This window comes from Lissotriton vulgaris, chromosome 1_1 (assembly GCF_964263255.1).
Source record: "Lissotriton vulgaris chromosome 1_1, aLisVul1.2, whole genome shotgun sequence".
Classification (NCBI taxonomy): domain Eukaryota; kingdom Metazoa; phylum Chordata; class Amphibia; order Caudata; family Salamandridae; genus Lissotriton; species Lissotriton vulgaris.
Window position 1 is genome coordinate 2,039,043,695 of NC_141685.1, and position 288,358 is coordinate 2,039,332,052.

The window sequence follows — 288,358 nt, forward strand, 5'->3', positions numbered from 1 at the left end:
GAAACGCCTAAACCATCCTTTTTATAACAACAAATTTTATTGAGTTTACAACCTCCAGTGGGCAAGCCCCAGTATGCATCAGAGAGGCAAATAACAAAACGCAAGGACAAAAGATACTAGAGAGGGTCTCACCAGACGATCTGTAACAAATTCGGTCCAACAACCCACCCCACCCCCCACACCCCGCACCACTGTTCCCAAGAAGAACAATATAGACAAATAGTATCACAACAATAAGTCCACAGCTGCTACCAAGAAAAACATTAGACTGGGGAGTCACTGACAAACAGCCGCTCAATAGGGTCAGGGTTAGCAGGCTGTACAAGGAAGGACAGGTCGATACCCCTGTATTTTGCCCACTTAGTCCAAATTTTCCCATGTTTCTGTGGGCACCCCCGTGCCTGAAATGCCGCCACCTCTGCCGACATACATTTGTCTAAGGCCGTTTTCCATGCCGCCACCCCAGGAGGGGAGGGAGATTTCCAATGCTGCGCAATAAAATTGATACTTGTATAGCGCACTACTCACCCGCAAGGGTCTCAAGGCGCTAGTACGAATACCGCTGTGGAACCCATCCTGGCTTTCCCTGTGAGGCGTCCACTCCTGGGTACCCCCAGGGTAGAGGCCAGGCATCCTTAGCGTTGTGGGGGCTGTTGTGGAGATTAAGCAAGCTATTGCCCAGAGTTGCAGAGTGGGACTCTATGATTTGAATAGGCACCGAGGCGAGAATTATCAGGTCCATGGAATTTTGAGCCCAAGACCCGCCGAGGCGGGGAATTGAACCCTGGTCCCGGGCTAGACCTCTGCATCAGGGTCTGCCGCTCTAACCATTGAGCCACACGTGCTTGCCCAAGGTGAGGCCTACGAACAGAAGATGTTGCTTATATCTGTCTTCTGTGCCGTGAAGCAGTGTAAGTCTAAGGTGTGCCGGGATGTCCCAACCCAATACCCTCCTCAGACACGACAACACACCCAACCAAGACAGTGTGGAGAAACAACCCAGATTTACAGCGGAGGCGAGTGTAATATATTCTAGATATGTATTTAAACTGAATCAGCATGTACCTAGAGGAGACAGCAGCATATCTAGGGCTGGCAAGGGCCTCTGTCCAATCATTGTCTGTAAGGGCCCATAAATCTACCTCCCACACCACCCTAGTCTTATGTATGGTTGTCGTCAAGTGTGTAGTCAGCGTTTGATAGATTTGATAGATTTGATAGATTTTGTTTCCTCCAAGATCCCCCAGTAAGAGTCTACCCTCCAGTGGGTGGAATTCGGGCAGGGACTCAAGGTGCTTTATCAGGGGGGACAGGGCATGGCGGAGCTGAAGATATTTATGAAACTGAGATTTATGCAGGTCAATCTCCTCCTGCAGCCTATGAAAAGATTTGAGTGTGGGCCCACGGATCACGTCTCCGAGCGTAGAGGTTCCTATAATATCCCACCTGTGAAATCTGGTTAGAGTGGAGACGGCCGGAGGTGCATGCCCTGCCAAAAGAGAGTCACGCCCATCAACATGCCACACCAGCCCATGATCCGGGACACACGCCTCCAGCCCTGAAGTACAGTATGGCAGGCCAGGGGAAGGGCTTCTAAGGGAAAGTTACTGTATAGAAGACCAAGCAGTGGCTATTCTGCCAGGAAGATGTGTTCCACAGCATAAGCTTGATCAGTTTGAGGGTTGTATCACCAGTCATTGATTATAAGGAGCTGTGGCGCCCAATAATATGCCTGAATGTCAGCTGAAATCCCGCCATATTAAGTGGACTGGATACAGGTCACCAGGGCCACCCTTATCGCCCATCCCCCCAAACAAATTGGTTGAGAGCGTGTTGTTTTGAAGGAACCACGATGGGGGGATAGGATACGGGTAATTCTGCAGCCTATAAAGCAAGAGTGGTAGGGACACCGTTTTAAAAATAGCAGACCAGCCGTATAATGATATGGGGAGGTGGGACCATACCATCTCCTCATGTACCGCGAGCAGGGGGCCATGTTACGCGGCCACACCAATGTGGGACATCTGGTAATATGGACACCAAGGTAGTTAAACCCCTTGTCTGCGATAACTAGCTGTGCGACCCACGTTTGATTCCCCTGTTCACAACAGATAGGGAAGAGAACCGATTTCGAAGGGTTGGCATGGAGGCGAGTCGTTTCACCGAATACCCGCAGAATCATAAGCACCCTTGGCCCAGTAACCCAAGGATCGAAAAGAAGAATAGCGTGTTGCCAGCAGTGCTATCCTTTCTGCGCATTCAAGTGACCAGTCCAGTCCCCGATAAATCGCATCTAGGCGCACCCATGCAGCCAAGGACTCTATAGCCGAGGCGAAGAGGAGCGGAGAGAGGGGGCAACCCAGCCTGGTCCCTCAGCAGATGGGGATGGAAGCGGAATAGTAGCCGGCCACGCGGACTGAAGCTGTAAGATGTGTGTATAATAACTTTACATATGAGCGGAACCGGGGCCCCATATTAACTGCTTCTAAAAGTTCAAAAAGGTAGGTCCAACTCAGGGAATCAAATGCCATGTTGATGTCAGCAAGCAGGACTGCCGGAGGGCGTCCTAGACGGTGAGCCTCAGCAACAGCAGTGTGCACGCACCTGATGTTATGTCTGGTAGAACGTTGTGGCATGAAGACAGGTTGATCTGGATGTACGAGATCTAGAAAGCAGGTGCAGAGGTGATCAGCCAACACCTCTCCCAGTACTTTTTGCTTAAAGTTTAGTAAGGATATCAGGTGATATGAGCCTGAGGCCTCCGGGGGTTGACCCGGCTTTAGGAAAATACCCAATTTCAGAATGGCGTCAGTATGGGGGCAAGATCTCCTGCTCTGATGCGTGGTGCAACGCGCTGAGGAGGTGGGGGCCGAGGGTCCCCTATATGAGGACACAAAAAATCACAGGGGAACTCATTTGGGCACGGTGTGCGGCCCGGGTATGAGGCAGCGAGGGCCGCCTGCAGCTCCTCTAGACAGATGGGCTTAGTGAGAACAACATTCTGCTAGTCTGAGAGGTGCCTGGGGGGAATATCTAATAAAAAGGCATCTATAAGCGATTCAGCGAGACCCTCACAGTCGCTGTATAGGTCTGCGTAAAAGTCGGTGAAAGCCTGTACTACCGCCCCTGGGGAGATGCACAGGTTGCCCGCAGGAGATCTCAGGAGGGGGACCTGAGTTGAGTCAGGCGCGGCCCTAGCTTGGCATAGTCTGTTGAGCATCTGACTAGATTGATCACTATATTGCGTCACCAGCCAGGCCTCTTTGGCATTGTCCGTAAGCAGCTTGTGTAGCTGCTGCTGGACATGGAGCAAGTTGCGGTGAGCACTATCAATGAAGCCTTCCACTAACGCAGTTTGAAGGGCCTGCTGTCTACCTTCTAGGTCTTGGACCTGTACCATACGGCTCCGCTTTCCCCAGTACAATAACTGATATTGGCTCCCCAAATAGTAGGTTTAAAGGCTTCCCACTATATTATTGGGGATTGAGTGTCCCGGTATTAAAGGTGAAATAATCCGCCGTGGCCCGCTGGAGCATCTCCTGATACCCGGTATCCCTAAGCGGCCAAGGGCCACCCTCCTTGTCCTTGCCACTATGGACTGTGCCTCCCCCACCCCTTGTATCAGGTATGCTCCACAGGCACTTAGGGCACTACAAACCCCACAACAATACTGCTGTAAAAACACATCGCTGTCGTGCCCCGAGGGTCCCTTTTCTTGTATCAAATGCGGTTTTCAAGCCTTGCCTTCCCATGTCATTTCTGGACGTCTTACAGACAATACTGACATTCAGGGAAACGGGGATAGCTTTTTGCTAAATGTTAGATCACTCCCCAAGCACTGTATAGAACTGTGGGACATTATTTACAACACTCAACCTAAGATATGTTTCTTAACTGAAACATGGCTGAAACCTCATACTATCCCCTCTATCACCCTAAGGATACCCATAGGATATAAAATCCTTCGCCTCGACCGCCCTGTGAAGGTGGGAGGCGGAATCGCTATTATATACAGAGACACCCTGAGTATTAGAGTCCTAGAACAGGTGATGCTCCCTACTATGGAAGTACTCATCTTTCATTTAAAAATCAACTCAAAACTCAATGGAAAGGAGCCTTGGTTTACCGCCCACCTGGACCCAATGCTGGTTTTTCCCTTGCTCTCACTGAACTACTAGCCCCCTATCTGAAAGCGAATGAAAACTTCATTTTACTTGGAGATTTCAATTTTCATATTGATATTGCTGACCATCAGGATACTAATGCATTCCTTACTGACCTTGCTCTACTAGGTCTACACCCTAGAAACAATGGCCCCACTCATTCGGGTGGCCACACATTAGACCTGATCCTTACTACCCAACCTAATGTCCATTGTTATCCCCCTAAACATATTAATTGGTCGGATCATAAACTTATTGACTTCTCCATACCACACCTATCCAATTCCACTAACCGCCCGGCTACTCACTCTATTAAACGCAGGCCATGGCACAAAATTACTCTTCCCAAACTCACTCAAATTTGGAAACAGCCTCTACTTACCAACTTCGACAATATCGATACTGCTCTCTCCATGTTCAATTCTACTTTGATGACAGCTATTGACTCACTAGCTCCTCAGAAAAATGCCAAAAAACCCACCATAGCGAAAAGGGAAACATGGTATACGGAAGCTCTCAAAACTGAAAAGAAGAAATGCAGAAAAATGGAAAAATTGTGGAGACGTACAGGTAATAGGGAAGACAAGAGCCACTACCTGGAGGCTATGTCCTCCTACTACAAAAATATCAAAAAAGCTAGGAAAATGAGTCTGACCACTCAAATTGCAGAGGCAGGCAACTCTACAAGAGAGCTATTTAAAATCATTCAAACTTTCACTAGTCCTGAAGTATGTGAAAGTCCAGACACCTTTACCCAAGAACTATGCGATGAAATATCTCAGTTCTTTGAGGACAAAATTGAAGCAATACATAAAAAAATCACTATAGTCTCCGACACCCTGGGAACTGAGGTCCCTGAAACTGCCCCGCATCTGACTTCTGGAGATACTCTTCTGGACATCCCAAAAATAACCATTAAAGACCTGACCACTCTCATTAACCAAACTAAATCTGGCTCTCCCATTGACCTGATACCAGCTAAATTTATCTCCCCGTTAATCGAGATACTGGGTCCTCATATTCAGAACCTACTTAACCTGTCTTTTGCTAAGGGCCAACTCCCATCTGCCTGGAAGGAAGCGGTAGTGAACCCTATTCGCAAAAATTCCACCTTGGCCTGGTCTACACTCTCCAACCTTTGCCCGATTTCTCTCCTTCCTTTCATCAGCAAACTGGCTGAGAAGCACGTCAACACCACCCTCTCCAATTTCATCGAAGCGACAGGGGGCCTGGACCAATCCCAATCTGGATTCAGGCCCAACCACAGCACTGAATCAGCCCTCCTCTCTGTGACAGAGCAGATTAAAATGTCACAAGACAGAGGGGGCTCCATGATTCTAGTGCTGTTGGACCTGTCTGCAGCCTTCGATACCGTGTCTCACAACAGCTTACTGAACCGGTTGCAAGGAGTAGGAATCGGAGGCGTAGCACTATCTTGGTTGGAGAGCTTCCTTGCCGGGAGATCACAATCTATCAGCCTGGGCCCCTTTTGTTCCATCTCAAGGGGGCTCACGAAGGGGGTGCCACAGGGCTCATGCCTTAGCCCTACATTGTTCAATGTCTATGTGGCCCCCCTTGCTGAGATTGTGCGGAAATACGGGTTCATACCGGTCTCCTACGCTGACGACACTCAGCTCCTCTACCCTTTCAGCTCCCTTGACCCTAAAATCAAGGGGAATTTTGCTGAGGGTATGAGAGCGGTGTCACACTGGATGGCCAGGAACTGCCTCCAGTGTAATGTAACAAAGACTGAGGTCTTGCTCTTTGGCAAAGCTAGTATTCTTTGGACCCCTGACTGGTGGCCACTCGACCTTGGCCCAGTACCTGTACCCAAATCACATGTTAAAAATCTTGGAGTGAAGTTGGATCAAAAATTGACCATGAAAGAACACACCAACTACATAGCGGGTCTATGTTTTCACACCATAGGTCTACTCAGGCGTGTCTTCCCTTTTCTTCCTGCCACATGTAGAAAGACACTTGTACAGGCCTTGGTAACCAGCCGCCTGGACTACTGTAACGGCCTGCTGACATTAGCCAATACGGATGCAGTAGGCCGTTTACAGGTGGTCCAGAACACAGCAGCCAGACTGGTCATGGGTGCACCTGCCAGAACTCCTTCTAAGCCCTTGCTGAAAGAACTGCACTGGCTTCCCATACCACAGCGCATCCACTTCAAGATCTGTTGCACGGTACATAAATGTCTGTATGGAGCAAGCCCTAAATATCTAGCCCAGTCCCTTGAATTGTATCAGCCCAGCAGGTCCCTCCACTCCTGCAACCAAGCCCTGTTAAAACCTCCCAACACAAAGAAGATTAGGTATGGAGACCATGCTTTCTCCGCTGTTGGCCCTGCCCTCTGGAACAATCTTCCCATTAACCTAAGAACCACCATAAATCACATGTCCTTCAGAAAGGCATTGAAAACCCTTCTTTTCCTAGAAGCATTTCCTTCCACATAAACCTTAGGCTGCTCTTCCTTATACCTTCCTAGTTGGCAAAGCGCGGAGATACCCTTACGGGATTGATTCCTGCGCTATAAAAGAAATTAAAATAAAATTAAAATAAAGGGGACATACACCAACGGCATGGGGCACGGCCAGTCTGCATGCGGACTTTGAGGTGGATTGGTGATCGGATACCCGTGTGGTAGAATAGAGGTATGGGACACCCTATGAATATAGCTACGTGGAAGGAAAAGGTAATCCAAGCGTGAAAGGGTGGGATGTATGGACAATGCATAAGTAAACCCAGCCTCAGAGGTATGGAAGGCCCGCCAAGTGTCTACCCAACCCAATGTATGTGTCAAGATATTGAGTTTAGACTTAGGAGGAGGAGTGACCGGGCGTCGTGCATGCCATCCATCTGAGGGAGCCATTAGGTCATTCCAGTCCCCACCCCGGATAGACAGACCATCATGGAGATCCCCCAAAGATGCGTCAGTCTATCAATAAACATCTGACCTAGAGGAGGTGGGGCTATATGCTGCCGAACGAGATCCGTTCCACAGCTGGAGTACCAGTATTGACCGTGAAGCAGCCCCCGGGGTCAGACCAATGCTGAGTAACTTGAAATGGGACTCTACAATGTATACCCCCCTGAAGAAGCTGGAGTGGTACACTGTAACATAACCATTGTGAGAAAGACATTGGGCCTTGTTGCCTTGCATATGAGTTTCTTGCAGCAGCAAGACCTCAGCTGAGTATCGTTTTGTCAGTTGCAGTACCGCCCCGTTTGATCTTATTCAGGAGGCCCCGAACATTCCAGGAAATAATGTTGCGGTCTCCCAGAGGGGTTTCACCTACTGTGGGTGCCATGACCGGGCTTTAAGGTGTAGTGTGCAGTACAATGTGGATATGGGATACTGTGGTGTGTGCTGTGTGTCAAACAAATGTAAAACAAATAACAAATCCCCCAGCCCCACCCGCCAAACCCCGAACTCTCATACTTTCGTTAACATGGAGTACCTGTCGCGCAGGAACCTCGTCCTGGCCCTCGAACGTGAAGGCCTTGGGGGGACCCCCAATGGATCCCCCCTACCAACATCACCCATAAGAATTCAAAACAGGGAGGGCGTGTAAGGTCTCGCCCCTTCCAGGGAATACCATAGGCACCCAATTCACAGGAGCAAAATACCCCCCAACATATGTCCGCAGCCTGCGAACCCCTCAGTCAAATGAGAAATGAGTCAGGGTTGACATATCCAAGAGTGTCCCTGCACCAGGGTTGACTCAGTCCGCAGCATCTTTCTTATTCTGGGAGCGCCAGTTGGAACTGGATCGATGTCGTCGATGAGTCGCGTCTCCACCCTGACGGCTGTTCCGGTGCGAGCCCTGGGAAGGGTCAGAGCCGAAGGGGGGTTGAGAGTGGTGCTTGAGGTGGCGTCGCTCATCGGTCCACACAAATACCTCCTCAGGGGTATCGAAGAAGTATGTTTTCGAATAGTGGAGGACCTTCAGGCAGGCCGGGAACATGAGCGCATAGGAGGGTTCAGGTCGCGCAGCCGCCACTTGGCGGCCACAAAGGATTAAGGCTGCTGCTGGACAGTCCGCGTGTAATCCAGTAAGGCCATGATGGGGTGGGACTCAAAAACCATTCTGTCCTTGTGTGTCCAGGTGAAACGAAGGATGGCATAGCGATCAGCGTAATTAGGGAGGCGAGCAATAACTGGCCGCGGGCGTTCCCCCGGTGGTGGCTTCTTAGTCAGGGCACGATGAGCTCTCTTGATCATGAAGCAGGAGGAGAGGTCCTCAGGGGGCAGCACCGTCTTGAGTCAGTCTATGAGAAAGACACCCATCGAGGTTCCCCCGCAACCCTCCGGAAAACCCATGAGACGGATGTTATTGCGGCGGGCCCACCTTTCTGCATCTTCGGCCCTCACCGCCAACTTTTTGAACACTATGGCCAGCTTATCTACCTTCTTCTGGAGGGCAGAGATGGTATCCTCCACCGTAGATACCCGCGCCTCTGCCTCAGTGATTCGATTGTCTGCCTTCCAAAGGTCCTGGTGAAGGAACGGCACGTGGGATCCCACCGCCCCTATCTTGGCCTCAAGGGCGGTTCTGGGTTGATTGATGGCCTCCAGGAGTGTCGCCGTGTCTGAGGAGACACCCTCCGCATCTCCCCTACTCACTGGGGCCAACGTGGTATAATCGTCCATGGTAGATTGTTTGGGTGCCGCCACACCAGGGTTGCCCTGGTTCATGATGATATGGGGCACCTCTCTGGGGGTTCACTCCAGAGCCACCTGCGCCACAGCCAGTAGTGAAAACAGGGAAGGGCGATGGGATACACCACCCACCACAGGGCCTAGTGGGGCGCTGCGACTGCGTCCCCAGCAGAGGCCCCCAAGCCCAGTTGAGTCCAGCAGGATGCCCTTCCAAGAGCCCCCAAGGCCTCCAAAGATAGGACAATGGATATGGCCTCCCCTGTTAGCCGTCCGCCCGGAGGAGAAGCTAGGCGATGGGGCCCTACCCCCGACTTGCTAAACCCCCGCTCCGGCACTCGGGATCTCGGCGAATGGGGCACCAGCAATGTGCTTGCTGTGTGCCAAGATGAGACCAACCCCAGTGTTTGCCCCTTGCCCAGCTCACCGCACTGTTGATGTCCACTAGAGTGCAAGGGCAGAGCACCAGTCCACGGCAGTCTGTGGGCCATCTAGGCCTCTTCGACAAAGTCTAGGCCCAGGTTAGACCGGAGTGGAATCCAATGCTGGCGCTGTTGGGGGAGGGGCGCCGCGATGAGAGCGTCTGGGAAATGCGGCCCAGCCTGTGGAACACACCGTCTGCCGCCTCTGGGGACTGGGTTCCCATCACAGACCTTGCAGGGGCTCCTGGATGGGGTGATGCCCATCGCAGTGCCCTGCCGATGATGCATGGCAGCCTCGGCCCAACCGCAACCGCGCACCCGTGCGAGCACAGTCCACCCAGGTCCGATGGACAACCCGCGATGCAGCCGAAGCAGGCCCCTTGTCGCTGTCTGATAGCTGCTGCGGAATCACTGCATTCCCTTAAGGAAGTCGCTCACAGGAAGGGAATTGGGGACCAGGATCACTGCCGATATTGGCCCTGGAAGGGAGCAAACAGCAGAGCTCTATAGAGATGCATCTGCCATTTTTGGGTCCCATGCCACGCCCCCCCAGACCATCCTTTTAAACTTTGTTTTGCACTTTGTTGTGCCAATAAATACTTTTTGAAAATTTTCCTCTGTTGTGGTGCCGTGAATTCTCGCTGTGCAGGAAGAGAATAATCGAAGGATTTAATTTTCAATATAAATTACCTACTGGCAGTCGCAAGTAGGTAGTTATAGTTAGGACCTAGTTTCCATAGGAAACTATTTTTTTTCTTAATAACTTTGGCGCTGGTTGACAAATCTTTGTGAAATATTCGAAACTTCTGGCCCGCTCCTGTCTGCTCCTATCTCTAAAGTTTCGCGGTGATTCAGCAAGTGGGGGCCGAGAAAAAAGGGGGGTCCCAAAACGTGTTTTCTCCATGTTAATTCCCATAGGAAATTTTAGACACGGTTACAGCCCGAACTACTGAACGGAATTACAATAAATTTGACAAAAAGGTAGCCCTTGGTTCAGAAAGAACTCTTTTTGTTAAATGATGTAAATCCATTCAGTAGTTGCTGAGAAAATAAAAATATAAAAAATATCGATATATAGAGGCACGCTGGATCCACGCACCCTGCTGATCACGAGCTTCATACTACTTGGCTGTCAACACTCCAAACCAGGACATGTTGGCAGCCATCTTGTGCCTCGGTAGAACTGAGGCACAAGAAAACAGTGAAATAAAGGAGTAAAACAAAAAAAGAGGGCAGGGTTGAAACACCCTGTCCCCCTAGGCCTGCTCAGGGGGTCCCACAAGGACCCCCAGGGTAAAAAAAAGCATTAAAAATAAATAGCGTTTTGCGCGCTGGGTGCGGTGATGCAAATGAAACATTTTTTTAAAACGAAGTGAGGGCTTCCTTGCTTTGTTAATTATAACCCCCAGGTGTATTTGAAAATGTGATAGCGGAGGCCCAGAAAGGCCCCCGCAGAACCTGGAACCACCACCCCCTGGGGCTCTCTATAAATATTTGGGGGGGCTCACTGCCCCCCACATCCCCAGGGACTGCCACCCCCCGGGGCTTCATATTTTTAAAAATGTTACCTGTGTTGGGGGAGCTGAATCCCCCCCACATGCCTCGGGGACTGCCACCTCCCCGAGGCACTACAATTCAAATTAGGGGGTCCGAAGCAGACCCCGAGCCCCGGGGACCACCACCTCCCCGGGGCTTTGCAAATGTTGTGAGGGGGGCCACGGGCTCCCCTCCTGGACCCTTCGATGGCCTTGCGGACCCCCCAGGGCCGGATCCTGCAGTGTCCCAGGGTGCCCACCCGAGGACACTGCTGTTTGCTATGGTAGGGTGGGAGCACGTCTCCCGCCCTACCGTAGCAAACTCTGGTTTGGATTTTGGTAGAGAGAGCAGGGAAACCTGCTCTCTCTTCCAAAATCCAAAGCAGAATTGCTTTTCCACATGGAGAGCTGCATTTTAGCAGCTCCCCATGTGGAAAAGCAATGCTGGCTCCCAGAGGACGTGGGGAGCTGGCGAGACCGTGGGGCATTGGGGCTCCCCCCTTGGTCTCCATGTATATAGGCCCCAGGGCATGGGGTCCCCGGGGCGAATAGACATTTGTGGAAGGAGCCATTTTTTTTTTACAAAACATTTAGAGTCCCATCCCTAGCGCAATGCTCAGAGCAGCCCCCTGGTGTGAACGCACAGGGTGCATGACTGCCAGCATGGCCCCCTGGTGTGAACGCGCTGGGTGCGTTACCCCAAGCGTGGCCCCCTGGTGTGAACACACTGGGTGCGTGACTCCAAGCTGCCGTGGGTGCATGGCGCCCAGCAAAAAAATTTACTTTTTTTTATAAATCTAGGTTATATGTTTGGATCTTGGGTGGCTCTAAAAAGAGCCCTTGTGTTTATTGGGAGATTTTGGTACTTACATGTAAGTCCCTTTGCAGAGTCTAAAGTTGTTGAGAAAGACGTTGTTTCCCTCATCTGTGAAATGTACACCACCATCTCTCCTGTAGATGCCATCCATATTAAAACGCAGATTGTTGTTATATATGGACCCCGTACTATAATCCCTGAGATAAGCAGAAACATTTCTATCTTTGGGATATGTTAGAGTAGACGAAGGCAGTTTGGGGGAAAAGTAACATCAATTCTGCAAAGGTGTTCTTCATTAGCATTTCTAGACCTACCCCAGTCAAAATGCCCAGGTCATTGCCACCACAGTGCACAATTATGAGGTCAGGGTGTGAGAGATGCAAAAAGGAATTAACCAATAGCATTAATTGGTGCCACTTTAATCCTCTATGTCAAATCCATTTAATGTGTACATTTTGCAAAGCTAGTTCTTTGTCAATACCTCTGCTTTCACCATACCTTTTGCACTAGAAAATATAGCTGTGTCCCACAATCCACACTGTAAGCATCTTGAAGGGAAGTCTGGATACCCTCAAAAGATGTCTATAAGTGAAATAGGCTGTTGGTAAAATATGAGGTCTCTAAAATGGTCGACAAGATGCAGTTTTAAAAAAAAGAAGAGAAATGATTGGCTGAGAACATTATAGAGTGAAAAATAGAGTGCAAGTGACTGTGTTTATAAAGCATGTTTCCGATTGGGTAGTAAAAACTGTTTGAAGGTACATTATATAGGATAAGCTGATATTTTGGAAAGTCAAGCACACTTGCTGTTTTTATTTGCAACATTGTGTGCTGAACTTGTGACCGGTGTGCTCAGTTGAGTGTTCCATAAACTGTTACTATGGTAACAGGCATTAAGCAGAATAGGGGTAGGGTTGGAAGTTATGTATAGCATTAAAATGTGTGTGTGTTATAAATATTAAAGTAAAATGTAATTGCAGTGAGATTTCCCAAGTCACTGGTATAGTTAGAAGTAGTGTGTCATGAAAGAAAATGGTAAAAGTATTTGTGATATACTTTTGAAGTCTCGTCTGGATCCGCGGTTCCATCGCTTACGGTGCACGGACCAGGCGCAATTCCAGAAAATTCCAGAAGCAATTTTGGTTCAGTTAGAGGTCAATTGGGTTGCTATGTGTAACCAATAGAAATGTGTCTTAGAATTTAATTACTCTAGGAAGCAATGTGATTCGATATTTAGATGTATATGGGTGCAAAATGAGAGGGAAACTTTGTAATTTTTTGGTTTTGCTAAGAGCAGTGCACTATATTCATTGTGTGCATAAGAAAATCTGGTGTGTGATTCAGATACTTCATAATCTACAAATCAATTTGAAAGGTGAGTTATTAATTAGTGAGGTGTACTATGTGGTGCCTTTGTTTTTAAACATAAAAAATAATTCATGAAATCTGAAGTTGGTAATATATTTGCTAATGAAGAAATATTTATTGCAGTTTTTTGTAATGTGTTCAAATGTTGTTTAATATACACTTTGCATAGTATTATCTGTGTTTTGGAATAGGGATTATTGATTATGACTGATTATTTTAATGTGCAGATATGTACATTAGTTTTATAGTGCATAATTTTAGGTGTAGTTGATTTCAAATTGGAAATGTATATGTCGAGTTAAGGTATTAATGATGAGAGTATTTTTTATAAGTGTCACAGAGGTATATTTAAAATATGCGACATAATTGTTGGTGTTTGGTTTCAATTTGAAGCTTGTATTGTGAATTTATGTGATGTAGATAGTGTTCTGTAGAGAGATACTCATTTATGTTTTTCAGTGATATGGTCAAGTCAAGTCAAGTCAAGAGATTTATATAGCGCGCTACATACCCATAGGGTCTCAAGGCGCTTGAGGACGGGTGGGTAATTTCTTGTCGAATATCCAAGTTTTAAGTTGCTTTCTGAATGCTAGGTGGTTCTGAGTAAGGCGAAGGTGAGTGGGAAGTGAGTTCCAGGTTTTAGCTGCCAGGTAGGAGAAGGATCTACCTCCCATGGTGGTTTTGTTGATGCGAGGTATAGTGGCAAGGGCTTGGTTGGAGGATCGCAGTTGACGGGAGGGGGTGTAGAAGGATAGTCGTGTGTTGAGGCATTCGGGTCCAAGTTCGTAAAGTGATTTGTGTGCGTGGGTTAGGAGGCGGAAAGTAATCCTCTTATTTACGGGGAGCCAGTGGAGGTTTTTCAGGTGACCAGAGATGTGTACTTTACGCAGGATGCCAAGTATAAGCCTGGCTGAAGCGTTCTGGATGCGTTGGAGTTTTTTCTGGAGTTTTGCGGTGGTGCCGGCGTATAGGGTGTTTCTGTAGTCCAGGCAGCTTGTGATTAGTGCGTGGGTGACCGTTTTTCTAGTTTCGGTGGGGATCCAGCGAAATGGTTTTTTGAGCATGCGAAGAATGTTGAAGCAAGATGATGAAACGGCGTTGACTTGTCTGGTCATCAAGAGTGAAGAGTCCAGGATGACGCCCAGGTTTCGTGTGTGGTCCGTCGGGATGGGTGCTTTTCCAAGGGCCTCTGGCCACCAAGAGTCATCTCAGGCGGAGGGGGAGGTGCCTAAGATGAGGACTTCTGTTTTGTCTGAGTTCAGTTTCAGACGGCTGTGCTTCATCCACTCGGCTACTTCTTTCATTCCTTCATGTAGGTTGGTTTTGGCGGTGTTAGGGTCTTTGGTGAGTGAGAGGATCAGTTGAGTGTCGTCAGCATAGGAGATGATGTTGAGATTGTGTTGGCGAGCGATGGCCGCAAGGGGGCTCATGTATACGTTGAAGAGGGTGGGGCTGAGTGACGACCCTTGTGGCACGCCGCAGATGACTTCAGAGGCCTCTGACTTGAATGGTGGGAGGCGGACTCTCTGGGTTCTTCCGGTGAGGAATGAGGTGATCCATTCCAGTGCTTTTCCTTGGATTCCGACGTTTCTGAGGCGATGTAGAAGGGTGCTATGACAGACTGTGTCGAAGGCAGCGGAGAGGTCGAGGAGGATGAGGGCGACTGTTTCTCCATTGTCCAGTAGAGTTCGAATGTCGTCTGTTGCTGCGATGAGTGCGGTCTCCGTGCTGTGTTTGGCTCGGAAGCCGGATTGAGAGGAGTCGAGGGATTTGTTATAGTAGAGAAATGTGAAAGGTTTCCCCTTTGTGTTTGGCTATGTGTAATATTAAAAGTAGTTGTAGAAAGGTAATGTAGCAGTAGAGATGTATGCAGTTTTATTCTATAAAGATGTTGTTTGCTGAACAGGTATTGCCATGTTAGTACTGAGACATTCCTCCAGTCACCCAGTGAGCACGAAATACTAATTTATTCAGTGTAGTAATACCTAAGTACTTATAAATTGGCTATGCACTATGTTTGGTACAGTCAAATGTGCACAATGTATGCGGTCCCTAAACCCTGACTACTGAGACAGTCCTGCAAAAGTCCAGGTAATAGTCATGCTTGTCTGGAATCACACGGTGAGTCTGTTTCCACTCCTACAATCATCCTGACAGAAGTATGCCCTTATCTAATCTCTCTGCTGAAACATAAGCGCTTATACACTTATCCTGTTGTCAACTACTAGCTCTCTAGGAACCCAGTCACTGGCTATGCACTTGCAGAATGACTCAGGCATTGAGACAAGCAGTGGTACAGTCAAATGTGCACAATGTATGCAGGCCCCTAACCCCTTGAAGACTACTGAGTCAGTCCTGCAAAAGTCCAGGTCTATTCACTTGCAAAATGACTCAGGCATTGAAACTAGCAGTGGTACAGTCAAATGCGAACAATGTATGCGGTCCCCTAACCCCTTGCAGACTACTGAATCAGTCCAGCAAAAGTCCGGGTAATAGTCATGCTTGTCTGGAATCACACTGTGAGTCTGTGTTCACTCCTACAATCATCCTGACGGAAGCATGTCCTTATCTAATCTCTCTGCTGAAACACAAGTGTTTATAAACTTATGCTGCTGTCAACTACTAGTACTCTAGGAACCCAGTCACTGTCTATGCACTTGCAAAATGACTCAGACATTAAGACAAGCAGTGGTACAGTCACATATGTTTTTCAGTGGTATGGTGAGAGTTATAGTAGAGAAATGTGAAACGATTCTGCTTTGTGTTTGGCTACATGTAATATTAAAAGTAGTTGTAGAAAGGTAATGTAGCAGTAGAGATGTTTGCAGTAGTTTTATTCTATAAAGAGTTTGCTTGCTGAGCAGGTATTGCCATGTTAGTACTGAAACATTCCTCCAATCACCCATTGAGCACCAAATACTAATTCACTGAGTATTGTAATACCTAAGTACTTATAAATTGGCTATGCACTATGTTTGGTACAGTCACATGTGCACGATGTATGCAGTCCCCTAACCCCTTGCAGACTACTGAGTTAGTCCTGCAAAAGTGCAGGTAATAGTCATGCTTGTCTGGAATCATACTGTGAGTCTGTGTCCACTCCTACAATCATCCTGACAAAAGCATGTCCTTATCTAATCGCTCTGCTGAAACATACATGCTTAGAAACATATCCTGCTGAGAACTACTAGCACTCTAGGAATCCAGTCACTGTCTATGCACTTGCAGAATTACTCAGGCATTGAGACAAAAAGTGGTACAATCAAATGTGCACAATGTATGCGGTCCCCTCACCCATTGCATACTACTGAGTCAGTCCTGCAAAAGCCCAGGCGATAGTCATACTTGTCTGGAATCACACTGTGAGTGTGTCTCCACTCCTACAATCATCCTGACAGAGGCATGTCCTTATCTAATCTCTCTGCTGAAACATAAGCACTTATAAAGTTACCGTGCTGTGAAGTACCAGTACTCTTGGTACTCATTCACTGTGTATGCATTCATTGCAACAATTACTCAATTAGTACCTGTGTACTTAAGTAAATTAATTGTAATTTTAAAAGAAAGTGTTTAAATGGTTTTTATGTATAATGTGTGTGTTTAGTAATAACATAGTATATTTTATAGATATATCTAAATAGTAGTATATATATTTATTTTTTACAGATATTGTTCATCATCATTATAATAAACTTATCATGGTTAGAAAAACAGAAAAGAGGAAACAGCAGGAATTAGATGAACAACAACATGTGGAGAAAAAGAAAAAGTCTTGCGGTAAGAGAACAAAAGGATTTATTCAAAATAATTCAAAGCCTATAAACAGTGTGCACAATGAGGAAAGTACAAAGAAAGCCTCAACAACAAAATAGAATAAGAAGAAAAGAAACAGAAATAATAGGAAATCCCATTCAAAAGACACAATGCATTGTAAAAGGAGGAAAAGTCAGTATGAAGAAATTAGAAAGAAGATGTTTTACAATAGAGTTGTCTTTAATTTGTTGAAAGATGTGAAGAAATACAAAAGAAGAGCAGCATTTTATTAAAAAGCAGAAAGAAATTGAAACTATTGTTGAAAAGGCTTTTGAATTAAAAAGGAAATTATTCATTTTAATTGTAAACAAAATTTGATCATTAGATAAGCCAATACATTTTATGAAGGCCAAAAGTAAGACGAAAAGAGTCATTAACAGAACTAACTTGTGTGATTTTTTGGGGGTGAATGGAAACACTGTTCAAGTTCAGAGCCTGAAGAGAGTTATTTTCAAGCCAATACATTATTGCTTGGGGAGGTAACTTACTGTTACAACGCAACTTTTACGTCTTAATGCTGTTACAACGCAGCTTTTACAACGCTGGTTCCATTACATCGGATGCTATTACAACGCAGGATATTACATAGCAGATGCTATTACAACGCATACCATTACATCGTAAGTATTGGTAAGTATATAATTTTTTTTAATTTTATTTAATATTATTTAATTAATTTAATTAATATTAATTATAAATTAATATATTTATTTATGTTTTTTAATATTATAAATTAAATATATTAATTTAAGTAATTTTTAAAATAAGTATGAGTATAGGAGTATATGTTTTGGGGTACTGAGGTATATGTTTTGGGGTGTATGGGTATTTTTAGGTTTTAGGGCTGGGTTTGGGATTTGGGGTACAGGGGTATTTTTAGGTTTTAGGGCAGGGGTTGGGTTTTGGGGTACAGGGGTGTTTTTAGGTTTTAGGGCAGGGTTTGGGTTTTGGGGTACAGGGGTGTTTTTAGGTTTCAGGGCAGGGTTTGGGTTTTGGGGTACAGGGGTGTTTTTAGGTTTCAGGGCAGGGTTTGGGTTTTGGGGTACAGGGGTGTTTTTAGGTTTTAGGGCAGGGTTTGGGTTTTGGGGTACAGGGGTGTTTTTAGGTTTCAGGGCAGGGTTTGGGTTTTGGGGTACAGGGGTGTTTTTAGGTTTCAGGGCAGGGTTTGGGTTTTGGGGTACAGGGGTGTTTTTAGCTTTCAGGGCAGGGTTTGGGTTTTGGGGTACAGGGGTGTTTTTAGGTTTCAGGGCAGGGTTTGGGTTTTGGGGTACAGGGGTGTTTTTAGGTTTTAGGGCTGGGTTTAGGTTTTGGGGTACAGGGGTATTTTTAGGTTTTAGGGCTGGGTTTGGGTTTTGGGGTTCAGGGGTATTTTTAGGTTTTAGGGCTGGGTTTGGGTTTTGGTATTTTTAGGGTTTATTTTTTTTAAGTATGACTTTAATTAAATTAAATTAATTAAATAAATTATAATTAATTAAATTTATTAAATCAAATTAATTGCAATTTTAAGATTAATTCAATTATATTAATTAAATTAAATTAATTAAATTTAAATAATTAATATTATAAAATGTATTAAATTAAATTTATAAAATTATATTAATTTAATTAAATTACATTAATTCCTATTTAAAATTAAATTAAACTTATTTAAATAAATTATATTAATTACATTTGTACAATTATTTTAATTATATTAGTAAAATAAAATTAATTAAATTAACTTGATTACATTTTTTTTAAAAAGTTATACTTACCTATACTTACGATGTAATGGTATGCGTTGTAATAGCATATGCTATGTAATATCCTGCGTTGTAATGGCATCCGATGTAATTGAACCTGCGTTGTAAAAGTTGCGATGTTACAGCATGCGTTGTAAAATAACACGTTGTAACATCATAGATCCGCTTGCAGTTGATACCAGTGGTCAAGCTTATGAGGTTAGAAATGGGTGTCCAATTAACACCTTCGCTGCTAGGTGTTTTCCCCTCCGGTGCTGGATGATGCCCATTTCCATTGTTTCATGACGAGCTCAGCTCGTCATCAGCACAGCTCAACCGTGCATCATGACGAGCTGAGCTCGTCATGAGCATGGAAAGGGTTAAGAAAGAGAAGAGAGTTCCTAGAAATGTAGAAGAACTAATAGCTGATAAAGTTCTAGGGAGACGTCCTAAAGCCCCAGTGTATACTTTGGATTGTAGTAGTATACAACAGGGACCTATTGATATTTTACCCAATTTGCTACGACAATATGGTAAAAAAAAGTCTTAAACAAAAGATTAAGATGTTGCAAGGACTAGATCTTTTCAGAGTGAGAAAAAATACTGTTTTGCAAGGTCATTCTCTGGCTTGTCTTTCTAGGAAAGTATGTCAAAGTGTTTTTCATCAGTTTAGAATGTTAGCAGTACATCATTCTCAAATACGGAAGTTAGTCAGAAGATTGCACTACGAAAAAAGTCCAGCAATCATTTTAAATGAGTTGAACAGTGCTCTTTTGCGTGGGCCAGTATCAGATGTAAGAAAGGTTTGTGATGAAATAGAGTTTTATTACTTTGGTTCTGAAAAAGAGAGTGCAGAAAGTGAGACATCAATAGAAGTAGATGTTGAAGAAAATGTGGAACATACTACTACAGAAAAGTTTGAAGAATAAATTACAAAGTTAAAGGTGATTTCACGTGAAAGGCCAAATTATTCTTGTATTTGTTGTCAACGAACTCACTATAAAAATCAGACTAGGACTGTTAATCTATATTTGAAAAGTGAAAGAGAAAACAATGATAAGTGGAAGGAATTTTCAACTTATTTGTTGGAAGAGGATTGCTTTGATTTGAGATCAGAGGATTTGTAAATATTGTTATAACAAATTAGACGATAATATAATGCTTAATAAAGCTATCCATAATAATCTAGAGTTGGAAACTATTCCTCCAGAACTGATAGATTTAAAAACATATGAGTCTATTCTGATTCAATGTGTGCACCTATTTCAAGCTATTGTTCGTATGGAGCCTAAAATAGGTAAATTGCCTCCTAAAGATTTGCACAGAGGATTAAAAGGAAGAGTTGTATATTTACCTCTAGATTTAAAGAAAAATATTTAAACTATTGGTGTACAGAATGTAGAAAGTGAACCACTAGTTATTCTAGTTAATGGTGTTCCTACTAAGAGTAAGAAAATCTGGCAGGAGTTAGTGGATGTCAGGAAAGTGCAAAAGGCAACATTATATCTTATAAAAAGCAATGATTACTACAAAAATGTGTATATGGAAGAAGAAGAAATACTTTTAGGGGATGATAGTGAAACGTCAAGTTGCAAAAGTGGACATGTCAATGGGTGAAGAAATTTATGAACATTATACTGTACATCCACTTCATTTGAAAGAAGTGATGGGGAATAGTATTGAATTACTTCAAAATGAAGAAAGCGAAGGGGCCTCCCATGAGTGTATGGGAAAAAAGTTTGGAGGCTTATTGTTTTCCACAGCTGTTCCCAACTGGAAAAGGTGGAAAATATGATGAACGATCAGTGCAGATTCCTGCATCAGAATATCGGACATCAAGATTGTATGCAGAAGATCCAAGATTTCGACAATGTATCCCATATATATTTCATCTTTTGTTTGAGACTGACTTGTCTGGTTTTTCATATACAGTCAACCACATATTCGTACATCTTCAAAATGTTTATGGATAAAGAACATCAGAAAGATGATCATTTAGAATCTCAACTGATTCATTTGATGGCATGTCAGCTTGGTACTAAAGAGTATTGGTATTGTTGTCATGGAGAACTTAAATGCATGCTAAGGAACTTAGGAACTCCTACATGGTTTGTTCAATCAATCAATCAATCAATCATTCAAAGCATTTATATAGTGCACTATTCACCCGGAGGGTCTCAGAGCGCTAGGGGAGGGGAATCCGCTACTGCTCGAACAGCCAGGTCTTGAGCTGCTTCCTGAAGGCAAGGTGGTCCTGGGTCAGGCGGAGGTGGGTCGGGAGGGAGTTCCAAGTCTTGGCGGCCAGGTAGGAGAAGGACCTTCCTCCTGTTGTGGCTCTTCGGATGTGGGGGATGGCGGCGAGGGCGTGGCCGGTCGAACGAAGCTGGCGTGTGGGAGCGTAGAAGTTGAGGTGGCTGTTGAGGTATCCTGGGCCTTGGTTGTGTAGGGCTTTGTGTGCGTGGGTGAGGAGGCGGAAGGTGATTCTCTTGTTGACCGGGAGCCAGTGCAGATCCCTCAGGTGTCCGGAGATGTGGCTGCGACGGGGGATGTCCAGGATGAGTCGAGCTGAGACGTTCTGAATCCGCTGGAATCTCTTCTTGAGTTTGGCGGTGGTTCCGGCGTAGAGGGAGCTGCCGTAGTCCAGACGGCTGGTGACGAGGGCCTGGGTGACTGTCTTCCTGGTCTCGGTGGGGATCCACCGGAAGATCTTACGTAGCATGCGCAGGATGTTGAAGCACCACGAGGAGACGGCGTTGACTTGTCTGGTCATGGAGAGGGAGGAGTCCAGGATGAAGCCCAGGGTGCGTGCGTGGTCTGTTGGTTTGGGTGCGCTGCCCAGGGCGGGGGGCCACCAGGAGTTGTCCCAGGCGGAGGGTGAAGATCCCAGGATGAGGACTTCCGTCTTGTCCGAGTTCAGTTTCAGGCGGCTGTTCATCATCCACTTGGCCACGTCTGTCATCCCTTCGTGTAGGTTGGCTCTGGCGGTGGCGGGGTCGTTGGTGAGGGAGAGGATCAGCTGGGTGTCATCGGCATATGAGATGATGTTGAGGTTGTGTTGGCGTGCGATGGCTGCGAGGGGGCTCATGTAGACGTTGAAGAGGGTTGGGCTGAGCAGGGAGCCTTGAGGAACGCCGCAGATGACTTCGGTGGCTTCTGATCTGAAAGGGGGAGACGGACTCTCTGTGTCCTTCCGGCGAGGAACGAGGTGATCTATTCCAGTGCCTTCTCCTCGAGTCCGATGCTGCTGAGGCGCTGCACTAGGGTGCGGTGGCAGACAGTGTCGAAGGCCGCGGAGAGGTCTAGGAGGATGAGGGCCGCTGTTTCTCTGTTGTCGAGCAGGGCTCGGATGTCATCGGTGGCTGCGATAAGGGCGGTCTCGGTGCTGTGGTTGGCCCGGAAGCCAGACTGTGAGAGGCCGAGGGAACCGTTTGTCTCGAGGAAGGCGGCCATCTGCTTGTTGACGGTCTTCTTGATAACTTTTGCAGGAAAAGGGAGCAGCGAGATGGGGCGGTAGTTCTTGAGGTCTGTGGGGTCGGCTGATGGCTTCTTTAGTAGAGCGCTGAGTTCAGCGTGCTTCCAGCTCTCCGGGAAGGTAGCGGTATCAAAGGAGGTGTTGATGATGTCCCGCAGGTGGGGTGCAATGACAGCGTTGGCCTTGTTGAAGACGTGGTGAGGGCCGGGGTCGGTTGGAGATCCGGAGTGGATGGAGTTCATCGTGCGGATGGTGTCTTCGGTGCTGATTGGGGTCCAGCCGCAGAGGGTGGTGGGGGGCGGTGGTTCAGTCATGGCGTGCGTCGGTTGAGTGCTGAAGCTGTTGTGTATGTCTGCGATCTTGTTGTGGAAGTAGGAGGCGAGGGAGTTGCAGAGGTCTTGCGAAGGGGTGATGTCGTTGTTTCCGGCGTTGGGGTTGGAGAGCTCTTTAACGATGTTGAAGAGTTCCTTGCTGTTGTGTGCGTTGTTGTCCAGTCGTTCCTTGAATGCGGTTTTCTTGGTGGCGTGGATCAGTTTGTGGTGTTTTCGGGTGGCGAGTTTGAGGGCAGTCATGTTGTTCGGTGTTGGGTCTCTGCGCCAGGTTCTCTCGAGGGCTCAGCAGTTCTTCTTGGAGCTCTTGAGTTCGTCAGTGAACCATGGGGCTTTCTTGCTGCCGGGTCTGCTAGGCGGGGTCTTCAGAGGGGCGAGGTCGTCTGCGCAGTTGCTGATCCACTTCGCGAGGTTGGTGGCGGCCTGGCTTGGGTTCGTTGCACTGGTGGGAGGGTTCATGCTCAGGGAAGTCGCGAGCTGGTCGGCTGTGATCTTGTTCCAGCTTCTGCGTGCAACCTGTTGCTGGTGGTGGTGGATCGTGGTCCTTCTGAAGCTGAAGTGGACACAGCTGTGGTCTATCCAGTGGAGTCCGGTGGCGTGGCTGAAGGTGATGTCTTTGCTGGATGAGAAGATAAGGTCGAGTGTGTGTCTGGCGTAGTGGGTGGGGGTGGTCACCAGCTGCTTGAGACCGAGGTTGGCGAGGTTGTCCAGCAGGGTGGTGGTGTTGTGGTCGTTGTTGTTGTTGTTCTACAGGTGGAAGTTGAGGTCCCCGAGGAGGATGTAGTCAGCGGAGAGGAGGGCGTGCGGGCTGATGAAGTCGGCGATGTCTTCGCTGAATTGTGTGCGTGGTCCCGGGGGCCTGTAGATGAGGGTGCCTCTGAGGGTGGTCTTGGGGTTGATGTGGATCTGGAAGTGCAGGTGTTCGGTGGGTGTGAGGGTGTTGTCGGTGTTGGTCGTGATGCGGATGGTGTTCCTGTGGATGATGGCGTTGCCTCCTCCTGTCTGGTTGACGCGGTCCCTCCGGATGATCTTGTAGCCGTCCGGGATGGCGATGTCGGGCGCTGAGGAGGCGTTCATCCAGGTTTCCGTGAGGAAGGTGACGTCTGGAGATGTCGTGTCGATCAGGTTCCAGAGTTGGACGGCGTGTCTGTGGACGGAGCGGGTGTTGAGCAGGATGCACTTGAGGTGGTTGCTGCTGGTGCTCTGCTTGGTCGGAGCTGGTGTAGTGCAGGTCCGGATGCAGGTGAACTTGCAGGAGTGGCAGCAGAGGGTCCGTGGGTGCGTCTTGGGGTGGCTCGATAGCAGCCCGGGCTTCGACCGGCGTTGGGTGCATCGTAGGTCCGGCGGGTGGGCTGGTGTCTGCGGGAGCCAGGGTTCCAGGCACTGGGCGCGGTCCAGGCACGGACAGGCGCAGACGGGCTTACCTTTGGCGCACCTTTGGCGCTCAGTCGGCGCTCCTGCTGCGCCGTCTGCTGCGCGGTCGCTCTGGGGGCGTCATAAGTGAGGAGCCGGGAGGGCGGGTCAGCTGGGTGGCGGGAGCGGGGCGGCCAATGGGCAGGAGGGGGCGGAGTCGGCAGAGGTCTGCGGCGGGAAGGAGGTCTGAGGGCGGCTCAGCGGCGGCTGGGTCATCCGGAGGACGGGAGGAGACACAAGGAAGGGGGAGGGCAGCAGAGGGGGGAAAGGGGTGCACAGAGGGCCAACAGGAAAAAGAAGGAGGGAAAAAACGAGTGTATTATTAGCAGAGGGGAGAAGGAAAATGAAAACGACGAAGGCAAGAACGAGGCAGCAGGAGGGGGGAGAGATACAGAAGGCAGCAACGAGGCAAGGCAGCAACGAGGCAGCAGAGCAGGGCTCAGGTAGGCAGCGGGCTCAGGCAGGCAGTGGGCAGGAGCCGCGGAGTGGGGGCGACCTCGCCTGGAGAAGGTTTGTTACCCTAAGCTGTGCTGAATACGCTTGAGATAATTTACTTGAATTTCTTCGAGAAGCAAATTCAAATATAAAAAATATTAAATACAAGACACCTGGAGAATTGTGCTCCTTGGATCCTGTTAATGTATGGAGATATTTCAATCATAGGTTTGATGCTATGATGTCTTTTTCTGCAATAAAAAGAATCCTCCTCTTGAAAAGTTGTGGATTTTTTCTGGAGAAAGGAGTATCAAGCTAGAGGTGCTTCTCATATATATATGCTTTTATGGATCAAGGATGCATCCAAATTTGGAATTGATTCAGATGACACTGTTTTATCTTTTATTGAAGAATATGTCACATGTGCTATGCAAAAAAGAACAGAAGAAAATACCTTAAGGCAAAACGTGTTACGATTCCAAAGTCATCGATGTAGCAAATACTGTCGACAAAAGTACAAGTCTAAGGAAAGGTTTTATACCAAATGTTGTTTTGATTTCCACGTCAAGTAATAGCCAAAGGAAGAGTAAACAGTTTCATGTCGGCTGTGAGACATACCATCACTAAAAAATCTCCCAAAAATACGTACAATTTGAGAAGAAGTGAAGACTCAAAGTATATCAATGATTATAACTCAGTTATTCTCTCAATGTGGAATGCTAATTTGGATATCCAGTATGTTGCGAATACTTCCATTACTGTTTCCCAGAATGTGACATCTTACATAACAAAATCGGAAAATACCGAGTTGAAAGTAATGTGGTAAGAAACTTCCAGCGAGAAGAGTCTTAGTAAGAAATTGTACAGTTTCAGTTTGAAGATGTTATCCCATCGAGAAATTGGAGCGTACGAATGCTCAGATTGGTAATCATCTGCAAATTTATACTCAAAGAATCATTTGGGTAAGTCTAGGTCTTGCTGCAATGCAAAACTGAGTACTTAAATCTACATAAGAAATTGAATATTTAGCAGAAAATGAACCGGAAAGTACAGATATTGCCAAAACAAATGTGTTGGACACATACTATCCAAATAGAAGTCATCATCTTGAAAACATAAGTCTCTATGAAGTGCTGCACTATAACACTTTTAAGAGGAATACTACAGAAAACATAAATGAAGGAAAATATGCAGTGATTAGTTCAGAAAGATGTTTGGTGAAACAAAGGAAAGGAAATCTGATTAATCACAGAAAACTGAATTGTTTTACTCCTGAAAGAAGAAAAGTTTACTATTTAGCACTTTTTTTTAACTCTTCAAACCTTGGCGTACAGAATTGGAATTACTTGGAGATTTTCAGTCCTATGAAGATTCTTTCAATGCCTGTAAAGATAGCATAGAATGTACAGTTTTTGCAAATGATCTCAAAATGTTGAATGATGAAATTGATCAAGAAGCTACTATTGCAGCTGAGATTGCTAGAGACAGTTCTCACGATGGTCAAAGTTCTGCTCAACTGAGTAAAGATCCACTAGGACAACCAATTATTGAAAATGAAGCAGCAATCGCCATGAACAAAGTGAAAACAGCAATGCATCAAGCTCAAGAAGATATTATAGAGTTAGGAAACTTGGAAGAACAACTAAATGTTGAACAGAAAGAAATATATCAGCAAGTGAGACAACAGAAAAACCTTAGTTTTCTTCATAAAAAGAAAGAATGCACATGCACATCCTTTCAACCTATCCGAATGTATGTCAGTGGTCAAGCCGGTACAGGAAAAAGTTTCTTAATTAAAGTATTGACCAGCTATCTACAGAAGACAATTGACTCACATTTGTCTTGTGTTGTAACTTCTCCATCTGGGTTTGCAGCACATAACATTAAAGGAATTGCATTACATTGTGTACTAATGCTACCCGAGGAGCATGAAAACAAATTGGAATATCACAAGTTATCTGGAGAAGCTTGTTATGATGTTTTAAGAGTGCTAAATAAAATGAAACTTCTGAATATTGATGAGGTGAGCAGGGTCTCAAACTTAATTCTTGCCTTTGTGCATTTACGAATTCAGCAAATTCTAAAGACAGAATACGATGTTTTATTTGGAGGAAAACATGTGATAGTTTTTGGAGATCTACTGCAACTCACTCGCGTAAAAGGTCAACCAGTATTTAAAACACTTGTACATGAAGATACCAAAAAGTCTTTGGGAAGTGTTGGAAACGTTAACATTTGGTCATATTTTAAATACAAAGAAATATGCGTCAGGCAAATGATGTTGATTATGGAACTATTTTTCAAGATATAAGAATTGGAGTATTGACAGGAAATGGCAAACAAGCTTTCCAAAGTTGACTACTTATAAACTTTTTTCCTAATGAAATATAGTTCTTGAAAAAATATATTAAACAATTGCAGAAAAGAAATTTATAATCTGCTTAATGCCAACACTGCGCGAGTGTTCTATATTCAATGAAGAACTATTGAAGCTAGAAACTGAACAAATAATAAAAATGGAAGCCATTGATAAAATAGAGCATGAAGGAATCACTATAATTTTGATGCAAAAATGTAAAACAAACTTGGATTCTTTAGAAAACTCTATATCTAAAACTGCTGGTTTAGAAAATAATTTATATGTATGTGTAAACTGGCGGGTAATTTTACGGCGTAATTTGGATGTGGGAAAAGGTTTAGTGAATGGACCAATGGGTAAAGTTGTTGATTTTGTTAATTATCAAAATAGCGATGGAATTGAATTTTTGAAAATCAAATTTGATCATATTGAAGAAGTAAAACAAATTGGACTTTGTTCAGTTCATTTTTTGCTTGTTAAAGATTTGTATGTTCGTAGAAAACAGTTTCCTCTTTCTCTGGCATATGAGGTGACTATTCATAAATCTCAAGTTTTAAGTGTAGATAGTGCTTTATTAAACAATAGAAGTACCGTATTTAAAGAGGGTATGGTATATGTTGCTTTGTCCCGAGTCAGAACTTTATCCGGATTGCATTTGATTGATTTTGATGAGAGAAAGCTTAGTGCAGATGCAAAATGTGTAAGAGAGAATAATCGGTTAAGAAGATTGTATGCTCCCAATTTCGGTGAATATCCTGTATATGAAAAGTGTGTAGTAGGTCAAAAAAGAAGATATGAGAATGTCTGTAGTGAAGTAAAAGCGAAGGAAAAAAATTAAGATAATGTTGAGATTGCAAGCAAAAAGAAAAAGGCCACTATTGAAGACATTGTAGGATATCAGTTAGAAAATAGTTCAGGTATCAACTGATATGCTAATGTAGAGCTAAATGTTTTTTTTCTAGAAAGTCTGCAACAGCAAATTATGGTGAATCGAGAAAAAAGATTTTGGGGCATATTATCAAGAACTGGTGGTAAAACTATCGCCGTTTTATCCGCAGGAAACTGCTGATAAAACGGCAGTAATGGGCTTGATAATACGCTCTTCTTAATTCCCATAGAAGCCCATGTTAACACCAGAACATGGGCTTCTATGGGAATTAACAAGAGCGTATTATCAAGCCCATTATCGCCTTTTTATAGGCAGTTTGCTGCCGATAGAACTGCGACAATTTTAACACCAGTCCTTGATAATATGCCCCTATGTTAATTGTTGCATTGTATTAATGAAAAATTGGGAACCGATAAAAGTAAAATACAAACCCCCAGATGCATCAAAGTACTGTTTTGCGATTCCTAATTTGCGAAAATTACCGAATCGCAAATTAGGAATCTCAAAATGGTATGCATAATTTTTTTTGCATTTTTTTTGTGATTCGGTAAAAATCGCAATTTTTACCGAATCGCACAAAAAATGCGATTTTGAAATTGCGAATTCGCAATTCCCATTCATTCCTATGGGCTGAAATGCCCATAGGAATGAATGGGAATTGCGAATTCGCAATTTGAAAATCGGAATTCAACAAAGCATTTCAAGGGTGGAGAGGGGGGTCCAAAGGACCCCCCCCTGCACCCATGAAATGCACTTGGATATGTAAGTTACATACACACCTGTCCTAAGGACATGTGTGTCTGTAACTTAACAGTTTAAAAAATGCATTTTTGTGCATTTTTAAACAATTTTGCAAATTACCACGAGGTTCAAACTCGTGGTAATTTGCACTTGCAATTTTCAAAGTCGCACATTTTTTAACAATGATGCATTGCATTTAAGGAATCGCAAAATTGCGATTCCTTAAATGCAATCGCATTTGAGAAATTCGCAAAATTAGCGAATTTCTACAAAAACTAATGATGCATACCAAAAAGCATTTTTGGAGTCGCAAACGGCCGATTTTAAGGAATCGCACCGTTTGCGACTCCAAAAATGTTTGATGCATCTGGGCAAAAGTGTTTCTGATATTCTCAATCTTTTGGATATATGTTCTGGTTCTACTCAATTTGCGCAGAATGTCCAACAAGATGCTTAAGAATTTCTAATGTATAAGCTTGCAGTGTTATAAATGGAAACATGAATTTGAAAATTGTACATTTACTTCTACTACTAACATAGACAATTAAAGATGCATATATTTGACAATACCAGACTATAAAACAGTGTCTTTCAACAAACTAGTTAAAGCAGCAAACCAAAACATGGAGTGTAGCCAATGCAAATCAGAAATGCTATCAACATTATTTATACAAAGATTTGGACAATATATAATTTTAATGATACAACGTTGTACAGCGGATGGAAGAAAATTGGAAACTTTAATTAAACATTTTGTAGCAAGCCAACTATCAATATCAGGGTGAACATTTGTAGCAGTAGCAATTATATTCCACAATGGTCCTTCTATAACAACTGAACATCACACAAAATGCAATAAAGGATGGACATATTGCCTTATGCCTTATGAATTACCAAATTCCTATCAAATATTTTTAAAGCCATATTTCTAAGAACATAATTCGGCATCATGGGAATATGTTAAAATATACTAATATGATTTCTATTGGACAATTTCAGAATAAAAGATTTTATGAATATCAGTTGGCCTAGAGGAAAGATATTTATATCAATTACGTACTTTTTGGGGATATTCTGACAGCATATATTTTAAAGAACATCATTAGAGTATATAGACATTTTAAAGAATTTTTGATTGATTTATTGTTTTGGTTCTTTCATATTGTAGTTACAAAGTTCTCTTTGAAAGAAGCATTTAATATATGGGTGATTTGTATTACATGGTATGTTATTGAGGCTGTTGTTTTTATGGAATGTACAGAGATAGATTGAAAATATTTTTGACATAGATTTGTTTTTTTTTAAACAATCTTATTGATTTCTATTTTATTGCCCGCTGTTATGTGATGAGTAAAATTGAATCACTATTTATAGTGAAATTCAAAATATTCTAAGAACAGCAAAAAAGGCAAACTAAATATTTTATATTATGCTTAAATTATGTTGTGTTCATAAAATTATATTATTATACATTATAAATGTACTTTTTCATCGCTTTTACAGATCATAATTATAAAGTTTGGAATTTTTAAAAATGTAAATTATGAAAAAACAACTTTAAACATGTTTAGAATATTTTGAAATCCACTACTGTAAGGATTAGATTAAGTAATCCAAACATTATCCATTTACAACTACATTCAGCTGTACAGTATCTATATAAACTTTTAACCAGCTACTTACTAAGTTACTACCCAGGCAGCCGCTTCATGCCACGGTATTGCTGGAGCAGTTTTCGGGACTACGTGACCCAAGAGCCTCTTTGTTAAAGTGCCCTCACCTGTGCATCTTCTGGGGAATACAAAGGACCTCGCCGCTCCCGCTTCCCGGGAGCCGCTTCATGCCACGGTATTGCTGGAGCAGTTTTTGGGACTACGTGACCCAGGGGCCTCTTTGCTAAAGTGCCTTCACCTGTGCATCTTCCGGGGGCTACAAAGGACTTTGCCGCTCCCGCTTTGTACCACATTGTGCCACGGTATTGCTGCAGCAGTTTTCGGGACTATGTGCCTCTTTGCTAAAGTGCCCTCACCTGTGCATCTTCCGCGGTCTACAAAGGACCTCGCCGCTTCGTGCCACGGTATTGCTGGAGCAGTTTTCAGGACTACGTGACCCAGGAGCCTCTTTGCTAAAGTGCCCTCACCTGTACATCTTCTGGGGACTCCAAAGGACCTCGCCGCTTCGTGCCACGGTATTGCTGGAGCAGTTTTCGGGACTACGTGCCTCTTTGCTAAAGTGCCCTCACCTGTGCATCTTCCGCGGTCTACAAAGGACCTCGCCGCTTCCTGCCACGGTATTGCTGGAGCAGTTTTCAGGACTACGTGACCCAGGAGCCTCTTTGCTAAAGTGCCCTCACCTGTACATCTTCCGGGGGCTACAAAGGACCTCACCGCTTCGTGCCACGGTGTTGCTGGAACAGTTTTCGGACTACGTGACCCAGGAGCCTCTTTGCTTAAGTGCCCTCACCTGTACATCTTCCAGGGACTACAAAGGACTTCACCGCTCCCGCTTTGTGGGAGCCGCTTCGTGCCACGGTATTGCTGGAGCAGTTTTCGGGACTACATGACCCAGGAGCTTCTTTGCTAAAGTGCCCTCACCTGTACATCTTCTGGGGACTGCAAAGGACCTCGCTGCTCCCACTACGCGGTACGCGCGCCAGTGCTGAGAGAAGACTGTGCCAAGGGCGGGCCCGTCTGACCCCGTCCAAGGCTGTTGAGGCCGGGCTGGGTCCCCCCCGTTACCTCCGCCATCTGGGAAGGTTAATTGATTATTTATTCTATTTCAAGGGGTGAATACCGTCTAATATTAAACTTTTACCTCCTGCTGTCTGCTGGATCAAGTGCTTTTAAGATGTTAACGATGAACAAACGTGATGGGAAAAAGCTGGCGCCTCACACGGTGGCAGCATGGTGGGGACGCTGGATCAGTTCATCCTTCGAGCGACCTCAGTGCTCGAGATGGAGATTCAGCTGACCGAGCGAAGGCTGTCCCTGGATCCAATATTAAACAAGACATCTTCTCTAGGGACTATAGCAAAAGCGCATTCACCGGTTCCCCAAGATTTTACTAAAATTACACCTCAGATTATCAATGAAGCAGACACCAAAGTTGGTAATTCCCCTGGTGGTTTAGAGGTCTTATCAAAATTGCCACTAACCGAAACCAACACAACAGTCCGAGTTTCAACTCGCGAATCCACCTGCTCCCCCGACAGGAAAAAAAAACACGACCAAACGGCCAATAGTGGAACAGGCAACAACAAGAAAGAGGGGAGGAGGTCCACAAATGCCTTGCCCGGCAAAAGTAGCAAGGACGAATAAATCCCGTACCCACGTTTCAACGGAGGACGGCAGCCTAAAAATTAGTAAATACTTTGTTGTTGATGGTGATTGCAACTAAGCAGAGGGAAAGGGTATTAACCCAAATTTTGACATAGAACTGGAGAAGATGCTCAAAAGTAATTTATCTGTTAAACTGGCCCCTATCACACGTAGACTGTCTAAGATTGAGGATTGTTTGAATAAATTCGAATTTCTAGTCAGATCAAAGTTCGAAGTTCTTGAGGGCCTATTGGTAAATTCAAAACAAACTGATCAAATGTGCTTAAACACAAACATTAACCTGGGAACCCAGGAGAACGAGGTGGCAATATTAGTTCTTCCAAGTGTGCAAGCTATAAGTAATGGCACTATGGACCCAACAGTGGTAGCTTTTCCATCTAACTCCGCGGCAGCAGCAACCAGCAAGCCCCTTCCGAGGCCAGGTCACAAGGAGCTCACGAGGATCTGGGGAATCAATCTAGTGAACTTCCCAATGCACAATGACCAGTCCAGGTGAAGGCAGAGACACAATGGTCCAAGGAAAGGTTAAATAGTTGTAACAGAAACCCCTTGAACAGGCAAACTTTGATATCCAATGGGCTAGATGGGCGGGTAGGTCTGGGACTTCGTATGGTACCATCACACTCTGCGGCAATTAATTTGCCACCAGCTGCAACTCCCCTATTAGTTGTCCTGAAAAATGTTGCACCGCTACGTGAAAACCAGCTTGGAACCACAAAACAGTTATTGTGTAAAGCACTTCACTGGCTAAATGCCAGAACTAGGGTGGCGGGGTGTAGGGGGGAGGGAGTAGAAAAGTCTATGATAATGGCTAGATGTTCACATTGGATCGGGGCTTCCAGGAAGGAAGAGTATTGGGACTGTATTGTTGTTAATTTTAACAATGAGCATCCAACAACATTTTTGCTGGATAATCTGTGCGGAGTAAGGGGCAATGTTGTGGATGAGAAACTATTGTGCCACTGGGGTATTTCTATAGACCAGGGTTTAACAATTTCTATGCAGAATCCAACAGAAGAGGTGTAGAAACCCAAGGGTTCAGCCAGGGTATAGCTGTAGTAATATGTCTCATGAACTCCCATTATCCAACAGATTCGCCCCTCTCTCCGATCTAGATCTATGTGATTGACTACAATCCTCAACCTCGCAAATGGTAGTATGTCCTGTTCCCTTCCCCCCAGTTGATATGACTGAAGGAGTGGGACCCCCCAGACCCGAAATTAAGAACTGTATCACGACCTTGCCCCTTCATATTGTTGAACAGGGGAAATTGCATATGGATGTTCTAACATTAATATCTTGGAATGTCGCTGGGCTTTTTAGTAAAACATTGTCCTCTAACTGGACGAGTTTTATTGAAGGTCAAGATTTCATAGCTCTACAGAAGACCTGGTCCCTTGATACGATTTGTGATCCAGGTTACCTGGTATTTGGCAAAGAAGCTATTGGAAACATAAAGGGAAGACCTAGTAGGGGTTTGGTTGTATGGGTTGAACAACAACAATCCATACCAGTAAAGGTACTATCAATAGACAGCCCTGACATTCTCCCCATCAAGATTTCCCATAGGGGTGAGCCAGACTTTATCCTGATCAATGTGTATGCACGTGGTCTACCAGGAGGGAAAGTGTCACCAGTTATTGCCCACTTAGAGGCATTTATGGAAGGTTTACCAGGCTCATGTGTTTTTATCATTGTTGGTGATTTTAATTGCACATTTGAGCCACTGGGCATGGATGATTGTAGACTCACTATAGAAGAGGGTCAAAATTGGGGGGTGCCTTCACTATCAGTGCAACCAATTACCAAATGGACGCACTAGGGTGCGGGATAAGAGCTACCAATGGGAGTATGCGCTGCTCGATATCGTGAAGGACTGTTCTGCCGGGATTACATGATTACGGATACAGCTTCAACAAAGAAAATTTACACGGACCATAATAGACCCCTATGTGGAAACTTCACAAATTGATTTTAAAAACCACTTGGTCTTAATATATGAGGGATTACCAGATCACAGCGGTACAGATACATTCTATATGCCCTGAAGAAGTCCTTGTGAAAAGAACGAAACGCGTTGGCGGTTTCAAAAGGTTTTAACAAATGAAAAATAAAGGATTAAATTGAAGATAAACACAACATCGACTCTTCTTTGAAATATAATTGTGCATATGATTGTATTATGATCATTTGTTTGTAAATAAGGGTGGGCGTAAAATCCGTTTCGCAGGCGAATTTGCGGATTTTCCGCGATTTCGCGATCCGCGAATCTCGCGAAATCGCGGTAAAATTCGTGAATCAGCGGGGACGAATTTTCAGCCAAGCAAGGGTTACAGCAGCAGGTGCAAAAGTTGAACATAATTTCTTTGTAACCTTTTGCAAAAGGGTTACAAACAAATTAACTTCAACTTGGACACCTGCTGCTAATTGCTTCCTGGCGCCTCGTTGCCTACTTGCAACTATTCTCTGACCCTGCTCTGACCCTTGAAGCAGGGTCAGAGAATAGTTACAAGTAGGCAACGAGGCACCTGTCCAAGGAATTAAACCTCATCAGGAAGCACTTACAGATATAAAAAACAGGAAGAAGGGAGAGGATGGCAAATACACCCATTTTGAGTTGTTAGGGGGGGTTAAACTAAAAGAGACCTTTACAGCACAATTTTCATATGCATTTTGCTAAAAATAAAAAGCTGTATGTTCTGTAGGGGCAACTCAGGAATCTGGCCCTTCAGAGATCCAGCCTCTCTTTCTTTCTCTCGTTCTCTCTCTTTCCCTCTCTTTCTCTATCTCTCTATCTATCTATCTATCTATCTATCTATCTATCTATCTATCTATCTATCTATCTATCTATCTCTCTCTCCCTCTCCCATAAACGACTGCATGGGTAACTTTGCTATGCAAGCGGCTTGCGAAGACGCAATACACAGACAGCGCAGCCACCTCATGCGATCAAGGCCAGGCAAGACTGAAACAGGGATCTAGAGATCACACTGTCCCACGAGCAATGGAAACGCTGCTGCACACACACAGAATTTGTCACTGGGAATAGCAGGTTGCGTCTGATACATTTCAAGTTCCTACATAGACTGTACCATACCCCCTCAAGGCTACACAGATTTCCTCTCAGAGACGATGACAGATGCACTAGATGTAACGAGGAAGGTGCAGGCTTTCTCCACCTGGCATGGACTTGACCCCAAGTTGCATTTTTGTGGACACAAACATTTGAAGTTCTATCACTATGCTGGGGATCAGGTTCACCCCTTGCCCATCGGGGAGCCATCACCTCCCGATGGCTTGGATGACCGTCTGAGGTACCGACGGAGAGAGCGGTGCCTCCTTGGTCCTGAGCTTGTTGCCAGGTGGGGAGAGGTTTTTCCTCCATACTTTTCCAAGAGGCTTGAGGAATGTTGGCTGTGAGAAGATTGCTTCACAGTGTATCCTTTATGTTGTTTATTGTTTTGAGTTTATATCACTTTCACTCACTTTGCAGTAGCATTTAGCCTCCATTAGGTCCTGACGAAAGCACTAGTTGCATTTTTTCCTTGTTGTGCTGAAACATGTTGACCGATGTTTACCTACGGACGGCTATCTATTGAAACTGTCCTATTGCACTGTTTTTAATCTTTGTTTGTATCAGACATGAATAAAGTTGGAGTCTGATTACGCTTCAATTTTAGAATTTACACCACACTTTTGCACTGCACTTTTCTCCCATACATTTGACAAATTAAACCTGCTCACATCTGTATGAACAACTTTGAAAACATCCTTGGGCTCCTCATTCATTAGGTTGGAGTGTTAGCCCTGTCAAAAGAGACCCAGATGATGAAGCATGTCACCTGGAATGGTGAGTGATGGGAATCCATACAAATTTTGTGTATTTTTAAAGAGTCTTGGTTAGTTTTGGTATTGGTTGTTCTTCTTTATTAGACTTCGGGGTATATATTGTGTATTGACTAGTTGATAATGGGGCTGCATATCCCGTTATGTCTATAAACTTTGACCTCTGACCCTACTCAAAATATAGTGTGTCTTACTAAATAGTATGCACTAAAGTGGTCCAAATGTATTGAAATATTTGCACAAACAAGGAAAAAAATCAGGAAAGTATTCAACAGATTCATAGAAATGAAGGCGAAAGAGAAATCGATTTACAACCAATGGTATTTAATCACATTGGTGGAAAGTCATTCACATAAATATGAATTCACGGGAAAACAGTATCACCGAGTAAAAAATCACATGAAAGGTGCCCTGAGGGGAAAGAGTGGGAAGTGTAAGGTAGTCAGTGATGGGGAGGAAGGTTTGGTGGTGGTGACATCATATCACAAACAATTCAGGTATAAAATCATTATATACCTGATAGCCAAAGTCTAAACATCATATACACCATATAACACATAAAGAGTCACAGTTGTTTAATCACTGTTGAACGGTTGTTGGCAGGTATTCTAAAGTCGACGTTTCGACCCCATAACCGTAGGTGTCTCGGACCTTACTAGTGGGGTCTTCATTAGGACTAGAGTGATGTGAAAGGGACGGGGGGGCACCTGAGGAAAAAGGAGGGGGTATCAGTACTGAATTAAGAAGGAAAAATTAAAAAGATGTCCCAGTGAACTGGGCATAATTGATTAATATTACCATAAGTGCTGCGGCGGGGAGGGGATAACTCTCACAGTCCAAATGTTGAGAGAAAAAGGGTCTCCATGGCTCTCCAAGGTACAGTACAAAAGGTAGAAGTGAGGCGTCACCTGTATAAGAAAGGTGATCATTTAGTCAAGGTAATTGACACACAGCAGAAATGAAACTGCATATTCAAAAGGGAGCAAGATGCACTTACTGAATGTGCGACAAGAGAGTGCTCTAGGGCATTCTAGGTACAGGGGTCCCTCTCAATTGGGCACGTAAATCTCGAGGAATCAATGGAATAGTCGTACAATCTGGAATGAAGCCATGAAAACGAGCAGAATCAATCTAAGGGGGAGCATAAATAAAAACCAGCTTGAAAAGACCTGTTCAAGCAATACTTCCGGTTGGTATTCGGGAAGAAACAATAGTTGCGTGTATTTGGCGTGAAAAAAATGTCAGGAATATCTAGAAGACCAAGTGAGCAGGTGGGTGGTGACATTAAAGACTTGTGTCAGTGTAACATACTGGATATCTCTAGTTATATCGAGGTGTGGGCGAGTAAAGTTCGCCTTTTTGGACATCAAGATCTGTCATGACAACAATGAACTATACACTACTCTCTACCGTAAACCCACAGAACGGAATTCGCTGTTGAGGTACAGCCGTCATCACCCCAGGGCCCTACGAGACAATCTCCCGGTAGGCCAGTTTCTGCTTATCAAAAGGAATTGTTCCAAAAAAACAGACTACCTGAAGGAATCGGATGTCCTGAGTGCCAGACTCATGGCTAGAGTTACCCGAGAAGAATGATTAGGAGGGCGCAGAAGAGGGCATGGTTTAGTCCGCGGGATGATCTACTCACTCCGAGAAATAGACCGGATCCTGCAATACAAAGACTAATTTGCGTGACCACCTTTTCAACAAAAAGCAACGCTATAAAAAAGTGATCAACAAGCATTGGGCCTTGGTGGCTGATGACATCAAACAATCAGAGCCCAGATGTTTTTCTTCCTCTGCCTTTCTTTGCTGAACCAGTTTTTGTTGACTTTTAGGACTTTGTGCGAATTTTCATCTATAATGCTTATAGGTCACCCCTAAGTAACTTTAAACGTTCATAGGGGAGGGTGCATGATATTTCAAAAGTAGGACATGCGTGTTTAAATATCACATGTCCTAGCAGTAAAACACTCTTAAAGTCATTTTCCATTGTTATAAGTCTATCTCTCCCAAAGACCAACACTGGGTTAACTTATTTCCTACAATAAGTGCTAACTTCAGATTTGTTAGCAGACAGAGAAATTATGTCTACACTCCAATGATTTGTAATGTAAAAACCTCTTTAGTGAAGAAGTTGGATTTTAAATTACAATGAATAAAAGTACCACTTTTAGGAAGTTTAAATTTTCCTGACCAAACCAACTGTGCCTTCCTACCAGTTGTCACCCTATACAGTTTGTGGCCAAACCTTGCTGAAGAACTGACCAGAACCAGTTTTAAAGGAATTTCAGAGAATTACCTCACACAAAAGCTGGCACCAGGTATAAAACTTAGACCTTTATAGCTACTCATCAGAACCCTCCTCCTGGACCTGTGGAAGATTCAAAAGAAGGACTGCCATGCTGCCAGAAGGACTGCCCTGATGCTTGAAAGACTGCTTTGCTGTATGAAAAAGGAAAATTGGACCTGTTTGCTTTGATCTCAGGCTACCTAGTGTGACTCCAAAGTTCAGTTGTCTGTTCTCCTATGTGAGCTACAGTGACACAACAAGCTTCCAGTGGCCTACTTACAACTCCCAATCTGACATGCAACAACTGGGCCTGCCTGGAACTGCCTGAGCACTGCTGCATCAGTGGAAGCTTCTCCAGAAGAAAAAGTGAAGAAGCAGACGTTTTGGTCTCCTAGCAACTGGAAACTGGCCTCTTCATGCAGAGAATAAACCACCTGCAGCAACTCTCAAGGCTCCAGCAGGACCGAATCTTCAAGCCAACATCCACCGTCTACCACTGCAGGCAATGCAAGGCCTGCAGTTTATCCAAGACCTGCAATTTGCGCTGATAGAGGCAGTGGATTATGTTATGTTATGTTAATATTTTATAAAGCGCCCGGTTACTCCCAATGGAGTGTCCCAGTGCTAGGGAAACTCCTTGCCTTCTGCTTACACATGAACACATTTAGACCATTAAAGTACCCTGATAGTAGATTGTAGATTGCCTGAAAAACTGTCTTCATATCTTTCTGAAACTGACTCTCAGAAGGCTGCATCCTTAAGTTTAAGGGAAGAAGATTTCACTTTTTTGCTGCCAAAAAACAGAAGGATTTGCCCCCTAAGCAAGCTCTATAGACTTTAGGGATCCTCATCATAGCGGTGCCTGATGATCTAAGATTCCACATTGGCTAATAGGGTTTAACCAGAGTGAATAGAAAACGCAGGCCTCTGCTATTTAAAATTCTATGGCAAAAGCAGAGTGCTTTAAAAGCCACTCTGCCTTGAACTGGAAGCCAATGTAACTGCGCCAGGGCATCCCCCAGTGACGCTCACCTTGGAAGTTTTAGCAACATTGGGAAGCAGAATTCTGTACCTCTGCAGCATTTTTTGTTTGCCTTGGGAAGCTTCAAGATACAGCACATTACAGTAAACCATGTGCAATATTATCAGTACCTGGATAATTGTTTTCTTAGCTGCTACTGGCACCCAGGCTTGCCTACCATTATGATGTCTGTTTTCCCAGTGTTCAGTTGCAGACTGTGCAACCTCATCCAATTAGCAAGGACTGCCAAATGTTCCTAAATTTGGTAGCTGATTGTGCTGCATTTTGTGTCAGCGTAACAATTAGCTGCATATCATCCCCATACAACACCATATGTACCCCATGGATATCCACAGCCTCTGCCAATGGACACATGTACACATTGAACACAGTGGAACTTAAAGCAGACCCTTGGGGACACCCTGTTGCAAGTGGCTTATTGCAATTTTATGTCACTTCTGGATGACCTGGAACGATCTATATGCTAGGAAATTGGTAAACCAGTCAAGCAGCATTCCCCCCACTCCAAGTTCCCATAGTCATTTCAAGAGGAGGCATTGTGATACTGTGCCAAATGCAGCGGTTGATCCACCAAAGAGAAGCTCCAGTGATGATTGGCTCTTTGCACTACAGCAACAACCATCCATGACACCTGACCTGCTCCTCCAAAATGCCTCCTCCTTGCAGCCCCTGTTAAAGCAATCAGCACTCTTTGCGTCGTAATTGAGTTCCATTGGAATAACCTGGTTCCTGTATCTGACCCACGCTCCATCACAATCAGCCTTAACTTGTGTTTTCCCCATGGTCTAGCACAACCAGATTCCCTCAATTGGTGCTTTATGCTTTTGGTGCCATTTTCACCTAAACGTTTTAAAAAATAATATCTTCATTTCTACTGATTGGATTTTGTAAGTTTTGGTATTTGTTTATCTATTAAACTTCATGCTATTTTTCTAAATTGGTTTGGGATTTTTCTTGTGTTCTTTTTTTACTATTTTACTGTGTTTGTGCTGCATACTTTAAACATTGCCTCTAGGTTTAGCCTGAATACCTTGTACAAAGCAACCAGAGGGTTAAGCAGAGGTTTTGTTTGTGGCTTGTTCTGGTTCACCTTGACAAGGATTGTGTTAATTTTTTGAGTGGGGCTTCCAATCCTCCTTAAATCATAACCTAATTCTTTTAGAGAGTATTTAATGCTAAATTTCCGTGTGCAAACAAAATAGAGTTGTTCTACTTGATATTCCTGCAACTCTTTAAACCCTGATGCACTGAGGATGAAGGGTCAGGTCAGGTCAGGTCCAATATAACTGCAATGAAGACGCTTTCAAGACAGTGAAGGACCAAATTTATTGTCCAGTGTTTCCTACTGATATGGAAATGTTGAATTGTCGAATTCAACAGGAAAACAATAAAGCAGCAGTTGGTCAGCTCTGCTAAGCCAGCAATAGCAATGAATGAGTGGAAAACGCTATGGATCAAGTAAGGAGTGACTTTGTTGATTTAGACAATTTGGTTGCTTAACTTAATGAAGAGTGGCTACAGATTTTCCAACAATTAACAACATTGACCATGGAATTCTCCATGACAAATCAGAGTGTGTGTCTAAAACATTCAACCCCACACTTCTCTACATTAGTGGTTAAACAGGCACTGAAACAAGGTTTCTCATAAAAGTGCTTACTGCCTCTGTAGAGAAGAAGACAGATTGCAAACTTTCATTTGTTGTGACAGCACCCACTGGATCAGCGGCTCATGATAAAAGGAAATGCTCTGCATTATCTTTTCATGTTGCCAGTGGAGCATGACAACAAACTGGAGTGCCTAAAGTTATCTGGAGGTGCTTGTGGAGTTTTTGAGGGTTATCAACAAATTGAAGGTCTTCATCCTTGATGGGTTTAGCATGGTTTCAAACTTAATGCTAGCCTTCATTCATCTGAGAATGCAGGAGTATTAGACTTGGAAGCCTTGGCGTGGTTCTCCACTAACATTTTGCATTCAAACCACCTGTTTTTGATGCTCTGTGTTCTTTGCCCCTGTTAACCAGTATTAACCAGATTATGCTCCCTACTTAAAACATGGTAGAATTGACTCATCCCAATTGACACATTTAGTTTGCCTTTAAGTCCTTAGTAAAATGGTACCTCCTGTACCCAGGGCCTTTAAATGAAATACTACTAGTGGGCCTGCAGCACTGATGGTGCTTTCCACTTAAGTGGGCCTTTTAACATGTCTCAGGAATTGGAGCTTGTGTGTGCAATTTTAAATTGCCATTTAGACCTGGCAAAACAAACCTTTTGCTAGGTATAAACCTTCTTTCTAGAAACACATGCATTTCTGAACAGGGGAGGGGGCACTGTATTTAAGATGTATGACATGTACTTATAAGATTTACATATTATTGTCCTGGTAGTTAAAAAGCTCTTAAATTTGTTTTTCGCTACTGCAAGGCCTACATCTCCCATAGGATAACATTGGGTAACATTATTGTACTTAATTAGCTGTACCCTACAATTGGGAGCAGGTAGACAGGTTTAGTTTGGTGTCTAAATAATTGTAATTACAAGTCCTCTTTAATGGTAAAGTCTGATTTTTAATCGCTATTCTGAAAATGTCACTTTCAGAAAGTTAGAATTTTCTTGTCCTAACCATTTGGGGCCTGCAGCCTGATCCTGCATCACATGACTAGGTGTAGCTGGCAGTTGGGCTTTGTGTTTTGCTCCCAGGCAGTGAGGCAAAAGGAAGATAGGTGTTGGCGGGATGGGCCTCTCTGAGTTAACGAGGAGGGGGAGCTGTCACCTACCACACTTACACATCACCAAGGCTCTGCCTGATGACCCTCACAAAGGGATTATCACTAATCTATTGTTTCCCCAGACAAGATGGGACCAGGACAGGGAGGTAGGGGATGCCTGACACCTCAGAGGGATGGGATCATATAGAAAATTGCTTCACTTCAAAGTGGGCATCAGCAATAAATGTTGGATTTCAGACCCCCAGCTCTTCAGTACACTTCTGGATTTGTGGACTCTGCCATGAAGAAGGACTGCTATGCTGCTGTAAGGACTGCCACTTTCCTGGACTGCTGCACTGAAGGACTGCTGCCCTTCTGTGCTGACCCGTTGCCTGCTGCCTTCTTGCCGGGGTGAAACAGTCTGGATCTGCATCTATTGAAACCATCCCCCCCAGAGTGACTCCAAGGGCTAATTGGCTGCTAGGGCCAGACTCCCAGTGGCCGTAAGGGTGGGGGGCGGTTTTGAACCAGTGGGGGCTGCTTTTGTTACTAGGGCAGGTAGTTGCAAAACTGGCCCCTGTAAGAAAAGTGCTGCAGCAGTGTTTCTCACCAGCACCCCTGAGCCCAGTGCCCTCCTACTGGGCCAGGCCAACATAACTGCCGGGGCAGGCTTGAGTTCCTTGTATGGCCCTGTTGGCTGCCCTCCTGACTAGAGCCTCAGGGACAGAAGGCTTCAATAACCTAGAATCCAACATCTGCACTCTGCCATCTGGGAGTCCAACTCTGCCACGTGGTCCCACCCCAGTTGTGGACTGTTAGAACTGGCTATTTCTGGTTGGCTAAGGCTGACGCCAAAGCTAGGCAGAAACCACCATTCTAGTCAGGGCAAGGGAGTCACACGCCAAGATAACCCCTGCTCAGCCCCTTGGTAGCTTGGCACGAGCAGACAGGCTTATCCCGGAGGCAATGTGTAAAGCATTTGCGCAAGCACACAACAGCAACAACATCCTAAGCACACCACAAAAGGAACTCCACACAAGGTTATATAAAAATAACTTCTGTATTGTAAAAACACATCAGATAGAAATCACACATGTACATTGTGCTAACTGGCACGGGCAATATTCACAAGGGATTATTTACAGAACAGGGCCACATGGGCCACTGTCAGAATCAACACTTTTAGAAATAGCACTTCTAAAACTTAGAATAGGTATAGCACAAAATAACAGTTATAAATCACAACCAGTAATTACTGGTAACAGGTAGGTACCACCTACGCAACCCTAACCACCTTAGGCCTTAGGAGAATGTCACGCAGGGAACCAGGACCTCACTAGGACCACCTGTACTAGAAAGAACAACCACCTAAGAATAAAATACATTTAGGGGTATAGGTAAGAACACATTACACATGATGCAAAACCAACATTTAGAGGTATAGGAAAGGAAAACACATGATGCATAAAACATACACATTCAGAGGTGTAAAATCAAGGAAGACACATGATGCATAAAAACATTCAGAGGTGCCAGAACATAACTCAATAGCGCAAAAACACATGATGCCTTAAAACATTCAGAGGTGTAAGATCAAGGTGCGTAATCATATTAAATGCATTAAATTTCCTAGCACCACATCACATTGCGCAAAACTCACATTAGGCAATTACCATCACATAGATAATCACATTGCGCCTAAATAAAATCACATACCAGCCCCCATCTAATAAAGGGACTAAAGAGCCCTGTGTCCAGAATGTCAGGGCGTGCTGCCAAGCAGCGCCAGTCATGGGTTGGCCACTGGCACAAACCTAAACGGTGCAGCTGCCCACTAATTGCTGGGCAGCTGGGAACTTCAAACTGCGGCAAGGGCTCTCATTGGCCCTAGACAAACTGCGCCGCAGGGGTTGGAGCCAAACAGGCTCTCAGACAAGACAGCTGAGGGCGTTGGAGCCATCTGGCTCTGTGAATTCTCAGCCCCCAAGAGCCTCACTGAGCTCTAAAACAACAATGGGGCCCAGGAGCCTCTCTAGACTCGTGAACAACTGTGGCGCCTTCTTGAGCCTCCCTGGGCTCTCAGAAATCAATAGGGCGCCTGGAGCCTCTCAGGCTCTAAAGAAATGCGGGCAGGGAGCCTCTCGGGCTCATCAAACAAGGAACTGACCCCTCGAATCTCTCGGGACTCGTACACAAAATGCGGCCGTCGTTGGAGTCCCTCCTGGACTCAAAAACACAGAGATGCCGCCTCGAGCCTTTCAGGCTCGTAAATTCAAATACCCCCGGGAGCCTTCTCAGGCTCTACACACCATCGGAGCGGCCCGCTGCCATCCGGGGACGCTCTGACCTTTACTTTGAGCCCCCAGCCCTCCCGCACTCACCGGCTGCTTCCTGACTCCTCCGGTGGCGGTCCTGGGCGGCGGGGCTCAGTCCACGAGCTCCTGTTCCTCTCTACTTCTCCGGGGCTCCCTCAGTACAGGGGAGGCCCGCTACAGGCCGCCGTACCCCGGGCACATCTCCGGTCTCCCTCCATCGCATGGGAGACCGGCAACGAACACCAAGGTTTCCCTCTCTGGCCGGCGGGCGGGACTTCCAGCTCGAGTGCAGGCTCCGCCCACATCCCGTCCACAAGTGCCTGACTTCCTCTCTGCGGCCAGGCCGCGGCGGTGACCAAACGGGGGCAAAACGAGGGGTGGGCACCCTCAAGATTAAAATAAAATAGAGAAGCGAGGTGGGCACTCGCAAAATAATTACATAAACGGGGTGGCACCCGTACTAAAAAAAATATAAGCAGGGCTTAACGCAGGGTGGCCACACAAAGGACAGGAGCGCTTCCCTCAGGGGAAAGCCACAGCGCTCTGCCAGGTAATGGAAACAAAGCGCTCTCAAGGCGCTGGGGGCCCAGGCATCACGGAAAGCGCTCCCAAGCGCTAGAAGCAGGAATAAAGCGCTCCCAAGTGCTAGAAGTAACAAAAAGGTCCAGCAAAAAGTCCTTAAGGGGTCCAGGACATCCAGGGGCTGGGCATGGCCCAGGGAGGCAAGCCTTCCCCTGAGCCCAAGCAGAAGCACGCCCCTGGCAGGATTCAAGTCCAAAAACAAGAACAAATTGTAAGGGGACACAGCCCCTTTTTATACTGTAAATTCCTTTGTCTAGCAGGGTGCAGGCAGTGTGAGAACCAGCTAGAACTGGTTATAGGGAATTCCTTTCACTGGCCAGGCAAGGGACATCAGAGGCACCCCAGGGGGTGGAGCCAGCATTGTGTGGGGAAAACCCAGCCTCACTCAGTACCCTCAAACCAGACAGTCAATCCACAAGCAGGCCCAGGCTTACTCCTCCCCTCACATCAGCATGCTAAACACTCCATTCACCACCGGGGCAGACCCTCTCAGACTCTTGGAGCCAGGCTCACCAGCCAGCCTCAGCCAATCACACGCCAGACACAAATTACACAAATATGCCAACTTCTAAAAGTGGCACTTCTACACTTGACACAATCATGCCGCATACATCATCACGCAGCATTCAATCTCACGAGTTTGCACATACCAAACTAGGCCCTGCACTCCCCACACATCAGGAACTACCATGGGCATACATATTCCCCATTCATTCCTATGGGAGGGCAGGTCACTCACCACACATACACAGAGAGCTCACGCACTTTACACTGTACCTCAGTGAAAAAGTGCGCAGAGGCCTAAAATCACCAACAGCAGGTCAAAGAAACAGGCTAGGAAACAGCAAAAAGTCTCGGGGTGAACCTGCCAAAAGGGTCGGGTCCAACACAACTTCCTTCCAGCCAAAACGCAGGGTAGACCAATCACTCCACTGATGGGCTTCCCTGCTTTGGTAACAAAACACAGACACGGACCCGCACGGCAGGGACACCCTCCGGTTTTTCCCCACTCTGAACCCACATGGTTTCCTCCAAACAAGAACTCTCTGACCCAACTAGGATACCCCACTGGTACTCTCTAGTGGTCCACGGCCAGGACCAGGCCCTACGCCATCCAAATATCACAGGTCCTAACCAATCCACAGAGTGGGGGGCAGTAACCCCTGGCACACAATAGCCATTCTCCACTCTTCCTCTCAGTGTAGCTACAACTACCACTGATCCTTCAACCTAGGGACCATACCCTCAGGCTTACCAGAGGTCACGGGCAAGAATGCCCCACCCTACCTCTACTTCTGGGTTTCTGCACCCTCACAGGGAAGCACTCAACAGAACACAATTCTCCTACCAGATCAGGACCTCACTCCGTCACTGGTCTACCACCTGGAAACTATTTTACTTCTGAGGTACAAAGCACACAGCACAGTTCCTCTTCAAGCAGGTGGGGGGACACAGCAAACAGCAAAGTCCCCTTTCCTCTACCTTAGTGGAAACAACAAACTGCAGGTCAGCCCCAGGTCACACAGCAAGGGCAGCCCCCTGGTCTTCAGCTGATCCACCTTGGTAGAGATTCCTCTTGACCTGGAAGTTTCCTAATCTCCCAATCTAGGATCTAAACCCTCAGGTTGCACCGGGATCAGAAGTACACTCTCCCTTTGCACCCCCTTCCAGAGTTCTGCACCCTCCCACCTTGGAGCGGTACCCCTGGAAGCCAAAACCGGTCAGGACACCGAGTACAGATGCCTTTCCCTCCAGGTCAGACTGAACCTGAACCTGGCCTCCCCCCTCCTCAGGGAATGACCTCCAGAGGCCCCACAAATGGTCAAGCACTCTAGATGGTCAAATACCCAGCGAGCAGGACTTTTGCACCCTCCACTAGGAGTGGTGCTGCCCAACAGCAGGACCACCGGAGTTCTGGTTACAGACACTCCCCATCCTCTAGAGACAGGAAGATCCTCCTCAAATGACCTGTAAGTACAGCCTAGGCCCCTGACCTGGCGCTCCCTTAGGGAACCCTCCAGGCTCCGGGATAGGGTTTCGGGCCAATGTGGGACACACCGTCCCACACTCACTCCGCCTCCACTGAGACAGGGCATGAGCCCCTACACCCCTACCATCCTACTGGGACCTAGCTGGGTTACAGGTGAACCTCTTCCCCTTCACAGGATCATCAGATACACAAGCCCCTACTTTTAGAATCACTTCCTAATGCCTCTGCAAGACATCTAGCACACTGTCAGACATCCACCTTCTTGTCCAGTGCCTCTGCAGGACCTCCTGCACACCACCAGAGGTACACCTCCCGTGTAAGCTCCTATTTAAAAAAAACTCACACCAACTCCTCCAGTTCAACACACCACTCATCCACACACTCCCCCTCCAGACTGGTGAGACAGTTCCTCACTGCCTCTGACTCTCAACCAAAACCCCTCAAACTGAGCACCAGGCACCATACTCTCGGAACTGGGAATGGGACTTCATGCACTGGACACATTTTAGCTGCCACCACTGTATCCTACCATACTGGGGAATCCAGACACACACACTATACTCAGGGGATAACCACCCTCCCGAGCAAGCCATTTCTCCTCCACACCCCCTCTCTTCCATCTACCCACACAGGAACAGGGACAGGGATTGGGCACTGGAACCAGCAAGGGATTCCTAATCTATGGGAACCTCCCCCTATACTGGCGTCCCGCCCTGTCATTCTCTCTCATCTGCCACTAAACATAAAGCGCAGGAACACCATTTGAAAATGACACTCTTGAGGAAAAACAAAATCACAAACAATAATCCCAAACATGTGAATATCTAGAAAATGCAGAGTTTTGTAATGTAGCCAGTTGTCGCTGTGGCACTGCGCAAACACAAGTCCTAATCCTCACCGCTGTCCAACAATGTTAGAACTGGCTATTTCTGGTTGGCTAAGGCTGACGCCAAAGCTAGGCAGAAACCACCATTCTAGTCAGGGCAAGGGAGTCACACGCCAAGATAACCCCTGCTCACCCCCTTGGTAGCTTGGCACGAGCAGACAGGCTTATCCCGGAGGCAAGGTGTAAAGCATTTGCGCAAGCACACAACAGCAACAACATCCTAGGCACACCACAAAAGGAACTCTACACAAGGTTATATAAAAATAACTTCTGTATTGTAAAAACACATCAGATAGAAGTCACACATGTACATTGTGCCAACTGGCACGGGCAATATTCACAAGGGATTATTTACAGGACAGGGCCACATGGGCCACTGTCAGAATCAAAACTTTTAGAAATAGCACTTCTAGAACTTAGAATAAGTATAGCACAAAATAACAGTTATAAATCACAACCAGTAATTACTGGTAACAGGTAGGTACCACCTACACAACCCTAACCACCTTAGGAGAATGTCACACAGGGAACCAGGACCTCACTAGGACCACCTGTACTAGAAAGAACAACCACCTAAGAATAAAATACATTTAGGGGTATAGGTAAGAACACATTACACATGATGCAAAACCAACATAGTGGAGAAGTGTGGCTCAATGATTAGAGCGGCAGACCCTGATGCAGCGATCTAGCCCGGGACCAGGGTTCAATTCCCTGCCTCGGTGGTGCTTGGGCTCAAAATTCCACGGACCTGATAGTTCTCCATTTGGTGCCTATTCCAAGCATGAAGTCCCACTCTGCAACTCTGGGCAATAGCTTGCTAAATCTCCACAACGGCCTCGACAATGCTAAGGATGCCTGGCCCCCACCTTGGGGGTGCCCAGGAGTGGACGCCTCACAGGGAAAGCCAGGATGGGTTCCACAGCGGTATTCGTACAAGCGCCTTGAGACCCTTGCGGGTGAGTAGTGCGCTATACAAGGATCAATTTACAATTTACATTCAGAGGTGTAGGGAAGGAAAACACATGATGCATAAAACATACACATTCAGAGGTGTAAAATCAAGGAAGACACATGATGCATAAAAACATTCAGAGGTGCCAGAACATAACTCAATAGCGCAAAAACACATGATGCCTAAAAACATTTAGAGGTGTAAGATCATGGTGTGTAATCATATTAAATGCATTACATTTCCTAGCACCACATCACATTGCGCAAAACTCACATTAGGCAATTACCATCACATAGATAATCACATTGGGCCTAAATAAAATCACATACCAGCCCCATCTAATAAAGGGACTAAAGAGCCCTGTGTCCAGAATGTCAGGGCCCGCTGCCAAGCAGCGCCAGTCAGGGGTGCGCCACTGGTGCAAACCTAAACGTTGTAGGGGTACACTACTTGCTGGGCACCTGGGAACATCACAAGACCTTAACGATGCAGCTGCCCACTAATTGCTGGGCAGCTGGGAACTTCAAACTGCGGCAAGGGCTCTCACTGGCCCTAGACAAACTGCGCCGCAGGGGTTGGAGCCAAACAGGCTCTCAGACAAGACAGCTGAGGGGCGTTGGCGCCATCTGGCTTTGTGAATTCTCCGCCCCCAAGAGCCTCACTGGGCTCTAAAGCAACAATGGGGCCCTGGAGCCTCTCTGGACTCGTGAACAACTGCAGCGCCTTCTTGAGCCTCCCTGGGGTTTTAGAAATCAATAGCTCTGAAGACATGCGGGCAGGGAGCCTCTCGGGCTCATCAAACAAGGAACTAGCCCCTCGAGTCTCTCGGGACTCGTACACAAAATGCGGCCGTCGTTGGAGTCCCTCCTGGCCTCAAAAACACAGATATACCGCCTCGAGCCTTTCAGGCTCGTAAATTCAAATGCCCCCGGGAGCCTTCTCAGGCTCTACACACCATCGGAGCGGCCCGCTGCCATCCGGGGCTGCTCTGACCTTTACTTTGAGCCCCCAGCCCTCCCGCACTCACCGGCTGCTTACTGACTCCTCCGGGGGCGGTCCTGGGCGGCGGTGCTCAGTCCACGAGCTCCTGCTCCTCTCTACTTCTCCGGGGCTCCCTAGGTACAGGGGAGCCCGCTACAGGCCGCCGTACCCCGGGCACATCTCCGGTCTCCCTCCATCGCATGGGAGACCGGCAACAAACACCAAGGCTTCCCTCTCTGGCCGACGGGCTGTCGTAATTTGACGATGGCCGGGTTAGCGCTTAGCTTTGCTACACGTTATTTCCCTTAACTTGGCCATATTAGAAAACGCCATTTTGTATGTTATGGCGGCCATTTTAGGGAATGAGCGGCCTCGTGGTCAGCATGCCCTTTAGTCCTTTGTCCGTGCCACTGACCATCCGAGTTTGCCCAGCAACAGGCTATTTTTAGTAACGGTCAAGCCTGTACATGCGCAGTCCCAACTGACCAGTCACCCCTCAGGAATGTTCCGCCAAAACTGACCAGTGGAGTTGTAACTCCTCCCATGAGTTGGCTGTGCTCCAAAAATTACCATATATGTACATAAAACTCTGTAACCTTGTACCGCCTACCTTTTATTACCTGTAAAAATGTATAAAAGAAGGAATCGCACCAACGTTCGGGGTGATACTTCTTGCATTGCCGAAGGGTGCTGTAGGAATGTACCACCACCCCATGGGGTCTTAATAAACTTGTCTTTTGTACTTTTCAGTTTCCGTGCCAACAGTTCTTTGGTGTAAGTGGGTATTTCCGTGGAGCATGTAGGCCTTGGGAACCCGATACCACAAATTGGCGACCACGAAGGGACTCATCAGCGACTCGGATGCCCGAAGGAGAGGTCGTGACGAAGGATTGGAAACTCGCCATGGACGCGTACGCTGCCACCGAGTGACCCGAGTCTTGGCACCCACGGTGTTTTCTTCCTTTCCTTCTGATCTGACCTTCCAGGTGGCGCCGGTCTCCGACTGAGTTCTTGATTGTCTGCGTTGCTGGATAGTGCCGTTTGGCTGATTCGGTTAAAGACCTTGACAGTTGGAATCTGGACTTTTGAGATTTGGGTAAGATTTGTGAGCGGTAAGGTAGTCTACGGACGCTTGCTGAAGTTCTATGATTGTGTCTATGATTTGAGTTAGCTAACTATTTGACTTTGTGAACTTTGAATCCATATGTGTAGTGCACTTCACATAGGTAGGCATGTAGAGATGTTTCTCTAACCTTGTTTTGTATTCTGAGCGGCACATTTGTGTGAAGTAGTGCCATTTGTATGGTATCACGCTTTCGTGGTACTTTTTGAACATGCCTGTTTTAAGCACGCTCCGAGGGATGTGCTGTTTTGGAAATGGTACCACAATTAGGTTAGCGGAATCGCAGCCGGCTCCCCCAGAAGGAACTCCAAACCGTGAGATGTATGTGAAATTCGGCCTTCCCCCTATACTGTACAGTAAATTATGGCATAAATACACCAGAACCGATCCCGAGTTGCAATGGCCACTACCTGGGTCGTTTGATTTACGAAAGGTTCAGTTTGTGGAGCAATGTTTGTTTCAGTGCAGGTCTAGACAGAATATGTTTGATTGTGTACGAATGTGGGAGAAAGCGGTGCGTGAACGTATGAAGCAGGAAGTTGCCTTGGCGGACAAAGAGCAGCGCAAGGCTGCTCGAGATAAAGCTTTACAGCTTGAGGAAAAGGAGGCGCAGGAAAAGAAAGAGAGGGAGGAACGGGAACGTAATTTGCAAACGACCGGTCAATTTCCTATTCGACGACCACTTTATCCTGTCCTTACTAATGAAATTGATGATTTCTCGTTATTAGATCGATCACCGCCTCCGTACGTTCTTCCTACGGCTCCGACTGCGGATTCTGATGATGAAGGACAGGATAAGTCGGGAAAAGGAGATAAGTCCAGTGTCAGGTTATCTGCGGAGAAAGCCGCGGACTTGCGTAGTTGGGCCCGTAAATTGAATTTAAATTATGTAACTGTGTCTGACGTTGTTGTCGAGAGGGGTAATTGGACAGAACGAGAACTGATGTGTTTTTTGACTACTCTCGCTGATGAAGTTGTTACTACATTTCGTAAATATTCAGAGACTTTAGAACCTAAGGCTGTGTCGGTTCATCGTGAGAATCTGGATAAAGGTCTATTTGTTCTTGCAGATGTCGATACATTTTTCAAACAACTGATCGCGCTACGGGATGAGACGTCCAGGTTGCGGGAAGAAAAGAAAAAGGAGTCCGTGCCGGGGCCAACAGAGCAGCTTAAGGAGTGTTCTCTCCGGGGTTCAGATAAGAATTCTAAAGTGCATGTTATTCCTATGTGTGAAGCTGCACCTTTGTATGTTCCACCAAAAGGGGAAGGTACAGATGAGGATAAAACATCGAAGGATGCGAAGGGGTATTTTATATATAATTGGGTGTATACGCCCTGGAATAGAGCAGATGTTATGGCGTTAAAAAATTCCTTACCCGATCTTCGTAAAAATCCAGCCGCATTCTATGAAGGGGTGGAGGGGGCCATTTCCTCCGGTGTTATGACTCTTGTTGATATAGATCTCTTTTTTGGGTTAATTCTTCCGCCTGATATGTGGAGATTGATTCGTAAAAATAATGATGAAACAATGCTTGGGGGTACGTGGAAAGAAATAAACCAAGCTGATTTAGATAGGGAACCTGCATGTAAACCATGTGATTTGATTCTAGACCTCCCAGCGGCTATCTTAACTAATCTAAAAACGCTTGTTCCTTCTCAAAAGATTGATTGGACCATGCTAGCTTCGTGCAAACAAAAGTTAGATGAAACGGTATCAGATTTCTTTACACGCTTCGAAGAGGCGTTTCATGATTACAGTGGTCAATCGTTAACCGATGATACGGGTAGGCATTTGTTTGTAGATAAGTATGTGGCTAATCTCCTACCGGAGATTGCAAAACGATTAAAGACGAGTGAAAGTTCCTGGGCCACGGCGACCCCTGCGTCTTTGTTAACTATGGCTCAGTATTATGAGCGGCAGGAATTGGAGGCTAAAGAAAGTGTTGATAAAAAAGCGAAGGAATTGAAAACGAAGGTGATGTTGGCACAGGTTCGTGGAACGCAATCTAGAGGGAATGATAGAGGTAGACGAGGAGGGAGTAATGCGTCGTATGGTCGTACGGATATAGCGGAGGATCAATGTGCCTATTGTAAAGAGTTTGGGCATTGGGCTGAAGATTGTCCGGTACTTCGTGAGCAACGTAGTCAGCGTGGTCGAGGAGGTGGAAGGTCGAGGAACAGTTAATCGGGGGTGAGAGGTGGCGGAGGTGATTGTGGTAGGGTTGAAGAGAGGGGCCGTGGCCAGGATGAACGTAATACCTTTGATAGACGGAACCAGTATCAGATATCGGAGGGTGAGAATGTGGAGCATCAGGATTATGTGCATGCATAGGACTGCGTAGGATGGGGTACGGAATCAGTTGAGGTGCCAGTAGATCAGTGAGGTCCATATGTATCAGCGGGCATTTTGGGTTCTACTGATCAGTTTTTAGTCGACACAGGAGCTACTCGTAGCGCTTTGTCCAAAAACTTGGTTCCGAGGGCTCCCCTGTCTGGCGAAACGATAACATGTATAGGGTTTGATGGCACACCCTCTCCTAGCCCATTATCAAAACCTCTTGCACTTTGTCTTGATAAATTTTTCAGTTTTGGCCAATTTTTATTGTCACCCCATACCCCAGATAACATCCTGGGCATCGATTTGCTCAAATATTTTCGAGCAACGATACGTTGTGCTCCGGAGGGAGTGCGAGTTATTTTGAACGACAATTATCCAGACTCAGACAGATTTTGCACTATACAAGAAAGTGAAGCACTAGCCTCTCTTCCGCACACGTTATGGGCGACCTCAGATACGGATGTGGGGCAGATGCTTATTCCACCTATTCGAATTACTGTCAAGGAGGGAGTACTTTTGCCACGTGTACCACAGTATAAGATTTCCAGGGAAGGTGAAATTGCCCTGACACACATTGTTCAAGATTTGATTATTGCAGGAGTAGTGGAGGAGGTTCCTTACAATGTTTGCAACAGCCCTGTTCTTCCGATTCTTAAGAAAGACACTGACGACAAGGTCTATCGATTTATTATTGATTTGAGAGAGATTAACAAAATTGTTATTCCCCAATATCCGGTGGTGTCCGACATCACGACATTGCTCACATTGGTTCCCCCAACGGCGACGACATTTAGTGTCATTGATCTTAAAAACGCGTTCTTCTCCATCCCCATCCATCCTGATAGCAGATATCTATTTGGCTTTACGTTAAATAATAAATCGTATAGATTTTGTCGTGTTCCTCAAGGTTACACTGAGAGTCCTAGCATCTACAGCCAGGCTTTAAAAAGACAGCTTGATTCTTTTGAATTGCAATCTGGAGTAGCCCTTATACAGTATGTTGACGACCTCTTGTTAGCTGCAGACACCTATGTACAATGTGAGGAGAGTACTCTCGCTTTGCTTTCCTTCTTGGCTCAGAATAACCACAAAGTTTCTAAGAAAAAGCTTCAATACTGTAGACCCAAGGTGACCTACCTCGGTCATCTTTTGTCTAAGGAGGGGCGTGCATTAACCCTTTCCATGCTCATGACGAGCTCAGCTCGTCATGAGGCACAGTTGAGCTGTGCTGATGACGAGCTGAGCTCGTCATGAATAGAGGAAAATAGGAATATCCAGCACAGGGCAAAAATAACCACAGCAGCGATGTGGTTAACATCAGATCGAATTCAGGCGATTTTAGACACACCAGTCCCCCGCACTCAGAGAGATGTACATGCCTTCATAGGATTAACGTCCTTTTGTAGACAGTGGATCATGGGATTTTCGCACATTATAAAACCATTGTTAGCATTACTGTCCAAAACTACACCAATGCCCCTCGAATGGACAGATGAATGTCAAAATGCTTTTGATCAATTGAGACAAGCCCTTTGCTCTGCACCCGTGTTAGGTACACCAGATTATACAAAGATCTTCACGTTGTACGTGCACGAGAAAGATGGGTGCGCGTTATCAGTGTTAGTGCAGGCACACGGGGACAAGCAGAGGCCATGTGCATACTTTTCAGCGGTTCTTGACCCCGTAGCACGAGGGTTGCCTGGGTGCTTTCGAGCAGTTGCAGCAACAGCGGTAGCTATACGACAGAGTGAGGGAATAGTTCTATCGCACAAATTGTTGGTGTTAGTTCCTCACGCAGTAGATGCCCTGTTGAACCAAACGAAAACACAGTATCTCACGAGTGCACGTTTGACAGGATATGAGCTCACACTCCTGGCGCCACATATTACACTGAAAAGATGCGCTACACTGAACCCTGCCACTTTATTACCCTATCCGGCTGAGGAGGGTCAGGAAGAAAAACATCACGATTGTGTTTTCCTGACCGAGGAACAGACAAAGGGTCGTGTCGACTTACAGGATATGCCACTTCCAGATGTGGATGGGGAACTGTGGGTTGATGGATCGTGTTTGAGGTTGCCAGATGGTACGACTTCCGCAGCATACGCGATCACGACACTTAAGACAGTGGTAGAAACAGCGAGAATACTACAGAAATCGGCTCAAGCAGCAGAGCTGATAGCCTTGACAAGAGCTTGCGAACTGAGTGCTGGCCTATGTGTGAACATATACACGGACAGCCGGTACGCCTTCGGAGTAGCGCATGATTTTGGGCTACTCTGGAGAGAACGTGGGTTTTTGACTTCTCATGGAGTACACATTATGCACGGAGAACTGGTGCGTGATCTCCTAAACGCGTTGCTTTGTCCAAAGAAAGTAGCGATAATTAAATGCAGTGCACATAAAAAGATCACTGATAAAGTGGGTCAAGGCAATGCTTTTGCAGACAGCATAGCAAGACAAACAGCTATGTCCCGAACTGACTCCCCCATGTATGTAACTAAATCACAAGCTGAGCGATGGTATGATGCTAGAGCGGAGATACTAGATATCCAAAAATCAGCGACTGAATCAGAACTTGCGGCATGGGCAGCAGAGGGGGTACTAGATGATGAGGGTTGTTGGAGGAGCAAGGACATGGAGAGATGGAAATTGCCTGCAGCTTACTTGCAGGCGATGGTCCAGATGACACACGGATTAGCGCATGTAGGAGCTCTTGCAGTTACTCGATTGTTAACACGAGTTTGGGAGCATCCCGAGATTGCCAATACTGCTAAGAGAGTTGTGCAGACCTGTTTGATATGTTTACAGCACAATCCTGCAAAAGGGACTCATACTCTGAAAGGAGGGTTCGTTCCACCTTCTGCACCATTCGAGGTACTTCAAATGGATTATATCCAGCTTGAGCGTTGCAATAACCTTAAGTATGTCTTAGTGGTGGTGTGTGCTTTTAGCAAATGGGTTGAGGCCTTCCCCACTAAAGACAATACAGCTTTGACAACAGCTAAGGTGTAGCTCAAGGAGTACTTTCCTCGCTTTGGAGTTTGCAAATTTTTGTGGAGTGATAATGGGCCTCATTTCGTTGGGAAAATTGTGGAGTATGTACTGAAGGGGTTGGGGATCCAGCAGAAGTTCCATGCTGTGTTTCACCCTCAGTCAGCAGGTCTTGTCGAGCGGTACAATGCTACGTTGAAGTTGAAACTGGCTAAGATTGTGGCGTCCACGTCATTGAAGTGGCCGGATGCCTTGCCGCTAGCATTGCTCTCTCTTAGATCAGTGCCCCACTCTCAAACAGGCCTCACACCATATGAAGTGGTGTTTGGAAGGCCTATGAATATCTGGGGAGTGCCTAAGCCGCGATTGATACATGATGTGCCTTGCATAATGATGAACGATTATTTGGCACAATTAACAAATGATTTGCTTTCTATTCATCAACAGGTTCGAGAAGCGCTCCCTGACACTTCTACTGGAGAGGCTCACAATCTTCGTCCTGGCGATTTTGTGATGGTTAAGTCGTTTGAGAGGGCGAACAGCTTGGAACCGAGGTGGCGTGGCCCCGAGCAAGTCCTCCTGGCAACTCGAACGGCTGTACGAGTGACCAACAGAAAGCGGTGGGTGCATTCAACTCACTGCCGCGGCGTCTCTCCGGACCTGGTGAATCCTACTGTGTTGTCCGACTACAAAGAAATTTTGGATAAAGAAAAGAGCCCAGATGTGACATCGGCCGAATCAGAGGGAGCCTTCCCGGACCACACTGTTTCTGGACGACAGCGCTATGATCTGCGGCCAAGATAGGAAGAAGATTTTTGTGCGAGACTGGTTGGTTACCGCTCTGGGGTTTGTGAAACGGAAGCCGGGAATCTCAAGGGGGGGGATCAGTTCTGCCAAGAGTAGCGACACCCGTCTTGACCCCGGAGAAGAAAACAGCAGCTACCTCGGAGCTCAGCACCATTGGTTTTAATTTTTGTAGTTGAACATTGAGACATTGTGAACTCTTGAACAATGACGTCTTCTGCATCATGAGATAAAAGAATTCTTGGTGCCATTTTGTTTGTACTGACAATCGTGGTGATAGCGGTGATAGCTTGGGTAGTAGAACTTGTGGTGCCTGTACGAGAACACTTGCTGCCGACTACCCCGGCTCCATCTGAACATTTTCACTTCACCTTGCCCTACCATGAAGAACGGCACCGACAGACTTACCTGAACAATAGCTTCATTCAGATCTTGCATCACACTCATAATATGACGAACACTTCAAATTGTTGGGTGTGTGGGATGTTGCCTGGTCATCAGAAGAAAGGGGGCACTCCACTCATCCCACTCCCATTCTTGCATAATTGTTCCTGCAATGCCTGGTATACCCTTCTATTCACTTTATGATGGCCAACGAAAGGGGGGGTGCTTTTCCGCTTGAACAAGATTTGCTACCATGATCGGGATGGGTATCCACGAGCTGAGGGTACTCGATTTGAATGGGAAGAGTACCGCCCCGATAATGTGTCTGCACCCCGTGTTTACAGTAATCAAAGGAATATTAAGATGTCTAGCTCACATGTTATAAATGTTATAAACACTAAGGCTGATTTGTGCATACGTAATAAAGGTACAATCCCGGTTGGAAAAAGTGAATGTAACACCACACTTACATTTGACAGTCCGAATGGCATCTCGTTTGTGGCATCTCGTAATACCTACTTTATTTGCGGAACTAAAGGTTATCATCAGCTCCCTTTAGGATGGTTAAGCACATGTTATGTATCCTTTGTATTGCCCCCTGTATTCATTGCCCCACCCATGTATCACAATGACTACGTGCTTTATCACGATTTTGTGTTAAATCGAGTTAAACGAACTGTGGTTTTGGATGACATAGACCAGACCGATACTGCCTTACAACAATATGTAGACTTTAATTTGGGACTGTTTTCCTTTGTGGGGGCTGCCTTGAACAGTCGGAAAATACGACGACTGACTCGAGTTGTTGAGGCTGTAGCTAATGACACTGCTATTGCATTGGGGAACATAACAGAAGAACTCCAGATTTCTAGAATTGTTACGCTCCAGAATCGTATGGTTCTAGATGTGGTTCTAGCTGACCGTGGGGGGGCATGTAGAATCATTGGAAGTAGCTGCTGCGTGTACGTGCCTGATAATTCGCCTTCTGTTTACGATGCCATCTCAAAGCTCCACAAAATAGCTGCTGAAATACACCCGGACAATGGTACTTGGACCCTTTCGGGGTGGTTCTGGTCAATGATTACCTCTTGGAGTTGGAAACTGTTGACAATTTTGTGTATCATCGTTGGGATACTGTTCTTTGTATGTTCATGTATACAATGTGGTCCTGCCTTATGTTCTGTGTGTTTATCAGCTTGCATTCCATCCAGACGAGTTCTTGCCCAAAATGAAATGATGCTTCATAAATAAGTTGCTCAAATAATGTTAATTGATATTGAAGATGAGTATCCTGACTATGTCCACTATGAGGTAGCTTCAGCTAAACGCTAAAAGGGTCGTCTGTCGTAATTTGACGATGGCCGGGTTAGCGCTTAGCTTTGCTACACGTTATTTCCCTTAACTTGGCCATATTAGAAAACGCCATTTTGTATGTTATGGCGGCCATTTTAGGGAATGTGTGGCCTCGTGGTCAGCATGCCCTTTAGTCCTTTGTCCGTGCCACTGACCATCCGAGTTTGCCCAGCAACAGGCTATTTTTAGTAACGGTCAAGCCTGTACATGTGCAGTCCCAACTGACCAGTCACCCCTCAGGAATGTTCCGCCAAAACTGACCAGTGGAGTTGTAACTCCTCCCATGAGTTGGCTGTGCTCCAAAAATGACCATATATGTACATAAAACTTTGTAACCTTGTACCGCCTACCTTTTATTACCTGTAAAAATGTATAAAAATAGGAATCGCACCAACGTTCGGGGTGATACTTCTTGCATTGCCGAAGGGTGCTGTAGGAATGTACCACCACCCCATGGGGTCTTAATAAACTTGTCTTTTGTACTTTTCAGTTTCCGTGCCAACAGTTCTTTGGTGTAAGTGGGTATTTCCGTGGAGCATGTAGGCCTTGGGAACCCGATACCACAGGGCGGGACTTCCGGCTCGAGCGCAGGCTCCGCCACAAGTGCCTGACTTCCTCTCTGCGGCCCAGCCGTGGCGGTGACCAAACGGTGGCAAAACGAGGGGTGGGCACCCTCGAGATTAAAATAAAATAGAGAAGCGAGGTGGGCACTCGCAAAATAATTACATAAACGGGGTGGCACCCGTACTAAAAAATATATAAGCAGGGCTTAACGCAGGGTGGCCACACAAAGGGCAGGAGCGCTTCCCTCAGGGGAAAGCCACAGCGCTCTGCCCGGTAATGGAAACAAGTGTTCTCAAGACCATGGAGCCCCAGGCATCACGGAAAGCGGTCCCAAGCGCTAGAAGCAGGAATAAAGCGCTCCCAAGCGCTAGAAGCAACAAAAAGGTCCAGCAAAAAGTCCTTCAGGGGTCCAGGACATCCAGGGGCTGGGCAGGGCCCAGGGAGGCAAGCCTTCCCCTGAGCCCAAGCAGCAGCACGCCCCTGGAAGGATTCAAGTCCAAAAACAAGAACAAATTGTAAGGGGACACAACCCCTTTTTATACTGTAAATTCCTTTGTCTAGCATTGTGCAGGCAGTGTGAGAACCAGCTAGAACTGGATATAGGGAATTCCTTTCACTGGCCAGGCTAGGGACATCAGACGCACCCCAGGGGGTGGAGCCAGCATTGTGTGGGGAAAACCCAGCCTCACTCAGGACCCTCAAACAGACGGTCAATCCACAAGCAGGCCCAGGATCACTCCTCCCCTCACATCAGCATGTTATACACTCCATTCACCACCGGGGCAGACCGTCCCAGACTCTTGGAGCCAGGCTCACCAGCCAGCCTCAGCCAATCACACGCCAGACACAAATTACACAAATATGCCAACTTCTAAAAGTGGCACTTCTACACTAGACACAATCATGCCGCATACATCATTACGCAGCATTCAATCTCACGAGTTCGCACATACCAAACTCGACCCTGCACTCCCCACACATCAGGAACTACCATGGGCATACATATTCCCCATTCATTCCTATGGGAGGGCAGGTCACTCACCACACATACACAGAGAGCTCACGCACTTTACACTGTACCACAGTGAAAAAGTGCGCAGAGGCCTAAAATCACCAACACCAGGTCACAGAAACAGGCTTGGAAAAAGCAAAAAGTCTCAGGGTGAACCTGCCAAAAGGGCTGGGTCCAACATGAACCCTAGAAAGTTGGCCTGAAGGAGCTCTGCCAGCACATCTGTGGATCTAGCAGAACCGGTGCATCACCTCTGATGCTTGATCTTTCCTGGCACAAGGACTTCAATCACACTCCCAACCATCAGCCTCATTAGAACCACCACTGCATTATGCATCCTCGACACAGGCCCTCTCATCACAAGCCTTTCGTTAAAAGCACCCTCAATGGTGACGGCGTACTCTGCATCGCAAACCCGAAAGCTTCCTCCGAACCAGCTGGTGCGGGACGCATCCTTGCCACAATGCTCTGCATCACAATCCCCCTCATCGACGGTCTTCTCGACAATGGCACAAGATCTTGCATCAGAGCCTCACAACTCCTCTGAACTGACACTGTGCAGAAAATCCCTGACCTGGACATACCATCTCCTTTAATGGTACATCATCCTCAACAGGATTCTCTGCAACTCTTCACAACCAGGATTTAAGGTACTGCTTTTCAGTGAGCCTAACTGTGTGCCTGTAGCTGGCCCACTCTCCATTGTGGTCAGCCTGAACTTGTGATCGTGTCCTGGTCTAGTGTGACCAGATATCCACAGTTGGTGGTTTTTGCTTTTTGGTGCTCTTTTCACTTACATCTTAAATATTGCGTATCTCTAGTTCTTCTGATTGGAGTTTTGTTTTTATGGCATTGATTTATTTATTACAGTTAGCTCTATTTTTCTAAATTGGTGAGGGATTTTTCTTGTGTAGGGTTTTCAGTTTATTGCTGTTTGAAGTACTGCAGAAATACTTTGCACAAAGCCTCTGAGTTATACCTGTTTGTTTGGTGCCAAGCCACCGGAGAGTTGACCACTGGGCAATTTGGGGTTGCTAGTGCTCACCCAGACAAGGATTGTGCTTCTTGCTTCATTAGGGATTCAGCGTCCTCAACTAGTAAACAAATTTCTAGCAATGAGTTTCCCAGAACCGACTATGATGTGCTTTTTAGTGGTAATATGTTATAATCTTTTGTGACCTTCTTCAGCTGACCCCTGTCAAACGTAAACCAGTTTTAACAAACTCCTCCACATGGAAACTGTTGGGTAGGCACACAAATGTGGTGCTAATCCAGGTTTACAAAAAATGTAAGTTAGCATCAAAATACAATGGTGGGTGTATGGGAATGCCCTTGCTCCACTCATGTAACACCAACCAGCACAAAGTAACGCAAGGCTGTGCTATGCACTGCTTTGCTTTACTTTGTGATTCCTGAACACCATGCAAAGCCATGCAAAGTGACTTTGTGTGGCTTAGTAAATGCCAAAAACTTTTTTGTGTTCGGACTGAACCACAAAAGTAATTTAACTTCAACACAAAATCACAGTAAATATGGACCTGTGATTCACCAATATATTTTCAAATTCTGATGTCCAGATTGTGACTCCTTGCACTTCACGAGAAAGAGGGAGCATAACTCAGACTTCTCGTTTCTCGAGGACGGCAATGATATATATTCCACCAACAAAGCATTGATTGAAAGGAGGTGATATCCATTCCATAGTGAAAGCTCTCTGAAAGGGACAGTTCCAATTCTGAGAATGTGAGCTCCGGGTATCTGGAGGAGCAGGTGCCTGCTCCCCAATAACCAACAACAAAAGACCCGGTCCAAAGGACGCTACTTGTGTCAGTTACTATATTATAGGACAGTCTAAACGTACTGATAACTATTATCCTCCCCTAAATATTTTATTTCTGATAAGGGGACATTTCACTGCACCTCATCCCTAATTTTCTTGCAATTAGGAATAAAAAACCAAAGGCCAAACCTCCTTGACAGTTACACAGAACACCATATACAAATGTCTGACACCTCTAATAAATACCAGACATCCACAACATCAGTGTTAGGCCAAGTTCTACTTAGAAAAAATGTGCGAGAAACGAATGTCACCTCACGGAAACACCACCAACGGGGTAACTGATATTTAATCTCCAGACAGGCCCCTGTCTCATCATTGGTTGTCATCCGATTCTCAAAGAAAAAGAAGAAAGGGTGTCCAAAGCAACAAACCAAACAGTGCAACAAACAGTGGAAGCAGAAGAAATCTACTAGTGACAAAAAAATTGCATAGACAGGTGCATAAAACACAGCATCCAATTCTTAATAACTTTATTCATAGAAAGATGGATGTCTGCTGTTAATATTAAAAAGGCTGGTAGCTATTCATGCACACCCTTACCTATTGCCGACATGTTTCACTGCCACAGCAATTTTGGCAGATTCATCAGGGCTGCACTATATGCTGCCACTCCACTCTTGGACACTTGTTCTGTGTTAACCAAACGCAGCCTGGATGCTCATACCAGCTGCCTGGGAATCCAATGGGATACAGAAATACTCCTAAAGTGAGTCTCCACCTTCACATAGATTGTATGTATCAATCGTGAAGCCGCCCGACAAGCGCCTTATCTCGTTCGTTCAACTGACACAAGTAGCGTCCTTTGGTCAGTTCCTTATTGTTTGAGTGGAGGGCGACCCGGTCCATATTTTCCCTCTAAGCTCCTATTTAGGTCAGCCTGCTCCCCAATGCCTTTTGCATCTTAACTTTGGATTTTTATATTGCGGCCCATGTCCCTCTACATGGCTGGGGTTCCAATGTCAGCATTGTGCAAAAGTAAATGCTGATGCATAGTTTTGCTGTCCCTCAAAGGCATTCATCCATGCATTCATAAACATTTAGCAAGGTCATTATTAATGGAATATGGGGGCATATCACCAAGGGCATTATCGCCGCTTTAGCGTGAATTTTTCCCGCTAAAGCGGCGATAATTGTATCGCCCTATTACCTAGCTGTCGCTAACACCAGTTAGCGACAGCTAGTAGGAGATAGCGGGCTTTTGGGTGCCCACTTTGCATGTCAGCGATAATTATCGCTAATGACATGCAAAGTGGGCGTGCCAAGATGTTAGCGACTGGAAACAGTCGCTAACATCTCTATCGCCTATTACCAACTTTTGGAAATAATCGCGCTAAGCGCGATTATCTCCAAAGCTAATGCCTGCTCAGAGCTATTCTTAGCCATGTTATCCAATGGTAGGTGTATAACATGGCTAAGAGCATTTGCTCGGTAATGCATGAATATCGCTGACTTTACAGTGATATTCATGCATTTCTGCAGATTGGTATCGCTTAGGAGATAAACCTTGATAATAGCAAGGCTCCTAAGCGATAAAAATCGGCGGAGGTCGGCGATAATAATATTGCCGCTAAACCAACATAGCAATAATCATCGCTAGTTGTTGGCAATATGCCCCTTGGTTTCTGCAATTTCTAACTAACACGGGCATATTATCAAGCCTGGGCAATAAAATTATTGCCGCTTTATAGGCAGGAAACTGCCGATAAAGTGGCGATAATGAGCTTGATAATATGCTCTATGGAATTCCAATCGAAGCTCATGTTAGAAGTCCTTCACATTTAACATGAGCTTCGATTGGAATTCCATAGAGCACATTTTCAAGCCCATTATCGCCATTTTATCGGCAGTTTCCTGCCGATAAAGTGGCGATAATTTTATCGCCCAGGCTTGATAATATGCCCACAATGTGACCAGTGTTTCGTATATCGATGTTATAGTACCAATTCTGTTTCAGGCAAGAGTAAATTCTACTGCTGATGCAAGGGTTTTTATAAAGAAATTATTGTAGCAATGTTACACGTTTCACAACATTTTAGCTTGTCTTTGCGTTTCCAAACATAATAATATACTATGTTTCAGGTATTGTGTTTTTAGATTAAAATTGTATGTTTCTTTTCCTTAAAAAAAGTATAATAAATGAATCGTTTGTGCAAAAGGTAAACGTGAAAGACAACATAAAATATGTCATGTTAAGCACAGACTCGGGAGCATACCTAGCATATGTTTACAGAGCCCCCTGTTGCGGAGACAAAAAGAACAGATGTTGATGTAAGAATCTCTTACACCACATGGTGACATGATGCTGTGAAGGCCATCTACAAAGGAAGAGGAAGTGAGAGACAATTAGATAATTACATCTCTTCCACTCAAGGATACGCGTAATTGTAGTGTGCAAATTAATTTACTGAAAACCAACCATTAATGAAAATTAGTTATTTTAAAAAAAGTTGCAGTTATGTATGCTTTTCTTTCAAAAATATTTATTTGCTTACTTCTCATTTACTACTCTAACCGTACCGGGCCCTTTACGATTAGCCAGTTTCAGCACCTACATTTACCACAGAGGCAATCGTCCTCTGCAGAATCTTTCTCCGCCTTTAGGAGGGTTGGAAATTAAGGTGACTAAACTTCATGTTAGCTGTGCAATGAGAATGATTGATTGAAAGTTAGCTCATGAATTCGAAATCAGATTTAGATATACCACTCTTAAAATCATGCTGTACAAATATAGAAAAGCAACAGGAAGACCCAACCTCCTAAAGAAGTTAGGATAATGCAGACCAAAAGCTCGGCAACTGCAGCACAAAACAGAAGAAGTAACACCTGATGTTCTGTCAAAGCGCGTTGATTCTCCCCATAACACATTAAGTCAGACAGCACAGTGTAAATGGAAGAAACATAGGTCTTAACAATAGACTCAGTCAAAGTTGTTGATTATTTTAGCTATTCTATTAAAGATACAAAGTTCATTGCAATAAGTAGTTGTTTGAGAATTTCAGTTAAGAGTATCATAACTTGTGTAAAAACGCCAAACAATTAGGCGGGCTCTATTGGATGGTTATTATTAGAATTCGTATTACAGAGTTATAGATTTACAGAGTCCTCCCACTATTAAGGCAGTGGGATAGTTCATTGCTCAAACTCTATGAGGATGGGAAAGGCTTCAAATGAAAGTTCACTGTGGGCGAGTCCATCAACTAACAATTGTAGCATCAGCAAAGCAGTCCAAGCAAGAGAAAGTTCGAAAATCGATCAGCATAGCATCCTCTCGCATGGAGGAAAGATAAAAGCATGGCGTTTGTTGACCCTCCTTTGGGGTTTCTGCTTTTATAGAGTTTTTAAGATCGTCCCAGTGAGGTGACATCACACCACCATCGAAAGACCATCACATGTCCTATTCCCATCATGTCACTTGTGAATTTCACAGGAACATTCCAATGTGAACGCCACAGAAACATTTAGGAATGTCGGTGTGTACACATGCACAGGACAAACAATGCAATGCTTCACCAATAAAAAATTAACCGCTGTATTAAGTCAAGGAATTGGTCAGCACTAGAAAAAGTTATAATGTAGTGCTGGGGTGAATTAGAACTAGGATCTCCTTGGTGCTCAAGAATTTGCGTCTTGCTATTAATCATCCAATTCTTTACGCCCAGGCAATATGAGTTTTGTCAAAAGGGGGTTACCCTGCGATTTCTTCAGGGCTGTCTGGCTTGCCGAATGCCTTAGTTTTTATCTCCTCTCTACCGGTTCTACTTCCGACCCGGCTGCTCAAGTAGTATGTCTGCCTCTAAGTTGCCCTGCCGCTCCCAGTGTCACTATTCCCTTCAAGCGAGTACGCTTCCTCAATCAGTTTCTCCCCTGACCTTGTAGTGATCTGCAAGACCTGGAAGCTTCCACATAATTTTATGCTTGGGTACATGATTGTGTGTTAAACTAGAAAAAGTTATAAAAAAAAGGCCTTTAATTTAGCATCACACACTAAAGGAAATGAGCTCTAAACAACATCAAATGTAATGAAATTAAAGCAATTGATAAAAGAATATGTAGAAGTTTCATCAAACATTATTATGGGAAAATAGCTAATATTAGAAATACTCTACTACCATAACATCTCACAATATTCATTTAAGTGCATATTTCTCTAAAGTCATATTGCAAAAATCATATTTATATTTTCATGAACTATATGTTCTCTAGTATCATTCAGTAAATATCAAGCCTGTACGTCATTTATACATGTTACTGTCAATTTTCCTTAGAAATTTCCTTAGAATTAAAAGTGGTCTGATTGCAGATAGGTAATCCTGCTATTAGTGCAACAACGCTGTGGCATCACTCTGAAGGGTCCTGAAATTTTCTGGGGAGTATTTATTTATTTATGCAGTTTCACATAACATAAATCAGGTTCAGAGAAGACATTTGAGTGCTGAATAGGAGTAACAGAACATAATACCAATTGAATAAATATAAAACAATCATCGACTCAGAAATTATGTTTTACTCCAGATCCTATACCATATACTTTCAGGAATAGAATCGCAGTCTTAATAAAGACTTCAATGCTTTTACTTTGTACACAATATGGGATCTGGATGGAGATGGGGCATGTGAACAATACAGAGCAAAGATGGCTCATAATGGTTCAACAAGGACAGATCCATGTCAACTTTTTCAGGCTATTCACCTGGGTTAGCTGTATATACAAATATTTGTAATAATATCAAATATTTTTCCTGTAAGAGTGTAATGGATCCAGTCCTGTAGCAACATTGGGAACCCATATAAATGATTTTGTATCGTAGAAGGTATCCTTAGATCAATCAAGGGAGAGTCAAACATCCGGAGGGACTCACCACAGAGGATGCCTGCCTATTGAGGGTCAATTGTCAGGTGCTCAAAGGCTTGTTAATTTTATTCACAAGATTGTTTTAAAAAATTGGGTTTTTGGTTGACTAGGGTGTTAACCCTGGCAAAGAAGCAGCCACAATCCTTTTCAGATTGAGGCACAAGCAAACCCCACAGGTTTATTTGGTAACTTGGCACAGAGCAGTCAGGCGTAACTTAGAGGCAATGTGTAACATATTTGTGCAACAGTGCAAACAGTTATATAGTGGAAACACACCACTAAAGGAGGCCACAACAGATTTTCAAAAATAGAGTACGTTTTAAAAAATAAAACAAGATCAAAACAACAAAAATCCATTTAGTGTAACTGGAGGTATTGCATTTTAACGTTTGTAGAGAAAATGGAGCCAAATACCACTATTAGGCATTTCTGGTTGTGCTAGACAGCGGGAAAGTCACGAGTTCAGGCTAACCACGTTGAAATGCATGGAACTTAGTACCCTAAAAACCTAGTTTTGCAGTGTTGCATGGATCCGCATTAAAGATGTGTTGCGCAGCTGAAACAATGGTTCTGGTCCCAAATGTGGCGAGGCTGCAGTGTGAGGTCCGGTTGCATCCACATCAAGGATCCCATTCCCGTCCCATCCCCGACACCAGATCTTGCGATGCAAAATCTGGTGTCGGGGATGCGGCACACAGCGGGCGATGCAGTGGTTCCGAAGAGCTGCTAGACTGCTATGTGGAGTCCATCGTTGTCATCAAGGCTGCCATTGATGGGAGGTGCAAGAACCTGGGCTGTGGATGCGCTGTGCCACCGGGCCAAAATGTCCGTTTTGAGGACTGCGGAGGGTAATGCAGGTCTTTGCGATGGGTCCAATCCATGCATCAGTGGTGATGTGTCAGTTCTCCTCGGGAATTAGCTACACAGCCAAGGAAATGCATCATTTTTTTTGTCTGGGAATGCGTCACTCAGTAGAAAAGATGCATTGCGAGCATCTTATGCCCACTTCTAGGGGTCCAGGAATGGAGTGCCACCACTTGGCAAGGTAGACTCAAAGATGGCAGAATCCAGGTGCAGGGTATTGGAAGCCTGTTTTGTCCCTGAGGCTTCCGATCAGGAAGCCAGCCAACTAGCACTCAGAGCTATTCTTGGTTCAAGAGATGCAGGTCCAGTACTTCTCACCCAGGCAAGAGGGCAGCAGGTAGGAGATCAGAATAGTCAAGCAGAAGTCCAGCAGAGTGACAGTTCTTCAGCAGCACCACAGTCTTTTTTCCTGGCAAAGTATCAATAAGGTGCAGAAGTATGCTGAAGTGACATTGTATTAGATCCTTCTTCTACACATAGTAAGCCTTTGAAGTGGAGAGATGCATCCAGAGGCCTCCACTTGAAGGGCACGGATGCCATGCCTTCCCTGCCCTGGCTACAGACTAACTACAGGGGTTATGCAGCTCTTTGTGAGGGTACAGGATACAGTCTATTCAGGTGTAAGAGAGGCTGGGTCAAGCTCCTCCCTCCCATCCTGCCAGTGACGGCCCACTCAGTCACACCTAAGCTCTCATTGTGTATGGCTGTCTAGAAGGAACTGTGTGTTTTTAAAATACCCCTCACACACTATGAATCCCATAGTGTCATTCTCCCATCATTGGGGTCTTCCCGTCCCTCTACGGGGCGGGGCGTGCTTCGACCTACGAGTGACGCAGGAGCACTTATATTTCTGACAATAGGCTATGTGATGTGATGAGGATAGTGATATGTGTTAGGGAATGTAGGGACCTATTTACGTGAATGGTAATGTAAAAAAAGAGTGAAAATTCCCTGGCTAGTCGAAAAAATTAACTTTAATGGCTTCGCAAGCTGGGAACATTAAAAAGGGGGTTAGTAAGTAGAATTACAAGTGTGGTCTACTTTGTCGACATGACATGTTTCATAGGCAGACCCCACTTGCCTACTCATCAGGACCTCTGTTGATCCCTATAAAAAAACTCAATTCTAAACTAAATGTTAAATGCCTATGGTCCTAAAACTTAACAGCAAAAATCGGCTGCTAGGTTTAACCTCGGGGCTTGAGTTGGCCCTTAGTGAGGCATTATCATGAAAAATGACCTATTATGGTCTCTGTGGAAAGAAAAAGAGAAAAAGGGTACATGGTTGTAGAATTACAATATGTAAAGCACAATTCATACATGGCTCATTATTGCGTGAGTCACAATGTGGCTTAGTATCCCAAAGTATTCTCAACATTAATTATGTATATGACCCGATGAACTGCCATTCGCCATCGTGGCCAAAGGGTATGAACCCTTGGGAAACTTCAACAAAGCGTGATACACACTTCAAACACAAACACATATTCACAATCCAAAACGACCCATCTGGTGGTGGGTTTTTAAACAAGTAAGGGTGTGGGTCTCTTTGCAGTTCCAGGACAAGTGTCTAGTCAAGAAAAAACGTCTCACTAGCGGCGTGACATCAAAAACATCCACTCATCATACTGATGAATGGGTCATTATCACACATGCCGGTTGATGTATTATTCGTGAGTAAAACGGCAAATGATGGCTTAATGCCTCCCAGACATCAACCTATTAAGCTCCCAGAAGCGTCATAGTCAAACATGCTGGTTGAAATAATGATCGTGAAAACGGGCAACAGCAAATGATGGCAAATGCCTCCAAATGTGCAAGCATGCTACAATTGATACATACATTTGAAGCGTGGTGATAGGGCCTCATGAGCCTGCGTCTTAGGGTGATTAGTTGACTGGTTACTATGGAGGAAAGTTTAAAACATAGTCACTCACGCTGTTTTTGGGCGGCAGAATCTCACTGTCAGAGACGCACCCCTCAGCTATCAACAGGACCAAGTTTTTAAAGACCCATGGTCAGGGTCTCACTTACGTGACCGCATGCCTAATCTGGCTTTATTCCATACCCTTCAACAGCTCCGTGGATGTGACCGGAGTCCTGCCTCGGCTTGTGTTCTTATACCGGAAGAAAAGCCAAGTCATGATTGCCTTTGAAAAATAGTCTTTTTTCAAAGGCAATCATGACTTGGCATGCTGGTCTATTGTCTGTCGTCTATCTTTTCTTCTCTTGATCGCGTTTTATGGAAAATTTGCGCAGTACTTTCTAAATAAATCTCATTCATGCCGCAACCTATTAAATTAATTTGGAAGCGATTTTTATTTTATTTTTATTTTAATTAGCTTGCCAGGAGGCTCCCTGAATGTGATAGGCGGGCTCAAACTTTCTTAAAAGTGAAAGGTGTCATATTGAATGTATAATCCATATTCCCAGCATGGTCAGAGTCTATGCACTGTCTTTGTGAGAAATGGGGAGCTATTCGTGGGTCCTTCCACAAGACATGTTGCACTATGTTCTTCAATATTATGCTGAGTCTCATATTAGTCCATGTTCTTATTGTTTTATTCTGTCTGCTGAAACTATCATAAGGATAGCCTAATAGTTTAAGATCTCAGGGTCTCATTGTTCTCGTGTCATCATTATTACTGTTGCTGTGGCATGCCATGCGATGGGTGTATGGCGCAATCGTTAATGTGATGGATGGCCGTTTCAAACGTCAGAGTTGGCCCCATGGAATATCATCATTAAGGCCGTAGTTGTTAGTGTCCAAGCGGAACACCCACCTTTGTTCTTTCTCCAAGAGCATATGTTCCCTGGATACCTGCTCTATCACTGTCCATGAGATATCATCAGGCTTGTGTCCTTTCTCCAAAAAGTGAGCGGTCAGCTTAGTACTAGCTCTTTGGCATCTGATTGTGCTCTTGTGTTCCCCTATCTTGGTCTTAATTGCCCTGCTCGTCATTCCCACATAGTCGAGGCGGCAGGGGCAAGTGATGAGGTACACTACGTTGCAACTGTTGCACGTTGTAAAATTTCGCTGTTCCCAGGTTGATCCATTTCTAAAAACCAGGTTGTTGGTCTTCTTTGTCAGGCAACATACTTTACATTGACCACATAGATGGTGGCCTTTCACAAAGTTAGTGTCCCGTCCTTGGTTATTGTTGATGGTCTTTGGTCTAGTGTGTACAAGGATGTCCCGTTTGCTCCTCCCCCTCCTGTGGGGGAACATAGGTTTATGTATCTGGAGTCCCCCACTGTTTAGAATACTCCAATGTTTGTTGATGACTTTCGAAACCCTGTCTGAGCAGGTGTTTAATGTGGTTATGCATATGGGTCTCTGTTCCTCTTCTTTGGGTGTCTTTTCTTCCAGGTGGCTCTCCCTGCAATTGTTCCGTGACCTCTTACATGCCTGATTTATTATCCTTTCTGGGTATTGGCGGACTGCTAGTTTCTTCTTCAGATCCTTTGATTGGACCTTGAAACTCTCAATTTCCGTGCAATTCCGTCTTAGACAAGGAATTGTCCGTAGGGCAGGTTCTCCCAGAGATGTTTGGGGTGGAAACTCTGGTACAAGAGGAGGCAGTTCCTGGCTGTACTTTTGAAATGTGTTGTCGTCATTAGCCTTCCATCTCTTGGGAAGATGTTCAAGTCAAGAAACACCAGACTGGTTCTGGAGACCGTGATGGTGAACTTGAGAAATTTGTCTTGAAAGTTCAGCCATGTCAGGAATTGTTGTGATGTACCCTCATCCCCATCCCAAATGATCAGAATATCGTTGATGTATCTCTTCCAAACTTTTATCCTTTGTCTGGATGGGTTATTGGGGTGTAGGATCCTCCTGGTTTCCAAATTGTGTACGTGCAGACCAGCTATACTGGGAGCAAATCAAATAGGACGTCTTCAATGATACTGAGTGTCTCATTGTGGGGGAGACTCGTATAGAGACTCTCTACATCACAACTGATCATTAGTTGGCAATTTGGATCAAAGGGGAGGTCTTCCAGCAAATTCAGTACATCCTTAGTATCCCTCAGATATGTACTAGTGCGTTGCACCATCGGGCGTAAGAAAGCATCTGCAAATTTTGAGATCGATTCCAACACTGAACCGATGCCAGACCCAATCGGTCGTCCTGGAGGGTTATCCAATTGTTTGTGTATCTTGGGTAACGTGGATAGGTATGGTATCCTTGGGTTTTTTTGACACAGAAAATCACCTTCCTTCTTTGTTATCCAGCTGTGGGCCAGTGCTTCTTTCACCATGGTGTTGATTTTTACTTGGATCCTCTCGGTTGGATCGGTCCTGAGTATTTCATAGTTTCGTTGGTCCTGATGAATTGAATAAAACACTCAACAAGTTTAGAGAATGTACAATATCATATAAAATTAGTCACCACTCACATTGACAGAATCCCATTGTTTACAAGTCTAGTTCAGGGGGGTGATTCTGTCATCTCCTCTACACTACCCCAATTGTCTTTTTGGAATGTCTAGAAGGAATACACAGAGCCCAACTGACACCTACACTCAGTCATGTGACCAGAGACAGACTGCAGGCACTAAATGGTTAAGTCTTTGAAAAAAGTGGCATTTTCATCCGACTTCACCATAAGTTATGATTTTAAGTTAGGATTCCGCCACAACAAACGTGAACCAGGTGTATCGTCTCATTTGGAAATTTTGCTTATAGTATATAATAAGGCAATCTCAATGTTATCCTATGGGAGATATAAGCCTTGCAGCAGTGAGGAGTTTTCCACTACCAGGAAATGTAAAACGTAAAACGTACATGTCCGACTTTTTAAATATATTGCACCCTGCAAACTGGGCCGTCCAGGGTCTACCCTGGGAGCATTTTATATGTATTATAAAGGAAGGTTTGGGCATGGCAAATTATTTATCTTGCCAGGTCAAAATGGTAGAATAAACTTCACAGACAGGTCTGAGACATGTTTAAAGGGCTACTTAGGTGAGTGCCGCAATTAGTGTTGCAGGCCCACTAGCAGCATTTAATGTGCAGGCCCTGGGCACAGGTAGTTCACTTTACTAAATATTCATGAGTACATTGAATATGCTAATTGGGTATGAGACAATATTACCATATTTAGAGGAGTGAGCATATGCACTTTAGCACTAGTTAACAGCCGTAAAATGTTCAGTGTCCTAAGGTCATCAAAACCGAGGTCAGAAAATTGGAGGAGGAAGGCAAACCATTGATGGTAAGACCACCCATGGGCTGACAGTATCAATAGTTGTGTTCTGCTACCTTCGATAATAATATGGGGCTAGATGTATGAAATCATGTGTTTGTGATATCCTAATAGCGAATGTTAGTGATTTGCTATTAGGAAATTGCATACTCCGATGTACAACTGTTAGCGATTCACAGTGGGTCGCAAATGAACCTGCCCTCTCAATATTCATGAGACAGGTAACAATTTGGGACCCATTGTTGCTACAATCACAGGGATGGTGGCTGCTGAGGTCAGCAGACCTCCAGTTATGTGATCGTTTTTCAAAGAAAGCAATATTTTTTTTGTAATGCGGCCTATTTTCCTAAAAGGAAAATGAGATGCATTTCAAAAATAAAAATGAAATGCTTCATAATCATTTTTTACAGTAGGAAGTGGTCCGTGGAACCCCTGCCTGCACTTAAAAGATGTTGGGGCCCACAATTACAAAGAGGATGGGGTCCCTTCGGGACCCCTTCCTGTTTGCAAATGTGTTACCACCAACTTGAAGTAACCGCAAAACATTCATACATACCTGTGCTATTATGTATTTGGTATTAGGAAGGGACACCCTAAACACACCCGTTCCAAATACCGAAATACAGAAGCAAAAGGTGATTTAATAACATGTTACTAAGTCGCATTTTGCCTTCTGTACATGGCAAATGCTTCATACATCTGTCCCTTAGTCCCTTAGTAAAAGTCTGGTTGATGGGGTCTGCCGTATTACAGGTGTCATAGGCTATAATGCATTGTACTACGGATGACGGGACATCCACCACATATGTTAGAGTTTCCTTTCCTCCAAACAAATAAGGCCCACAGGTAGATTCATCAAAGACCCGTTTTGCGAGTCTTTAATAGCGATTCATAAGGAATCGCTATTACAGACTCGCAAAACAGGATTCATGTAGGAATCGCAAAATAAATTGCGATTCCTACACATTCCTTATTTGCCATTAGCAAATTGCTAATCGCAAATAAGGAATAACTCCCCATTCATTCCTATGGGCCTAAAGGCCCATAGGAATGAATGGGGTGTATTCCTTATTTGCGATTAGCAATTAGCTAATCGCAAATAAGATAGCGATTTCAAGGGTGCCAGGGGTGTCCAAAGGACACCCTGTAGCACCCCTGAAATGCAATTTTACACAGGTGTTGCGCACACACATGTCCAAAGGACATGTGTGTGTGTAACATGCAACAGAGAAAAATGCACTAAAGTGATTTTTTCAACTTTTTCGCTATTTACCAGGAAGTCAGACTTCGTGGTAAATAGCGACCAAATATTGCGAATTCGCAATTTAAAATTGGTTCATGAATTGCATTTAAGGAATAAATAGAGATTCCTTAAATCCAATTCCTCGCAAATATGCGATAACACAAATAGCGATTTTTGCATTTGGGATGATGAATCCCAAATGCAAAAATCGCACTCGCAAAGGGCCAGATTCTAAGAATCTGGCCCTTTGTGAGCGCTATTTAGCTTCATGAATCGTGCTGTTAGTCTGACTGGAAAGGCATACTTCGAGGTTTAATATAACTGCTCGGTTTGATTAAAAAAGAGACAGCCTCTTTCAAAATGCTTGATTATTTATCAGCCAGAGAGCAGCTAAGTGGCATTTGCAGGTTGTTTGAATAGTCTGCTATGTCAGACCACCAGGGCACCCCTTCAGTGCATCCCTAATCAGCACGATGGGAACTCAAGAGCAGAGAAGATAATGAAGTGTTTGTTCTTAGGTGAGTACTAAATAACAGTGTGCCAGGTGCCATCAGAATTGTTCTCCACACAGAATAGTAAGAAATAGACGTAGTTGAGATAGTGTACCTCTCAGATAACAAATGAATAAATCACAAATAGAGCAGTTTTTCAACCCCGCAGAAACGTCATTCTTCTTTCAGTCTTCTTCATTCCAGGTCATCCTTTTCTAACTGCATAGATTTTGCAGCGTTGGGCCATCAGTTTGGAGAGTCAATAATGTTACTGACATCTGCAAGGAGTAATGTTTTCTGCAATGTCATGGTCACGTTTACAGTGCAAAAAAATATGAGGATACCTTACTGATTCTTCCTTCAGTAAAGTGATCTAATTGCTAATATTCCAATGTTATGCTGTGTAAAGCTGTATGCTATGACACCACACTGACAGTGTAGGTTTGGGTCAGAGTCAGTGTCTCAGAGCTGCTATACTAAAGTAAAATAAATAAAGTAAAATAATACACAGGGGCACAGAATTAATAGGTTACTTTTTACTATAATTTTTTATTGCATGTACATATAACAAGGGTATCACAGTAAAATATTTGTTGTGAGAAGAACTATGAAAACATCTCCTCCCGCCCCATCATGCTCTACCATATCACACAGCAGTACACATTTTTTGAATAAACGAAATGGCCTCACACAGGAGCCACTTCGTTCTGATGCCCCCTCTGGACCACTTACAGTAACAGCTTTTACCAAGGGCAGACTCCTAATCCAGCCACCTGTCCACCCACCCTAGTTTCTACCCCACAGCTCATAGGGGCAGGGTAACAGGGGGCACCAGAAGCTCAGGGAGCATTGCTGCCCAAGCCTGCAGGTCATCCTCCAGCTTAATTTCTTTGCTCGTTTTTTTCGCATATGAATCTCCACAAGCCACTGCACATTCGGCCATATCAAGGAGCCAGTCATCCACTCTCGGAGCGATGGGGGCATCGACCAAATGGCACCAAACCCAAAAGGAGAAACTTCCTACTTAGCTTTTTTCTTATTAGCAGGGATCATCCCCAACACGGGCTGTCCAACCTCCCTGGGAATGGACCATCACAAAGTCGCATTCAAGGTCTTGAATCTTGTCTGCCAATATGTTTCAAGACACCACCAGGACATATGCATAACATCGGCCCCATACCTGGCACAGTGAGGGCAAGAGTAGGAACGCCCAAGATAAATTGGATGCAGCATGGTCAGGTGAGGTATACCAGGTGGACTACATTATACTGTAGCAGTTTGATTCTCGCATTCGTGGACGTCCGCATCACCCCTTCAAGCATGCCCTCCCATTCCTTATCAGAAAGAGGAGCACTTAGGATCTATTGCCACAAAGTTTCCTCCGGCAGGACTCACAGCAGGAGATCTTCCTGTAGTGCCCTGTACTCATGCGAATTCAGTCTCTGAACTCCAGCCATATTCAGTAATGTCCCCAAAGTCTGAGAGCCCTTAGGGACATCAGGGAAGGAAGGCCACATACCACAGGCTGTTACTGTGCTTTTAGAAAAATCTATAAACTGGCCGGTTTGCAAGTTGATTGATTCTACTGCATCAGCCAGAGTAATAAACTGATCATTAGGGTATAATTCACGTAAGGTCATACCCAACAGATGATCAAAACAAGGGTGCTAAAGCACTGCAGTCGGATTCGGTGCGAGGTAACTGGTGTTCCGATGGTTGAGCATTTCAAACAACGTGGCCACGCCCCAGATAATTTCAGTTGGATTGTATTAGAAAAGGCTACCTTGGGACCAAGGGGAGGCAATATCGGCCACATACTTGACACCCGAGAATCAAAATGGATGGTTTACTTGGACTCTATCGACAATGGCCTGACTGAAGTGGACAGTTGCTCTGCACAACTAGCTACCATGACATTGTAGGTATCTTACTTTGACTTTACTATGATCTCTGTTTCTTTCACTGTCTTTGAGTTTCAAACTACCATCTCGCTCCCTGACGCCTGGCCCTGAAGCAATTGTACTACCCTGCGAGGCATGTATTTGCTGTAAGGCTCGTGTTCTCTCTCTTAAGTGTAAACCTCTCTTAAGTGCATACCTCTGTTTGAACTTGTTTTCCTTAAATTGAGTTTTTCATTTTGTAAGATTATGGCTCTATTCCTTAACATTGTAACAACACGTGAGAATACCATACTATGGCTATCCATCTGTGCCTTTGCCGTGATGTCTGACAGGCGCGCGCTGAATAACCAGTTTTTTAGCATATGTGACGACTGTATTACTAGTGGCATGCATTTTCCTTTTCCAATTCTCTGTTTATGAAATTCCATGGGGGGCTTGGGGGAGGGAGCTGACCGAAGGGAGGTCTCCTCCCCCGGGCAGTTTGGGAGGGCTGCGAGGGGTTTTGCCAGCTGTTGCCAGAACGTTCTGGAATTGGGCTGGCCTAGTAGGTTTGGCCAGCCCAAATATAAATTCCTGTTGCCCCGCCTCCTAGCCACCATTTTAGGTTTGGTGACCTGGTGGCTAGGAGGATAGTTAGCGTTTTTTGTGTCTAGTGATTTATTAGGTGCTTTTAGGTATTTTCATTAGTGTTTCCTGTGGCTGTTTACATTGCTATAATGGAGGACTATCGTGTTTTGGAGGCCATGAGACTGCTGTCGGAAGCAGGTCGCATGGACTTGTTGGTGGGAGGGGGGCCGGCGCGCCCCCAGCGCCAGGCCTCCGCCGGTGTGTCCGCTGCTGTGCTGGCGTGTTCCTCACCTAAGAAGAGGCGTTCAGGCCAGGTAAGCGAAAGGGGCCGGTCCCGTACGAGGAAACCGGCCCCTTCTTTGCAGGCGCTTGTGGCGGGGGGGAGGAGGGAGCTCCGGTGGCGTCCGGTGCTCCCGTGGTATGCGCGATTGAAGCATGACCGGCCCCTGTTGTGCGAGCTCGGGTGGCGGTTGGGGCGGGAGGAGCCCCGGCGGTCTCTGCCAAGGCTCCCAGGCAGTCGGGTGAAGCAGGCGTGCCTTTGTCTTCCTCGGCGGTGCGGGCGGGAAGTGTTGTGAACGTTGAGACGTTCGCTGCTGATTTTGATTCAGCGGCCAAGCGAGGGAGTGGGGGGCGGAGAGGGAGCAAGAAGCGCTCCGCATCCGACCCTCTAGGGGAGCGTCGCTTGGAGCCTGAGTTCGTTGTGGCTGCTCGAGGAGCGTGCAGAGGTTCGGTGCAATTTGCAGATAGTCATGGTGCATTCCAGGGGCACGTTGAGCCTCATTTACATGGGTCAGAGCGGGTTGTAGCAGAGACACAGCTTAACCTTGACACAGGCACCCGGATTTTATTAACCCCTCCTAGTCTTTTTGTACCTGGGATACGTGCTGTGGATGGTATGTTGTCAGGCCGGTCTGTAGCAGGTGGGGTGGAGAGACATGGGAGTTTGGAGAGACATGGGGATTTTGAATCTCATGCTGGCCAGTTTTTTTCTTCCCATGATTTTGGTACTGAGCAGGGCGAGGTGGGGGGTAATGTGGGCAGCCCTTTACTGTTTTCTACTCCTGGTTCTTCAGTGGGTGCTGCTTTGTCTGTGGGAGGAGGTTCCAGAGGAGAGGGAGAGTGGGCCCTGATGGGTGAAGGGGGTTCTTTTTCTGGTGTTGCTTTGGGGCAGGAGACTTCACGGTCAGGGGGCTTTGGGTTTTCTGGTTTTCAGGAGGTGAATGTCCTTTTTCAGAGGGAGGGCAGGAGGGTATCACAGGTGGGTCATGGAGCTTTTTCTGGTGATATCAATGTAGCAGGACCTGCGCCTGGTCCAGGGTTGGTGGGGCTTGAAAGGGCAGTTGAGCATAATCCTGTAGGGGTTTGCCAGCCTGGTGTATTGAGTGCAGGGGGTGTGGGTTTCCCTGGCACGATGTCGGTGCATGAAGGGGGTTTCAGGCAAGTGAGTGGTGGGCCTGTACAAGGGGCTAGGGGTACGGTCCCATATTGGACTGGGGATGCAAGAGGCCCTTATTTTATGTTTGGTTCTCCTTGGTGGGAACATTTTGGTGCTGCTGGTCTAGCGCAGCGGAGTTTTCAGAAGGATGGTGAGGGTCACGAGTGGCGGGCAAGGGCTCCTGTGCAGGCTTCTTCTTCGGCGGTGGCGGTGGATAATTTGGATTGGAGTGAGGATGAAGAGGTGATAGGTGACTCCCCGGTCAGGGAGGTACCTTTGAGAGTTGGTGTTCGAGGGCATTCTCTGGATAGGTGTCAAGGGTTCAATGTTAGTTCTAATTTGCGGGTGACAGAGTCCGGTCTGGGTGTAGTATCTAGGAACCCTAGCACACCAGTCCAAACTTTTTCTTTTCAGGACAGGGATAGGTGCGGCGGTCCAGACTTGGCAGGTCGCGGTCCAGTCCAATTTCGCCGAGGTGAAGCGAGGAGAATGCCTAGCGCGGCCCTCTCTGTTCCATCGAGGGAACCCGCCGCGGTCAGCACACGAGGGTCCGGCGTGACCCCGCTGGCCCCAACGAGTAGCAGGTATAGGTGTCTTACCTTACCGGCGGCTATGGAGCCACAGAGTCAACGCGAGGGGAGTTACAAGCGGGTACAGTCTGCTCCCCCCCCCTGGAGGTTCTTCACAAACATTAAAATGTACTGTTGTTGATACCGGGTTAGGTAAGACCTACTGGTTTTGATTCGGTGGTCCTGGATTATGATGAAGATAGTCCAGAGGAAGGAGAATTACGGGACGTGGAAGAGGGGTTCCCTCTCATGTGTCTGGTAGTGTTTTTCAGGCTCCAGCGGTGCAAAGTCAAGTGCAAGTGAGAAGAGAGCACGGCCCGTCAGTCAGGGCGCCTCGCAGATGGGATACATTGGCTTCAGCACCACGGGCGGAGCCTTCGAGAGTGGTCTCTTTGTTACCAGGTGAGCAATTAGCTGCACAGGCCAAACCTACTATGGTGTCTGTGGGCACAGGAGGGGAAAGCAATGTTGGTATTGGTGAAGGGAGGTTGCTGAAAGGACGTTATGTTAAAGACACCGCTGTGGGCACTGATGATGTTTTGGAAGTCACAGGTAAAGTGGAGAGTGGTACTAGCACTGATGCTACTAGTGCAGTAAAAGAGCCATTGGCCAGCAAGGAATTGAAAATTAAAAAGTTGCCTTATATGGGGGTCACAAAGCCTTTGGGTGCACATTTGATGTTGGCTACAAAAGAACGTATTTGGAACGGTGAGTATGTTGAACTTCTTAAGCTGCTACACCGGGAAGTCCGGTCCAAAGAAGGGTCTAAGGAAGAGGAGTTTGAGTTGGCAAAACGTCCTAGAGTTCAGTTAAACATTGAAAATTGGACGGCTGCATTTCTTATTTATGCGAGTGTGTACTGTGAAAAGTTTCCAGAGCGCAGCGTGTTTCTTTTTAAATACATGGATGTTATACGCAAGGCGCAGATTACTGGAGGGGGGTTTGCTTGGTCCCAGTATGATGAGGAGTTCAGGGCCAGGATGGCTAGGGATCCGGAGGCCAAGTAGGGGGAGCTGGACAATGACTTATGGCAGCATACTATGGGATCTGCATCGGGGGGTAAGACTATTTTTACGGCAAGTGGTTTCCCCTTAATTTACCGGCCCTTTCAGGGCAAACCCACTCGGGGAGGGGTGGGGGCTACTTCAACCACACAGTCTGGAATGGGCACATGCTGGGAGTTCAACAAGGGATCTTGTAGCAGAGAGTATTGTAAGTTTAAACACGAATGCTCTGGCAGTGGTAGGCGACACCCATTGTACAGATGCTGGGATAACAAGCCAGCAGGAAGTCAACAGGGGAAACAGGCAGGTGCAGGTGGCTCTGGGACGCCCCAACAGTTTTCAGGGGGAAGGGGATCCAGAGGTACTCAGGGTGTTGGGCCCAAGGGCTCATACACCGGTTAAGTTGGAGAGGTTGCGTCTTGCACTTCAGGATTATGAGGATGAATCTGTAAAGAAAAAATTGTTGGATGGTTTTGAATTTGGATTCTGGTTGGGTTACATGGGTTCCAGACAAAGGAGATGGTCTACTAATCTGAAATCAGAGTCTGAGCATGGCGCAGTGGTGCAAGACAAGTTAAATAAAGAAGTCCATGAAGGAAGGATGGCTGGCCCTTTTCATGATTGGCCGATCCTTAATTTGATAATATCACCTATTGGAGTAGTCCCGAAGAAAGATCCGGGACAATTCAGGCTTATTCAACACTTGTCATGGCTGGAAGGGTCGTCTGTCAATGATTTTATTGATCCAGATGCTGTTTCAGTCTCTTATTCCTCAGTTGACGTGGCCATGTCACTTGTTGTGACCGCGGGCACAGCTGCTGAGATGGCCAAGTGTGATATAAAGTCTGCTTTCCGGCTGCTGCCTGTCCATCCGGATGATTGGTGTCTCCTAGGTATACAATTTTCAGGAAAATGGTATGTGGACAAGGCTCTGCCGATGGGTTGCTCCATTTAATGTGCTCTTTTTGAGTGTTTCAGTACTTTTTTACAATGGTACTTTACTCATCAGTCCGGTCACTCACTGGTAACGCACTACCTAGATGACTTTTTCTTTGTCGGGTCCCCGGGCTCCACGGAGTGCCAGTCTGCTCTGGACACTTTCCAAGGGCTCATGGAGGATCTGGGAGTTCCTTTGGCTCCCGAGAAAACTATGGGTCCTGCCACTGTTTTGTCCTTTTTGGGAATTGAAATTGATTCTGTGGCGAGCGAGCTCGCCTGCCTGAGGATAAAAAGGTGAAAATGCTAGAGTTGCTTGAAAACATGTTATCAAAAAGGAAAGTGTTGGTGAAAGATGTTCAGGTGTTACTAGGCCATCTCAATTTTGCCTGTATGGTCGTGAGAGCAGGAAGGACTTTTTGTCGCAGATTGGGCAGGGCTCTTGCAGGTCAACATTTGCCTCACCATCGTGTTCGCTTGTCTGCTGGTGTCAAGGAGGATTTGAGAATGTGGACATTTTTTCTCTCTTCTTTTAATGGTATTCCTTTGGTTCGGGACGTTGACTTCCAGTGGGATGTGCAAATGTTTTCGGATGCAGCTGGCAGTGATGGTTTTGGTCTGTATTGGAATGGAAGATGGTGTGCGGAACGTTGGCCGGATGAGTGGTTGAATGGTGGTCGCAGCATTACCTTTTTGGAGCTTTTCCCTTTGCTGGTGGCTTTGACCCTGTGGGGGGAGGTCTTAGCACACAAGAAAGTGCTTTTTCGTGTGGACAACATGGCTGTGGTGGAGATTGTTAATCGACAGTCTTGCCAGGGATGAACAGGTCTTGAAGCTCATGAGAGTCTTCGTGCTGGGCTGTTTGAAACACGACATTCACTTTCGTGCTTTGCACATTCCTGGTGTGGACAATGACATTGCGGATGCTCTGTCTCGTTCACAGTGGGGGAGATTCCGTGGACTGGCGAGGGAGGCAGACAGAGCACCGACCCCGATGTCGATTCATCTGTGGCACATAGGCAACGTCGGGTCTTACAACTGGTGGTAGGTTATTTGTCTGTGTCTACGCGTTCTGCTTATTCTCTGGCCTGGAGGGAGTTTCTGGAGTCCGGCCCTTGTAAGCGTGAGGAGGTTTCGCGTCGTTCTGAGGATGTGGTGAACTTCATTTTAGATCTCATGGATAAAGGACTGACCAAGGTAACCATTGCAGATAAATTGGCAGGGATAGCTTTCATGGGTAAGTTGATATGGGGTTATTCTCCTTCAGCGGGGGAGATTGGCAGGAGAATGCTTGAGGGTTGGGCCAGAGAGCAAGGGCACACCAGTAGACTCAGGGCTCCTTTATCTTGGCAGATTCTGGCTCGGCTGATAACTATTCTACCTTCGATTTGTTCAGATGACTTTGAGTCATGTTTATTTTCCATGTTGATGGCAATCATGTTTTTTGGTGCTTTTAGGGTTTCGGAGTTGTTGGGCTCGAAATGTAAGTGTGGCCTATTTTGGCGTGATGTTTTTTGTTCTGATGAGGGGGTGCATATCTGGTTAGCCAGCTTCAAAACTGATCAGACGAAGAAGGGAAAGGGAGTGTGGTTGCAAGCGCGTGCTCCGAGGATTACTTGCCCTTTACTGTTGGCGCGGCGCTGGCATTTTTTATGCGGGGGTGGTGATGATGCGCTTGTTTTTCAGCATATTGATGGCACTCCTGTTACAGCATACCAATTCCACATGGTTTTGCGCAAGGCTTTGCACCACTTGGGTCTGGATGGGAACTTATATGGGACACATTCTTTTCGGATTGGTGCTGCATCTGAAGCCTTTAATAGAGGCTGGACACAAAGGGATATCATGAGGTTGGGGCGTTGGTCTTCAAACTGCTTTCAGCGCTACGTGAGAAGTCAAGCGGAGGAGGCGCATGCGTCATCTTCCTTCCCATGAGCGTTAACTCTGTTTTCTTTTATAGGATCTGTTGCTGGGCCTCGTTCTCCTGTGGTGACAGTCTGGATAGTTGGGCATTCCTTCGTGAAATGGGCCCGAGTCCAGGCGGCGCAGAGTTACTTCGGAGAGCTTCTGGGTTTTAATGCTCGTATGTTCAATTTGGTTTGGAAGGGAAAAGGTGGTATGCTTTGGAAAGAGTTAATTCCATGTCTTAACAACAATATGGTGGGCGGGCTATGTCCTGATATTCTGGTGATTCATCTGGGGGAGAACGATCTTTGTACCACTAAGGGTGTTGTATTGTTGCGTGCTATTAAGAAGGATTTGAGCCTTATCAAGGAGTTTTGGGCTGGGTGCCATGTCTTCTGGACTGAGTTAATTCCGCGTAGGATTTGGAGAGGAGCGGTCAATCCCAGAGCTGTTGACAGAGCCAGGAAAAAAGTAAACTCTGAGGTTTCTCGATGTTGCCGTAGTCTTGGTTTCAGCAGGATTTCCCATGGAGAGATTAAATTTGAGACAGTGGAATTTTTCAGGGACGATGGTGTTCACCTGTCCAGAGTTGGGATGGACCTATATTTGTTAGAGTTGTGTGAGGTTTTGGCACGTTCGCTAGCAATGCAACGTTGATCTTTGTTCACTTTTGCTTCTATTTTTCTGGTTGGGGGGCAGAAAGGGAGGTGGTGTAGTTTTCTCTCCCCCCCTACCTTTCTAGGTGGCGGGGTTTTTGTTGTCTCGTGCGGTTTATTGTAAATTTTTGATGAGTATTGGGCTGATTCATTGATTGACAGGTACGGGGGAAGTTGGTCATTGTTTGACCGTTCAGGTTTTGGGGGGTATTGGCAGGAGTGAAGGGTCAGGCAGGGTTTCTGGTTATCGAGGGCCTGGCTTTCAATATGTGATTGGGGTTTGATGACGTAATGGGTTATGATGACGTAATGATTTGATTAATGACGTAATGTTTTATTGATGATGTTATGTTTATAATGTTATTGTAATGTTTAATGCTGTATTGTTGGGTGGGGGAGGGGCCAAAGAATTTTAGGGGAGGGGGTGGGGGGCGGGGTTTGTAGTTATTTATTTATTTAGTGAGGTATAGTTTTGTAAGGCGTTGCTAGGGTTTTATATTTGTAATGTGCACCTGTTTCCTAATAAAGCGGCCTTTTTCACACTCAGAACATTTTTGGTCTACTTTTCCCCCACCCCTCGCCCTCCCTCCCAAGGGGGGCTTGGGGGAGGGAGCTGACCGAAGGGAGGTCTCCTCCCCCGGGCAGTTTGGGAGGGCTGCGAGGGGTTTTGCCAGCAGTTGCCAGAACGTTCTGGAATTGGGCTGGCCTAGTAGGTTTGGCCAGCCCAAATATAAATTCCTGTTGCCCCGCCTCCTAGCCACCATTTTAGGTTTGGTGACCTGGTGGCTAGGAGGATAGTTAGCATTTTTTGTCCCTCCCTCCCTCCCCCTATTTATATTTTCCCTTCCCCTGGGTTTTTTCCCCCTCCATTTTTGTTTAGGTAGGGATTTTTGTATTTCTTTATTTTTATATTTTTTCATTTTGTGATCCAAAGGCTGTTTTTCTGGTTAATAGGTGTGCAGGGGTTTCTGTGCTTTGTATTGTCGCTAGGAACAGGTGCTGTGCGGGGTTTTTGTTGTCTCGGTGCGGTTTATTGTAAATTTTTGATGAGTATTGGGCTGATTCATTGATTGACAGGTTCGGGGGAAGTTGGTCATTGTTTGACCGTTCAGGTTTTGGGGGGTATTGGCAGGAGTGAAGGGTCAGGCAGGGTTTCTGGTTATCGAGGGCCTGGCTTTCAATATGTGATTGGGGTTTGATGACGTAATGGGTTATGATGACGTAATGATTTGATTAATGACGTAATGTTTTATTGATGATGTTATGTTTATAATGTTATTGTAATGTTTAATGCTGTATTGTTGGGTGGGGGAGGGGCCAAAGAATTTTAGGGGAGGGGGTGGGGGGCGGGGTTTGTAGTTATTTATTTATTTAGTGAGGTATAGTTTTGTAAGGCGTTGCCAGGGTTTTATATTTGTAATGTGCACCTGTTTCCTAATAAAGCGGCCTTTTTCACACTCAGAACTTTTTTGGTCTACTTTTCTCCCACCCCTCGCCCTCCCTCCCAATTCCTTTTACTTGCCTCTTATGCACAATAATTTCTATTTGTACCCCCAATACTGCCCGTATGCCGCGCATTCGTTTCCAATCCTGACGTCCATACACACTGTCTTGCCCACCCATTGAAATAACAAACACTGTTTTCCCACATCTCAGCCTATCGAGATGTTCAGCAGTCTTTTTTCACTTTCACGTTCCATGCTTTCGGCGTGAGAACGATGTGCACCTTGCGCCTGCTGGCAGTCAGTTTCTCAATTTAAAGCCACGTAATTCGGGTACGGCTTCTTCGCTTTCCGGGATGCTATGGCTGATTTATTTGTGAAGGAACAAGCGCGCAGGTATGCCGCCCCCTCCACCTCCCAATATTTTGGCCCTTCCCCCCAGCATTGTCCAGATTGCAAGGCCAGTCGGCTTGGTCTTTTATTGAAACGTGGTTTCTTTACTCTGTTTCCAGACACCGCGGGTAGCTGACTGCACCCCAACGACGCTGGATGCTACCGCAGCTTTCATTAAGTGTCATGCTATTTCTACACACTTGATTCTGAGTATTCCTGCATCCCATTTGTATCCATTAAGAGGTTTTTTGACACGCGAAATTCAGCTCATAGCGCGCATGTCTAATTAATTGTCTTTCAGAATTGCCTGCACTGTGATCCATACCACCACATTGTGAGAGACACTGACACCCACGGTAATGAGCTTTTATCCTTTGGTTCCCCACCATCAGCCTGTGTGACCATATACCCTTGACCCCACGGGGCTCCTTCTAATTTTATATCGCAATTTCATATTTCCACTCTAAAGATCTTTTGCCCAAACCCATCCCCTTCGTGTCCTGATGAAGACCCTCCCGTAAGGGCCCACCTACCCCTACCTGTATGTGAGGTCGAAACGTTGGCAACCAGATCCCTCACCAGCTTCGATCCTGAGCTTGAAATAATACTGCTATTCCTTTAGAAGCATGGGCACAGCCTGAATAATACTGTCATTTATGTGCATTTAGTTTCTGGCTCTAATTAGAGCCAGTCTCTCAATAGGTTCTAAATAAGTACTTTTGACTTGTATTGTATTATGTTATTTTGCTTTGCACTACCACCCATCACGTGCACCCTCATGTCACCCTCCCCCTTCCCCTTGTTTTGGGCACCACATTATGTTAATATGCGCATTTATGCTATGTGTGCAAAATTTAACAGCAGTACTTTGTGATGAAACAACAACGTACCTTCCATTGGATTCTATTTGTTCTTTAATTTCCTTCTTACTTCTATTATACTTACTATGTACATCCTGGGACCACTCTCCTTTTGTACCAGTAGTCCAGAGGCGAGGCCATAATCCAGTAGCCCCCAAAAGCAGGTGTATTACCCAACACCAGACGGCTCCCCGGGAGGCTCAGTGATAGGGGACACTCCCAGAGAGGGACACCACCAACAGGGGAACCCCCTCACCACCACAGTTACTAAAGCATGAGCCTGTACCCAGAGCCTGTACCCAGAGCCCCTCTCGCCACCTCCCAATTCAGACTAGGGTTCACCTATGTTCCAGGTGCTCATGCTACATGTCCCTTTGGGGCTACTTGCTGTGTCTACCATACTTGAGCATAGGGCAGGCTTCAGCCTCCAGTCCCCATGGGAGCTCGAGGGTGTGTCAGGAACTGGGGACAGCATATGTATCAAAGCCTCACCTGCACTTGCCGAGGCACCAGAGCCCACAGGAATGCTTCCAGCCCAGTCCTGGGGATCGATCAACTGGAAGTGGTCGAAAAAGGCCTGTTACTAAAGTGCACATTTGCAATGTTAGTAAATAGGCCAAATTTACATGGTTTTGGCTTGTTCCTGGTTGATTTGGCCACTGTTACTTATAGCTGGGGATGTGAAATGAGAGTGTGATTTATTTGAGGAAAATCTATCCATGACAAGAGTTGCTTTTTGACAATTTCGTACATGTGATTTTGTGTTTTTTCAAAGATAATAAATTCAATAATGTTGCATGTTTTAGGCCTTAAACCGGAGGCCACCCCTGCTAGTTGCGAGCTGATTTGAGTTTAGTTGCAAGGAGCTGAGATATTGCAGTTTTGCTTGCAAATTAATTGACATCAGTCATCCCCTCACCTCAGGGGTGACCGTAGGTGCCGGCCGCAACCCGCCTGATCACAATGCCCCTCGCACAGTGCAGGCCAATGTATTTCTTACACGGCCCCACCCTACTGGGCTCACAGCTGCCACCTTCTCTCATCTTGGAGCTCGAGTAGGCCGCTGCCAATAGGCTGCTTCACCTCTCAGCCCCAAAAGGGCCTCCAGGCACATCTCTCAGGCCTCCAATGTCTCATGCACAGCGAAACCCAACTGCCTCTGCTGGTTGGTTCTCACAGCGTCCACCAGCCATCTCACTCCTCAGCGCCACTGTACCTCTTGAGCCTCCAGAAGACCTCAGTTTGACGGGGGTTGGTTACGGGATCCTCTGTGCCACAAACTGACTCTCCAGATGCCAGGGCAAATCCCCACACTGAGCTACTAGAAACCTGAACACAGAGAATAAAAGGCAACACATAGATTAACACAAGATATGCAACATCCAGTCCACTAACAAAAACAATTCAATAATTATGGGTAAACATTCTTGAATAGATCTTTTATTATTTCTTCCTTTTTTCGGTCTTGGCCTTGTTACAAACAGATGCAATAAACAACTTTCGTCCTGGACAAGGGGTTCTTCAGGGCTTCCAAAATTTGAATGTTGAGGTAAAGCTGTAACTTTGTAGTCGGAGTCCTGCCAAGGTTGCAAGTCTGTCACTACCCGCTGAATACTTTCACCCTGTAATTTGGCTTTAAAAAAAATAAAGCCAAGGGGCCCCTGCCTCCCCATGCAGCCCCAGGGACTGCCAACTCACTGGGGATTTAAAAAAAATAAAGGTGTGGGGGGGCACCTGCACCTCCTACACAGCCCCAGAATTTTTTTTCAAAGGAATGGCCAGGGCCTGGGGAATGGGGTTCCTGTGGCTGAAATCGACTTGGGGAGGGGGACCACACAGCCCCCTTCTTTAAATAATAATAATACATAATAAAATGAACTGGCCTTGACCCGGGGATAAGAGCCCTGGGGCCACAAATGGCCCTGGAGGGGGGGGGCTCTGTCCTCCTCCTTTTAAAATGAAAGAAATGTCTGTGGCCAGGGAATGGGGCCCTGAGGCCGAAATAGGCCTGAGGATGGTCTCCCTCCCCTTTTGTGATAAAAAAGGAAAGACGTAGTTCCAGGGGTTGGGGTCCCCAGGGCCAAAATCGCCCCCAGGAGGGGGGCCACGCCTCCCACTCCTTTTTTAAGATCAAATTTTTTTTAATTGGGCAGGTCCTGGGGGATGTAGTCCCTGGGGCCCAAAAACAATCAAGGGAAGAATGGGCCACACAGCCCCCTTCCAAAAAAAAGGAAGCCAGCAACTCACTGGAGTTTCCGCCCCCTTAATGCACTACTCTGCGAACGTGCCTTGTGTTGCTCTCTTGGTTATGGGATCAAGTCCCCTTCGATGCTAAGGGTCCTTAGGGGCCACCTAGACCATCTGTAATCTCCAGTAAGCCTCACACAGTGGGATTGTTGAGAGGTGGTCGGAGGCCATGCCCCTTTTCACACCACTTTGCAAATGTGTCTCTTAGCGCACTGCTGGTGGGGCGATGAGGTCCCCTTGTGTCCTAAGAACTTCAGGACTAAAGTTATTTCATCCACCAAGCAGGAGTGTGCCACGAGGTGCATTTGCAAAGTGCTGGAGAAAGGGGGAATGGCCTGCAACCACCTCTCATTAGTCCCACTGTGTGGAGCATACTGGAGGTAACAAGTAGGCTAGTTGGCCCCTAAGGACCTCCAGCAGTGAAGGGGACTTTATCTACCGACCAACAGCGCTCCAGGAGGTGTGTTTGCAGAGTGTTGGACAAAGGGGGCTTGGCTTGGTATCAGATCTCAGCTATCCTGCAATCAATAATACAGCCACTCACTCACCCAAACAGTTACACACCCACCCTTTAACTTACTCGTACAAATAGTATCACATACTCACTCAGCTATACAGTCACTGACAGAAACATGCACTCATCCATATAACCACTCTCACATTCAGTTACTCATTCATACAGTCACTCACATATACTGCCTTATACATACTCAGTTACCAATCCATACTGACACATGCACTCAATCACCGACAGTCATACAGACACTCATTCACCCATACAACTTCTCACACATGCAACAGTGACTCGTCCACTGACTGATCCATACAGGCAGTCACACACCTCCTCACCCACAAACACAGGCACCCAGACAAACATAGACATAATCAGACAACCAATCAATCACCCATCTAGCCATTCAAGTACCCATGAACACACTCATACACCTACTTAGACATCAATTGACAAATAAATACATACCCTCACACAACCGGGCACTGACCCATACCTTCACTGAGACACCTAATCACTCACTTATACAGTCAATCGCACACCCACTGAGTCATCCATACAGTCACTCATACATCCACTGATTCAGCAATACACCTTGGTATAAATATTTATCACTCACAAACTTTTTAAAATCACTCACAGTCACTAGATGATGTCATCAGTGATGTTATTTGAGATGTCATCAGTGATGTCACTGACCATGTCATGAGTGATGTAATATGGGATGTCATAAGCAGTGCATTGCAGGGGAGTGAGTTATAGTCAGCTCAGCTAACTATAGCAGCTGAATTTCTCTGGTTTTGTATCAGTGAAATGTCAGCCTAACTATAATGTGATTTCTAAGGTTTTTTAAATTATAATTTGTAACCATAACTTCCCTGAAACCTGTGTTTTTTTCAGTGAATTTCTACATTTTTCAAATGCTAATTACTAACTATAATGTCCCTGAAACCTGTGTTTTTTTCAGTGAATTTCTACATTTTTCAAATGCTAATTACTAACTATAATGTCCCTGAAACCTGTGTTTTTTCAGTGAATATATATGTGTGTGTGTGTGTATACATATTCAATGACAAAACCAAAGATTACAGGTATGTTATAGTTAGGCTCACATTTCCCTTGCACAAAACTATAGTTATGGTTATAGGTACACTTATAGTTACCTGAGCTAACTATAACTTACACCTTCGGATTGCACTGGTCAGTGACATCACTGATGGCATCACTGATAACATCTCAAATGGCATCACTGATGAAATTATCTTGTGACTGTGAGTGTTTTCTAAATGTTTCTGAGTGTTAAACATATATACTGAGGTACCACAAAAGTTAGAATAATTTAGTTTCGGTACTACTAATAAGTGATTCTATTTTAAAATGTAGACTATGTGAGTGTCTGTGTAACTGTCTATATCTGTGTTTGTGTGGCTGTATGGGCAAAAAAGTGGATGTGTGACTCGGTGAATGGGTGTATAAGTATCTGTGTGAGTGCCTGTATGAGAGAATGAGTAGGTGTGCAAGTAGGTTATGGATGAATGAGTGGGTATGTGAGAGATTGTATTGATTTTTTGAATGAGTGTCTGTGTAACTGTGTATATTTGTGTGGGAGTGTGTGTGTGTGAGTGGCTGTGTGGGTGAATAAGGGGCTGTGTCAGTGGCTTTATGAGTGAGTGCCTGTGTGAGTTGATATATGTATGATACCTTCTCCAGGGATGCTCGAAATGGCTACACACATCACAGCGAACAAACACAGGAATGGGGTGAAAACAGTATCTCACAATTTTCTTCTCCCTCCTTAGCAGAGTTGAAAGAGGTAGCACTAAGTATAAGATCGGGCTCCCCAAAAGACCCAGCTACTCCTAAAGTAATTTGCACAGGACTAGACGTCATGCTTCCCTACATCCAACAGCTGCTGGAAGCCTCCTTCCAGGAAGGACAGCTACCTGATATGTGGAAGCGAGGAATTTTCCGCCCATTAAAAAAAACGACAGCTGATGGGAGCCTATTAGAAAACCTGCAGCTGGTCTCACTGCACCCTTATTTTTCAAAAATAATGGAAAAAGTGGTCAATAGACCGCTGGGGGCACATATAAAGATAAACAACTTGCTACATCCCACCCGATCAGGTTTCAAGACAACTTACTCAACTGAGACGGCACTGCTCTATATTACTGAGACAGTACAGAAGAGTGTGGATGAAGGCCTGATGACTGCGCAGGTCTTATTAGACTCAACAAGGCTTTTGATACGGTGTCTCATAAGCTGCTAGTGCACCGACTCAGAAGAGGGGGTGTGGATGGGGCTGCCTTGGACTGGATGGTGTCTTATTTACAGGGTCGCAGCTTTCAAGTGTCACAATCTGTATACATTTCCAAAACCATTACTCTAGCACAGGGGGTGCTGCAGGGCTCAATTCTGAACCCGACCCTTCGCCCCTTTAGCTGGGATTGTAGAAATACATGGCGTTACAATTGTGTTGTATGTAAATGACACACAGCTAGTGGTCACTCTGGCCCCAAACTTGGCACAAGCAGCCAACAGCTTTGCAAGCTGCATGAAAGATCTGGCAGGGTGGATGCCAGATAATTGCCTGAGTTTATATGGCAATAAGACAGAAATACTAATAATAGGGGACATCCATCCATCTGGTCTTCGGCATGGTGGCCAACAATTCTAGGACCATTCCCCACCCGAAGACTGAAGTAAAATATCTGGGAGTATGGATAGACTCCAAATTGTCTTTCGAGACCCAGATCAAGAGAATGACAGGAAGGTGTTTCGGAATCCTAAAAACCCTCACGAAAACCCTGGACATTCTACCAATGTCTAACAATTGAAAATACAGTAAATTAGGAACAGGTTGAGTTATGGACTGAGACTGACATCGGACAAAAGTGAATGTGTCCAAACAGAGGTTTTGGTACAAAAATGTATATTCTTTATTGAATCATATTTTAGTTTTAAAAGAGCAATAATATTTGGCTGCTTTAAATATATATATGTGACAAACTTTCTACATATATAACATACTGTAGATTCCAATTTATGAGTATTTGTAGTGCATTACAGTAGTTATCTAAAACATGGCTATAGGTTACAGTTTATATAGGTCATACAAGAGTACAGAAGTACAGTTCCTGCAACTTTTTACGCATCCTGGCTGATCCTTTAAAAGGGGGGAGTAGTACTGGTGTTACAATCAAAGAGTGCACATGAAGGGCACTGGGGGGAGGGGGGAAGGAGGGTTTTGTTTAGGGCAGACGGCTGGGAAAAAGGGAGGGAGGGAGGGGGAGGAAAGGGAGAGAAAGGGAGAGTAGGAAAGGTTCAAAGAGGGTGGGGTGGAAAACGGGAGAAAGTAGTTATGATAATGAGAGGACAAAAGTACCTGAAAATAAGTAGATGTTACCAAGGGCGGCCTAAAAGGGATATATTGATATGAGGCAATGAAATCTGCAGAAGGGGAAATGGAGTTAGATATCAGTGGAGCAAAATGATTATTTAACATTTAAGGAGCTCAGATATGATGAAGGTATAGAAAGGTTTGAATACCTTATGTGAAGAGAATTGAAGCTGCCTGGGCCATTCATGTAGGTGTGGTTTGGGCTGGTACTAAAATTAAAGATAAAAGAAGGTTTGGTATCTCCAAAATTGCCGTGTAGAATGGTCACTGGCGAATATGGCCCTTATAGAAAATGGGTACCTGCGCACTGACTGTGTCACGTTGTCCAATATTGGGGTCTGGTAGGTAGGTAAAGCTGGATAAACAGTCTACCAGAGTGGATAGCGGTGAGACTTCTATGGCTGTTTGTATCTGTGTTCAGAGGGAATGTATATACAGACCATTGTTGGTATGAATGGGTATCTCCCTTAGAACACATACATAGATTTACGGATAGACTGTAAACTATTGGATGTCGATGGTAGAAAAAAAACCCTATAATAGTACCTGATAGGGCAGTCTGGTGGGTGGTTCTATGTGGGGATCTATGGATAGAGGTCTGGGATTGCAGCCTGTATGGGGTCCGGAATCCGTTGTACCGTTATCTGAAAGAAGACGGGACAAGGTGCAGTTAGGCATACGGTGGACCTACAGAGGGGCTTGGCTGTGCTGTTAGGCACAGCGGGGAAGGTAACCGGTAAATACCTGTTCAAACGGTCCTGCGATCAATCCTATAATGGAGTCTGTTGGCGCCTCGGATATGTGTCCCGGTCGGCCGAGAGCGATATCGGAATGAGCGATGTTTTTAAATGCACATTTGGCACGCATGGTGGCTGGAGGGGAGACGTCCCTCATGAGAGTGATTAAAAGAAAGAAAGGACGAAGTTTAAGATGCCGGAGTATAGTGTGTTTAATGTCGGACATCTTGGAATTGGTTAATGGTGTGTTCCGGGCAGTGTGAGCATGTATCTCACGCGAACTAATTTTCAGAGTTGGTGATAAAATACACAGCCATATGTTTATTAGAGGCAGTGTGTGTATATATGTCAGACGACCTAATTTTCGGAATTGCCGGTATAACGCAAGGCCGTGTGTTTATTGAATGGGAGGGATGTGAAGTATTTAGAATGACAGGTTGGTGACTGGGTGTGGAAAAGAGTCTTGCCGGTGGCAGAGGCGGGCTCTATCTACTTAGCGCTTCTAACCCAGGCGGTCACACTGCTTGTCACACTGCTTGTGCTGCTGTAATAGCGTACTGTTTTTAACTTAGCGAGCTTAGGCTAATTTTAAAAACGTTTCTTTTGAGTGTCACTAATTTGTAATTTGTAACTGCACCTCACCTCCAGGCTGATTTCAGAGCTTGGGGGACCACGCTTTCCGCCCACTCCCGCCCCGGTCCGCCGCGTCCACTCATGGGCGTTTGAAGCGGAGGGTGAGGAGGAGCCTAGCACTTCCGGGCTCAGGACTGACAGGTCAGCGCTCTAGCGACGCTGTGAGTGTTTACTACTTAAAGGTCAGGAAAATGCACTTGCGCTGTGGAGAAGAGTCTTGCCGGTGGCAGAGGCGGGCTCTATCTACTTAGCGCTTCTAACCCAGGCGGTCACACTGCTTGTCACACTGCTTGCGCTGCTGTAATAGCGTACTGTTTTTAACTTAGCGAGCTTAGGCTAATTTTAAAAACGTTTCTTTTGAGTGTCACTAATTTGTAATTTGTAACTGCACCTCACCTCCAGGCTGATTTCAGAGCTTGGGGGACCACGCTTTCCGCCCACTCCCGCCCCGGTCTGCCGCGTCCATTCATGGGCGTTTGAAGCGGAGGGTGAGGAGGAGCCTAGCACTTCCGGGCTCAGGGCTGACAGGTCAGCGCTCTAGCGGCCCCTACCTCCCCCTATAAATGTGTCTCGGTCAGCGACCGCGCAGCGGACGTGTGCAGCGGGCGCGCCGGAAGCGCGCCGAAGTCGAGCCAAAGTCTAGCCCGTCTGCGCCCGTCCGCGGCCGGACGGGGCGCGGGGCCACAACCCCCGGCACTTCTAGGTCCCACGAATTAAGGTATGCCAGACAAGAACTCCTGGATCTATGTCCGACAACCACCCTTCCATGTAAACACTCTATGGAGGCACTATCGATACATAGTTGCTTTAAGTGTTCCTTTACTCCTGAAAACAACGTCATCCCTTCCAACACGAAAGGGCTGTTAAAAGCGGCACTGCTGAACTGCAGATCCCTTAGGAAACATAGCACTCAGATATATCATCTACTTGAGGATGAGGATCTTAACATCTTGTTTCTTACGGAAACCTGGTTAGGTGAACACTCTGACCCCGATATTATAGAGGCCATGCCACCTGGTTACTCCTTCTCCAGACTAGATAGGAAGGATGGTAAAGGTGGGGGTATTGCCATTGCAACCAAAGAACCCTTAGAATGCTTCCTATCTCCTCTCTCGCTAGATCATAGTGAAGCCGGTTCCTTCACCATCATAATAGGGCCGAAGTACTCCCTCTCGGGTGTCCTTGTATATCGACCCCCAGGGAGACTTCACAATTTTATATCTAGCCTTATGGAGGCTACGACACATTTAGCTCTAAGACAAACCAGACTACTAATACTGGGAGACATGAATGTCCACTTTGATGACCCCCTTGACAATGAGGCCTCTGACATAAAGTCTGAACTGCTTTCCTTACAGCTTGAACTTAAAAACAAAGATCCATCTCACCAACTAGGACATCTGCTGGACCCCATATTTGGGAACTGGACTGGAGTACACCCTCTGTCTCCACTACCGGTACCCTGGTCTGATCATTTCGTTATTCCCATGCACATACAGATTGCTGACAATGAACTCAATACTGTTAGCGCTCAACGCTATCAATGCAGGAAATGGAAAAACTTCTGCCTTGACACTTTCATTAAACTACTTGATAGTGCTGGACCCCCAGGAGGGTCTGACTGCGAGACAGCCTATAATCAGCTACAAGAATGCATCATAACAGTTCTAGACAGCACTGCACCGATTCGGAAATCTGCCAACGTGAAAAAGGCCAGGAAAACCAACCCGTGGTTCACCCAGGAACTACGCCTAGCCAAATCTGCTTGTAAAAAACTTGAGCGTACATGGCGCACCAATTTCTGCCCTACAATAAAAACCCTCTACAAAAAAGCTCAAAAAGACTATAATAAAATGATTCGAGTCTCCAAAGCATCCCATTATAACTCTCGCATCATGGAAGCAGAGTGCTCCTCTAAAGAGCTATTTAAGATCTTTAAAGAGATCTCTGTAATTACCTCAAATAACTCTTCCCACACTGATTCGGTGGAAACCTGCAACAAAATAGCTAAATATTTCTCAGGCAAGATCACTGATATTTATGCCAATTTCTCGGCTAACATTAAATCTGGCCAGGACTTTGTTGAGAGTGATGTTGCCGCTCCCACAGAATCATGCTTACGCAAGTTTTCAGTCCTTCCGTTAGAAATCCTATTAAAAACCTGTCGAAGCATCAAATCTGGCTCCCCTCGGGATCCTGCCCCTCCCAAGGTACTAGTAGCCAGTCTAGCTGTCCTGGAGCCATACTTCAGACACGTGCTCCAAGTCTCCTTCTCTACAACCTGTCTGCCTGAAGACTGGAAGAAAGCCATCGTCCTTCCAATAAAGAAAAAACCCAATGTGAGCCGGACACCCTCGAGAATCTACGACCGATATCTCTACTACCCTATCTTGCGAAAGTTGCTGAGAAAATAGCCAACACCCAACTCATGGCTCACCTCGAATCTCAAAATGCTCTCCACAGTTCTCAGTCCGGTTTCAGGTCGGGCTACTCTACAGAGACTGCGCTCTTAAGAGCGACCGAAACCTTACAGGTTGGAGCAGATGAGGGTAAGACCATGGCACTCATTATGCTTGACCTAAGTGCCGCGTTTGACACTGCAGCACACTCCATCTTGCTACAGTGTCTAAACAAAGCTGGGGTCACCAGGGAGGCAATGGGTTGGCTAAAAGCCTTTCTGACCAACCGGTGCTTTCAGGTGCAGAGAGGCAACTTTCTCTCTCACAGCATACCTCTTGAACAGGGGGTGCCTCGGGGCTCTGCCCTGAGTCCCACCCTGTTCAATTTATATATGGCCCCGCTGGCAGGGGTGGTCCAATCGTACGGCGTAGAGCTAGTCTCTTACGCCAACGATACACAACTGCTGATCTCCCTGTCCCAAGATCCCTCCTTGGCTGCTGAAAATGTTAAGACCTGCATGAGCGATCTTGCAGACTGGATGGCCCAACACTGCCTCAAACTTAACAGCTCTAAAACTGAGGTGTTAATAATAGGAGGTAAGGACACCAGTTGGACCAAAGACTGGTGGCCACCCTGTCTGGGACCGCTACCCACTCCTGGCAGGGAAGCAAAGAATCTTGGTGTTTGGGTGGACACTAAACTCTCATTTGACAGCCATATAAATAAAATCATAGGGAAGTGCTTTGGAGTCATGAAAACTCTCAACCGCACCCTGGACCTCCTCCCTCTGGAGGCCAGGCGTACCATGACTCAGGCCCTAGTATCTTCCCGTATGGATTATGGCAACGTGCTTCTTCTGGGAACCTCGGAAAAGAATGTCAGGAGGCTACAGGTGCTCCAAAACTCTGCAGCACGGCTAGTGCTGAGACTACCCAGAAGAGCTGCTTCCAAACCTACCCTGGCTACCCTACACTGGCTGCCCATAAAAAAAGAGAATTCTATTTAAAGCACTCCTTATGTGCCATAGAATTATCAATCAGAAAGCACCTTCCTACTTGTCGGATCTAGCTGTTCCTTACGAGCCGAACAGATCTCTTCGCTGGATGGGAACAGGCCTTCTTAAAATCCCCCGCATAAAAAAATCTAGAATGGGAGGGCGCTCTTTCCGTGCGCTGGCTGCCTGCAAATGGAATTCCCTCCCCACCAACATTAGGCTAGCGAGCAATGAAGCCACTTTCCGGAAATTGTTGAAAACTTACCTCTTTGCCCTTTAGGTTCTCTCCCTCTTCTGCTTCTGACCCTTCTCCACAGCGTGGGGATACGCCGGGAGGCGTCACAAGGCGCTTTATAAGCCCCTTTATTATTATTATTATTATTATTATTATGAAATTCCGGGAATGAGTAGTAAAAGAAGCAGGAAGGTATGTGAATCTCCGGGTTGGCGATATGATGCATGACAACATGTGTCTATGATGGAAGGAGAAAGTGTGTTGGGAATGACGGATTATAAGGGTAGATGGAAGAAGGACCTAGAGTGTAAGGGCCAGAGTGCGGAGAGGGTATTTGAAGTACTGGGATTGGAGGTTGGAGCAGGGGATACTAATCGGGAGGAGTTACCACTGCATGTGAGATAGCTATATGAGGGATGGTAACCGACGAGAGTATTCTACCAATGTCTGCTAGGAAAACCCTGATCAATGATCTTGTCCCGTGCTCTCCACACCACTGGAGTCAAGGACCCCTTTTAACGGATTGCCTGCACCAGGACGCTTGAGGAGCGCGGCGGACTTGCTGCCAGCTGACCCTTTGCTACCACTGATCCTACAACTCGCCGGACCCGCTTCGCGGGTCCCGCAGCGCGTCAATTGTTTGGAGGCTGCACCGAGGTTTCCAGGAGGAGCGCGGGGACAGGCGAGTGAACCAGCGGGGCTGCGAGCACAGGCAGGGGACTCCAGTGTCCAGGAGCCCCTGCGCGCCCAATCAGCAACACCTGGGCTGCTCTCCCCGCTGGCCACGCCCCCCGCCAACGGAGGTAAAAGCAGACTTTACCTTAGAGCCTGTGGGACCCCTTTTAACGGATTGCCTGCACCAGGACGCTTGAGGAGCGCGGCGGACTTGCTGCCAGCTGACCCTTTGCTACCACTGATCCTACGACTCGCCGGACCCGCTTCGCGGGTCCCGCAGTGCGTCAATTGTTTGGAGGCTGCACCGAGGTTTCCAGGAGGAGCGCGGGGACAGGCGAGTGAACCAGCGGGGCTGCGAGCACAGGCAGGGGACTCCAGTGTCCAGGAGCCCCTGCGCGCCCAATCAGCAACACCTGGGCTGCTCTCCCCGCTGGCCACGCCCCCCCGCCTATCACCCAATGAAGACATAGCTGTAGAGTCATAAGGAGCGCAGTATCTCCGCTTCGCGGGAGCGCGCGGGAGGGCGCCGGGAGAAGCCCGGGACAAGGGCGGGACCGTCTGTGGCCGTCAGGGGCCGAAGGAGGCCGGGCCGGGCCACCCCTCTTACCAGCGCCATACATCATCTATCCCAGTAAGTGACATTGACACTCCAGCTTTGTTTTGAGATCAATATGGCAATGTCTACAACTACAAGCTCTGTAAACAGCCACTTGATAACTCCTCCTGTAGAGTCTGGTCCACTGGCAAGTGGACCCTTAGACAAATTCTTTTTTAACCGCTCACTGACAATAGACAAAGAGCTAACCTTGGCAGAGAAGCGCGCAGATCGTAGATTATCAATTGAAATACTCAAGAATTCCACGGATAAGTTTCCAAATCCAGCTTACCCCACCTTGGTAACCCCCTTATCATCAGTGAACCTCCCAGTTACATACGAACATTTTGATGCTCAGGCTGAAAAAATAAATAAGTGTGTTGTGACAGATTCAAATAATCCATGTGGTAGTAAATCCCAACCAACACCGCACCCTGACTCTGGTCTCCAGGTTACATTGGCCCATCCCAAAATTGGGTCCAAAAGGAAACGACCAGCTTCTGTAAAAAAATGCAAAAAGGTGGTCAAACCCCCACAAAAACTCAGGAAGCTACACAAACTCGTGAACATTGGAAAGGTTGTTAACGATCAAGTTCAAAGTACAGAAAGTGTAACACCAACTATTCTTGTATCCCCGGATAGCCAAGACATAGTGGACAACTCTTGTACTGTTTCCAATGTATCAAGTAAAGAAAATGCTCTATCACTTGCAAATGTGCTCCCAGAATTGGAAAAATTGTTTAGACTACTACTTACCCCTATTGAGGATAGAATTGTCAAGCTTGCAGATAGGCTAAACCATTTCGAGCAGATAACATTAGACAATTTCTATTCTACAAAATCCCTGATTAAAGCAAATAGGGTGGAGGCGAACATAAACCCTCAGGCCATTAACAACCCTCTTGTCCAGGACAAGGGAAGAAACCCCCGAAATAGCTCTCCTTTACCTCCCAAACAAAGCAAACCCACAGCCAAAGCTACTGTAAAAACCTTAGATAGAGCTGAGAGAGCGACTGCTGGTTCTAAGCCATCTCAGTCGACTATAACACATTTTACACAGCCCACAATACCCCAGACACAAAATCCACCGGCCGCTGTGAATGCTGAGGCTACATCGTGTCATCAAGTGGGTAAAGTACCAACATCTGTAAATGTAACTAATAACTTACAGATAGCTCCAAACATCCCGGGGGGAGGAAATAGGGCTAACGTATGTCCGTCGGCAGGTAAAACTTTAGTATCGTCCCAAACAAATAACAAACTACAGGCGCAGAAGCCTGCCCCCCAACATGTCCCTCAAGTTCCCAAATCTATCCCACCGCCCTTGGCAAAGCCACCCCATAGAAAACCCCCAATTAATCTCACCCCAGACTCCTTCCCCTACGTGGCAGTTCTTATTAATGTACCACCTCTACCCCCAGGACAGAGAGAAACATTCCAGATGCTTAAAAACAAGACCATGCACTGGTTAAAGGAAAACCGTCCTCTGCCTGGTGATATCGACGGGCTAATAATAGGGGCAAGGAGAATAGATTGGATGGGATACACACCAAAAACCCTGGGGGGGGGAATTGTATTGTGGTTAATTTCCAAGACCCAAGGGTGGTGGGATGGATAACTAGGCAGGGATGGGGAACAAACAAGGGTGGTATTGGTATTGTGGACCTTACCTTTTTTTACCCCCGACCCACAAGTGTAACGACTAGTCTACTCAATGAACCCTTAATCCCCCCCACTGTATCATGGCCAGTCAATCCTTTACCACCTCCCCTTGTTGGTCATAATCATACCTTACATACATATTACAACCCCCATGTAGGATGGCAGGACCCGGGATGGGGATATTGACATACTAGTACAGTTAGCACAGGTGGGATTATAAATGAGCAAAAAGGGTCATGTGATGTTTGTGGTAATACCACTGTTATAAATCTATCAGTCAACAATATCGAGACGGGGGGTTTGGCTGAAGAAGGTGGTTTAAGACTGGGAACCCCAAATACAAATGTCATGATAACATACCCGATTTACAAAAGCGTAAGGGTATACCTAAGCGTGGAAGGGTATTCTCAGATGTGAGACCCTTGCTCATTGCACCATCAGGATTCAAGCAAAACGGGCCGAAGACGGCTGTAATGCCAGAAACCGGTCCCCGGGAGCTTGTTTCCTTCCCAGTGTAAGAATTGGCTTTTGTAGTTTGGTTTGCCCTGTTCCCATCATGCACTGGGACAGGAACAGACTAATTTGCATACAGTCAGGTTCTGAAACTGGGATGGTGCAGTGAGCTAAAAAACGGTGTTGGATCTAGCCCTGATCTCTTGACTGGGTGAGAGCTTTCTGCTTAACTCAGAGACTCTGTCCCTCACCACCCCTTGTTGTAAATATTTTTGTCCACCCTAAGCGTGGAAGGGTATTCTCAGATGTGAGACCCTTGCTCATTGCACCATCAGGATTCAAGCAAACCGGGCCGAAGACGGCTGTAATGCCAGAAACCGGTCCCCGGGAGCTTGTTTCCTTCCCAGTGTAAGAATTGGCTTTTGTAGTTTGGTTTGCCCTGTTCCCATCATGCACTGGGACAGGAACAGACTAATTTGCATACAGTCAGGTTCTGAAACTGGGATGGTGCAGTGAGCTAAAAAACGGTGTTGGATCTAGCCCTGATCTCTTGACTGGTTGAGAGCTTTCTGCTTAACTCAGAGACTCTGTCCCTCACCACCCCTTGTTGTAAATATTTTTGTCCACCCTAAGCGTGGAAGGGTATTCTCAGATGTGAGACCCTTGCTCATTGCACCATCAGGATTCAAGCAAACCGGGCCGAAGACGGCTGTAATGCCAGAAACCGGTCCCCGGGAGCTTGTTTCCTTCCCAGTGTAAGAATTGGCTTTTGTAGTTTGGTTTGCCCTGTTCCCATCATGCACTGGGACAGGAACAGACTAATTTGCATACAGTCAGGTTCTGAAACTGGGATGGTGCAGTGAGCTAAAAAACGGTGTTGGATCTAGCCCTGATCTCTTGACTGGGTGAGAGCTTTCTGCTTAACTCAGAGACTCTGTCCCTCACCACCCCTTGTTGTAAATATGATAACATACCCAGCAACAGATGACTTGACTGTCGATCCAATAGATGACTTAGAAAGGCTGACTAGTCCTATGGAAAGCCCAATGTCAGCAAGTATTCCCATTCACTAATGCTCGAGACGGGACAAATGCCGACATTGGTACACTTTTATCTTGGAATGTCGCCGGGTTGGCTAGCAAGTTGGATTCCCAATCCTGGGTGAATTTTATAAGTGGTTTTGACATTTGTTGTTTCCAAGAAACCTGGGCCTGTGATCCCCTCTTTTGCCTAGGTTACCTGAATTATTGTATACCAGCTTCAAAAGGGGGAAGAGGGCGGCCCAAGGGAGGCCTAACTGTTTGGGTTAGACAGGATCTGCACATCAACATCAAAATGCTGGACCTGGGAAATATTGATCTGCAAGCATTAAGAATTTCCGTAGCTAAGGGCCAATCAATAGATTTATACAATGTCTATGTGAGAGGCTAATTCCCAGGAAAATGTAATGATAATTGTTGGGGACCTAAACAGGACTTTTGAACCTTTGGACTGTACAAATGACCTCCTGGAGAGTGAAGAGGACAATCTCTGGGGAGTACCATCTCTATGCTTAAAACCTGTGAAGCGATGGACAAAAGAGATCTTATTACTAAATGGAATTTGTATGGAACATGGTTTAAGAGCACTGAATGGGAGGACACCTGGGGACAAGGAGGGCAGCTACACTTTTGACAATGGTATCAACAGGAGCCGAATTGACTACATATTGTGTAGTCTCCAGCTGTGGAACGGGGTTGTTGATATGGCTGTTAGGCCCCGGGTTGAAAGTGACCACAACCCCCTATGTGTGACCCATAGGTGGTGGAATACTGGTTCAGGAAACCCTATAGAGACACACGACGAAACCCCTGTTATGAGTAACGATGAGCGCAGGTTAAAATGGCCCAAGGTACTGGCAAATGAGGCCACTATGATTTACATCAATAATGAGGTTGACAGTGCAATTTCCGCGATTGAAGCAGAAGTTCCAGTGGTTCCATGGGACAGTGGCATCACTGAAATCCACAATAAGTTATTCTCCCTTCTAAGACCATGTTTTTTTATTAAAAAAAGGAAAGGGAAGAAAGCTAAGGAAGTGGGCAGGTGGTTTGACAATCACTGTAGAACAGCACGACTAGACCTGGGACAAGCCATAAGGAATAGGGACCGCGCTGCAGTGATAAAGAATAGGAAACTGTACAAATTAGCCATCTATCGTGCCAAAAAGAAATGGGACAAAGACCACTGGGCCGAATTAAAAGAGGCCTCTGATAACAAAGACTCAATGTTATTCTGGAAAATTATCAAGTGGGGTAGTGGAGCGGGTCCTGCGAAGCCTGATAATAATGTACCAGAGGAAGCTTGGGTCGATTATTTTGGACCACAGTATGCGGAAAGTAACCATCCCGTGGCAGCTGACAATATAATACCGGTTTATGCAACCGATGACCTATTCTCCCTCAGAGAAGTGGAAATTGCCATTGGTTCCGCGAAATGTGGGAGGGCGCCAGGTCCAGATGGTATTCCCCCTGATATTTTCAAACACGACGTAACTAGATGGGCGAGATATACCCTCCTTGTAGCAAATGCCCTAGCGAAGGGGGCAGTGGTCCCTGACATCTGGAAGGGTGCAACCATCATCCCCATTCACAAGAAGGGTGATCGTTCTTTGCCTGCTAATTATAGGCCTATAAGTTTAATAGCCACCATACAGAAAGTAGTTGGGAGAATGGTAACAAACCAGCTAATGGACTGGGTAGAAGACAACAACGCCCTCTCCCCATACCAAGCGGGATTTAGGCGAGCAACCAGTACCATTGATCAGGTCTTCCGCTTCACCATATTGCGGTGGAAGACCGTTGTACTGGGAAGGGGCTGCCTGTATGTCGCGTTTGTCGACCTGCGGGCGGCGTTCGACCTAGTCCCCCGGTACAAGCTACGGTCGGTTCTCCAAAAGCTGGGGATTCCTGCAGATCTGCTAACATTAATCATGCGACTGCACGAATCCAACTTCGCTAGAGTCCAGTGGGGTGGAAGCGGGGAGACAACAGCGGATTTCCCTGTGGAAAGGGGTGTTCGACAAGGCTGTTCCATGGCCCCTCTACTTTTCTCGTTATTTATTAACGGGATCGTCGAGAGAATGTTGAAGGCTAGTGTAGATGCCCGATCGTTAGCGGACACCAGGGTTCCGATCCTGATGTTCGCCGACGACACTCTTATCCTGTCTAAGACCCCCATGGGGCTGCAACCTGCATTAAGCATTTTTGATGCTTTTTGCATGGAGCATGGGCTAGAGGTAAATGTAGGAAAAACAAAACTAATGGCCTTTTCCACAGGACGCAGGAGTTATCCCAAGATAACCTTAAATAACAGTAGGCTAGACATTGTTACTGAATTTACGTATTTGGGAGTACAGATCGCAGAGGGCATTGGCTGGACGCATCACGTGGATAAAGTAGTCTTAAAGCACCAGCAGCTTTCAGGTGCCCTAAGGGGGGAACACCGCAAATCTAAAACAAAACCTATAAAACCCGCAATAACAGTGTATGATGCGAAGGTTTTGGGTGCCACTCTATATGGTGCGGAGCTATGGGCTTGGGATAGTCTAGTGGCTCTTCAGACTTCCGAGAACAAGTTCATGCGAGGGATTACAGGACTCCCACAGAGCACCCCCCTAATCCCATTGTTTTTGGAGCTAGGTAGACGTACCATTGTAGACAGAGCTCGATTGCGCCCAGTCCTCTACTGGAGACGCCTCTGGACGACTCCAGAAATAAGACAATATGCAGAGGGCTTTCTATGGATAATCAGAGAAGATATCTTCCATAAAATAAAATGGTTAAAACACCTGAAGACCATGCTAGTAAACTTAGGGTTTTCAATTCTTTGGAACAACCCCGCGGGAGAAATCTTCCCTAGTAAAGAAGTCCTCAAAGAACAATATTGGGATTGGGTGGGTGGTAAGATGCTGAAAGACACCAGGGCTGACTCTATGTCTGGTCACTTCCTGGAGACAAAAATCCTCCCTGTCCTAGAAAATTACTGGGATAACATCACGGTACCTATGGACAGGAAACTTGTCTTTCAGTTAAGATCAGGTTCTATCCCCCTTAGGAAACTGACATCTGGCTGGCACAGACCCACCAACAACTTATGTCCAGCATGCGAAAATGCCGAGGAGAGCATAGGTCATTTCCTCTTCGTATGCCAAGCTTATGCAAATCCGAGGAGAAAATGGCTGTCGCGGGTATGTAAAAACCTGGGGACACGAGACAGTGCAGTGGCTTTAAGAATCCTACGCACAACAAACCAGGACTCAATAGTCATAGGGGTAGCTAAATACCTGGGTTGGGCTTGGGCGATTAGACGACGGTCCTTGGGGGGTAGCAGGTAATCAGGTATCCCTTTTAACAATGTTTTATGCAATATTATTGGTATAAATGGTTCTTATGAGTAAATGTAGTATGAGCTGTACTCTATGTTTAATGAATTTTTTATTCTGTAACTATGTATTTTTGTGCAACTATTTTGATTTTATGTGCTTTTATGAGAATTGTCTCGAATAAAGCTTATACAAACAAGCTATCCTGGCTGATGACGACTGATAGCCAGAAACCGGTCCTAGGATGCTTGATTCCGGTCCAGGGAAGACATGGCTTAGCAGTTCCGGCTGGACTGTTCCCATGAGGCACAGGGTCAAGGCTGATTTGCATATGGCCATGTCTGAACTGGGGTGGTGTGCAGTGCAAAAAAACAATGGATTTTGTCCCAGTTCTCTGTACTGGGGTGAATGTATGATATTGTTCTACATTCTGTCCCTCAACTGTTGTTTTTGCATTTGTCACCCCGAGCGGGAAGGGTATGCTCAGTCGTGAGTACCGTGCTCTCCACACCACTGGAGTCAAGCTATACTGGCTGATGACGGCTGATAACCAGAAACCGGTCCTAGGATGCTTGATTCCGGTCCAGGGAAGACATGGCTTGGCAGCTCGGGCTGGACTGTTCCCATGAGGCACAGGGTCAAGGCTGATTTGCATATGGCCATGTCTGAACTGGGGTGGTGTGGAGTGCAAAAAAACGATGGATTTAAGCCCAGATCTCTGTACTGGGGTGAATGTATGACATTGTTCTGCATTGTGTCCATCAACTGTTGTTTTTGCACTTGTCACAGCATGACTAGATTACGGGATTTGATGCTACGGGTGCAACCATCCAGATACAATCTGTCCAGAATGCTGCAGCTCACTTGGGGATGAATTTGCCGAGACCGGCATCCGCTAATGGTTGCCCGTTCAGAAATGCATCACGTTTAAAGGCACTATGTTTCGGTCACCATATCCTGCAGGGTAAAGACCCCGAATACCTGCAAAACCTACTTTCACTTTATAAGACTGAACGCCATCTGAGATCCACGGGGACACATCTGGTTAAAGTCCCAAGCTTTAAAAAAGCATGCATGGGAGCACGATCTTTCAGCTACCTGGCAGCAAAAAGCTGGAACGCTTTACCCGTGTCCCTCAGGGAGGAACCATCAGAGAGTTATTTCCGTAAAAAACGAAACACATGGCTCTTCACACAATAGACAGGGACTATCTATGATATGCAGATCACTGATTCCTGGAGTTGTCAGTTATAACTAAATAGCGTGGGGACACACCAGTGGGTGTAACCAGGCCCTCTACAAACTCATAAATAAATAAATATATGGGTGAGCAGGTATGTAAGTGGCTGTAAATGGTGAATGAAAGGATGCATGAGTGGCTGTATGGGTGAGTGAACAGGTATATGAGTGGCAGCTGTAAATGGTGAATAAGAGGGTTCATGAGTGACTGTATGGGTGAGTGAGCAGGTATATGAGTGTTTGTCTGAGTGAGTGAGAGGGTACATGAGTGGCTGTATGGGTATGTGAATGGGTGTATAAGTGGGTCTATGGGTGAGTGAGTTGGTATATGAATGGCTCTATGGGTGAGTTAGTGAGTGTGAAAGAGGCTGTTTGGAAGGCTATGTGGTTTTCTCAGTGACTGTTTAGGTGACAGAGTACATGTGATATGATCTGTATGAGTAAGTGAATGATTGTGTAAGTGGCTTGATGACAGAGTGCCTGGGTGTGTGAGTGGCTCCATTCATGAGTGAGTGGGTGCATGAGTATTTGTATGGGTTTGTGAATGAGTATGTGAGTGATTGAGTGGATGTGTGAGTGGGTATATGATAGATTATATGGGATGTTCATGAGTGGGTACGTGAGTGGTTCTGTGGATGATGTCATCAGTAATATCATTTGAGATGTCATCAGTGATATCACTGAACATGTCATGAGTGATGTAATATGTGAGGTCATAAGCAGTGCATTGTTGGGCATAGGTTATAGTTAGCTAACGTAACTATAACTGCTAAATTTCTATGCTTTGTACGATTGAAATGTGAGTCTAACTATGGCGTCCTTGTGACCTATGTTTTTTTCAGTGAAATTCTGTTTTTAAAAATTATGTTTTCTAATTTTAACATCCCTGTAACCCTTGTTTTTTTCAGTTAATTTCTGAGGTTTTGTTTATTCTATTTCCTAATTATAACATCCCTGTAACCTTTGTTTTTGTTAGTGAATTTATTTTTTTTCAAAATTCAATTTCCAACTATAACATCCTTGTAACCTTCATTTTTTTCAGTGAATTTTTTAACAGCGTTTGAAATGTTACTATAACTAACCCTTTACGTTTTGAATTGTGTACACTTTCTAAAAATATTTTACCTTAGTTTCCTAGTTACCTGTAACTGTTGAGAGCAGTATAGTGAATATTTGAGAGTAGGTGTGTGAGTGGCTGTATAGCTTGGTGAGTGCTTGTATAGGTTTGTGGATGGGTATGTGAGTGGCAATATGGGTGTGCAAGGGGCTGTGTGAGCGATTGTGTGGGTGTGTGTGAGTGTGTGTTTGAATGGGTATGTGAGTAGGCGCGAGACTGGCTATATAAGTGTGTACATGGGTTTGTGACTGTGTGTGTAAGTGGCTGCATGTCAATCAATCAATCAGAGCATTTTAAGTGCACTAGTCATCTGTGAGGGTCTCAAGGCGGTGACGGGGGGTCCGTAGATCTTTTTAGCCAAAGAGTCAGGTCTTGAGGGTCTTCCTGAAGGTGTTCAGGGAAGGGGCGTGTCTAATGTCTGCTGGTAGCTCGTTCAAGGTCTTGGCTGCCAAGTTAGAGAAGAATCTTCCGCCTGCCCTTGCTCTGCAGATGCGTTGGGTTTCAGCTAGTGTGAGGTTGGAAGATCAGAGGTTTCTTTTGGGTACCGGAAAGCTGATTCTGTCTTTGAGGTATTTGGATCATTGTAGGAGTGAGTGAGGATTTTGAAGGTGCCTCTTTTCTCCACGGGGAAGAAGTGGAGTCTTCGTAGGTGCTGGCTGGTGTGTTTGTGCTGGGGAATGCTGAGGACGAGTTTGGCGGCAGTGTTCTGTATTGTCTGGAGTTTGCGGAGTAGGGACTTGTTGATGCCGGCGTAGAGTTCATTTCCATAGTCCAGTCTGCTGGTGATGAGTGCGTGGGTGACTGTCTTCCTTGACTCAGGGGGATCCACTTGAAGGTCTTGCAGAGGGTGTTGATGCAGATGTCGGCGTTGACCTGTCGGTTAATGGTGAGTGATGAGTCGAGTATGATGCCGAGGTTCTTTGTGTGGTCTGAGGAGATAGGTGGGCTTCCGAGGGTGGTCAGCCACCAAATGCTGTCCCATGCTGAAGGGGTGGTACCGAGGACGAGTACTTCTGTCTTCTCGGTGTTGAGCTTCAGGCAGCTGTTGGTCATCCAGACTGCGACATCTTGCATTCCTTTCTGGAATTTGATGAGTTGGCTGTCATCAGCTTATGATACAGTGTTGAGGCCGTGTTGTCACATGATGGCTGTGAGGGGGCCCATGTAGATGTTGAAGAGGGTCGAGCTCAGTGATGACCCCTGTGGTACTCCACAAGTGATTTTCATGGGGTTGGAGAGGAAGGGTGGCAGTCTGATCTTTTGGCTTCTTCTGGTGAGGAATGATTGGATCCAGTCCAGGGCTGTTACTTCTATGCCTGCTTCGTGTAGTCTGGTGACTACTGTGCGGCGGGAGACGGTGTTGAAGGCCACTGAAAGGTCGAGTAGGATGAGGGCGGCATAGTGGCTTGGTCCAGGAGAGTGTGGATGTTGTCTTTGTTGGAGAGTAGGGCAGTCTGTGTGCTGTGGTTGCTTCACAATCCGGATTGGGACAATTCGAGGACGGCGTTCTCTTCAATGAATTGTGTCAGTTCACTGTTGACTGTTTTCTTTGCGACTTTGGCTATGAAGGGGAGGAGAGAGAAGGGCCGATAGTTCTCGAAGTCGGTGGTGTCAGCTGCTGGCTTCTTGAGCAGGGGTCTGACTTCTGCGCGCTTCCAGTCATCTGGGAAGGTGCCTGCTTTGAAGTTGGTGTTGGTGGTGCATTGTGGTTTGGGTGCCATGGCAGCGCAGCTCTGTGCTAGATGCGAGGGATGAGTGGATCCCTTTCATGGTCGAGGTGGTGTCTTCGGCTGTGATCCGTGTCCAGTTGGAGGTGGTGGGCTGGCTGGTGTCTCTGGGGGGCGGGGTCCATAGAGTTGTCGTAGAGATTTTTGATCTTGAGGTGGAAGTAGGTTCCAAGCTTGTTGCAGAGGACTTGGGATAGGGTGATGTCTGTGGCTTCGCTACATGGGTTTGTGAATTCTTGAATGACACTGAGAAGTTCCTTGGAGTTGGTGGAGCTGGCAAGGATTTTGTTATGGATGAAGTTCCTCTTGGTGGCTCTGACTTGGTTGTGGTACTCCGTCATGGTGTCCTTGTAGGTGGTGTGGTTTTGGATTGTTTTGGTGTTTCTCCTGTTCTTTTTCAAGGCGTCTGCAGGTGTGCCTGGCTTCTTGGAGAGCGGTGGTGAACCAGGCGGGTTTCCTGGGACTTTGTGTGTTGGGTTTGCGTATCAGGGCAAGCTCGACTGCGCAGTTGGAGATCCAGGTGTGGAGTTCTCTGGCTGCGTTGTTTGCGTTGGATGCCCAGGTGTGGTTGTCTCAGGTGAGGGTGTAGTTAAGTTGCTCATCGGTAACCTTGCTCCAGTTCCTTTGTGATGGCAATGGGGCTGGTTTGGGTGCCTTGGGTTTGGCAAAGTGTACGCAGTGGTGGTCGGTCCATGGCGGTTGCATTGTGTGGCCAAAATGGATGCTGTTTCCTGCTGTGAAGATGTGTGACCTGCTCTGTGGTTCAGTATGTATGCGTACTATGGTCTGGAGGAAAAGATTAGGTACAAAGAAGCTTCTAAAAATCTACGGAAATCTATTAGGAAAAATAAAAAACGTTTTTATGCAGACTCGATTCTACAGGCAGAACAGTCTAGCAAACAGATTTTCAAAATAGTACAGTCTTTTTTTAAACCAAAGTGCATTGAGAGGGAGGTTGCTCCAACAAGTATGCTTTGTGAGCAAATTTCTGAGTTCTTTGATCAAAAAATTAAAAAGGTCTATGACTCTTTTGGACCAGAAATAAAAACAGTGAAACAGGACCTCGCGAATAAGAGCGAGCTAAGTGAGACTTTCACCCAGTTTCTCAATATCCCCGTGAGTGAGGTACGGCAAGAACTGCTCAGATGCAAATCTGGTTCACCCAACGACCCCTGCCCTGCAAAATTATGGAGCTCTATAGCCGACTTCGTAGATCCTACACTTCATCATATCTGGAACTCCTCCATTGCTTCGGGCATATTTCCGGTTGCATGGAAACATGCTACCCTCCTGCCCTTAAAGAAAAAGCCTAATGGGGATCCGGAAGATCTCACTAATCTTCGCCCGATATCCCTATTAGCCGCCCCGGGAAAAATGTTGGAAAAAGTCATACAGCGCCAGCTGAGTAAATTTGTAGAAGTAAACAAAATTCTCCATGAAACACAGTCTGGCTTCCGGCCCGGCTTTAGCACGGAAACAGCGCTTAGTGAGGTAGCCGAGTCAGTTAGGTGGTCGATGGATGCAGGGAACTCAGCAATGCTGGTACTCCTGGATCTGTCGGCCACCTTTGATACGGTGGACCACGCCAGACTACTAACCGGCTGGCCGAGATAGGGATTCAGGATAAGGCGCTGGATTGGGTACACTCCTACTTATCCCAGAGAACCCAGAAGGTGGCACTTGGAACGATCTCGTAGGCTCCTAAGCCCCTTGGCTGTGGAGTCCCGCAGGGGTCGGCCTTAAGCCCCCTTTTGTTCAATGTCTACCTTGCTCCTCTCTTTACGCTAATTGCCAACTGGGGTGTCAAGGCAATTTCATATGCCGATGACACACAGTTGGTATTTCCGTATTCCGAGATCACGCAAGAGTCCTTCTCTAACTTCAAAGGCTGTCTTCAAGATGTAGCCCACTGGATGAATGCTAATAAATTAAAACTTAATGCCAATAAGACTGAGGTTATCTTTTTTGGCAAGGGCTCCCCGCCCGCGTCAGATCTTTGGTGGCCGTCGGAGATGGGTCCTGCCCCATCACCCAGTCACACGGCAAAAAACCTTGGAGTGAGATGGGATGATTGCATGTCCTTTACCTCCCATATCCAACAAGTTGCCGGATGTTGTATGAGCAAACTGAGAAATCTTCGTAAAATCCTCAGACTCCTACCAGAAGACTGCCGAAAAACGGTTATCCACGCTACTGTGACCTCAAGGCTGGATTATGCCAATAGACTCTACCTAGGCCTACCAAAATACCTGACACAAAAGCTGCAGGTAGTTCAAAATGCGGCTGCGAGACTGTTACTGCGAATTCCACTCAAGCAGTCAGTCCCTCCGCATCTTCGATCTCTGCACTGGCTGCCAGTTGCCAGCAGAATAAAGTTTAAAGCACTAACGCTGGCTTTTAGATCTTTGCATGGCTCCTGTCCAGTATACCTGAAAAACCGTCTTCCCAGATACTCCCAAACCCGCGCATTGCGGTCTAACTGTTGTGTTCAACTGACAGTCCCACGCACGAAAAAGGCTCGACTCGGAGGCCGGACTTTTTCGGCTAACGTCTCCGCTCTGTGGAATACCCTGCCACAAGAAATTCAACAGGCCCCTTCCGAATCCTGTTTTAAGACACTGCTAAAAACCTGGCTTTTTAACCAACCACGCTAGCTTTTTAATTTTTAATTGCTAATTTTAACTACTTCCCATGTCTTCTGTGTTCTACTAGCGCCGGGACACCTCCTCGCGAGGTAGCTGTCGCGCTTTACAAAACCCAGTATTATTATTATTATTATTATTATGAAACTGTGTTAGGTGGTGTGTGAGTGCCTGTGTGGGTCTGTGACTAGGTGTGTAAGTGGTTCCCTGGGCCTCTCAGTGGGTGAATCAGCATCTATATGGGTGCGTAAGTGTTTACCTGCTAGTGCCTTCGCTCCATGCACCTACCTGCCCGTGCTTTATATGTGTCTCTTTGTGCAGTCACTGTATGCACATTCTTGTGCCTTCTTTTTGTCACCAATACTATCCATGTATTCACTGCATGTACCCATACATGCATTCACCATAAATGCCTGCCTGTGAGTGTCAGTACATTCACTGTATGTACCTGTCCATGCCTTTTTTCTGTGTAACTGTCCATGCCTCCTTTTTATTCTATCTCTTTTCTCTGTGAACGTTTTATGCCTTAATTGGATATGTCATTACGCACCCTCCCTCCAGGTACTTGGGTGTGCTTTCAATTTATGTGCCCATCCGTGGCTTGCCTCCATGTGCCTACCCTTGCTCTCCGCCTCTCACTGCTTGGGTCCTGAGTCTTCATGTGCACCTGTATTTTATTGCTATGACCATGCCTGTGTTCCCTGTACCCATCTACACACACCCTTGAGAAATTTGCAGTTGACCTCCCTCGCTGTACCTATTACCTCTATGTGTCAGTCGCCTCACTCCCTCTGCCCTGTCATGGATTCCCACCCTGAATCTGCCTTTCTGCACCCTCCGTGTATCAATCAATCTGTATCCATGCTCCTCTTGTCTTCCTCCTGTGTGTCTGTCCATGCACTCGTTCTGTCTCTACCTCCTTCGTACACATAATTGGTGTCAGTGTGCATCCTCTTTGTGCTTATCTGTGCCTGCCATGTGGGTCTATGCTACGTCTATGTGACCATCTGCAATATCTCTGGACCCCTTTCATTTCTGAAAGACATGCATGTGTGCATTGTCTCAGTTTTGGTCTCAGTTAAACTTAAGACCAAAACTTAAGTATAACTGAGACAAAAGTCTTTGTGAATCAGGCCCAATGTTTTTTTTTAGTTGCCATTTTGTTTAAGATAAAACACACAAAAAATACAAAAAGGTTAGAAAACTTTAAAAATGCACAGTTCCAGTAAAAAAGAAGAAAAAAAGGTTCTCGTTAGAACTGCATTTCATGGATAAACTATATGTCTGAGTGATGGTGTGTGTTATTGGCTGCATGAGTGACTACCTCTGTAAGTGGCTGTATGGGTGAAATGAGTGGATATGTGAGTGCCTGTATGATTGAGTGAGTGTGTGTTAGTATATATGATTGAGTGAGTGTGTGTGTTAGTGCATATATGAGGGACTGACTGGGTAGATGAGTGTCTGTATAAGTGAGTGGCTGTGCCTGTATATGACTGTGTGTGAGTGACTGGGTGTATAAGTGTCTATATGGGTGAGTGACCGCATGAGTGATTGGTTGTGTGAGTGGGTAATCAGTATGTGACTGGCTTTAGGAGTGAGTGAGTGGCTCTGTAAGTGGGTTTATGAGTAGACGAGTGGGTGTGTGAGCTGCAGTAGGAGTGAGATAGTGAGTAAGTGAGTGGTTGTATGAGTGAGTGAGTGAGTGTTTGAGTGCTTGTATGATTAAGTGAGGAGGTGCATGAGTGACTGTATGAGTAAGTTAGTGGATGCATGAGTGGCTATATGGGTGAGTAAGTGAGGGTATGTGTGGCTGTATGGGTGAATGAGTGGCAGTGTAAGTGACTGTATAAGGGAGTGAGTGGCTGTATGAGGGAGTGACAGGGTACATGCATGACTGTATGGGTGAGTGACTAGATATATGAGTGGCTGTTTGGGTGGCTACATGGGTGGATGAATGGTTATGTGGGTGTGTGAGTGGTTGTGTCATTGACTGTACAGGTAAATGTGTGCATTTATTAGTACCTGTATAGGTAAGTTAGTCTGAGTATCTGTATGGGTGACTGAGTGGGTGTTTGAGTGACTGTATGAGTGAGTGTTCAGGTGGGTGAGTGTCTGTATAAGTCACTGGGTGTGTTAGTGGCTGTAGGGGTGAGTGAGTGACTGGGTGTGAGTGGCTCTATTACTGAGTGACTGTATGTGTGAGTGTCTGTATGAATGACAGACAGGCTGTGTGAGTGCCTGTATGGGGGAGTGAGTGGGTGTGTGAGTGCCTGCATGAGTGAGTGACTGGGTGTGTCAGTGTCTATATGGATCAGAGAGTGGGTATGTGAGTGCTAGGTTAATTGATTGAGTGGTTGTGTGAGTGACATTATAGAGGAGTGACTGGGTAAATAAGTATCTATATGGATGAATGAATGGGTATGTGGGTGTCTGTATGGGCGAGTGACTGAGTGTGTGTCTGGCTGTATGAGTGAGTGGCTGGGTATGTGAGTACCTATATCAGTGTGTTAGTGGCTCTATGAGTGAGTGACAGCCTGTGTGAGTGATGATTTTGTGAGTGAATGAGTGGGGGCATGAACTGCTCTATGAGTGAGCTAGTGGGCATTTGACTCACTGTACAAGTGAGCAACTGACTATGTGAGTGCCTGTATGATTGAGTGATTAGTTGTGTGAGTGGCTGCATAGGCGAGAGACTGGGCATATTAGTGCCTATATGAGTGAGTGACTGCATGTGTGAGTTTGTAGATGGGTGACAGAGTGGCTGTATGGGTGAGTTACTGGGTGTGCTAGTACCTGTATGAGTTAGTGACTGGGTGGATAAATGTGTGTACAAGTGAGTGACTGGGTGTGTTAGTGGCTGTTGGGGTGAATGAATGAGTGGGTAGGTAAGTGTGGGTGTGGTCACTGGGTGTATACATGGCAGCAGTTGTGTGGATGAATAAGTAACTGAGTAAGTAGCTATATGAGTGTGTGAATGTGTGTATAAGTAGCTCTATGACTGAGTGAATAGCTATGTCAGAGTATGCGCCAGTGTGTGTCTGGGGGTCTCAGTGGCTATATTATTGTGTGTATGTGTGTAATAGTGTATATAAAAGTATGTTCCTGGGTGTATCAGTGCATACACAAGAGTGTGTCTGAGTGTGTCAGTGAATGACTGGGTATGGTAATGTATTTATCGGTGTTTACATGGATTTATTAGTGTAGGAATGAGTGTGTGTCTGGGTGTGTCAGTCTATGCATGAGTGTGTGTCTGGGTGTGTTAGTGTCTTCATCAGTGTGTGTCTGGGTGTGGTACTGAATACAGCAGTGTGTGACTGGGTGTTTCACAGTCTCTATCTGTATGTAAATGTGTTTGTGAGTATCTTTATAGATGAGTTAGCCGGTGCGTTGAGTATCTCTATCAATGACTAAAGTGTTTGTGTACAGGGGAGTAAGTGACTTAGGGCCTACATATGAGTGGACCACCAAACTAGCGGTGGAGGTACAGTGGCAGTTGGGGACTGCCGCACGGTTCATCGGACTGATGTACTACAAGTATGGTTATCGGACCTCCATGGGACCGCTGCAACCACCAGGGATCCGCGATCCCTGGCATTGGCACCATGGTCTGGGTGCCACAATATGCTTAGTGGTGCTACTGCTGCTCTGACAAGCATATTCTGAGTTTCCTCACAACCAGCAGTCTCATGGTGGGTCTCATGCCATGAAAATGATGGTAGTGAGGAAAATTAGAGCCCCCTGTACCTAGGGATGCATGCAAGGGGACTCATGGTATGCCCCCCTGTCTGTATGCACCCACAGTTCCAGCAAGGCATGGACTTCACTGTCCATGTCTTTCTGGAATGCGCTGTGGCAGATCCACAGCACTGCCTTTCTAAGGATCTACTATGAGCCTGTGAAAGGTAGCACTGTGGGTCAGTCGCCATAGAACCACCCAACCATATTACAAATTGTAATCTGGCGGGCAGTCAGCTTTGGCAGTTTGGTAGCAGGGCGGTGGCATGGTGCCCTGCTCCCACAACACTAATGTTTTAATTAGTCCGTTAGTCAGTGCCTGTATGTAATATTAAATATGTAGGGCAGAAGCTATATAAGTAAATGACGATAGTAGCTGTTTAGGTAAAAAAGTTAGTGCATGCATCTCAGTTTAAAGGAGTGAGTGGCTATCTTTCTAGCTGTATGACGAAGTGATTGGGTATATCGGTAGTTACATGGTGTTAGACCTGTCTGGCTTTTTGGCGAAGTCCCTCCTAATAATTATTTATTTTGTCCCCTTTTTGCCCCTCATACCCTTATTAATTTTTGTGTCTACTGACTTTTTGTAGGTGTTGGCCAGGGGGATAGGTGTTCTCTCTCTCCCTCATAATCTTTTACCTCAGGCCCAGAGGCCTGTTCTGACAGGAAAGTTGGCACCACCTAAAATTGTGGCCACCAACTGCCCCAACTGTCACCAACAGAACTTGGCCATAGCCTAACATAGGGCATTCCAGAACCTTCTGGTCCATTCTGGACCACTGAAGGGCAGCCTATATAAGGCGGAATGCGGGGCAGCCATTTTGTCTACCTGTGGAAGTCAGCTGGAGGGCAGGCTGTAGCTGAGGGTGGGAAGAGGCTGGACTTAGGATTGACCTCCTAGACTGGGAAGCCACCTTACTGGTCCAACCCACGATTCCCCTGTTGGTTATTTGCCCTGGCCCCGCTGTGGGAAGTTACTGGAGACCCTGGGCGCCTAGCTTGCCCCTTTTCTAAAATATATAGGGGAAGTCTATAGGAAAAGGAGACTGCAGCGCTGCGGAGTGCAGTCCTCTGCTCAGCAGCTTGATTCTGGAGAAGATTGTAAAGAAGGACTCTCCTACGGAGAGGGGCTGATCCTGGTGCCCCTCCCCTTGCTCTACTTGTACCCCAGTGCTGCCTATCTGTTGAAATCGCGCCCCCCCCTGGTGCCAAACCCCTACCTGTGACCACCAGGGCTGGAGAAGCGGAGACAGCGGGACCACAAGCTGTTCTACACCTGGGTCGGTGTGGGAACGCTGAAGGAGCAGGACCGGTCGTTCAGCTAGCCGTGCTGTCCCTTCATCGGTGTGAGCGAGCGACGCGGTTGTGGAGCTGTGCTAAGGGCTCTGAGGTGAGGAGCGGACTGCGCAAGCCCTCGTCAGTGGCAAAGTGGGCGGAAGCGGAGGCGGCAAGCTGACAGGCCGTTCGGCCCATTACCGGCGTGAGGCAAGTGGCGCCGTGACAGACTGCAGCCTGAAGGTGAGAAGCGGAGCGGAGGTATCCCCGGACTGTTTCCGGGTAGGCGGAGTGAGGAAGAGGCGTCCCCTGCCCTGCGCGATCGCCGAGGAGAGACACTCTCTCAGCGCGCATGCCGACTGGAGCCGCTGGGCGTGGTGAGGAAGAGGCCGGCGGTGGAGGCGGGAGTAACCCGGTGCTTGCCTGCGCAGTACCGCTCGAGTGAAGGAAACCCTCGGGAACGCGAGCGAGGGGCTGGGCGCCAGCAGTGGAGTCGTCCCGCCATCAAGGATAGCGGGAATTAGAGAATCTCCCCACGCCAGCGCAGTGTCCCTAGAGCGGGGACTGTTGTAATTGAAGTTTCCCCACGCCAGCGCCGAGTCAGCAGTGCGCTGGGCGTGGAGTGTGGAGATCGGCGATTTGGACCCTTAAAAGAGCCCCAGGACAGCAGCGACGCGTGGAGACTGGGAAAGCATCGTCTCCACGCTACAGTAAGGAGAAGTGGGGGTAGATTCTCTAGACAGTGCCTTCAGTGTTGTACAGGAGAGGGGGGGGCCTGCTGAAGAGAAAAAGGTTACCTGTCATCTTAGTGAATTAAGGCTCAACTGTGGTTGAGGGGATTATAGCTACCAATCTGGAATACTAGAGTCTGACCTAAAGTAAAGTGCTGGTATTACCTCATTGAAGAGTCATAGGAAGCTATAATACAACAGGTTAAACAAGTACAGTGCTAAATGAGATATACTGTTAATCCTGCTGAATGTGGATTTGATATAATTGAAAGTGTCATTATTGATTATCTGGCAAATGTAATGCACCTTAGAAATTCTATTGATAAATTGTTTAGTAGTTTCAAAAGTAACTATTGATTCTAAGGTACAGTTTCTCCAAATGCAAAAGAGTGATGAGAGTTCAGAAATATAGTGACTGCTAGTAATTTAAAAAGTGATAATCTGCTAGTAACTTACAAAGTGTAATTGCTGACCCTGAAAGTGATCTAAAATGCTTTGAACTATTTATATGTGAGCTACTAATATTTGACAACAAAGAGAATATTATTTTTATATAAAGCAGTACGTATTTTCACATAATTTTTGGTGTAGTGTTTTCTTTTTGAGTGCTATTGCGTGGAATTACTTTTGGGTGGTCTGCAACCTTTACACTGTGCCTCTGATATGCTAGTCTTGCCCTAGGCCAGGCTACCTAATTCCAACATATTGGTGCCTAGCGGTGGGATTGCGGACTTGGTTGCAGCTACTTACTAGTAATTTGACGTAATACACCCAACCTACACCAGGAGTTTTCTCCTTGCGGCCCTCCCAATTAGTCTTTTTGTTTTTTCTAAATGTATTCCTGGTGGTGGGTGGAGTTGGCTTAAGGTTGCCTTTGCCACTCTAAAATTTCTGGTGTGTATCCAGGTTTGCCTGACTCACAATGGAGTTCGCGGTGGAAAACCTGGAAGTCTATTCCGTGCCCCAATTGAGAATGTTCTGCCAACAAATGGGGGTCTTTTTCAAACATGGTGCCAGGAAGGGGGAGCTCCAGACTAGCCTTAGGGCCTGGGTGGAGGCACACCAAGAGACAAAGGAGGAGGAGGAAGAGGTTGACCAGGACACGGTGGGGGAGGTAGAAGAGTTATTTCGCCATGAGGGGGAAAACTTACTCACCGGACCAGTGTCCTATTCCAGAAAGGGCAGTAGCATCTCTGGGAGAAGCCTAACGGAAGCCGAGCTCACCGATAGGAGGGAGAAAAGACAGCTAAAGTGGGAGTTGGCTAAGTTGGAGCAGGAGAAAGAGGAGAGGAGGATGGTCCACGAGTTTAGACTGAAGGAACTGGAGCTCCAAAGTCTGCGACAGGGGTCCTCTCCTGTTAGGAATGGTGGCAGCGAACCAAAGGAGTCAGCCAGGGAGACCAAACCCTATATCCCCAAGGACCTGATAGCGAGCTTCAGTCAGGGGGACGATGTAGCTAAGTGGCTGGCCGCTTATGAGGTTTCTCTGAAGGTTCATGGAGTGCAGGAGAAGCACTGGGGGGGGTAGTTTGTACAAGTACATGCCTCCTGCTGGTCGGGACACCTTGCTGGCCCTGGATCCAGAGGAACAGACAAACTACCCCACCATGAAGCTGGCGTTGTTGAGGAAGTTCGGGCTCACCCCAGAAAGGTATCGACAGAAGTTTAGGGGGAGCCACAAGATGGGCACTCAGAACTGGGTGGACTTCCTTGATTACGCCAGAAAGGCCTTAGAGGGTTGGGTCAAGGGCAGTGAGGTAAAAGATTATGAGGGGCTGTACGATCTGTTTTTGAGAGAACACCTCCTCGAGAAATGTTTTCCCGAGCTGCGCCAACACCTGGTAGACAGCAAGCTGACCAATCCCCGGAAGCTTGCAGAGGAGGCGGACATCTGGACAAGTACCCGGGTGTCCTCCAAGGGGACTGGAGGGGAATCTCAAAAAGCCGGACAGGGCGCCCCCCAGAAGAAGGAGGGGGGGGAGAAAAAGAAAGAGTTCTCTAAAGGTCCCCAAAATAACTTCCAAGGGAAGGGATCAGGTTTCACCCCTAGGGCAAACCCGCCCCGGAACCCTCATCCTGGCCAAAGCCAGCAGCCCAGGGTTCTCCACTGTTTTGAATGCGGTGGCGTTGGACATTATAAGGGAGATGTCAGATGCCCAAAGAGACCACCCCCTCCCACCGGAGGAAAGTCACCGGGAGTAGCTAGTGTAGTGCTCGGGGAGGAGTTGCCCTTAGATAAGGGGGGTGAGTGGGCGGGTGTCACCTTAGTGTCCCTGGGTGAGCGGGAGATGGTGCCAAAGATCCAGGTGCCCCCAAATACTACAAAGTATGGGCAATGGGTTACCATCAATGGCCAGAGAGGGGAGGCTCTGAGGGATACAGCAGCCAGCATGACTATGGTGAGAAGTCAGCTGGTGTCCCCAGAGCAGGTTGTTCCTAATGTACTCCACCCCGCCGCGATGGCTGACGGCAGAATGGGCCACTATCCAGTGGCTGAGGTTCCCTTTGAGTGGGAGGGGGTTGCAGGTTCACTTCGAGTTGCCGTAAGCCCTGCCGTGCCAGTCGATTGTCTGTTGGGGAATGACATGGAACACAACACTTGGAGAGAGGTGGAATACCGGACGCATTCTGCGATGCTGGGTACACCTGACTGGGCCTGTGTCAGCACACGGTCTGCGACTGCCCGGAGAGGGAGTTCACCTGGGTTGGAGCCTGGAACAATGGCCCAACCCGCTGCTAAGAAGGGACAGACCCGGAGACAGAGAAAGCCTGTTCCGGCTTCCACACCCCATGAGACAGATCGGCCACCTGCGGTGGTGGACCAGGAGTCCGTGGAGGGGGAAGTAGACTCTCTGGAGGATTTACCCATCCCTGCGGAGTGGCATGTGGAGGGAGGCCCTACCAGAGAGGATTTCTGTAAGGGGCAGAGGGAGTGCCCCACCCTTGAGGGACTGAGGCGACAGGCTGAAGCCCAAGCAGCAGGTGATGTTACGGGACATTACCATATTTACTGGGAGGATGGACTCCTCTACAGTGAACCCAAGGTACCCTCGCCTGGTTCATCGAGGGCCTTGGTAGTCCCGCAACAGTACCGAGCCTTTCTTTTGGAATTGGCTCATGCCATACCCCTGGCAGGACACTTAGGCCAGGATAAGACCTTTGCACGTCTTGTCCTCCACTTTTACTGGCCTCAGATGAAAGTGGCGTCCAACACATACTGTAGGACATGTGTAACCTGCCAGGCCAGTGGGAAAACAGGGGTGAAGCTAAAAGCTCCCCTGGAACCACTTCCAGTCGTTAGCACCCCCTTTGAGAGGGTGGGCATCGACATTGTAGGGCCTTTGGATCCACCAACAGCAGCTGGTCACAGGTTTATCCTGGTACTGGTGGATCATGCCACACGGTACCCAGAGGCAATACCTCTGAGGACAGTCACTGCACCTGTAGTGGCAAGAGCCCTAATGGGAATCTTTACCCGAGTGGGATTTCCCAAGGAAGTTGTGTCCGACAGGGGAACCAACTTCCTGTCAGCTTACATGCGGGCAATGTGGAAGGAGTGTGGAGTGACCTACCGGTTCACCACTCCTTATCACCCCCAGTCGAATGGACTGGTTGAGAGGTTCAATAAGACCTTGAAGGGCATGATCAGAAGTCTGCCCGAGAGCCTGCGGAGGAAATGGGATGTCCTCCTACCCTGTTTACTCTTTTCCTACAGGGAAGTGCCCCAGAAGGGAGTGGGCTTCAGCCCCTTTGAGCTTCTGTATGGGCACCCTGTACGCGGTCCTCTCAGCCTGGTGAAGGATGGTTGGGAGAAATCTCCCAGGAAACCCCCCCAGGATGGGGTGAGCTACATGCTGGCCTTCAGGAGCCAAATGGCGAAGTTGTGGAAGCAAGCTTCTGACAACTTGGAGGCCAGCCAGGCAGTCATGAAAGAGTGGTACGACCACAATGCTCACCAGGTGGAACTGGAGCCTGGACAGAAAGTGTGGGTGATGGAGCTGGAGAGCTTAGCGCCCTCCAGGATCGCTGGACAGGCCCCTTTGAGGTGTTGGAAAAGAAGGGTAAGGCCACATACCTGGTGGACCTTAAGACCCCTCGACAGCCCCTACGGGTGCTGCATGCCAACCGACTCAAGCCCCACCATGAGAGGCCCGAGGTCATGCTGATGATGGTGACTGACGGGGAAGAGGAAGCGGAAAGCGAACCTCTCCCAGATCTCTTTTCGTCCCAAGAGAAGGATGGGTCAGTGGAGGGAGTGATTCTCTCTCCTACTCTAACTCCTGAGCAACGGGAGGACTGCCGCCAGATCCTGGAGCAGTACTCTTCGTTGTTCTCCCTTGTCCCGGGAAGGACCCACCTGTGTACCCATGATGTGGACACAGGAGACAGCCCACCAGTGAAGTCCAAGACCTACCGGCTGTCTGACAAGGTGAAGGCTAGCATACATGGAGAAGTTGCCAAGATGCTAGAGCTGGGAGTAATTGAACCTTCCAACAGCCCTTGGTCCAGTCCGGTGGTGCTCGTGCCAAAAGCCGCACCACCAGGCACCACACCTGAACTGAGGTTCTGTGTGGATTACCGAGGACTGAATTCAGTGACAAGGACTGATGCTCATCCGATCCCTAGGGCGGATGAATTGATTGACCGGCTAGTGGAGTTCTGGACTTTTTGGTTCCGTCCAGAGGTGTCAGGGAACAACACCCAAAGACCCCGGAGTTCCACCTGTCTTGGTGCGCAATATGAACAGAAACACGGGCTTCTCGTGGTGGCGTCAAAGACCAAAGGTTTATTACTGCAGGGACACAGAAGTCACAGAAACCACACATGGGCAGATTCTAGGAGCCTGTTCAATTTGTACAAAGAGGGTTGCTCCTTATATACTAAATTTTAAGCTGGGGGCGAATTCTTTACATGTAATACATTCTCAAAACCTTTGTGTCTAAAACAATAAATATTTGGCGTTACACAGGAACCGTCGATAATATCTGATGCCAAACGTTATGAAGAGGGGTTCCCACTAGTTCATCACAATCCCTTGTCAATATTGCATTCAAGAGCCGGACCGCCTCATCGTAAATTTCGTTACCTCCCCCTAATAAAGATTCAGAAAGAAAGGAACGGAGCCAGGTGTGGAAGATAGAAAAGTGGGATAAGAGATGTTTGTGGGTTGTAAATGGGCAAGGCTACCGGCTTCGGCCGCCTAATCATGATCGGGACAATGGACACGAGAACCAGTTCAGTTGGGCTGGCCTCGGGCAGAGGAGGCAGCCTTTGTCGAGTCATGCAGCTACAGCGTGATCTGGTTTAAGGTGCACGTGTCATGAAAGAGGTGAATCTCCGGCTAAGGCTACGTGTCCTTAATCGAAATGAAGTGATCAGAGGTTATTGCGTATGTGAGGGCAAGAAACACAAAATGGCTGCCATGATCTAAGATGGATGCCGTGGGTAGATCAGAAATGTGTTCATAACAGGAGTGCTCTTGCTCGTAGCATAGCGAAAACACCAGGATATGCTAAATGGATCATTTGCGGTTCGCTGATACCAATATTATGTATTTCCGACAACATTGAAAACACGGGTTCAAATCATCACGGAACCTCAGACCCTCCTTTTGCCCTTACATAGGCAATTACTCAGTCTATGTCAGAATCTAGTTCTATGCTCATCAGGTCAGTGACATGCTGTTGTATCATCATCCTTTCTCGCGCCTTTTCTCCAAACGCAGGTGGTTTCCTAAAACAGGTTGCAGCACAAAGGCTACACAGAGCTGGACCACACTGGATAATCAGGCAGCATGAGAAGAGGAATACTAAGATGACACCAATGACCATTAGAACCTTCCATCCCCACGCTGATATCAGAGTCCAAAACCACTCCATGAAGGACCAGTTTCCCTTGTCTACATGAATAGAGTCGGAAATCTTGTGTAGCTTAGAGATCGCCTCGTAGACTGTTGGAGCATTATTAGGAATAAAGACACAGCAGCTCGATTGGATCATTCTGCATACCCCACCTCGATCTGCAAGTATAACGTCTAGAACCATACGGTTCTGCAACGTCATGAGTCTATCCGCCTGAAGCTCAGCTGTCAAATTGCTAAGGGCACCAGCAGTTTCGGTAATAGTAGATTCAACTACCCGTGTTAGCTGACGTATGTTTCTACTATTGGCCATAGGCCCCCAGAACGGAAGGAAACCTTTGAAGAAGTCTCCAGCTTCCTGACCAGCGGTATCTTCCTTGCTGAAGACACCTCTCGCTACTCTGGTCCTGTGGTAGTCAGATGAAGCAGTGTATGTTGGAGGCAACAATCGAGCAATATAACATGAACCTGAAAAGTCAGCAGGTAACCATGTATATGCTCGGTCTCGACAGATGAAGTAGGTACCCCTAGCAGTAAGGAAGGCAGGGGAAGAGTTAGCCGGAAACACATAAGTCTCTACGCACTCACTCCTCCCTAGCTGAGCTTTCGGATTCCTCCCATTACCTTGCAAACAGACCTGACCTCGGTGAGGTACGACCCAGATTGGAGTTGAGCTTTTACGCTTGCTTTCTCCCAAACTAAGGCGATACTCTGAAGAATTCCAACTTAAATATACTCGCAACTCGTCTCTCGGGTAAGATGGAGTATTATTGACGTCCTTGATCATGTCAATAATTCCCTGGACTAAGGCTTTGTTGGCAGAGTTATATTTAGTGGAACGTGGTCGACGCGGAGGATAGGTTTCAAGGGCATAAGCAAAGATGGTTTGAAGGGCCTGAAATGATCCATTGTAGCTGAAAGGCAAAACCAGATAGGGAATGCCTTTATCCATAGTGTGGGGTATCAAGCCACACACCCAGCAGTCTGTAGTGTTAACTACCAGTTGGTGTTGGTGCAAGAGCTGTATAAAAGTGTTGTTAATGAATTCTGAGCGTCGAGCGTGCTCGTGTTCAGGAAACGAGTGAAAAGAGTGTATAGAGGAAATAGTAGAAGTAGCAGGATTAAGGGGAGGTACTGTAGTTACTGGCACAAAAATCAAACTCATACCGAAAACGATTCCACCCACCAACGTTATCAAAACAATTAAAAATGTAATGGCACATTGTATTAAAAAGCATTTGCTGTGAAGAATTCTGTAAAGTCTGTTTCTGCGAACATAAATCACATTTCTCGTTGCAGCGCAGGAAGCTCCATCTTCTACAATCCGCTCGCGACCACTGATGATGAGTACGTAGATGAAAATGCCTCTATCAGCCCTGGGAGTTCCCAGAACCAACAGAAAGATCGACCTTGTGTCAGACCCCCGCAGATTCAACTAGGCACACAGCCACGACCCTACGGCTACCCAGACGGCAAGGCAATTTTAAAAACAATAAAACAACAGCAAACTTCCTGGCTGTAGGCAAAAGTTTAAAGTTTCAAAATATCACAATGGGCAGTTGCCTGCTTTATTTGTCCATTTTACGAGGTCGTAAATTGTATCTTTGCTTTGCATGTACTGTTTGATCGGCAAATAACGTATCACTGGTAGCTGTTGCAGTGTTCAGGTTCGCAGGTGATAGAGTTTTTTCTGATGCAGGGGACAAATGTTCAGAGTTCAAAGGAGTCTTTTCAGGAGGAGAGTCAGATTTCGAAGTGTCAGTAATCAATTCGGCATCGCTGAAAGGGATGAACTTTGGCGTGTTTTCAAATTCGGAGGCACCAATTCCCTTCTTCACCCAGTCGTCGTAAGGAAGTGGCAAAGGTACACGCTTAACATGAGATGCGTGCACCCAATGCTTGCGACCAGCTACACGAACTGCTGTTCTCGTTGCAAGCAGGACCTGGAAAGGGCCGACGTATCTGGGCTGAAGATTCTTCGTCCTCGCGAAGTTCCGGATTACAACTTGGTCGCCGGGTTTCAGCTGATGCCCTGGACTCTCCGGAGGCTTTGGTAATGCATCGAAAACCTGTTGGTGAATAAGACTCAATTTAGCAGTCAAGTCGTAAAGGTAGTCTATCAACATAGGATATTCTAGAGAACAAAACTCTTTAGGTCTCGGCACACCCCAAACATTTGCGGGGCGGCCAAAAACGATCTCATACGGGCTAAGCCCCACTCTAGAATGTACAGTTGCTCTCGTTGATAATAAAGCCAAAGGAAGTGCGTCTGGCCAGGACAAACCTGTGGATGCTTGAATTTTGGCTAGTTTTAGTTTGAGGGTGCCATTGTAACCCTCAACTAAACCAGCAGACTGGGGATGGTTTGCACTGTGAAACTTCTGTTTTATGTTCAGACCGGCACACACACTCTGCATAACTTTCCCTATGAACTCACTTCCGTTATCTGACCATACAATCCGTGGCATACCATATCTAGGGAAATATTCTTTGAGAAGAATTTTGGCAGTTGATAGGGCAGTATTGTCCTTTAGTGGGTATGCTTCAATCCATCTGGAAAAAGCACAGACTACCACCAGGACGTATTTCAGATTATTACAGCGATCCATGTGAATGAAGTCTAACTGAATCACTTCAAAAGGACAGGAAGGAGGAGCGAAGTGACCAGCAGGAGTTGGAGTTCCCTTGCCAGGATTATGCATCAGGCATACCATACAATTTTTCACCACTCTCTCTGCACACTTACTAATCCCATCATTCTTCCATACTGAAGCCAACATCTTACAGATTCCTTTAGAACTTATATGCGCTACTCCATGCGCCATCGTCACCACTGCAAGCACATACGCATCAGGCAACATCCAACGCTGCTGTTCTGTCAAATCAGTCCAACACCCATTCGAATCCAACTTGCCCGTATTCTCTCTCCATACACATTTTTCCTCCTCAGTTGCCTCTTTCTGAATCTCTTTCACACTTTCCATTGTATCCTCCCACATTCCAGATTTAGCAATCCACCTTGCGGACGTAGCAACATACATTCTACTCATCATGTCTCTAGCTGTCTGTTTAGCGGTTTCATCAGCAAAAGCATTCCCACGACCAACATCATCCGTGATTGCTTTATGAGCACTGCACTTTACAATCGCAACTTCAGTCGGCAAGGTTAGAGATTCCAACAAGTCGTTAACTAGCTGACCATGTTGAATCTTAGTCCCATGGGACGTAATGAAACGTCTTTCTTTCCACAACCGGCCAAAACTATGGGCCACGCCAAATGCGTACTGACTATCTGTAAAAACATTCACTCTCTTTCCCTTAGCTAAAACACACGCTCTTGTTAAAGCTATTAATTCTGCAGCTTGGGCAGAATTCTGACTCACTCTTGCAGTCTCCACAATCGTCTTTAAAGTCGTTACTGCGTAAGCAGCAGTCACATCACCATTCTCCAATTTAAAACATGACCCATCCACATACAACGTGCCATCTGGATCTGATAATGGAGTGTCCTTTAAGTCAATACGTCCTTTTGTCTCTTCCTCCGTTCTAAAACAACAATCATGTGGCTCGGAATCACTCGACTCTTGATTAGCCGGCAACAGCGTTGCTGGATTCAATACATTACATCTTTTGATCTGAATATGACTCGCTAGTAATGTCAGTTCGTAACCAGATAGTCTCGCACTGGTAAGGTGTTGTGTCTTGGTTCGGTTCATGAGTGTATCCACAGCATGAGGAACCATGACCACTAGCATGTTGTTCATCACCAAACCAGCAGATTGTCGAATGGAAGCCGCAGCTGCCGCTGTAGCTCTCAAACAACTAGGTAACGCTCTGGCTACCGGATCCAATGTTGATGAAAAATACGCACAAGGGCGTTGTTTATCACCAAATGTCTGTGTCAGAACACTCAACGCGCAACCTTCTCTCTCGTGAACGTAGAGCGTGAATGGCTTACTGTAATCGGGTGTACCCAATACAGGAGCTGAACACAATGCTTTTCGCAACTCAGAAAAACTCTCTTGACATTCATCAGACCATGGCACCGGACTCGGAACATTTTTCCCAGTAAAAGCTACCAATGGTTTCGCTAAAAGAGAAAAATTTGGGATCCACTGCCTACAGTAAGAGGTAATACCTAGAAAGGCACGTACTTCTCTCTGTGTGCGGGGAACACTCATCTGCGTAATTGCTTTTATTCTCTCTGGGGTCAACTTCCTTCCCTCCTTTGACAAGAGATGACCTAGGTAGGTCACTTCTTGGCAGCAGTATTGCATTTTTGAAGGTGATACCTTGTGATTCAAATTGGACAAATGATGCAATAACGAAACCGTAGCTGCTTTGCAAGTTTCCTTGTCATCGGCAGCCACTAGAAGATCATCTACATACTGCACTAGAGCAGAACCTGGAGGAAGGACAAAGGAATCTAACTGGCTTTTTAGTGCTTGACTGTAAATAGATGGGCTCTCACAATAGCCTTGTGGAGCGCGTTTAAATCTGAAACTTCGACCTCCTAGACAGAAGCCAAAAATATCTCTGCTTTCTTCGGCTATCGGAATGCTGAAAAAGGCATTCTTCAAGTCGATGACTGAAAACCATGTGGCTGTAGCAGGAATCAATGTTAATAAGGCAGTGATGTCTGGAACCACAGGAAACTGCGGGACCACAATCTTATTGACTTCTCTGAGGTCGATGACAAACCTGGACACTGGAGGCTTTGTGGGATCAGTTCGTTTCAAAATCGGTAATACAGGACTGTTACAGACATTTCCTCTAGTTTCTTCAACCACACCTTTCTTAATTAAATCTTGCACAATCAATAAAAGTGCACGCTCACCTTCACTAGATATTTTGTATTGAGGAATTCTTGGAAATTTCACATTTGCTTTCAAAGTTACTACATATGGTGGTATTTCTAAAAGGCCTACATCATTAGGACCAGTCGCCCAAAGAGAATCAGGGAGTGAACGCAGCGGGAGTGCATCCATTGACAAGTACATCGGAGAGGTGATTCTTTTACCCAATGTAAGCTGTACCCCTTCCGGAGAACAGTACAATGTCGCATATAGGCGTTTTAACAAGTCTAAACCAAGCAGATTTTCATTACAACCTGTCGTCAAAATCAGTGGTGCTTTTAATTGGCACGGTCCAACAGAAATAGACAAAGGACCAGATATGGGGTTGTAAACAGGGGCGCCTGAAAAACCTACAGAAACATTTGTTGAGCCGGACAAAGGTGCGCCAGGGAGTTTCGCATGAATGATAGAACTTTTTGCGGCACCAGTATCCAACAGAAACGGTTCGACTACACCTGATGTTGCTACTGCGACATAAGGCCCACTCTGATCCACTGGAACTGATACTACTCCCTCTCTCTGTCCATGGCTGTCCTAGTACCCATTTTGCTGAAATCCCTCATCCGCTTCACAATAGTCTTCAACAAGATACTGTTGAGATCTATTTTGCTGGGCAGACTGTCCATTTCGTTGATCAAAGTGATTGGAAGGACGATCATTCGTCTGTGGAGGCATAGCACCTCGCCCTCGACCTCTAGAATTCTGCACAAAACCACCACAACCTCTCTGAGCTGCTGCTGCATTATTTTGCGCTAAGATCGGACACTCATTCTTGTAGTGACCCTCTTTCTTACAGTACGCACACTGGTTCCACTGATATTGAGGTCTAGGTGAACTATAATCTGTCCTTTGGTACGAACCTTGCTGCGTGTTAGTCTGATTCATGCGAGGCGGATACGCCTGTTGCAAAAGAACTTTAGTCTTTAAATCTTTCGTTTTCTTGTCTGATTTCTCTTTTTCCTCTTTATCCCTATTTTCATAATACTGTGCAGTTGCAAGTATTTGCGCAGTTGTAGAAACAGCCCACGCACTCTCTGAATCCTTTAATTTATTGCATAACTCAGGTAACAAATTATGCACAAATTTATCGACAAACAGTCTCTGTCCTCCTTCTGTGCTCATATCCTGACCACTATGATCTACAAAAGTCTCTTCGAACCTCGTGAAGAAGTCGGAGACACTTTCGTCTTTCTTCTGCCTGCATGCGGATAACTTGTCCCAATTAACACGCAATGCGGGCATCAGAGTCTTCATTAAGTCTATTATCCTACCTGGAAGATTAGCAATTAGGGGTTCGGGTTTTGCACCACCTGTTTGCTGACCATCCGTTGCAATGATAGCTGCCCAATCACCACCTAGGGCAACGGGATGATTCTCTCTACGAATTTTAGCCCAAATTGGTTGCGGAACTACATTTCCAAATAACATATCGATGTCTGCTAAGTTCATTATACAAGCCTCAACTGTTTGTGTCAGTTCTTTATAGTATCCAGCAGGGTTCTTACGCGGGTCTGGCAAGGCCTGCTTCACTGCTAGCACTTCGGCTCGCTTCCACGGAATGTGTATCCATACCCTTTGGAATTGCGCCGGAGCAGCTACAATACCATTAACATTGTCAGCTTGCACAGCTTCGCGCCAAATTGGAGGAACCTCCCTCATTGGATATTGGCGACTTAGCTTCGTCTTACCTTTCTCTAAATCTCTTGGTGAACGAAGAGATGGATCATTTCTAAAACTTAAGATCAGTTCCATCGCTTCTTCTATATTTTCACCTACTATAATTCCTGCAGCAAACTCTTTCTGAACCTTAATTAAGTCTTCTAAATTCGATTCAACATCATCTTCTTCTATCTCCTCACGTAACAGCGAGCACATCTCATCAAAGACATACCGTTGCGTTGGTTCCTTCCACTGCATAAATGTATCTAGCACGTCTCTCGTACTATATCTCCTACTCTTCGAAATCCATCTGAGAGCCGTGGAATCTAAAATCCCCCGTTCCTCAGTGCTTGGATGCTGACTGCGTCTCTGTACAGAGTCAGAAGTAGGAGTCTTGATTAAGGTTTTATAGAAAGGAGACAGAATGTTAGAAACAGAATCAGTGATTCTTCGACGAACAGAAAGTGGAGTCAACACACTCGCAGACGTAGAGAACACAGTAGAGGTAGGAACAGATAGCGGAACAGTAGGAGTATCGAGGAAGATACTTTGTGGAACAGTAGGTGTAAGCGAGACAGATACAGGTATAGAAGTCGGCAACCCAGGAGGAGGAGGAGCCGTAGGAATATTCACATTGACTACAGGAGGTACAGGAGCTTGATTCTGAGGGGCAGGAATACCAGGTTGTCCAGCAACCGGCAATTGAACATTCGGTAAAGGTGGAGCCGTAGCACCTTGTGCATACGGTGGAGGTGACCGTAACAGATAAGACAACAGAGGATCATTTTCGGGGTCCTCTAGTATCTTAGCTGTTTTCGATGGCAAAGCAGGATAGCACTTGTCAATCGCCAAATTATGCTCTCTAATGGCCACCTCTATGGCCTTCTCACACTCATTATCTTGCAGCTGCTTAGCCGCTTGCTCCAGAGTCAACTCTTCTTGCTCTTTCTGTTCTTTCTTTAACCTCTTCATTTCTCTCTGTTTGGATTCTTTTCGCCAGTAACGGAAAGAATCAAACATTGCCGGCCGGGCTTTCTTCCTAAACAATTTCGCTTCTAAATTATCAAGGATTTCGGGTTCAAAACTACCATGCAGTGGCCAACTAAGGACACCATCTTTCTCAGTGTATCGGACCCACACCTCATTATAAGATATAGGACCCACACCATGTTTACAGTACAAGTCATATAGGGGAGTCCCAATCGGAGGAACCAAACATGAGTCCTCCAATCGTGAGTCACTGTTGCAACCAAAGCACGACAACATACAATTTCTCCGACTTACCATTTTCAGTCCGGAACACGAAAACAAACAAAACAAGAAACAGATATGTGCACCTGAACCAAGAACTTAGGCCTACCAAAACGAACTGATGTATCGATACCCAAACTAAACCAAATAGATTATCGTAACCAGAACAACCAGTGATAATCCTACGAAACCAAACCAAACCAAGAACCAAAAAGGATTTTAACAACCCTCACGAAGTAACCAACTAGCAGCCACTAAATACTTAACTGAGGCACTGAAGACGTCACCAAGGAGAAACCCGTCACGTTTCGCTGTACTAAGGGCTGCACCTCGGGTCCAAGACAGGGCGACGGTCAAGGCAACGGCCCACTGCAGCCGTCCTGAACGGGAACCCTCGTGGAAGAGAACTTCGGGCCACTTTTGCGATATGCCGGGATCGATGAAGTGGGGCGCCTCCCTCAGGAATCTTCACACGAAGCTTCTCGAACTCTTCAGGCTTTTGGACCGGTACCGAATGACGTCGCCCCACGTTGGGCGCCAATTGGAGTTCTGGACTTTTTGGTTCCGTCCAGAGGTGTCAGGGAACAACACCCAAAGACCCCGGAGTTCCACCTGTCTTGGTGCGCAATATGAACAGAAACACGGGCTTCTCGGTGGTGGCGTCAAAGACCAAAGGTTTATTACTGCAGGGACACAGAAGTCACAGAAACCACACATGGGCAGATTCTAGGAGCCTGTTCAATTTGTACAAAGAGGGTTGCTCCTTATATACTAAATTTTAAGCTGGGGGCGAATTCTTTACATGTAATACATTCTCAAAACCTTTGTGTCTAAAACAATAAATATTTGGCGTTACACAGGAACCGTCGATAATATCTGATGCCAAACGTTACGAAGAGGGGTTCCCACTAGTTCATCACAATCCCTTGTCAATATTGCATTCAAGAGCCGGACCGCCTCATCGTAAATTTCGTTACCTCCCCCTAATAAAGATTCAGAAAGAAAGGAACGGAGCCAGGTGTGGAAGATAGAAAAGTGGGATAAGAGATGTTTGTGGGTTGTAAATGGGCAAGGCTACCGGCTTCGGCCGCCTAATCATGATCGGGACAATGGACACGAGAACCAGTTCAGTTGGGCTGGCCTCGGGCAGAGGAGGCAGCCTTTGTCGAGTCATGCAGCTACAGCGTGATCTGGTTTAAGGTGCACGTGTCATGAAAGAGGTGAATCTCCGGCTAAGGCTACGTGTCCTTAATCGAAATGAAGTGATCAGAGGTTATTGCGTATGTGAGGGCAAGAAACACAAAATGGCTGCCATGATCTAAGATGGATGCCGTGGGTAGATCAGAAATGTGTTCATAACAGGAGTGCTCTTGCTCGTAGCATAGCGAAAACACCAGGATATGCTAAATGGAACATTTGCGGTTCGCTGATACCAATATTATGTATTTCCGACAACATTGAAAACACGGGTTCAAATCGTCACGGAACCTCACTAGGAGCTGCCCAATATCTGAGTACCTTTGACCTCACTTCAGGGTACTGGCAGATCTCCTTGACAGATGGAGCAAGGGAAAGGTCAGCCTTCTCCACGCCTGAGGGACACTACCAGTTCTGTGTGATGCCCTTTGGGCTCAAGAACGCCCCTGCCACATTTCAGCGGCTGGTGAACCAGGTCCTCTCCGGAATGGAGAGTTTCTCTGCTGCGTACTTGGATGACATCGCTGTCTTCAGTAGCAGTTGGGAGGACCATCTGCAGCATTTGCAGGCCGTTCTCCAGGCCCTGAGACAAGCTGGATTGACCATCAAAGCCAGCAAATGCTAGATTGGGCAGGGGTCGGTTGTGTACCTTGGACACTTGGTGGGTAGGGGGACTGTGCAGCCCCTGCAGGCGAAGATTGAGGCAATCATGGCCTGGGAACCCCCCAAGACACAGACTGAGGTCCGAGCTTTCCTGGGCCTCACAGGATACTACCGTCGCTTTGTGAAGGGGTATGGCACTATTGTAGCGCCCCTCACAGAGCTCACCTCCAAGAAACAACCTCGACGGGTAGTTTGGACAAAGGCTTGTCAGCAAGCCTTTGAAAAATTGAAACAGGCAATGTGTGCGGCACCGGTCCTGAGGGCCCCAGACTTCTCCAAGGAGTTCATCGTCCAAACAGATGCATCAGAACATGGCATTGGGGCAGTGTTATCGCAACTCAATGAAGAGGGCCTGGATCAACCTGTAGTCTTCTTATCCAGGAGACTACTTCCCCGGGAACAGAAGTGGAGTGCCATTGAGAGGGAAGCTTTTGCGGTGGTGTGGGCTCTGAAGAAGCTGGGCCATACCTCTTTGGCTCGCACTTCCTGGTTCAGACTGACCACCGACCCCTTCGTTGGCTGATGCAGATGAAGGGGGAAAATCCCAAGTTGTTGAGGTGGTCCATCTCCCTACAGGGAATGGACTTCCGGGTGGAACATCGGCCTGGAGTGGACCACGCCAATGCAGACGGTCTCTCCAGGTATTTCCGCCTTAGTGATGAGGACTCCCAAGGGGTTGGGTAGTTCTCCCCACTTTCAGCTGGGGGGGACGCGTGTTAGACCTGTCTGGCTTTTTGGCGAAGTCCCTCCTAATAATTATTTATTTTGTCCCCTTTTTGCCCCTCATACCCTTATTAATTTTTGTGTCTACTGACTTTTTGTAGGTGTTGGCCAGGGGGATAGGTGTTCTCTCTCTCCCTCATAATCTTTTACCTCAGGCCCAGAGGCCTGTTCTGACAGGAAAGTTGGCACCACCTAAAATGGTGGCCACCAACTGCCCCAACTGTCACCAACAGAACTTGGCCATAGCCTAACATAGGGCATTCCAGAACCTTCTGGTCCATTCTGGACCACTGAAGGGCAGCCTATATAAGGCGGAATGCGGGGCAGCAATTTTGTCTACCTGTGGAAGTCAGCTGGAGGGCAGGCTGTAGCTGAGGGTGGGAAGAGGCTGGACTTAGGATTGACCTCCTAGACTGGGAAGCCACCTTACTGGTCCAACCCACGATTCCCCTGTTGGTTATTTGCCCTGGCCCCGCTGTGGGAAGTTACTGGAGACCCTGGGCGCCTAGCTTGCCCCTTTTCTAAAATATATAGGGGAAGTCTATAGGAAAAGGAGACTGCAGCGCTGCGGAGTGCAGTCCTCTGCTCAGCAGCTTGATTCTGGAGAAGATTGTAAAGAAGGACTCTCCTACGGAGAGGGGCTGATCCTGGTGCCCCTCCCCTTGCTCTACTTGTACCCCAGTGCTGCCTATCTGTTGAAATCGCGCCCCCCCCTGGTGCCAAACCCCTACCTGTGACCACCAGGGCTGGAGAAGCGGAGACAGCGGGACCACAAGCTGTTCTACACCTGGGTCGGTGTGGGAACGCTGAAGGAGCAGGACCGGTCGTTCAGCTAGCCGTGCTGTCCCTTCATCGGTGTGAGCGAGCGACGCGGTTGTGGAGCTGTGCTAAGGGCTCTGAGGTGAGGAGCGGACTGCGCAAGCCCTCGTCAGTGGCAAAGTGGGCGGAAGCGGAGGCGGCAAGCTGACAGGCCGTTCGGCCCATTACCGGCGTGAGGCAAGTGGCGCCGTGACAGACTGCAGCCTGAAGGTGAGAAGCGGAGCGGAGGTATCCCCGGACTGTTTCCGGGTAGGCGGAGTGAGGAAGAGGCGTCCCCTGCCCTGCGCGATCGCCGAGGAGAGACACTCTCTCAGCGCGCATGCCGACTGGAGCCGCTGGGCGTGGTGAGGAAGAGGCCGGCGGTGGAGGCGGGAGTAACCCGGCGCTTGCCTGCGCAGTACCGCTCGAGTGAAGGAAACCCTCGGGAACGCGAGCGAGGGGCTGGGCGCCAGCAGTGGAGTCGTCCCGCCATCAAGGATAGCGGGAATTAGAGAATCTCCCCACGCCAGCGCAGTGTCCCTAGAGCGGGGACTGTTGTAATTGAAGTTTCCCCACGCCAGCGCCGAGTCAGCAGTGCGCTGGGCGTGGAGTGTGGAGATCGGCGATTTGGACCCTTAAAAGAGCCCCAGGACAGCAGCGACGCGTGGAGACTGGGAAAGCATCGTCTCCACGCTACAGTAAGGAGAAGTGGGGGTAGATTCTCTAGACAGTGCCTTCAGTGTTGTACAGGAGAGGGGGGGGCCTGCTGAAGAGAAAAAGGTTACCTGTCATCTTAGTGAATTAAGGCTCAACTGTGGTTGAGGGGATTATAGCTACCAATCTGGAATACTAGAGTCTGACCTAAAGTAAAGTGCTGGTATTACCTCATTGAAGAGTCATAGGAAGCTATAATACAACAGGTTAAACAAGTACAGTGCTAAATGAGATATACTGTTAATCCTGCTGAATGTGGATTTGATATAATTGAAAGTGTCATTATTGATTATCTGGCAAATGTAATGCACCTTACAAATTCTATTGATAAATTGTTTAGTAGTTTCAAAAGTAACTATTGATTCTAAGGTACAGTTTCTCCAAATGCAAAAGAGTGATGAGAGTTCAGAAATATAGTGACTGCTAGTAATTTAAAAAGTGATAATCTGCTAGTAACTTACAAAGTGTAATTGCTGACCCTGAAAGTGATCTAAAATGCTTTGAACTATTTATATGTGAGCTACTAATATTTGACAACAAAGAGAATATTATTTTTATATAAAGCAGTACGTATTTTCACATAATTTTTGGTGTAGTGTTTTCTTTTTGAGTGCTATTGCGTGGAATTACTTTTGGGTGGTCTGCAACCTTTACACTGTGCCTCTGATATGCTAGTCTTGCCCTAGGCCAGGCTACCTAATTCCAACACATGGGAAAGAGAATGAGTATGTTTCCTAATTGGATGCGTAACTGACTGCTTGTATAATGTACTGTGTAGGTGACTGAGTGCATGTTGTAGTAGCTGTTTTAGGAAGGAACTACATGTGTGAATATCATGCAGTAGTAGATATATTAATTAGTGAAATGGAGTGTTAGTAACTATGTCAGTGAGTTAGTAGATGAGTGAGTGATTAAATGGATGGATGAGTGATGGGTGTATGAGTTGCGTTGCGTAATTAGTGTGTCTGTGAATGTGTCAGTGGCTGCATAAGACTCTACCTTGATGTATGTAAGTTTACAGTATAAATTTGCTGAAATACACTGAAAGTAATAATTAGCAAATGGGAAAATAGAGTGGTGGCTAGGTATACAAAGTACCCTACATGCATAAAACTACGGGGTATATCTAGGAAATGTTTCTGTGATAAGACAAGCATTTTGACACATCTAAGGATGTAGGACTCCAACCACTATTGAAAAAGAACATAAACATATGTTAGTATTTCATTTGCAAAATTGAAGAAACATAAGAATATACATTGGTTATGCTGTAACAGTATATCATAATGTAGTGAAACATTTTGTTTTCCATTTTTGCTGTTTGCAGCTTTCACACTTGTTCACCAAAAAATGGTGTACTGCAGGAAGCTTCATGCTTGAACACTGGGGAAAAAACAATAGTATGGATTGTAGAAAAAAACTGCACAGTATATCACTCTAAATAAGTAACACTATGCATTGCACTCACTACAATTTGTTAATCATGCTTTCTGCCTATAGTTACTACACTAATCTAAACAACCATATATTAAAAATATGTGTTTTAATGTTATACCTGGCACAACACTACAGATAAATATAAACCACACTTAAAATTTGGAGAACATTTTGAACACATCATCCCTGATAAGCCAAATGATGTCTAAAACGCTGATAATCCAGGTGGAGAAAATTCCATACATTACTTTTTTTTCCACAAATAGTACATAGAGAGGTGACAGTTTTGTACTTGGAAAGGCAGTTTTACTTTGTATTTAAAGTTCCTGTGATTGAATTGAGTGCAGGAGCGCGAGGGAAGGCAGCCCCGATTTAGAGAAACTCACAGCCTGCAGTTGTTAGCTTCTCGTGGGCTTTCCTGAGACTCTGGATCCCGTTGGACCACGCAAGGTAGTGCAGTTCTCCGGCACCCAGACGCCGGGGTCACAAGAGTTTCTTTGTCTGCCAGTGACTAAATTACATGCTGACCGACCGCAGAGGGAGGAGCGGAGCGAGGGAACCGAGGAAAATGAGGAAGACGCTGAACGCGTGCTGCTGGGGGGTGGTGTAAGCTGTGGTGGGTTGTGGCTGCGGCTCGCCTTGACCTGCGGCTGAAGTAGTGGCCGTGCTTTTGAGGCCACAACTCTCCTTGACCTGCTGTGACTGGTGCTGTGACAGGAGCCGACTGCAGCTGCTGACCCCATCTCCACCTGAGACACAAGGAGAGCAGAGGGTCCGGCTCAGCGGAGAACGTGCCTCCGTCGGGTAGCACTTAGAATGCCTAGCTGAAATAAAAGAACAGCGGCCTTTGAGTGGTGAGTCTGGGTGAGACTAGGCATTTGCTCCACCACTGTTTCGTCCCTGGAGGCACTGGGGCACTGAGGTGGCATTGGGCGGCTGCAACAGTTTACAGTCTACAGACTACAGCCCACCCTACAGCCTACAGCATACAGCGCAGGTGGCTGTGGTCCCGGAGGTGTGCAGGTGGGCAGGTGTGCAGTCAGTCCACTGCAGAGGGTGCCTGAGGAGTGTATTGCTGGGTAGCTGGTAACCTTACCTGTTCTATTGGTTGCCACCACCGCGGCCAGAGTCATTTTGCCAATTCCAGATTCCCGGAGCCCACAGGTAACTATTCGCCCAACAACCCTTGTGGCGCGCATGCCGCCAACGCCATCGGAGAGCACCAGGAGGAATTCTGAAGGTTGACACAGTTCCTGCAGTGTGGGACGTGCGCGGGCGTGCCCGGGCCAAGCCCGGGCCAAGGGTGGGCTCATCTGCGCTCGTTCGTTACCTGTAGAGGCTGGGCTGGGCCACTCCCCTTGGCCATACCACTGGATTACCGGTTCATTTCCCATACCATCTGTTGTCACTCAGACAACCGGGACTCGTGGTTACCGAAGGAGGTAGGCTTGTGTACATTGCAGTGTAGCACATCATATTGGCCATTACAACATCTGCACTGATTGATACAGACTTTTGGCAGGGGTCTGTGGAGATTTGCGGACTTACGCTGGACAAACACCACATGTATCTCTATACAAGGGGTTACCCATTTGGGACATAACTGTTATTTTGTCCGTACTTATTTATTTGTATTACCGTACTGACTTCTTTTTAGCTTATGAGGAGGCAAAAGATACAGACGGGTCCAGCATGGGTAAAGGAAAAGGTTAGCACTAATGTCACCGTTAGGACCATGGATTCTTTTCTGCTGAGGGCGGCAGCTGTAATTGACAAGGAGTTCAAATTAGTGAATAGACGACTCTCTAGGTCGCCATCTAACAGTCTGTAGCCATCTTTAGTTGGCCCTAATGTACCGCTGGCTGAGGCTATCACTGAGTCCCTGAGTCTATCCCCCGTCCAGGGTCGTGTGACGGCTTTCATGCCAATGAAGGGTCATTTTCTGTGCAGGAAACCCCCCTGGCCTCGCACAGGCCTCTTTCTCCGGTCATCATGATAGAAAATAGGGAGAATAGTGTTCTTCCCACTTTGCCAGGGAAAGATGGTAACCTTATTCAAATAATCGTAGACACACATTCAGAAATCTGTAGGGACAAACTCCCACCTTCCCATTAAGGGGCCCTCAGGTCTAGTGGGGGCATAAAAAGGAAACTCCAATCCTCTGGGGGTAAAGCTAAGAAACCCAAATCCACCCCAGTTCCCAAACTAGTTTCTAAGCCCATGGCATCTGAGCCGGTAGCTACAAACACAGACTTGTCGGCTACAGAAGCCTTTAAAGCTATAATGACCAATTTGTTGGAAATTAAGCTGGGTCATATCCTTGAGAGACTAACCGTGATTGAGAAATGTCTAGTAGGGTGCAAATGGTCTGATGAACCTGCGAACCCAGGTGTGCTTAGCAATAACCCAGGACCCAGCATTGGAACTGATTCAGGTCCATCTACACACCCAACTATCACCCATAGAGAACAGCTATGCACCCAGTGTCCAATGATACATGCAGTTTGGGGGGAGGTAGACGGATCAAGGGATAGCCAGGCATCTAGCAGGGTTCTGCTGGTTCACCAGCAAATGTTGGATCCTCAATTTTCTGGTGGCCGGACAGCAGGCCTACAGGGGCAGCTAGTGGAAGAATCACAGCGTCTACCAGTTATTCATCTTCCACCGGAATCTACACCCTACGTAGTGACCCTGGGAAATGTGCCATTGCTCCCCCAGGGTACGAATGAGGATTTTCGTCAGCTTAAAAATAAGGTACTTCATTGGCTATCAAATAATACTACTGTGGGTTTAAGAGCGAAACGTAATATCATCATGGTGCGTCAAGTTGGCTGGATAGGCAACTTGCGGAAACCTGGAGGGGGTGATTGTGTTATTGTCAATTTTAACAGATCATCCCTGGCTGAAAGAATTCTGTGCAGGGAATCTTATGTTGGCCCATCAAACCATGGGTCCTTAATACAGGCAATACTGTTAGGTTTTTTTTATAGAGCTGATACACAAAGGTACAACCCAGGGACTAGCGTCATGGATACTCCTCGAGATTGGTGAATACAAAAGCCTTTTGTGGCAAAAGACAAATGGTACCCACAAGTAGAACGTAGCTTAAATCAGCCTGCTGGGTTCCACTCCGCTCCTCTCCTAGCAGTATCTAATAGATTCTCCACACTTCCAAGGTTGGAGGAGTGGAATTGACTGCATATTCCTGCAGAGCCTGCAGTGGAAATAAAGCCCCAGCAGAAGGTTCACCCTCCAATTGTACAGAGCGAGGTGGTCCCCCACATATTTACCAATATTTTGTCATGGAAAATTGCAGGCCTGGCAGATAAGTTCCAGAATCCCACAGGGCAGCAGTTCGTTAAGCATTTTTTGTAATCTGTCTCCAGGAGACTTGGTTGGTGTACTGTAACCTATTTTTGGAGGGATTCAAGGCTTTTTTCATTCCAGACTCCCCATCGGTCTGTGGCAGAGCAAAGGGTGGGTTGGCTATATATATATATATATATATATATATATATATATGCCAGCCAGCATCCAGCCCACCTAATACGTAGCATACCTTATGGAGAGATGCTCCGTTTTAGGAGAATCTGCAGCAGTGATGAGGAATGCCACAAAGCCCAGAAAGAATGCCAGGTTAGGTTTCTGGGACGAGGGTACAACAATGAAATCCTGACCAAAGCTATTAACAGAGCTAATTCCAAAGATAGGCAGCAGCTACTGTTTCCTACAGTGGACAGTACTCCAATCCAAGCATTTGATAATGAGACACGTATTATCTTTGGCTTTAGTACTCAACATAAGGCCATTCACAGGATTGTGAAAAACAACTGGTCACTCGTTACTTGTGATCCGGTTGTTGGCCATTTAATGAAGAGTACCCCTAGTATTACACATAGGAAGGCCAGATCTATGCGTGACAGTCTTGTCTCTAGCAGCCGGGAAATCAGAGCTAATACATCATGGCTTGATAGCAGTAGGGGCTTTCTGAAATGCTTTACTTGTAAAGCCTGCAAGAATGGTATAAGTAAGATAGAAAACCCCACCCCATTTAGCTCTGACCCCATACAGATTTGACACAAACTCAACTGCAGAACCGAATATGCTGTATATATTCTGGAATGTCCCTGTGGCCTTAGGTACGTGGGAAGCACCAGGCCACAGGTGCACAAACGGATTCTGCAACACCTTAGAGCCATCGTAAATGCCGACGCAGCATACCCCGTTGCGCGGCATTTCGAAGAGTGTCATGGAAAGAATACTAGTGGGCTCAAATACTATGTAATTGACACAGTGCCACCCCAAAGAAGGGGTGGTGACCTTGAAGCCCAATTACGTAAGCTTGAGACAAGACATATTATCCAGCTCAACACCAAAATACCTAATGGCCTTAATGCGAGCGAGGATTGTTATACATACCTTTGATTTGATTGTGGTCACTGAACATGAGTAACTCTGTATGCAATAGTGTTAATCACTGTTAGAGCCGGCTGTCTTTAGTTGGCAGAGGTATACACTTCTGACAAATAAGGACACACCTTTTCTAGTCAGGGCAAGGGGATCACACCCTTCCATAACCCCTGCTCACCCCCTTGGTAGCTTGGCAGAGCAGACAGGCTTATCTCAGAGGCTGTGTGTTAAGCATTTATGACCACATACAGTAATAACGTGAATACACTACAAATGGACACGACACCGTAGTATTATAAAAATAAGTATTTTTATATAAGGCTTAGCACAAGACCAAATAACAGCAAAAATTTACACAATCTTAATAAATACTCGGGGAAGGGAAAAAGGATAGTTCAACAGTAGTTTCTTCTTTAGCACAAAAGTCTTTAGTATCAAAGAAAATCTTCTTCTTGGCAATACAGTTCTTAGCAACAGGGTAACCCACACGGGGGCTACACAACGTCAAGGCAAAGTTAATCCAAAGGTTCGGCGTGGACCGCGAGGAGCGCTACGTCGAGCCCGGAGTCACACGGACCTCCATCAACACAGTACCTTTGGATAATGAAGCACACGATGATCAGCGGCGTCGAGCAATCCGGCGTCGCGTCGTCGGTGTCGATCAGGCCTCAGCAGGCGTCGTCGTTGATGATGCGGTTGCACAGAGTGAGCAGCGCTCAAGGCGTCGAGAGGGCACGAGGGCGATGCGATCAGCAGCGGTGCAGACACGAGGTCCCTTGGAGCTGGAGCCGTACTCCCACTCACTGGCGTTGCTGCTGGTGTCGGTCGGGCCCGGCGGCCGGTCGTCGAGGAAGCGGGACACTGGGGCCGTTACCCACTACGTCGAGCTGGATTCGGCGACGTCCGTCGGCGTCGAGGTTGCTGGCTCTTTCAGAGGTGCCGGATTCACAGGTTCCAGCAAATAGCACTTTAAGCAAATGAAGTCCTTTAGCCCTGTGACTTCAGCAGGAGACTGGCACTCTTCCAGTCCTTGGAGATTTTCTTAGCAAGCGTGAGAGTACACACACAGTTCCTCTCTCCTGGTTCCTTGGCAAAAATAAAAAAGCACTGCAGGATTCCCCCCAGCAAACAGCACACTGGCAGAAGGGGTAGGCAAGTCCTCAGATCAGCAGGCCTCTTGTCCTTGGTTACAGGGTTCCTTGTCAGAAGTGATCTAAATTCTTGGTTCAGGGGTCCGTCTCTTATACCCCTTTTCGGCTTTGATCCCTTTGTCCATGCAGGGGAATTTCCCAACATCCTGGGTCTGTCGTGGGTGGAGCCAGGCAGAAGCACCTGGCCTATTCACTGAGCAGGGCTGGGTCCTCAGACCCCAAGCAGGAGGTGGAGCCAGCATTGACACTGGCAGGAGCAGAGCTATCGGCCTCCTGGCAGGAGGTGGGGCTAGGATCGTCCATGGCAGGCACAGAGCCATCAGCCGCTTGGCAGGAGGTGGAGCCAGCATTGTACCAGGCAGGGCAGGCTATCAACAACTACTCTCCCCCTACTCTCAACGCAAATGTCCCACTCATCCCACACTGACTCATCCAGACCTCTTGGAGCCACCCAGCTCCTGTCACACACACGCAAGACCAGCAGAAACCAGAAATGGTTAGACAAGAAAATAGACACTTTCTAAAAGTGCTATTTTCGAACCCAGAGTCCAAAAACCATCCACACCAACGGATACGTAATTAAACCCCGAGTTCAGGGATACCAAACTCGACATTGCACCATGCTCCCCGAGCCAGCTAGGATCATAGCATTAATAATCCCGGCAACCCATTCTAACTAATGGAGAGCAGGCTACCTCGCAATAGTGAAGAACGAAGATGGCGGTTGTTCACTATCAGGACATGCCAACTTGGTCAGGCGTGTCCTACCTTACACTTACAATGCACCCTGCCCGTGGGCCTACCATAGGGGTGACTAACATGAAGTCAAGGGAAGGTTTGAGGGGCTGGCAAGTAGGTATACTTGCGCAGCCTGCGTGACAGCACTAGGCTGCACGTGGGTCTCGCAATGACCGACCCGTAGACATTCTTTTACGAGGACGCTCCTGTGGGTGGCACAACACGTGCTGCAAGCCCACGAGCGGCATTTGTATTTACAAGCCCCGGCACTCCTGGTGCACTAGACTAGGGACTGACAGTAAACCAAATAAGCCAAACATGAATACAATAGATACATCAATTTAACATAGGGAGCACTTGCGCTATGGCACTGATCAGCAGTGGCACGGCGCCCAAAGCATATACCAGCAAAACATCGTAAAACAGTGGAGGCAAACAGAAAAAATGGAGGAGAGACTCAAGCCAATGATGTCAGGTCTAACAATCACCATCTAAACTATTTATCTATGCCTAATTATAATGAAATGATGCCGTCCATATTAGATTTTAGCACACTATTTAATTTTGTTAAATTCATTGGTAGCACTTTTTATGACACTTACAAAAATGTATTTCACATTGCTTTATTTATAAGCCATTGCCAGAAGACATATTCATGTATTTAATATGATTTGCGTTATTTTGCACTTAATTCCGAGTTTGCCCACTTGGGCTTAATAGACCTTTCGGTCACATCTGTAGTAGTGACGAAATTGGTTTTAGTCTCCCTGTAAATATGCGTTTTAAAACAAGTTGGATACGTTGATATTATGCAATGACCAACTATAGTTTACATACGCTTTGTACCAGTGTTGCAGGGAAGCTTAGTCTTTTGCATTTGCAATGATAGTGAATATTTATATTTTTAAGACATTTTAGAGTAATATTTATTATGTTTTATTATTATTCTTAATTGCAAATGTAAACCAACTATACTTTACACGTTGTAAATAATGTGCAAATACTGCTAATTGTGATTATAACGATTGCTACGCACTTTAGTTTGTGTCAAGACACTAAGTCATGAAGTATTGTATTTATGTCTATGATTTTCAATGGCACAGTGCACTTTAAATTTGCTATTCCGCCTCCTTGACGCTGTCATGTGATCAAGGCCTCGCCAGGCTGAAATGCGTCATGGCAGAGTGGTGTCGGGTTTGAAATAAATCTTCACGCACGAGAAATTGGGTTTGCCTCGTCTTTTCCGTATAATTGGATGATGGGACGACAACATACCGAATATATTTATATATATATATATATATATATATATATATATATATATATATATATATATATATATATATATATATATATATATATATATATATATATATATATATATATATATATATATATATATATATATATCTACTCTGATACAATGTGGTGGATTGGCTCTAGACGATCTGCACATCAAGGTGTCTCCTTAGTAATACGAAAAAAAGGTCCTTATATTCAGTCTTGGGTGCTCCCTTGGTACCAAACACTCATCCACCTAGAGTGTCAACTCCTGAATAAGCCGAGGGGATTCAGGTACCAATTTAGATTAAAGACACCAGAGCACACCATTCAATAGTTACTTACATCCTGCGTGCACACCACACCACCACTATCCGTATTACCCACCAGTGGGTAATACGGATAGTGGTGGTGTGGACACGCTATTTGGAATGTACGGGAACTCCTGATGGAACGTGGTTCTATTAATACAATAGAGTTGGAAAGGAGGACGTATAATACACACGGAGTGAGCAGGCCTTAACTTTGGCATCAAAGTTGTTTTAAGAGGATTATGAAATTATAGCATTTCTGGTCCGTGTGATTGTAATTTGCAATTCTAACAATGTGCTATGTTAATTAAAGGCATAACGTAAAAACAACTACATTATCAAGCCTTGAGGAAGACTGTGAGGGCGAAGCACGCGTCGGCTGCTGTGTGATGTAAAGAAATAAAATTTGAATTTGAAAGTGATCTACAGCTACGGTGACATCTAATTTTGTGGAACTCTTTCGTGTGTTATCACATTGCTCTCAATGGTGCATAATGCACGCAGGATAAAAGTAACATTCTATGGTGTGCTCTGGTGTCTTTAATCTGAATATATATATCTCTGGCAGTGGACTGCCAGATTCGGATTCTTCTGTCCCCAAGTTCGGGTATTCAAGCCATTGTCTTGAAGTCGGTGAAAACACTAGCATGGGTCTGATTATTTTTATAATGCTACAACAAGTATCCAAGGAGAATGTAATATCACCCAGCTGGGCTCTTATATAAGGCAGTCCTGCACTTTTATATCATATACTTTAATGGTGATGGGTGACTTTAATATCCCCCCCTGTGGAGATCCAAAGCATACAATCATGGCTGACTTGGGATGCCCCCGAATAAGGGGGTTTAATTTTGAGCTCTCTATCCAGGTGGAAGAATTGAATAACTTACTTAATGAATTTGATTTATTGTCATTAATGTCTCTCTCTGGCCCATATAGTAAAGACCCTATTCCTTCCTTTAAAGGGAGAGGTAGCGGATCTTTTATTGATTATATTTTAATTTCATCTACCCTTCAGTCTTTATCTCACGGGTTCTCTATTAGGGATAGTGCTTACAGTGATCAAAACCCTCTCTGCGTACAACTGAGTGGCCCACTTCTATTTAGAAAAACCAGGGTGATGATATGGAGTCCGTTAAAACCAACGGACAGTAGGCACAGTCTCAAATAGTCACAGATTTCCCAATATACTTTTTACAGTGAGGTAAGAGATTCTTGTGCTGTTGAACTTGCTCTTTGTTTCTCGCCGGGTACCTCATCGAGGGATGTTCTTAGTGCCTTTAATGTAATTTCCATAAAGGCAGGGGAACTCTTAAGTGTACCAGCACGTAGGGCAGTCACTTCAAATCCGAGATGGTTTGATTCATCCTGCTCCCAGGCGACTCGGAAGCTGAAGGAAGCTCTGAAGGTTACCCCGAGAGATCAATCACATATTCCTGCCTGTGGTGCTGAATAAAAACAGGTCCTGGTCACACATAAGTGTGCCTTGAAGGAGGATGCCTGGAGGGAGCTGTTAGAGATGAGCACTCTAGGGAACAGCTCAAGGTTTTGGGGCATCGTCAACAGATCACTGTTTGAGAAAGATACAGGTGGAGACTTAGTCTCCCATATCACGGAAGAAGAATGGGTGTCCCATTTTCAATCTATGTTCAAGCGCTCCACGGTTTATTCTGCACAGATGGATAGGGACACTAATACCATCACTGTGGTCTTTGAGCAGAAAGAGATTGAGGCAGGGATTGCCGGCCTGACATGTAATAAGGCATCGGGCCCGGACGGCATCCGGATCTCTATATAAATCGGATCCACATTTTGGGCTCCGATCCTTGTGGCTGTGCTTAATGCTGCAGCCAGGGATGGCTGCCCTGATTCTGGGCTACCTCTACCATTGTGCCGGTGTTAAAAAAGGGGGATTGCAATAGCACCTTTTGCTACAGGCCGATCTCCCTTCTTGACTCAGTAGTAAAGGTAGTGGGAGGGGTGGTATTAGAAAGAATATCCTCCTGGGTAGAGGAGCATAAGATTATTTTTGATATCCAATATAGGTTTCGCCCAGGAAGGTCAACTGTGGCCCAATGCCTTAACCTTTTACCTGATCCTCAGAAAGTATAAGATTGCTCGCCCAGACACGATCTACCTGGCCTTCATGGACCTTTCATCCGCGTTTGACTGCGTTAACCGGGTCAAGCTGTGGCAGTCCATGAGGGCCATGGGGGTGGACGACAATATTGTTAACTTCCTAGAGGATCTGCACAGGGACACCAAGGCAAATGTTAGATATGCTAAGGATCGCCGTGTCTCCGGGGATTGTAAAGTTGGAGAGGGGTACGACTGACCCCTTTTCTGTTCAACCTTTACATAAACGATCTAGCTGGAGCTTTGGTTGGCACAGGGAGAGATTTTCATAATGTAGGGGGACCGGGTCCCCCCGTCCTACTATATGCGGATGATGCAGTCCTCATAGCCAGAACCGCTAGGGGACTTCCATCCCTGCTTGACACCTTTTTAACTTTTATGGGGTCTCGAGATTTGGCAATTAATAATACCAAATCGTACATATTACAGGTAGGGACGCAGCCTAAGAAAAAGTATCCTTTTTCAGTAGGGCCCAAAAAAGGTCCCCGTGATGACTGTCTTTTCATACTTGAGGGTTTTATTTGATGAATGCCTGAAGTGGGGGCCCCTCATTCAGAAGGAAAAGGGGGAGTTCACAAGGGTAGTTGCTGCTATTTTTAACTTTGCTGCAAAGATAGGCAAGCGCCCAATTGCAGCCATGTTGAAAATTTATCAGGCCAAAGGCATAGCAACAGCTTGCAATGGCAGTGAAATCTGGGGGAACACCACCACAGAAGTAGAAACAATCGCAATGGACCGCACACCGCTAGCCCCTCCTCCGGATCGCCCCTCGGGACTCTGGTACATAGAGTTCTTCAGTGGTTCACCCTAGTGGGTGCAAGTAGGTACTTGTTGAACTGATGATCTCTAGACCCGATACATGTCCCGGGTTTTTGGATATCGCCCGAGACATGGCTCAGGTTTCGGGATAACTTCCCTCATCAGTAGAGAAAATAGTTAGGGGTGGAAGAGAAGGCTGCCAAGCAACCGGCAAAGGCCTGGATGCCCCAACCGGCACGCAGGTGCGTCGTCCAGGAGCTCGTCAGCTCAAAGCTCAAGGCAGCCAATTTGTAGAAACAATCGCAATGGACCGCACACCGCTAGCCCCTCCTCCGGATCGCCCCTTGGGACTATGGTACATGGAGTTCTTGAGTGGTTCACCCCAGTGGGTGCAAGTAGGTACTTGTTGAACTGATGATCTCTAGACCCGATATATGTCCCGGGTTTTTGGATATCGCCCGAGACATGGCTCGGGTTTAACTTCCCTCATCAGTAGAGAAAATAGTTAGGGGTGGAAGAGAAGGCTGCCAAGCAACCGGCAAAGGCCTGGATGCCCCAACCGACACGCAGGTGCGTCGTCCAGGAGCTCGTCAGCTCAAAGCTCAAGGGAGCCAATTTGTAGAAACAATCGCAATAGACCACACGCCGCTAGCCCCTCCTCCGGATCGCCCCTTGGGACTCTGGTACATGGAGTTCTTGAGTGGTTCACCCCAGTGGGTGCAAGTAGGTACTTGTTGAACTGATGATCTCTAGACCCGATACATGTCCCGGGTTTTTGGATATCGCCCGAGAAATGGCTCGGGTTTCGGGATAACTTCCCTCATCAGTAGAGAAAATAGTTAGGGGTGGAAGAGAAGGCCACCAAGCAACCGTCAAAGGCCTCGATGCCCGAACCGGCACGCAGGTGTGTCGTCCAGGAGCTCGTCAGCTCAAAGCTCAAGGGAGCCAATTTGTAGAAACAATCGCAATGGACCGCACACCGCTAGACCCTCCTCCGGATCGCCCCTCGGGACTCTGGTACATGGAGTTCTTGAGTGGTTCACCCCAGTGGGTGCAACCACAGAAGTAGTGCAGGTGGTTGAGAACAACTTCTTAATGCGCTTGTTGGGCGTGCCAAGCGGTCTATCAAACCTGGCGGTTCATGAGGAACTGGGGGTACCTTTTTTAAGAAACACCCTGGGTTTGAGCCCTATAGTGTTTTTACTTAAGTGTTGGCTGAATAAGGAATTAGCTCTTACCAAGCAGATTATAACTGATTGTACGAGCCTGAACTATATGTCCCAAATACCATGGCTGAAATATATTAGAGGTTGCTTTGCAGACCTGGGGCGCCCTGAACTTTTTTAAAGCCTGATACCATTGCAAGAAAGGATGTTTAGTTTGTTAAGAAAGCTTTTAGCTGCATAAGGAAGCTAGAAAGAGATGAGTTGGAAGTGCGAAAACCTAGTGTTCACAAATTTGTGGCGCTTAAAACCAACACAACCACAGAGCCTTATCTCCTGGGGTCATTGTCCACATACAAGCTGTTTTTATTGTCCAGGTTTTGTCTGGATCACTTGTTACTTGCCGTTCCAAAAGGGTGTAGTAGAGGACAGGTGTTAGCACCCTGTGCTTGTGGCGGTGTGTCTCCACTGGACCTGCTACACTTTATGTTACTCTGCAAATTTTATGAGGTACCCCAGAGATATTTTTTATTTCCCATTTTAAAGAGGTTGAATTTTAGCCAAGTTCGACCAGCGTTTTTGTATCTGCAATTGTGTAAGGCAGATTGCATTTTTTTCATCGTGGGCTATTTGAAATCTACGGTGAGAATTTGGGCCTGCCTGGTATTTTTGCTATTTCACTGTTAGAAGGCACTTTGTTTTAATGTGTGATATATGTGTTTTTTTAACACCATCTTCTTTGATTTCATTGATATGAACTGTTCTTTTAATGTATCATGTTTTGAATGAGAGTTGGATGCTGTGTAACTTTTATGGTTTTCTATACGCAAAACCGAATAAAGTTGTTTAATTTGATTTGAATTGAATTGTGTCCATCCAGTTTGACAGTTTAATTAGAGAGTGTAGCATTTATATGATATAGTAAGTAACTCATTTCTGGAAGAAAAGGACTAATCAGTTTTGCAGAACTACTTAAAGACATCATCCTTGATAGGCAGAATGATGTCTAAAACACTAGTGATCCATGTAGAAGAAACACTACACACCTTTTTCTTTCAAGAAATCCTCCTTAGAACTTTGGTTGAAGAAACAAAAGATAAGAGTTTAGTAGCCTGAAAGGAAGTTTTGGTTTGAAATTAAAGTTGCTGTCATTGCATTCTGTCCATCCAGTTTCACTCTTTAAATAGACAGTGCAGTGTCCAGATGTCATATTGAGTCCTTAGTGAAAGATAATAGCCAAAGTATTGTAAGTTCATCCAGAAATTGATCCTTGCATAGCTTTGAATTTTGTAATTTGAGATCCTAGTTCAGATCCATCTGCTCTCCATCATTGTAGGTTTAATTTACGATTTTTTCCAGTTGTTTCTAGAATTAACTTAGACCGACATCTGATCTGCAAGTTGGAAAGGTCATACTTTAGTTAGCCTGTTTTTTTAATGTGTCAAAAAGGCACCAGTTTGCAATCCGGTAATATTAAATACAGAAAAAGCTCAGAATGTATTTGAGTGGTAGATGCATAATAATCAATCAATCAATCAAGACATTTATAGAGCGCACTACTTACCCGGAGGGTCTCAAGGCGCTTGGGGGAGGGGGGGGGGGTGCTGCTACTGCTCGAACAGCCAGGTCTTGAGCTTCTTCCTGAAGGAGAGGTGGTCTTGGGTCAGGTGCAGGTCGGTCGGGAGGGAGTTCCAGGTCTTGGCGGCCAGGTAGGAGAAGGACCTTCCTCCTGTAGTCATTCTTCGGATGCGGGGGACGGCGGCGAGGGTGTGGCTAGCTGATCGGAGGTGGCGTTTGGGAGCGTAGAAGTTGATGCGGTTGTTGAGGTAGCTCGGGCCTTGATCGTGTAGGGCTTTGTGTGCGTGGGTGAGGAGACGGAAGGTGATTCTTTTGTTGACGGGGAGCCAATGCAGGTCTCTCAGATGTCCGGAGATGTGGCTGTGTCGTGGGATGTCGAGGATGAGTCTGGCTGAGGTGTTCTGGATCCGCTGGAGTCTCTTCTGGAGCTTGGCGGTGGTTCTGGCGTAGAGGGCGTTGCCGTAGTCCAGTCGGCTGGTGAAGAGGGCCTGGGTGACCGTCTTCCTGGTCTCAGTGGGGATCCACCGGAAGATCTTCCGTAGCATGCGCAGGATGTTGAAGCACGACGAGGAGACGGCATTGACTTGTCTGGTCATGGAGAGGGAGGAGTCCAGGATGAAGCCCAGGTTGCGTGCGTGGTCCGTCGGTTTGGGTGCGGTGCCCAGGGCGGGGGGCCACCAGGAGTCATCCCAGGTGGAGGGCGAGGAGCCCAGGATGAGGACTTCCGTCTTGTCTGAGTTCAGTTTCAGGCGGCTGGTCGTCATCTATTCGGCTAAGTCTTTCATCCCTTCGTGAAGGTTGGCTCTGGCGGCGGCGGGGTCGTTGGTCAGGGAGAGGATCAGCTGGGTGTCGTCTGCGTAGGAGATGATGTTGAGGTTGTGTTGGCGTGCGATGGCCGCGAGGGGGCTCATGTAGACGTTGAAGAGGGTGGGGCTCAGCGACGATCCTTGAGGGACGCCGCAGATGACTTCGGTGGCCTCTGACTTGTACGGTGGTAGACGGACTGTCTGTGTTCTTCCGTCGAGGAAGGAGATGATCCATTCCAGTGCCCTCTCCTGGATTCCGACGTTGCTGAGGCGCTGCACTAGGGTGCGGTGGCAGACAGTGTCGAATGCCACGGAGAGGTCTAGGAGGATGAGGGCCGCTGTTTCTCCGTTGTCCATCAGGGCTCTGATGTCATCGGTGGCGGCGATGAGGGCGGTCTCGGTGCTGTGGTTGGCTCGGAAGCCAGACTGTGAGGGGTCGAGGGATCCATTCGTCTCGAGGAAGGCGGCCAGCTGCTTGTTGACGGTCTTCTCGATGACTTTGGCTGGAAACGGGAGGAGCGAGATGGGGCGGTAATTCTTGAGTTCGGTGGGGTCCGCAGTTGGTTTCTTTAGTAGAGCGCTGAGTTCGGCGTGCTTCCAGCTCTCCGGGAAGGTGGCGGTGTCGAAGGAGGTGTTGATGATGTCCCGCAGGTGGGGTGCGATGACAGCGTCAGCCTTGTTGAAGACGTGGTGAGGGCAGGGGTCGGTCGGAGATCCGGAGTGAATGGAGTTCATCATGCGGATGGTGTCTTCGGTGCTGATTGGAGTCCAGGCGCGGAGGGTGGTGGTGGGGGGCGTTGGTGCGGTCGTGGCGTGCGTCGGTTGAGTGCTGAAGCTGTTGTGTATGTCCGTGATCTTGTTGTGGAAGTAGGAGGCGAGGGAGTTGCAGAGGTCTTGCGATGGGGTGATGTTGTTGTTTCCGGCGTTGGGGTTGGAGAGCTCTTTCACGATGTTGAAGAGTTCCTTGCAGTTGTGTGCGTTGTTGTCCAGCCGGTCCTTGAATGCAGTTTTCTTGGTGGCGTGGATCAGTTGGTGGTGCTTCCGGGTGGCAAGCTTGAAGGTGGTCATGTTGTCCGGTGTTGGTTCCCTTCTCCAGACTTTCTCGAGGGCTCGGCAGTTCTTCTTGGAGCTCTTGAGTTCGTCGGTGAACCATGGGGCTTTCTTACTGCCGGGTCTGCTGGGCGGGGTCCTCAGTGGGGCGAGTTCGTCCGCGCAGTTGCTGATCCACTTCGTGAGGTTGTCGGCGGCCTGGCTGGGGTTCGCTGAGCTGGCGGGAGGGTGCTGGCTCAGGGAAGCGGCGAGCTGGTCGGCTGTGATCTTGTTCCAGATTCTAATAACATTTTTCACAGTCATTTTTCCATCTGTAACTTTCTTGAATAACTGTTGATTCTTTTGGAAGCTTCCACTTAGGACAGATTATCCATATCCCATAAATAGGATACTGTTCTAAATTAGGAGTGTTTGTACTTCTTAACCAATTGTACTCCCTGACACAACTTGCATTGGAACTGACTTTCTTGTCATCAAAATCAATAAAATCCAAACCGGTCAACGTTCTAACTCATGGAAATGCTACATATTACATTCCTTCTTTAAAGACAGTACTACCAATATTAACAAAAGCGCCATCTACACATAAGCCTTATTATTTATGGATTGTTACATCATACGCTAGAGAGAGATAAAGCTGGTGACACCCCACACATAAGTCTTTCACTAGCAAAAAACTCTCAACATATTGGCCAAATCTGTTTGACGCCATCAATCTGATCAAATTTTATGGCCAAGTATTCGAACACATTTCGATTTGGAAAATTAATGAACTCAATACCTGTACCCATTGCACCATTTACGAACCATTCTTCAACATTTAAATTATGCCACAAAATTACTCGTCTGTTTTTGCATACGCATAAAGGCATTTATAAAACTCCAGCCATAGATACAGACTTCTCTACAGAATCCAGTTGCACGTGGTTTTTTTGTGAGCCGTATTGTCACTCCATGATGTTCTATTTCATCTATAGTAATTGTTTGTTGAATTTGGAGCACTCTTGAAGTGTAGGCATTAAACAGCCTATGGATTTCTGCTCTTTAATAATTTTGTACATTAGTTCTGCCACGGTAATGTTTGGTGGAAGTAGTTTTTTTGATAAGTTAACTTTCTAAAGCATGTTTTCCATCATTTGTTAGAACTCCCATTCTATTTTCCTTAAGAATATTTACATAATCCACATCAGATGCTTGAAATATTTTTTATTAGTTCGTTTTATTCAAAGTGTAGCCAAATATTTACATTGCCAATATTCCCCAAATAATTTCTTGTTATATTATAGACAAGTGTATTGAAAACAGGTTGTCCTTTTAAGGGGTAAGTTGCAGTAGGTCAACGAGTACAATTAAATGCTTTCCTCTAAAGAATACATAGTAGTTTATTTTTAACCCCTTAAGAGCTGCGCCCGTCCAGCGGCTGACGGCACCACTACCTCGGGAGTGCTGCCGTCGGCCGTTGGACGTTCCAACTGCACCTGCGCAATGGAACGTTCAGCACTGGAGCTGGACGTTCCAAAGCAGCTAAGGTGTTAAAATCTGCTGCATTCCATTAAGTTTAATACCATGCTCTCAACATCAATGATTACAAGCTTCTGTTTTTTCATTACTTTTAATACCTTAGTACAAGCTTCTCCATATTTCTGGTATTCTAGTGTATTGTCATGTGCAACAGGTAGCATTAGTGGTCAACATAAAGTAATTCCTTTAAAGTTATGAGCAGCAAAACCAGTTGGTGCATTCTGCAGCATGCATCGAAAGAGGAAAATGCCATTAATGATTGTTTTTGTGCTGGAAGGTGTCCCTTCCTGCAGAAAACAATCATCCCCTCAGCTCAAGCACCCTTGCATCATGACACAAGGATGCCTGTGCTGGCGTATGGCAGCCAATTGTGCATCAGTGCAGGGTAAAGCACAGGAATGCATCGTACTGTTGTCAATACAATGCACCCCTGCTCTTTCAAAATGATACAGCATGGCACAGCGAAATGGTTTGCGAAGACGCGCTGCATCATTTTCTTGTAGATGAGGCCCATGAGTTTGTAAGTGTGTCTGCAACTGTCTTTGATACTGCTGATACATAACTAGTTTCTGAGTATGCCAGTAAATGTATAAGTTACTCTGCGCTGTCTCACTGTATGAGAGAGAGAAACTATGCTTTTGAAAACATGTCTATCGCTTGTAGTAAAAGTGTACAGACAGGGTCTGCAGTAGTAGGCCATAAGTAGGTTGTGTCAGTACTTGCCTACATAACTGAGTGAGTGTAGGAGTCTATTTAATTGCGCCTAGCAGTCTCAAACACACATTACTGGCTGAAACTCTAAAGTAAATGTCACACCTTCTAGCTACATAGCACACTGCTCCATAGCCTACGTAACCCTTCCTTAGCGGTAACATATATGTAGAAGAAGGGAAGTTTAAAGTTTGGCAAGGAATTTTAAATGTCAACGCGACCGAGCTGTAAAACTGCAGAAGCAGGCCCAACGCATATTTTTGGGGCACTTATCTGCATGGGTGATTAGGAGCATTATTGCTTTAGTCCAAATCTAAATAATTGTATCAGTCCCTCTCTGCTTGTGTCAATGGATTTGTAAATGACTATGTAGCTATGTGACTAGTTATCTTACGATCTCTATGGGTCTCTATATGTGTATGAACCTGCTTGTATGGATTGCTTGCTGGCTGTGTTTGTGAGCACAGGGATATATAACTGTGTGTGCAACTGGGTCTCCTACTGTTCAATATATGGCATGTGACTGAATGGGTAACTGCCTCAGGCTCCCTCTGTCTGGCTGTAAGAGTACCTCTATGTTTTCCTTAATGGGGAAATGAGTTGCGGTAAAGGCGGGATACTGCATGTATAACTGGGCATATAGGTCTATTAGTAAACTTAAAACTACATTTACCTAGAAAACACTCTGTCCTATAGCCTACCTACAGCATACCATACAAACCAGTTATATGTAATGTAGTAGTAGTAGTAGAAAAGCTTTATTCGAGTTATATACTCATGAAAGCACAACATGCATGTAAAAACATAACACTTGATAAAAACATTTCTTCCAGTACATATTAAAACAGTTGCGCAGCTTAATCGTTGTAAAAGGAAAAATACATACAGGCTAAAAACATTGATCAAGAAGCATTAAGGGAAAGAGCTCTCCGCCTAATGGACCAAGCCCAGCCCAAATACTTAGCTGTTCCCATGACAATAGGCTCCTCAGAAGTAGTACAAATGATTCTCTGAGCCTCAACTGCACTGGATGTCCCAAGATTCTTGCAGACAGGGGTTAACCATACCCTTCTTGGGGAGGCATAGGCATTACAAGCAAATAGGAAGTGTCCTACGCTTTTGTTGATAGCGCAGCACGCTGGGCAGCACATAGAGTTCAAACCCTTCCATCTGCCTGTTAGATATCTCAACGGGAGGGAGCCAGATCTTAATTGAAAGAATAACTTCCTGTCCATAGGTACAGTTATACTGTCCCAATATTGTTCTATTACAGGGCACATTTTACTTTCCAGAAAACGACCACCCATTGAGTCCGATTTAACCCCCCCTCCAAAGCCTGCCGTCTATCCACTCCCAGTACAACATTTTAAGTGTATCTTTACTTGGGAATACTACCCCCCTGGATTGTCCCAGAGGTTGGAAAGACCTAGTTCACCTAGCATTACCCTTAGGTTTTTCAACCAAGATATTTTATGGAAGGTATCAATTTTGATTATTGCCAGGAAACCTTCCGCGTAATGCCTAATTTCAGGGGTGGACCAGAGTCTTCTCCAGTATAGAATGGGACGCAATCTGGCTCGGTCACTAACCGATCTTCTCCCCAAGTCAAGACTAAGAGGGATTAATGGGGTACTCTGGGGCAGTCCCGTAATCCCCCTAAGGACTCTGAAGTCATCTGCGGCGTCCCTCAAGGATCCTCTCTGAGCCCCACCCTCTTCAACGTCTACATGAGCCCCCTCGCGGCCATCGCACGCCAACACAACCTCAGCATAATCTCCTACGCCGACGACACCCAGCTGATCCTCTCCCTGACCAACGACCCCGCCACCGCCAGAGCCAACCTGCACGAAGGGATGAAAGAGGTAGCCGAGTGGATAACGACCAGCCGCCTGAAACTGAACTCTGACGGAGGTCCTCATCCTGGGCTCTTCACCCTCCGCCTGGGACGACTCCTGGTGGCCTCCCGCCCTGGGCACCGCACCCAAACCGACAGACCATGCACGCAACCTGGGCTTCATCCTGGACTCCTCCCTCTCCATGACCAGGCAAGTCAACAACGTCTCCTCGGCGTGCTTCAACATCCTACGCATGCTACGGAAGATCTTCTGGTGGATCCCCACCGAGACCAGGAAGACCGTCACCCAGGCCCTCGTCACTAGCCGACTGGACTACGGCAATGCCCTCTACGCCGGTACCACCGCCAAACTCCAGAAGAGACTCCAGCGGATCCAGAACGCCTCAGCCAGACTCATCCTCGACATCCCACGAACCAGCCACATCTCCGGACATCTGAGAGACCTTCACTGGCTCCCCGTCAACAAAAGAATCACCTTCCGCCTCCTCACCCACGCACACAAAGCCCTACACGACCAAGGCCCGAGCTACCTCAACAGCCGGATCAACTTCTACGCTCCCAAACGCCACCTCCGATCAGCCAACCACGCCCTCGCCGCCGTCCCCCGCATCCGAAGAGCGACTACAGGAGGAAGGTCCTTCTCCTACCTGGCCGCCAAGACCTGGAACTCCCTCCCTCCCGACCTGCGCCTGACCCAAGACCACCTCTCCTTCAGGAAGAAGCTGAAGACCTGGCTGTTCGAGCAGTAGCGCCCCCCCCCCCAAGCGCCTTGAGACCCTACGGGTATGTAGCGCGCTCTATAAGTGTCTTTGATTGATTGATTGATTGATTCTCTGCTAACTGTAGGGAAGTGAATTTGTCAAAACCCCACAGTTCCGCCCCATATAGGGCCGAGCCTATTGCCTTAGCATCATATACAGCGAGGACAGGTTTTATGGGTTTTGTTTTAGATCTTTTGTCCTCAACACGCAAGGCCCCCGATATTTGCTGGTGTTTCAATACCGCCTTTTCTATGTGGTGCGACCAACCATAATTATTTGCAATCTGTACCCCCAGGTAAGTGAACTCCCTTACCACCTCAAGCCCAATATTATTCATGTGTATCCTAGGGCGAGGTTTACATCCTCGGGAGATGGCCATCAACTTAGTCTTGCCTATGTTTACTTCCAGGCCATGCTCCTGGCAAAAGTCATCAAAAATGTTCAGGGCTCGCTGTAACCCTACAGGGGTCTTGGACATTATTAACGTGTCGTCAGCGAACATCCGGATGGGAACCCTGATGCCCGCTAACGAAGTTGCATCCACACTAGCGTCTAACATCCTATCAACTATCCCATTGATATATAATGTAAAGAGCAAGGGTGCCATTGCACAACCTTGGCGAACCCCTCGCTCCACCGGAAAGTCGATGGAGGATTGACCATTTGTTCCCCACTGTACTTTGGCAAAATTGCTTTCGTGTAACCTCATAATTAAAGTAAGCAATTCCGCTGGGATGCCTATCTTGCTTAAAACTGCCCAGAGCTTGCCCCTTGGGACTAGGTCGAAGGCAGCCCGCAAGTCGACAAAAGCGACATACAGGCTGCCCCCGCCAAGAAGTACCGTCCCCCACCGCAGCATGGTAAAGCGGAACACCTGGTCGATGGTACTAGTGGCCCTCCGGAAACCTGCCTGAAAGGGAGAAAGGGAATCATTTTCATCCACCCAATCCATAAGCTTGTTTACCACCATCTTTCCAATTACTTTTTGGATAGTGGCAATCAAACTTATGGGCCTATAATTGGCTGGGAGGGATCGATCTCCTTTTTTATGTACAGGTATAATAATAGCTCCTTTCCACTGTTCTGGGACTAGCGCACCTTTAGCGATTGCATTCCCTAATAAGAACACATACCGGACCCACCTAGTTTTATCATTCTTGAAAACATCCGAAGGTATCCCGTCTAATCCGGGGGCCCTGCCCCCTTGTATGGAACTGATTACAAGGTCGACTTCCTTGGCAGTAAACAAGTTATCCTTGGGAAATACAACTGAAATTGCCTCCCCACCAACCCAATCTTTTGTCTCAGCATATTGGGGCCTAAAATAGTTCACCCAGGCGGATTCTGCGACGTTGTTGTCTGGTTTTTTTGGGGTACCACCTCTGCCCCACTTCACTAACTTCCAAAAGAGCCTGGAATCCTTTGCTCCGGAGGCCTCCTTTAATTCCTCCCAATACTTCTCATCCCATGCTTTTTTGGCCAAGGAGATGCTAGTATTATAATGCTTTCTAGCTGCTATAATCGCTGCCCTATCCCTGCTTCTAATAGCGTTACCCAGTGTTAATCTGGCTACCCTACACTGTTGGTTAAACCACCCAGCTGGTTTGGTGGATATTATACGGTTTCCCTTGCATGCTCTCATAAAATGGGGTTTTAAGAGGGAGAAAAGGTTGTTGTGTATTTCAGTAATTGCCCCTGATCCTGGGCGTGTGGGGCTAGCTAATTCCATGGAAACAATTGCTTTATCCACTTCAGACCCAATAAAATCCATGGATGCTACATTCGCCAACACAGAAGGCCATTTTAACCTACGCATATTATTTGCCATGTCTGGGAGCAACCCATCACTTACATGTAAATTTGACTGTGTGGGCTTCCACCAAGTGTGGGTCACGCAAAGGGGGTTGTGGTCACTTTCTATCCTGCCCTTGACTTCCATGTCACAAACCCCCTGCCATAGATTAAGACTACAAATAACGTAGTCTATCCTACTTCTGTTATGACCATTATCATATGTACACACACCTTCCTTATCACCCTTTGTTCTGCCATTAAGGGCTCTCATCCCATGTTCTAAACACATAGCATTTAAGAGAAGAATATCCTTCGTCCAACGTTTAACAGGGGCCAGATTCAGATAAGGAACACCCCATAGATTGTCCTCTTCCTGCCCCAATGGGTTTTCAGTACTGTCTAGAGGTTCAAAGGTCCTATTTAGATCCCCAGCTATTACTATTCTATTCCCAAGGGACTTTGTTTGCAGAAAATTAGATACAGCCTCTAGAGTGGAGGAACTCCCAATATTGGAGCCTCTGGCATAGACATTGTATAAATCTATCACACCCCATTTTACCGAAGAAATTCTCAGCATTTGAATGTCTCTACAACCCAAGTCCCACATTTTCACAGTAATTTCAAGGCTCTGCCTAATCCAAACAGTGAGGCCTCCCTTGGGTCTACCCCTAGCACCTCTACTTGCCGGAATCGAAAAATTTAGATAACCTGGGAGAAAAATGGGATCGCAAGCCCATGTCTCTTGTAAAAAACACAGTTCGAACCCATTGATGAAGTCAATCCATGATTGAAACGTCAGCTTGCTCCCCAACCCTGCAATATTCCAAGATACAAAACTTCCTAGAGCAGGTCTGTCACTACATATTGTGTTTACAATGAGCAATCTAGGGGGATTCAATTGACTTCCAACCTGTTCTCCCAAATTATGGTCAATACCCACAGTATTTTGTTCCAATAGCACATCACCACCCATGTTTTGCATTAACTCCCCGACAGTTTCCCCCTTAGATGCAGCATTTTCACCATCTTTAGTTTCCCTCAGCACAGCATCAGTACTCAATGCAGGGGTTACAGAGTCACACCGTGGTTTCCGATATGAAAGGCCTCTCCTTGTCCAATAGTCAGACTTTGGTCAATATTTATATGTAATTGCGGCTGCATACATACATTCTGTATAGGTAATTCACTAAATACCTGCACACCTCAGACTCTGTCTGACAGACTACATGAGTAGTTATGGTTTCCAACATATGTATTACACCTGCCCTATTTGTAAAACAATACCTTTTTAACTATGCCTAAGAGTGTCAAATTACACATGTGACTCAATATTACTTGAAACAGCATGTTTTACAATTGTAGCATATACAGGCCTGCCCTATAACTTAAAAATAACTATACTAAAGGGTATTTAATAAATAGCTGCCAAGTTTCCCAGGTTCATGCGTTATGTACTGCTCCCGTGCGTGTTTTTCTTTTCAATTCTGTGACTTGTAGTCCTCTTTTAAAATAGAATAAATAAGACCACAAGTATCAGACTTCAAGGAAAAACATAGTTTTGGAGCAGCACATCAAGTATGAACCTTTGAAACTTTGCAGAGTTTCTAGTCCCTTGCTAAGTATAAATGTGAAGCTTAGCAAGCAGTTTTGTTATGTCAACTAGAGTATTCAGTAAAACAATACATGAACAATATACATTTCTAGGGCAACACATTGTTAAGCAACCTCTCACACACCTAGCCTCAATCTCAGACAGTCACAAACTCACACAAGCAAAAGGAGACTTACTCACCTGTTAATAAATGTATAAAAACATTCACACAACCACTCATAGATCATCTCATACATTTGGTATACTTTTCTATATATCATACTCACTTTTATCAACCTCATATAAACATCTGCCTAGTCAACCATTTTTATTTAAGTTCAGTCTATTTTACATACCTGGAAATTGAGTTAATTGATCAAATGCTTTTTTTGCTCTTATTGGATAGATGCAATATTAGTAACAAGCAAAAAGGAGTATGCAGTTCCTAAGGGGGGGTGACAAAAACGTTGGGTGAGATGAAGTAGTGGCTTCCAAGAGGGAGGATGGGGAATCCTTCCTTTTGGAATGAGGGCCCTCAAGCACCCAGCCCGCTGGGTGTCATGCTTCATCATCCGGCATGCTCCTTGTCCGGTAGGCGCTGCAATACCCGACGGGCAACCACAGTGGAGGCTATTTGGCAGAGATCCTTTATTCCTTGCTGTTAGGTGCGGTGTGTGTAAGGGACCCTAGAGTGTAGAAGTACAGTGATGTGAGTTCTAAAAGACCATGTGATTTAAAACAGGGGAATGGGAGGATCAGGGAAACTAATTTTAATAATCCTGTCTCCTACCCTGAATAAAATCGGTATGGCGACTGTCTACACTAATGTATTCGGCGCGTATGCTGGACCTTGAAAGCCCTTATCTTGTCCCTCCCTTTTGTTAGCATAGATGCAATACTCCCAGAAAATGTGAAAACCAAGCATAAGAATGGCTCAGTGCTTTCATACAACGCAACCATTAATGATGGCAATTTCTACTTTGCACTCTCTGATACTGTGGAAGGCAGAACATAAAAACATGCCTTTCATATTTTAGTTTTGTTATTCCACTTCTGAATGATTAGTATGTGTTAACCCTTTCATGCACTTTTATAATAAAGCCCAATATGGATGTGTATTTGTGCATATTCACAAATTATTCACTCGCATCACAACGAATTTGCGAATTATTATGGAAGTCTAAAACCATATTTAGCTAGGTTGTTTTATTGCTTTAAACCAACACTTCACTTTATAGCAAAGCCTTCACTAGGAAAACAAACACTTATTCTTCAAAAATGGCTCTACCGACCTCTAATAAAAAAAAATCTGACAACATTCTCTTTAAGACTCTTCCCCCAACAGCCTCAAAGCAGAGTCTCCATAGCAATGCACTAGACCAGTTGGTCACAAGTTTGCAGCACATTCTAGAAGGACCATGCTAGTTACAAATTCAATTGAAGCATGGTTGGTTGACTGCACACCATTAGAAGCATATCCAAGTTACATTTTTATATTTTTACTTAAGTCAATCACTGATCTACTTACTTATCTTTTGAAGACATTACCTGATGTTATTAACCTGTATATTTACACCATCCAATAAAATATGTTTTTTTAAACCAGTACCTCACTTCCATTTAACTGCTTTTCATTCTGAAGCTTCCAACTGTCTGGAACAATCTCAGTCAGGATTTTGTCCCAGGCACAGTACTGAACTGGCCTTCGTGAATGTAAGAGATGACATTTGCGTGCTGGCGGACGCTGGTCAACCAGTGATTCCTATACTGCTTGACCTGTCCGCCGCATTCAACACCATCTCACAGCAAATCCTGCTGGATAGATTACGATCTATAGGCATCCAGAATTCAGCTTTGGATTGGCTTCAGGACTTCCTTAAAGACAGGACCAAAACAGTGAATCTTGGACCATTTCATTCCAAGACTACCCCTGTAACTACAGGGGTACCTCAGGGTTCCTGTCTGAGTCCATCCTTGTTCAATGTGTACGTGTCCCACCTTTCAGCACTTCTTAGGAAGATCGGGTTTACCCCAATCTCCTACGCAGACGACACACAACTTCTTCTATCTTACAAGAATGATACTCCTAACATCCAGGGTATGCTCAGACGTGAGTCCCTTGCTCACTTTGCCACTGGATTCAAGCAAGCCGGGCTGAAGAGGGCTGGAATGCCAGAAACCGGTCCTCGGAAGCTTGTTTCCGGTCCATGGAAGACATGGCTTGGCAGTTCGGGCTGGACTGTTCCCATGAGGCACAGGGTCAGACTGATTTGCATATGGCCATGTCTGAACTGGGGTGGCAGAGTGGGCTAAAGAACGGTGATGGATCAAACCCAGATCTCTTGACTGAGTGTAAGTGTTTGATTGATTCAGATGCTCAGTCCATCACCACTCCCTTTGTACCACTCCTAACATCCAAAGCATGTTAATGGAAGGTATGAGAGCCATAACATCTTGGATGAGCAGTAATTTCTTGCAATTGAATGCAGGAAAGACAGCAATAATGCTTTTCAAAGATGCTATCGCCAGCTGGTCCCCTAGATGGTGGCCAGATGAATTAGGTTCTGCACCATCTCCTAAGGCAGTAGTTAAAAATCTAGGGGTGCTAATAGATAAACATCTAAATATGAACGAACATATAGCTGTAACAAAAAGAGCCTGCTTTCATGCCCTTAGCCTCCTTCGTAAGGTTTTCCATTTCTTACCAGCATCTACTCGAAAAACCCTGATTCACACTCTGGTACCGAGTCATTTGGATTTCAGCAATGCTTTACTGATCTCCGCCAAGGAATCTGCCTTGCAAGGTCTTCAGGTGGTACAAAACACAGCTGCTCGTTTGGTAACCAGTGCACCTTATCGGGGTCCCTCGGGGTTTACACAAACTTCACTGGCTACCTATTCGTAAAAGAATTCATTTTAAAATCTGCTGTATTGTTTTTAAAGGCCTAAACCAGTTGCGTCCTGCCTATCTAGCTGATAAGCTAATGAAATACACACCGCTGTGTTCCCTTTGCTCTGAAGGAAAAGGCCTGCTTGTCATCCCTCGCATTAGGCAAGCCAGGTTGGGAGGAAAATCTTTCTCCTACCTGGCATCAAGCTATGGAATCAATTAGCTCTTGATATTCGTCTCACCCCTAACTACCTGGGTTTCATGAAAAAACTTAAAACTCTACTTTTTTAACTTTGCACCCCATACTAATATATGTCCTTAGCGCGGAGATACCTCATTTGGGGTGATTTGGGCGCTTTATAAATTATATAAATAAATAAATAATAAATAAATAAATAAAACTGTCATTCAGCTTCAGCCTTCTCCTGTCTGCTACTGCTGTGTGGGTTATGGGCCATAGCAGTTTGTTTTGGGCTATAGAGTGTGCTAGAAAGAGTGGCATTGACAGAGACTTGGGTTTGGCTAATCTGGACATTACTTGGATTGGCCAGAGAGCGTTAAAGTGGCATCAATTGCTACCTTTATGGATTGTCAACCCCCTGAATTTGTGAATATGTCATGAATGCACAAAACAAAAGCAGACATTCAATAGACAACAGCACATTCAAAATTCATAGCTATATAAATTATTCTGAGCATCACACTGGCTACATCACTAGCGAAAAAACTCTATAAGTGCATATATTAGTCTGTGTGTTTTTGTATGTCAGTGGGTCTATGAGTGCAAGAAAGTGCCTTTTTTGACATGGATAACCCCCACTTTTTTGCTTGATGCCTAACATGATTTCACACTGTAAGTGCCATTGGGTACCTTCTAACTAGGTTCTCAGCACCAGATCTCTTTTCTAAATACGACAATTAGCACAACTTCAGCCACCCCTGTAAGTCCCAAGTAAATGGTACCCCTGGTACCTGGTGCATGGGTACTGAAGTGGGTCAACTGAGGCTGTAGCACAAATTGTGCCACCACAGAGATACCCCCACCAAGACCATGCAAACTGCCACTGCAAACTGTATGTCTTTGCACATAGAAAACCATAGAGTCTACATGGCACACAGCCCTGTGTGCCATGCCCACAGTCACTGCATGGGGAATTGGTGAGTCACCCCCACTGCAGGCCTTGCAGCACTAAGGCAGGGTGCACTACATCCCATGTGGGGACATATCTGCGTGAGCAGAAGTTACCCTGAAATATCTGAGCCATTCTCAGAAATTATAAGTGCACAGTGAAGCCATAGAGAGTACATGGGCTGGATACTTGTCAATACAAGTTTCATGGCTCCATAATGGCTTCATTGTACCCTAAGATGTTTGGTACCAAACATTTTGTCCTAAAAAATCCTCACTGATGCCAAAGTTGGATTTATTAATACATTTACATGGGAGTTCCTTTAGAGGCTCCCCTGAAAATCTATCAAGCACTGATGTGGTCTGTGACTAGTCATAGTCAGCCTGTTTTCACCAGACAAGTTTATAATCACATGGGATGAGAGCCCGCACTCCCAGAGGCCAGAAACAAAGGCTGCTCTGGGCAGAGGTGATCCACACCTTCTACAGGCCGGAAAGGTCTTCGAGAGTGGGAATCTTTAAAGGCAATGCCACCTTTGAAGTGCAGCCCAGGCTTCTACAGCTAGTTGGCAATCCCAACCCCCATGTCTTGCTCCACTTATGGCTAGACGACAGATGAGGAGGAGTGTCCAAATCCACCCCACCCTGCACCTTAGCTTTGCGCACTCATTTTTTGTAGCCCACACACAAGAGCACCTTGATAGATCCCCTTTACCTCTCCTAACACAATACATTCCCTCACTGTCACTTCTCTCCGCTTCCTCCCCAGCTCTCCGTGATCAAGGGCGCCTAAGCCCGAAATGCATTGGAGCTCAATGTTCAAATGTAAATGGATTATAACACTGGTCATTTTCCGATATGCTGTTAAATATCGAAGTTAATTATCCTTAAAGGGATCATTCACAAGAAATGAAACAATAAAGATTTACAACTTAAAACAGAAGCACCTCCGTGTGATCTAAATTGGTGTGCCTCACCAGGGGATGTTCTTGCGGGGCTCCGCATACACGACAATATTGATATTCAAATCCAGACAGCACCACACCTGAGGTGTGGCAGGTAATGTGAACCCCTTTATTAAAAATCCACCTTCTTCAGATGGTGAGAAAAGAACTTATCAGGGTTATGGTTGTGCACCTTCCCAGAGAAATTGGTCCCTTAAAGGAGGTTAACACCCTAAAGGTAGGTAGCCCATTGGCTACTACCTGTCTCCCCCTTTATCACCCCTAAACGTAGTAATTTGGGGCCATCCCTGGACCTTTAACCTCGTATTCAATGGACCAGAAGAATACATGGGCAAAGAAGAGCTGCTGCCCTAGAACTGAAGCCCTGCTGCAGAGACATTGGCGTGAAACCCAGCTTGCAGCCTCAAGGACTCGACAACTTTGGTTGTGCAGCCTCGTCCAGAACCTGTGAGGAATCCAAGAACCTCAGAACTTCCCCAGCCTTTCAAAAAATCACCAGGAACCTCCCTTAGAGTTAGGTTATCACACCCTTCCATACCGTAGGCACCAAACACACTTAGGTGCTCATTAGGATGGCGGACGGACCTGCGTCCGTCGCCACCCCAGAGGAGGAGGGACTGTCCGCAGGGGCACGGCGGTCCCTCCAGTGCAATTAGGATGTAAAAGCCACCCTGGCTGTCATATCCTCAATATTTAACATTGCGGCGGGTGCTGTTTGAAGCAGCACCCACCGCAAGGTTAAATATGCATGCTTCACATTTGCATGCACAAAGCAGCAGGCACCGCGCGGTGCCTGTCGCTTCATGCATGCAAATGCGGGGGGGGTACCATAGGTACCCCCCATGTGAACCCCCACCCTCCCCGTCACCCTGGGGGCCCGCAACGGGCCCCCAAAGAAATCACCGTATGCCTTTCTACGGCGGTGAAGCCGCCGCGGAAAGGCATCTGTTTACTCCCATCCTAATATGGCTGGCACCATATTAGAGCTTTTCCGCCGCGGTCGTAAGTCGACCGCGACGCAAAAGCGGCGGACGGTCTTCCTGACCCCCCAGCCATCCTAATCTGGCGGGGGGTCTTTAAAGCCTCCGCAGCAGTTTTTCCGCATCCTCCGGCCCGGTGGACAATTCCGCCGGCCCGGAGGATGCGGGAAAACTGCAATCCTAAGGACCCCCTAAGTTCGGTTCATCAACTTGCTGCTCCCTGGCAACTCTGGTAAAGCTCCCTAACCAGAAGAGGTACATAAGCTCGAGAGTGTTAGAACTGCCCACCAAGTTTTGAGACACCAGGACCTACCATAACCCAACTATACCACTATCTGGCATGCCAGACCCTCTGTGGCAAATAGCAAGATGAAGAGTTTGTTCGGGACTCCAACTATCCTAGAAGCACACACCCATCGAGGAACATGGAGATCTTTGAGATCCACATTGTGAGTAGCCCAGCTGTTCTGAAATTGTCTCTCCACATTGCCTGTTCGTAACCGCAAGGACATGCCCAAGCACAGCTGACCTATCTGCTTTGCACTTGGCCAGAAAAGCCTCTGTAACGATGATCCAGCAGTGCTCCTGTGTTACTGAGACCGTTGTGACCTCCGCCCTCGATTGGGACCCTAGGACTTACCTTTAAGTCCTCCTGTGCAGTGTCTTTCAAGTGTCTCCCTTTGGTATAGCGCACCAGCTACCAACAACCTCAGCAGCTTCTCCTGGCGAATCCGGGATGATCCCAGTCTTCAGCTGCTGGGACATTGGACCTGGTCCTGCTTTGAACCTGAAACAAGATGAATTTCATGGATGTGTTTTTCTACTTTTCTCCATCGACTTCAATTATGTGTAATTGCACGCAAAAGTAATATATTTTGCGAACTCTGAAAAATCTTAACTCTAAAAGTACTTACTGTAGATCAAAGTTTTTAGTCAAACAAATTACATAAATAGCTATGCTATTTTTATAAGCTGGTCTTGGATTATTTCTTGAGTGTGCGTCTCATTTATTGCCTCTGTGAGTAAAACCAAAGCTTAGCAATACCCTCTGATCTGCTCGCCCACATTACCACAAATAGAGCGTTAGTATTATCTACTTTTGCCTCTGTAAACCAATGAGGGACTCGCTTGACTCTCTGCATAGTATACTTTTTTTGTACACTATATAGGGAGCTAGCTTCCTACAAGTACTGATAAGTTTGCAAAAGATATTAAAGTTTAACAAGGTTTCTGCAGATAAACCAAACTATGTTTGTGTATGCTGTCAACACACACACTGCAAAGGCCAAATTAGAAAGGTTGATGAGGTATTGAATACTGAACAAGAAAATAGAGATATGTAGCAAACATTTGCGAGCTATTTATTTGTGGAAGGAAAATTTGATTTAATAACACACCGTATCTTCTGCTAGTATTGCTATGACATATATAAGGACAACAAAATGCCTGCCAAAGTAATACACAATAAGTTAGACTTGATTCAAATTCCAGAGGAACTTCAACATCTAAATATTTATGAAACAATATGTTGTATTCAGCCTGTCTCTTTTCTGCCTGTGGGATTTCACTGTCTTTCACATAATGTCACCAATAGAACCTTTGGTGACATCATGGAGTGTTTGGGGCTAGGCCTGGTGACAACTGGCAGTTGAAACCAGGCAGGCTGAGTGGCAAGCTGGTCACTCCTGGTGGGTCTTCGCTACATCTTATTAATAACATCTTGAAGACTTGACTCTAATGAATAAAGCAACCTAAATGATACCAGGCTCCCGGCCTCTATTTACAACACAATACTTGTACAATCTATACACCCATTTCAAGCAGTAGATCATATGGTACCAAAGACTGGAAAACTACCACCGGCTGAACTACAGAAAGGTTTTAAAGGTAGATTTGTATACATACCTTTACATTTTAAACACAATGTTGAAACAGTGGGTGTAGAGAGAGCTATAGATGAACCACTTATTATTCTAGTGAATGGTGTTCCCACAACAAAAACCATCTGTCAAGAACTAGTTGATGTGAATAAGGTGAAGAATGCTACATTCTACCTCAAACAAAATAATGTACTTTACAAAGATGTATAGGGGCTTATGCTTGGAAGTTACATGGAGTATGAAATATTACCTTAAAGTGGACAGTTTGAAAAAGTAGATAGAAATAAATCTGAACAAAAAGTGAGCACTACAGTATCCATCCACTACATTCCAACGAGGTTATGGGAGGTTCCATTGAACTATACCAGATTGCCAATGATTATCTGGGAGAACATTTTATAAGCTTGCTGTTTTTCACAACTATTTCCAAGTGTAGTAGGTGGACGGTGTGATGACCATCCAGTGCAAATACCAGCAGCTGAGCATAGAGCAGTGATATTATATTCTGAGGTCCCTAGATTTTGTAATATCTGGACTATAATACTCTGTTAACCATATTCTCAAGACAGCAATTAATCTACAAAATATGTTCGCAAGAGACTTTCTCAACAAAATTCATGTAAAGATGGAAAAGATGAGAAGTTGGAATGCAATTTGATAAAATTGAAGGAGTGCCAACACGGCACCAATAAATATTGGCATCATCGTCATGGTGAACTGAAATTTATGTATTAAAAGGTAGGTGCACCAACTTGGTTTGTAACTCTTAGTTGTGTCAGTATGCATGGGACGACTTGCATGACCTTTTGAGAGAAGCAAACTGTAACATTGAGGACATCAATCTGAAGACACCAGGAGAACTTTGTGCTTTTGAACCTGCAAATGCTTATAGGTGTTTTAGCCACCTATTTCATGCCATGCTTGCGTTCATCTGCAGCAAAAAGAATTCACCTTTTGAAGAAGTTACTGATTTCTTTTGGTGTAAAAAGTACCAAGCAAGAGGTGCACCTCATATTCAATAGTTGTTGTGGGTTAAAGATGTACCATAATGTGCTTTCTTTTCTAGAGCAGTATGTTATGTGTATAATCCCAAAAGACAGTAACGAAAAAGGCCTAAAACTGCAAGTTCTGCATTTTCAATCACATAGTTGTAGGAAGTACTGTCTGCGGAAGTATAGAACAAAAGAAAAAATTTACACTAAATGTTGTTTTGGATTTCGAAGACCAGTTATCTCCAAAGAAGAGTGAACTGTTTTTGTCTGCAGTCAGACATATGCTTAGTTGGAAATCACCCAAAAATACCTATAACCTGAGGAGAACAGAAGCCTCAAAATGTATCAATGACTACAATCCTATTATTCTGAAAATGTGGAATGCAAATATAGATATTCTGTTTATGGGGGGTCAACTCCATAGCTGTTGATCGTTTTGTTACTTACTTCATAACACAATCTGAAAAGATGGAGATGAAGGAGATGTGTGAAGAGATTTCGGCTGAAAAGCCTTTTACTAAGAAACTCTATAGCTTCAGCTTGAAGATGCTTACAGATAGGTAAAGTTTATCCTATGAATGCTGAGATTGGTTAAGTTCAGCTAGTTTTTACTCTAAATCGAGAGGAATTGTTTGGGTAAGTCTATGTCTGTCATGCACACAAAAAAGAGTGTTAACCTTTTCGAGGCTATTGACGGAAACGTTCCGTCACGGCTCGCAGGTGAGCTGTGCTCATGGCGGCACATTTTATTGAGCGGGCGGGGCCGTGACGGAACCGTTCCGTCATGAGCACAGCTCACCCGCGAGCCGTGACGGAACGGTTCTGTCACCCACGCAGCTCACCCGCGCGCCCCCACGCAACCGTTGGCGCTGCGGCAGAATAGCCGCCGCAGCGAAAGAGTTAAAGTCTTTTCCTGAGATTCAGTACCTTGCAGAATTCTACCCAGAAAGAACAGATATTGTCAAAACAAGCTTGCTAGACACCTACTATCCAAAAAAGAGTTCATATCTTGAAAATGTATGTCTTCTGAAATACTCCAGAACTACAGATATAGAAACAATGTCACAGAAAATGTAGATGAAGGTAAATGTGCAGTAGTTGGTTGTGATGGTTGTTTGGTACGACATAGCAAAGGTAGCCTAATTATTCATAGAAAATTGGGTTGCCAGACTTCTGAAAAAAAAAGAGCTTTTCTATTTAGCACTTCTGCAGCTTTTTAAGTGTTGGCGTTCTGAAACATAATTGCTCTGTGACTTTGACTGCTACGAAGATTCTTTCAGGGCTGCAAAGGATATCATCGAGGGTTCAGTTTTACATAAGGATATGAAAATGTTAAATGATGAGATTGAACAGGAAGAGACAATCACTGCTGAGATAGCTAAGGACAGTTCACAAAGCAGCCAAAGGTCAGCCAATCCTCTAGGACAGCCAATTATTGAAAAGGAAGCAGCTTGTGAGTAGAGACTGCAATGCAACAAACCCAACTGGACAGGTTGATTTGGAAGAATTTTTTGCACAGCTAAATGATGAGCAAAAAAAGATATTTGTAGGTGAAAGAAAAAGTTGAGCATGGATTCCTTCATGAAAAGAAAGAGCGTCCATGCACATCATTTATGCCAATACTGTTGTATGTCAGCGGTCAAGCTGGCACCGGTAAATGATTTTTAATACAAGTTCTCACTTCTTTCCTACAGAAGACTACACAGTTTAATTTGTTGTGTGCAGTTACATCATCCACTGATTAGCTGCACAAAACATTAAAGTAATTATTTTACATTGACTTCTGATGCTGCCCGTGGAACATGACAACCAACTAGACTACCAAAAGTTATCCAGTGAAGCTAGTCATAAAGTCTCAAGAGTCCTGAAGAAGTTAAAACTTTTAATGCTTGATGAGGTGAGCATGGTCTGAAACCTAATGCTTGCCTTTGTACACTGAAGAATGCTACAGATTCTAAGGAGAAACTATGATGAGCTATTTGGAGGAAATCACTAATGGGCATATCATCAAGGGGCGACGATAATAATATTGCCGCATTAGAGCCCCTTTTTCGGGCGAGATGTGGCTAAAATGTTATTGTATTATCATCAAGGACATGCTAGCATGTGATTCCTTGACTTATTACCCATTTTTCACACGCCTCACCTCACATCTATAATGAGATGCAAAGGAGGCATGGCTGGGAAAACAACATGGGATAATATCACGAAGGCAGCTTCGTGATATTATCAAGGAGGGTTAGCGATATATAAAATTGCGTTAAGTATGCCGAACGCAGGAATTTAATGTCTGTTACATTCCTGACTAAGGCATATCTAACATGGCGGGTGGATTGTGTGGCTAAGACCACAGGCCCTATCATCTTGGGTGTCGCCATTTTCCATCATGGAAAACGGCGATATCCCCACTATCTCTGGCATTTTCATCGCCTTGGTGAGGCGCGTTGTTGATAACGCGCTAACCGGGTGATACATTCCAGGGAAAGCCGGCGATAAATATGTAAACGATAAGTACACTTTGCGATATTTATCGCCGGCCCTTGATAATATGCCCCTAAGTGTGGCTGGTAAACTCTGCTCCACTGGCGGAGTTCACAGAGTTTTTGTCACTCTGCACTCCGATTTGAGGGCCGAGTTTGGCAAAAACCCTGCCTTTGTCGTGTAGCGGAGTTTACCTGCACCCACCACTAGACATGATAGTGTGAAGCCCAGGCTTTTCACTGCTTCCAGCTATTGGGACGAATTTGATTGTTAGGCTCCCATAGGCTGAGTGTGCAACAGCAATAATTCCACTGCAGGCTTTCTGTCAACATTGCTGGATGGTTGTCTATGCTAGCCCTCTCCATTTCTGAGGGGAACAGAGCAGCAGCTCAAGCCTACTGAAATATGCTGCTGCTGAAAATATCACTGTGTGTTTTGGAGCTTCCCTCCTCCAAAGCACAGCACACACTTATCGATAGGCATTCAGCGCAGGTAGTATCCTGAGCCCTTTGCAGCTTAAACGTAGTGCAAATGCCTTGCAAACAGTGTGAATATAATTAGGCCGGATCAACTAAATGCTTGATTTGGCTTAAGTGACTGACCACCCAGTCTGCAAATTGGACCACCTCCTACCAGCTGGCCGTCATTGCTCCTCTAAGGGATGTCATCTGTCTGTAATTTTAACACTTCTGGGTCCCGTAATCCAGGGCTGAACATAGTCCGTGAAACTCATCTGGGTATGGGAGGTACTGTAAAGTAACCTAGACTTGGAGCAGTGGAGGCTCCTGAGCCAGTTGCGGTGAGCCACCGAAAATTCTGAACTGTTCATTGGCTGAGGTAGATTTCCCATCCACATGCGTCATTGGCTGCGCTGTCCTCCTTGCTGTCGGTGTGAGTTGGAGCGGGCTGGGCTTGATTGGAGTTTTAGAGGTGCCATAGACCCCATAGAACGTGGGAGCAGCTTCAGCAGGAAGAGTCAAAATTTAAAATCAACTAACACAACGTAAACTTACTCATGGGATATTCTTCTGCGCACTCTGAAGCGTCATGCTCCACTGCCCTTAGACCCGTTGCTCAGAGCCTGAAAAAGCAGGCCTTATTGCACTTTCTCATCCTCAGAGAGGGACGGGGTTATTGACTCTGCTCTCATTAATCCATGCAGCTACTTAATGTGCTTTACGTATCTGCCCTGCCCACTTTTAAAATGAGCCAGATTTGATTTGCAAAATAGAGACCTGTGGTTATATTTTTACTCCCTACCATACTTCAATATGTATGCAGACCCTAACTACTTTGTAAAATGCTAATTAGGGAAAGGCGGCGGACAAGTAAAGCAACTCCGCCCGGTCACAGAACTCAGCGGAATTCCACAGAGTTTTTATGTAGTGCAACTCTGCGAACTCCGCCCACCCTTAGAAAACACTTGATTGTGTTAGGTGATATAAACTGCAACTTACGTCAGTCAATGGAGAGCCTGTGTTCAACACATTGCTCCATGAAGAACTCAAAGGGGCATATTTATAAGGTAATGGCAAAGCGTGGCGTTAAGATAACATTGATACGCCTTGCTCTGCCATTCTGAAAATGCTGGGATGTGCCGTATTCACAAGAATGCGGCGGACCTCTGTGTTTCCCATAGCTCTGGCACTAAATCTAGCAGCCTATAGTGCAAGGATATCTGCATTGGGGTAATGATTGTTTAAGAGGAGGAAGTTGCCCCTTCCAGCACATAAATAATACACAATAGTGAATTGTAACTTTTGTGTGTGCTGCATTGTGCAGCACACATAGAAGTTTTAAATCATCATTTTGTTTTGAGATGTTTTTTATGTGCAGGAATGGACACCTTCCTGCATATGAACAATTATTCCTGGCAATTTGCTGTATTTATGAGTGCTGCACAGTGCAGCACTCATAGAAACAGAAATAAGGAGGAGAAAGTATGCATTTCTCCTCTTTTTGCCATGCTAAGGCCAGGCTTTTCCTGGTCCTAATTTTGGCACTGCCTTTTATTTATACCAACCTTGTAAATAGGGGTAGCGTCAAAATCAATGGGTGTCACAGCGGAACACCCACCGCATCACCCATTGCCCATCCCTTTCACACTAAGTGCTGCGTGAAAGGATGCTTTATTAACAAGGTGCAGTTAAGCCATGGTAAGTGGCTTAACGCCGGCTTGTAAATATGGCAAAGGGCTTATCGCCACAGGAACATCATAAAAAATGACATTCCTTAAGCAATAGGGGCTTGTAAATATGCCCCAAAATTCTTTGGGAAGTATTGGAAATGAAAACATTTGGTTAAACTTCCAAAACAAAGAGCTACTTAAGAATATGCAACAAGCAACTGTCGTTGAATATGCAAATATTCTCAAGGATATTAGAGAAGGCATTCTCTCAAAAGAGGGGAAATGTCAATTAGAACATTGATTTGTTAAGAGACTGTTTCTTAAAAAGAAGACACCAGCACCAGCAGATCTAATGTTTACTTTTATTAGGATGGAAAATCCTTTGCGTGCCTAATGCCGATGCTTCAGGAGTGTACCTGTTTCAACGAACAATTGCTAAAATTGGAAAAAGAAGATATTTCGCAACTTAGAGCAATAGCCAAAATTGAACGCCAGGATGTGACAGTACTCCTACATGAGAAACTACAAGCAAGACTGGATTTATTGGAAAACACAGTTTCCAAAACTGCGGGATTAGAGAAATGTTTAAGTGTTGGCAAGAACTGTAAAGTAATTTTGCATGAAAATGTAAATGTCCAGGAAGGATTTGTTAATGGTGCTATGGGTAAATTTATTGATTTCATTAACTTTACTAATAGGAATGAGGTTGAATGCTTAGCAATACAGTTTGATCAGGTTGATGGCGAAAATTAGATTGTAAGGTCTATTGTACGTGTTTTGCTTGTGAAAGGCATGTATGTTCTGCGCAAGCAGATTCTACTTTCTCTGGCAATCACTGTGACTATACATACATCTCAAGGTTTAAGTGTGGATGCAGCATTCATTAATATTGATAGTACTGTGTTTAAGGAAGGTATGTCTTATGTAGCGTTATATCGAGTTAGAACTTTGTCCGATTTGTATTTGATCACATTTGATGCTAGTAAAGTTAGTTTTGATCAAAGTTGTGTTAAAGAATACAATTGCTTTAAAAGTGTTCATGCTCCTCATTTAGGACAGTATCCCATTTATGAAAAACACATAATCTATCCAAAGTGAAAGCTTACAAATTATTGAGCTGGTGTTGATGATAAGAAGGAAAAGAAGGAGAACAAAGAAAGCTGTTACGAAGAAAACAAGCGACAATGATGGAGATATTGTAGGTTACCCATTCTCATACCCTTTTGGTGTCAGATTCTATGCAAATATTGTTTCCAATGTACTCTTTCAATTATCTCATCTTGTACATGCAATAGAATAGAAACCAGAAAAGAGGTTGGACTCGGCACTCTGTGCTTTGCTGCAACATTTACGTAGTGATAGGACTCCAACACACTGTGCTTCACACTTTCGAGACCTTGTAGATATATGTCGTGGATCTGTACATTTTATTCAAAACACTCAACAGGATGCACAGAAGATTTAAATGTTGCTCATTGGAGTTTTAGAAGAAGAAGAAGTACAAATTGATGCGTTAGTTGCACTTACTTATTCCTGGAACCAAGAATGCGGAGATTGCTCTTTCCCATCAACTACACACATAGATTTGTAGTGATTTCTTTCTTTAACTCTACCAGTTTGCAAAACTGTGTCTTTTGAAAGATTGATCAAATAAGCTACACAGAACAATACCTGCCCAAATTGTGGGTCAGATCTTATGTCAACATTACGTGTACAAAGAAGTGAAAAAGATCTTATTTCAATAGTATAATGATGCCGAGCATACAGCAGTAAATTGCAAACAGAGATTACAAACTTCAAACCAGGACAGATATCTATTTCGGGAAGAACTGATACTACTCTGGCTATCATATTTCATGAAGGACTTACTGTTACATCTGGACACTACACTGTCTATTTAAAAACTGAAACTGGATGGACAGAATGTAATGAATGCAATCTTAAATTCAAGCTAAAGCTGCCTTTCATCTCCCAAATTCTTATATTTTGTTTCTTATACCAAAGAATTAAGGAGGATTACAGTTCTGAAAGTGGTATAGTGTATTTGTTCTACATCCATTGTCAGTATTTCTGACATCATTCAGCCTACCAGTGGTGATGCCTTTTCAAGGTTTACTATATGCTGGTGTGTTTGACATATCTATTAGTATTTCTGATAATAAGGATATGTTTTTAGCCTAAAGTTCCCATATTCATAGTGCATGTATTGGATTGAGTGCATGTTGCTTAATTGCAATGACATGATGTGCAGTTTTTTTTGTATAATCTTTATGATTGTTTTTTCCCCACTGTTTAATAATGTTTGTTTCAAAAGTAAACAATTTACGGTGCATGGAAGCTTAGAAAAGGAAAATTGAAATGCTTATTTATATGTTAACATTCCTTTATGACATGGGAAATGTCTAGTGATTTCATTGCATTATGCAGCAATCCCACCAAAACTATGTTTTCTTTCTTAAAAGGCATGGTGAAACCCCCACCAGTCTCAGAGAGCACCATATCCACCAACGCTCAGTGTGAGAATTGGCCACGTTTTTCACAGGGAAAGTTGAGTGTATCTATGACAGCACTGGTTCCGATAGCAAGGACTCGGATCCTCACATAGGAAGGTATCTAGGACATGCTTTCCCGCCTCTCCTTTCCTTCCCCCCTATCTCTTCTGATGCTCTAGTAGCTCTGTTTGCCAGGGTAAAGTCAGAGTCTCTGGATGACCCCCTCAAACGTGACCTTTTTTATAAAGTTCTAGGATAGCCTGTTTCATGGGTGCTTGGAACTGACCAACCTGTCCCTGTCTTCTGCTTTGGTACGAAAATAATGGAACCATGCTAAAGTTACTCCCCTGCTAAAAAACCAACGCTGGATGCTTCTAATAAGGAGTGTGTGAGTGCCTTCTCCTCCATTTCTCAGTTTTAATAGATAAAGAAATGCATTAAGATTCTAGGTTGTGATTTTGAGTATATTTATTTTGCTGTCAGGTATTCATGGAAAGGTAAAGCACAATTAGGGACCCTCAAACAGCTGATACATGTTTCACCCTTACATGGTCATCCAGACCAGGGCTTCCTCAAAGCTTTCCTAAGAATAAGTGTCAATTCTTGTAGTTCCAAATAGGAATAAATATTTCTTGTGGCTCAAAAATCGTTCCACATTGATAATCAGTTTGCAGTCTGTCAACGGCGTTCGTGATGGTCAGGTCCCCAAATGAAGATTCTATGCCTCAAAATGTCCTTTCAAATTCCCTGCTCCTGTTCCTTGCCAAAATGACAGAATTGTATGTAAATGCTATTCTAACTCAGTACCTGCCACTTTGATCCTGGTCCTCTCTCAACCGGTTTTAGACCCCGACACAACACAGAGGCTACTCTGTTAGCAATCACAGAACATTTGCAGGCCTCACTAGATGAGGGCAGAACCTTGGTCCTATTTCTGCTCGAGCTAAGTGCAGTATTCGACAGTCTCCCAAAAGACCTTGCTGCACTGGCTGTTAGAGATTGGTTTAGGCAGTAAAGCTCTCTCCTGGTTTACGTCTTTTCTGGTTGATAGGACTTTTCAAGTCATCTCCTGCCCTATCACTCCTACTCCCAACCGCTATGATGTGGGGTCCCACATGGCTCCGCACTGAGGCCCAGCCTGTTCAATATTGATATCCCGCCACTGGCACTGGTGGGGAAAGTGCACAATATCACCCTGGTGTCATATGTCAATGACACACAGTTGGTATTTTCCTTTTCCAATGATCCTAGGCAGGACCCTGTGAAATTCTAAGACCTGATTACCATCTCCGAATGGATGGCTGCCAACTGCCTTGAACTGCATTCTACTCAATCGGAAAGTCTCCTTCTGGGAAGGAATACCCACTTATGGGGTAATCATTGATGGCCCCTGCGCTTGGCCCACCCCTACTGCCCAAAACAGCTGTTAAGAACTTGGGTGTCTGGGTTGATAGCACCCTATCCTTTGATGTCCAGGCTATACCAGCAGCAGGCATTTATTTCGGACTCCAATGGGGCTAAAAACTAATTCTAGGGCTTTTTGACTCAGATGATAGTTCAATCTACCATGCCTTGGGTCTAACAAGATGGTGGGCAAAATGCTCCAGCGAGCCCAGAATGCTGCGTCTGGGATAGTTTTTGCTCTTTCGGAGCAATGCTCTGTCTCTGACCTTATCGACCGGCTGCACTGGCTGCCAGTAGAGCAAAGAATCCTCTTTATGGTCCTTTGTATCTCACGGGTCCTGGCCCCCTCATTCTGGGTGATTTGTGTCTTTCGTATATGCCTGCCCGTGCCCTGGGTGTTTAGGGCTAGAGCACACGGGTGCTCCTTTTGGGCGAGTGCCCCCACCCTCTGGAACTTCCTGCCTCTCCCCACTCGGTGCATTCAGTATCACTGGGCTTTTAGAAGGGCCCTCAAAACCAGACTATTCTCTGATCATTAGCTGCTCCCTGCTTGCTCTGCTCTGCTGATTATAGCTCTCAGAAGTGGCGTTGCTGGGGGCAGCCATGCACTCTCTAAATATTTTAACATAACATTCTTATGCTTTGTTCAAATTGTAAGTTAATTTTGTAAATATAATAATTGCAATAGCAATTGATATTTATGCTTTTTCTTTTTAAACAGATCAATGACATCATCTACTGGAGTAATACACTTTACTAATTAGTTCATGCAGTGTTGTTTCATACCTTTACATTTTTAGGGTTCACACCCAAGCACACATTGATTAAGTTACTGACATACCTAGGCACAAACCAGTATAACCACTCACACACCCAGCTACATACAGATACAGGCACTCACATACACAGGCACACATTGATACAGATACTGACACAACCAGGCATACATTAATACAGTCACTGACACACCCAACTACACTCTGATATAAGCACATTTGGTCAAACACTGATCCAGCCAATTACACACACAGGCACATACTGATACAGACATTGGCACACTCAGACAAACATTGATACAGCCACTGACACACCTAGGCACACACTGATACAGACACTGACACACCCAGGGATATACTAATACAGCCACTGACACACCAAGACACACACTGACACAGGCACTGCCATGCTCAGGGACATATTGATTCAGAAAGTAATGCACCCAGGCATGCACTGATACAGCCACTGACACAAAGGTACATCCACTGACACACCCCGGGCACACTGAATAAGACACTGACCGACCCAGGCACACACTGATACAGACACATCTGTTTACAAGAGTAGTATGAGCTCTGCATCGGTGGTTTCGGCTTGCTGAGTCAAAGCGCCAGGATACCCTCTGGGTGGCAGTGCAGCGCTATATAAGTATGCAAATACATACATACATACATACATACATACACTGACTGACTCAAGCCCAAACTAATATAGTCACTGACACACCCAGGCACAAACTCATAATGACACTGTCACACCCAGGCACAAACTGATGCAGGCATTGACACACCCAGGTACACATTGATACAGTCACAATGACACATTCATGCCACACTAATACAGACGCTGACACACCCAGACACACACTGATACAGACACTGATGTACCCACTCGCTCCCCCACATAGCCACTGACACAGCCACTCACTCTGCCAGTTCCAATACCAACTCAGGAAAGAGCAATGGAGCTGAAGGAACAAGCAAGTGCTTGCAACTAACTCAGGAGAAAAATAAGAACACAATACAAACTCAAGCTCAAGTACATATGGAAATCAGAAGTAATGACTCAGTGCAAGAACAAGTGAAACATCTAATACCACCAGAAGTCATCAATAGAAGCACGGACAGCCTCAGGAAAGAATCCTCAAAAAAAAGCACACCATGCAAAAACCCGGAAAAAACACAAAGGACATCCATATCGTCAGTTCAATCAATAAGTGACATAAACCTAGATCATTCAATGGCTGGAAGCGCACAAGTCACAGGCAACAACGATGGATATCATAACATCAGCACCCACGACGTAGCTTACAATGAAAATCCAAACAGCCATTCAACCCCAAGGCTGGAGTCTTGCTTAAACCAAGTAATGATAAATTCCAACAAAAGGAGCGCGTAATTCCTGGCTAGAGCTCCAAACACTCCCAGATAATAAAGGAAGTATAACAATACATAAAGAAAAATCAGATAACAAAACAACTGCAAGTGATTCCAAGCAAATTAAACTGTGTAACAAGCTAATAACCACTATAACAGAGGTCCAGGAAACAACACTAAATTGACGGCACCCAAAAAGGCCATCGATCCTGGAGCTATTAAACAAAAACCTAATTGAGATATCCAGTGGGTCAAATCAGGACATAGATGCCCATGCGCATACAGATTCATATAATGGCCATGATGTTGATTGCCGTAAGAATCCATCAATAATAGAAATTTCAAGTGCACTAGTCCTGCCTGATCCAGCAATAGCAAAAAGTCCTGGAAACATTCATAAAAAAAGTGTGGACCTTCAAATCGCTATGACACCTAAAGAGCACTCACACCAGAAACCCACTATAAACAAAAATAAAGTAAACCAATGACAGCAAGCAAAAAAGCATGGTCTTAACGAAAATTTGTAGTCCATAATCACTTTACATGGCGCACTGGGCAGCATACTTGAAACTTCAATTAAAACTTTAAACATGCAGTCTGACAAACTTGACATCCAAATACATCTCATGAGCATTATATCTGAACATATATCTAACATAAACAAAAAATTGGACACCATGGTCAACACATTTGACACTATTCATGACCAGATTCGCCCTTGGGGACGTCCTCGACTTGTACCTGTATTCCCATATTGGAAAAACTTAAGGACCTACCATCAATACTCAAAGATATCTTACAGGAATACAAGCATGCTAACCAGGGTACCAACAGTACATTAAATGGAAGTGATCTCATTACTCTAGCCTATTGCAAAAAGACACCAAAAAAAGATACAGTTAAATTCGAAAAAAGGAACGAAGACCAAACAGTAGCAGTAATACAACAAACAAAAGACCAAAAAGCGAAGCAAAACAACCAACAAAAATAGGAACTGATGAATTAATAGAAGATTTAAATTTAATAGGGGTCAAACCCTCCGTTAGGAACAACAACAGCCACAAACTATCAGAAAAAGATTAACCTAAACAGGACAGGGAAAAAAACTCATGCAAACCAGCAAGGTTTAACCAAACGGCAGAAAAAACGTGCGAGAAAAAACAGAATTCAATTGCCAAACTGCTTACCTGTCAACAAGCATGTTTTGATCAGCAACCCATCTTTAATTGTCCAAAAACTCAACTAAAACTCAATCTGATAGTAAAGAGGGGCCACACCAGCCACTCACAATGACAAAGCTCCAAAGCAAAATTCTGAAGAGCAGTTCCAATAACGAAGGACAAAAGCCCACGATCATAGCACCAAAAGACCCAATTCATATGGTAAGATCAAAAACATCTACACTTATAGAGGGGACTGTCCACGCAATAAGTTTAGGAACTGAGGACTCAATTAATGTCGAGCACGCGACCCCATCTACTGTTTCTAGTGGCACAGACTGGAGTCTGGAAATAGCAGATTGTGACATCGCACAACCAAAGATCCAAACAGAATCTCAGGGAGTCTGAAGTGCGAACCACAAGACACGGGGAACAAGCCCGGACAAAAAGTATGTACTCCCCTGCAGGACATAAAACACTATACCAAGGAGCAGGAAAATAATAAGTTTGAGCAAGCAGGGATGCCAAAGGGTGGTCATTAAAGGTGCGGATAACAAACACACAATATCTTTCATCCGGAACCCAATCCCAAGCGTCAATTTCACATCTGACAAAAAGGAAACAAAAAATGTCAGACTAGTCACAGCTAAGGCGGACAAGAGAGCTCATGATCAATTACTAGTAAAGATAATCACAGATCAGAATGTCCAGCAACAAAGCGTAGGGCACGCAAATATAACAAGGATAGGATCCTGCCCCGCGATCGCCGGCAGTGAACATGCGCAATACACAGAACAGTGTGGTCAAAACAGCCAAAAAGTAAAATACTAATGTGATGATGAAAAGGATCATGAAAGTCACCAATCATAGAGAACTCGGTCAAGTGACCACATACACTTTATCTGTGAACGATCTTTTGATACGAAAACAGCAACAGTGGGAAAATTACTTTTCATCCCTAACTATAAAGCACAAGGTACACAAGATTATTTAAATCGAGGTAACATCCTTCATTTGACATCTGCAATTCCAAGCCTTAACCACATAACAATAGAATCTATTACCCTCAGCAACAACGCAGCTAAGGAAGGCACCCTTGTAACCTGGAGGAATGTGGAAACTACTAAGGAAGCGTGCCAAAAGAGAAGATCATACATGGGCAAAACGATCTACATATTCAGTATTGCAAGGTGCCAGGGGCACTGAATCCGTTAACAACGAACACCCGATTAGACAGAAACAGGGTACAAACGATGACTGAAACTATAGCCGGGTGGCCACAACCGAACGGAAGTTATTAAAACTCCTTTTTTGGAACATCGCAGGTGCAAAAGACAGCTTAAATGACAACAGAAAAACAGACACCTGGGACACCTATGACATCATAGCCCTACAGGAAACATGGTTAACTGAGCCAATTGATGTACCAGGCAGATTATGTTTTCACGTTAGTGCAACCCGCACTCAGCATCATGGGCGTGCGAAGGGGGGACTATCGGTCTATATAACCACCGCATTGAACATCAAGGCCTCCCAACTGGCCACACCGGCGACAGACATGCAAATCATCAAACTGGAAAGGACATCACAGGCAAAAACTGGACCTATTATTCTAATTAACATATATGCTCACCCGAAAAACACAGTTAAAAAAGAGCTTTTCAAACGTATCTATAACGTCGTATCTGATTTCCGCCTTGAACAACCAGCATGGGAAATAATCCTCACAGGCGACTTTAATGCTAATCTCCTACACCGCCCAAGAGATGAGGACAACATCATCACGGCCAATGAACTTTGGGGCGTTGAAACCCAGGAGATTCCACCCTCAAAGAAGATAGACAAAAAGGGTAGGCGGCTGATGTGGGATCTCGAGCACCTTGGGCTACGAGTCCTAAATGGAACAACTAACCAGGACAAACCCCCCTCTACCACCTACATAGGACACAGCACAAGTAAAATGTTGGATTGTCTCTGACACTTGGGATATTCTGTTTCTTACAGAATCATGGATTAGGGACACTTCTAACCCTGATATCCATTTGGCTACTCCATCGGGTTATCTTTTGAAGGGTATCAATCGAGAAGGGGGTAAAAAAGGAGGGGGCCTTGCCATTATCCTAAAATCCCACCTCAATCTGACCATTAGCAAACTCACGGATACGGGGATGATTGAAGCTATGTATTTTACTATTGCCGATGCGGCGGCGGTAATCCTTGCCGGTATTCTAGTTTATAACCCACCTACTGCATCGACCCTCTCACTAACTACGTTAATTCACCTGACGGCTGATCTCTCCCTTAAACACCAACACTTTATAGTGCTTGGAGATTTTAACCTTCACGTGGATAACTTACTCTGTACGCAGGCCAATCACTTGCTAGAATCTATGCAGAGCTTGAATTTGCTTCAATTAGTTAAGGGTCCTACCCATAAAGGTGGGCATACACTTGACCTAATTTTTTCTAACTTCTCGAATATTAAGGGCCATTCTCCTCTCCCGCTTACCTGGTCAGATCACCATCTCGTCCCTTTTGACCTAGATCTATTTTCTGGACCTAAACCTGCGGTCCTTGGTAAAGAGATGGGAAGAAAATGGCATAAAGTTACCTGCATGACTTTGGACCCCTTACTCTGCTACCAGCCGGATCCTTTGTCTAGTGACATTGATGGAAGTGTGGCCAAACTTAACTCTGCGCTGCTTCATGCTATTGACTCCATCACCCCTCTTCAACCTATTACTTCTGCTAGAACTCGACCTTCTGCCCCCTGGTTCTCTCCGGCCCTCCGTGAGGAAAAAAGCTGCTGCAAAATATAAGAACGTAAATGGCGACAGAATTATGACCCTGAATCTAAAACGATCTATAAGTCCACTCTAAAAAAGTTCCTTAAACTAAAACGAGTTACTATGAGAGATTTTTTCTCTCTACAAATTACTAATAATAAGAATTCTTCAAAAACCCTCTTTAGCATTGTTAAGGACTTTGTCAACCCTCCCGCCAGGACCTCTCAGAACCCCTCTAGCCAGGCATTATTCAATGGCCTGTCCGACTACTTCCAAGAGAAAATTGATAAGATCATAACCTTGTTTCCTACTGATGAGACTCCTCCGACTCCCATTGTTAGGGACCCGGAAACTGTATCTTTACAGTCTTTTAACGAGCTGACTTCTGAGACCGCATTAAGGTTGTTCACCCAGTGCAAATCTGGTTCCCCCTCTGACCCAATCCCTGCCAAGGTCATGGGTGACTTGGCCCCTTTATTGGTCAAACCCTTTCCTTCCATATGGAATGCCTCCCTTTATCAGGGCAAATTCCCGACTGCGTGGAAGGAGGCTTTGCTGGTTCCCATTCTGAAAAAGTCGGACGCTGACCCAGCCAAATTTAGCAACTATCGCCTAATCTCCCTCCTCCCTAAACCTGCAAACATTTTGGAAAAGGCTGTGCAGTTGCAATTGACAAAATATTTAGAAAGCAATCTCTTATTCCACGATTCCCAATCCGGTTTTAGAGCAGGTTTCAGCACTGAGACTGCTCTCTTGGAGGTCTCCGAGACGATCCGTGAGTGTGTGGATAGGGGCGAGGAGGCCATGATGGTCCTCCTCGACCTATCCGCCGCTTTTGATACGGTTTCACATAAGATTCTTTTAGATCGTCTGAGGCAAGCTGGAATTGTTGGCACTGCACTGTCCTGGATTGAGTCATTCCTTATGGGAAGATCTCAGAAGCTGGTCCTCAGGCCTTTTAGATCAGAGGGTAAACCCCTTCTCTGTGGCGTCCCGCAGGGCTCTGCCCTGAGCCCTTTGTTCTTTAATGTGTATCTTGCACCTCTGGCTGGAGTGGTGGAATCTTGCGGGGTCAGAGTGATCTCTTACGCTGATGATACTCAGCTGGTGTTTTCTTTTAGAGATCACTCTGACTCCACCTTTGCCAACTTCCATCACTGTTTGGGCAATATATGTGCCTGGATGACCACCAACCATCTTAGGCTGAATACCGATAAGACAGAGGTCTTATTTTTTAACCAGAAAACTCTGCTGTCCCCTAGTCTGTGGTGGCCCACAGTGCTTAACCCCCGCCCACTCCTGTTCAATCAGCACACAATCTTGGCTTTCAGTTTGATGATTCCCTCTCCTGCAAAGCCCAAATTAATAAGGTCACTGCAGCTTGTTTTGCAAAACTTCGCATGATTAAAAAGATTTTTCCATACCTCCCCCTAGATGCCCGCAGAACCATCCCTCAGGCCCTTATTACCTCTCACCTGGATTACGCCAACAGCTTGTACGCCGGTGCCCCTCAATATCTGATTGACCGTCTTCAGATTGTGCAGAATGTGGCGGCAAGACTGATTGGCAACATCCCTTATAGGCAGTCGGTTGCTTCCTATTGCAAAAAACTACACTGGCTTCCCACTGCAAGCCGCATTCAATTCAAGATCCTTACCCTTGCCTTTTGTGCTCTTATAGGCCTCGGTCCAGGATACTTGAAAAGCGAGTGGTAGTATCTCAATCAGTCAGATCACTGAGATCTAATAGTCTACGCCTCCTGATTGTGCCACGCTTCAGACGATTCAGAATGGGCGGCAGAGGGTTTGGCGTAATGACTGCCAAACTCTGGAATAGCCTCCCACTTGACCTCAGATTCTGCCCGTTTGAACCCCTCTTCCATAGTAAATTAAAAACGTGGCTGTTCTCCAGGTCTTGAACTTAGGGCTGTACTTATTCTTGATCCTTTCCCTTACTTCTGAGCTTTCTATCTTTAGCGCCGGGACACCCCTTCGGGGGTAGCCGTGCGCTGTATAAGCAACTTAAATAAATAAATAATAAATAAATTACACCATAGTCTCAATATCTCTATTAAGACTAATTAAACATTTTCAAATAATATGCTCTTCAGACAGCGACCATTCAATGCAGCACATTGAAATGAAATTGGCTTCATCGTAGCACCCACAAGCACCCACGACCGCAGGTGAAACTTTAACAATTAACCTGAAGCGATTAAGGTGGACGAGTAATTCATTACCACAAATAGCGCAGGAAGCTAAGAAGCTATTCCAATCGCTAACTCAAGAAAATGATCTGTGCGCAGAAATTTGGTCTGACTTCTTAAACAAACCACCCAGGACTGGTGTCAACCGCAAAAAGAAGGCCAACCCAATGATCAAAGCCAATTTCACAAAGACCACACTCTCCCTAAGAAGACGTCTGCGGAAGCTCACAAGGCGAGCACAAGGTCACAATGCAAATTCAGATGTTTGGCAAGTCGTTCGAACAACAAGGAAACAATACAAGGATTTAATTTGGATGGAAACAAAAACCGAGTCACTGACTTCTGGACCAAATTATTGCATAACATAAAAAAATCCAATTCAAGGGCATTTTGGTTGCAAGTTAATTCTTTGAACAGACCAGCACAAACAATAAGCATAACCCGTATCACTGAAAAGGCATGGGTCCAGCACCTACCTTTTCAATAAAAACACTGACGCCGCGGATAACAACTGCAATTATTGAATACAAAACATCAAATATTGCGGCCCTGAAGGGCTCTGCCTGTGATTGGTCAAACGTCCCGGGCAACCAACAGGAAGGTTCAGACCAACTACAGAGGACAGATGATGAACTTCAAATATTACAAATAATAAAGAAAAGTAAGCAAGACAGTGCACCAGGACCGAACGGCGTCCCCCAGGCAATCTACAAGGAGGACCCCCACTATTGGGCCCTAAACTTCAATCTCTTATTCAGGTCATCAAACAACACAAGTCGGCTTCCAGAAAGCTGGAGAGGGGCAATCGTTAATCCAATCTATAAAGACGAGATCGTAAAAATCCAGCTAATTACCGCCTTATAGCACACATCGATGCTGAAGCCAAATATTATGCATCCCTGGTACTAACTGACCTTGCACAATGGTCCAAAGGTAACAGCAAAATCCGGATAAACCAGACAGGGTTTCGCCGTGGCACAGGCACTATGGAAAATACAATGGCGCTAAGTTTAATAGCCGAAAAAAGTCTACAAAATCATCAGGCACTGTATGCCTGCTTCATAGACTTAAAGGCGGCGTTCGACCGTGTCAACAGGCAACTACTCTGGTCTAAACTGAAGCAGCAGGGCCTGCCGGATTCAATCTTAACTCCAATAATGGACCTGTACACCAATACCTGGATGCAGGTAAAGATCGACAATGGACATCGGCTAACTCGGAAGATCAGTACCTCTGATGGACTAAAACAAGGCTGCGTTTTGGCCCCCCATCTTTTCAATTTATTCATGGCCGACCTGACATCAAGGCTTGATAGGATCAATGCTCATCCACCACGGCTAGGAAACCTTCGTTTAAAACATCTATCTTATGCCGACGATGTGGTCCTACTCAGCCAGATGAAAATAGGCCTGCAGGGTCTCCTGCGAGAACTGACCGGATACACAAAACAGAACCTGCTTGAAATAAATAGCAAGAAAACAAAGATAATGATAATAACACGATGCTGCAAAGCATCACCAACCTTTGTAATAGATAACAACAAATTGGAAGTAGTAGAAAGCTATAAGTATTTGGGGTACAACTGGACAAGCGCCTTAATTTTTCCTCGCATTTCAACGCCATCGAAAAGAAGGGAACTGCCTTGCTACACGCATTTAGCAGCTTAGCAAACAAACTCAAAGGCCCTTTGTTCAACCCCCTATTAACCGTAATGAAAGCCAAGCTACTCCCAACAATAAGTTATGGCAGTGTGTTACATCATGGAAAGAGTGCACAGCTTATAGACAAGATTCACACAGAAGTCTACAAGCGCGTATTTGGCTTACCGCACAACGCATCACCTGCGCAAGTGCGAATGGAGTTCGGCCTGCAGTCCCAAGTATTGTTGAAAAAATATGAGACTGTTAAATTCTAGTATGACGTCTGGATGAATCAGGAAATTGAAGTCAATCATGCCATGTGGGAAGCAATTCATAACAGTCCGAACTCCCAGTACGCCAAATTTTTAAACACTCCCTTAAAACCATCGAACTAGTAGCACTTTGGGAAACCATGTTACCTGTACCAACATTCAAACAGGTGGTAAAAAAGGCTGCCAACAGGCATTCTTTGTTTAATGACAAGACAACCCTGAGCCATCGCTCACATGCCTGGATAACAATACAATCATACAAAAAGTCTACGCCGGCAGCTTATCTAAAACTCGCATTTTCATCATATATCAAACATAAATACCTTAGCCTAAGGATGGGCAACCTGCCAACAAATGCCGATCAACCTACGTGGAGGGCCCAAGACATCAAGGAGTGTAATCTATGTGGTGCTGCAAAACAAGACTTCATTCATCTGACCTGTATTTGTCCTGCACTGGACCAGGAACGCCAGAAAAGGCTAAAAGCGAAGTTCAATAAATATGGAATCCGCACCTGTCGATCCGCGATCATACAAGTCCTGTGCTCAGCGGACCCTCAACTCATCTGTAGAGCAATTACATTTATAAACAACTTTGAGGAAAAAAGAGGAACTTTGGCAAAGATCCAATTCACATCCTGAATCCACATTTCTTGAGTAACTGTTTCCTCTGTAACTGACTCGACTTTTTGAAGTTTGAAGGACATTTTCATTCATGATTTTAACTTCTAACTATGTATGTATCCCTCGATTAGTTTTAAATACTACTGCATTTTATCTTTTGTAAGGGTTTTTATTAACCTTACAATTAAATAATTTACTAATTACTTTGGAGGCAACCAGAAAAGAACTGCAGAATGTACAAGAGCAAATAGACCAATATTTGTCAGGGAAGTCCTTGTTCTGGGTATGAACAGTAACCATTCTCTCAGAAGTTCAGGTTTTGGATTCTCGTAGGTGGGTATAATAGAAATGCGTGGGCCCGTTGGTACTTGGTCCACCTTCATATAGTTTGTTAAAGAGGTAATCTCCCACCATTTCTTGAGTTCACTTTTTTCCAACTTCTCAAGCAATGCTAAATTCTGTTTGAGTGATGACTCAATTGGTGATTTGCCAACAGTTTTAATCACTGTATGAACTGTATCTAAGTTTTTATTAAGTAATGACCATGGAACAGCATGTCTCTCTTGCTCCCATTTACTCACGTCCAACAAAAGTGCACAATGATAAAGTATGAGGCACCTCAGGAACTACCAGCACTTTAAATGATGGACTTGTAGTACACTTAACCCAAGCAAAACAAAGTATGGCCGTAGGCTGCAACAAATTAGTAAATGCAAAAAAAACACATTTAAGTGGAGAAGCAGCCCTGCCAAGTCCATAGCTGCCACGTTTTTATCTGGCTTATGCGTGACATGTCCATGTGTCACTGTTCTTATGACTGACATTTTAATGCTTATGTGTGACATTGAAGTCCTGTCCGTCAAATGACGAACATTACAAAAATGACTCACTTCTATGATAAGTTATTTTCTAGGAAAGGGCCTAAGCTGTCGTTGGTACAGAAGCTATACTGGCACCGGGTCCAACTGAACCCTATTTATTACCAAATTTTACTACATAATTAGCCGCTGGGGAGGTGGGGCATTATCGTGCTTTCACCAGGGACCATGGCACCCTGGCTATGGCACTGGTCTAGGAGTGTGGAAGAAGCTGTAAAGCTCTTTAAGGGCTTGTATATGTCAGAAACCTGCATGTCTTTACTGAGATAACTGCCTTAAAACATTAGTGCGTGCACTGGAAGACAGAATACAGTGCTGGCCACAGCAAAGGGTGGAATGCAAAACACAATAACTGAAGAGATCGAGATGTGCACCGCAGACAGAGATTTGCTTAGCATACTGGAGTGGATCAAACACCACAGTTTAAAAAAGAGAGAAGTTTCTGATACTGTTACAGAGTGTGTTTCTTATCCTTAGATGGTGCTCAGTGCCCTGTACAAGCTTTTTCAATGGCAGAACAGAGGAAGAGATGAAGTGAAGCTAAAAATGAAAGGATATCTGCCTCGATATTCTGTTTCAAGGTATGTGTGTGTGTTGGATGTCTTCGGAACAATATTGTGCTAAAAAGGGAAAATGTTCCTGATTTTTAACATGTCAAGAGAAAAAATATACATATTTCAATAAATTTGTCAGTGTCTTGTATCTACCTTACTAAAATGTATATCCTGAATAATCTGACAGTTTGACACAGTCTGTAGCTGACTCAGACACTCAGAAATGTACTGATTATTTAAAGTCCACTTAGAGCAGCCACATGTCACTTCTGAGGTGGTGTGGCGCTGCAGAACTGTAAACTTTTTAAAACGTGTCTCTCTCTCGAAGGCTGCATGCCTCATAACTCTTTAGTTTACTCAGACACCCAGCCATGCACCCATATAACGACTTATACATCCACTTCCAAACCTATACAGTCACTCATGCACCCAGTCACACACAACCACTCACACAGCCACTTTCATCACAGGCCCTAAATAGCCTCAGAAAATCACATAAAGGTCATAGTTAGGAAATAAAGCAAAAAAAACTTTCACATTCACTAAAAAAAAACAACGGTTACAGGGCTGTTATAGTTAGGGAATAGAATAAAAAAACTTAGTAATTGAAATAAAAAATAAAGGTTACACAGACGTTATAGTTAGGTTCAGATTTCACACATACAAACTCATAGAAATTCATGAGTGATGTAATATGTTAGGGCATGAGCAGTGCATTGTTAGGATGTAAGTTATAGTTAGCTCAGGTAACTATAGCTGCTGGATTTCTATGGTTTTGTAGAAAACCTCCAATACGGGCTCTAGTAGTGCCTCTTCCAGCAGGAATTGGTCACTAGAGGGTGTAGACACCCTAAAGCTAAGATGTCCATTGGCTACTATCTGTCTCCCCTTGTAACAGCCTTAAATTCAGTATGTAGGTGGCTGCCCGAGACCTCAACCACAGATTTTAGTGACCTAAAGAAGACAAAAGAAAAAGAAGTGCTGTTGATCCAGGAGTTGATCCCTGCTGCAGAAGAATCCGGTGCCAAACCCTGCCAACTGCAAAAGGCCTCAAGGACTGTGGTCTGCCTTTCCTACCTGAAACCTGTGCAGCCTCCAGGAACCTCAAAGCTCTGCCAGCCCTCACCAATTACATGGGACCTCCCTTTGGACTAGTGCTACTAGTTGCCGGCACAACGCCGGTAAAGCCCGCCATGAGGTGAAGACCGGTACAGACCATGTTGACGCAAATCAGCTGGTCACTCAAAGGTTGCAGCACTTAGAGAAGTTGGTCGACGGTCCGGTAACCAACCCCTTCAAAACATCCACTAGCCAGAGGGATCCTCATAGTAACTGCAATCAATGCTGGAAACAGCCCCTCTCCTGTGAGCCTGTACCCGCTTTCTAGTGACGTTGACTGTGAAAGCAGCAACTTGGGAACGACCACACCATCTGCAACGGACTACCCTCACCACACCTGTAGCTGGATGACACCGGTGAAGAACAAATTCCGCATCCCAAGAGCTCTGGCACCTCTGACCCAGGTAACCCTGAACTGCCTGCTGTGCCAGATTCCTGGGACTTCCAAAACTCTGACTCCCCTTGAGTAGAACTTCCCTTGAACTCTAGGAGACCGTTGTCCCCCAAAACTCCGTAGCAGAGTGGTACTTCCATTGACCGCAACCTTAAATGTGTTAGAGGTACCTAACCCTATGCTTTTAGTCCCTATGATGGTGACAGTCTCTGTCTAACTGTAGCAACAGCTGTTGCTTAAAACTCGTAATCATTTGTGTCTTGAAACGCATTTGGTTAAAAATCAACATACAACGAATGTATTCACTGTTGAATGAAGTTCTTGGTTACTGAAAATATAAATAAAGATACAACTTTATTTTTTACTATGTGGTCTCAGATTTATTTTTTGGGTATGTGTCTCATTTATTGCCTCTGTGTTTGAACACAAATGCTTAGCACCACCCTCCGATAAGCCTAACTGCTCACCCACACTACCACAAAAAGAGCATTAGAGTTATCTGCTTTTACCTCTGCATCTATTGGCTATCCACTGGATTCTCTGCACAGTGTATTTCATTTTAGTACACTACATAGAGAGCAGGATTCCTCATTTGGTGGCTCAAGATAGAAGACTTTCTTTGCATTTGCTGGAACTACTGTGTCAATATTTGACCACATGAGTAAATCTAAAAACGTTCATTAGGTGGTCAAATTAACTGATAGGGCCTTGGTTAAGTCCCTGAAAGAAAATGTTTAGACATTGAAAAATATGTACTTTAGTTAGGATAAAATATTTAGTGTGTAGTTATTTTTTCAGCTCCCTAAAAATAACCCAAATTTAGAAAGGCAATGCTTGTTTTAGGATCACGGCCTGACCCCCTACATGATCCTGAGCGATGCTCAACTGAGTGCCATCTGTAAGGGCTATTGAATCAAACGCAAAAGCCCTACAAACTGATAGCTCAGTTTGAGAAAGATCACCTGGAAATGGTAGACCAGTCTGTGGATGAAGAAAATACAAACGAAGATGATACTGAGGGTGGACAAGAGTCAGTCCCCTTAAGTACAGCTGAGACCCCCTCAGGTGCGGACCTCATGCTAGGGAGGTTGACCAGGAGATTGAACTTAGAAGCTCAGCTCCTGGATATAGAACAACAAAGGAAAGAGATGGGCCTACGACCTATCTCTGGTTGCAGCACACAAATAAATTGGGAGGGTGGAGGTTTTTATGACTAAACCCCCCAAAGAGATTGTCTATAAATACTCAGATGGTGATGACATAATCAAATGTAATACTACATATAAGATGGCCTGTTTAGGTAGAAATTTAGCCAGGAGAAAATGGGCTCCTCTCTTGTGGGAACTATTCTCATGCATATACAGGAATAGACTCCTGGCATAGACTGAAAACGATGCTGAGTCTTATGACCTTGTGAAGGGTAGCCTGATTGAGGCTTGGGACTTACCCCTGAAATGTATAGAATACGTTTTGGGGGGGGAGACTAGAAAACCCCAGAGTCAGTCCTGGGTCGAATTTTTGACTTTTCAGTGTAAACAGTAGGAGGCTGGTTTACAGTTAACAACGTGAATGACTTTGAAGTGCTTTACAATTTAATGATAAAGGAGCATCTTTTAAGTACTTGCTACAATGAGAAGTTAATCAGCATCTGGTAGACCTAGGTGTGCTTACTTTTCTAGAGTTGGGGAAAAAGGCAGACCACTGGGTCAAAAAATGTATTACTAGAACTACCACTGGTAAGGGCAGGGGGGGCGGAAAAGGGCACCAAAAGACCCCCCAAGGGAAAGATGGTGACCAAAAATATTTTTTTAAAGAGTCCTCTTCAGGCCCCCAAAAACCTGCTCATGATGGATGGCCCCAAAATTCACCACAGCCCATGGGTGGGTACCAGGGTAAAAACAGGGATCCCAAGAAGGTTTGGTGTTTTGATTGCAAGACAATTGGACACTGAACTGGAGATCCTAGCTGTAAAAACAAAACAAAAATGCTTCTAGCCCACCTACAGCAAACGCAGTTGTGAGTCTCCAGATGGGATCACAGGTGAGCCTTGGCCAGGTCAAGATGCTCATTGAGGCAACTCTATTCTCAGAGGGAGGGGTGGATCTAGCTACCATGGCGGTCTGGCTCAGTAACCTGGAGAGTTACAGACAATAGCCAAATGTTAATAGGATTAGGGTTGAATCACCATGGTAGCTAAGCCACTGGTGTCCCCAAAGCAATATCTCCTAGGACAGACCTATATAGCCCTCAATGCAGATAATCAGGCCTTGGTGACCTCAGATTGGGGAGGGGTTAGTTGCCTCAAAAGGGTAGTGGTGTCTTCTGTTATACCTGTACAGTTCCTCTTTGAAAATTAATACTCAGCTTGGGCTGAGGTAGAGAACAAGACCCCATGCAGTGATGCAGGGAATACCTGAATGTGTGTGTGTAAAACAAGGGCATAAGGCAAAACCCAAAGTGAAAAAGAAGTGTTGAAGAATGAAAGGATGGACCAACCTTCCAAGAGAGAAGGCAGGAAGACTGGGGGACCAGCTTCAAAACAGACACGAAAACAAGTGCCCTCTCCTCAGAGAGAAGACTCGTCAGCCCTAGAGGAAACTGAGCCTCAGGAGCTTGGGCCTTACATGGCACAGCTCCCAGGACCAGCAGAACCCTCTAGGAAAGGTTTTTGCCTTGCACAGAAAAACCTGTCCCACACTTGAAAGCCTGAGACAGCAAGCTGCTGATCAGGAAAAGGGAAGTGTCAGTGGTTTCCACATGACCTATTGGGAGGAGGGACACCTATACACTGAGGCCAAAAACCCCAAACCTGGTACCACTAAGAGAATGGTAGTGCCTCCGACGTATAGAGACTTTCTCCTAATATTGGCCCATGACATTCCCCTAGCACGGCATCTTGGCAAAACCAAAACCTGGAGTAGGTTAGTTAACCACTTCTAGTGGCCAGGAATGTCCCACAAGTATCTCCTGTACCACCTGTCACGCTAGTGGCAAGACAGGTAGCCACCTAAAGGCCCCCTTAAATCAACTTCCAATGATTGGGGTACCCTTTGAAAGGGTAAGGATTGACATTGTTGGCCCCGTTGACCCTCCAACAATATCAGGGAATTTCTATTTCTATTTCTATTTTGGGGTTTTGTAAAGCGCATGGTGACGCACAACGGCGTGTCCCCGCGCTGAGGAGCTACTTTATTCCTGGACCCTACAAAAGCGGCACACCTACTGGGCGAATAGAGCAGTTTTGAGCTTAGCTCTGAAAATTGACTCAGATGGCTCTAGTCGTAGCGCCATGGGCAGCTGATTCCATCTGGCGGCTGCAAGGTATCTAAAAGATCTACCCCCCATCCGAGCTCTGGATACCTTAGGGACAGCCAGGAGTCCAGAGCCAGAAGATCTTAGAGAGCAGGGAGGCTCATAAGGTGTCAAGAGTCCTTGTAGAGGGAGAGGGGATTTCCCATGAATGATCCGATGGCACGTGCAGAGTGCTTTGAATTCTACCCTGCTTCTGACCGGGAGCCAGTGCAAGGACCGGAGAGCCGCTACAGAAGCAGCTCTTCTGGGTAATCTAAGCACCAGTCGTGCAGCAGCGTTCTGTAGGACCTGTAAGCGGCTGAGATTCTTCTCCAGGGTACCTAAATACAGAAGATTGCCATAGTCCATCTTCGAAGTGACTAGTGCATGTACCAAGGTCTGTCGGGCTCTCACAGGCAAGAACTTCAGCGTCTTTCTGAGGCTTTTGAGGGTCCCAAAGCATTGTCCCACCACCTGATTGATCTGAGGGCCAAAGGTGAGGGCGGCATCAAACCAAATGCCCAGATTCCTTGCTTTTTGGCAAGGGGTGGGTGTTGGGCCCAGGGAAGATGGCCACCATGCCGACGTCCACGCAGACTGGCGGCCCCCCACGACCAGCACCTCGGTCTTGCCTCCATTAAGCTTGAGGCAGTTGGCGGACATCCAGGCAGCCAGGTCTTGCATGCATGCTCTGAAGATGTCCGCCGAAAGATCGGGTGCGCGCGATAGGGAGATAACCAGCTGCGTGTCATCGGCATACGACACCAAGCTGAGGCCGTGACTCTCTACTAAGGTGGCAATTGGAGCGACATAAAGATTAAAGAGTGTTGGACTCAGGGACGAGCCCTGCGGCACCCCCTGGTCCAAAGGAATTCGCTCCGAGTAGTGGTCACCCTGCCTCACTTGGAAACCCCGGCCAGTGAGAAATGAATAAATCCATTTCAACGCTGCCCCTTTCACCCCAACCTTGTCCAGACACTGTAGCAGGATGGAATGTGCCACAGTGTCGAACGCGGCGCTAAGATCTAGTAAAATTAGCGCCATTGTTTGTCCCTCGTCAGCACCCTGCCGGAGGGCTTCAGTAGCCCTCAGAAGGGCGGACTCCGTCGAATGACGGGGCCGGAATCCAAATTGGGTAGGATGAAGATGGTTGCCTTCCTCTACATATGTCATTAGCTGTTTGTTTGCCACCTTCTCCGCTACCTTGGAGAGATAGGGCAGCAGGGAGATGGGGCGCAAATTGTCCAAATTCTCAAAGCTAATGTTAGGCTTCTTGCGGAGGGGAAGCACCACAGCCTGTTTCCAGTCCTCGGGTATAGAACTGGATCGGAAAGAGACATCTAGCACATGCCTGATGTAGGGTTCCAAGGTCTCCAAGCTGTTGCTCAATCTTTTAGGGGGTGCGGGATCTCGAGGGGAACCAGATTTAACAGACCTACAGATTTTGATTAGCTCTTCCGGTGAAGGGGTGATAAAGTTAAGTAACTGATTACCATCATCTTCCTCTGCTGCTAGGTCTATTGGCTCTTCCGCTGCATGAGGCATTTCAGGGAAAGCAGCATATATTTTAGATACTTTATCTCCAAAATAAGTAGCGATGCGATTGCATGCTGCTACTGAGAGATCTTTATCTAGACTCGCAGTTTTAGGGGTGGCTAGAGACTTATATATACTAAACAGTTCCTTGGCAGAATTCTCTGCTCTCTGGATTCTGTCTGCATAGTATGTAGCTTTCTCAATACGGATTCTATTATGATAGATACGTCTCTTGATATGATAGACCTCTTTCATCGAGTCATCATATGCCACTCTCCATTGTCTCTCTGCCCGCTTACAGTCCCTTTTGGCGAGACGCAGTGCCTCCCCAAACCAGGGAGCGGTTGTCTGTCTGTGGGCACCTTTTTTTGGCCGACCCAATGGGGCTGTACAGTCCAGGGTGGCTGTGATGCGATCATTAAGCAATTTATTTGCTATTGTCACATCCTGGCCTCCTGGGGGCCCTTCCGCCATGAGAGCCCTATTAAACTCTGGCACGGAGAATGTTGCCCACCTTCGACGAGGGTAATTGAGAGGGGCGGTGGCATGAGCTTTGTATTTAGGCAGGTGAATGTCAAACGGGACAAGGAAATGATCTGTCCAGGGCAGGGGCTCTGGGGGTGCAGCCCGGACATCCTCCCAGTTAGCGAATATGGGATCTAACAGATGCCCACGGTTATGTGTGGGAAGCTGGCCCTTGAGTTCTAGTTGTAGGGTATTCAATTCCTCACAGAGCTCCATCGCTCCTTTGTCTAGTGGATCATCTAGATGAGTATTTAAGTCACCTAAAAGCAAGAACTTATCACTTCTAAGCGCTGTTTCCGTGATACACTCTAGCAGATTGCCTTTGAATCTAGACAAAGGACCTGGTTGGCGGTAGACTAACAGGCCTTTTAAAGTTATATTACCGTCAATTGTTATGGTGAAAAAGCCTGCCTCACAGCTTGCCAAACAGATTGATTCAAGTTTACAGGCCCATTTATAATGCATTTATTTTGGTGGTAGTGGATCATGCCACCAGGTCCCATGAAGCCATTCCCCTAAGGATCACCACTGCACCTGCAGTGGCCAAGGCCCTACTTATTTTTTTAACAAGGTTGGTTTTCCTAAGGAAGTAGTATCAGACAGAGGTACCACCTTCACAACAAACTTGAACACATGTGGTGATTGTGGGGTGACCTATAGGTTCACTACACCATACCACCCACAAACAAATGGGCTTATGAAAGATTTAAGAAGACCCTAAAAGGCATGATTGGCGTACTACCTGAAAAACTCAGAAGGAGCTGGGATGTTCTGCAACCTTGTCTGCTTTATGCTTTAAAGTAGGTGCTATAAAAAGGAGTAGGGTTTTCCCCTCCAAACTTTTGTTTGGACATCCTGTCAAAGGACTGGTCTGTCTTGTCAAGGAAGGATGGGAGCAACCCCTCAATGAGTAAAAACAGGACATTGTAGATTATGTACTTTGCCTTCATTACAGGATTGCTGAGTACATGAAAAAAAGCAAACAAAATACTTGAGGCCAGCCAAGAGCTCCATAAGCTCTGGTATGACCAAAAGGCTGCCATGGTGGAATTCCAACAAGGGCAGAAGGTGGAATTCTAGCCAGGACAAATAGAGTGGACCCTACGATATCTTCAAGAGAAAAGGAGAGGTCACCAATTTAGTTGACCTTGGCACATGTAGACACCCGAAGGGAGTGATATATGTAAATCACCTGAAACCCTACAATAACAGGGTGGATGGGACCGTGCTCATGGTCACAGATGAGAAACAGGAGGCCGAGACTGTGCCACTCCCTGATCTCCTTTCTCACAAGCCTAAATATGGGTCTGTTGCTGGAGTAGTCTTTTAAGACACCCCCCTGCCCAACAGCAGACTGATTGCAGGCAAGTCCTCAACCAGTTTGCTGAGTTCTTTTCCTTGACTCCTGGTCAGACTAACTGGCGTACACATGACATGAACACTGGTGACAACGTACCTGTCAAAAACAAAACATACAGGTAGTCTGACCATTTCAAAAAAAGCATCAAAGCTGAGGTAAGCTAGATGCTGTAGCTGGGTGTCAGCAAGCCTTCAGAGAGCCCCTGGGTCAACCCAGTTGTGTTAGTCCCCAAGCCTCATTCCCAGGATGGAAAGAAAGGAATGATGTTTTGTGTGTATTATTGGGGCTTTAATGTAGTGACGAAAACAGAAGTACACCTAATCCCAAGAGCTGATGAGCATATTTACAGGTTAGAGGTTGCCACATATCTGAACACCTTTGATCTCACATCAGGGTACTGACAGATAGGACAGACTCCTGGAACCAAAGAAAAATCAGTATTTTCCACTCCAGATGCGCCATTCCAGTTTACTATGATGCCCTTTAGTTTGAAGCATGCCCCTTTCACCTTCCAGAGGTTGATGAACATACTCCTTGCTAGATTGGAGGCCTATAGTACAGCCTTTCTTGTTGATATTGCTGTCTTTAGATCCACCCTGTAGGATCACCTGATCCCCCTTTAAAATGTTCTGTAGACTCCGCAGACAGATCGCCTCACTAACAAGGCAAGTAAGTGGCAGAAAGTCCAGGGCAAGGTTGTATACTTGGTACACCTTGTACATAAAGGCCGAGTTCAGCCACTACAGGCCAAAATCTAGACATTCTGGATGGGGAAGCTCCAACCATCTGGACTCAAAAGGGGGCATTCCTTGGCTTGACTCGGCACTACAGGAGGTTTTGTACAGGGATATTAGTCCATAGTCCCACCTAACGGATTTGACCTCTAAGAAAATGTCCAAAAAGGTTAACTGGACAGTGAGATGTCAAAAGGCTTTTGATACCTTGAAGTGATGTGCTCTGCACCTGTTCTAAAAGCTCTAGATTACTCCAAGCAGTTCATAGTTCAGACAGACACATCTGAACATGGACAGGAGCAGTCCTTTCCCAGACCAATGATGGTGGCCACAACCAACCTGCTTTCATGAGTGGATTTCTGACTAGGTCTGTACATGAGTGATGGGTTGTGTCCATGGTTGTATGAGTGTGTGAGTGGGTATCTGAGTGATTGTATGGGTGTGTGAGGGAGTGTGCGAAGGATTTTCTGGGTGTGTCATTGACTGTGTGCGTGAGTGAGTGGCTGTGTGAGTGGCTGTGTGAGCGACTGCATGGGTGGGTGAGTGGGTTTATGAATGGCTGTATGGGTGAGTGAGTGGCTGTTTGAGTGAGTGTTTGGGTGAGATGCTGTGTGAGTGGTTGTTTTAGAGAGTGAAAGTCTTTAAGAATGACTGTTTGTGTTAGTTAGCAGATATTGGAGTGCTTGTATGAATGTGTGAATCGGTATGTAAGTGGTCATGTGGGTGTGGGAGTGAGTGTTTGTATGCTGAGCGAGTGGCTGTGTTGAGAGGCGGTATGAGAGGGTATGTGAGTGGCTGTATAGGTGAATAAGTCTGTTTGTGAGCAGCAGTATGGGTGATTCTATGGCTGTGTGAATAGCTGTGTGGGTGAATGACTGGTTGCATGGGTGGCTACATTGGTGAGTGAATGGTTGTGTGAGTGGCTGTATAACTACATGAGTGGGTGTGTGCATGGCTCTTTAGAGGAATGAGCGGTTATGTGAGTACTTATATGGGTCTGTGAATGTGTTTGTGAGTGGTTGGTTGGGAGCTGGAATGGGTGTATGTGATGCTGTATAGGGGTGTGAGAGTGATTCTGTGGATACCATCAGTGATGTAATTTGAGACGGCATCATTGATATCATCAGTGATGCCACTGACCATGTTATGAATTATATAATATGTAAGGTCATGAGCAATGCACTGCAGGGGTGTAAGGTATAGTTCACTCAGGTAATTATGGATGCTGGATTTCACTGGTTTTGTATAAGGGAAATATGAGCCTAACTATAACGTCCCTGTAATCTTTTTTTCAGTGAATTTGTATGTTTTTTACTGTATTTCCTAACTGTAATGTCCCTATATCCTTTGGATTTTTCAGTGAATTTCTGAGGCTTTTTAATTTGACATCATGACTTTAACCTGTAACCTTTGAGAGTGAGTGTGTGAGTGAGTATATGAGTGTATCCGTGAATGTGTGAGTGAGTGTGTGAGTGTCTCAATGGGTGTATGAGTGGGTGTGTGAGTGTCTGAGGGTCTGGGGAGTGGCTACATAAGCGTCTCACTGGATAGATGAGTGGGGGCACACCCCTTCCAGTTACATCCAGTCAGTTCCATGCAGTGGGATTGCTGAGAGCTCATCAGAGGCCCGCCCCTTTTTCCACCACTCTGCAAACGTCCCTCCTGGTGCACTGCTGGTTGGGGGATGAAATCCCCTTGGATGCTGAGTGTCCTTGGGTGCCTAGTGTCCATCCTGTCACCTCTAGTTAGTTCCATACAGCGAGATTGCTGATAGCTCATTGGATGCCATACCCCCTTTCTCCACCACTCAGCAAACACACTTCCTGGCACATTTCTGGTTAGGGAATGTTGAGGGTCCTTAGGGGCCAAGAGAACTTTCTTTTGCCTTCAGTAATTTCCACACAGCAGGAATGCAGAGAGCTTGTCAGAGACTCCACCCCCTTTCTCCACCACTTGGCAAAAGCACCTCCTTGCGCACAACTGGTTGAGGTATGAAGTTCTCTTAGATGCTGAGGGTGCTTTGGGGCTAAGAATCCCTTCTGTTACCTCCAGTAATTCTGACCTAGTGGGATTCCTTAGAACTCGTCAGAGGCCCCACCACCTTTCTCAACCTCTCTGCAAATGCACTTCCTGGCACACTACTGGTTGAGAGATGAGGTACCCTTGGATGCTGAGGGTCCTTGCGGGGCAAGAACCCTCCTGTTACCACTAGTAAGTCCTATAAAACATGATTTCTGAGAGGTCATTGGAGGCCATTCCCCCTTTCTCCACCACTATGCAAACACAACTCCTGGTGCCCTGATGGTTGGGGGATGAAGTCCTCTTGGATGCTAAGGGACCTAGCAGGCCAACTACCCTTCCTGTTACCTCCACTCATTTTCACAGAGTGTGACTGAAGTGAGGACTTTTGGAGGCCACTCCCCCTTTTTCCACCACTTTGCACACTTCGCCTCCTGGTGTAATAATGGTTGTGGGACAATGTCCTCTCGGATGCTAAGGGACCTTAGGGGCCAAGGAGCCCTCCTGTTCCCTCCAGTAAGTCCCTTACAGTGGGATTCCTGAGAGCTGGTCAGTAGCCCTGCAACCTTTTCTCCACCATTCTGCAAACACGCCTACCAGTTAAAAAGACATAGAAATTCACTTAAGAAAAGAAAGGTAACAGGTACGTCATAGTTAAGAAATAGATTTTGAAAATCCTTGAAATTCACTGAAAAAAACAAACGTTACAGGATGTTACTCACAAATGCTGCCACTAACACAGCATGTCACTCACCCACACATCTACTCACACACCCACTTACACACCAATACTGCTACTTACACACCCATACACACAAGGATATATAAAGTCACACAGCCACTCACATAAAATATGTTAGAATTAGTATCACTCGAAAGTATTGCTCCTAGTATACAAATTTGACTTTTGTGGTAGGCTAGTATATATGTTTAACACCCATGAACTCTTAAAAATACTTAAAGTCACTTGATGTCATTAGTGATGTCATCAGTGATGTAACATCCTATATGATGATATAACATCATATATAATCGAGATATAGATAAATATAGATACAGATACCAATATAGATATATACACACTGTAAAAAACAATGGTTACAGGAATGTTATAGTTAGGCTTAGATTTCCCTTGTTCAAAACCAGTGAAATTCAGCAGTTATAGTTACTTGATCTAACTATACCTTACACCCCAGCAATGCACTATTTATGACCTTACATATTACATCACTCATGACATGGTCAGTGACATAACTCATGACATCACTGATCATGTCTCGGTGTTCTTTATACAGCTGTACTACTCGCAATACACTGCTTATAACCTTACATATTGAATCGCTCATTGACATGGTCAGTGACAGTGAAATGTGAGCCTAACTATAGTGCCTCTGTAACCTTTGGTGTTTCTAACATCATCCTCCTACTAGCCCTAAATATTTAGGTGCATGGTCGAACATAAGGAGTCCTTAGCAATCATCAATATCCCGCTGCCATAAACAGCCGGAAAACATGCACTCTAGGTGCTATGCACTGACTCTCTTCCAGGTGTCAGAAAGGTGCTAGCAGCACCTAGTGAGTTTCAGCTAAATACGTCTTGTATATGGGTATTAGCATGGACTCCATCTAGAAAGCTGTAAATCAACAATTCTTCCTCTGCAAATCTAATGACAATCAAATGTTTTGACATGTTTCGGCAAAGACAATGAATCAGCAACTCACATCTTCCCCCAAATTAATAGGTTAATGGTTAGTACTGACACAAATGATACAATCAAACTTGAAAGGTCATAGAGCCAATGTGCTTGTGCCACGCCACACCATCAATGAACTGTACGCTAGGGTGCCATCTTGCAATAAGTGCCTGGATGATGCTAGCAATTAAAAACTATATGATCACAACATAAGACAGAAACTGTAATGCAACTAACCCTTGGACTGACTATGATTCAACTTTCTACAGAGGTTATCACAACTATGCCACTTTGCTCAGAAAGTGAAGAACAAACCACTAGAATGGCATACCTAGCATAATATATAATGAACCTTGTTCTACCCAAAAAAATTACTACAGCTTGGAGAGAACAAAGCATCAAAAAGATTGTTGTACACAAAACTCCAAGAATGGATAGCACAGAACCTGCACCATAATTCAGACAATAACCCCCAGTGCCTCAACCAACATCTGCATTTCTTACATAAACAAGTGAAATGCAAAACAATAAAAATCCCAAAATTAATCAGAAAAATGGAGTGTAATTTAATAAACAAAATGACATAAAAATCTGAGATATGTATTTTTTGAAGGGTTAAGTATAAAGAGCGCCAGAAGTACAAAGTGCCAATAACAGTCAATGGCCATGGTAGAACAGGACCTAGACGCAAGTCAAGTACACTAAGCAGGATTGTCCAGGTCAAAGATTTTACAATCTGGCTTTAGTCCTTTAAGTCCCAAGCCGTGACAGGAGTGCATTAAAAAAGCCCTTTAGGGTCTCAAGAAAGGCACCTATAGACTCACAGGGTGGGTGGGATAAGCCACAGCAGTGTCTAGTCGAGGTGCAAGTGTTACCTCCAGGAGACTTGTAACTTTAATGTCAAAAAGCAGCCCTTATCTCTTGTTAGACTACCTAGATAAGAGAGGAGCCTGGCCTGGGTGTTATCTGCAAGTGTCTGTGAGAGGAGAGGCTCCCTTTAAATTGTAAGTAGACCTAGAGCACCGCCCCCAGGCCATCGTGTCAAGGCAAGGCTAGCACCTGCCCACACTTAAGCCTTAACTCCATGGTCTGGCAGCAATACACATTTCCCTGTGAGGGAGCCATAAATAGCCCAAGGCAGCTGACAGAAAGGCCCCAGAAACATTAGATATGGAAATGCCAGCTTTCTAAAAGTAGCATTTTTAAAATAGTAATTTAAAATCCAAGTTTACCCTTAAAAAGGATCATGAATTACAATTAAAATCAGTGTAAGAAATATTTTTCTAGCTGTGACCAAACTGAGTTTAGTACTCATTAACTGCAATCTGGTGAAGTGTGGCTCAATGGTTAGAGCGGCAGGCCCTGATGCAGAGGTCTAGCCCGGGACCAGGGTTCAATTCCCCGCCTCGGCGGGTCTTGGGCTCAAAAAGTCCATGGACCTGATAATTCTCGCCGTGGGGCCGATTCTAATCATAGAGTCCCACTCTGCAACTCTGGGCAATAGCTTGCTTAATCTCCACAATGGCCCCCACAACTCTAAGGATGCCTGGCCTCCTCCCTGGGGGTGCCCAGGAGTGAACGCCTCACAGGGAAAGCCAGGACTGGTTCCACAGTGGTATTCGTGCAAGCGCCTTGAGACCCTTGCGGGTGAGTAGTGCGCTATACAAGTATCAATTTACAATCAGTTAAACCAGTGTTAGTCTATTGGAGGACATCTTTGCAACAGTGAAAAAAGAGTTAGGAGGTTTATTTCCTGCTAGGACATGTGACACATTAAATATGTCCTACTTTTTAAATACTGTTCTTTACACCCATAAATCCAGCTGGAGGAGGATTCATCTGTGGGTGGAGACATGTAACTCTATAATGATAGTAGTGTTCCTGGACCAGGCACTCACATAGTTTTAGGTCTAGGTTAGAGACAGCTTTAGGTGTCTCTCAAAGCTTTTTAATTAAAAACAATGAAGTTTTAGCACAATCCCTTCAGCCATTAATTTGAAAGGAAGTGTCACCCCATATTTTGGGGCTCCTCACTGATCAGCTATTCAGTGAGGGAATGTTAGCCTACAACCAGAGAGAGCACAAGAGACCAAAACACACGACAATGCCTGAGAATCCCTAACACTCAATGTCTCCAAAAAACAGACATGCACACCCTCTTGGTATGGAGTGACTGCCAGATCCTGTCAAAACATTTGCCTTTCAAGGCTACAGTTGCTGAAAGCATCCGAACACCAGCCCTGGCCCTCAGCAAAGCAGACAAAAACGTATTGCTGCATGCCAAGCACACTTCATCGTCAGAACCAAGGCTTCTCTCTGTTAAATTCTGTTTGGAGATGTGATAGGTGACCGTAGTTTATTTTGTCTGTTGATCTAAACTGTGGAATGTCTGGCCCTAAAATATTCTCTTAAAAATTGTGTGGTACAAAAGGGGGTGGTGATGGACGGAGCATCTGAATCAATCAAACACTCACACCCAGTCAAAAGATCTGGGTTTAATCCATCACCATTCTTTAGCCCACTCTGCCACCCCAGTTCAGACATGGCTATATGCAAATCAGTCTGACCCTGTGCCTCATGGGAACAGTCCAGCCCGAACTGCCAAGCCATGTCTTGCCTGGACCGGAAACAAGCTTCCGAGGACCGGTTTCTGGCATTCCAGCCGTCTTCAGCCCGGCTTGCTTGAATCCAGTGGCAAAGTGAGCAAGGGACTCACGTCTGAGCATACCCTGCCACACTTATGGCAGCCAAAAGCGGTACAAAAGGGGTGGTGATGGACAGAGCATCTGAATCAATCAAACACTCACACCCAGTCAAAAGATCTGACATGGCTTGGCAGTTCGGGCTGGATTGTTCCCATGAGGCACAGGGTCAGACTGATTTGCATATAGCCATGTCTGAACTGGGGTGGTAGAGTGGGCTAAAGAACGGGGATGGATTAAACCCAGATCTTTTGACTGGGTGTGAGTATTTGATTGATTCAGATGCTCCGTCCATCACCACCCCCTTTTGTACTGCTTTTGGCCGCCATAAGTGTGGCAGGGTAAGCTCAGACGTGAGTCCCTTGCTCACTTTGTCACTGGATTCAAGCAAGCCGGGCTGAAGACGGCTGGAATGCCAGAAACCGGTCCTCAGAAGCTTGTTTCTGGTCCAGGGAAGACATGGCTTGGCAGTTCGGGCTGGACTGTTCCCATGAGGCACAGGTTCAGACTGATTTGCATATAGCCATGTCTGAACTGGGGTGGCAGAGTGGGCTAAAGAACGGTGATGGATTAAACCCAGATCTTTTGACTGGGTGTGAGTGTTTGATTGATTCAGATGCTCCGTCCATCACCACCCCCTTTTGTACCGCTTAAAAATTGTGTAGCATATTCAAGCTTTTTAGCCTTTCTTTTTTCTTTTTTCAGGCATTGCCAATCTTATTTCAGTATTTTGGCAGCAAAAGACCACCATACTTTATAATTTGCATTGACATGTCACAGCTCCACTGGCTTAGGTTATCACCACACGTGAATAAGTGGTGCCACATCTGGATCTATCAATCCAATAAAGGAGATTGTTCTGTACTCATGCTGGTTACCCATGTCTGTGACAGCTACCACCATCTCCTGTGGCCCTTTGGGCTCATAAGAGAAGAAGTCTTAATTGTAATGTAACAACTGGTACCAATGAATTGGAAGTTGGGGTCCTTCTTATGAAAAGGGAGAAAACACAAAGTGAGTCCAGTCGAAAAAGGAGAATGAAGATGACATTAAATAAAAGGAAAAACTAAAATAGAAAATGTGACCTCAGCAAGGGCTTGAGGAGGCTAGGATATTTCCCAGCGGTGCCACCAAATGTGAGTGGCAATGTCGTGTTTAAAGTAATTCCTGCTACACTGTGTTCCCTCTTACAGTCTGTCTAGCTGATGAAGGAGCCGGGTTCCCTCTTCCAATTTATTCCGGAACCCTCAGTGGGGAAAATTAACTCATTCATTTGGAATCACCAGCACAAAGAATCAGGACTCCTAAGAATCATAGACTCCAGGTTGTCAAGTTTAGTGGGTTTATTACAAAGCCAGAAATAGCTGGACATACAAATACCTCAAGACGAGGTTGTATAAATACATTGGAACTAATACAAAGCTAAACTTGCGACTGAAATTTAGCTTGTGGAACATGAACAGAATAACAAATTTCAAGACCGGAACGCAGGCAATAAGTGCCCCAAGTTCAGATACGTCTTCATTGGAAGTTCGTAAGTAAAAAGCATTAGTCTGTCCCTACTCTACCACTAACGTGACATCGCTACTTAGCATTCCCCAGGCAAGTCAGGAAAAGGTGTCAGCGCGTAAAGTCTTACTAAGAATTACACTCCTGTTGCATGGGTCAAGTAGCCAGAGGCTACAGAGCTCTTTCTAAGATGCTCCTTCTCTCCTCACAGATCTTCACTCCTCTTCTGACTCAACCCCTGGGGCACTGTCCCTAATTCAAAGATCAAAATCACTTAGCAAGCCCACTGCTCATCTTCTGATCACCTCATCCAGCTGGGCACTCCTTATAGGTGAATTTCCAGTTTATTTCGATACTCCCATCTCCTGGCTCAATGACCTTTATTCCCAGGACTTCTCCAGGGAGAAAGAACACGTCCCACGTTATCAGTGCTTTCTTGGGTAAATGTATTCTTTCCTCCCCTAAGCCTCACTCTTAAAATAAAAGCGTTATTCTAATTGACAAAGACGGGTTTCTCCACCTGCAACAGAAACAGGAGAAAAAATAAATCCAACATGCACATACAATTCAAACCTGAACTCCATGACTAATGAGCACCAGGGAGACTGCATTTCAGGCCTACAGAAATCAGCCAACTTAAGAGAATAACATAGGCCTCATGGAGTTACATATAAACAAGCTCTTTTACTGAACATCCCTGAATTAGCAGATTACATGGGCACATCAGATGCATGAATGTGCGCAAGTGAATAGCACACGTCTTCACATTAATAATTCCAACTAAACACACATGCATTGCAATATTAATTTCTCCATGTTTATGTGACAAATATACCTAACACATCACGTTTCATTATTACAGTACACATTCTACTTTCACATATTGACAAGAGAAAGAATAAATGTAGGTGCAAACTACTCATGATTAAAATACACCCCTATAAATGAAAGAGCACCATCTCACTCTATCACTGAAAACTGAGAATGACATGCTTGAACTATGCTGGATGTAATTAACACCACAGTGAAGCTATCACTAATGTTATCATCATAGTAAAGGAGGTAGTAAAGTTATTCTTGATCCTCCAAATGGAGGAGGTAGTGAAGCTATTCTTGATCCTCGTAGTGGAGAGGTACTGAGGTTATTCTTGATCCGATATAATACAGAGGATGAAGAAGACCTCAAGTGAGTGGTAGTTGCACCAGCAGTCTATTTGGCACCCCAGGTCGACCCTCACTCACTATGATCCGTTCCTGCCATGCATTTCACATTTTGTGGTTGGGGGAGTCCCGCATATTTATAGGATGCTGTTCATCAAAACTGATTCAGCAATTCGAAAAACAACGGTAGATAAAACGCCACCCCATTCTGGATCTGAGGAGGGCTTCACAACTATTCTAGGACCAAGCTCGACACACAGATGCTATTTTTACCTTTATAAGTGTACAAAAAACCAACATAAGGGATCAACATGACAGGCCATCACACTGTCAAGGCATGAGGCTACAGTATTGATACTTAAGAGATGAAACTCTCAAGGGGTAATATTTAAGTGGAAAAGACAAATGTTGGGACATGTGTGCCCCTTCTGTGTCGGCACAATCATCCAGCGGCCCAGAAGAAGAAAGATCATCTTCTTAGGCCAAGTTAAGATTTAACAATCAACACACTTTCTTTATTCGGAGCAGGGGGCCCTGACAATAATCTACATTATACACAATGCCCAAGGCGGCAGAATGACAAGATGGGCCCACCTCAGCTGGCAAGTTAGAGGCAGTTTTTTAAGACTAGAAAATAGATGGTCTTAAAAATGGAGATAAACCTTATGGCCTCATTTCTGCAGGTTTTGTTGCTGGACCACGCTGTAAGCAATTTTGCTGTGCTGTGCTGCCCTGCAACAAAACTACAGGGGAGGACTGGCCACCATCAATAAGATAGAGTGCATTCCTGGGCCTCACTCATAAAAAGTGTTGCAGCGCTGCGACAAGACAGCATTGCATAAATGTTCACTGCCCCCTTCTTGCGACACCACGGATGCGCTATATTCACCGGACAGCGCTCCATGACGCTAGTGATGACAGATACGTCTGGAATCGTGACGTATTTGTCTGCGCTAAAGTCATGCATTGCTGCAGTCGTGTCACAACCATGACGCAACTCCAGCAATGCACGGTGCCAGCCTATCCATGTGGCACTCCTTCACCATTACGTCTGCCATTATGTAGGTGTAAGGTACTGATGTAGTACCATTCTTGAGGGGTGCCAGGGTGTCGGTGCAGTTGGAGATCCATCAGTGGTGGTTGCACGCTGCGATGTCATCATCTGTAAGTGTTGGCGGAGTGGTGGTGCTGAGGGAGTTGGCAAGACCTACTTCGGCGGCCTTGATCCAGGTGCGAGGGGGCGATGTTGGAGGTTGTGTATGGTGGGCATGGTGAAGCCGTGATGTATACAATGATGGTCGGTTCCAGAGAGTCTGGGGGTGTGGCTGTAATTGAATCTCCCCGGGCGGAAGAGATATGTTCAACTGTATGTCCTGCTATGTGGCTTGCTGCAGTGACCAGCTGCTTGAGTCTGATGTTGGGGAGCTACCCCAGGAGGGGGTGGTGTTGTGGTTACTGGGGTTGTCCAGGTGGAACATCAGTTCGCAGAGTAGAATGTCATCGGTGGATGTGGAGTTCTGGACTTTTTGGTTCCGTCCAGAGGTGTCAGGGAACAACACCCAAAGACCCCGGAGTTCCACCTGCCTTGGTGCGCAAATGAACAGAAACACGGGCTTCTCGAAGGTGGCGTCAAAGACCAAGGGTTTATTACTGCAGGGACACAGAAATCACAGAATCTACACACGGGCAGAATCTAGGAGACTGTTCGATTTGTACATTGAGGGTTGCTCCTTATATACCAAAAATTGTGCTTCAGGCAAATATTTCACATGTCAGTACATTCCCAAACCTTTGTGTCTTAAACAATAAATATTTGGCGTTACACAGGAACTGTCGATAATATCTGATGCCAAAACATCACGAAGAGGGGTTCCCACTAGTCCATCACAATCCCTTGTCAATATTGCATTCAAGAGCCGGACCGCCTCATCGTAAAGTTCGTTACCTCCCCCTAATAAAGGCCCAGAAGGAAAGGAGCAGAGCCAGGTGCAGAAGATAGGAAAGCGGGATAAGAGATGTTTGTGGGTTGTAAATGGGCAAGGCTACCGGCTTCGGCCGCCTAATCATGATCAGGACAATGGACAGGAAAACCAGTTCAGGTGGGCTGGCCTCGGGCAGAGGAGGCAGCCTTTGTCGAGTCATGCAGCTTCAGCGTGATCTGGTTTAAGGTGTACGTGTCATGTAAGAGGTGAATCTCCGGCTAAGGCTACGTGTCCTTAATCAAAGTGGAGTGAATGAAGTGATCAGGGGCTATTGCATATGTGAGGGCAAGGAAACACAAAATGGCGGCCATGATCTAAGATGGATGCCATGGGTAGATCAGAAATGTGTTCATAACAAGAGTGCTCTTGCTTGTATCGTAGCGAAAACACCAGGATATGCTAAATGGATCATTTGCGGTTCGCTGATACTAATATTATGTATTTCCGACAAACTTGAAAACACGGGTTCAAATCGTCACGGAACCTCAGACCCTCCTTTTGCCCTTACATAGGCAATTACTCAGTCTATATCAGAGTCTAGTTCTATACTCATCAGGTCAGTGACATGTTGTTGTATCATCATCCTTTCTCGTGCCTTTTCTCCAAACGCAGGTGGTTTCCTAAAACAGGTTGCAGCACAAAGGCCACACAGGGCTGGACCACACTGGATAATCAGGCAGCATGAGAAGAGGAATACTAATATGACACCAATGACCATTAGAACCTTCCATCCCCACGCTGAGATCAGAGTCCAAACCCACTCCATAAAGGACCAGTTTCCCTTGTCTACATGTATAGAGTCGGAAATCTTGTGTAGTTTAGAGATCGCCTCATAGACTGTTGGAGCATTATTAGGAATAAAGACACAGCAGCTCGATTGGATCATTCTGCATACCCCACCTCGGTCTGCAAGGATAACGTCTAAAACCATACGGTTTTGCAACGTCATGAGTCTATCCGCCTGAAGCTCAGCTGTTAGATTGCTAAGGGCACCAGCAGTTTCGGTAATAGTAGATTCAACTACCCGTGTTAGCTGACGTATGTTTCTACTATTGGCCATAGGCCCCCAAAACGGAAGGAAGCCTTTGAAAAAGTCTCCAGCTTCCTGACCAGCGGTATCTTCTTTGCTGAAGATACCTCTCGCTACTCTTGTTCTGTGGTAATCAGATGAAGCAGTGTATGTTGGAGGCAACAATCGAGCAATATAGCATGAACCTGAAAAGTCAGCAGGTAACCATGTATAAGCTCGGTCTTGACAAATGAAATAGGTACCCCTAGCAGTGAGGAAGGCAGGGGAAAAGTTAGCCGGAAACACATAAGTCTCAACACACTCACTCCTCCCTAGCTGAGCTCTCGGATTTCTCCCATTACCTTGCAAACAGACCTGACCTCGGTGAGGTACGACCCAGATTGGAGTTGAGCTTTTACGCTTGCTTTCTCCTAAACTAAGGCGATACTCTGAAGTATTCCAACTCAAATACACTCGTAGTTCATCTCTAGGGTATGATGGAGTATTATTGACATCCTTGATCATGTCAATAATTCCCTGGACTAAAGCTTTGTTGGCAGAGTTATATTTAGTGGAACGTGGTGGACGTGGAGGATAGGTCTCAAGGGCATAAGAAAAGATGGTTTGAAGGGCCTGAAATGATCCATTGTAGCTGAAAGGCAAAACCAGATAGGGAATACCTTTATCCATAGTGTGGGGTATCAAGCCACACACCCAGCAGTCTGTAGTGTTAACTACCAGTTGGTGTTGGTGCAAGAGCTGTACAAAAGTGTTGTTGATGAATTCTGAGCGTCGAGCTTGCTCATGTTCTGGAAATGAGTGAAATGAGTGTATAGAAGAAACAGTAGAAGTAACAGGATCAAGGGGAGGTACTGTAGTAACTGGCACAAAAATCATTTTTATACCAAAGACTATTCCACCCACCAATGTTGCTAAAATAATCAAAAATGTAACGGCACATTGCATCAAAAAGCATTTGCTACGAAGAATTTTGTACAGTTTGTTTCTGCGAACATAAATCACATTTTCTCGTTGCAGCGCAGGAAGCTCCATCTTCTACAATCCGCTCGCGACCACTGATGATGTGTACGTAGATGAAAATGCCTCTGTCAGCCCTGGGAGTTCCCAAAACCAACAGAAAGATCGACCTTGTGTCAGATCCCCGCAAATTCAAACTAGGCACACAGCCACGACCCTACGGCTACCCAGACGGCAAGGCAATTTAAAAACAATAAACAATAACAAACTTCCTGGCTGAAAAGCAAAAGTTCAATATATATATATATATATATCAAAATTACAATATGCAGTTGCCTGCTTTATTAGTCCTTTTTATGGCTTCTAAGGTTGTATCTCTTCTTCGCTGGTACTGTCTGATCGGAAAATAGTGTATCACTAGCAGCTGTTGCAGAGTTTAAGTTCGCAGGTAACAAAGTTTCTTCTGATGCTGAAGACAAATGTTCAATGTTCGAAGGAGTTTTCTCAGGAGGAGAGTCAGGTTTCAAAGTGTCAGTAATCAAATCGGCATCACTGAAAGGGATAAATTTCGGGGTGATTTCAGATTCGGAGGCACCAATTCCCTTCTTCACCCAGTCGTCAAAAGGCAGCGGCAATGGAACACGCTTTACGTGAGAAGCGTGAATCCAGTTCTTCCGGCCAGCAACACGTACAGCTGTCCTCGTTGCCAGCAGGACCTGGAAGGGGCCGATGTAGCGAGGCTGAAGATTCTTTGTCCTCGCGAAGTTCCGGACCACAATGAAGTCACCCGGTTTCAGTTGATGCCCTGGACTCTCCGGAGGCTTTGGTAGTGCATCGAAGACCTGTTGATGAATAAGACTCAATTTAGCAGTCAAGTCGTAAAGGTAGTCTATCAACATAGGATATTCAATGGAGCAAAATTGTTTAGGCCTTGGCACACCCCAGACATTTGCCGGGCGGCCAAACACAATCTCGTATGGAGAAAGCCCTATTCTAGAATGCACTGTTGCTCTCGTTGATAACAAGGCCAGAGGAAGTGCGTCTGGCCAAGCCAAACCTGTGGATGCTTGTATTTTGGCTATCTTCAGCTTGAGGGTGCCATTATAACCCTCCACTAGACCAGCTGACTGTGGATGGTTCGCACTATGAAATTTTTGTTTCAGACCTAGGCCTGCACATACACTCTGCATAACTTTCCCTACAAACTCACTTCCGTTATCTGACCATACAATCCGTGGCATTCCAAATCTAGGGAAATATTCTTTGAGAAGAATTTTGGCAGTTGATAAGGCGGTATTGTCCTTCAGTGGGTATGCTTCTATCCACCTGGAAAAAGCACAAACCACCACCAGGACGTATTTCAAGTTATTACAGCGTTCCATGTGAATGAAATCTAACTGAATCACTTCAAAGGGACAGGAAGGAGGAGCGAAATGACCAGCTGGAGTTGGAGTTCCCTTACCAGGGTTATGCATCAAGCACACCATACAATTTTTTACCACTCTCTCTGCACACTTACTGATCCCATCATTCTTCCAGACCGGAGCCAACATTTTACAGATACCTTTAGAACTTATATGCGCTACTCCGTGCGCCATTGTCACTACTGCAAGCACATACGCATCCGGCAACATCCAACGTTGCTGCTCTGTCAAATCAATCCAACATCCATTCGAGTCCAACTTGCCCGTACTTTCTCTCCATACACGTTTCTCTTCCTCAGTCGCTTCTCTCTGAATCACTTTCACACTTTCCATTGTATCTTCACACATCCCAGACTCAGCGATCCATCTTGCAGACGTTGCAACATACATTCTACTCATCACATCTCTAGCTGTCTGTTTAGCAATTTCATCAGCAAAAGCATTCCCACGCCCAACATCATCCGTGATTGCTTTATGAGCACTGCACTTCACAATCGCAACTTCAGTCGGCAAGGTTAAAGATTCCAACAAGTCATTAACTAGCTGACCATGTTGAATCTTAGTCCCATGGGACGTAATGAAACCTCTTTCTCTCCACAACCGGCCAAAACTATGGGCCACGCCAAATGCGTACTGACTATCTGTGAACACATTCACTCTCTTTCCCTCAGCTAAAACACATGCTCTCGTTAGAGCTATTAATTCTGCAGCTTGGGCAGAATTCTGACTCACTCTTGCAGTCTCCACAATCGTCTTCAAAGTCGTCACCGCGTAAGCAGCAGTCACATCACCATTCTCCAATTTAAAACATGACCCGTCCACATATAGCGTACCATCCGGATCGGGTAACGGAGTATCTTTAAGGTCAATGCGTCCTTTTGTCTCTTCCTCCGTTTTAAAATAGCAGTCATGTGGCTCAGAATCACTCGACTCTTGATTAGTCGGCAACAGTGTTGCTGGATTCAAAACATTACATCTTTTGATCTGAATATGACTCGCTAGTAGTGTCAGTTCGTAACCAGATAATCTCGCACTGGTAAGGTGTTGTGTCTTTGTTCGGTTCATGAGTGTATCCACTGCATGAGGAACCATGACCACTAGCATGTTGTTCATCACCAAACCAGCAGATTGCCGAATGGAAGCCGCAGCTGCCGCTGTAGCTCTCAAACAACTGGGTAACGCTCTAGCTACCGGATCTAATGTTGATGAGAAATACGCACAAGGGCGTTGTTTATCACCAAACTTCTGTGTCAGGACACTCAACGCGCAACCTTCTCTCTCGTGAACGTAGAGCGTGAATGGTTTACTGTAATCAGGTGTACCCAATACAGGAGCTGAACACAAGGCTTTTCGTAATTCAGTGAAACTCTCTTGACATTCATCAGACCATGGCACCGGACTCGGAACATTTTTCCCAGTCAAAGCTACCAATGGTTTTGCTAAAAGAGAAAAATTTGGAATCCACTGCCTACAGTAGGAGGTAATACCTAAAAAGGCACGCACTTCTCTCTGTGTGCGTGGAACACTCATTTGCGTAATTGCTTTTATTCTTTCTGGGGTCAACTTCCTTCCCTCCTTTGACAAGAGATGACCTAGGTAGGTCACTTCTTGGCAGCAGTATTGCATCTTGGAAGGTGATACTTTGTGATTCAAATCAGACAAATGATGTAACAACGATACTGTAGCTGCTTTGCAAGTTTCCTTGTCATCGGCAGCCACTAAAAGATCATCTACGTACTGTACTGGGGCAGAACCTGGAGGAAGGACAAAAGAATCTAGCTGACTTTTTAATGCTTGACTGTAAATAGATGGACTCTCACAGTAGCCTTGTGGAGCGCGTTTAAATCTGAAGCTTCGACCTCCTAGACAGAAGCCAAAAATATCCCTGCTTTCCTCGGCTATCGGAATGCTGAAAAAGGCATTCTTCAAGTCGATGACTGAGAACCAATTGGCTGTAGCAGGAATCAATGTTAACAAGGCAGTAATGTCTGGAACCACAGGAAACTGTGGAATTACAATCTTATTAACCTCTCTAAGATCTATGACAAACCTATATACTGGAGGTTTCGTAGGATCAGTTCGTTTCAGAATTGGCAATACAGGACTATTACAAACATTTCCTCGAGTTTCTTCAACCACACCTTTCTTAATCAAATCTTGCACAATCAATAAAAGTGCACGTTCTCCCTCACTTGATATTTTATATTGAGGAATTCTAGGAAATTTTACATTTGCTTTCAAAGTTACTACATACGGTGGTATTTCCAAAAGGCCTACATCATTAGGACCAGTCGCCCAAAGAGAATCAGGGAGTGAGCGCAGCTCCGGCGGGAGTGCATCCATTGACAAGTACATCGGAGAAGTGAGTCTTTTACCCAAAGTAAGCTGTACTCCATCCGGAGAACAGTACAATGTCGCATATAGTCGTTTTAACAAATCTAAACCAAGCAGATTTTCATTACAACCTGTCGTCAAAATCAAGGGTGCTTTCAATTGACATGGTCCAACAGAAATAGACAAAGGATTAGATATCGGGTTGTAAACAGGGGCGCCTGAAAAACCTACAGAAACATTCGTTGAGCCAGACAAAGGTGCGCCAGGGAGTTTCGCATGAATTATAGAACTTTTTGCGGCACCAGTATCCAACAGAAACGGTTCGACTACACCTGATGTTGCTACTGCGACATAAGGCCCACTCTGATCCACTGGAACTGATACTACTCCCTCTCTCTGTCCATGGCTGTCCTAGTACCCATTTTGCTGGAATCCCTCATCAACTTCACAATAATCCTCAACAAGATATTGCTGAGATCTATTCTGTTGAGCTGACTGTACGTTTCGTTGATCAAAGTGATTAGAGGGACGATCATTCGTTTGCGGAGGCATAGCATCTCGCCCTCGACCTCTAGTATTCTGCGCATAACCACCACGACCTCTCTGAGCTGCTGCTGCATTATTTTGCGCTAGAATCGGACATTCATTCTTGTAGTGACCCTCTTTCTTACAGTACGCACACTGATTCCACTGATATTGAGGCCTGGTTGAATTATAATCTGTCCTTTGATACGAATTCTGTTGCATATTAGTCTGATTCGTGCGAGGCGGATACGCCTGCTGTAACAGTACTTTAGTCTTTAAATCTTTCGTTTTCTTCTCTGATTTCTCCTTTTCCTCTTTATCCCTATTTTCGTAGTACTGTGCAGTCGCAAGTATTTGCGCTGTCGTAGATACAGCCCACGCACTCTCTGAATCCTTTAATTTATTGCATAATTCAGGTAACAAGTTAAGCACAAATTTATCGACAAACAGTCTCTGTCCTCCTTCAGTACTCATATCCTGACCACTATGGTCTACAAAAGTCTCTTCGAACCTCGTGAAGAAGTCGGAGACACTTTCGTCTTTCTTTTGCTTGCATGCGGATAATTTATCCCAATTAACACGCAATGCGGGCATCAGAGTCTTCATTAAATCAATTATTCTACCTGGAAGATTAGCAATTAGGGGTTCGGGTTTTGCACCACCCGTTTGCTGACCATCTGCTGCAGTGATAGCTGCCCAATCACCACCTAAAGCTGCTTGATGATCCTCTCTACGAATTTTAGCCCACACTGGTTGTGGAACTACATTGCCAAATAGCATGTCGATGTCTGCTAAGTTCATTATACAAGCCTCAACTGTCTGTGTCAATTCCTTGTAATATCCAGCCGGATTCTTACGCGGATCTGGTAAGGCCTGTTTCACTGCTAGCACTTCTGCTCGCTTCCATGGAATGTGTATCCACACTCGTTGGAACTGTGCTGGAGCAGCTACAATACCAGCGTTTTGATCAGCTTGCACAGCTTCGCGCCAAATTGGAGGAACCTCCCTCATTGGATATTGGCGACTTAGCTTCAATTTACCTTTCTCTAATTCTCTCGGCGAACGAAGAGATGGATCATTCCTAAAACTCAAAATAAGTTCCATCGCTTCTTTTATATTATCACCCACTATCATTCCTGCAGCAAACTCTTTTTGCACCTTAATTAAATCTTCCAAGTCTGATTCGACATCATCTTCCTCTATTTCCTCACGTAGCAACGAGCACATCTCATCAAAGACGTATCGTTGCGTTGGTTCCTTCCACTGCATAAACGTATCTAATACATCTCTCGTATTATATCTTCTAACTTTCGTAACCCATCTGAGAGCCGTGGAATCTAAAACTCCCCGTTCTTCAGTACTTGGTAGCTGACTACGTCTCTGAACTGAATCAGAAGTAGGCGTCTTAATTAAGGATTTATATAAAGGAGACAGGATATTAGCAACAGAATCAGTTATTTTTCGACGTACAGAAAGTGGAGTTAACATACTCGCAGACGTAGAGAACACAGTAGAGGTAGGAACAGATTGCGAAGCAGTAGGAGTATCGATGAAAATAGTTTGTGAAGTAGTAGGTGTAAGCGAGACAGATACAGGTATAGAAGTCGGCAACCCAGGAAGAGGAGGAGCCGTAGGAACATTCACATTAACCACAGGAGGTACAGGAACTAGATTCTGAGGAACAAGAACACCAGGTTGTCCAGCAACCGGCAATTGAACATTCGGTACAAGTTGAGCCGCAGCACCTTGTGCGTACGGTGGAGGTGAACGTAACAGATAAGACAACAGAGGATCGTTTTCGGGATCCTCCAGTATCTTAGCTGTTTTCGATGGCAAGGCAGGGTAGGACTTGTCAATCGCTAAATTATGCTCTCTAATTGCTACGTCTATAGCCTTTTCGCACTCATTATCTTGCAGTTGTTTAGCTGCTTGCTCTAGAGTTAACTCCTCTTGCTCTTTTTGTTCTTTCTTCAACCTCTTCATTTCTCTCTGTTTAGATTCTTTTCGCCAATAACGGAAAGAATCAAACATTGCCGGCCGGGCTTTCTTACTAAACAGTTTCGCTTCTAAATTATCAAGGATCTCGGGCTCAAAACTACCATGTAGTGGCCAACTAAGGACACCATCCTTCTTACAATAACGGACCCACACCTCGTTATAGGATATAGGACCCACTCCAAATTTGCAATATAGGTCATAAAGGGGAGTCCCAATCGGAGGAACCAGACAGGAATCCTCCAATCGTGAGTCACGGTTGCAACCAAAACAAGACAGCATTTTCCGACTTACCATTTTCAGTCTGGAACACAAAACAAACAAAACACGAAACAGATATGTGCACTTGAACCAAGAACTTAGGCCTACCAAAACCAAACTAATGTATCGATACCCAAACTGAACCAAATAGATTATCGTAACCAGAACAACTAGTGATAATCTTACGAAACCAAACCAAACCAAGAACCGATCAAGGATTTTTTTAACAATCCTCACAAAGTAACCAGCTGGCTATTACTAAATACTTAACTGAGGCACTGAAGACGTCACCAAGGAGAAACCCGTCACGTTTCGCTGTACTAAAGCTGCACCTCGGGTCCAAGACAGGGCGACGGTCAAGGCAACGGCCCACTGCAGCCGTCCTGAACGGGAACCCTCGTGGAAGAGAACTTCAGGGCCACTTTTGCGATATGCCGGGATCGATGAAGTGGGGCGCCTCCCTCAGGAATCTTCACACGAAGCTTCTCGAACTCTTCAGGCTTTTGGACCGGTACCAAATGACGTCGCCCCACGTTGGGCGCCAATTGGAGTTCTGGACTTTTTGGTTCCGTCCAGAGGTGTCAGGGAACAACACCCAAAGACCCCGGAGTTCCACCTGCCTTGGTGCGCAAATGAACAGAAACACGGGCTTCTCGAAGGTGGCGTCAAAGACCAAGGGTTTATTACTGCAGGGACACAGAAATCACAGAATCTACACACGGGCAGAATCTAGGAGACTGTTCGATTTGTACATTGAGGGTTGCTCCTTATATACCAAAAATTGTGCTTCAGGCAAATATTTCACATGTCAGTACATTCCCAAACCTTTGTGTCTTAAACAATAAATATTTGGCGTTACACAGGAACTGTCGATAATATCTGATGCCAAAACATCACGAAGAGGGGTTCCCACTAGTCCATCACAATCCCTTGTCAATATTGCATTCAAGAGCCGGACCGCCTCATCGTAAAGTTCGTTACCTCCCCCTAATAAAGGCCCAGAAGGAAAGGAGCAGAGCCAGGTGCAGAAGATAGGAAAGCGGGATAAGAGATGTTTGTGGGTTGTAAATGGGCAAGGCTACCGGCTTCGGCCGCCTAATCATGATCAGGACAATGGACAGGAAAACCAGTTCAGGTGGGCTGGCCTCGTGCAGAGGAGGCAGCCTTTGTCGAGTCATGCAGCTTCAGCGTGATCTGGTTTAAGGTGTACGTGTCATGTAAGAGGTGAATCTCCGGCTAAGGCTACGTGTCCTTAATCAAAGTGGAGTGAATGAAGTGATCAGGGGCTATTGCATATGTGAGGGCAAGGAAACACAAAATGGCGGCCATGATCTAAGATGGATGCCATGGGTAGATCAGAAATGTGTTCATAACAAGAGTGCTCTTGCTCGTATCGTAGCGAAAACACCAGGATATGCTAAATGGATCATTTGCGGTTCGCTGATACTAATATTATGTATTTCCGACAAACTTGAAAACACGGGTTCAAATCGTCACGGAACCTCAGATGGGAGAACTTGGTGTGCAATGAGGTCTACAATGGTATTGGCAAATGGGTGTCCAAGGCCTGGGGAGCCTGCAGATGAGGGTGCCGCAAAGGGTGGGGTTGGGGTTACTTCGGATCTGGAAGTTAAGGTGTTCCATGGTCACCGTTTGGTCATTAGAGTGCGTGGTCAGTCGCAGTGTGATTCTGTAGGTGATGGCAATAACTCCTTCAGAACAGTCGGGGTGGTCCTTGCGGGTGAGTTAGTAGCCGTTAGTGATGGCAATGGGGATGTCCTGTCCGGTGCAGATGTTGGTCTTGGTAGGCGATGTGGCGTCCTGTGTTGATGGCTTGGAGGGTGTTAGCACCGTAGGGGGGGTATGTCTGAGAGGAAGGGTCCTTGGTGATGACCGCAGTCCAGGGGCAGACAGATGCAGGACAACGCAAATCCAACAACCAGGTGCCTTTACATCGCATTCCATTACATCGCATTGTGAGGTCAGTAATGGGGTATTTAAAATTTTTAGGGTGGGTATGGGTTTCGGGTGTTAGAGATAAAATGTGGGGTGTATTATGGGGTAAAATTTGAAATTTGGGGTGTGTTGTGGGGTCAATCATGAAAATTGGGGTGTGCATTTGGGTCAAATATGAAATTTGGGGTGTGCATTTGGGCCAAATAGGATTTTTATGGTGTGTTGGGGGCTCAAAGATGAATTTTAGGGTTCAGGGTTTGCTTTAGGGTGCAAGGGTTAGTTTTAGGGCTGCACTCACTGAAGTGGGAATAGTAATGTTTACATCTCAGCAATCCAGCACCTTCCCTACTGTTGCACTATTCGTAGTATTAGTATGCATTGTAATGGAATGCGATATAATGGTATGCGTCGTAACTCCATATATACCTTTGGCACACCAGTGATACGCCCTCTGCGTATGGCCGACAACGGCCGCTATTGAGTAGTGCTTCGGGGGGGACTGGACAGCTGGGAGGTGGGAAACACCAGAAAGAACACTGGATGGGGCATGGACACAGGGGACGTTTGTTTGAACGAGTGTTGTAAATATTTAAATGAGAGAACTCTTACCTCGAGGACCAGTCCAGTGTCTTCATTGCTCCTGCTCTCCTGAGTCTAATTCTCGAACAGGCAGTAGGCAGCCAGGTTCCCTCACCTAAGCCAATAACAACGCTGCAATGCGGCTTTGGGATTGGTCATTGGCACCCAGATGAGTCATTCAGCCAGGGGCTGTAGGTTTGGGCATGTTCTCCATGCAGGCTGTAATGAAGCCTGCATTGCGAACAAGACAGTGCACATGACTGCTTTGTGTGGCCTGAGAGGGCTGACCAAACAGTCACTGTGCTCTTGAGTGGGCATGCCACTTCGCCCATGCCCTGCTCCGTGAGTGGAGCAACCCCACCCACCCTCCCGCCCGGAAAGGAAACGTCACGATGACATCAGGAAGTTATCAGAATGTAATGATTTTTTCTCTTCTTGCACTGCTTGAAAGCAGTGGGGCGACGCTCTTCCGCCATAGCGGATGTGCCAACACTGGGGGTGCATCATCTACAGGTGCTAGACCTGGTTGACTCGACCTCCAGGCCTCCTCCGCTACATGCCCCACCTTCTCCTTACCTGGACATTGACACTGTGGCACAATCCGCTAAACTCTCTCTAAATCTGTGACTCCGCCAGCAGGAGCCTCAGCCAGTTCAGACTGCACAAGCCTGGGTACAGCAGCTCCCACCAAGTCTGCTGGTGAACCTCCAGATGCAGTTGATGTGGCAGGCCCCCCTTAGGGGTGAGCTTCCAGCGCTTCCGCAACAGACGTTTGGTGTAGCTCAAGGGGTACCACCCTCCATAGCGTCCGGCCAGCGCAACCTCATCTGGCCTGTGATGCAGAGTGGTGTCGCCCACCATTGGTGATCCCCTCCATGCACCCAGGTGTAATGGTAGATCATAGTATGCAATGCAGGCCTCCCTACATTGGTGCGCAGGAGTGCCTCTACGATTCACAGCTCCAAGGGGCACAAGGCGGTCTACTCACACAGGTCTGCAACGTGTCTCAATGCGACCAGCCAGACTGCACTGCCAGGTATGGGCGATTGCCACGCCTCAATGGCTGCCGCCACAGCTCATCGACTCCACAGCTCCTCGGCATCCCACTCCAGGCTCCAGATGCAGGTCCAGCAAGGCATCCAGGCTCCAGACGCAGGTCAGCGAGGCATTCAGGCTCCAGACACAGGTCTAGTGAGGCATCCAGGCTCCAGGCGCAGGTCCTCCTGGTCATCCTGGATGTTAGGTGGCTTGAGGAGGTTGTTGATGAGTGCTGCACTTGACCCTGGCTGCTCCATTCTGCATTTCATTGTTTTTTTTGCCTATTTTCTAATAAAGGTCAACTGATAGGCTATTTTTTCCAATAGAGGCAAACAAAAATCATGTTGGGCTGACTAACATGCGTTTTTTTGCCACTAATGGGCCTTTCATTGGTTTTGGCCCGCTAATGCCGGAATTCCTATCACACTAATGTTAGCGGCAGTTTTCACCACTGATCCCTGAAGCCATTGCCATATAGCGATGTCTTGTTCAAACGTCGCTAACAACGCAATCATTTTCAGAGGTAAACAGCAGTAAGACAACTGCCGCTAACTAGAGTTAGCGGTAGTTTTCGCCAGTCCTTGTACCTATGGCCCACAATGCGTTACAGAGCCTACCATTTATGGTATGAGTTTAAACCACTATATGGTCAATTTAGTCAAACAGCACAACATTGATTTCATGAAGCTTTTCATATAATGGATGCAAGGACCAGTATATTAGAACATGGTACAACCAACATGATTTGTGATGCTCTTTTGCATTTTCAAGACTTTAAGATAAACATCATAAAAGAAAATATACAATACAAAATAAAGGGCGTGACAAAGTGCATACAAAATAACTAAGAGTATCATATGCGAGAAGCAAGTCATTGTAATTTGTAAAATTAATGCATTTTAAAAGATAACTAAGTGATCTGATTTTCCCAAAAAAAAGTAATATGTTGATGGAAGTACATTTCCCCAATCTTAGTGAGGTCGATTACAAATTATCAGGCATTTTATTTTCTTTATTAACGATACTAATATGTAAGTGTTGAGTCTTATACCGTCCTAAATTATGGACACGGTACTGGAGCTGGTAAAATGGTACACACTTTTAGCAGTTAAGCCAGTCAAATCAAGCTGCACTGGTCGTATTCAAATTGTGCAATTAGGCTAATAAAATCATACTGTGAATAAATGTCGAATTATTCATGCAAGAAGACAATGTTCACAGTTCTGAATATTCACCCCTTCTAAAAACAATGCGAAAAGAGCTTTTGAGTGATCTAAAGCAATCAGAACTCACATTAGGCATCATGTTGAGAATCAACACTTAAGTTGATCTAAGAAATGTGTCAGTCATACAGCAGGACGGCCATCAAATTATGAAGATTTCTCGCTTTTGAAAATAATTTGAGAAAAGTATTCAGTGGTCATAATCAGTAATCAGAAATTCAATTACAGTCAGCAGAAAAATTAACAATGATTCTGAGTCGGGTAAAAAGAAACACCGGCTGAGTATATGAATAGAGAGTCAAGATGAATTAGAAAGGTGCGGGATATTAAACTAAGTTAAGAAGGTATTCCAATACCGTAAACCAAGGATGACTGTATGGCGAATTATGATACAAGGCATGATTGAAAGATCATATAGAGCCTCACTAAAGTTTGATAAATAGACGATTATGGAGCAATCATTACTGTGTGAACATCCAGCCACCCAAAAACATGGCACAAATATAAATATAGAAGCACTAGACTCGGTGAAGGCAATGAAGCGATAAAAACACTAGACCAGAAGCTAAATGCAGGACTTTGAAGGGAAGTAAAGGATTTCTGAAAATGGCGTGTTGATTCTTCAAGGAAAATGACTTCAAAACCATATTAAGATGGCTATAATTCTGGTAGTAACTGTGGACCACAAAAACAAAGAAAAGGAAAGATATCAATAATAACCAAGACCGAAAACAAAAATTGATCATGCAGACTAAACAATGGAAGAACACCAAAAGAATGTCCAAGATGTGAGAAATTCGTTCTACTGCATGCAAACAATAGAATTCAGGTGTTGAGTGGACTGTGAAATAGATCAGCGGAATGCGAGTCGACCCACCACTCGTCACCAACAGCACCCCACTCGTTCACACTCACACGTACCATTCACCTGCTCACACAAGACACCACACTCGCATGCATGCCCCTCAAAGCCTGCTTTCTGACCAAACACAACACAGAGATATGGGACCGACTGAACAACTATACTCTGACCTGCTCTTCCTCACAGAAACATGGCTGCACCTAACAATGCTAACGCTATCCCCTCCAGCTACAAGGTACTGGCAAGACAGTCAGCATGAGCCCAGAGGTGGAGTCCCCATTATATTCAAAGACACCATCAGCTGCACCACTTTTATGGACATCCACATAAGCAACATGGAACACTACATGGAAGACCTAACGTTCAAAATACACATCACCACCAACTTCTCCCAGGGTGGAACTCTCATACACAGACCACCAGAACCCACACCAATTTTGCCAGTGACATTACAGACATTGCCGTAGCTCTCATAATCAACGCAGTGCACTGTCATCCTCCTCAGAGACCACACTGGCCCAAGCTCTACGTCAGTACCAGAAAACCTCAAAAACCTTGTCCTTATACAGCATGGTACCAAACCCATCCATACTACCAGAAACCTATTGGACCAAATGTTCTCCTCAAGAAGCACCATCACAGCAACGACAAGCAACAACTATGACTTGGACAGACCATACATTTGTTAGTTTCTGCAGACATATCCCATATCACTATAGACCTATTTATTTATTTATTTATTTATTTATTTATTTATTTATTTATTTGAAAGTTTTATATAGCGCAAACAGGATCTTTGCAGATATCAGAGCGCTTTACACGGCTGGGAATGCCAGCAAGAGATTGGGGTTACACATAGGTAGAACAACACATCAATAATACAAATATAAGAGTTAAATGTGTGCATAGATAGTCAGTAGCATCGATAATACAGGTGAGATACATAGTCATAAAGTTCGAACAGCGATTTAAATGTGTGCGTAGATGGTAGTAGCAACAATAATTCAGGTGAAATACATAATCATACATGATCATACATGCATAGAGTTCGAGCAAAGTAATACAGGTCGGAGTAGGGTCTTCCGAAAACCACGCTAATCGGTCAAGTGTATTTGGCCATAAAAATGGCTTTTACTTCTTTCTTAAAAAGAGTGAAGGAGGAGATGAGCCTGGTTTCAGGGGGGAGTGAGTTCCAGATCCTGGGTGCCATTCCTGAGAAAGAGCGTTTATATGTTTTTACCTTCCGGAATCTTCGAGGTTTTAGCAGAAGGTTGTCTGTGCCTCTAGTGATTCTAGAGCCGCCAGAGATTGACAGCTTCTGAGTGAGGTATCTGGGAGAGCTCAGGTGTAGAGCATTGTGTGTCATGCAGGCGATTTTCAGATGTATTCTGGCTTCAAAAGGCAGCCAGTCCAGTGTTTTCAGATCAGGGGTGATGTGTGAGTGTTTTTTTGATCCAGTGATGAGTCTGGCTGCAGCGTTTAGAGAGGCTCTTAGGGGTGCAGTGCTGGTTAACGGGAGACCGCAAAGGGCGGTGCTGCCGTATTCAATTCAAGGGATAACTAGAGCTTGTACTGCAGTTTGGAAGTCTTTGGCTGGCAGGAAGGGTTTAAGCTTCCTCAGTGTATTGATTTGGAAGTTTGCTCCCTTAGCAGCCTTGCTGATATGATGTTGCATGTTAAGGTTGGAGTCGAGGGTTATGCCTAAAGATTTCGCTGAGTCCACTATGATGGGTTGGACATTGAGTGCAGTTAACTGTTTAAGCCAGGTTTGCGTGATGGGGATCTTCGCCGGGGGTGAGATCAGCAGGAATTCTGTTTTCAGAGCATTGAGTTTGAGATGATTATCAGCAAGCCAGGCTTGAGTGCTTCTGATCGTAGAGTTCAGTAGTAAAATGTCGTTGGGGGATTGTAATTTGAGATATAGTTGGGTGTCATCTGCGTACATGTGAAAGAGTACATTGGATGCTTGGAGCAAGGTGGTGAAAGGTTCCATAACTAGGTTGAACAGGGTTGGTGATAGGGAAGATCCTTGTGGGACGCCTAACGATACAGGTATTGGAGAGGACATCCGGTTGTTACTCTTGAATTTCTGCGACCTGTTGTGTAAAAAGGAGGTGAACCACTTGAGAACAGTCCCAGAAAGACCCATTCTTGTGCTCAGAAGCTCGAGTAACTTCTCGTGTTTGACAGTGTCGAATGCTGAAGAGAGATCAAGCAGGATGAGGAGGCAGGTATCACCTTGATCTAGAATTTGAAGGGCGTCGTCAATTATGTGCGTCATAGCTGATTCAGTGCTGTGTCCTGCACGGAACCCTGATTGATGCGGGTTGAGGAGATCAAACTGGTCGATATGTTTACTCAGTTGTAGTTGAGCGCATTTTTCCAGTAATTTGGCGAGAGTGGGAATATTGGTAATGGGACGGTAGTTGTTTAAGTCGGATGGGTCGGCAGTAGGTTTCTTTAGCAAAGGTGTGACTTGTCCAATTTTGAGGGAGTCAGGGAAAGTTCCTTCTTGGAGCGAGCTGTTGATGATTTTAGTCCAGAGGGGAAGGAGCAGTGGGATGAAATCTTTGACAGCGTTGGCAGGGAGGGGATCCGAGAGGTGATTGGAAGGTTTCAAGGTGCTGAGCAGTTTGCCTATTTCTTCTTCGGAGTAGGTTTCAAAGGTTGACCAAGTTGCATTGTTTTTAGGTTCGGTGGGTGTTATGCAATTGAGAGTGCTGTGGAGTCTTGCGTCCGCGCGGAGGTCATTCTTTATGTTGTCAGTTTTTTGGGTAAAGAAAGTGGCGAAGTCATCACATGAGGGTGCTTCGTGCAAGGTACTGAGAGGTTGGGGTTGTTCCTTGGCTTGTGTTCTGATTAACTCAAACAGTTTTCTAGGGCGGTTTTTTGCTTGGTCAAGCTGGAGGCTGAAGAAGTTTGCTTTCGAGCGCTTTATTTTCCTGAAGTAGGCGTTTCTCTTTGTCTTCAGGGTTTTTAGGTGTAGTGCAGAGGGAGCTGTCCTCCAGGTGCGCTCTGCCAGTCTCATGGCTCGTCTATCTTCATTGAGACTCCCGTCGTACCATGGTTTGGAGATTTTAGCGGGGACTCTTTTTAGCTGCATGGGAGCAGCCTCATCAATTATTGAGGTCACTGCACTAAGATAGTGGTCAGTCAGAGATTGGACATCTGTAACGCCAGTAGGGGGGAGTAGGAGGTCGCGACTGTTTTGAGGTAAGGATAATGGGTTGAGTCTTTTCAGGTCTCTTTTCCAGACTTTAGGTCTGGTGGGTTGAACAGAGTTGAGTTTGACTTTTTCATTGATGTGAAATGTAACAATATGATGGTCTGACCAGTCACAGGGTTGAATAGCCTCAAGTTGAATAGCGCCCTCTTTGGCGATGATGAGGTCGAGGATGGAGCCTTTCACGTGGGTCGGGCTGTTGCATAATTGTGTGAGGTCCAGGGCGCTGAGGAAGCTTTTAAGACTATTTACCACCGCATCGTTAAGATCGTTCCAATGGAGGTTGAAGTCGCCCAGGTATATTTGGGTGAGCTGTCGTCCTGCGTTGGTTGAAATCAGGTCCATCATTTGCTGGGCGAAGGTGAGGTGGTCTCTGGGAGGGTGGTAAATGCTATGGAGAGAGCAAATCGGTTTGCCATCACTGATGATATCGAGGCAGATGTATTCGTAGGAAGTTGGAGAGGGTAGGGACGGCATGGGGACTTTCAGAACAGAAAGGCTGTTCCTATATGCATGCGATTCCGCCACCTATCTTGCCAGACCTGTCAAGCCTAATGATGTGGTAGTTAGGGGGGACCAGAATGTCCATTATAGGTGTAGAGGATTCGGTTAACCAGGTTTCAGTCAGGATGATTAGGTCAAGGTCCAATCTGAGGATGAGATCAGCGATGGCGGCGGAGTGTTTAGAAGCCGATCTGCAGTTTATGAGAGTGCATTTGAGACGGGGTGTGTCTGGAGAGGAAGAGGGTGCTAGAGAGAGGGCGACTTTTCTAAGGTTATTAGGGACGGATATTCTGTTGTTGAGAGTGGAGGATCTACGGGGGTTTGAGTGTATTGTGGGGATGGGGAGGTGCGGAGCCGTTGTGAGGTTTAGGGGAGCTTGGTCGTAGGAGCGGAGGAGGGAGAGAGTGTCGAGGTCCGAGTGGGGGTTGCATGAACGAAGGGGGCGGTTGTTGCGATTGTGGGAGGGGATCGCGGTCCAGTGAATGTGGCGGTTGTGCTTGTTGCGATTGTGGGCATGGATCGCGGTCCGGTGCGTGGGACATGGCTTAGGAGCGTCGTCCGGACGGGAGGGGAGCATGTTGAGAGGGGAGATGGTGGTGGGTGAGGCGAGTCTAGGGGGTGTGGTGATCAGCTCTTTGATGATGTGCATGTCTTCCTTGATGGTGTGAATTTCTTCTTTGAGTTGTAGGAGGAAGGACATAATCTTGTCTAGCGTGGGGTGAGTATTAGTGCTGGGGGTGGAAGTCATGGTTGGGTGGCTGACCTGGGACTTAGCGTGCGGGTGGGGGGGAGGGTTAGTGTTCATGCAGGGCTCCGTGTTGTCGTCGTGCGGGTTGGTGTTAGGGAGAGAGGGTAAGGGGGCGATGGGAGTGGATGAAGTATGAAGGAGATTGGGGGCGTGGAGGCGGGGATTCATGGCAGGCGGAGAGAGCGGGCCACCACAGCTGAAAATGCATTACAGAAGAAGACTGGGCTTCTGCCCTTTATGTGCACAGGCACAGGCACTTTGAACACTTGTCAAAAGCCATAAAGAATCTCAACAGCTAGATCACTGCATGATCCAACACCCTTTCACACCCTCAAGCACACAGTGGAACTCATGCTGATGAAACACCACTCCAAGCAACTGGAGAATCAATAAAGAACAAGTCAAGCTACCACGGATATAGACATCTTCAACCCACCCTAAACCGCTACCATTTCCAAATACAGGAAACTAAGCCCAGAGCTTGTGTGTAGTTCATCGACAAAGGCACACACACCTGCCAGAAAATATTCACAATAATCAAACATTTCACTGCACAAGTCCTTTTCAACAACATCTCGGAATTCTTCTGTAACATAATGACCTAAATATACAGCACCATTGACCTTCAACCATATCTCGTCACCATCGAAACTCAACTTCCCATTACAGCTGAGGAACACACTGTGATGTCTTGGCCCGCCATCACCACCATTCACACTGCCACTACCATGGAGATGATCCATTCGTGCCCTGTCTGACCCTTCCCTCCATCACATCTCCACCATCCTCAATGCCTCCATTGAATCAGCCACAGTTGAAGACACAACTGGAAATACACCATAGTCATTCCCCTGCTCAAGAAACCACTTGCTGACTCATCCACACCTTCCATCTACCGTCCCATTTAAATCCTACCATGCCCGGCCAAGATCTTAGAGAAACGAATCAACTAGTGCCTCATTGACTCCCTCAGCAACCACCAATCCCTCAATACACGTAGTCTGGTTTCAGACCCAACCACAGTGCAGAAACAACATACAGATGACATCCGTATGATCGTGGTCAGAGGAAACACGAACACTCTCATTCTCCGAGGCCTCTCTGTAGGATTTGACATGGGCTCAAACCCCATCCTCATCTGATGACTCAACGAGATTGGCATCCAAACAATGGGTCTCTGCTTGATCAGCTACTTCCTAACTGGTAGAACACAAACTGTCAGTCTGGCCACGCACTTGTCAAAAACCGACAAACTCAACATCAGAGTTCTTCAAGTTTCATCGCTCAGCCTCAAAGAGTTAAAATTATAGAAAAAATACAGCTTGCAATAGGTTCTCCACACCACTTCCTACCATCAATGCCATCAAATCACAAACATCTCCTCTAGTGAATTCCTTAGTACCAAAAGGAATTTTAGCACAACAGAAACCTATGAAAATGAATATAACTTACTAAAAGATAAACCTTACAAAAAGAGATGCCAGAACAACCATTAAGGCTTATGACAAATTATGCAATGGAAATTGCAAAGCTCAATTCCTTTCTGAAAAAAAACCCTGGCACTTACTAAAACTTGACCCAAATCTACAGAAATCTATAAATCTATGTAGCAAACAAATAGATAGCATTTAGAAATGCTATCTCTCTATGTAAGACTATCAATCCTAGTGATAACATCAGATATCTGTGGTGCACTGAGGCAGGATGACTTCCCAAACCACCAGAAGGTTTTTATAATTGTAGAATGTGTACTTGTTATAAATATACTTTTAAAAAATGTATTGCATTTTCTGATTATAATGGAAAGAGAAAACCCTCAATAAAGACCTTCATTAACTGTAATACAACATCAGGCATTAGGGCGTGTGTGCTAGTAGCCAATTGGTTACAAGCCTCAGTGGCTATTCCGTCCCCAAGGTGACTACTTCCTGTAGCGGGTGGCACATTTTCTACCCAGAAGGCTCTCTATTTTACCACCTTAAAAAATGACAGAACCCTTTTTCTGCTGTACAGACTAGGTCCCCCATCCTAAGGGTGTGGCTACACTTTCAGGGGTGCACGCCTCCTGAATATCTAATTTTCCCACCTGCCCGGGTTGCAAATGCGCCTTGGGGAGGCGGTTGCTTATTCCGTTGGGAAGAAGCCTGGTGACATAACAGAGGCAGTGGGTGTTTTGAAGCTCAAAGCCTTGATGTGCCACTTCACAAGTAATCCTGTCAGGGAGGGAGGTGACACCTCGCATCCAGACAGGGCTTTGTTTCTGCCTCATGAGATTGCTCACACCTCTTGAAAGGGTGTCAGATTCCTATCTTGGTAGCAGTCACTGTAGGTTGCCAGTCATGGCATAGGAAAGTCTTTGGCAACCAGGTGGGCAATCTATAAGGTAGCCACCTGGGTGCAAGTGACATAAAATCCAACTTTTGGGAAAAGGCCAACTTTGTTTGATATAAAACATGACATATTTCAAACCTTGGGAAGCCCAGGTGCCAGCCCATGGGCACTTGGGAATCCCAGGTGCCTGCCCATGTTATCCTATGGCTCATAAAACTTACAGTAGCCCTTAAAGGAAAGAGGCTACTATAGGGACAGATAAGCCTGCAAATATATGTCCACACTTTTTATATAATGCACCCTGCCTCCTGGGCTTAGGAGGCCATCCTTAGGGATGACTGGCATTTATTAAAAACAGTGATGTGACCTTGCCACTCATGTTGAGGGCAAAGTCAAGTTCTAGCAGGCTGCAATGGCATGCCTGTTGTCATCTGTTTACTTGGATCACTCAGAGTGGTGCTTCAGGCCCGGAGACCTCTTTAAACTACCATGCCCTGGGTACCACTGGTACCTCCTATCAGTGACTAATAAGGGGGTTAAAGTCCCTGCCAATTGGGGTTGCTAATTAATATACATCATGTTTAGGGAGAGAGCACTGGCACTACGACCTGGTTATCAGGCTTCAGTGCACTTTTAGAGTCATAACATCATCATGGAGAAAAAGTGTAGGGATGACATACTAAAAGGGCGCTTTCAAACACGATCCTACCCCAGATGAAAGGCGATGAGCAACTGACCTACACACTGGCATCTAAGGGGAAGAACCTGGAAAGGCCTCCTGCATTAGCATGGTCACTCCCAGGTCAGTCTCCCACTGCAAAGTTCACACCATGTAGGGAAATAAAACACCTCACCAATTTGGGGTTGTCTTCTTTCATCTGCATCAGCCACCTGAGAGTCCTGTGGTTGGTGTGAACCTTGAAGTGAGTCCCAAATAAGTATGGTCTCAGCTTCTTCAGGGACAAAACCACAGCAAAGGCTTCCCTCTGACTGGCACTCCAAAGCTGTCTAGGGGGTGGCATCTGTTAAAAATGCCAATTGCTTGGTCCTGGCTCTCATAATTTATTTGTGATGGCACTGCCCCAATCCCATGTCCAGAAGTGTCTATTTGGACAATGAACTTTTTTCCATATGCTGGTGCTTTTAGGACAGCTGCTGAGCATATAGCCTCTTTCAGGGTGTCAGAGGCCTTTTTTTCACCCTGTGGTCCACATGACTTTCATGACTTTCTTAGGCTGCTTTCTGGAGGTGAGCTCAGTAAAAGGGGCCACAATGGCACCATACCCCTTCACAAACTGCCTCCAGTACCCAGTGATGCCAAGGAAAGTCATTACTTGAATCTGAGTTTGGTAAGCCTCCCAATCCTGGATGGTCTGTCTTTTGGGCTGATGAGGTTGCACAACTGAACTCTGCCCTATCTGGCACTTACTGGCTTTGGTAGTTAGGGTTCCCTGCTGCAGGGCCTGATGTACTTCCCTCAGGTTGACCAGGTGATTGAACTAACTGTAGCAATATCATCCAGATATGCTGTACTGACATTGTCCAGACCTGAATAAATCTATTCACCAACCTTAGGAAAGTGTCAGCTGCAATTTTCAATCTAAAACTTTGGAAGTGACCTTCAGGAGTAAAACAAGCTAATCTCTTTTTTGCTTCCTGGGTGAAACCAATTTGCCTATAACATGATGCTAAATCAAAAGTACTCAAGAATTTGGCTGCACCCAACTTGTCTATGAGCTCATCTGAACTTGGAATGGGGTGTGTGCCCATTTTAGTAACCACATTTAAACCCCTGTAAACCACACAAAACCTGATCTCTGGTTTGTCACGCTTTGAGTGAAGTTTTAGGGACCAGTACCACAGGGCTAGCCCAGGGATTTTCAAAAAGGCTTTTTCACCGCTAGCTCCAGCATCTTGCTCACTGCAGCTTTGATGCATGCCTTAACTTGGTCAGACAGTAGGTAAATCATATTTTTGACAGGCAGCCTATCACCTGCATCCACATTGTGAACACACAATGTTGTCTGACCAGTGGACAATGTGAAGAGCTCAGCTACTTGGTTTAGAACTTGCCAGCAATCCATTTCCTGTAGTGAAGTAAGAGAGTCTGACAAAACAACACCCTTTTCTGAACTATCTTTTGGGATTTTTGACTGTATGTCAGAAAGCAGATCACTTTCCTCTTCTTTGCCTTCATTAATGACCATGAGCATGGTGATATCAGCCATGTCTTTGTGTGGTTTTAGGTGATTTACATGTACTCTGAGAGGAGTCCTAGGGGTGCCTAAGCCCACCAGGTAGGTGACTTTCCCTTTCTTTCCAAGATGGGATAGGGCCAAGTCCACTTGTCCTCGAGGGGTGTGGGGGCCACAGTCTCCAAAACCCACATTAATTGTTCTGGTTGTGGTGACATTTGGTCATACCAGAGCTTGATAAGCTCTTGGCTGGCCTCCAGATTCTTGTTTGCCTTTTTTTGTGTACTCAGCCATGTCAGAATGCAGGCCCAGTACATAGACCACTATGTCAAGTTTAGGCTCTTTGAGAAGTGTCTCCCAGCCTTCCTCACCAAACGTAAGTGACCCCTCACAGGTTGGCCATACAGAAGTTCCAATGGGCTGAAGCTAATGCCTTTCTGCGGAACCTCTCTACATGCAAACAAGTGTCAAGGTAAGAAGACATCCCATCTCCTTCTGAATTTTTCAGGTAAGCCCATTATCATGCCCTTCATGGTTTTGTTTAATCTCTAAACTAAACCATTTGACTGGGGGGATAGGGGGAAGTGAACCTATAGCTCAAACCACATTCATCCCACATAGCTTTTAGGAAGGCAGACATAAAGTTGATTGCTCTATAGTATACCACCTCCTTAGGTAACCCCACTCTGGTGAAGAGACCAAGAAGGGTCTTTGTTACTGCAGGGGTAATAACAGTTCTTAGGGGAATTGCCTCTGGGTACCCAGTAGCATGGTCCACTACTACTAGAATGAATCTATTCCTAGGTGCAGTTTGGGGATCAAGGGGACAAACAATGTCAATCCTATCTTTTAAAAGGGAGCCCCAACCACTGGAAGAAGAATTAAGGGGGCCTTTGGTTGTCTACCTGTCTTGCCACTGGCCTGGCAGGTGACACATGAGTGACAGAGCTACTTCACTTTTTCAGACATCTGGGGCCAATAGAAATGGGTAGCCAACCTGTCTCATTTTTTGGTTTGTCCCAGATATCCACCTAGGGGGACATAATGGGCTAACGTTAGGTGGAACTCTCATTGTACCCAGTGGGGAACACCACTCTCTTGGATACCCCTCGCTTGGGGTCTCTGGCCTCAGTGTACAGGAGTCCATTTTACCAATAGACCCCGTGGGAGCCACTCACATCTCCCCGTTCTTGCCTTTTAGCTTGCTACCTAAGGTCTTCAAGAGTTGTGCAAGTCTTTTGCCCTTGGCTTAGGTCCTCTCTGGAGGGTCCCCTTGCACCCTGGAACTTTGTCAGGTCAGGTCAGGCCCCCCAGATGCCGTTCCCTCCTAAGGTACCAGGGCATCTCCCTTCTCCCCTCTTGTCCTTTCTCTTGCTTTGGGCCATTATTCCAGGCTCCAAACTCCCATGACTTCTCTGTCATTCCGTTATGTTATAATTGTCACTCACACACCCACTCAGTGAGACCCAGCATTTCTGCACAAATCTTCCTTTCCACTTCTGCCCAAGTAGTCGTTTCCAGATTATCCCTAGCATACAGTCCACTGGGATAGCGGAGGACACAACTACCTTCTTTGGGCCAGTGACCCCTCTCCATTCTAGATTTTCCAAGGCCTTTGGATGCAGCTTAATTTCATTGTTAGCATTCAATCAACCAATCACTATTTGTATTGCACGTTTATAACTACGGAGGCATCAAGGCGCTACATGGGGTGGGGTTATTCGAACATCCAGGTCTTGAGGCCACTCCTGAATTAGACGAGGAAGGTAGAGGTTGGATGTGAATGGGGAGGCCATTCCCGGTCTTGGCAGTGAGGTGGGAGAAGACCCATCCACCGTCCCGCATGCGATGAATGCGGCGTATATAGCTATGGCACTTCCGGACTCCTACGCTATCACCAGACTTGACAGGGAAAAGATACCTGGCGGAGGAATTGCCATCATCTTCAAAAAGATTTTTAATTGCGAATTTAAACCTCTTTTATGTGATGGCTGCCAAGCGGCGACATTTAAACTTACGCTAGCTTCTTATTTCACTTTAGCCGGAGTCCTTGTGTATCGGCCTCCGGGGGCAGCATCCAAATGGGTGACAAATATGTCTGCACTTATCGGACCGTTAGCCATGAGAACTGCCAATTTCACAATCTTAGGCGACATAAACTTGCATCTAGAGGATGAGAAATGCTCTTTAGCTAAAGACTTCATAAATGACTTAGCAGCTCTCAATCTAACCTTAAAGAACTCAGGGCCTACACATCGTGCTGGACACCTGCTAGATCCCATCTTTTCCAATCTTAACAATATTGTGACGCATTCTGCCCAGCCTCTGCCCTGGTCCGACCACTATTTGGTTAAATTTGCCCTTCAGGTCGACCCAATAAATAAAGATAATACTCCCCTACCCACCCAGTTTATAAGAAAGTGGAAACAACTTGACATTGACAGTCTCAATACCCTCCTGGAAGAACATAGGCCTTGCACTAAGACCACTGTTCAACAGCTTTCCTCCACAGTACAAAACTGGCTTCTTGCAGCCATTGACTCCACCCTGCCCAAAACAAAGCTTAAACTTAACACCCACCGCTCTCCTGCGCCCTGGTTCAACGATATCTTACAAAATGAAAAAACTAGATGTAAAAATCTTGAACGTCAATGGAGGAGGAGTTACTCACCTGTAATCAAGGAAAAATACAAAATTCAGTTAATAGCGTATCAAAAGCAGTGTAGCAAGGCTAAAGCAGAATTCATCTGCACAAAAATCACAAATGCCTTAGACCACTCCAAAACACTTTTTAAACTAGTAAAAGAGCTGGCTGGCTCTAATACGTCTCAACTCCCACCTGAACTTAATAAAACTCAATGTGACCTACTAGCTGCCTTCTTCATCAATAAAGTCGACCAAATTCACCAAGACATTAATCAAGCTTCTAATAAATATAAGTTAACCACTGAAGCTACCCCAAACTGTGCATCACCTACCTCGGGTAATGCTCCAGGCATTCCGGATTGCTCTACTCCGGTTAATGCATCTTCTGTCACACTTGATAGTTGGCCCTTGCTGAACCCTGATATGGTTCAAAGGCTGCTACAAACTATTAAATCTGGCTCACCTAAAGACCCATTGCCATGCTCAGTCTTAAAGCAACTTAACATCAACGTCTTGGTTACCATCACTGATCTTCTCAATGCTTCGTTACTGGAACAATTTGTACCCAGTGAATGGAAGCATGCAATGATTCATCCGCTCTTGAAGAAAGCTGGCGCAGACCCCAATTTGCCAGCTAACTTCCGCCCAATATCCTTGCTGCCAGCCTTTGCAAAAATATTGGAGAAACATGTACATCGTTGCCTCACTGATTTCATTACCACTCATGACCTATTACCATCCCACCAGTCGGGATTTCGTGCAGGCTTTTCCACAGAAACTACCTTGCTGGGGGTAACCGAAAATATCCGCCGCATGGTGGACAAGGGCGAAACAGTGGCACTTGTGCTGCTCGACCTCAGCGCGGCATTCGACACCGTGTCGCATGCGGTCCTCGCCCAAACACTCCACTCCCTGGGCATCCGTGGGGCAGCTCTCAACTGGATTAGATCATTAATGGAAAACCGCACGTTCCAGGTCTTCTCACAAACTGCCTGCTCCGATACCATGACATTCAAACACGGAGTTCCACAGGGCTCTATTCTTAGCCCGTTGCTTTTCAACGTGTATATGAGCCCCCTGGCCAAAATAGTGGAGGAAACAGGGCTTTTAATGTTTTCCTACGCTGATGATTCCCAGCTGCTTTTTTCTTTATCAGCTGCAGATTCTGATAATTCCTCCACCCTACAACTCGAACTCTGTAAAATCGCCGACTGGATGCAAAAAAACTCCTAAAACTTAACGGCGAAAAAACCGAGTTAATCGTGTTGGGCAAAAATAAAGAACTTTGGGGACCCCAACATTGGCCAACTGAAATGGGCAGCCCCCTACCCCGGTTACTCATGCTCGCAACCTGGGCGTCATTATTGACGACTCACTCAGTTTACATCAGCAAGCGGTAAAGACTTCAGCCACCTGCTTTGCCATATTAAAATGGCTAAAAAAGATCTGTTGGATGCTGCCTGAAAACACCAAGAAAACAGTTGTCAATGCCCTAATAATATCTAGGCTAGATTATGGCAACGTTTTGTACCTGGGGGCGAACAAAGCTACTGTCCGCAGGTTGCAATCAGTGCAAAATGCAGCAGCCAGACTTCTCTGTAAAATTCCCATCTCTACTCCAACCACTAAATACATCAGGAAGTTACACTGGCTAAAAATTGAAAACCGAGTTAAATTCAAATCTCTATGTTTTATGCACAGGATTTCCACCAACACCGCTCCTAAATATCTGCAAAACCTGGTGCGCCCCTACCGTCCTTCCAGATCTCTTCGGTCTTCCACGGCAAATCATTTTGAAATTCCAAGGACCAGGCTGTCACGCATGGGTGGCAAGTCCTTCTCATTCCTAGGACCTTCGCTCTGGAATTCAATGCCACATACATTGCGGTCTGAGTCGAATTACATCAAATTCAGAAAAGCCTTAAAAACATGGCTCTTTAACATCTAGTTTTCTGTAACCGCATTGCTATTGGGATCTGCCGCGCCGGGAAACCCTTTGTTGGGTAGCTGTGCGCATTACAAATGTAAACAAATAAATAAATAAATAAATGTTGGCGAGAGCCAGGAATGCAGGCCTTATTTTTCTGGTGGGCTAGTGTAAGGTCAGGCAGTTGTTTTGGCATTCTGGTCCCTTGTTGTGGAGGGCTTTTAGGCATGCGTGAGCAGTTTGAAGTGGCATCTCTTCTTGACAGGGAGCCAGTTCAGGCTATGGAGGTGGGGGCTGATGTGAAATCATCTGGGCAGTTCCAGTATGATTCTTGCTGCTTTGTTCTGGATAGTTTGGAGGGGCTTGAGGAGGATGGTGGTGGTTCTGGTATTCCCATAGTCAAGTGGACTAGTGATGAAGGCTTGTGTGACTGTTCTTCTGGTGTCTGTAGGATCCATCTGAAGATCATATGGAGCATTCTGAGGATGTTGAAGCTGATGGAGTCAACCAAGTTGGCCTGTTGTCTCATGGACGGCTGCCCGTCGTGATGATACCGAGATTGCGGGTGTGGGTGGTGGGGGTGGCTGATGGGCCATGGGCTAGCGAGCATTGGTCACCTAGTTAGTAACACCAGATATAATTTGGTCTGGGGAAACCAGTCTAGCTTCACTGGCATCTGTATCCCTCAGAGCCTATAGCTCAGTCACATTGGTATTTGGCCTTTGGCTGTACTTCCCCATGCCTGGAGATAGGACTGCTTGGGCTCTTCTGTCCACCCCACACACAGACACTAAGGTAGCCTCTGTGTAACCTCTGGGCCCGCCTGAGTACACTTTCATCTACACTCCTATGTTGGCCAATCCATTAGACTGTCTACCACTGGGGGGAAAGGGGGGGTTGGAGCATACTGAATCTCCTCTTTTATGCCCTGGCTGATGCCAGTCATGGCATGTCCTAGAAGCTTTTGTAGGGTCCCAGTTATTAACCTGATACCCCCTACCTTAGGACTGGGATGTGTCTCGGAGCCCATGCTCTTGGGAATAACTTTGGGGAACTTTAGCGAACTCCTTTTGTAGTTGCTCGCATCTTATCCCTGGTGGGAAGTCTGAGCACCCTTTATCTTCACTCCCTCCATGGCCTTCTTGAACAACTTGGTTCTGACCCATTTATCAGCTATCTTTCCCAGCTCTCTGGGAGAAGACAATTTTGAATTCACCAAATGCTGATGCAATTTCTCAGTGGTACAATTAGATAAAATGTGCTCTTTCAAAATTAAATTATATAGTCCATCACATGTCTACCTCATTGCCTTTTATCCAGCCTTCTAGTGCTTTGACTGAGGAATCTACAAAGTCCATCCATGTCTGGTTTTGATCTTTATGGGTGTCTCTAAACTTCACTTTATACTCTTCTGTGGTAAGTCCAAACCCTTTTATTGGACTTTCTTTCATATGCTTGTAGAACTCAGCCACATCCTCATTAAGGGCCAAAAGTCTATCTCTTCCCTTGATTGAGAACAATGCCAACAGTGGAAAGCCCCAGTGCCGGTGACCTATCCTCCTCATTTTGTAGGCCCTCTCAAAAGCTGCAAACCATTTGTCGATGTCATCACCATCACTAAACTTGGGGACAATCCCTTTGGGGATCTTAGGGTCAAACATTTCATATTGTTCCCTATTTGCTTCGCTGCCACGATTATCTTTGGGCTTGAAGCCCTTCTTAACCCTTCTCTCTGTAAGGACTAGTTTCCTTTTTTCAAGTTCAAGTTTTTTTCTATTCTAGTGAAAGGAGGTGAAGCTCTTTGATGGCATTTACTCCCGCAGTACCAGTAGGAAGTTTACTAGAGTGTTTTCTGTCACTTCCTGCTGGTGAACGGGGTCTGGGGAAGGATAGAGAGTTTTGGCCTTCTCCTTCTTCACCCTTATCTTATACTTCGTCTAAAGCCTCATACTCATCCTTTGCAGGATCTTCTTCAGAGAAATGGGCTTTCTGCTCTAGCTTTTCTTTCTCAAGGGAGATGAGGGCCTTCTCAAGGTCCTCCTTTTTGTCTGTTGTTCAGAAGCCAATGCTCCCAATTTTTCACAAGGCTCTCAGATCACTGATCCTCAAAGCTGGGAGGACAGACAATTCAAAATCCATTGTGCACAAAGCATTTATTGGAAAATTGGGACCTTTATAACACTTTACAAAAACTTTTTTTAAAAATCCTAACTTTTTAGGTACTTTGAAATGGTGGGAACACAGTGCCCTAACAATTCTAATTAAGAACATTTTTAGAAAACAAACGGAAAAAATAATTTGAGTATAAAGTCAAGAGTGGATTTCTTGTGCAAAGTCTCTAATGACCAAGTGGTACTGTTCTTGCTCTGCTGTAATACCAAAGTAGAAAAGTGAAGTATTATGCAGTGAGGCTGGTTAGACTTATTTATGAGGTATTCTCACAATATGCCAGATAGGTCCTTTGGATTCACACTAATAAATCCCTATCTCAGTCCTGATAGTGTGGCACACAGAAGTCAGGCTTTACTAGAGGAATATGCGTTAAGAATTTTAAAGTACATACATGCATAAATAAATCCAACACCATATTATTTTTGAAAAAAAAAGCAGATTTACTATAAATGTATACATCAACACAAAGACAATCAGATGAGTATAACTGGAGATATGGATTTTTAAAGGAAAAATAAATCAGTGTATTTCACTCTTGGACAACGATAACTTTGCGGTCAATGGTAAATCACACTAGCGGCAGTTTGAGTTCAGTAGAAACCACTGGGTAGTATGATGATGTTGGTCCCATGACCAGGGTTTGCCAGTCAGTTGAATTTTATTTGGCTTGTAGAGCTCAGGTGCAGAGTAGTCCTGGCTGTCCCAGGTGCTGCAATGGAACCACTGGTTTGCTGGTTTTACCACTTAGACAGGGCTGGTGAAGAAACAGTTGTAAAAACTCAACAATGGGGTCAGTGAGGCATCAGGTTGAAAGTGCTGCGGGGTTCCCTTGAAGCACAGCTTCGAACAAAGGTAGTGGTAGCAGTCTGGCCACCAACAAACCTTGGTATCTGCAAGTTCAGCCTTGAGTTACTTCGATGTCCTGGAGTCCAGGTGAAAACAGTAGCCGCCCTTAATCTTGTTGGAGGGCAGGACTATGTTTCACACAATGCACTAGACTATTTACTTTAGGGTGATCTCTCAGCGGGCCTGATGACTGGCGATTCTTTTATTCTGAGAGCAAGCTTTACCTACGAGCTGCAGGGGGCTAGTACCTCTAGTCCAAGGGAGTTCAGGTCTTGCCTTTGGCTCTTAGAGGGGTTCTTTGGAACAGTTCTCTGCTGTGGGTCGCAACACAGTTGTGCAGAGCCAGAGCATCGCACCTTTGCTTTGTGCAGGTCCTGAAGTCACAGACTATGGTTTCTTCTTTGTTCCGTGGTTGCAAGTTGTTCAGATCTGAGATTCTGGTGCCAAGGGAGCCCCTTAAATCCTAGATTTATGGTGTGATAGGGGTGTGGGTGCTAGTAGTCAATGGGATACTACCCCTTTGAATATCCACCCCATAGGTGACAACATTCTGTGGTGGGTGGCACATATTTACCCAGAAATGGTAGAACCATTCTTTGGTTTTACAGACCAGGCAGCCCACCCTAGGGGTGTGGCTAGCCTTCTGGGACTGTACGCCTCCTAAGCATCCAATTTCCCTGGCTGCCTGGGTTGCAAATGTGCCTGGGGCAGGGGGGGTTGGCCGTTTCCTCCTCTGGGAGGAAGCCTGATTGCATTTCAGAGGGGGCAGGTGCTCTGACGTTCCCCGCCTTGATCTGCCACTTCATTGGCCAGCCTGTCAAAAAGGGAGGTGAAGCCTCCGCCCAGACGGGTCTTTGTTTCTGCCTCCTGAGAGAGTTTACATCTCCTGGCATGAGGTCAGATTCCTGTCATGGTGACATGTCAGTCAGGGCACAGGAAAGTCTGGGGCAACCAGGTGGGCAATTGCTAAGGTAGCCACTTGAGTGCCTGTCACATTAAATACAACCTTGGGAAAAGGACCGGTTTGATGAGGCAAGTTGTTCCATACCAAACATGGCATATTTCTTTGGGACCATAATTGAGCAGGCACCCTCAAGAAGCCCAGGTGCCAGCCAATGTTACCCTATGGCTCCACAAACACTTATAGGAGGCCTTAATGAAAGAGGCTACAATACGGACGTATAACCTTGCACTTATATGTCCACACCTTTAATGTAATACACCATGCCTCTTGGGCTCAGGAGGCCTTCCTTAGGGGTGACCGGAATATATCAATAATAGCACTGTGACCCAGCCACTCATGGTGAGGGCAATGTCGAGTTCAAGCAGTTTGTACTGTTCATGCAGTCTGCATGGCAAACCTGCTGTCATCTGTTTACTCGAGTCACTAAGGATGGCATAATCAGTGCTTCAGGTTCTGGTGCCCCTTTCATTCCTATACCCTGGGTACTACTGGGACTTATAAGGGGTTAAAGTCCCTGACAATTGGCGTTATCAATTCGCATACATCATAGAGAGAGCACTGGAACTGGGGCCTGGTTAGCAGGCTCCTCTTCTCAGGAGTGACGTGTCCCTGGGAATGAATTTGGAAGTGAGTCATTTCACAGCCAAAAATATGTATTTTATTCATGTTTTCAAGCAACATTAATTTCTGCCAGAAGTGTATAAAAAATGTTCTCATTTCACGACGTTTTCATCTTAAAGGTAACACTTTCAGGTTACAGACAATTTGACCTTTGGTTAAAAATAATGCCCATGCTTCATGTAGGGTGACAACTAATGTGAATAAGTTATTTCGGGATCACAGGTTTCATTTGCACTTTCATTATATAATAACATCAAGGATAACATCCGTAATTGCAATGTAAATACAAATACAGCGACGCGACTTGCGATGTAGTGGCACTTCACGTTATAATTATGGACATGTGAAGTATATGTAAACAACATGAAAGAGACCATGTAGAGGTATATGCGATGACATACAGCCTCTGGGTAACGTATACTGACTTTGCCTCCGAACACCAATGGGCAGGGCCGATGAGGCAACTCTGAATTATGTTGCTGTGCATCTGCAGACATGGTAAAAGTAGCTGCACTGCATAAAACAATGGATTACATGTACTTAAAATGGTATCCTATTACCATGCCCAAGGTTGGTGGGGGTTGTTTTCTCTGTATGCTGGAGAGCTAGAGGGCAAAAAAGAGCTCTAATCAGCTGAACAGTGGCCCCTCTTCATATCCGATTGACCTTTATCTCTCTGTCAAACTATTTCTCTTCATAGCTGTTAGCGAGAATGTCAATCTTAACACACAACAAGCACAATCCGATGATACTGAACAAAGAAAACTATTATTTGCTTGACCTGACATCATTGGATGATTACATGTTCAGCTGATGCGGAAGCTAACCAATAATGTACAAAATACCAACTGCAAATTATGGCCAAACGAATCCTCTCTAGTGATTTGTAATTATTGTAGCTAGAAGGATGAAGGTATACTGGTCTCACAATGTGCAATTTGCTGCCCCCACTGAAAAGACTCACAGGGGAGAGACCATTTCGATTGTGTTTTAAATAAGGCATAGCCCTTTATCTTAATTAACACAGCTTCAGTGAGAAAAGAGAACCATAAGAATCATTGTTAAAACAGACACTGTAGTGCCAAGATTGTACAAGCCAAGGAGCTCTCCCTGGTGAGGGGAACTGGGGCTGCGAGCTGCTGATGATTTTAACGAACGTGATATCTTGAAACCCAATTTTAGAAGTGTGATTGTTGTACTTGGAGCGTTTTTTAACTACTTCACAAATCGTTTGATGTTTACCTTTGGGGGCTTTTAACATAAGGGGAATTGATATTTTAGGCATTCTGACACCTGAACACCTTTCATTCTCCTTCAATCTGCCCAGCCGCTTCTCAGCCGACACTCGGCGGCGGTGGGCGCCATCTTGAGTGAGGCAGGCGGGGAGAGCGCTCTAGTCGCGCCGTCCTCCCACTCTCTTATCTCCCTACATAATGTGCAAGGCGGCCAGACGGCGCAGCGGGCTGGCGCAGCGGGCGCGCCGGATACGCGCCGAAGCCGCGCCTAAGCCAAGCCCGTCTGCGCCCGTCCGCAACCGGACCGCGCCGGGCATGCTGCCCATTCTCTTCCTGCCATCAGGTATGACTTTGATGAACTGCGTGCACTGCACGGCGTAACGGGAGTTCACCACTGTGAGGGCTGCCCCCCTACTGACCTCCTATGGGGCCCATTCTCATGCCGACACTGTAAGTGGACGTCCCTGGGTATCACACCCGGAGTCCCCAAATCATCGCCCACATCAAAGAATAAGCTCAAAACCTTTAAGGGAGGGCTTATTAATGCCAGGTCCCTAGCGTGCCATGGCCAAGACATTCATGACCTAATCCTACTCCATGGCTTGGATGCTCTTTTTATAACCGAAACCTGGCTCAATGATTCATCCAACCCAGATCTAGCAACTGCCCTCCCCCCAGACTTTACCATTTTTAGGCGGGATAGACCCATCTGGAGAGGAGGGGGGGTAGCTTTTGCCATTAAAAAATCTTTCACGTGCCATACCTTCGATCTAGGCCATCTTAAGGACAGTGAGGGCATGGGCTTTTCGATCAAAATCAATGCCTCCACCTCCTTCTCAGGGGGACTCATCTACCGCCCTCCGGGTAACGCCACCCCCTTTCTGGACTTCCTTGACGAGGCTCTTGGGTCACTTATGACTCACTATCCCACTTTTACTCTTCTAGGCGACATGAATCTGTATCTGGAATCCTGTACGGACCCCCATAATATTAGCTTTCAACAGTCGCTAAGCATCTTTGGTCTCTCCCAAGTCCCTCACTGAAATCCATCTCCTTTGCAGGATTCAAGAAAGGAAATGGAGAAAAACCTATGACGAAGCCTCAAGACTACTTTACATCCAGCAGAGGAAGTCATACCTCTCTAGCATCAAAGCGGCCAAAAAGGAATACTTCACCAAAGCCATAGATGAAGCCCAACAAAAACAACAAACAGTCTTCTCCATAGTCAAGTCCTTTACCCATCCCAAAGCTCTCCTACCCGAAATTCCCCCATCCCAAATCTTATGCAATCAAATTGCCGATTTTTTCATAGATAAAATTGCCAACATCCAGAAGGATTTCCCCCAACCTCTAATCACTACCCATGAAGCCGTTACTAATCCATTCACTCTGGGCAGTTTTTCACCAGTCTCCCTTCAACAAACTCAGAAGGCAATCCTGGCCTGTAAATCGGGAGCTCCTACGGACTCATGCCCTCCTAGCATTCTTCACCATCTCATCGAGGCAGTAAATCCCACAATTAATGCCATCATTAATGAATCTCTCGGCTCAGGTATTGTACCCGATGACTGGAAAAAGGCCATTGTAAAGCCCCTAATGAAGAAGCTGAACAAATCCCCCACTGACCTCACTAATATGCATCCGATTTCTTTATTACCTGCTCTAGGTAAAATCACGGAGCAATTAGTGTATGGGGAGTGAAAAACCTTTGTAGAGAACAACCATATTCTGCACCCACAACAATCAGGGTTCCGCCCCGGCCACTCCACCAAAACGGCCTTGATAGAATTATCGGACTCTATTAAGTTCTTGCAGGATGAGGGGAGACAGGTTGTACTCATCCTGCTCAACCTAACAGCAGCGTTCGACACCATCTCGCACGCCATTCTCATTAGCAGAATGCGCGAGATCGGTGTGGCAAACACAGTGTTGACATGGATAACCTCGTTCCTGTCCAACAGATCCCAAACAATATCATTAGGCCCTTACCTATCCAGCGAAAGATCAATTACATCAGGAGTCCCCCAGGGGTCCATACTTAGTCCTCTCTTTTTTAACATTTACATGGCCCCCCTCCTTGCAGTGATAGAATCTCACGGAATCCTCGTCACATCGTACGCTGACGACACTCAGCTTGTCGTCACCATTGATAAAAAATGCACAGATGCAGACCTTAGATTCCAGAACTGTCTCTCTGAGGTCTTCCTATGGCTGAACAAAAATCATCTCAGATGCAACAGTGCTAAGACTGAAATAATACCCCTAGGGAAAGATATGTCCTTTTGCCCAAAAGACTGGTGGCCTAAAAATTCAGAAGCCCCTCCGAGCGCTGTCTCCTCGGCACGTAACCTTGGCGTTCAATTTGACGCATCCCTTACCTTCGATGATCATGTCCGCATTACTGCCGGGTGCTGTTTTAGCCTTATTAGATCACTTAAGAAATTCTTTGACTTTCTCCCCATTGCAGCCAGAAAATCAGTCGCGGTAGCTTTAATTCTCTCCCGACTTGATTATTGCAATGGACTAATGGCAGGAGTGAAGAAGTCTACCCTCAGGAAACTACAAAGTGTGCAACACGCCGCGGCTAGACTCGTGCTCAAACTCCCCAGACGTTCTTCTGCCTCAGCAGCCCTTAACGCTCTTCACTGGTTACCACTCCACAAAAGAATTTTGTTTAAACTTCTGCTCACTGTATTCAAAGTCACTAGAAAAACAGGCCCCCTCTACTTTACCAAGCGTTTTACGCATTACAATCCCACACGCTGCCTAAGATCCTCAGGAACAAATCTTGTCATAATTCCAAGATTCAAGTTAAAAACCAGGGGGGGGAAACCTTCTCCTTCCTAGCTGCTAGAGCCTGTAACAGCCTCCCTGTCAATCTCAGGTTAGTCGAAACTGAGAGTCATTTCAGGAAACTTCTGAAAACCTGGGTGTTCCAGCAATCTGATACTTCGGTCCTAGCAGCCATATGATCCATCTTATCACTACGTTTCTCTCTTCTGTACGCTCAGCGCCAAGATGCTCCTTCCGGAGCGATAGCCGCGCTTTACAAATTCCCATAAATATCAAATATCAAATATCAAGCAATCCAACGATTGTGCATAGTGCCAAAAGACCCCTATTTCTTATCCATTTCCCCAGTCCTAAACCAAGGGCATCCTGGGGAATAATGGCAACCTTCCCTTAGTGGCAGCGTATACTTACCTTCCATCTCTTAGAGGGATGGTCAATACCCACAGTTCCATGCCAACACATACACCGGGGAACCAGTGCTCCATCCCTACTGGAATACATATCACCTGGCAAATCTCGCCCCAGTGTCTATCTGCAGGCATCCCGGGTTAGGGCAGAGAGGTTCAGGACCACCAGCAGGTGGATACCCACTATTGAAAAGCAAAAAAAATTCAGCAGTTAATAGATTTCTTTAGGTGCGAGTGTCTCCACTCCCTTTTATTATTCAATCTGAGATTGCCAGCTGTCGTTTACTCTGTATCCTGGACATTTTTTGAAGCTGAGGTTCCGTGACGATTCGAACCCGTGTTTTCGACATCGTCGTAAACCCATAATTTCGGTACCAGTGAACCGTAAATGATCCATATAGTATATCCTGGTGTTTTCGCTATGCTACGAGCAAGAGCACTCCTGTTATGAGCACATTTCCGGTACACCGATGGCATACATTTTAGATCATGGCATCCATCTTGTATTCTTGCCCTCACATAGTCAATGAACACACAGTGACCTCTGATCGATTCATTTCACTAAAGGACACGTAGGCTTTAGCCGGCAATTCACCTTGTTAATGACACGTGCACCTTAAGTCAAAACCGCTGTGGCCGCATGACTCGGCAAAAGCTGCCTCCTCTGCCTGAGGCCAGTCCTGCTATACTGGTTCTCGTGCTCGTTGGCCTGATCATGATTAGGCGGCCGAAGTCGGTAGCCGTGCCCATTTACGACCCACAGACATCTCTTATCCTGTATTTCTATCTTCTACACCTGGCTCTGCTCCTTTCCTTCTGGGCCTTTATTAGGGGGAGGTAACGAAATTTACGATGAGGCGGTCCGGCTCTTGAATGAGAAGATGACATGGGATTATGATCGAACAGTGGGAACCCCTCATTCGTAATGTTTGACATCAAAAATCTGTTGACGATTCCTGTTTAACGCCAAATATTTATTGTTTAGGATACAAAGTTTAAGAAACGTACTAGTATGTGAAGAATGTTGCCCCCAGCTAAAAAACTTGTATTTAAGGAGCAACCAACTTAGTGCAAATTGAACAGGCTCCTAGAATCTGCCCATGTGTAGTTTCTGTGACTTCTATGTCCCTGCAGTAATAAACCTTTGGTCTCTGACGCCACCATCGAGAAGCCCGTGTTTCTGTTTATTTTTGCGCCGAGACAGGTAGAACTCCGGGGTCTTCGGGTGTTGTCCCTGACACCTCTGGACCTTAATAAAGTCCAGAACTCCAATTGGTGCCCAACGTGGGGCGACGTCATTCGGTACCGGTCCAAAAGCCCGAAGAGTTCGAGAAGCTTCGTGTGAAGATTCCAGAGGGAGGCGCCCCACTTCATCGATCCCGGTATATCGCAAAAGTGGCCCGACGTTCTCTTCCACGAGGGTTCCCGTTCGGACGGCTGCAGTGGTCCGCTGCCTTGACTGTCGCCCTGTCTTGGACCCGAGGTGCAGACCTTAGTACGGCGAGACGTGACGGGTTTCTCCTTGGTGACGTCTTCAGTGCCTCAGTTAAGTATTAAGTGGTTGCTAGTTGTTTGGTTACTTCGTAAGGATTTATCAATTGGTTTGCTCCTGTTTGGATAATCCTTTTATTTCTTTGGTTTGGTTTGGTTTCGTAAGATTATCACTGGTTGTTCTCGTTACGATAATCTTTGGTTTGGTTTGGGTATTGATACATTTGTTCATTTTGGTAGGCCTAAGTTCTAAGTTCGAGTGGGCACCTTTGTTTGTGTTTGTTCTGTGTTCCGGTTTATAAAATGGTAAGTCGGAAAAACTGTATGTTTTCATGTTTTGGTTGCAACAGGGATTCCCGGTTGGAGGACTCATGTCTGGTTCCTCCAATTGGAACTCCTCTTTATGAACTTTACTGTAAGCACGGTGTGGGTCCTATATCTTATAATAAGGTATGGATCCGTTACACGGAAAAAGATGGTGTCCTTAGTTGGCCACTACATGGTAGTTTTGAACCCGAAATTCTCGATAATTTGGAAATAAAGCTGTTTAAGAAGAAAGCCCGGCCGGCAATGTTTGATTCTTTCCATTGTTGGCTAAAAGAATCCAAACAGAGAGAGACTAAAAAGTTGAAGAAAGAGCAAAAAGAGCAAGAGTTGACCTTAGAACAGTCTGCCAAGCAGCTGCAACTCAATGAATCTGAGAAAGCGATAGAGGTAGCCGATAGAGAGCGTAATTTAGCGATAGACAAGTGCTACCCTGCCTTGCCATCGGGTACTGCTAAGCCAGTAGAGGACCCTGAAAAGGATCCCCTGTTGTCTTACTTGTTGAGATCACCTCCACCGTATGCACAAGGAGCTACAGCTCCACCTCTGCCAAATGTTTTGTTACCAGCTGCTGGACAGCCTGGTATGCCTGCTCCCGCTCCCCTGAATCAAGCTCCTGCACTCCCTGTGGTTAACAATATTCCTCCGGCACCCCCTCTTCCAGGGTTGCCAGCTCCTCTGCCTATGCCTACACCGCTTATACCTGTTGTTTCACAAATTACTTTGCCTGCTACCCCTACTCTTGCTGTTTCTTCTGTCCCAACTACTACTCTACTTCAAACTTCTTCAAGCTATATGACTCCACTTTCTGTTCGTCGGAGAATCACTGAATCTGTTTCTAATATTCTATCTCCCTTTTACAAAACTCTGATTAGGAGTCCTGCCTCTGAATATGTTCAGAGACGTAGTCAGCTTCCTAGTGTTGAAGAACGAGGAATATTAGATTCTACAGCCCTTAGGTGGGTATCGAAAGTTGGAAGGTATGATGTACGAGATGTATTAGATACATTTATGCAATGGAATGAACCGACACAACGCTATGCGTTCGATGTTATGTGTTCCCTTTTGCGTGAGGAGTGGGAGGAGAACGATTCTGAACCAATTCCGGATGAATTACTTCATGTTCAACAAATATTTGCTGCAGGTATGATAGTCGGTCAGGATGTAAAAGAAGCAATGGAACTGATTTTAGGCTTTAGATTTGATCCTTCCCTCCGTTCACCAAGGGAATTAGAGAAACGTAGCACAAAACAAGGTCGTCAATATCCTATGAGTGAAGTTCCGCCAATATGGCGCGAAGCCATTCAAGCCGATGCGGCCCAGGGTATTGTAGCCACTTCGGCCCAACTCCAGATAGTGTGGATACACATTCCGTGGAAACGAGCTGAAGTGTTAGCAGTAAAACAGGCCTTGCCAGATCCGCGTAAAAATCCCGCTGGATATTACAAAGAGCTGACCCAGACGGTTCAAGCTTGCGTAATGAATTTAGCAGACATTGACATGTTATTTGGCAATGTCGTGCCGCAACCAATTTGGGCTAAAATTCGTAATGAAAATCATCCAGTTGCTCTAGGTGGTGATTGGCCAGCTATAATAGCGGCAGATGGTCAACAAATTGGTGGTTCTAAACCCGAACCTCTGATTGCTAATTTGCCTGGTAGGATAATTGATTTAATGAAAACTCTGATGCCAGCATTGCGTGTTAACTGGGACAAATTGTCCGCATGCAAGCAGAAGAAAGACGAAAGCGTCTCCGACTTCTTCACCAGATTTGAAGAAACTTTTGTAGATCACAGTGGTCAGGATATGAGCACGGAGGGAGGCCAAAGATTATTTGTTGATAAATTTGTGCACAATTTGTTACCAGAGCTTAGTAATAAATTAAAAGATTCTGAAAGTGCGTGGGCTGTCTCTACGACTGCGCAAATACTTGCAACTGCCCAGTACTATGAAAATAGGGACAAAGAAGAGAAAGAAAAATCAGAAAAGAAAACAAAAGAATTGAAAACTAAAGTCCTTTTGCAGCAGGCATATCCGCCCCGCACGAATCAGACAAACTCACAGCAAGGGCCATACCAGAGGACCGATTACGGTTCTCAGAGACCGCAATACCAATGGAATCAGTGTGCTTACTGCAAAAAGGAAGGTCATTATAAGAATGAGTGTCCAGTACTAGCACAAAATAATAATGCTGCAGCTCAGAGAGGTTGTGGTGGTTCTACGCAAACTTCTAGAGGTCGAGGACGAGGTGCTATGCCTCCACAGACGAATGATCGCCCTTCTAATTATTTTGATCAGCGAAACGGACAATCTGTACAGCCAACTAGATCTCAACAGTATCACGTTGAGGACTACTGTGAAGTTAGTGAGGAATTTCAACAAAATGAGTACTAGGACAGCCATGGACAAAGAGAGGGAGTAGTATCAGTTCCAGTAGATCAGAGTGGGCCTTATGTCGCAGTAGCTACATCAGGTGTAGTCGAACCGTTTCTGTTGGATACTGGTGCAGCAAAAAGTTCTATCATTCATGCGAAACTCCCTGGCGCACCTTTGTCTGGCTTAACAAATGTTTCAGTAGGTTATTCAGGCGCCCCTGTTCATAACCCTGTTTCTGGTCCTTTGTCTATTTCTGTTGGGCCTCGTCAATTAAAAGCACCCCTGATTTTGACGACCGGTTGCAATGAAAATCTGCTTGGTTTAGACTTGTTAAAACGCCTATATGCGAATCTGTACTGTTCTCCTTCAGGAGTACAGCTTACGTTGGGTAAGAGAATCATCTCCCCGATGTACTTATCAATGGATGCGCTCCCACTGGAGCTGCGTTCTCTCCCTGATACTCTTTGGGCGACTGGTCCTAACGATGTAGGTCTTTTGGAAATTCCTCCTTATGTAGTAACTTTGAAAACAAATGTCAAATTCCCACGAATCCCACAATATAAGATCTCTAGCGAAGGCGAACGTGCGCTTTTATTAATAGTGCAAGATTTGATCCAGAAAGATGTAATAGAAGAAACTAGAGGAAATGTCTGTAACAGTCCTGTACTGCCAATTCTAAAACGCACTGATCCTTCAAAACCTCCAGTGTATAGATTTATAATTGACCTTAGAGAGTTTAACAAAATTGTGATTCCACAGTTTCCTGTGGTTCCAGACATTACTGCATTGTTAACGTTGATTCCTGCTACAGCCACATGGTTTTCAGTGATCGATTTGAAAAATGCCCTTTTCAGCATTCCGATAGCCGAAGAAAGCAGAGATATTTTCGGCTTCTCTCTAGGAGGTCGAAGCTTCAGGTTTAAACGTGCTCCACAAGGCTATTGTGAAAGCCCATCCATTTACAGTCAGGCATTAAAAAGTCAGCTAGATTCTTTTGTACTTCCTCCTGGTTCTGCTTTGGTGCAATATGTTGATGATCTTCTAGTGGCTGCTGATGACAAGGAAACTTGCAAAACAGCTACAATTTCCCTACTGCATCATTTGTCTGATTTAAATCACAAGGTGTCACCTTCCAAAATGCAATATTGTTGCCAAGAAGTGACCTACTTAGGTCATCTCTTGTCAAAGGAGGGAAGAAGGTTGACCCCAGAGAGAATAAAAGCAATTACGCAGATGAATGTTCCTAGCACACAGAGAGAAGTGCGTGCATTTTTAAGTATTACCTCATACTGCAGGCAATAGATCCCAAATTTTTCTCTTTTGGCAAAACCTTTGGTGGCCTTGACTCGAAAAGGTGTTCCGAGTCCGGTGCCATGGTCTGCCGAATGTCAGCAGAGCTTTTCTGAGTTACGAAATGCACTGTGCTCAGCTCCGGTGTTGGGAACACCTGACTACAGTAAGCCATTTACACTCTATGTTCACGAGAGAGAAGGTTGTGCATTGAGTGTTCTGACGCAATGATTTGGTGATAAACAACGTCCTTGTGCGTATTTTTCATCAACATTAGACCCGGTAGCCAGAGCGTTGCCTAGTTGCTTGAGAGCTACAGCAGCAGCTGCAGTGTCCATTCGACAATCTGCTGGTTTGGTCATGAACAATATGCTAGTGGTCATGGTTCCACATGCCGTGGATACACTCATGAACCGAACAAAGACACAGCACCTCACCAGTGCTAGATTATCAGGCTATGAGCTGACACTGCTAGCAAGTCATGTTCAGATTAAAAGATGCAATGTATTGAATCCAGCAACACTGTTGCCGACTAGCCAGGAGTCGAGTGATTCTGAACCACATGACTGTTGTTTTAGAACTGAGGAGGAGACAAAAAGACGGATTGATCTTAAAGACACTCCGTTACCAGATTCCGATGGCACGTTATTTGTCGACGGGTCTTGTTTTAAATTGGAGAATGGTGATGTAACAGCTGCCTACGCAGTAACGACTTTGAGTACGATTGTGGAGACTGCAAGAGTGAGTCAGAATTCTGCCTAAGCTGCAGAATTAATTGCATTGACTAGAGCGTGTGTCTTAGCAAAGGGAAAGAGAGTGAATGTGTTCACAGATAGTCAGTATGCGTTCGGCGTAGCGCATAGTTTTGGTTGATTGTGGAAGGAAAGAGGTTTTATTACGTCCCATGGGACTAAGATCCAGCATGGTCAGCTAGTCAATGACTTGTTGGAATCTCTAACCTTACCAACGGAAGTTGCGATTGTGAAGTGCAGTGCTCATCGAGCGATTACGGATGATGTTGGTCGTGGGAATGCTTTTGCTGATGAGATAGCTAAACAGACAGCTAGGAATACGATGAGTGGGATGTATGTTGCAACGTCTGCAAGATGGGTTGCTGAATCGGGAATGTGTGAGGACACAGTGGAAAGTGTGAAAGCAATTCAGGAAGAAGCGACTGAAGAGGAAAAGATTGCATGGAAAGAAAAAACGGGTAAATTGGACTCGAGTGGATGTTGGATTGATTTGTCGGAGCATCAGCGTTGGATGTTGCCTGATGCGTATGTGCTTGCGGTGGTAACGATGGCGCACGGAGCAGCGCACATCAGTTCTAAGGGGATTTGTAAGATGTTGGCCCCAGTTTGAAAGAATGATGGGATTAGTAAATGTGCAGAAAGAGTGGTGAGAAACTGCATGATATGCCTGATGCATAATCCTGGCAAGGGAACCCCTACACCCACTGGACATTTCGCTCCTCCTTCTTGCCCCTTCGAAGTGATTCAGTTGGATTTCATCCACATGGACCGATGTAACAACCTTAAATATGTCCTAGTGGTGGTCTGTGCTTTTTCAAGGTGGATCGAAGCATATCCACTAAAAGATAATACTGCCTTGTCCACTGCCAAAATCCTCCTAAAAGAATACTTCCCCAGGTATGGTATGCCACGGATTGTATGGTCGGACAATGGGAGTGAATTCGTAGGGAAAGTTATGCAGAGTGTGTGTGCAGGCTTAGAGATCAAGCAAAAATTTCACAGTGCGAACCACCCCCAGTCAGCAGGTTTAGTTGAAGGGTACAATGGTACCCTTAAACTGAAACTAGCCAAGATACAAGCCTCCACGGGCTTGTCCTGGCCAGACGCACTACCTCTGGCCCTGTTATCCACAAGAGCGACTGTGCATTCTCGAGTAGGGCTTAGCCCCTACGAGATTGTGTTTGGTCGCCCTGCTAATGTTTGGGGGGTACCAAGACCAAGGGAGTTTAAACAACTAGAATACCCAATGTTAATTGATTACCTTTTTGACTTGACTGCTAAATTGAGTCTCATTCACCAACAGGTTTTCGATGGATTGCCAAAGCCTCCGGAAAGTCCAGGTCATCAACTGAAACCCGGTGACTTCATCGTTATCAGAAATTTTGGACGGACCAGGAACCTCCAACCTAAGTTTGTGGGCCCTTTCCAAGTGCTCTTGGTGACAAGGACTGCTGTACGTGTGGCTATACGGAAAAACTGGGTTCACGCTACCCACACTAAGCGTGTACCCCTTCCACTCCCTTATGACAATTGAGTTAGACAAGGAATTGGTGCCTCTGATACAGAACCTGTTCCTAGATATGTTCCTTTCAGTGATGCAGAACTGACAACTGATTCACCGAACTCTGACTCCCCCTCTGAAGCTGCTTCTGTGATCACTGACCAGAACACTGCATCAAACGAACATTCGTCCTCTGCGAACTCGAACATTGTTACCCCTGCTGAAAACAGACTATTCCCGGATAAAACAACGCCAGGAAAACTGAGATACAACCTTTGTTCTCATTCTAAGGACAAATAAAGCAGGAAACTGCCTATTTTTCATATTTGATCTGATACATTGCCTCCAGCCAGGAAGCTTGCTGAATATTTTGTATTTCCCTGTGTATTTCTGTTGTTCCTATTACCTTGCCGTCTGGGTCGCCGTAGGGTCGTGGCTTTGTGCCTAGTTGAATCTGCGGGGGCCAGACACAAGGTCGGTCTTTCTGTTAGTTCTGGGAACTCCCAGGGCTGATAGAGGCATTTTCAACTACGTACATATCATCAGTGGTCGCGAGCGGTTGTAGAAGATGGAGCTTCCTGGGCTGCACCGAGAGAATGTAATTTATGTTCGCAGAAATAGATTATACAAAATTCTACATAACAAATGTTTTCTGATGCAATGTGCAATTACGTTTTTGATTATCTTAATAACGTTGGTGGGTGGAATTGCCTTTGGTATACATTTAATTTTTGCACCGATAACGACTACAGTACCTCCCCCTGATCTTGTTTCTCCTACTGTTGCTTCTTTTCATTCCTTTCATCCGTTCCCTGAACATGAACAAGCTCGACGCTCAGAATTCATAAATAACACTTTTGTACAGCTCTTGCATCAACACCAACTGGTAGTTAACACCACGGACTGCTGGGTATGTGGTTTGATACCACACACTATGGATAAAGGCATTCCCTACCTGGTCTTGCCTTTTAGCTATAATGGATCATGTCGGGCCTTCCAGACTGTATTTGTCTATGCTCTCGAGATCTATCCCCCGCGTCCTCCACGTTCCACCAAGTACAACTCCGCTAATAAAGCCTTGATAAAGGGAATAACTGACATGATTAAAGACGTCAATAACTCCCCAATTATCCCTAGAGATGAGCTACGAGTTTATCTGAGTTAGAATTCTACGGAGTATAGCATTAGTTTGGGTGAAAACAAGCGTAAGAGCTCCACTCCAGTTTGGGTCGTACCTCACCGAGGTCAATTCTGCTTGCAAGGTAATGGGAGAAATCCAAGAGCTCGGCTAGGGAAGAGTGACTGTGTTGAAACTTACGTGTATCCATCAAACTCTTCCCCTGCCTTCCTAACTGCTAAGGGTACCTACTTCATCTGTCGAGATAGGGCATATACATGGTTGCCTGCTGACTTTTCAGGTTCATGCTATATTGCTCGACTGTTGCCTCCGACATACACAGCTGCCCCAAATTATCACAAGACCAGAGTAGTAAGAGGTGTTTTCAGCAAAGAAGACACCGCTGGTCAGGAAGCCGGAGACTTCTTCAAAGGTTTCCTTCTGTTCTGGGGGCCTATGGCCAATAGTAGAAATCTACGTCAGCTAACACGGGTAGTTGAGTCTACTATTACAGAAACTGCTGGTGCCCTTAGTAATTTAACAGCTGAGCTCCAGGCGGATCGTCTCATGACATTACAGAACCGTATGGTTCTTAATGTAATACTTGCAGATCGAGGTGGGGTATGCAGAATGATCCAATCGAGCTGCTGTCTTTATATCCCCAATAATGCTCCGACGGTATACGAAGCGATCTCTAAGCTACACAAGATTTCCGACTCTATCCATGTAGACAAGGGAAATTGGTCGTTAATGGAATGGCTTGGGACTCTACTATCAGCGTGGGGATGGAAAGTTCTGATGGTCGTTGGTATTATCTTAGTATTCCTATTGTCGTGCTGCCTTATTATCCAATGTGGTCCTGCCTTGTGTAGCCTCTGTGCTGCAACCTGTTTAAGAAAGCCGCCTGTGTTTGGAGACAAGGTGCGAGAAAGGATAATGCTGCAACAACATATCACTGACCTAATGAACATCGAGATAGACTCTGACATAGAGTGAGTAATTGCCTCTGTAAGGGCAAAAGGAGGGTCTGAGGTTCCGTGACGATTAGAACCCGTGTTTTCGACATCGTCGTATACCCATAATTTCGGTACCAGTGAACCGTAAATGATCCACATAGTATATCCTGGTGTTTTCGCTATGCTACGGGCAAGAGCACTCCTGTTATGAGCACATTTCCGGTACACCGATGGCATCCATTTTAGATTATGGCATCCATCTTGTATTCTTGCCCTCACATAGTCAATGAACACACAGTGACGTCTGATCGATTCATTTCACTAAAGGACACGTAGGCTTTAGCCGGCGATTCACCTTGTTAATGACACGTGCACCTTAAGTCAAAAACGCTGTGGCCGCATGACTCGGCAAAAGCTGCCTCCTATGCCTGAGGCCAGTCCTGCTATACTGGTTCTCGTGCTCGTTGGCATGATCATGATTAGGCGGCCGAAGTCGGTAGCCGTGCCCATTTACGACCCACAAACATCTCTTATCCTGTATTTCTATCTTCTACACCTGGCTCTGCTCCTTTCCTTCTGGGCCTTTATAAGGTGGGAGGTTACGAAATTTACGATGAGGCGGTCCGGCTCTTGAATGAGAAGATGACATGGGATTATGATCGAACAGTGGGAACCCCTCATTCGTAATGTTTGACATCAGAAATCTGTTGACGATTCCTGTTTAACGCTAAATATTTATTGTTTAGGATACAAAGTTTAAGAAACGTACTAGTATGTGAAGAATGTTGCCCCCAGCTAAAAAACTTGTATTTAAGGAGCAACCAACTTAGTGCAACTTGAACAGGCTCCTAGAATCTGCCTGTGTGTAGTTTCTGTGACTTCTGTGTCCCTGCAGTAAAAAACCTTTGGTCTCTGACGCCACCATCGAGAAGCCCGTGTTTCTGTTTATTTGTGCACCGAGACAGGTAGAACTCCGGGGTCTTCGGGTGTTGTCCCTGACACCTCTGGACCTTAATAAAGCCCAGAACTCCAAAACATTTACAACAAACTCTGAGTCCTACAACAACATTAGTCAGAAATACTTTCTATTATATATGTATTCCATTATGTATTTTATAGGATTCTTTGGCTGCTTTAGAGGAGCTGTTTGGAAGTAGGACGATGAAGGATATATGGTGAAGGATGACACTTCAGTTGATTAGCACCACATTATATAAGGTCACATTTACAAAGCTATTAGTGACCACGAGGTACACAGCACAGGACTACCAACCCCATGGTGAGTGTTTTGGTATTTCACAAAGGGACATTTGGAAATATACTCTCAAGCCATGTCTTTCCCTTGAGTGCAGACTAATCTGCCACGGGTATAGATTTATCTTCACACAAAGACCTACTACTTAGGAATGAATATGGTGTATTCCCTCCAAAATTGGAAGGGCAGGAAGAAAATAAAAGAAGGGCTTATGGATGGTCAAGTCAAGTCATGAAGCTTTATTCGGTGCATAAAAAATGACCATAAAAGCACAAAGCACATACATTATAAAATAAATACTGCAATTTTTTTTAAAAAGACTACCAAAATATAACAGACAGAATAATTTAAAAACACATACTTTTCCTGGCCTTAATAGAATTAGTTAAAAATATGGCAGTAAAAAAACATACATCGACAAATTGCAGATTAAAAATAAGACTCATAGCCTGAGTAACTGTACGCACAACATATCTAAGGAACATGGGCTTTAAATCGGTAGTACGAAAATTCAAATACAGTTTACAAATCAAGAGAAAGTGCATAGTGCTTTGTTTGGTTACACCATCGCACATACAAGGACCCACAGGATGTTTCCAAAATTGGAAGGGCAGGAAGAAAATAAAAGAAGGGCTTATGGATGGTCAAGTCAAGTCATGAAGCTTCATTCGGTGCATAAAAAATGACCATAAAAGCACAAAGCACATACATTATAAAATAAATACTGCAATTTTTTTTTTAAAAGACTACCAAAATATGACAGACAGAATAATTTAAAAACACATACTTTTCCTGGCCTTAATAGAATTAGTTAAAAATATGGCAGTAAAAAAACATACATCGACAAATTGCAGATTAAAAATAAGACTCATAGCCTGAGTAACTGTACGCACAACATATCTAAGGAACATGGGCTTTAAATCGGTAGTATGAAAATTCAAATACAGTTTACAAATCAAGAGAAAGTGCATAGTGCTTTGTTTGGTTACACCATCGCACATACAAGGACCCACAGGATGTTTCTTAAGAGTTGGTAGGGCTACTAAATGATGCGCTATACCAAACCTCAGTCTGGTTAGCACAAACTTATGTGATGGCCTAGTCACCCAGGTTAAATAAATGGGGAAGCCTTCAGCAATAGAATAACTGTTGTAAAATGTTACAGTAGATAAAGATCCATTGGCAACAGCTTGTTTCCTTGCAGAAAAGGCCCGAAATTTGGTCTTCAACTCGAAATCAACAACGAGGCACCAGGATCGGCCACAACATTAATGTTGAAAATCTCAAAGAAACAGCTAATAACATATTTTAGCCAAGGTATCTTACAATATTTGTCCAACGAGAGACAGCCCTTGATGATAGTTCTAGTGAAAGATTTTTCCTCCTGAAGCCAAATTGACCGCCAGATCATAAGTGGCCTCAGGGATAACTGGTCAATCAAGAGATTGGTGGCCAGTTCCCGGTGGATTAACTCAGTTGAGGAAGAATTTGGCAGCGACAGGAGCTTTTAAAAAAAAGAGTTTTCCTCCTGCTGCAACTTAGGGTCGCGTCTATGTCCCCAAACCCCTGCCCCATAGAGTGCGATAGAAACACACCTAGCTTGGTAGATCTTCAACATATCACAGGTATGTCGGTCCCCGACCTTATTAGCAAATCTAAAAACTCTGTGCGCATGTTTAGCCATTTTAATACTGATGTTCTTAAATTCATTATCAACACTAAAGAGAGGGAGTTATTGGGAAAACAATAGCTAAGGCTCACCCTCCAAAAACTATAATCAATAAATGGTCTCTGTTACCAGATTTTTTTTTTTTAGGTGTCCCCTAAAAAAGGAGCAATTTCTCCTTTTTTACCTAGTATGAATTTTCCATGATCGACCCCATTGAGTGTTGAGTATGGCTCATAGTATCTAGCAAGGCTCTTAAATTCATTATGCCATGTTCTGTCTTTAGAGAAAGTGATGCCAAGGTAGCAGAAGGTATCCTCCTGATGCACCTTTTCTTTATCAATAAAAAAGCTGTTTAGTGTTTTGCATTTCGCCCTGCAAGTCATGGTAAACGATTTCCCTTTATTAATTATTAATTTTCTGTCGACAATAAAACTAGAAAAGGTATTAATCAGACGCTGTAATCCTACCGGAGTTCTGGAAAGTAAAACAGCGTTGTTGGCATATAGTAACACCGGCACAGAAACTCCCTTGACCTGGGGGGCATCCGCCGTAACCTTTTTTTAAAATTTCATTGATTCCATTAATGAATAAAATAAAAAGTAGGGGGGCCAAATCACAGCCCTGTCTGATCCCTCTTTTGACACCAAATTTAGGGTACAATTACCATTGGCGCCGAAACGAACACAGGTTTTTAATTTCCCATACAACCTAGCCAGTAAATAAATTATGCCCTCGGGTGCTCGTAACTGTAGCAGGGTCTTCCATAAAATAGTATGGTCAACCTTATCAAAGGCACTACTTAGGTCGGCGAAGCATAGATAGAGTGAAGAATTGGCTTGGTAGTTTAGTCTGCCCTGTTCCCATGATGCACTGGGCCAGGGACAGACTGATTTGATTATAGCCAGGTTCTGAGCTGGGATGGTGCAGTGAGATAAATAACAGTGATGGATCAAGTACTGATCTTTGGACTGGGTAAGAGTGGTCTGCTTAATTCAGACACTCTGTTCATCACCACCCCCTTTTCTGAATCGTTTTGGCCACTATAGGTGTGGCAGGGTATACTCAGACATGAGTCCATTTCTCACTGCACCATTAGGATTCAAGCAAGCCGGGCCGAAGACGGCTGAAATGCCAGAAACCGGTCCCCGGTAGCCTGTCTCCTTTCTGGTGAAGAATTGGCTTGGTAGTTTAGTCTGCCCTGTTCCCATGATGCACTGGGCCAGGGACAGACTGATTTGCATATAGCCAGGTTCTGAGCTGGGATGGTGCAGTGAGATAAATAATGGTGATGGATCAAGCCCTGATCTTTGGACTGGGTAAGAGTGGTCTGCTTAATTCAGACACTCTGTTCATCACCACCTCCATTTCTGAATCGTTTTTGGACACTATAGGTGTGGCAGGGTATACTCAGACATGAGTCCCTTTCTCACTGCACCATCAGGATTCAAGCAAGCCGGGCCGAAGACGGCTGAAATGCCAGAAACTGGTCCCCAGTAGCCTGTCTCCTTTCTGGTGAAGAATTGGCTTGGTAGTTTAGTCTGCCCTGTTCCCATGATGCACTGGGCCAGGGACAGACTGATTTGCATATAGCCAGGTTTCGAGCTGGGATGGTGCAGTGAGATAAATAACTGTGATGGATCAAGCCCTGATCTTTGGACTGGGTAAGAGTGGTCTGCTTAATTCAGACACTCTGTTCATCACCACCCCCTTTTCTCAACCTTATCAAAGGCACTACTTAGGTCGGCGAAGCATAGATAGATGGAGCCAATTTTTGCTTCAGTGTACTTCCCGATCAGTAAATCAAGATTTACACACCGATCGAGTGTACCCCTACCCTTTCTAAATCCATACTGACTATCAGCAAGGATTCCCTCCTCCTCAGCCCATTCCTCAAGCCTCACTAACAAGACTCTGCTCATGATCTTGACTGAGGAGTCAAGAAGAGAGATGGGGCGATAGTTTCTCACCTACGACCTACTGCCCTTTTTATGTATCGGGATGATAATAGATTCCCCCCATGTTTCAGGGGCCTCGGTACAGACTGCCGCATTGAAAACAATTGCCAGAAGGGGGCTCTACATTTCCAGCGCTGCTTTATAAACATCAATGGGCACCCCATCTGGTCCCTGGGCTTTCCCCCCTTTGCTCGCCCGTATGCCAAGTTCCACCTCGCTAATTGTAATGTCCAGAGGTAGAACTTCCCACCTACTCAGGTCAAAGACCGGACTGCTATTAGAGTCAAAGATATTAGAAAAGTGGGCTACCCAGTCATTACACGTGACATTAGAAGTTAACACTGGGATATTTTCATCCTTAAGAAAAGGAGAATTCACAGTAGCCCAGAATAGAGTACTATTTGAGCACTCAGCAGCCTGGTTGAGTGAATCCCATGCCGACTGTTGAAGCTCACTCTTCCTCTGCTTTAGGGCATACTTATATTCCCATCTTAATAGTGTTACAGTGTTAGTGCCCTAGGCTTTTTGGCAAGGGTGTGTTTTAGTTCAGTTAAAAGCCTAGTACATGAGTGGTCAAACCAGGCAGGAATATTATTGCGCTGACCCCTTTTTGGTTTAGTGAACTTGGCAGCGATAGATTTGTTAATATCATTAAAAACCAATTAAACCTGTTTAGAATCAGAACTACTATCAAAAATAAGAGTAATATCTCCCAGGCAATCCCTGACAATAGAGCACAATAATTCAGAAGCTTTCTCCCCTACCCACCTTAAGCGGACTCCATTAGGTCTGTGGGGTTCCACATTAGAGACCATAGGGCCCACATTTACAGTACAACCGCCCCATAACGATGCATTAAGAATAATACGGTTATGATCACTTAAAGTAGTTACTACAATCCTGGGGGGGCACAGTACGATACAATACTGGTGGAAACAATCACATGGTCAATAACTGAGCTGGTAAATTGATTCTTAAAAGTGGGAACGATTTGACCGTTTTCATCTTTAGGGTACCCCAAGATTTAAAGATCATAGCGACCCATGAGATTGTTTAGGGCTTCTCCATACCGGTTATGTCCAAAATGTAAATCACTCCAACCAGAATCATCAATAAACCTACAAACTTTTCCATTAGTCTGTTCACACAATGGGATATTAAAATCACCAACCCAGATAAAATCAAATGAAGAGTTTACATCCGAAGTTACATTTTCTATGCTATTAGCCAGATCATCCACTACTACAGCCCTAGTACAATCAAAAATGTTATTACAGTAGTTCACCAAAAGAATATTACGATCTTTCCCCTCCGTTATCCAGAGGATCTGGGCATGTGCTCCCACTGTCATATATCTTTTTACTGTAATCGGACGGAGGATGGATATTATGTGCAGACTTAGGTAGCACAACAGTGAGGCGCAAGTTCAATAGAGACAAAGTAAATTCACAACAGTCCTTTATGGAATGTATGTATTTTTTTAAAGAAGTGTTTGAAAACTTGAGTTTTATTATCCAGCTGAAGTTGTCTCTAGGCTGACCTAAAAATGGGATCTTGAAAGAACAGTGCTAGAAATGGAAATCATTTAGTTACAAGGTATGGCATAGGAAAGGGGTGGGCTGGAGTCAAATGAAGCAGAATCATAGGTGCCTGACAGTCAATGTATTCATGTATTTTTCAAAACTCCGCCACACACAATATGGGAGCAAGGACAAATGTGACAAACGTTCAGTTCTGGCCTACATAATTGTCACAAAAAGTCTGCCTTTTTCAAATATCTTCTGGTTTAAGGCACCTGCTAAAGGAGATATTTTTGTGACATTAAGACAACTTTGGTCGTTAATGAAGTTGATGGAGAGGTCGTGTAACATGGAGATAACAGATTTGTAGCTTATGTACATAGGAACGTGGTTTGCAGTCACAACTAGTTTGAATTTCATAACCTGCAATCCTTCTAATATAGCACAGTGAGCTATGAACTAGCACGAAGGAGCTTCATGCAAGCTGCAAGGAAGGAATTTACAAATCTTATAACTTTTTACTCAATCTGTAGCTATTCTAAGGTTGATAAAATGAGATCCTTTGTGTAGTAACAAAGTGTTATTAATACAAGTAATCTCAAATTCTGCATTACGTTTTAAATCCTGACTGTGTGTTTCTCCTAACCATGCATTCATAACATATAGCATCTTACAGTATGGATGATATTTGACGCCTACAATTGTATTCCTCAATGTGTTATTAAACATTTATTCTAGATTGATTTGCACCCTTGTACAATGCATTGTCTCTGTACAATGTATGTGTGTGTGAGATGCAAAGTTGTGCCTGAGATGCAAGGTGCCCTGATAACCTACATTGGGATGTAAATGTAAATGTATTGGCATTTATATAGCGCACTACTTACCCGTAGGGTCCCAAGGCGCTTCGACCGCTGCGAAACCCTTCCTGGCTTCCCGGAGAGATGGTCCCTTAATGGGTATCTCCAGGGTGAGACCAGGCATCCCCGGCGGTCTGGTGGGGCCGTTAGTGAAGATGAGGCAAGCTAATGCCCAGAGTTGCCGAGTGTGATCGCTGATCAGAGTGGGCACCGAGGCGAGAGAATTATCGAGTAAGCATGGGCGAATTTTGCGAATCTCGCGTTCGCGAATTTTGCGGATTTGCAAACTCGCAATCCGCGAAATCCGCGAATTCCCGCGAATTTGCGGATTTTTTTTTTGTGTTCGCGCGTGTTTCTGCCAGTTCGCAAGGGTTTTTACAATTTCGCAATTTGCGAACTTACCTGTCGGGTCGCAAGTTTTGCGAACTTGTTGTTTCTACGTGTCCAGCCTGTTTGGGACACTCTTCTTCATCACTGCCACTCTCTGTCACCACTGCCACTCTCTGACTACTCATGCCACCCTCTGGCCCACCCATGCCACCCTCTGTTTCATCACCACACCCTCTGGTTGTCCAGTGTACATTATTTTCGGCAAAGCAAAGCACACCTTCCCTGCCTCAAGTGACCTGAATTAATTTGGGGCTGATTAATGTGTCACAGGATATTTTTTTAGCTGGCACCTGCTTCCTTAGTGCTTCCTGATTAGTGATCTTTTGCACTTGCTAAGTGCTTTCATTGTTGCAAAATTAGTTACAACACCTGCCCTGCCCCAACTGACAATAATGAATTAGGGGCTGATTAATGGATTTTAACTTCCAGCCTGGCTCCTGCTTGTCTCCCTTAGCTGTAATTCAGGACCTTTGTGGCATATGTGTAACTATTCTGAGGTTCAGAGCAGGGTCACATAATAGTTGCAACTGGCAACTGAACTCTGGAGGGGCCCCTCAGGAAGCACTACAGGAAATGGCTACTAATGATGAGCCTGAACTTTTGAACCTGGTAAGTAGTTTCAGTTTTGCTAAGATCGTATTTCTGCAATTTAGCACTTACTCGCGGGGTGCGAAGTTGTACTGGCAAGCCGCGAACTCACGCGAACAGTGCGAGCAAGCCATACAAATCCGCTGCTCGCGGATTTGCGGATTTTGCGGGAGATTCGCGGATCTCGCGGATTGCGAATTTACCGAAAATCCGCGAGCGAAACGGATTTTCCGCCCATGCTTATTATCGAGTCCGCTGACCCTGGTCCAGAAACCTGCCGCGCCGGGAATCGAACCCTGGTCCCGGGCCGTCCTCTGCTCTCGGGTCTGCCGCCTCTAACCAGTGAGCCACACTACTTCACTGAGATGAGAAGCCCTATGAAAAAATGAAACAAAAAATGAGTAGAATTCTATTTAAATTGTCAGTGTTATTACTCATAGTAACAGATACATCTGACATTCTTATAGTGCAGGCATATTTAGTACGTACAGGGGTTGAGCAAAGTCAAAAATATGCCTCTCAATTATAGTTTATTTTAAGTACCTGAGAAGAGATAACTAGGTGTATGACTTTGCGTCTTTCCATTGCATGGGCATCTAGGTGTTATTCTCGTGATAGCTACCCGCCAGGATGTAACTAGAATCAATGGAGGGCTAATGGATTTTTAAATCAGGCCTTTGTTTAGGGTCCAGGTGGAAGTAAAGCTTGCAAGCCCCTCACTACCTGCTTTTGCTGCTCCAAACAGAAAACAGGTGAGTCGACCCTGCTGAATGTGTACTGCAGCAAATTATACCAGGAAAAATTCAGCATATTTCATTTGGACCAGCCTTATTACAGATCTTGGTTAATAGCAGTTGCTGAATCCTGGAGCTGACTGGTCCCCCTCAAATCCTGCACTGAATTCATAATTGGGATCAGCACAGGGTACATGATGAAACTGAGGCTATAGACTATGGGGCATATTAGCAAGAACCTCATTAAAATTATCGCCGTTTTAGCAGCGAGAAACTACAGCTAAAACAGCGATAATGGGCTAGCTAATATGATTTATAGAATTCCAATAGAATCCCAGGTTAGATGTGCAGGACATCTAACCTGGGCTTCTATTGGAATTATATAACGCATATCAGCAAACACATTATCGCCGTTTTAGCAGCAGTTTCCTGCTGCTAAAATGGCAATAATTTTAACAAGGTTCTTGCTAATATGCCCCAATGTACTTCATCAGGTTTTATAAAGCAGCATCATTTTGACCACTGTGAAAAGTAATTAAAGGCCTGATTAATATGTTGCTGGAGAAGGAACTGTGTTGCAATGGCGACGGGGTACCCTCCCCACCAAAACAGTGGTCTGCCCACCTTATTTTGATTTGGGTGAACGTTAAGTTGGGCCATTACAGTATTTATGCAGTCTCCACTGTTGCCAAATGTCTCTGACGGCCCAACGGAGTAGGGCCATCAGAGAAGCGGCTATATGTTCATCCTCCCAAATAGGATTAGGCAGACATATTCCTGTTTTTTATTATCTATCATCGCCAGGAAAAGCCTGGAAGTTAGGGACAGTGAAAATGAAATAATGCCCTTCTGGCTAGGGGAAATGACGCCCATGAGTATAGGGGAATTTTCATTTTTATTTCAAAAACAAAAGCCAGTTTCTGGATTTTCGTCCTGAAAATAAAAAACAAATTGTTTGACTCAAGCCTCACTGCATCAAACAGCGAAATGCATTGACAGGAACTATGATGGTGGTTCCTGCCAATGCTTTATAAATGACCACCAGCTTAGTGTTTATTTACAAATCTGGTGGACGGTCCCTCCAACAGGGCGACAGAGTAATTCACTCGATCACTCTGGTGGAAGAATGGCTGTCAGCCTGGAAATAAATTGGCCCATTTTTTCACCATTGCCGCTTAATTCCATAAGCTTGGCTATATTTGTAAACAAAAACAACCTTTGACAAAAATGTGGTGAAAAGCTCTTTAGTAAACACCTAGTATTTTAATCTGGGGGTAACAGGTTTGTAAAAAGACTTGCAAAAAGACTTGCAAAAAGATAGTTTGCAAAAAGACTTGCTGCCCAGAGCAGAGCAAGAAGACCATGCTAATCAGAATTTGCAATAACAGATGCAAATCAATGATTGATATCAGATCTTGAATTCCAGACTAATAATTAAAAAAGGCTTTTACATTTGCTAAAATAGTATTTACAAGTTTAATGAATTTGACTATAATTAAGCAAAATGGTGAAAAATAGTGTTCTGAAACAATCATAGTATCTGTTGAAAAAGGATCAGAAGATAAAAAGAACTTGTTTATTTTTTAAAACACTGAAAATTTTAAAAAGGCGAAGCCACAAAAAGAATTAAATATTTGTAAAAATTAACATAAAGTAAAATGTGACATCTATGGAGCCAAGTGGTAACAGAATAATAACTTTCTTGTACTTCCACTGCAGCAAAACAAAGGTTTGCCAAGAAATGTGTTTGTTTAGAGTTCTGCTGAACACCTCTCAATAGATACAGATGATCATTTTTGTGCCAAGTGACTATCCTTGCTCGTGCACAGTCACTCAATAGTGCTCGCCCATTTAGTCAATCAGCACCTGAGGAATGTGTTCTACTCAGGAGTGATGCTTACAAAAACAGGCTGATTTGTTTGTGCAAGGGGGCAACTGAACCCACAATTCAGATGAATGAGCCTCTATTTTCAGCAGACAAGAAGCATCGTCACTGATTTGCAGTAAAAGGCGGAAATGTAAGTGGTCTTGCATTGACATACAAGGTTTAACATAATGTGTGTTTAATGGAATCGAATACTGTGGCCTTGTAAATGCTGCTTTATAAGTGTGACAATGGTCCGACAGCAGTGAGCCATGCACCGTATTATTAACTGAGTAGATTTGCTTTGTGAAGACCATGGTTGGACCTCTGGCAGTGGCAGCATACCACCTACGGCGGGCGTTGAGGTCGGAGGAAGACAGACTCCATCCGGAGGTAACGAGGCACAACATCGCTGTCTGTATTACGAGATGACTTTGGGCCTGATTCACAAAAGTAATCTGAGACAAAATCCTAAACTTACTACTTTTGATATTCACATAAGGCATTTAGTAGTAGTAAAGTTAGGATTCCTAACTTTACTACTACTAAACTGACATAAAATCCTAACTTTACGACTTTCGTTATTCACAAAAGGGATTTAGTAGTAGTAAAATAAGGAATCCTAACTTTACCACTACTAAATCCCTTTTGTGAATAACGAAAATTGTAAGGTGAGGAGTCTGAACGTGATCCTCTTGCTGATGGGGAGCCAGTGCAGGTCTCTCAGGTGGCCGGAGATGTGGCTGTGACGGGGGGTGCCCAGGATGAGTCGTGCGGAGGCGTTCTGGATGCGTTGGAGTCTTTTCTGAAGTTTGGCTGCGGTTCCGGCGTAGGGGGTGTTTCCGTAGTCCAGTCGGCTGGTGATGAGTGCCTGGGTGACCGTCTTCCTGGTTTCGGTGGGGATCCATCAGAAGATCTTTCAGAGCATGCGCAGGGTGTTGAAGCATGATGATGAGACGGCGTTGACTTGTCTGGTCATCGAGAGGGAGGAGTCCAGGATGAAGCCTAGGTTGCATGCGTGGTCCGTTGGCTTGGGAGTGGTGCCCAGGGCAGGGGACCACCAGGAGTCGTCCCAGGCAGAGGGCGATGATCCCAGGATAAGGACTTCCGTCTTGTCTGAGTTCAGTTTCAGGCGGCTGTTCTTCATCCGCTCGGCGATGTCTTTCATCCCTTCATGTAGGCTGGTTCTGGCGGTGGCTGGGTCGTTGGTGAGGGAGAGGATCAGCTGGGTGTCGTTGGTGTAGGAGATGATGTTGAGGTTGTGTTGGCGTGCGATGGCTGCAAGGGGGCTCATGTAGACGTTGAAGAGGGTGGGGCTGAGTGATGATCCCTGTGGTACACCGCAGATGACTTCTGTGGCCTCGGATCTGAAAGGGGGGAGGCAGACTCTCTGGGTTCTTCCGGCGAGGAACGAGATGATCCACTCCAGTGCCTTCTCTTGGATTCCGACGTTGCTGAGGCGTTGCACTAGGGTGCAGTGGCAGACAGTGTCGAACGCTGCGGAGAGGTCCAGGAGGATGAGGGCCGCTGTTTCCCCGTTGTCGAGCAGGGATCTGATGTCGTTGGTGGAATTACACCAAATTTGGCAAAAAATTAGGTCTTAGTCCAGAAAGTGTGCTTTTGTTTTTAAATGGTGTAAATCTGTTCAGAAATTGCTGAGAAATGAAAAAAAAATTAAAATGTATATATCTGAGAACCAAGGGCGATTTGCAAACAGTCCAGAGCATAAGCTTCATTCTGATTGGTTGCCAATACTCCAAACCAGGAAGTGTTGGCAGCCAGGGTCACAAAATTATTAAAAACAGAAAAGGGGGCAGGGTAGAAACACCCTGACACCCTAGGCTTGCTCAGTGGATCACACAAGGACCACCACCTCCCCAGGGCTATTTTGAATAAGGATGGGAGACGGCGTGACCCCCCTCCTGGAGCCCTCCATGGCGCTGGGGACCACCACTCTCAGGGCCGGCTCCTGCAATGTCCCGGGGTGCCCACCCTCTGGACATTTGTGTTTGCTATGGCAGGGCGGGAGCATGGCTCCTGCCCTACCATAGCAAATACTGCTTTGCTTCTTGCAAGCGAGAACAGGAAACCTGCTCTCGCATCCAAGAACCAAAGCAGAATTGCTTTTGGACAAGGGGACCTGCATGTTAGCAGCACCCTTGTTCAAAAGCAATGCCGGCTCCCGCAGGAAGCTGGCTGCGACCGTGGGGGGTTTGGGGCTCCCCCCATGGTCCCCAATGCTGAGGCAAGGCCCAGGGGAATGGGGTCCCCGGGGCCAGAAGTGGCCAGAGAGGGAGGCCACTCAGCCCCCTCCCCTTTTTAATTTAAAAAATAAATAAATAAGGTTGGGCCTGGGGGATGGGGTCCTCAGTGCCACAATTGGCCTGAGGAGGGGGCCACATAGCCCCCTCTAAAATTAAAAATAAAGGCTGGCCAAGCCCAGGAGGGTCAGTTCCCCAGTGCCAGAAGTGGCCCAAGGAAGTGGGGGCCACACGGCTCCCCTCCCGTAATTAAATCAAAAACAGGGCCAGGTCCTGGGGGGTGGGGTTCCTGGGGTCAATAGTGGCCAAGGGAAGGGCAACTATGCGGCCCTCCTTCCGTATTATTAATTAAAACAAATAATAATAAACAAGGCCATGCCCTGGGGGATGGGGTCCCCAGGGCTGAAATTGGCCCCAGGAGGGGGCTGAACGGCCAATTCCCACTTTGTTAAAAAACATTTTTTTAAGTGGGTCAGGCCCCGGGGAATGGGGTCCTCAAAATATTAAGAGAAGGGGGCCACACAGCCCCTCCCTGTACCCCTCTGCTTCCTGACATGTTTTAAATTGGGAGATTAAGTTCCCTTGAATCTTGAGGGTCCTGGGGGCCAACTAGTCCACCAGGTACCTCCAGTAAGCCCCACACAGTGGGATTGCTGAGAGGTGGTCCGAGGCCACGCCCCTTTTTACACCAATTGGCAAATGCGCCATTTGGCACATTGCTGGTGGGGCGAAGAGGTCCTTTTGTGTCCTGAGGACCTCAGGACTAAATTGGGCAGCAGTGCACCAGGAGGCGCCTTTGCAGTCTCAGCAATCCAGCTGTGTGGAGCTTACTGGAGGTATCTGGTGGGCTAGTTGGCCACCAGGGACCCTCAGGAGGCAAGGAGCCTTAATACCCCAACCCAGAACACCCCAGGAGGCATCTTTGCAGAGTGGTGGAAAAAAAGGCATGGCCTGTGTCCACCTGTCAGCTATCCCACTATCTGGGGCATACTGGAGGTATCAGGTAGGCTAGGTGGCCCCTAAGGACCAATACAAAAAGAATAACTGTGGGTCAACTAAGTGTCAGAATGTGGCGAGATGACTGAGTATGTACTCTGGGTATGTTAGTAAAGCACACAACAGGATATCACACTGTATGGGAAGATATCCATCAGTTACTCGCCCTTTGCCGCCCTTTCATCATTTGAACCACTTCCCAAAGTGGAGAGTCTTAGTTGTTGCCACCTATTAAGGGAAAGGCTGCTGTTGTAAAGTTGAGGACTTTAAGGGGAGTAGTATTAGTAACTGAGAAGCAGTGCAAAAAAGAATTGTGAAAACAAAAGAAAAGAAGAGAAAAGAAAAGAAAAGAAAATGTGCTCTATGATAAAATTGAATAATGAACGTAAAAATATTTTATTCAGGTGCCGTTCATTTCCAAAGCTAAAAACAGTTCAGTGCAAAGTTGCCAGTAATTAACTGCTAGATGGTGAGATATATAAAAAGAATTTTGATACAGATACACCTCCCCATACAGCCCAGATGGCTGCAGAGTGTACCAACGGGCAGAGCGGTGCACTATCTTCCTGAGCTGTTGCCAGGCGAGGAGTGACACGTTCCTCTTACCCTAGAGGAGGACTACCAGGTTTGAACAGGTGATATCTGTATCTTTTTTTATATATATATCTCACCATCTAGCAGTAGCAAATGATATAGATCCTGAAGAAGCAGGAGATACTTAGTGATCTTTAATTTACCGCAGAAACATGTCGACCATCACATTGGGCCAGTGACTATTAAGGGTTAATTACTGGCAACTTTGCACTGAACTGTTTTTAGCTTTGGAAATGAACGGCACCTGAATAAAATATTTTTGCGTTCATTATTCAATTTAGTCCTGGTGTGCTTTACTAACATACCCAGAGTACACACTCAGTCATCTCGACACATTCTGACACTTAGTTGACCCACAGTTATTCTTTTTGTATTGTATACTTTGTTAAGGGGGCTGTAACTGCGTGGCCGGTAAATATTCCCTGGGACCCTCCGTTTATCTGTCTGTTGTTATTGGCCCCTAAGGACCCCCAGCAGTGAAGTGAACTTTAATCCCCATTCAAGAGTGTGCCAGCGAGCGCATTTGCAGAGTGGTGGGGAAAGGGGGCATGGTCTGCAATGAGAACTTAGCAATACTGTTGTGTGGGACTTACTGGGGGTAATAGGAGGGATAGTTTGCCCCCAAGGTGGTCCTTGGGGCCAACTACCCCCGCTGTTACCTCCAGTAAGTCTCAAACAGTGGTATTGGTAAGAAATCTTCGTAGGCCATGCCCCTTTTCTCCACTGATCAGCAAACACGCTGGGCTGAAACATGCAGCACTGAGGTCTCTCCTGATAACAGGTGAGTAAATCGGAATTCGTAGTTCAGCTGATTTTAGAGGAATATTTGTATGTTTCAAAAATAGACACTTCAAAACTTTTTGGGTGAAAACCACACAATAGATTCCTATGGAAGGAAATACAAGTTACTGCTAAGTGCACTTAGATTTACTTTTTAGGGTCCGTACTGGGCTCAAAGATGCAACACTGACGTCTCTCGTGATAACAGGTGAGTAAATCGGAATTCGTAGTTCCGCTGATTTTAGAGGAAAATTGTGCTCAATAGTGAAGGAAGGGGGCGGGGCCTGAGATGACATGTGTGCAAACGCGCCCTGTGGCGCGTTTTAGGTTGGGGAATTAATCCCTCTTGAATCCTGAGGTCCCCTGCGAGCAAACTAGCCCACCATGTACCTCCAGTATGCGCCAGGGAGCTGCGTTGCAGAGAGGTGTTCAAAGGGCACGCCCCCTTTTTACAACACTCTGCAACGCAGCTCCGTGGCACTTACTGGAGGCACCTGTTGGACTAGTTGGCCCAGAGGGGACCTCTGGATTGAAGAGGAATTAATTCCCCAACTTAAAACGTGCCACAGGGCATGTTTGCACAAATATCACCTCAAGCCCCACCTCCTAGCATCACCACTGTGCAAACGCGCCCCGTAGTGCGTTCTAAGTTGGGGGATTAGGTCCCCTTGCATACTGTGGGTCCCTGGGGGCCAAGTAGCCCACCAGGAACGTCCAGTATGCGCCAGGGGGCTGCGTTGCAGAGAGGTGTTAAAAGGGGCGTGGCCTCATTACACCTCTCTGCAACGCAGAGGGGGAACTTATTCCCCTTGCATACTGGGGGTCCCTGGGGGACAACTAGCTCACCAGGAACCTACAGTATTGCACCAGGGGGCTGCGTTGCAGAGAGGTGTAATGAGACAGTTGGCTGCAGGTTCTAGCCATAGTGCAAGCCCACTGTCCAATCACTATTTTATGAGGATGCAGGGTCTGGTTTCACACAAGTCCTTGCAGACATCCTCTGCTGTAAATTTACGAAAGACACAAAGGTGATTCTGACCTGCTAGTTTTCTTCGGTATTGACAAGGAGGCACCACACAAAATAGGATACATGGAAAACCCTTGAGGAGAGTGGAGTCTCAACATAATAAAATTGTCTGTTTATCAGTAGTATTGGTCATTTAAAGGAATGAGATCAAGGTAATTAGTTAGTTGATCCAGTTGATCGTTCCATTATATTATTATACAAGTTCGGTTTAACAAGACGTAGTAAAAAGTAATGTCGCATGAAGATTATGCTAATTTTTACATTCATAGGTTTAATGAGTAATCAATATTGTATCACAACAAATCATATAAACTACATAGCACTTTTAATCAATCACCAACGTGTGGGGGCAAAACAGGAAAACACTATCTATTCGGGCCACATCAGGTTACAGAGACAGGTAAAGGAATGATCAAGGTCTTTATGTAATTAATCCGTAAGAGTTTAATTGGCGGTGCGCAGGGTGTGGCAGTGCCATTTTTTAAGGAAAGCTGAACAGCACCATGTTAATTCTTTTCGTTAGATTCCACAAAAAGTGTTTGTCATCCAATTCCCACGCTGGGCAGTGTTGACTCATATCGACCCCTCATACATATATGTATGTATATATATAATGAGAAAATAAACGACTTAAATGTGAAGGCAGAATTTTGTTTTAACCTTCTATGATATCTATTGCAATTTCATAACTATAGAGATCTGTGCCAGAGTATCAAGTAATTCTCTCTCAAAATGTGTACGTATTTTTAATATCATATGATGTTATTTATCTTAAATGTAAAAACAATTCCCGTGAAATGCCTATTCAATTGTTCTTTCTGTGAGCTACATTGCCTTTCTTATAAAAACCCACTCGCTTTCTTCTTTGTGGCAGATACTTATAGGAGCCGGCATCACGCCAAACATTCGAAGATTGGATTATGGCCTGTCCTACTTGATTATTTTTGTCAGCATGCTGACCCAGGGTGCCCTATTCTTGTGTTGTTCCTTCTGTTTCCATTTTTCATGTCATCCAGCTTTTCATCTTGTCAATCAGCTTTTGACTTCCTGATTAAAGTGTCTGTCACAGGAGCAGGCTAGTCTCCAGTCAGTTGTTTAATTTGTTCCTCATGGCATCCAATTGAGTTATTCATCTGGCCCAGCTGTTCCCAAGTGCTTCCAGCATCACTTGTTCATGTGTTTGGGTTTAACCTCGGTGTCTGTGTACAACAGAGTGAATTGTTCCATTCATGCTGTTGACTGTGCTCTGCTTTACAGCAGCTAGTGCCTGCCACTAGTACAGCGGCTGCTGAAATGCAACTTGACTCAGCGAGAGACAATGTTTCATCTTGATATTCGAGTAGCAACTAAATATATCACTTCACAGGACACTGCAGGCTTTGCTACCAAGTCGAAAACATTCGTTGAATGAAGTACACATTGATGGAGTGGGTTCTTGAATTGTTGCTGTGTTGCCCATCGCTGGCATTCCCTGTGTGTGGCAAGGGCATGCATTTACTACATTTAATGCGACGTGACAAATCTTCCAAGAGAATAACATTTCTGAAGATTCAGTTAAGTAGCTGTATAGCTGGAAATTAAAGAAGACACTGAAGCTGGTGTTTTACTACTGCGCTGATACATGAAGATTGGGAGGGGGTGGGAAGATGCTCGGGCTCTGTCAAGCCGCTTCCTCCCCCCTCATCTGACCTTAAGGTGACGCTTCAGAGAAGGTGACCCACTCACTTCTGCTTCATCATGCAGTGTCCCCTGTGAATGTTCTACTCTTCATTTTGTAATGTCCTTTCACAAATATATTCTGATCTGTGTGCTCTTGTTTTTACATCATGCCATAATTATCCACCTGCCCTGCTTACCCGTGCCGCTCACATTTTATACAGAAATGGAATTGCAGCAGTGCCGTTATCTGAACGATGACATCCGGACAGCATTAGCATAAATATGCGCCATATCGGACAGGGGAGAGCTCTTTGGGAAGGTGGGACTATGCAAGCTACTGAGAGTTTATTCTGGTCCTGTAATATGCCTAGCTCATGCAAGATGTTAGTATGTGCTAGTATCTTCTGACATGAGCTGCCCTCCTCGTCTGTGACGGATTAATGGGAAAGTCTTGGTGTAGGGAAGCCACATTTTATGGTCTGCCCATGTTGAAGGCAGCTGAGGGGATCTAGACATCCATTTAGCTGGGTGAGCATGTCCACTAAGTGCAAACAGCAGGATTGGCAGTTATATGCTAGGATGGTCTCTGGGGATTAAAGACATTATTGTCCACATGTCAAGTTCAGAGTTGTGATTTCAAGACCTTTTAATGCTGAGAATGTTTGAGAGGAAGGTTGGCATTTCATATGTTAGAATCTTGAATAAGAGCATTTCCTCAGCTGCTAGATACAGGATTGGTTCCGAGATTGCTTAAGACATCTGATTGGAATGCAATCTCTGAACCTGAAACAGAAATAAGCTGATTAATGTATTTTTAAAAGTCCATTGAGAATGATGGGCGATGGCATTTGATGATTTTTATGACTTCTAAACTTTTTGGATGACACCAATACAACGAACATACTGACTTTTCAAGGTCCATGGTTTGATCCGTCATGAAAGCCAGGCCCAGCCACACAAGTGGGGTCCCATTTTTATCGGGAGAAGTGTGAGAATGCTGGATGGTAGGAATGTTGTGGATCGCCTACCCCACAGCTTCTGAAATTTCCTCTCACAGAAATGTGAAAAATATGTACAAGTGATTTTAGTCACAGTTTGATATTTGCAAGGAATTCTTAGAAGCAAATGTAGTGGGGTCGTTACATATCACCCCATCCTGGCCTCTAGGTGTCTAGATTTCAGAAATGTCTGGGAATAGTAGGTTTCCTATGGTTGCGATGACCCCAGGCCAGAGAAATGCATTCATTCAGCATTGCAAGTGAGATGAAATAACCCCCCACTCTGCCAACCTAAGGACATAACTTACACATTGGAGGAGAGGGCACTCCATCACAACAGTGACTGTGTTCCTTGCCCACCAACATAGTGGTCTCCTTGCCCGATTTAAATACAGGCGGTCCATAGTTCGGCATGGTGATGACTATTCTGCATTGACTATATATCTGTCCCTCTGGCTAGTCGGACATATAGCCTTTTTTACTGTCCATCACCTTCAGGCTAGATCTGGTGGTAGGGGACAGTAAAAAACACAATATGCCCCCCTCGCCTACGTAAATTATTTATGCATAAAGAAGTTTTCACGACAGCAGACCATATGGCAGGCCCAGTCTCTTTAAATGGATGAACATATGGCTGTACCAGGATCTAGCATCTTACAGAATTCCGCAGCAAGACTACTTTTAGGCATACTCAAAGGACAATCAACTTTGCCAGGAATTAATTTACTACACTGGCTCCCTGTCCAGCTGCGGGTGGAATTTAAGGCTTTATGCCTTGTGGCGGTGCTGAGGACTTCCAAAGAATGTTCCTACCCTACACCCCCACACACCCTTAGATCTGCCAGTCTGGGCCTTATTAGGATCACTAAGACCAGACGGGCAATATGGAGGGGCAGGACTCTATCGTATTGCACAGCAAAGCTATGGAATAAAATGCCTACAGCAGCCATGAAACTTCAACCAAATTGGCAGCTCTTTAGGAAGGACCTGAAAACATGGCTGTTTACCTCCACATAGGTCCCAAGTTAATACAGGGCGCAGATCCTGTCCACATACTCTAGCACCAAGACGCCACAGCAATCGAGTGCTCTATAAACAAATAAACATATATATATATAAACATATTGTTCTACAAAGAAATTGACTACTCCGACAGGTGACCACATACTTGAGTGAGAATGGGCTCACTCTTTTGACCTAGTTCTCACCTTGAAAGGGGAGACACACTATTTGTGACCTCTACAGATCCTGAAATTCTAGTAGGAGGAGACCTAAAGAGACTTTTTGACTCAAGCTTAGATCGATCTGCACAAAAGATGAGCCAAGCAGGATCTTGTCCAGGGAAGGGCTAGAGAGCTTGAGGAAAATAGGTTTGGCAGACATATGGTGTGTCTGGAAAAACCCAAGTAGGGACTACACTTTCTTCTCCACATCACAACAGACCTATGCCAGAATAGACTACATTATGGGCACATCACACATAATATCACGAATACAGCACTTAGACATGGAGGTATCTGCTTTATCTGATCACTCATGCATCATGATCATATTGCAATAGTATAAATCCCTCTAACCACATGTGGAGACTAAATGTTAACCTCATGAAAATCAAGCTCACACTCTCACTATATGGCAGGGAATCACTTCTGCAACAGGATAATGAGGGCTCTGTGACCCATATCTCAGCCCTTGGGGATACCCTAACCTTTTTATCCAGGAGGAGCTGATTTCCCTACTGGTTATCTCAGGGATTGCCTAATTATAAACCGGCAAAGCCCTGGGCCCAGATTACTTCACTTTATAACACATTCTGACCTCTCATGGCACCACTCGACCCATCTATACAATTCCTTTGCTTCTACAGGATCTCTCACACTTAATAGCAGGACACAGTCATTACCGTGATCCACGCTTCTTATTGGTCCATATTCCTTCTTAACCTAGAACATTTGCACTAGTATTCTGGCAAACTGACTCAGGCCCTACTTGCAGGTATTATTAGACCTGGATCAAAAGGGTTTCATTCCGGAGAAAGGGGGAAGTTATAACACCAAAAGAATTCTACATAGTCCTAAGGAAGTCGCTTGCACTGAGACACTGATCATCTTGCTTTCTGTTAATGCCAAGAAGACTTTCAATCGTTACATCGGTTCTTCCTGTAGGGGAACCTGCATAGAAAAAGGCCTCAGTTCCAAATTTAAGACCTGAGTCTTCAGTATTTACTTACGCTCCACAGCAAAGGTCTGGATCAACTGAGTACTACCAACTTCTGGAGACGTGACTGGAGGTATGAGACAGGGGTGCCTGTGTCTCCTTTCGATTTTGCTTTGTATATGGACCCCCTGGCTGGAGTCATGAGCTCAAACCCATAATTACAGGCTTAAAAGTAGGGAGCCATGAGCACAACCTAGCCCTTTATGTCCTGACAACATTATCTAACACCCTGAACTCCATCGAGAACTTGAAAGATTTGGACAAGTATCAAAGTTAAAAATAAACACTCAGAAATTGGAGATCCTAAGCCTCAACAACTCACAGGCCACCTGAGACTCCTTACAAAGGCACTTTCCACTCACCTAGGTGATGTACCATTTACAGTATCTGTGGATCAAAATCTGTCCCGCCACAGATAAAACAGTCTTACAGAGGTATAGTGACCTCCTACAAACAACTTGTGTAAAGACTTACAAAATTGGCAGGTATGTAGACTGTCCTGGTTGGGTCAAATTACATTGATCAAAATTGTAACTTCTGCACAAACGTTTGTATGAACTGCAGGCAATACTACTGCAGCCCCTCTCTGTTTTGATTGGTAAACTTTAGAAGCTGCTGGAGAGCTTTGTCTGGAAAAGTAAAAAGACCTGAATATCAAAGAAACAAGCCTATCTTTCGTTAAACAAGTGGGGGCGGGGTATGCCCCAATGTAATGCACAGTGTTTGGTTACAATATTTATTACAAATATTGTGATATAAAAATATTGTGTCAAGAACATCGGGATTTCAAAAATATCATCAACAGGAATATTGAAGGAAAAATGTGGTTTTAAGTGTTGTTTTAAGGTCGTAAAAAACGATTGATTAATAAAATACTGTAGTACGTAATATTGTTTGTAAGAGTTATTTTGTATGACGTATATTGTAGTGTGTTCTATTCTGTTCATTATTTTATTTTATTTGAGTTGACATTTATGTTTTAGTTATATGAATGTATAACAATAACGGATCTATAATTTTTTTTAGCAGACAGATAATGGGTTTTACGGAATAAGGGTGAAGAGATTTAAGAAGATGGGATATTTTAAAGTAAGTGTAATGTTAATTATTTTAATGATATGCAATGTATAAATGTATTTCTATGTAGAAAAGTATAGTATATTTCTAGTAAGTGGTCAATATTACATTTAAATAAAGGAAGCTTCTCCGTAAGACGACCAGTATGAGCCAAACCTTACAGGTGCATGCACTTCATTTATAGCTCATGGTAGTCAGCTCTTACTCTAGATCTATGTCAAATATAATAAGATGGGGATATAACGTATTGCATGCTGCAGAAGGCTCTAAGAGAGATCTCTTGAAAAGCAAAAATGTTAAGGCTGGAATGAGCCAGTATATTTTTTATGAAAATATTGTGACTGCCTTAGAGCATTTTCATTTGTATCGACCTACTGCTATCCTGGCCACCAGCACTTTGAAGTTTTTGTTAATTTAAATTACACCTAGAATGAGTTATGATCTTGCACACTTTTCCCAGTTAGTTAAAGATAGGCTTTTTGCTTATAGCCTAGGATATAAGATTCATCAAAAATATCTGAGATTTATAATAGATCACAGCACGACATGCTATATTATCATGTTACTTTTAGGGGCCTTTCCATTAAAAGCCTACATCAAATACTGGAGTTACACAAGTGACAAGAAAGGATCTTGTGAACTTTGTAAATGATGTGTCCAAGATATTGTGCATATTTTATATGTCTGCCCCAGTAAAGGTTTGGTAGAAGCTCAGAAACACTTTATAAAACCTATAGTTTTAAAATATAATACATCTAGAATTAGCGATTGATGAATTTGTATTTTATAAACTGTATACATGTTTTCAAACTTTTTTACCACTGTATTAATAGATGCTATGCATTAAGTTTGTCATTTTCATTTCGTATTGATCCTGAATGTTTTATATTGTTAAACTCTGATAAGGTGTAAATCAATACAAACTGATTTGATTTGATTATATAAAGGTATTTTGTTATAATTATCAAGTAGAGGTATTTTGTTATAATAATTATTTTATAAAAAATTATTTATAATTAATTAAAATATAAGTTATAATACCAATAAAAATAATGATTATATTGCAAATATTACAATCGCCATGACCCCCGCCAATAAAGCATGAGTGACCACGATGACAGAGAGAGGAAGATACACAGCTGTCGTGCAGCCATCTATGAACCCGTGGCTTCACCAAAGGGACTGCCTCGGATGAGAGGCTGGCTGACAGTGAAGGGTCCTTTCTATCACACCAGAGACTGGAGGAGGTTCAGTGATCTCCTTCCGAATGACTCTGTCCCCTCCCAGCAGCATGGGCTACAGGAGGGGAAACAGGGACCCCCTTACCTTTCTTGGCCTAACCTCTTCACTGTTACTGTGCAGGGTCAGGACATTACCACTCTGCTCTAAGTTGGATGCTGGGAGACCCATCTTTCCTTCTGTTCAGCCCAGCATACACACACTCATTGGGGCTCGGAAGTTCAAAGATCCTAGGCCTACCTCTCCCATGAGATAACATTGGAGTTACCTTATTGCACTGAGTAAGCAGTAACTTCTAAATATGAGCTGGTAGCCAGTTCCCATGGGATCACATTGGAGTTTCATATAACAAGGCGAGGGAGTGAAGAGGTTGTGTCGTACACGGACACTAGGGCGATACGTCCCCCTCTAGTATTATGTAATCAAATCAGCAGAATTCACCACATAGATCTGAAAGTGTTCAAGGGAGATGTATCTAGGAAATGTGGTGCTCATCCAGATGAGGAGGCCCACAGTGTTTGTTTAAATACCCCTCACACACTACCCTGCTGCGGGACGGGGCATGCTACGACCTACGACTACGCGGGAGTCCTGTTTTGACAACACTATGTGTGGTGATTGGGTAGTTAGAGGAGAGGTCGGTTGTGAGTATGGGTAAAAAGGACCTGGCCTCATTGACTTAAAAAACTTTAATAGGTCGTCGAGGCTGGACCTGTTAAAAAATTGGTGCGGAGATATCCTGCCTGTAACATGCGGATATTCCTAAAGTGTCAGTTTAGGAGTATACTCACACCTACCTCTCGGAAGCTTGTTTCCGGTCCAGGGAAGACATGGCTTGGCAGTTCGGGCTGCACTGTTTCCATGAGGCACAGGGCCAGACTGATTTGCATATAGCCATGTCTGAACTGGGGTGGCAGAGTGGGCTAAAGAACGGTGATGGATTTAACCCAGATCTCTTGACTGGGTGTGAGTGTCTGATTGATTCAGAAGCTCCGTGCATCACCAACCCCTTTTGTACTGCTTTTGGCCGCCATAAGTGTGGCAGGATATACTCAGACGTGAGTCCCTTGCTCACTTTGCCACTGGATTCAAGCAAGACGGGCTGAAGAAGGCTGGAATGCCAGAAACTGGTCCTCGGAAGCTTGTTTCCGGTCCAGGGAAGACATGGCTTGGCAGTTCGGGCTGCACTGTTCCCATGAGGCACAGGGTCAGACTGATTTGCATATAGCCATGTCTGAACTGGGGTGGCAGAGTGGGCTAAAGAATGGTGATGGATTTAACCCAGATCTCTTGACTGGGTGTGAGTGTCTGATTGATTCAGAAGCTCCATCCATCACCAACCCCTTTTGTACTGCTTTTGGCCACCGTAAGTGTGGCAGGGTATACTCAGACGTGAGTCCCTTGCTCACTTTGCCACTGGATTCAAGCAAGCCGGGCTGAAGAAGGCTGGAATGCCAGAAACCGGTCCTCGGAAGATTGTTTCCGGTCCAGGGAAGACATGGCTTGGCAGTTCGGGCTGCACTGTTCCCATGAGGCACAGGGTCAGACTACTTTGCATATAGCCATGTCTGAACTGGGGTGGCAGAGTGGGCTAAAGAACGGTGATGGATTTAACCCAGATCTCTTGACTGGGTGTGAGTGTCTGATTGATTCAGAAGCTCCGTCCATCACCAACCCCTTTTGTACCGCTTTTGGCCACCATAAGTGTGGCAGGGTATATTCAGACATGAGTCCCTTGCTCACTTTGCCACTGGATTCAAGCAAGCCGGGCTGAAGAAGGCTGGAATGCCAGAAACCGGTCCTCGGAAGCTTGTTTCCGGTCCAGGGAAGACATGGCTTGGCAGTTCGGGCGGCACTGTTCCCATGAGGCACAGGGTCAGACTGATTTGCATATAGCCATGTCTGAACTGGGGTGGCAGAGTGGGCTAAAGAACGGTGATGGATTTAACCCAGATCTCTTGACTGGGTGTGAGTGTCTGATTGATTTGACCTAGTTCTCACCTGGAAAGGGGAGACACACTATTTGTGACCTCTACAGATCCTGAAATTCTAGTAGGAGGAGACCTAAAGAGACTTTTTGACTCAAGCTTAGATCGATCTGCACAAAAGATGAGCCAAGCAGGATCTTGTCCAGGGAAGGGCTAGAGAGCTTGAGGAAAATAGGTTTGGCAGACATATGGTGTGTCTGGAAAAACCCAAGTAGGGACTACACTTTCTTCTCCACATCACAACAGACCTATGCCAGAATAGACTACATTATGGGCACATCACACATAATATCACAAATACAGCACTTAGACATGGAGGTATCTGCTTTATCTGATCACTCATGCATCATGATCATATTGCAATAGCATAAATCCCTCTAACCACATGTGGAGACTAAATGTTAACCTCATGAAAATCAAGCTCACACTCTCACTATATGGCAGGGAATCACTTCTGCAACAGGATAATGAGGGCTCTGTGACCCATATCTCAGCCCTTGGGGATACCCTAACCTTTTTATCCAGGAGGAGCTGATTTCCCTACTGGTTATCTCAGGGATTGCCTAATTATAAACTGGCAAAGGCCTGGGCCCAGATTACTTCACTTTATAACACATTCTGACCTCTCATGGCACCACTCGACCCATCTATACAATTCCTTTGCTTCTACAGGATCTCTCACACTTAATAGCAGGACAAAGTCATTACCGTGATCCACGCTTCTTATAGGACCATATTCCTTCTTAACCTAGAATATTTGCACTAGTATTCTGGCAAACTGACTCAGGCCCTACTTGCAGGTATTATTAGACCTGGATCAAAAGTGTTTCATTCCGGAGAAAGGGGGAAGTTATAATACCAAAAGAATTCTACATAGTCCTAAGGAAGTCGCTTGCACTGAGACACTGATCATCTTGCTTTCTGTTAACGCCAAGAAGACTTTCAATCGTTACATCGGTTCTTCCTGTAGGGGAACCTGCATAGAAAAAGGTCTCAGTTCCAAATTTAAGACCTGAGTCTTCAGTATTTACTTACGCTCCACAGCAAAGGTCTGGATCAACTGAGTACTACCAACTTCTGGAGACGTGACTGGAGGTATGAGACAGGGGTGCCTGTGTCTCCTTTCGATTTTCCTTTGTATGTGGACCCCCTGGCTGGAGTCATAAGCTCAAACCCATAATTACAGGCTTAAAAGTAGGGAGCCATGAGCACAACCTAGCCCTTTATGTCCTGACAACATTATCTAACACCCTGAACTCCATCGAGAACTTGAAAGATTTGGACAAGTATCAAAGTTAAAAATAAACACTCAGAAATTGGAGATCCTAAGCCTCAACAACTCACAGGCCACCTGAGACTCCTTACAAAGGCACTTTCCACTCACCTAGGTGAAGTACCATTTACAGTATCTGTGGATCAAAATCTGTGCCACCACAGATAAAACAGTCTTACAGAGGTATAGTGACCTCCTACAAACAACTTGTGTAAAGACTTACAAAATTGGCAGGTATATAGACTGTCCTGGTTGGGTCAAATTACATTGATCAAAATTGTAACTTCTGCACAAACGTTTGTATGAACTGCAGGCGATACTACTGCAGCCCCTCTCTGTTTTGATTGGTAAACTTTAGTAGCTGCTGGAGAGCTTTATCTGGAAAAGTAAAAAGACCTGAATATCAAAGAAACCAGCCTATCTTTCGTTAAACAAGTGGGGGCTGGGTATGCCCCAATGTAATGCACAGTGTTTGGTTAAAATATTGATTACAAATATTGTGATATAAAAATATTGTGTCAAGAACATCGGGATTTCAAAAATATCATCAACAGGAATATTGAAGGAAAAAATGTGGTTTTAAGCGTTGTTTTAAGGTCGTAAAAAATGATTGAATAATAAAATACTGTAGTACGTAATATTGTTTGTAAGAGTTAAAAAATTGGTGCGGAGATATCCTGCCTGTAACATGCGGATATTCCTAAAGTGTCAGTTTAGGAGTATACTCACACCTACCTCTCGGAAGCTTGTTTCCGGTCCAGGGAAGACATGGCTTGGCAGTTCGGGCTGCACTGTTTCCATGAGGCACAGGGTCAGACTGATTTGCATATAGCCATGTCTGAACTGGGGTGGCAGAGTGGGCTAAAGAACGGTGATGGATTTAACCCAGATCTCTTGACTGGGTGTGAGTGTCTGATTGATTCAGAAGCTCCGTGCATCACCAACCCCTTTTGTACCGCTTTTGGCCACCATAAGTGTGGCAGGATATACTCAGACGTGAGTCCCTTGCTCACTTTGCCACTGTATTCAAGCAAGACGGGCTGAAGAAGGCTGGAATGCAAGAAACTGGTCCTCGGAAGCTTGTTTCCGGTCCAGGGAAGACATGGCTTGGCAGTTCGGGCTGCACTGTTCCCATGAGGCACAGGGTCAGACTGATTTGCATATAGCCATGTCTGAACTGGGGTGGCAGAGTGGGCTAAAGAACGGTGATGGATTTAACCCAGATCTCCTGACTGGGTGTGAGTGTCTGATTGATTCAGAAGCTCCATCCATCACCAACCCCTTTTGTACTGCTTTTGGCCACCGTAAGTGTGGCAGGGTATACTCAGACGTGAGTCCCTTGCTCACTTTGGCACTGGATCCAAGCAAGCCGGGCTGAAGAAGGCTGGAATGCCAGAAACCGGTCCTCGGAAGCTTGTTTCCGGTCCAGGGAAGACATGGCTTGGCAGTTCGGGCTGCACTGTTCCCATGAGGCACAGGGTCAGACTGATTTGCATATAGCCATGTCTGAACTGGGGTGGCAGAGTGGGCTAAAGAACGGTGATGGATTTAACCCAGATCTCTTGACTGGGTGTGAGTGTCTGATTGATTCAGAAGCTCCGTCCATCACCAACCCCTTTTGTACCGCTTTTGGCCACCATAAGTGTGGCAGGGTATATTCAGACAAGAGTCTCTTGCTCACTTTGCCACTGGATTCAAGCAAGCCAGGCTGAAGAAGGCTGGAATGCCAGAAACCAGTCCTCGGAAGCTTGTTTCCGGTCCAGGGAAGACATGGCTTGGCAGTTCGGGCTGCAGTCTTCCCATGAGGCACAGGGTCAGACTGATTTGCATATAGCCATGTCTGAACTGGGGTGGCAGAGTGGGCTAAAGAACGGTGATGGATTTAACCCAGATCTCTTGACTGGGTGTGAGTGTCTGATTGATTCAGAAGCTCCGTCCATCACCAACCCCTTTTGTACCGCTTTTGGCCGCCATAAGTGTGGCAGAGTATACTCAGACGTGAGTCCCTTGCTCACTTTGCCACTGGATTCAAGCAAGCCGGGCTGAAGAAGACTGGAATGCCAGAAACCGGTCCTCGGAAGCTTGTTTCCGGCCAGGGAAGACATAGCTTGGCAGTTCGGGCTGCACTGTTCTCATGAGGCACAGGGTCAGACTGATTTACATATAGCCATGTCTGAACTAGGGTGGCAGAGTGGGCTAAAGAACGGTGATGGATTTAACCCAGATCTCTTGACTGGGTGTGAGTGTCTGATTGATTCAGAAGCTCTGTCCATCACCAACCCTTTTTGTACCGCTTTTGGCCGCCATAAGTGTGGCAGGGTATACTCAGACGTGAGTCCCTTGCTCACTTTGCCACTGGATTCAAGCAAGCCGGGCTGAAGAAGTCTGGAATGCCAGAAACTGGTCCTCGGAAGCTTGTTTCCGGTCCAGGGAAGACATGGCTTGGCAGTTCGGGCTGCACTGTTCCCATGAGGCACAGGGTCAGACTGATTTCCATATAGCCATGTCTGAACTGGGGTGGCAGAGTGGGCTAAAGAATGGTGATGGATTTAATCCAGATCTCTTGACTGGGTGTGAGTGTCTGATTGATTCAGAAGCTCCGTCCATCACCAACCCCTTTTGTTTCACTTTTGGCCGCCACAAGTGTGGCAGGATATACTCAGACGTGAGTCCATTGCTCACTTTGCCACTGGATTCAAGCAAGCCGGGCTGAAGAAGGCTGGAATGCCAGAAACCGGTCCTCAGAAGCTTGTTTCCGGTCCAGGGAAGACATGGCTTGGCAGTTCGGGCTGCACTGTTCCCCTGACGCACAGGGTCAGACTGATTTGCATATAGCCATGTCTGAACTGGGGTGGCAGAGTGGGCTAAAGAACGGTGATGGATTTAACCCACATCTCTTGACTGGGTTGAGTGTCTGATTGATTCAGAAGCTCCGTCCATCACCAACCCCTTTTGTACCGCTTTTGGCCGCCGTAAGTGTGGCAGGGTATACTCAGACGTGAGTCCCTTGCTCACTTTGCCACTGGATTCAAGTAAGCCGGGCTGAAGAAGGCTGGAATGCCTGAAACCGGTCCTTGGAAGCTTGTTTCCGGTCCAGGGAAGACATGGCTTGGCAGTTCGGGCTGCACTGTTCCCATGAGGCACAGGGTCAGACTGATTTGCATATAGCCATGTCTGAACTGAGGTGGCAGAGCGGGCTAAATAATGGTGATGGATTTAACCCAGATCTCTTGACTGGGTGTGAGTGTCTGATTGATTCAGAAGCTCCGTCCATCACCAACCCCTTTTGTACCGCTTTTGGCTGCCATAAGTGTGGCAGGGTATACTCAGACGTGAGTCCCTTGCTCACTTTGCCACTGGATTCAAGCAAGCCGGGGTGAAGAAGGCTAGAATGCCAGAAAACGGTCCTCGGAAGCTTGTTTCCGGTCCAGGGAAGACATGGCTTGGCAGTTCGGGCTGCACTGTTCCCATGAGGCACAGGGTCAGACTGATTTGCATATAGCCATATCTGAACTGGGGTGGCAGAGTGGGCTAAAGAACGGTGATGGATTTAACCCAGATCTCTTGACTGGGTGTGAGTGTCTGATTGATTCAGAAGCTCTGTCCCTCACCAACCCCTTTTGTACCACTTTTGGCCACCATAAGTGTGGCAGGGTATACTCAGACGTGAGTCCCTTGCTCACTTTGCCACTGGATTCAAGCAAGCCGGGCTGAAGAAGGCTGGAATGCCAGAAACCGGTCCTCGGAAGCTTGTTTCCGGTCCAGGGAAGACATGGCTTGGCAGTTCGGGCTGCACTGTTCCCATGAGGCACAGGGTCAGACTGATTTGCATATAGCCATGTCTGAACTGGGGTGGCAGAGTGGGCTAAAGAACAGTGATGGATTTAACCCAGATCTCTTGACTGGGTGTGAGTGTCTGATTGATTCAGAAGCTCCGTCCATCACCAATCCCTTTTGTACCGCTTTTGGCCGCCATAAGTGTGGCAGGGTATACTCAGACGTGAGTCCCTTGCTCACTTTGCCACTGGATTCAAGCAAGCCGGGCTGAAGAAGGCTGGAATGACAGAAACCGGTCCTCGGAAGCTTGTTTCCGGTCCAGGGAAGACATGGCTTGGCAGTTCGGGCTGCCTTGTTCCCATGAGGCACAGGGTCAGACTGATTTGCATATAGCCATGTCTGAACTGGGGTGGCAGAGTGGGCTAAAGAACGGTGATGGATTTAACCCAGATCTCTTGACTGGGTGTGAGTGTCTGATTGATTCAGAAGCTCCGTCCATCACCAACCCCTTTTGTACCAGTTTAGGAGTATACTCACACCTACCTCTCCTCTCACTATTCAATCACCACACATAGTGTTGTCAAAACAGTACTCTCGCGTAGTCATGGGTCGTAGCATGCCCGTCCCGCAGCAGGGCGGGAAGACCCCTTTGATGAATCATGACTCCAAGGGCCCTTTTGGTGTGTGAGGGGTATTTAAGCAAACACTTTGTGCCTCCTCATGTGGATTAGCACCACATTTCCCAGATACATCTCCCTTGAACACTGTCCGATCCATGTGGTGGATCATAACATTGGAGTTGCATTTATTTAGCTGTAACTTCCAAATATGAGCAGATGGACAGTTCATGTTTGGTTTCTTTGAAATTGTAATGAAAAACCCTAACTTGTGGTGAAGTCGGATTTCCAATTACAAATTTGAAAATGCCACTTTTAAAAAGCTGCTATTTTCCTGTCTTACCATTTAGTGCATGCCTCTGAACTACATGACTTAGTGTAGCTGACAGTTGGGCTTTGTATAGCCCTTCCAGACAGCCACACAATGAAGAGCTTAGGTGTGCCTGGATGGGCCATCACAGGCAGGATGGAAGGGCGGAGCTGAGCATGTCCCTACTCCCTGTAGTTAGACTGGAGCCAAGACAGAGAAGGTGGGATACCAAGGGACTTCAAACAGAAACCTTTAGAAGCTTCTCCACCACTTCAAAGGCATAACTGTGTATAAATACTGGACCTCGAACACAAACTCTTCAGTACACTTTTGGGCCTGTGAATACTCTGCCAGTAAGGACTTTTGTGCTGCTGAAAGGCCTGCCACTCTGTTGGACTGCTGCTCTGAAGAACTACTGCCCTGCTGTGCTGACCTCTTGCCCTCTTGCCTGAGTGACAAGGACTGGACTCTACATCTGTTGAACCCAGGACCCCAAGA